At 41.9% G+C, this 288358-nt stretch overlaps 4 protein-coding genes across 6 annotated transcripts in view; 3 read left to right on the plus strand and 1 right to left on the minus strand.

Annotated features, from left to right (window-relative positions):
- Nucleotides 1-1757: 1757 nt before the first annotated feature.
- rpia (ribose 5-phosphate isomerase A (ribose 5-phosphate epimerase)) lies at nucleotides 1758-9086 on the plus strand. The gene is made up of 9 exons (XM_073483655.1): nucleotides 1758-2083; nucleotides 3530-3590; nucleotides 3765-3820; nucleotides 4097-4156; nucleotides 4396-4460; nucleotides 4548-4616; nucleotides 4709-4850; nucleotides 6615-6714; nucleotides 6802-9086. The coding sequence occupies exons 1-9, from the start codon at nucleotides 1868-1870 to the stop codon at nucleotides 6897-6899; spliced, it is 867 nt and encodes a 288-aa protein (XP_073339756.1). The 5' UTR covers nucleotides 1758-1867; the 3' UTR covers nucleotides 6900-9086.
- A 1308-nt stretch (nucleotides 9087-10394) lies between these two features.
- eif2ak3 (eukaryotic translation initiation factor 2-alpha kinase 3) lies at nucleotides 10395-43920 on the plus strand. The gene is made up of 18 exons (XM_073483385.1): nucleotides 10395-10861; nucleotides 21255-21384; nucleotides 30023-30217; nucleotides 30423-30553; nucleotides 30964-31231; nucleotides 31368-31533; nucleotides 31666-31791; nucleotides 32089-32211; nucleotides 32304-32533; nucleotides 33140-33252; nucleotides 35285-35407; nucleotides 35924-36073; nucleotides 37184-37742; nucleotides 38079-38252; nucleotides 38593-38766; nucleotides 38878-38979; nucleotides 39766-39828; nucleotides 40877-43920. Exons 1-18 carry the CDS (start codon nucleotides 10551-10553, stop codon nucleotides 41063-41065), a joined length of 3327 nt encoding a protein of 1108 aa, XP_073339486.1. The 5' UTR covers nucleotides 10395-10550; the 3' UTR covers nucleotides 41066-43920.
- A 2250-nt stretch (nucleotides 43921-46170) lies between these two features.
- atrn (attractin) lies at nucleotides 46171-186029 on the plus strand. Of its 2 annotated transcripts, none has more exons than XM_073483318.1 (29): nucleotides 46171-46646; nucleotides 59249-59332; nucleotides 62651-62764; nucleotides 63150-63278; nucleotides 67759-67955; nucleotides 72086-72254; nucleotides 73986-74076; nucleotides 75455-75704; nucleotides 76401-76584; nucleotides 76721-76875; nucleotides 81409-81493; nucleotides 88136-88359; nucleotides 89216-89337; nucleotides 90025-90163; nucleotides 90316-90497; nucleotides 94184-94403; nucleotides 95964-96149; nucleotides 98743-98988; nucleotides 100117-100254; nucleotides 101852-101945; nucleotides 103329-103381; nucleotides 104464-104558; nucleotides 106891-106969; nucleotides 108263-108417; nucleotides 115438-115499; nucleotides 133884-133962; nucleotides 162490-162597; nucleotides 173736-173850; nucleotides 178679-186029. In XM_073483318.1, exons 1-29 carry the CDS (start codon nucleotides 46408-46410, stop codon nucleotides 178801-178803), a joined length of 4119 nt encoding a protein of 1372 aa, XP_073339419.1. In that variant the 5' UTR covers nucleotides 46171-46407; the 3' UTR covers nucleotides 178804-186029. The 2 variants fall into 2 exon arrangements, with proteins under 2 accessions (XP_073339419.1, XP_073339418.1); XM_073483317.1 differs by having other exon boundaries at nucleotides 46172-46646; nucleotides 108260-108417.
- An 18382-nt stretch (nucleotides 186030-204411) lies between these two features.
- Nucleotides 204412-288358, minus strand: part of gfra4a (GDNF family receptor alpha 4a) — a 105681-nt gene continuing 21734 nt past the window's right edge. Inside the window, exons 1-8 of one of the 2 annotated variants that reach the window (XM_073483996.1) lie at nucleotides 250428-250483; nucleotides 240075-240356; nucleotides 238221-238301; nucleotides 230088-230427; nucleotides 227031-227140; nucleotides 224215-224349; nucleotides 208622-208791; nucleotides 204412-204616 (exon numbers count right to left, since the gene is read on the minus strand). In XM_073483996.1, coding sequence (XP_073340097.1) covers nucleotides 204470-204616; nucleotides 208622-208791; nucleotides 224215-224349; nucleotides 227031-227140; nucleotides 230088-230427; nucleotides 238221-238301; nucleotides 240075-240345 — 1254 coding nt within the window. In that variant the 5' untranslated portion in view covers nucleotides 240346-240356; nucleotides 250428-250483 and the 3' untranslated portion in view covers nucleotides 204412-204469. Of the gene's footprint in view, nucleotides 204617-208621; nucleotides 208792-224214; nucleotides 224350-227030; nucleotides 227141-230087; nucleotides 230428-238220; nucleotides 238302-240074; nucleotides 240357-250427; nucleotides 250484-288358 lie in introns of those variants that run through there. The other variant, XM_073483997.1, reaches the window with a different exon arrangement.

The raw sequence follows: 288358 nt of genomic DNA on the forward strand, positions 1-288358 counted from the left end.
GACGCACTCTGTTTGTGAAACCTTGACTCCCCCTCCCCACCTCCCAGCTCCTCCTAATTGGATTTGTTTGAAAATTGCGTACTGTGGTGTTTTTTTTCTTTTTCCTTTCCTGATTTCATATAGCCGACAGTACTTTTTCTAATCATGAATGTAAGATGTGTGGATTTTTATATAGCATACTAATTTAGGTGTCAAACAGAATCTGTAATTTTGTCAAAAAGATCAGCTATATTTGTAAGCTGTAATATGTAAAAATGAGAAAAAAAATGGTTATCAAACAGAATGTGTTGGTTTATTATAGTATATATATATACTGTACACTGAAAAAGAGAGACTATCTCAAGCTGTTTGCCAAATAAAAAGTAGTAGTGATGTAAATATCTGTGTGTTTGTGTTCATTGGGCCGCAGCAGACTGCGTATCGTGTTTTATATGTATGTTTTTGGCCTTTAAAGGAGGATTCCTTGTAATCTTAATGAACCTCTGACTGTTTCTGCAGTGCAGGGGTTCTCAAAGCGGGGTCTGAGGAGCTCCAGGGGTCCTTGAGGGGTTTCCAGGGGGTCCCAAGCAAAAAAAGGAATAATTTATTTTTACTATAATTCCGAATATGACTGATCAGGAGCTTCATATACTCTTTGTAATAATACTTCAAAAACAAAACTCTTATCAGATGAGGAGCCCGGGGATAAAATCAAAAGATCGGTTTGGGGTCAGTGGTCTAATTTTGATGTAAAAAGTTTGAGAACGACGGCTCTGGTAGCAACAACAGGTCCAAATGTCCCCGTGATAAACACTTTATTCTATTATAAGGTATCAAAAAAGGTCAAGAAGTTAAGGGTTACATGTTTTATTTCAATTAAGTGGGAGATCAACTTCGGTAAATAACCTCAAAACTTTTGGTACCAACCAAAATGTAGCAGTAGTATCAAAACCTGTCACGTACTGAAAGATTGTATTTATTCCAAGACAGATTAGTAATCTTGTTTATGTCGTCTTTGATCACACAGTGCCTGATTTAAATCCAGTATTTTTAAGCTACTTCATACCTATATCTCAGAGGCGAATATTACACTTTTGTAAAGATCATTTTTAGGCATTTTTGTCTTTATTAGACCGCAGAAAGCTGGAGAAAGAGGATGGTCTGTGTTTTTTTATCGAACTGACGATGTTGTGATGTCCATACTCTAAATATTGTACTTTTTACCTCCTTTTTAAAAATATGTGGTTCTCACAAGACAGCCACACGACAAAAACATATGATGATCTTACAGAATATGACACATTGCTGTAGATAATCTACCCAGAAGTGTATAAAGCAGATAAAAATGAGCTCTACCTTAAACATCCACAGCAGGAAAATGAAACATGCACTTTTAATTCAGCAATATTAATCCAAAAGCATGACACATTAACTTTTTATTTTTATTTTGGACACCTCTTGCACCGGGTTAGGGTTAACGAACATTATCTGAGAACATTCATGCTCCCAAGAGGATGAACCCCTTTACATTTTTACTTGCTGCATGGCTTCTCCTCTGGTGCCACCTTCAGGACAAACTTCATATCATACGCCACCACTGAGGCTCTGTGCAAATCCTCTTCCTGTGTGATGACGTATCGTTGTTTGTAATGGAAAACTGTAATCACAAAACAAATAATTTAAAAGTCATTTTCCAAACACAACACCTGAACTTTGCACTTGAATGCGCATGCGCAGAGCAGCGCAGCTCTCCATATGAGAGGAGGAAGGACAGACAGGTGATTACCAGCAGTTACAGCACTTCCTGCTGCAGACAGACACGCAGAGGGAGACTCCTGTCTGTCTGCCTGTGTTGTGGGCCTGTCTCTGTGTCTTTGGGGGCCGGGTCATGAGACTCCAGGGCTGGGTCTCCTTCAGTAAGCTCGCAGCTGGACCTCTGTGCTCAGCAGCATCCTGGAGGAAGCAGCCAGCAGCAGCAGCAGCAGCAGCAGCAGCGGGTCTCTGCACGCAGAAACACGTGTATCCCCGCAGTCAGTCCGGAGCAAACATGGCAGAGGAGGCGAAGAAACTGGCCGCTTACGCTGCTGTGGATAACCACGTCCAGGTACCGTTAGCTTACATGTTATATTACGTCCCCACAGCCTCAAGTCAAAATACAGCACTTTGTCATTTTAAGCTAGCACGCTAGCAAAAGTTAAGCTAACATGCCAAGGCAGAAGATGGGGCAGCAGTGTAGCCTAGCTTAGCTAACTTATTATCTAACTCGCACGGTTTTAGGAGGGAATTAGCACGCTGTTATGCATGTTTGTCCCGGGATAGTGGGCTAAATATACTAACAGGCATGTTACAGCATGTGTTAGACAGTCAGAGCAGGTTTAAGTGATGGGTAGCCACAAATGGATGAGCTAACGTGTCATGCATGCCACAGCCTGGGGCTAACAACTTTGTGCTGCTGTTGTAATACAGTGAAATATTGATAATAAAGCAGCATTTTGTCTTTTTACAGGCTGGATAGTGAATGTGTGATACAGCAGGAGGTTATTTTGCTTGTTCCAGATGCTTGAATCAGACATTTAAACCTCCAACATCCCAATAATGAGCTCATTAACATGTCAGAAACAAGAAAAGTGCCCTGCAACATGTGCCACCTTTTGTTGTGAGAGAGCATTTTACATGAAGGTGTTCATGTTTACTGTTTGAAAACAAAATGCACCATGATTATAATCAGTTAAATCAACTCTTATTACTGTTCATGATATTGGAAAGTCGATTAATCGTTTAGTGGATTGCAAGAAAATTAGTTGCCAAATATTGTGATAATCGAATCAAAATGGACTGAAAATAATCATTATTTTTTTCTTAAAATGTCAGGATCTGCTGCCTTTCTTTGTCCTTTATGGCAAAAATGAAAAGTATGTGGGTTCTGGACAAAAGAAATGTCTTTTTGGACTTTTTGAACATTGTGATGAGCATTTTTTGCAGTTTGTGTGACATTTTATAGACTGAACAGTTAATCAGTCAACCTTAATAATCAGCAGATTAATGGATAATGAAAATATTAGTTTCATTAGTATCATTAGTTTCAGCTTTAATGTCTAACTGGAGATGTTGATGATAATCAGTGCTTATAAATCAGGTTGTATTCATGTAAAAACAAATATATGACCTGACTTTATCCCCTGAACTTTATCAAAATGAGCTCTGAATGTATAAATCCCTGACATGTTCAATATAAATGCATATTAAAAGACATCTAATACAAAAAGCAATTTGAAGACGTCACATTTTGTCATTATCTGACATTTTATAGAGTAAAAGATTAATTGTGAGAGTAATTGGCAGATTAATCGACAGTGAAAATGATCATTAGTTGCAGCCCAGTGATATTCGTGTCCGTCACTTGTGCTCGCTGTCAGCCCACCTGCAGGAACGTACAGATCTGTATATGCTCATGTAGCTCATGGCAGGTTTTTAGCTCTCAGCCACTTTAAAGGCCTGGTGTGAAATGTAGCGTGGTGGCATCAGTGTTGAGTTCATCTGTGTCTCACAGAACAACCAGGTGGTCGGAGTGGGCAGCGGATCAACCATCGTCTACGCTGTGGACAGATTAGGTGAGTGAAACCATCGTAAATCTGATTCTGAATGTGTTTAAGTTTAGTCTGCTGAGGTGAGGAAGTCTTTATGTTGAAGAGCACAGGGCTGAGGTGCAGTGCCTGACATGTTTCAGCTAAACTCTTTGTAAATTCTGCAGAAAGTGCACTAATGATCCGTGTTGTTTATTCCAGCTGAGAGAGTGCGTCAGGAGAAACTCAACATCGTGTGTGTGCCCACCTCCTTCCAGGTTGGTTTGAGTCTTTGAGGCTTCTAATTATATTCATCCTGGTGGCTCAGTGCTGTAAACACAGTATTTGGCAACAGCATGTACTGCAACATCCTGCCTTTGAATGCAACTCGTTACTACACACCATCTTTTCTTTTTTTTGTCTGAACATATAAATCTTTTTCAGAATGAATTGCAAGAAAAAAACTATAAAAATGCTTTTCCTTTTCTGCTTTTCTTGTCTCACTTCTCGGCCGTCACATCCTCTCCCGTCTCCCTCGACTCGTCCTCCCACAGGCTCGTCAGCTGATCCTGCAGCACGGCCTCACTCTGTCGGATCTGGACAGGCACCCAGAGGTATGAAGAGCTCTTTTCAAATTAAACTGAAAGCCTTGGAAATGAGGAAAGGGCCACAATATGTTGGCGCTCAAAAACCTGTCAGTTTGAATTGGAGGCGCTGTGAAAATTATAACCGTGCGGCTGCAGAGAGACATGAATGGTGGAGCTGACTGTTACGGTTTGGGTCAGGAGTTTTATTCGCTTTGTTTTTCTGCTTGTGTAATTGGTTTGTTTGTCTTTACATTCCTCCTGCACAGCTGGATGTGGCGATTGACGGAGCAGATGAGGTGGACGCAGATCTCACGCTGATAAAAGGTGGAGGGTGAGTACAGTTTAACACACACAGCAGAACTTAAACAGTGTCTCAGTGTGATTTCTGCCTCACGCTCGTCCTCTCTCTGTCTCACAGCGGCTGCCTGACTCAGGAGAAGATCGTAGCCGGCTGTGCTAAACATTTCGTTGTCATTGCCGACTACAGGTGTGTGTTTTGTAGTTCACCTTGAGAAGAAAGTGTAAGGACAGTTTTGCTAGCCCTCAGAGGAAAAAAGAAATGATGTTTTTTCCTCCCAGGAAGGACTCCAAGGCTCTGGGCCAGCAGTGGAAGAAGGGAGTTCCTATCGAGGTGATCCCCATGGCATACGTCCCTGTCTCCAGGACGATAGCCAAACGCTTCGGAGGGGAAGCCAACTTGCGGATGGCTGTCAGTAAAGCAGTAAGTCTCTCTCTGTCTGTCTCAGCAGGAATTTGACTGTTTTAACTCCTGGCTTTACTTTATTTATAATATTTGTTTTCATGCTGTACTGTTAGATCTCTCAGGTTCTTTATCAGGAGCTCGTGCTGTGAGCTCATGTTTCATTTGCTCAAATGCCTCTGGCCCCCCCCCTCCCATTCAGACAGATTCTCCTGTGACTTGGATTGTGACGGGCCAATCAGAACCGTTGATCTAATACGGGGCTGATTTGATAAGAGGACTGACGGAGGAGCGTCACCAGTCTTGATTTTTAAAGCTAGTCACTGCTCTGATTGGTTAAAGTTCTGTCCAATTACGTCCAGTCTGCAGGTCCGTCCAGCACAACACATCAGGCTCGTGAAACTCAGATCAAACTGCGCAGTGCTGATCAGAGGTGAACCCAGATTCTGTAACTGCAAAGCCTAATTCCCACCTCAAGCGTGCACGTTTCGCTGCTGTGATTGGTTATAGGTTTATCCAATTGCGTCCAGAGGCATTTTTGTGAATAAGTCTGGTCATGCCAGGCTAGTGGACATTACACACGGGTTGAAAATGATGAGTAGTTATACCTTTTTTTTAATACAGTGACAGTAAAAATGTTCTTTTCAGAAAGGATCGGAGCAGCTTAACCACTTAGTTTATTAAAACATTTAATAAGCATTACATCACTTTCATTACTGCCCTGAGTGCTTTTAACGCAGGGTCATTTGACATTACGTTTTTTATGTGACAATAATGAAATCAAAGTAGGCACTAGTTATAAGTAACTCTTTCTGGACTGGTGCATGAGCTTAAAAGTAGCCTGTGGAGCTGCAGACCTCCAGTAGCGCAGTGCAGCTGTTTCTTCATGAGTGGGTCCCTGTTCTGATTATCTCGTGTGCGTGCTGGTGATTTCATTTTACAAGTGGTGATAAGATCCAAGATAGGCTGCAGTGCAAACAAACCACTAGTGTGTTTGCACAATTAAAGGCTGTAAATGTATCAGTGTGCTCCAGTCCTCCGTCTTCCTTTTGAAAGCTGCTGTCGTCGAGCTGAGAAGAAACCTGATTCAGCTGCATTCTGCTGGAAGAAGTTTCTGATAGGCTGGAGTGCATCAGCAAACACTGGGGAGAAGAAGACTGCGAGCTAGTAGACGTAGATGTAGAATATCGGCTTTTTGTTTGCTTACAAGAAAACTCCACAGAGAGCAGCTTTAAGGACCAGCTTGTGAACAGCGTTGCCACCAGAGGACACAGAAAGACACCGACACACTGTAAACTAGTGTGTCTCATGGCTCCTTTTGACTGTTGAGCCCCGGAGACAGTTTGTATATTAATAAGTGGACGAGCACCAGTTTGTTTACACGGGAAGCCTTGATGATCAAAGACGGGCGGTTATGTAATAATTTGCTAATATTGACTTCATAATTACAGAGGTCAGGCCCGATGAAGACAAGTCATTAGACTGCTAAACATCCGCTTAGCTTTTTAATTTTGAAGATTTGCTGTTGAAGCCCGGCCAAGATAAACAAGTCTGATGGGTTTATTGAGAAAGATGTCAGAAATACTCATAATTCAACAAAATACATACTAATAAGTGTTGAGTGTTTACATTTTATTAGTAATTTAACTCTTATCCTGAGCCACATGTGCAGGAATAGCCTTGATTGAGACATTTGCTTGTTACAAACTAGATGAGGGTAAAAAGAGCCCCGTCGATGATGTCGCTGAGTGTCTGAGGTCTGAGTTGTGTCTTTTCTGCTCTCAGGGTCCAGTCGTCACTGACAACAGCAACTTCATCCTGGACTGGAAGTTTGAGAAGGCTCAGAACTGGAAGGAGGTCAACACCGCCATCAAGATGATACCAGGTGAGGAGCTGCGATGGTCAGCACATACAGCCAGCACTAAGAAACACGAACACGATGTCACTCAGCGTCTCTCTGTGTCGTCCTCAGGTGTGGTGGATACGGGGCTCTTCGTCGGCATGGCTGAACGAGCCTACTTCGGGATGGAGGACGGAAGCGTGCAGATTCGGGATCCTTCAGTCAACTGAGGAGTTCGCCATGATCTCTCACCTCCTCATGAAATGACCTCCACCTTTACCCGCAAGTGCCCTGTTCACGATTTACACCCCGGTCTCTGACTGTGTTTGGACGGAGCTGCACCTCCTGCAGAACTGGACAGAACTGTAGCAGGGACGTTTTCACACATCTCAAAAACCAGATACGAGTGAGGATCACTCGATTTTTCTCACCGCGCTGGTGGTGCTTTGAGTTTTATAGTGCCTGATGAGTAAAATCAAGTGCATCTCATATACATGTATATTTTTTTTCCCAGTTTGGCCTCCTGGTCTCACTGGGAATATTGGCTCTTCCTGTAATTACCAGGTTTGACTGAATGTCTGCAGCACTGTGGTGAATCGCTGCAGAATGAAACTAAAGGTGTGCCTTGAGATTATACTTTAAATCCTATTAAAAGAAACGACATTATTAAAGTAACATTTACAAATCTCACAATCATACATCAAACTACCGTCATCTCCTCGGCTGCTGCAGAATGTCCACTAGTCATTGTGAGCAGTCAGACAGCTGATATGCCTTCGAGTGTTTTTTGTTTAATTAGAACACAGAAGAGGGAGGAATCTGAACTGTACACTACAACATAAAGAAGTTTTTTTTTTTTTCAAGAAATTAATTTCTCTAATTAATATGCTAATTTAAACAGCAACAGGCTCCAAAAATTAATGAGATCGGTGGCAATTTAGGGGAAACCCTGCGGTGCAGGTACGAAGCTTCCATTACTCGGTCACTGTGTTAAGAAGACATGACACACTGTGATAACGCAACGATCGATCTGTGGAATTTAAACAGACGAAACGAAAATTGTGTAGAATGGAGCATGCTACCTTTTGTAGCAACAGGTTGAGAACCAGCAACCCTCAGGACGAGGTGAAATCCTCCCGTCACTGTGAGAGTACGCACTTCCTGTTGCTGAAACATCCACTCACTGCAGCAGCACATGATTCATGTTGTGTAATGTTGTGACAACATAGTGAGACGTCATCTCAATCATGCAGCTGCACTTGCAAACAAATGTACATCCTCTTCACCAGGAATTACAGGTTACACGTGTAAAAATGTCATAGTTTAAGTCAGGACATGACTACATTCTTTCAAATGAGATTCTTAGCAGAGCTGGCTGGAAAATGTTGGCTTAGTTATTCCACAGGCCAGATGTGGAAATAATTCTCCTTATCTGTTGAACTTTAGCATATAGCCGCTGTTGCTGTGGAAAGAAATATCTGTTTTTTTTTCCTGCTGTGAGAGAAGACAGTGGAAATCTCTCGTGGTTTCTGTAGAGTTAAACTCTCCGGTCGGGAGGGTTAAAGTCCGCGGCCTGTCACTGTTTGACAACAAAACAAACGACTGGATGTTTGTACGTTCATGCATGTGACCTCCTCTTCCACTGTGTTCTGTGCCTCTAAGTGTTTTTTTGCATGACTTATTCTGGTCACAGGAAGTCTTGTGCCATAATTTTAAATGCAGCTATAGAAAGAAGTGTAGAACATTTCGGAGTAACGACGACGGGCAGTTACGCTTTAAAAATGGTCGCAGTTAACGGTGAACTGATGTAGCTCAAATCGGATTTTCCAACAGCACCACATTTACATTTTATGTGCCTTGGCACGCCGAAGCAATAAAACATCCTTTTTATTCAGATGTAGCTAAATTAATTGATTATGTAGCTGGAAGCTGGAAATAGTTTAGATCAAAATGTTCCCACCCACAGACGCAGGAGAGTAAAACAGTCTCTTTGCTTTTCTTTACATCAGGGATGAGTTTCTTTACCGTCCAGAACCACCATCATTCGTTTGAAATTTCCATACGACTGATGTCTTCGTCTCTGCGTTTGGCGCACAATGCCTTACACTCTGGTTTTATTTTTCTACGTTTTCTGTTTTTAGAAACATTTTATACAATCAAGAAAATGCAGTTGGCCGACATGTTTGTCTACAGGTTTTTAGGTACGGGGCGATCAGATCCTGTTTTAATTCTGCTCAAATAAATCAAACGACGGTTGGATGTTTCAGCGTGAACTGATGTGTCCGGTGTCCGATGTTGGGATATTTTTGCACCAGCATTTCTTTTGATTTCTTTCTTTACAATCTGACTGTGATAATGATTTTAATGTGATGGTACTATTATTTTCTTTGTCAAACAATACAGGACCAAAAATGATACCACCATGTCTCCTTGTTTTTATTTCTGATGAATCTGTGACAACTTGAAACAACTAAAACAAGTAGTCGGTTAAGAATAACTAATAATATCAAACATGCAAGTTGAGCTTTGCAGATGTGAACATTTGCCCGTTTTCTTTTGTCTTCTGTTGTAGAAAACTCAATAACTTTTAGTTTTGGACAAAACGAGGAATTTTACGTCCACGCAGATTCTGTAAAATTGTGATATTTCGCTTAAATTTACAGACAAAGCCACTAATCAACTAAATAATCACCTTGTAAACACGAGTAGAGGTGAAAAGTCTGCACTGCTATGTAAGCACTGAATAATCAAAGAAAATGGGAAAGTACTGCACTGCAATGAAAACCTTGGTGATGCTGTTCTCCTTTATGGCCACTTGGGGGCGCCAGAAATGCAAAGCAGGTTGATTCGGCTGCAAGGTGTCCAATCATTGCACATCAAAGCGTGGGGTGATAAATGACCTTAAATACCCTGAGAGTCATCACCAGTCATGACCTAGACGAGCTGAGCAGCTGTTTGCACCACTTTAAACGCTTTATAGATACATTTAAAGTAACTTAAGCAGTATATATGAATAAAAAACATAACAAAGGAACCTGAAGCTGCAGCTTTTATACGAGCTTCCTTGTTTAAAAGCTAAACACCTTCGTGTGTTTAGTTTCAGGTGTTCTGTCACATCCTCGGTTTGTTTATCAGAAAGTCAGAGAACATAACTCGTGATCAGGAACAGGAAACGCACCTATCATCCTCAAGCCACGTTGACGCTTTCATATCGGCTGTCTTGACAACTACAGCGTGAGTGACAGCTCAAACATCCAATCAGGCTTCGCATTTTGCCGACTTGGACCAATCGCGTCGCCGCTTTTTATGCATCGCCTCTCTGATTGGCCCGACGACGACACATCCCACCAATCACACATCCGCCACACGATTCGCCATCGGGGACTTTTTTGCGTCACCCTGTTGTACGTCACCCCGCCGGTGCGCATGCGCGGCTTTAACGGACAGCGGATTAGCCAATGAGGCGCACTGTTTGGGGGGCTGGAAGGTTCTGAGCCCGCCTCTTTGAGCGACAGCCGGCTGATGCAATCACATTCTGCTTAGTATGCGAAGTACGCGTGATTGACAGCGCGTCGACCAATGAGAAGTGGCCGCATGAATTTTTAATGAGTGTGGAGATGTCGCCGTCCAATCCCAGTGTAGAAACAAGGCGGGGCTTGTCGTTACTAAGGCAAGTCCTGAGTGAAGTATAAAGGGAATAACATGGTGTCCCAGCGGCTGTTTATGTTTACTTAAAGAACAGATTTGGAAAAGGGCGTCCTGCGACACACAGCCGACTTTCCCTCGCAGGTTTTTTTTTTGCACTTTAAGTTTTTTATGTTCAGATTTACAAGGCCAGTGGCATGTAAATCTCATATTTCACTAATGTGCCAGTCTTACAAATGGAAAGGGGGCTTCACTTTGGAAACGTGAGCATTTCCCTGGTGCTCCTGTTGTTGCTGAAAGCGCTCACCGGATTCGGGACCTCGCTAACTCACGGCTCCGCCATCGGGAGGGAGCCGCAGTCCGCCGCCCTGGGCTCCGGTTCGACCTCGGAGGATGACGGCGCAGCAGGAGTCATGAAGCGGGGCTTGGGTAACGTGGGCGCCCCGGTGATTGTAGCGGACGTAACGGTGGAGGACGACGACAACGGGTCGGCTGGGGAAAACGACGAGTCATATGGAGAAAGTAGCGGAAAGTTCCGACCCACAAGGTGCGTTCAGTTAAAAAAATTACGAGGTGTGACATGCGCCCATTACCGGACCATTTCACGTAGTGCACGCTGGAGGGTCGCTCCGCACTGAAAACTTGTGGTTGACCCTGTTTTAAACGCAGAGTATCTCCCTGTAATACTGATAAATGTTCATGGGAGACGTGTTAAGTTGTGTCGGTGAGATCTCAGTGCACCAAAATATGAGAAAAAACAACTTTACGCGCAAGTTTACGCGCAAGTTTGGATGGAAATCGCGTGATAAGTTCGATGGGAGGGAGGGAGGAGGGGAAACTGGCGATGTGCATGTGCTGTAAGCAGAAGTAGACACTCTGCAGCTGTTGTGTTGCACACTTGATGTAGTTTTCTGATACAAGTGAAACTTTTTGAGGAAGTGGGCTCATCGATCTGAAAGTTTTGATGCAGACTCCTCCTGGGCAGGCTCGGCTCCAAAGTTCCCCACCGTGACGCACGGACGTGCAGGCTTGGGTGTTATTTGGGTTTTGTTGGAAGTTATTCATACAGTTGTACTGATGTGCATTAAGTCACTTGAGTGTGTGGGTGCACATAAACCAGTTGTATGTACGGTTGGATGGGTTTAACAGCAGTGTGATGTGATGGATGCGACCCTCCCTCCCTGTTTTTCCTCTCTTTAGGGGGCTTACTTATCAGATCTCCTCTCCTCATGCAGCCTCCAGTTTTTGCACTGTTGAGTTAATTTCCTTTTCCCATTTATTATCATATAAAAAAAATCACATTACATGAAGGGAACATTTTCCCTAATCACTTGACAGCGGAGATACCAATCCTCTCACCACCCCACCGCTTATCTCCTGCTGTCAGCAGATAGGATACCTCTCAGATGAGAGAAGTTGAACGTCTGTTTATTTAATTAATGGCAGTTAATTGGGGGGATTTAGCAGAAGGAGATTGCTCCTGTGATAATGTCGGTGGTGATTTTAAAAAGCTGTGACACGGTGACTCTGCAGCACGAGGAGAAAGATTTCATTAAAGACTGAAGGTGTTTGACTTCATGCATGTGCCTGATCTGTTGTCATCTGACAAACCTAGAAGTTAAAAAGTGTGGCAGTTCGGCTTAAGATGCACAATCCTGTCCTGGGTAGGGGAATTTGTCTTGGTCGTGGAAGCGATTGCTGATTTAAACATTCGTTGGGATTTCTACGACCACAAATCATACATGACAAGTGCGTGTTTCTTGTTTCATGGGATGGCAATCCTTCAGGGTCCTGCCGGTCAGGAAGTTTTCAGCCTCACGCAGTCCACAGGTTTGTTGCTGAACCCTGTCAGACCTGCTGTTGCTGCCCAAAGTGAGATGCAGTTCTTGGCGCAGTGGGTAGGGCATTGATTTTGTCTTCCTTGGTAAACAGTAGGTTTGACGCCCACCTTTTAGATGTTTGGCGCAGTGTGTTCCTCATGATGTTACTCCTCTCTGCCATGTTAGCCTTTTTTTTTTTTTTTTCCAAGACCATTACAGGATACATCTGACTGATGCAGCTTGTAACATGGTTCTTTATCCCAGTGCACTTGCTGTCTTTGCAGAAGCGTACGAGGTCTTACACTAAATTATTCTCAGTGTAGTTTTATAAATGTGCTGTCTGCTTTCCAAGAAAAAGTTGGATCCAAGTCAGTAAATTTGACATCCTTGTTAAAACCCTGCTTTTTCTCTCCTTAATGCTAAAACTTCTGCAGCATGTTCCCCATCTGCTGTCAACATTTTTTAATCTTGAGCCTCATTTAAAGGCGTTCTGACAACCCCCCCAAAGCATCCCATACCAGCGCTTGTTATTCGGGATGATAAACAAACCCAGCTTTGTCACAACAGGGGAGCGACTGAGCACACAGCGCAGTCAGCCCGCAGGAAGCTGGAGTCAAGAGGAATAGGTGTCGTGTATGTTTATTTTGAAGAAATTGTGCGAGGCAGAATTTTAAAAAAGATGTTTTCACGTGGTGTTTACAACAAATTAAATCTACCGTGTGCACCAAAACTTCATCAGGATGAAGAGTCATGACGAAATAACTGTGGCGTGAAGGCAACTGGGGGCTTCAGGACGGATTGAGGCTCCTGTCTGTCATCGGCAGTACAGTATCAAGAGCAAATCGAAAGTAATTAGCAGAGCAGTTTTTTTTTTTTTTGCTCTGATAGAAGCAGGGCTATTCCCCTGCCAGGCACCTCAGCTGCTGCAGGAAAACTCCTGAGTGTCATCCTGCTGCTGGTCACACCCTGCCACCGCTCTGCTCGCACTCCTGCGTCTGCTCACATACAGTGTGAGGACTGTACCTGCGTCTGACACGTATCTGCTGTCCTTTCTCACTTTGTCACAGTCTGCCTCCTCCACTTCCTCTGCTGTTTTCCTCATGATCTTTCTCACATATTCACAGTTTGTCTGCGAACACTTAGTTATCGTACATCAATCTCAGAATACATTGTCAACAAGTATTAAAAGTTTATTGTATTCCTTTCTGCCTTTTGTTTTGGTTTATTACATTCAAGATATTCTAGAAAAATATTACAAAAGGACGAATTTCTTCAATGATTAATCAATTCATCTTTAAGTTGTCTTTATTTTGATAATGGATTAGTCCGTTTGAGTATTTTTCGCTGATTCCAGCTTCTTAAATGTGAATATTTTCTGGTTTCTTTCCTCCTCTGTGACATTAACACTGAATATCTTTGAGTCGTGAACAAAACAAGACATCTGAGGACGTCATCTTGGGCTTTGAGAAACACTGATCGATATCGTTGCACCGTTTTATAGACTGAACATCACATAGATTAATCAAGAAAATAACAAAGTAATCCGTAGTCGCATCCCAAAAACTTTAAGGTGTTCGTTCTTCTGTTTTGGTTTCAAGATTCAAAATATTCTCATTGTTGAAATATTGAGCTTTGAGCAGCTTGTCTCATTATGTAATTATCTTAATAATAACATTGAATTAAGTTTTATATCTGCCAGGCTGCTACAAAGAGAATAGATTTACGTATCATCACAAAGACGAGCAGTCGCACTGATACGTAGAAGTCAATAACATAAAGAATTAACAAAGTGCCCTGTGAGGCAGCTTCAGCATGAATGAAAGGCTGAATAATTCATCATAAAGCCTGTCTGTAAAACAACAACAACCAATTGTAAAACATGACAGATTTTTTTCTGAAGTGAGAAAATAATGAACTTGAGGAAAAGTTTTCTGTTTTTCAAGTGTCAAAAACACGCTAAGATCTCCCATCACACCCCGTCTGCCTCTGTCTGCACGTCTGTTGTTGAAGTCCGCGTCTCCTTTGCATTGATTCTCTTTGTCTCTCGCTCTTTACGCTCTCTCTCATCCTACACTTTCTAATGTCACCCCTTGAGTATATACTGTATGCTTTGTTTCCATCCTTCCATCTGTCAGGGGAATTGTGGGTTGAACTTTAGAAAGTGTCACGAGCGGTGGATTAGATTTAGGTGCGTTTCCCTTTCAAACGGGCCAATTTAAACGAAAAGGACTTCGTAAATGTCAAAAAATACATTTGCAACGGGAGGAAAAAAATAGAGATTGTAAACATTAGAAGTAATGACAGTGAACATGGAGAGGAAACCATGCGGTGAGAAGGTGTGAGACGGTAAAACCGGCCACGTTTTTTTGGAAAGTAGTCCTCCGGCATTATTTGGGTCAGCTTGTTGAAAACATATCGCCGCCTCCTCCTGTGACCTTTTCAAGGCGTTACCTGCGGCTGACGCTGTTTTCCAAGTCAAACAGGCCAGCTCCTGTGATAATAAGTGCCACCCTGTGACAATGATAAACGCTAACACACCCTGAATCATTGTGGCTGGAGGAACAACTTTACAGAGCTGTGAATAAAATAAAGGAAAAGAAGAATCATGACCTTGTTCATGACCACTTATTCTACTTTTGAAGACAACTTCAGAGCTTTGTTGACGACATTATGCCTCTCACAGCCCGGATCTCTTTGTGTTTTAAAGAGAACGGACCTCCAGTAAAGCCCTTTTTATTTTATTTTCTTCCAAATTAGCTGTTGGAGTGGAGCACTTCAAACACACACTCTTGAAAACATTTCACACGGACAGCTTCAGATGTGAACATTTTTAAGTTTCTGTCAGTTGTTTTCATTTTCCCCTCCTCCGCCCCTCCATCCTGTAATCTATAAATATTCTAGATGTACGCTTTGATCCGGCCTTCAGTTTGTGACGAGAGCTGCCGTCGTCGTCGGCTTGACGGCTGTCACCTCACCTTTTAACGCTGCCGTCTATAGGTTACAAACTCTACTCTGGAGACTCGGTGTTTACATCCGTCTCCGTGCATCTATATGAAGGCTCTTGTGTGTGTGTGTGAATCATGTATGTGACGGTTTTGATGTCTCCGCCAGCGACCGCTCCACCGGGGCCTCCATCACCTTAGGGAGCACTTGGAGGTGAGAGGAGAGAGGACAGCAGCTTTGTTTGAACCTGCTCCCCCCACCGACTCCCACCCCTCTTACCCTCCGTACCCCCCCTCCACACCCCCCTCAGGGCCCTGTAGCGGCAACAGCTCTTCTGGGCCGCCGCGCTCGCCGGCTGGCTCCCACCAGCCTACTGCTTAGCAACAGCCAATCGGCCAAGCCGGGCGACTTGTCGGCCAATTGCGTCGGAGAGACGGGCTAGTGCTCAGAATTTGAGTTGGCCGCATGGGTCTGGATATAGTTAGGTAAAGATGGAGGAGGAGGAGGAGGAGGAGAAGGAGGAGAAGGAGGAGGAGGAGTGGAATTTTTTTTTTGGGAGGGGAGAGTTCATTTCCTTGTTGTTTTTTTTTTTTTTTTCATTCTCACTTTGTTTCACTAGTCTGCTCTGTAACCAGGGAGATGTTGTGGGTTTTATTAATAGAAACTGTCCCCAGAATAACAGGTCAAGATGAAGATGATTGAACTCCCTCTGGGAAGTTTTAATTGAGCACTCAAAAAATCGGTTCTTGAAACTCAGACCGTGTGCAGCACTTGTTTTTTTTTTACACTGAAGAGGTCTCAATGTAAAAAAACTCCAGCTGCTGAACTCAGTGTCACTTCAAACAAGCTTATATAATCTCTTTGAACCCATTACATCCTCATCGTCTTTTCCTTATATAAGCATGTTTTTTTTAATTTTAAATCATGTCTGGTGCTATTTTATTCAAATATTTCTCACATTATTGCTTTCTGTAATAATCTGATTGTTCAGTGTGCAGAAGTTGCCCTAAAAAAACAGACCCTCGGTTGTTGACGCTGGGATGCGATGACCTCTCGTAACTTCCTGACTCTCCTCCGCACCCGGTGAACTCTTGTCTGGGTTGTGGAAGCGCCTCTGACGTGATGTTTTTCATAAATGTTTCATAACCGTGTGTGTGGCGACTGAAATAGTAACTAGTTCTTTATAAATGTGACTGCTAAACAAGTGTGGCTTCGTATCTGATTATCAGGATGAGTGAATTTATTAGGTCAGTGGCTATTTCGGTAAGTCGGCAGGACCCATCCTGCAGCACTGCAGTATGGGTGGGGCAGAGGCAGAAAGGTGGGATACTGGGAGAGAGAGAGTGTGAGGGGAAGGATGGGGAGGGAGTGGAGGATGAAAACAAGGAGTTAGCTGGTAGTTATCAGGACCACGCTGTCTTGTTTTCACTCTCGATGGCTCCTCACTGCTTAGCAACAACGAATCAGATCCTCGGATGGGAGCTGCGGCCCGGCCAATCAGCCTGCAGGAGCGTGGCGCCATAGAGTTTGGATTTTACCACGTGTGAGCTGAGAGAGAGAGAGGGAGAGAGAGAGAGAGAGAGGGAGAGGGTGATGGCTTTTAAATGGTGTGTGTGTTTTTTATGCTAGTACCAGAAGTTTTTTTTTTTTTTTTTTTATAAAACCACACCCTTTGCTCCGTGCTGCAGTGACCCTGATGGATGCGAGGTCGATTTTTAAAGCTGACTGCACATCGAAGGTCTGTCAGGCTGCGGCTGTCGTGACAAAGACATTAAAAAGTGATCGCTTGTTTATTTAGCAGGTCTGGAGGACAGTTATATAAACCTTCCCGTCAAATGAAAATGTGTTTACGTGCAGCTGTTATGTCACCTGTGTTTATTAATGTCTGTTTAGGCTTAGTGGCACATTACTGCCATGTCAGTGACACCAGACAGATGGTTTGTTTTCTGTTGTCAACTTTAAATCTGGTCTTATATTACGTATTGTGAGGCAAATTCATGTTTGCTGAAGAAAAGACCAGGTTCCTGTTTCATGCTGTGTTGAACTAACTGCCTGCAGCTCCTTAAGCCTTAAAATATCCTCTATTGAATAATGGGATTAGCACAATTCAAAGACTTAAAGAGGCTCTTAAGTGTTTGTTGTCACTGTAACCACAATTACATGTTTTGTTTTCCTTTTCACATATGTGTAAAATATTAATTCAGACTCTGAATAAATAATATCAAATGAAATGTTTAAATCATCCCAGGCGTTATCTGTCAGAATGTGCACGGTTTAAAGGAATGCGCTCGTCGCTCTTCTCCCCTCCTGCTGGTGCAGCTGCTGGTGCTGGGTGCGGCCCGCTCCGAGCTGCATCCATAACTTTCTCCCCACGTGCTCCCCATGCTCTCGTATTTTTGTTCTGCCTCTCGGTGGCTGCGCGGCAGGCTGAGTGGCAGCTGCGCGGCAGCAGAACTCCACACTCCAGCGTGCATTCAGGCTGCTCGCTGTTGCATGGTTACAGGCAGTCCTGCCCTGCCATTCGCTCCGAGTCTGCAGAGCTGCCCGCGCATTGGCTCAGAGAGTCGAAAAACACTGCTTCCATTGGCTGCGGCCAAGTAGCAGTGTGTTGCGATTGGTCCATCTCCGCGGCTCCCGCTCCTTGGAGACTCGGCCTGTGTAAACATCCTGGTTGTTTCTCTCAATGGAGTGTGTTTACCAGCAGCTCGGTTTTGCCGGTGTGTGCAGACTGAGGCTGAGAGTCTCTGAGGAGCTGAGAGTCTGGTGAGAGGGGAGGCTAATTGGCTCCCTGCTCTGCCATACGCTTTGTGATTGAAGAAGCTCTCTGCACTATTATGACACTTTGACAGCATTACAGGCGAGGACACTAACAACCCTCAGTCTGCTGGCAGCCTTACTACTCTTCCTCTTTCTCCGTCTTCATCCTCAATTCCAACGTCTTCATCAGTGTCTCCGCTGCCTGCATCTGTCACATCGGCTGCAGCAGCAGCAGCAGCAGCAGCATCAGCCCCACAGGCTGCATGTTATCCCTTTGGTGACGAGCAGAGCGGCGGCGTCTCGGGGCTCAGACGTGGAAAATAAATTGCCCCGAGTTCTAAATGATAGGGCTGTTTGTTTTGTGCGAGTTGTTTTTATTGTTGAGTTTAGTGCTGTTTTCATACTCCACTCCTCCGCTGCTCGTCTTCTCCATTACCATCATGGTACCTAAGTTGTAGAGTTAAGTGCCCCCCGTCCCAACCCCCCACTCCACTCCTCCTCATCCTTTATCTGGAGTACAAAGAGTCCACAAAAGCCTTTGATCCCCCCCTCAGAATGAAATTCTTCTATCTCTTGCTCACCCTCTTTTCCATCTCTGAAGTTGAACTCGATGCTCTCAGTGACTTCGTCCTCACTTCTACATTCACAGCATGACTTGGAGGGGGCGGGGCCGCCTGAGCGAGGGCCGCCAAAGCTTCCACCCTCTCAGAGAGCCGACTGCTTAGCAACAACCAATCAGCCTAATATTTTTGGCAGAGTCTGGCAGCCAATCGAGAGGGTGAGAGCGGGCTTTGGCGCTCTGTTTTTATTGGTGGCTGTGTGGAAAAACAATGTTTTTCTTAGTACTCTACACTTCAGCGCTGGTGGCGTGGCTGGTGATGCTCGGAGCAGATTTTTTGGGAGATAATCTTGGCTTTGATGGGGCTGAAAGACACATGGCTCATTACTGTTAAGTGATCCTATTTGCATTTTTATGCAAACCTCCAGCTCTAGTTGAGCTGTAGCAACTAGCTGGCCCAGAGCAGCAGTTGTAACTCCCTGTGAATGTGCCAGTAACTACAGAGAAACATAAGAAAAACCTTCCTAGTATTGATTTGCAGCCTCCGAAACAATCCATCTCTTAGTTTTCCTAAGGCTTTAACATCCTTGAACATGCTCCTTCCCCTTCATGACTGAAGAGTGTTCGATAGGTGAAATCAATAAGGGATTATAGCTTGTCAATAGCAGTTCACCTGCTCAGTCTGAGAGATGGATAGCGCAGGTGATGCCAGCATTAAACACACTCAGGTTAGCTGACAACTGTCGCAGTGCATGGAAATAAAAATGATGGATGATGACGAGTCCTTTTCTTTATTTTCTCAGCCTGCGCTGGGAAAGTGAACAAGTGTAACACTGTCTCTTCCCTCTGTAACTGCGGTCTAGTTGCCCTCGAGGGAGGCAGTAAAAAACTCCATATGCCCCCGTGGCCAACAGAGGGAAGCAGGTTGGGTCCCAGCTGTGTGGCGGTGGGGGCGCTCAGAGACTGCATGCGTTCTCAGCCGACCCTCGCTGGTTAAATAAAGCTAAAAGCCACGTTGACAGCGGCTCCTCTTGACAGATACAAATCAATAGTCAGAAGGTGGCCCCTGCCAGAGCTCAGGACGGGATTGACAAGCAATGCGGCAGAAGCTTAAGAGTGAGGCGAAAGGGTGGGGCCGGATGTCTCGATTAATTCAAATCAGACAGTTTTAGCCTGGAGTTACTAGACGAAACAGAGAAGAACCCGGTGAGGGATCTTGCTGTGTGGGCACATTCATTTGTAAAACTTGTACTTTACTACTGATAGAGAAAACCCTCATCAAGATAACTTTTGTTAGAGTTTCAGTAGCTTCATCTCAGTAATAATAAAAAAAAACGAATTCTCAGAGGTGAAGCGCACCGGTGCTGTGAGAAATCCTGAGCCCATACATCATCTAAGGGAAAACACTCTCACCCCCCTGCATCTTATTTCCCCTCCTGCGTCTTATTTTTAGCTGCTCACTGTGTCTCTGTCAACAATGCCGCTGAATGAAATATGTGGAAAATGCGTCAACAATAGGCGTATTCGGTATTTAAATCTTTGTATTTTGGAATCCTGAAAAACAGTTTTTGAGGAATCAAAGTAAATTTTGCCCGACAATCTTTCGTTATATCCAACGGGGGCTTTCATCCCCAGTTGTGCTTTAACTCACAGATCTGTGACAGCGGAGTTACACCAGTCTCTGAAGGGTTTTTTTGGTTGTTGTCTTAACAGCGCTGATATGGTTTGTCTCTGAGCTGTCATCGTGGGCAGTCAAGCCAATATCTGTGAGCGCTAATTTTTCTGCCAGCGTCGGAGAGCCGAGACTAATCAGAAATGTTACAAATCCATCGGCTCTGAATAAAAGACGGTCTTTGTCGACATGTAAAAACATTTATTGGAGCTCTTACATGTAAAAGGGCTTAATTTTATGGTGGTAATAACAGTTTTAAGCCCTGAGAAAAGTAGGCATATCAAATCCCCCTGTGTGCTCTTAACAGTCGCTGTTACCATCTGTTTTCAGAGCGTCGACGGTGTGTACGTCTCATACCTGAGTGCACCAGAGTCTCCTGTCTCCCCTGAAGTAAAGAGGATAATGATGAAGTTTGTTGTTACAAAGAAAAGCAAATTAGTTTCAGTACTCGTAAGAAAGGAAAAGGAGCGATTTTGTTTTGAAGACTTATCTTAAATTCAGTCCCAGGTGATTTAGGGGGGCTTTCTTTGTGAGATTCTGATAGAAGTGATACAAAAAAGGTGAAAAGTAGCACTGTGAATATAGTTCACTCACTTCTGGCTCTTTCAGCAGAGTTTACAGTCCTTATCCAGCACAGGTGCCTTTGCTGTGCTAAATGCAACATACATGATCTAAGTGGATTCCCGTCTTGGTTTGCTAACAACCGGGAACTCACAATCTCACATGTTCATATTGTGTTTTTTTCTCTATGGAAATGAGACGCCCTGTCTGGGATGTTCAGATTTTAATAATCCTCTGGTCTGGTCCCGTCTTTAATCAACATGCCACCCGAACAAGCTGACAGGAGGGGTTTGTTGTGGCACAGGTGTGCTGTTGGCTGCAGTTGAAGGTCACCCTGATTGCAAACAAGGACTGAGGATTAAAGAGAGCGAGACAACATCTGCACCGCCGCTGAACAATTCTTCACCCTTTAGTGTCTTGTCTGTGATGCTGTTAAACTCAAACCCCCGCTGGGAGGATGGCGTTAAAGGACAGCGCCGGTGTAGCTTTGTCTTCTGCACTAACAAGTGCAGGGAAGTCTTGCAAATATCGGTGCCAGCCAGGGCTGAACAGAGCGTATGTAAAGCTGCAATAGGCGTCTACTTATCTTATTAGTGAGTGTGCTGAAGTGTTTGTTGTCCGTCCACAGGTCTCTTGTGATCATCAGTACCCTGGATGGGCGGATCTCGGCTCTGGATCCTCACAACCAGGGCAGGAAGCAGTGGGACCTAGATGTCGGCTCAGGGTGCCTGGTGTCCTCCAGCCTCAGCAAACCTGAGGTACACCAACACCTATGTTTCCTTTTCCTTTATTCATTTTAATTGGGGGGGGGGGGGGGGGTGAAACCTACCTATTATCGAATGGAGCTGCAACAATTAATCGATTAGCTGTCAACCATTAAATTCATCACTGACTTTAGGGGGGAGAAAAGTCAAAATGATGATGAAGTGATCCACTTCTGTGGCAGTAAACTGAATATCGTCAGGTTGTGGACAAAACAAGACATTTGAGGCCGTCATGTTGGACTTTGGGACTACTGAATACTACAACTAATCAATTAATCAAGTAAATAATAGATGGATCAATCAACAATGAAGAGGCACACATGGAAAAATGTTGATCTAGATAAAAAAAATTACAATTAACAGTCAACGACAGCCAATTAAATAGGTTAACAGATGTTGTTCAGCTGATTACAATCTACCAGGAGATGAAAAAGTCAATTTCCTCAGTCCTGACCCGACAGGGTGAGGGTTAAGGATGCAGTCTCATCTGAGTCTTTGCCTCAAACAAAAGCCTGTCCCTTCTGGCGTTCCCTCTGCAGACAGGGAGACCAATAATTGAACTCGGTGCACTTTGAACAGCCAACCGAGGGCTAGCTTTTGCTTACATTCATCTCATGTACACACAAACACAGAACACAGCAGACATACTGTACACCCCCACATATATCTGAGAGTAGCTGTGCCGCCTGGAGGATTAGCTCTTTGTTGACTGTGGTGGTTTACACATACGAGCGCAGCAAGACCCTCGTCTGTACATGTATACAGAAGCTTACACCGCCCACACCGACATGCTGAAAGTGAAGTGTAGCCCAGAGCGAGACCGGAGCGCTGCTCTCCCAGATACATGCTAGAGACGCGCTCGTGGTTTCGCTTTGATCTGGACTCGCTCGGTGTCTGCAAGAGTTTCGCCTCGGGGAAAAAGCCTCACATACTAACAAGGGTCTGGGTGGCTGCTGAGATCAGTTTAATATTAGTCTTCTGGTGATGCTAAGGCACGTTTGAGTATAATGAACTCTCTGGCTCTGTCACATAAATGCATTTCTGCTTTATTAGGCGAGGATAACAAGAAAAAAGCAACCTAGAACCAGTTCACGAGAGCTAACACATTTTGACAGGTCAGGCTTTACAGAACAAAAGTTGGTTGGTGGGTAACTTGGATTAAAAGCCAACCCAAACTGTTTTGACTGACAGGTCTACTCCGGGAAGTACAAATGAAATAAAAAAGAAACAAGCTCTTTCAGCTGATATTCAACTATCAAATATAGAAACTTCAGGGTAGAAGAATCTCATTCAAGTGTTTAAGATCCTCCCGTATAAGTGTGTGAAGTGTTTTCTCAAGTGTGTGTGCCATTCAGCCTGCGACGTCTTGAGAGGTTCACTGAAACCTACAATTAGAAAGGAGGGAACTAATCACTGAAATCAGCTGCTGGAGTGGAAAAAAAAAAAGAAAAAACTTCTAACACGTGCTTCTCGATCTCACATGGTTTCTGCTGTGTTTGAGAATTAGAAAATCAGAATTCATGAACCCTTGTTTTTTTTTCACCTCGGCTCCTCCGAGGTTATAATGTGGAGGAGATCCCCTAAAGGTTCCTCGAAGCACTGTTAGTTTCTCCGGTCTAGACTGTGGGAGCGCAGTTATATAGCTTCTCCACTGAATGTATCAGAATGTAAATTTGACCTTGAATATAAAGTCGCACCCCGCGATGCTGAATTAAAAGATAACACGCTCGTTATATAGGAACTGCTGTTTTTGGTGATATCCTTCAACTGAAGGCATGAATAACTTGATTCTATACGGTCAGATGAAAGACTTCAACATACTTACGAATTGCTTTGAAAAAATCTTTTAAAAAGGTCGTTAGAGAAAGTGTTTTTCTTGTTGACTTCAAAGATCCACCCATCTTTGCATTCTCTCAACTTAGATCAACACATACTCGTATACACAAACTAAAAGCGTCGATACCTTTCTGGACAAACCCGATCTTTGAGTGTAAGTAAGTGTACACATACTGTACTGAACTGTATCAAAAGTATAATGACTCTTAACTGTAATAATCTTAATCCAAAGTAGAGCTGGACCAGTTTCTGTGCAAAAAAAGATGATTGGGGTCATTTTAAATGATTAAATTCCCAGTAAGTTCAGAGCACTGATGTTATTTTGGACCATAAAGTTTATTCTTGAACTGTAACTGTTACATATCTTCGTCACAAGTGCTTGATAACCACATTTGAGGGATCATCGCAAAACATATTATGTATATCAACCCGATATATCAGAATTCTTTACTCCGTCGGACATTTGCTCAGAAATATATTCTCTATTTTTCTAAACTTGCTTCTGGATTAAACTGGATTAAATACATTTTGATGGAGACCTCTACTATTTAAAATCATGGTCTAACAGTATCTCTAGAAGGTGTGACTCCAAATATATTGAATTAAAAGTGAAGTAGAGCAAAACTATGAGAACATAGTAAAAAATGTGTGTCCCTACTTCTCACAGCTGCTTTAGTGTCTCTGAGGACATCGCTTTGTTTTCCGTCTCTTAACATCTGTGAGACTTCACAAGAGGTGTCAAGCAATTCATAGAGACACACACATGTAACATCCTCCTGTCATCCTCCAGTGTGCTCGTGTTGTGACAGAGGATGCTGACTCTCTGTGGTGTGTGTGTGTGTGTGTGTGTGTGTGTGTGTGTGTGTGTGTGTGTGTGTGTGTGTGTGTGTGTGTGTGTGTGTGTGTGTGTGTGTGTGTGTGTGTGTGTGTGTGTGTGTGTGTGTGTGTGTGTTGGTCTCCTCTATCTGTGTGTTTTCACCTGTTGGCTCTCATTTGGCTGACAGAGCGGAACGAGGAGAGATGCCTGTCAGCTCCGAACCCAGTGACTCGCTGTGACGTCATTTGTTATGATCCCCGGGAGTGTGTGCTTGTGTGTGTGTGTGTTGTTTTTTTTTTTATGTTCATGTACTTTTATGTAAGTTTAACTCTAGCCTTGCCCTCTCTGCCCTCTGTAACCTGGGATGCCTTTCCGTTGTGTATGTTGGTGATGTGGGGGGGGGGGGGCTGCCACTCGTCTCCTACCCCCCCCACCACGCCACCCGAACGCCTCCAGAGCGCTTAGCAACGGTTTCATTGGTGCTTTGCCGGGTCCCTGAGACACCAGTCTGCTCGGTGATTAGAGGGCTGGGGGGGGGTCTGCTGCCGTGCCATTGGCTGGCCTCGGCACGCCGGGGAGGAAACAGCCAGTCACCTGCTGCATCCTGCGGAGTGTGTTTATGTCTCTCTTTTTTTTTTCCCCTTAGTGAAACGAGGGACAGCAGAGCCACAAACAGCATTGTCTGCAGAAAAAGAAGCCATCACTTTAAAAAAGCTAGGAGTTGCTTGAGGATGTTAGAGGGGGGTGAAGGGTGCCTGTGTGTGTGTGTGTGTGTGTGTGTGTGTGTGTGTGTGTGTGTGTGTGTGTGTGTGTGTGTGTGTGTGTGTGTGTGTGTGTGTGTGTGTGTGTGTGTGTGTGTGTGTGTGTGTGTGTGTGTGTGTGTGTGTGTGTGTGTGTGTGGTGTGGGGGGTTACATCCAGGGAGCCTGTGCCAGCGTGGAGTGAGTCATGCTGGGGGGGAGGGAGGGCGGGGTTAAGGGGATGAAGATGAAGGGGGGAGGAGGTTGGGTGATCGGGGTGGTGAGGTAATGCCACAGACCAGAGATGATGTCATCACAGCATAGACAATACACGCACACCTCTGCCGGCATGCAGCGTGAATGAATGAGGAGAATTTGATTGATCACTACACAATGGCCCGACGATTGATCGCCCGGCTGTGACTAATGTGACAAGCAATAATTCTTCCAGCGCGGGTGAAGGAAATGGAAAAGGGCCAGACGGGCGATATTTTTTGGCAGAAAGTCGATTTCTTTCCTTCCAGCCGCTGCGATTTTGTTGTGATTATTGTTCTGTGTGTTTGTGCTTACGCTCAAACCACCAGCAGCAGCAGCAGCAGCAGCAGCAGCACTCGGTCTCACACAGTCTGCCGCCTTTAAGTGGAGCGCTAGCCTTGTGGGCCAACAGTGGCACATGAGCGATGGGTGAGAGCTGACACTGTTTGACAGGATTGCTGGAGCGTCGGCAGGAGCTCACACACACACACACACACACAAACCAAACCCCCCCCACACACACACCACCACCTCACTCCCTCTGAACCTCCACCCCCACATTTCCCAGGGGGGGAATACACTGACATGATTACCATTATCGAGTAATCATCAAGTGCTCCAGCTTTCCTGAAATAGAATTAAGAAACAATATTTTATAAAGCAACACAAACAAAGAATAATTTATCACCACCAAGTGCAAAACAAATCTCTGAATCTACGTTTGACCTTACACAGTTAAGACGTGCGCTGGAGGCTCCCTCCAGCAACGGATGAATATCTCAAAATAACTGAATGGTTTTGGGATCAGAGTGATAGTGGGGTGTTTTTTTTAGAAGAAGGCGTGGGTAAGACTTGAATGAGTCTGAGTTTAAGCTCTTTAAAGATTCATAAGCATTGCGAATTCATAGATTCATGGAGGCACGAGGAGATCACGTTCATGCTGAGAAGTCAGTTTTTATGTATTTAAATCATTTAGGTTATTTTTTTAAGTGATGGGCTCTTTTTAATCTTTAATTGTATCATTCCATGAAAGTTGAAACAAAAATGCAATATCGAAGCCCTGTTCTTGTTTTGTTTTCATGTACATAACACAAATACGTAACACAAATCCCTTTCAAAAACAACAAAGACTGTTGAATAAAAACAGACGAGACAAAGACATTAAAAAACAGAGTGGGGGTGGGAAGTTCATAATAATTTCATACACAGTTCATCAAAGGATACCTTTAATTTGCTTTGATGTCGGGTGTTTTTTATAATTAGGATCATAATATTGTACTATATCTCAGACAAATACATCCATTTCCTCCCATCTTGTTTGTTGTTCGAATACTAAGCAGCTACACATTTTTAAATCGCTTAATTCTGATTGGCAGAGCAACATATTTCCATTTTAATGGAATACATTTTCTTAGCTATAGCTAGCAGGAAATTTTGTAAAGCTTCATGGCATGGATACTCAAAAGACTGAGATTTGTATATGTACCCAGCAGACATGAATTATATCAGGATCTAGTGGGAAAGGAGTAATGTAAGATAATGTTATGCTGGTCTGATGCCAACGTCCTAAAATCTGTGTCACTGCAAAAAGGATTGTAGGATTTCACTTCTTCTAAACCACAAAATAAAAGCATTTCGAGCTGTTTTGTGGATGGGGAAACATAAACTCGAACAAAAACATATAATTGAACGATGAAAGAGGTTAAGTGTAGAAGTAACATCACTTCTACATAAATCAATCTAAAGTTTCTCATCTGTTTTCTACATTTTTTGTTAATTTAAGTCTGGATTTTTGCATATAGTTAATATTTTTTAAAGCGATGTCATTTTAGGGAACAACCACTGGCCATTAAAGTCGATCCTGTAAAGTCCTTTAGCTCCGAGTACCTTGAAGTCATCAGTCTTATCTTGTCTCAGCCGTTTTTAATCACTATGCCCTAAGTGCCTTCCTTCCTTGATGGCTTCCATATAGACAGACTTGCTTGCTGTCACAATATGTCAAAGTGAGTCATCCCACATGCCACAAAAACCTCCACGGACCCATTCTAACTAAGCTGTGCCGAGACGTGATGGTTGTCAAGCCCCCAGGAAGTTAGTTCCAACAGAGAGATGGTTAATAATTTACTGAAATGTGCTGAAAGTGATAACTTACCACCTGTTCAAACTGCACTGGAGAAAATGATTGAACAGCCAGGTGACGTAAACACCGGTGTGTTATTATCTGGTGTGAGGAAGTGAGTATTGGCAATGTCTTTTAGGGCACGAGTGACCTGGAGTGAATCCTTTATTTATTTACTTGCAATCTATATGAGCGGCCGAAATTAGGGTTAGGAGCTCGGAAGGAGCCAGGAGTAGAGCCGCTGCTGAGGTGATATAGAATCTGATTAGGATGCTTCCTGGAAGTTTTCCAGGCACGATAAACTGAGGGTAGACCCCGGGGCAGACCCTGAACTTGCTGGAGGGATTGCGTATCTCATCTGGCATAGGAACGCATCAGGATCCCCCAGGAGGAGCTGGAAAGCGTTGCTGGGGAGAGGGATGTCTGGAATACCCTGCTCAGCCTGCTACCACTGCGACCTGACCCTGGTTAAGCAAAAGAAAATGGATGGTTGGATGGATCTTGTTACAATGCAATGTTGTGCTGGGAAACCTTGGATCCTGGTATTCATGCGGATGCCACTTGACAAGTAGCACTCACCCAAACATCGTAGTAGCCCGACCTCCCACCCCCTTTGCAATGGCACTCCCAGAGCTTAGTGGCCCCCCAGCCACACAGCAGAAACCACTTGGAAATGACCCATGGTATGTGATAAAGAGCTTAGGGCGTCAAATTTCCTTAAATCCCAATCTGATCAAGCATCTGTGGTAGGTGGTAGGTGGTAGGTGGTAGGAAAAAAGTCTGATCCATTGAGGCCCCACCATGGATCAGACTTTGCTCTGAAACTGTAAAGGCATCTCTGGGGGTCCTGTGGGTTGCAGCGTGTCCAATGGATGCTTGCTCGGATTGAGATCTGCAGAATTTTGAGGCCAGGTTGATGCATTTCGATGTTGTGGCTGATTGGTGTGTATAGATAATACAAACTCTTACATAACTTTTGGCAACTTCTGTTTGTTTTTCCTCAGTTTCACCTCATGCTGAGCTGAGTGTTGTGTAGACCAGTCAGTGTAGAAATCAGTGGAATGGGATCATTAGTGTCTGTAGCAGATGAAGAAGACGAGCAGCTGAGGGAAGAGATCTGGGGTAAATGGTGTCAGAACACCGGGCTGGATCAGAGACAAGGATTAAGGCATCAGGAGCGGGATGACTCATCCACGGCTCTAATAAGTTCCCCTCTGCTGTAAACCTCTTTGCACCCCCTCAGCCATTCCAGCATGGTGTGATGTGATGGTCAGATTGTTAACCCCTCCTCCTTTCACTTGCTAAATTTATCCTCATCTTGTCTCCAAACCACCCCCGCCCCCTCCCAATCTAAAAAGATGACATCACCTCTGCTCCGGGCTGTGCTCTGTAGTAAATCATTCTGCCACACATGTCTCCCCTCCTGGCATTTTTTTTTAATCCACCACTAAGCAACTGCTGTGACCTTTTTTAGAGTCTGATAGGATTTCCAAATCAATGTGAATGACGGGTCACTGGTTCGAGACCGGCCGCTCCGTGTGTCCGTCACTTTTGGAAGTTTTCATTAATGATTAAAGTAGGACGAACAACTCGCTAATTGGGTCCAAAACTGTCGTTATGTCACTGTTGAAAAGTGAGTCACAACGTGGATATCCAAATAAACTCTCGATGACGGTCTTTGTTTTCTTCAAGCACTTCAGTCATTGTTACACAGTCGTCCACGCACCCCCTGATGAGCTAAAGCTGAGGAGGTTAAATCAGGATTAGGCTCAGGTTTTTGCAATGATGTCATGCTCGCTGCCCCCCCTACAGCGAGCACCTAACAGCGCGCACACACATTATCCACGGATGCACACTTTTATAAGGATCCAGGTTAATTACTTAGCCTCTTAGTTGTGTAATGGTCCCAAGCCCTGCAGTGGATTGAGTCCAAGTGTGCGGGGGCTAAAAGCTGCTGCTGTGTGGGTGGATGTGTGTCGGGCCAGTGTTGTCTGTGTGGGCAAGTGTTTTTGTGTTTGAACGATTGTCTGTCTGAGCTGAAAACGACTTTTCAAAACTGTAAAAGATATTACAGGAGGGTTTAATGTGTGTTAAAAGCTGTTACATCAGACAGAAGTAATAAAAGTTCGGAATCGTTTCTTTTGCTCGTTGACACTGGAGCAAAGTGTCGTAATGAGTGGTGGCAACAGTACTTCACATGCTGTTCTGCGTATCACGGGCTTGTTAGACGACTTTAGTAGGGAGTCCAGGTCTGGTACAGCATCATCTATATTATTAATGTGCGGCAGGCAACAGGCAAATCAAGATAAACTTGCACAGAAGCAGAAGATTTCATAACAGTGGGTCAATTTTATTGATATAGCCTAGATGGCTCAAATTAAGTGGCTTTAAATCTTTACAGCATAAAAAAACCCTGTCCTTTGATGCTTGATTCAGATAAGGGCTGCAACTAATGCTTCAATTTCATGCTGATTTCACTTAGTCATTTTTGGTTAATCTGACAGTTGTTGAAATATTTAGTCCAAAGTGACGTCTCCACATTGCTTCTTCTGTCCAGCAGTCCAAAACTTGAAGGCCCCTAATTCACAGTCATGAATGGAAAAACAAGCAGCAAATCCCTGCATTTAAGATGCTAGAACCACCAAATATTGGACATTTTTGTCTGGAAAATGAGTAAAAATGATTGATCGATTATCATAAACTGTTGTGGAACCATCTGCTCGAGAGAACAAGCCCCACAAAAGCTGGCTAACCCATAAACTATAAGCATCAATAGGGGCCAAGCCATGGAATGAAAAAAAACCTTTTTTTTTCTGTTGGGATATACGTTACTAACTCCAACAAACCAATTTCTTCGTCCCTGCAGGTGTTTGGCAATAAGATGGTCATCCCTTCACTGGACGGTGCCTTGTTTCAGTGGAACCGGGACAGGGAGAGTATGGAGGCAGTGCCTTTCAGCGTGGAGTCCCTGCTGGAGTCGTCCTACCGAATCGGAGAGGACACGGTCTTGGTTGGGGGCAAATCCCTTACTACCTATGGCCTGGGGGCCTACACTGGCAAGGTCAGTGAAATCACTTCCACTAAGTTTTCATTGTGCTTTATAAAGAATAAAATGCCATTTTTTTCTCCTGCGTTTTACCGAGAGAGTGAGTTAAAGTAATCACAGCAAATGTCTTTGAAAGAGGCCAACACAAACATGTCCTCACCACATTAACACAGTAGAATAACCCTCTTTGTAATTCCCCCCCTCATCTCGTTCGTCTCAGCTTCGGTACATCTGCTCCGCGGTGGGCTGCAGTCGCTGGGGGGAAGACGAGCTGGAGAGCGAAGACGTGCTGCTGCTGCAGAGGACTCAGAAGACTGTGCGAGCCATCAGGCCCCGATCAGGGATGGAGAAGTGAGTTTTATTTAATCAGTCGATCAATCTGTCGTTGTCAGTCAGCCAGTCAGTCAGTCAGCGCGAGTCACGGAGCAGCTACTGTAGCTTGTGTGGCATTTCAGGAAGCGTCGCAGACACTCGATTGACTTTCTGTCAGTGGTTTGAAATAAAGTCAGGTAACTTTTCAGCCACTTAGAACATTAGTACGTCTCCTTTTTTTTACCTGACGATACTGATTATTTTAACTGAATATATTTGATGTTATACAATTTTTCTATGTGAGCAAGAAGTTAAATTTAATATCAGTTTCCTACCATCTGTAGTTATATTCAGCAGGCATTAGGTTGACCCTGATAACTGTAATCATCACATACAATATTACACTTGTAGTAGTTTTTACAATCGTGTATTATCACCTGTTATATTAGGTGGAACTTCAGCGTTGGAAACTTTGAGCTGAAGCTCCTCCCTGAGATGCAGTCTGGAATTAACTTCCTGGAGGGAGAAGTTGCGAATGGAGACACCTGGAGGGAGAGCGTGCGGGTCATCGCCGACGAACCGAAAGAGAGGGAGCAGACGGAGGACCAGAAAAACCAGAACCAGCATCTGGACCTCGTCATCAAAGTGTCTGTTCCCGATTGGAAGGTCATGGCCTTCAGTCCCGAGCCTGATGGACAGCTGGTCTGGGAACGTCAGGTGAGATATTATAAAGTTCACTATGAGCTTGAGTGCTGTGGATTATTTGAACTCCCTTGAGAGCGGTGCTTTATGACCCTCAGTCTGGAAATCAATGAACTTCATCGACTCATTCTTTATCACCTGTGTTGTGTAGTTCTGCACACCCATCGCTTCGGCTTGGCTGGTGGGTGGTGGCAAAGTCACGCCAATCGCCCTGTTTGACGACAACGCCTACAGCAGCCAGGCCGAAACTGATGAGGAGGAGGATGAGGACGATCCAACGAAGACCAGAGGAGCTGCGGAGTCCAGTGTTTACCTCGGTACGTTCATACACATGCGGAGATGCTCACACTGCATGTTTGTGTTCATTTCTAATGTCTATCTGCATCATTTCTTCTAATGGGTACCAGTGAATCGAGTGCATGTGTAACCCCTTTGCCCTTGGTTTACAGGGATGTTCCAGGGACAGCTCTACCTCCAGTCCTCTGTGAGGATCACTGAAAAGTTCCCTTCTCAAGCTATTGCGTCTGAAAAGGACATAATTCCTCTCCCCACTGTCAAATGGAAGCCTCTAATCCGTAAGTCCACACGTCCCTAAGCATCGAGTGCCCTGTCTAATCACCAAGGCAACTTAGTTTATGAGCAGTGACCAAAGACTGACTTCATTATTGTGTCTTTAACCACAAAGTCATACTGTAGCTTGTTTTTAAGAAACATTTGAATTAATCAATAACCTTTTGGTCTTGCTCCCTTTTTGCTCTGGGCTTGGTCTTTATTCCCCCTAATGTTTGACTATCCTCCAGTAGTCATGTCGACTCATTTGATCGCTCTCTCTACTGAGATCGAAGGACTTATTCATCTTGTCCTTGACACAGATTCCCCATCTCGGACACCGGCCCTGGTCGGCTCTGACGAATTCGACAAGTGTCTGAATAACGACAAGTTTTCCCATGATGAGTACAGCAACGGAGCACTGTCCATCCTCCAGTATCCATATGGTAAGAACCTGATACTGTGGACATGGGCTGGGAAAGACAGCAACAAAGTGAACAAAACCCTGCTCACTGATTTCTTCTTCTCCTCCCTGCAGACAACGGCTACTACTTCCCCTACAGCAAGCGTTACAGGGAGAAGCGTGACAGCGCCGTGAGCCTGATAAAGGGAAACGGGGCGGGTGGAGAGACTCGCAGGAGAAAGGACCCCGTGCTGCTACTGCCCTGGTGGAAGGAGATCCTCGGCACCATCGTCTTCTGCATCGCCGCCACCACCTACATCGTCCGCAAGTTCTTCCACCCCCCTGCCCCTGTGGCCTACGTGAGGGTAAGACCACGGACACAGCCTTTCAGCAAGAATACCATACCAACCGTGACTGCTGATAGTTATTCATGTCCCTTAATGTTAATTTGTGAAGACACTGCATGCAACAACTACCCAAAAAGCTTGTAAAACTGTTTTATACTTGTGAAACTTTGCTCGAGTTAAAAGTAATTTAATAAATCTGTGATGTAAGTGTGAAGTCTATGGGCTTGACAGGAACTTGTGGGCGAGGCATATTAAGTAAGTCACAAAACCAGAAAGTAAACCCAGAAGTTAGAGACCTTTTTGCCGTAATGTGCCTGAAACCAGCACTATAGACGGCGTTTGACCTAAAAGACGATTTGAGGCCAAAACAACAAGGCCTTAAACCAGGGATTGACCCTGTAAATTCTCTATTTTTAAAGCAAGATAAAAATAGGTGGTTCTTCCCAGTTATTTTAACATAAGTGCATTGATTTTTATCGGTATGTCTTGTCACAAAAGAGCTTGAAAACATTTTCTGCCCCATTAAAAAGAGCAAGAAGAAGTTCATCTTGTTTTTTTAATCCATGTGACACTTCTAATTTTCCTCACTGTCTCTTCGCTGTGTCCCCCTTCTGTCCCTCAAAGCAACGGAAAGAGTCGGAGACACAGTGCCAGACAGACTCCAAGTTTGACCTTGAGGTTGTTGAATCCAAAGAGCCGGTTGCCATGGAGACCCGTTCCAGCGAATACGTGTCCAGGTAAGTCTGTAACAGCGGCAGAAACATGTTCGGTGTAAATGTTTTTTTTTTGTCATGACTCAGGAGAACTTCATGTAACACTACCACTGTGCCGGGGATTGTTATCCTCACACTTGAAAGACGAGTCTCACCCTTTCAAGGTGTAGCTACAGATTTCGGCACTGTTACCATGGTGACCACCGGTCTTCCCAGCCTGCCTTGATAGGACAAGGCAGAGATGGGAGATACGACTCGTAGTAGTGCATGATTGGATAACTCAGCTGTTTGCCATCAAATGAAAATGACCTTGGCCCCTGCTGAGCCCACCATACCCAGCAGCATCTGGCACGGGGTCGGAGTGTCACTTTACATCACTGTCAGCACATTGTCAGAAGTCTTTTTTGTTATTTCGGACATCCCAAATATGATCAGTAGCTGTAATTTATGGGCTGCCACCGACCTCCTGCAGTGTGATCGATGGAGGTTGCATGTTTACATTTGTTAACTGAATAATATGGATCTAACCCCCCCAAACACCAGCCAGAATCTGATTAAACTCCACATTTTTTCCTATCCTTCCTGTCATCACTCGCACATTCTCCTCTTTTTGATCCACCCTAAAAATGACAAGCCACCCCACCCGCCCCTCTTCCTCTCAAGCTGCTGCTGCTGCTGCAGTCCATGCAAATTGCTTTTCGCAGAAGAAGTTTCCCGAAATAAAACTGGTGGCTGTTGCAGCAGCTGAAGCAAACATGAGTCAGGATCATTAGAGGAGGGAGATAGAGATCAGGAAGCAAGGCCTGAATCAAATGTGCCCACACAGTTCCCCTTTAATCCCCTCAGAAATCTGAGCAGGGATGTCACCAAATATAACTTGCATATATGCACACAAATGATTTTATATTGTATGATATGTTAAGTTAAATAATATAGACCCATTTTCAGTCACTGTGAATAAAAGCCAACAGGTGTACTACCAATTTCCACGTAAATATTTCACTTAAAATAGATAATGAATACAGTTAAATACGCTAATATGTGACAAAAACAAAACAAAATGCTTGCAGGCGTTTCAATGGGACCTGTGAGACTTCTGTGCTCGCTCTCTGATAAGGTGAGCGAAAGCACAAACTGCGGGTCTGACTCCACTGACAATGATGGATGCCTGTCCTCCACGAGCATTCAAAGTCAGTCAGTTCAGGCTGATTGTAGTTTTGTCGGTCCTGTCAGGCTGTGAGCTCACTTCACCATGTCTAAATCTTTTGAAATGTTTGAAAACGTGACTTAGAACGAAGTTAAAGCTATTAACAGGACGTTTCTTTCTAGAATAACTGTAATAATCGTACAGATATGCTGATATGCTGCTTGCTGATGTCTATCGCTTGCTTATGTAGGTCAAATAGAGGCATCGGAATTAAAACTAGACAGTTTCACAACCAGTTTAAATTTCCTTTTAGGCCATTTAATGTAAAAGTTGTTGTTTTTTAAATGTGGTCTTAATTTTGGTGGCATCTCACTACGAAGCAAGGTAAATGATTTTATTTCTTTTCGACTACACAGATTAATAGAGACGCTTCAAATGAATATTACATTTTTAAACCTCAAAATAGGCCGTGTTAATCCTCAAATCATCTCTGCTTAAGTGCCCTTGAGCAAGGCACTGATCCCTAAAACTGCTTTAGAAAGGGCTTCACTGCACATTCCAGTCCGACCTCTCTGATGAACTGTGTTGGGGACTGTATTCATGTGAAACGAGGAGGGATGTGTTGAAAGCCTTTTGTACAATAAAGTAATCATCCTGTTAAATGACACAGTGAAGCTGTGAGTTGGATTCCTGCCAGCCCAGCAGCCACAGCCGGCCTTGACACAGATTCGGCTCCTTTTGATATCACCTTTTATCACTTAATAAACCTCCTTGACCGGGGTGAATTGTGTGATCTCCGGTCTTTGAAATCGTCAGGCGTCTAGCTGATAGCAACACTTGTCTCACACACAGCTGAGAGAGGTGTGATTCTTCTTTTGCATAATAACAACCAGAGTGTCCTCTCCTCAGGTACCTCACTGACTTTGAGCCCGTGCAGTGCCTTGGCCGCGGGGGGTTCGGTGTTGTGTTTGAAGCCCGCAACAAAGTGGACGACTGCAACTACGCCATCAAAAGGATCCGTCTGCCCAACAGGTAGCAACCTCTCGCCGCTCGCACCGCACACTTCCTTGCTGGAGGCTATTAGCTCTTCCTTCATCTCTGTTTTCTTTAAAGCTGTCGGACTGAGTTACGTAAGCTGCAGCCTGCTTGTCCAAACACAGAAAAATATGTAGAGGCTTAGCTGAGATTTTTGGTACAAACATTATGACCCAAAAATGTAAGTGAGGATCGAGCTCTGTATTTTTTTTGTTGTTGACTTGTGCATCACACGGTGCACAAACAAGTCAGTTATTTTCACGCCTGGTGTTTTTGTCGAGGCACTTATTTAGGCCGCGGTGTATCAAGACTGAGCTCACTTTTGGTCTTGGATCGGTTGTATCTGCATTCAGTCAACAACAAATTATGTGTGTAAAAAAGAATACTAAACACAAGAAAGACTAATAATCAGCAAAGTGTGTCTTGAGACCCTGAACATATCGGACCAAATAACTGTCAAAGTGGAAGCAGTTGTCCTGAATGTGGATTGAACCCTGATGCCCACTTTTTCAGAGAGCTGGCCCGCGAGAAGGTGATGCGTGAGGTGAAGGCTTTGGCCAAGCTGGAGCACCCGGGGATCATCCGCTACTTCAACGCCTGGCAGGAGAGCCCACCCGAGGGCTGGCAGGAGGAGATGGATCAGAGGTGGCTGAAAGACGCCAGGTGAGTTATCCTGTACAGCAGGTGGAGCGCTAATGCTGCTGTTCAGGAATGGTATCCGTGTGAAGAAATTTAACCCTCCTCTCAGGAGGAATTGTGACATTTATTACACCGCCGACTTTACATGACTCGCCTCAATTCACCGGTTGATTAAGACAGATGTTTAAATGCCAGGGGAGGGAGGATTCACACAAGCATGTTTGCAGCGGTTAACTGAAAGTCTGGTGTGTGTTTACTCCTTTCTGTTAGGTTGCTTGGGCAGATTAGAGCTATAAGTAGCAGCATGCATCATGCAGTGACTCAATTTTTGTTCTTTTTTCTTTTGAGGCACCCGTGCTCTAAGTTGGTGCACAATAAATGGTGTCCTGGCTAAATGAAATGAATCGTAGGAGTGGTTCCACCCTGAATTAGACATTTTTTGTTTGCTCACTGTTGATTATTTGAGGTATTTTGTAAACTAACTACTTTCTTTTTGTACATTTATCTTGAATAATTAGCGGTATTGTTGACATAAGCCCTATTCGCACAGGACTAGTATTACCAGGGGACCTTGTGATTTACAAATTATTACGCCTCCATGTCTGTGTTTCATGCTGTGCATTTGTACAGGATAATTAAAGTCTGTATTTCACTTAAATTTACTGACATTATCCCACGGATATGAAGTCAAGGCTCTGCATAACATCTATGTTTCAGAGGCAGAGCGTCTGTCCTTCAGCAGCCACATTAATAATAGAGTTTAGAGTTGTTTTGCCTGCTTTTTCCACGTGTTAGAGGTATAAATACACATTTGCAGCTCATCTGGATCTAGTAACAGATGTTATGTGGCTGTACTTCGATATGACAACCTTTAATTGTTCCCAACCTTCTCTGTCATCACTGTCGAATGTCAACACAGCCGATCTCACAGTACAGCTGTTGCCTGCTGGACAACATTATAAGCAGTGATCAAATTTCATGCTTGTTCAGTGGACTGACAACAGAAAAAAATACAAACACAAGTCACAGAGATGCTGATTCGCACAGGACTAATATTATCACATGACCTATTTGATTGTTACTTGACTCTACCGGTTGAGTCTGTCAGCAACAACTCTCCTTTCCCTCTTTCAGTACCACCGACTGGCCAATGAGCTTCCTCGACCACATGGAGGCGCTGTCGGTTAAAGTTCCCGTGTCCAGCTCTGTGTCACCCGTCTCTGGGCCTGCAGGAGACTCTCTGGAGTCATCTGTCGACGCCCAGGCCCTTCTCACCAGCAGCGCAGGTGGTTCTGTAGGGTTCGGCGTTGACATGGGGGACCTGTCCTTCCACCCGCTGCTGGGCCACGACAGCCTCATGTCTGAGAGGGACAGTCAGGCTGACCCTGACGCCTCAGACACCCACCACTCCTTCGAGCTCTGTCCTCCACGCGGTCCCAGCGACTGCACCTCTTCTTCCTTCGATATCGTGTTCGAGGACTCGGGCTGCGACCGGGACGCCGATGCAGACACAGACTCTGCTTCCAGCGCGGCCAGTCCAGGCACGGTGACGGAGAAGAACAGCTCGTCTTCCTCGCACACCAGACAACAGGAATCTGTCCCCCCATCCTCTTCCACTCCCCCCAGACCAACCTCACTTACTCTGGCTCTGCCCACAACTCCTCCAACCCAGCGGGTCCAACCGTCTCCCAAGGTCAGTCAATCATTCACTGAATCAGCTGATTGTAAATCCAATCTTATCTCACCTTGTTGATGTAGTCCTTTCTGTTGTACTTAAGGTTTGTTGTTAAAGGTACAGGTTTACAAGATAAAGGTTTTTGTCCTCTTTAGCTCAAAAGTAAATAGTGTAATTTAAAAACAATGAAATACTGAGAATATTCATTATCTAACCAATATTTATTTATAAAAACAAAATATTACCCTTTTGCCTCCCAAAGACACATCTATAATTCAGGGAAAATAACTTTATCGACAATAGCTGCAGATATTAACGTAAATTATAATGTTTTGAACCTCCTCCTGTCTCCAGGTGTATCTGTACATCCAGATGCAGCTCTGTCGGAAGGAGAACCTGAAGGACTGGATGGCTCAGCGCTGCCTCCCGGAGCAGAGGGAGCACAACCAGTGTCTGGATATCTTCCTCCAGATCGCAGAGGCTGTCGACTTCCTGCACAGCAAAGGGCTCATGCACAGGGACCTCAAGGTGAGCACGTACACTACTACTACTACTACTACTGTCCTCTGTACAGGCAAATAAAAGTGAGCCTTCCAGTGTATTTACCAGTGAAAATTAGTGTTAGAAAACAATCCTGACGCTGCTTTTCTGACTGCAGCTACAGTTAGAAGTGTTAACCAGGCTCACAGATAAAGCAGCTTGTTGGTTTCCTGCAAGATCTCCTCTACATTTCATGGAAAGGAAAAGCTGCACTTACTTAAATAGATGTGATCTATTGTCTGTACGTGCTTTAGTAAAGATGTCTGCCTTCATGTGCTTAATGTTTGCTACATGTCACGTAACATACATGTCACCATCGCTCCCCCAGCCCTCGAACATCTTCTTCACCATGGATGATGTGGTGAAGGTGGGAGACTTCGGCCTGGTGACGGCCATGGACCAAGAGGAGGACGAGGACGAGCCGAGCGCCCTGACGCCCGCCCCGCTTCTGACCCGACACACGGGCCAGGTCGGCACCAAGCTCTACATGAGCCCAGAGCAGGTGAGCAGAACAACATAAACTGAAACTACAAATCTTCGCCTCTGTGATACAAAAATAAATAAATATGGACTTTATATCTCATATTCGATCCTTTCCTTTCTGTCCTGACAGCTCTCTGGAAACTCGTACTCTCACAAAGTGGACATTTACTCTCTGGGTCTAATCCTGTTTGAGCTGCTGTATCCTTTCAGGACCCAGATGGAGAGAATCAGGGTGAGTCAGCAAACACATGAGCACATAATCATGTGCTCAGTTTACTTTGGTTCCTCTCTCCTTTTTAATTAGACTCCAAAAGGGTTGTTAAACACCCAAAAAAAATACTCTGTAAGCTGCCTTGCACTTGATAGTTATAATCAGTTTGGACACTGTTTGTTTTAAAACTGTGTTTTCCTGTTTATAATACAGTGTTTTTAGTGTAAGTCCCAAATTGGTTTATGAAGCATAAATCAAAACATCGGTAAAACAAAGGGCTTTTTTTAAGCAGAGCAAAATAATTAAAGGCAGATTGGGAGTGATGGAGATTCATTACACAAAAGCAAGATTAAAGAAGTGTGTTATTGAGAATTAATTTATGTTACGAGCCAAATCTACTCAACCCGAACTATTAAAAAGTCAGAATGTATTAAAATTTTCACCCGTGATGAAGTTAAAATGGAGATGATTTGATCTGATTGTGGCTTCAGTCAGGATCTCTGCTGCTGCTGCGCTTTAATTAAGCTGATGAAAAGAGAGACTTCCTAATGACGAGGTGTATCTTTCTGTCTGTTCTCTCATTCAGACAATTGCTCTGTTTTGTCTATTGTGAAAACTCTGTTGGGGAAACAGTGCTACATAATCACTATTGTCATGTGAATGATCACTAGAGTCAGTTTAAATAGTCGATGCTCTTTGCCCTTGTGTGGTGCTGTCGACAATAACGTCTTTGTCTCCGTAACAAAGGGCCTGATAAGCCCATTAGCACGGCTCCACTCACAGGTGTTTACATCCCTTTTCTTCCAGACGCTGACAGAGGTGAGAGCGCTGCGCTTCCCAGAGGTTTTCTCCAAAAACAACGTGCAGGAGGTGAGTGGCTGTCTGCTGCCACCTAGTGGCTGTGAACTCAAACTACGTCCGAACCCAGACAGTTGTTTATCCTGAGAACAAGCAAAAAAAAAAATGGGACACATCCATCCAGAGCTGTTATGTAGTCTGTCCACAGCAAAATGATTCACTATGTGAGTCAAACCTGCTAAAATAATCCACTTAGGACGTGTAGTTGAATATTTAGCTCCCAAATCAACAAAAATATCAAGTTAAATATCATAATTTTACACACTGAAATGTATAATTAAGGTAAATACAAGCAATGAGGGGTGGAAGTAACAAAAATGTATTATAATAATAATGGCAGCGATGAAAATTCATGTAGATTGAAAAATTGAGGGATAAAAATGGACAAGAAATGAAAAGTAGAATGATTACAATATCAACTGATTTGATTTAATTTGATTTAATTTTTGTTACTTCCACTCCTCATAGACACCAGCCACCTGCCGGCCTGTTCGCTGCCGGGTTTGTTACACCGCCTTGTTTACCTGTTCACTTTGTAATGAGATTAACATAATCCCAAAACATAATCTGTGATTCTCCAACACGGGAAATCCCCTCGCCCTGCCATCCAAGTATCCCACTTTGCTAGTTGTGAACAGTTCTATTTTAAGATGTCCTGAACATCGTGTGCATACATGTAACTGAATTTAATTATATAGGTTATGTGAGTGTTTTAAGAGAAGACATGGATACAATTTTAAACTAATGAATATCACTGTGAAGCTTCCCGAGTTATTTTTTGTTTTGCACGTTTTCTGACGTCAGTGCTCAGAACAGAAATCTGAACTAAACAGTTTTTTTCCACTAGTCTCAAAAAAGAAAATCTCTAAATCGATCAGTGCAGAAAAAGATTTGTATTTTCTCCTTTAGTGTCTACGATTTGTGCCGGTTCTGCTCTGTAACATGAGCGTTAAGCGGAGCGACTGAGTTGAACTAATGGATGACAACATTAGCAGAAGAATTACTGCAGCACGATGCTTTTCTGAAAGACATCACTGTCCTGTTTTTCTGTGTGTTTAAGCTGAGTATGGTGCACAGCATGCTGTCGTGGAGCCCCAGCGAGCGTCCCGAGGCGGCCGAGATCATCGGGACTCCCCTCTTCCAGGAGCTGGAGCTGGAGCTGACCTGCCGACTGGCCGTGAGGCAGCGCTCCCGCACCTACAGCGCCTCGTCCATGGGCCGGCCGTCGCGCCAGTCCTCATCTACCTGAAAACCACATGACGCAATATATAACCCCCCCCCATCCTGTTTCCCTTTCATCCCCCTGCTGGTCTTGCCGCCCGAGAGAAACACCTCAGCCCCCCCTGCCATCACACACTGCCTCAGACAGCATCACTTTAAAGGCCTAGTATAACAAATGTGCGGAAATTGATCTCTGTGGCTTTAGAGCAGCGAGACAGAGTCCCGCACACTTCCTCTTCTTGGCAATCACACATGCCGTTACATATTTGCACACCATTATGCTGCCCACGTTCCCAATTTTAATCACACTTACAAGTGAAAGAGTCTTTTAAAAAGCGACAGCCGTTCTGTAATGTTCACGACCAGACTTGGCTCAAGTGCTACTTGCAAATAATTCTTAGTGGTTATTTTAAATGGCTCCGAGCACCAGATGGGCAGCGTTTTACTGCAGCCAGTCAGCTCATCGTGGACCGAGCTGTTATCCACAGAACATTAGAATTGATTTTTGAAAATGTTAAACCTGTGATTGTCGTAATCAACAAACTCAATCATCTGGTACTCTGAGATCATTAAGAGGCCGCCGAGAACCATTTCAGATGTGATTTTTTTTTTTTTTTTTGACGCCGGTCTGGTCACAACACGCTGCTTGCTCACATTCAGCCAGTGTTCACTCACCCACACTACACCTCAGGTATCAAAACCAAGAGGACACTCCAAAGGGGCCTTTGATGCTTGATCATCCTATCTTACTAGTGACGAGTACTGATCACTGGTACGAGCACTAACTGGTGTTTCGACACCCAATATGCCTGATTTGGGAGACCAAAAAAGACCATCTTGTTTTCCTATGTGTTTTTTTTAAATAAGAGAAGGTGATGTATTGCGTAGAGAAGAGTTTATGAATCCAGTTCATCAGATATGATTTGCCTTTAGAAAAGGGGTCTGTGGCCCCCCTCTGAATGAATGCTGAGCCTCTGGGCTCCTGTCTTTTTTGCATGTACCTGATAGGAAAGTGAAGGGGTGAGTGAGAGTTTGTAATCTTAAAGCCAGTACTTGGAAGCAGTTTTTCTGTGTGTAAATTTACACAACGAGGTGCTCAATCATTTTCCAACACCTCCTCTTTGCTCTGTGTACATAATTGAAGGGAAAAATCTGTTTATATCTTTTTTTTTTCTTTAATAATCAAGAAGATATGTTTGATCAATCCTGTACATATTGTAAGGCGCCATTGCTTGTAAATGGCTTTTTCATGAGGCGACTGTAAGATAGTGTGATATACTTGAGGGAGAGGAGACGATCTCTGCCATTAATGGATAGCTGAATGTTACAGTGTGACCTCCAGAGACAGATGATGATGGTGGTCACCTCTTCTAGCTGTTTGAAATTATTCCCAGTGTTTGTTTTCACATGTTGGAAGGGGTTTGCCCTGCTCCTGAGCACCAGAAGAGAACCAGAGTGCCATTTTGAAAGTCAGAAAAGTGTACTTCTCTGTAACTGATAACTCGCCTCACATTTTTTTGGAACTGTACTACATCCAGCTGGTGTTTCCACTGAAGCAGAACAAAAACCCAAATACTGAGGTCTGCAGGAGAAATAGCATTTAGTCGAGAAGGTGAAACAGTTTTTATCCCCTCTGCATCGTCTTACTGGGGACCTGGACCTGATGCTGGTCATGTGATCCACATGAGCATTGTTTTATGTACATAAGAAGTGCTGGGAGAGTCACATGACCCGTCTTTAACTACACACACACAAACTGCTAATTGTAATGTGCTTTCAATGATTGTACTTTTCTAGGAATCCTCTCTCTCTTTTTTTTTTTTTAATAATAAGTGCAGTTTTTTGATTATTCTGCAGGGTTTTTTGATTACTGTTAAGTCTCGACTGTGTCTCATAACCGGAAGTCAAACTGATGTTTCGTTCATCCATCCACTCAGCCCACTGAAGATGAGTCACTCTTGTTGTAAAATGATCATTTTTCTCTCTTCAGTGTTTGAAAACGGACTGTACTCCCACCACGATGAAGGTGGAAACTGGAGAGTTTTTTGTTCTATAATGACACGTCCTCAAGTTAGGGCGGAAAAATGTGAAAACTCGACGCCGAAATTCAGGCAAAAAGTTGCTTTGTGAACGACAGTACGTCGGCGCGGTTACTCTGAGTTCCTTTGTCGACAATTCAACACCTTTTTTTGTAGAATTAATGTTTGATATTTCAAAAGGAAGTCAATAACAAAATCCAGGACGAATCCTTCTTTCTTACGAAATTAATTGAAAAGATCTGGAAACTTTTTTGTCCTCCTTTTTTCAGAAGTCCATTCCTGACTGAGTTCTGATATAAAGACTTGTTTGTGGATGATTAACAGCAGATAAGGAGGACGCTTTCACAACTTCAATCACCTGACAGTAGTAAATAGCCTATCAGCTTCATGCCGTTAACACTGACAACAGCATTACTGACAATAGTGTATTATCTGAGGTTCTTCAGATTTCCTTCTTTTCACTCAAAACTAAGAAAATGTGATTATACAGTAGTTCATTCATGCTTTGTTTAATTGTGTTCACACTCCTGCCGTCCAGGTATCTGTTCCTGAGGATAGATCAATTTAAAAAGTCAGACCCCTCCCTCTCCTCCTCTTCTCAGTCTCTGATGACTCTGCTGTCTGGAGATGTAGTTACGTGTTCTTGTGCACAAACCCCCCCATCCTCTGTCCATGTTGAATTGTAAATATGTTTATTTGCTTTTTATTTATGTTTTGATGACGTGATCAATCCTTTTTTTGGGTTGGTGTTATTATGAATGCGCTTCATGCGAGCGAGCGCGTTGGAATATGATGACTTCTTACAAGTCTAAAATTTAATAAACTGTTCTATACCGTTTGTACAGTTTGGTGTCCTTGGTGTGCAGTCTGTGGGGGCGGTGCTGGGAGATGGATCATGATTATCACCTGATCATTATTAGGCAAAGACTTATGTGAAAACAGCCATATATCTTTCTTTAAACACCTGCTATAGTAACAATTCACATTACATTTTCATATTTTCTTAATAAAAACATAGTACTCTGATATATTTCCTATGTAATGATTTAATCTAATCTGATCTAATATGTTAACATTGTAGAGCTTTGTGTTTTAAACAGTGTTTAATATTTATCACCTTATAACTACATTTTAATTACATATTACACTGACATAAGTTAATACAGGGTTATGTTTGAACGTAGTGTCATCTTTAGAGGTATTGAAATGTAAATTAATTCATTAGCAAAGTAATAGATGTGCAAATTATACATATGTATCCCATTTTTATACATATATATGTATATGTATATATATGGATAGATAAATAACTTTATTAATCCCAGAAGGGAAATTAGGTTATATCAAAGGGTACATTCAACTAATTACAGTTACTCAAATCGCTGTAATTAAGTCCCTTTTGGGTACTTATAATAAACCTGAGAATACCATATGATTCCAGAAACTGCTACAAAAATACCACACAGTCATATTTTGAATGATGAATCGTTTTTTTTTTCTCATCCACATTAAATTCAGTGCAGGAGAGCACACCTGTTATACATGTAAATCACATTTATCAAAGGCCCTGCACACCCACACAGGTGTGTTCAGTGATTCTGGCTGGTGAGACCTCTGCTTGGATGGATGGTGGCATGAATTATGTGCATGTAGCTCTCTGCATGTTAATCAAGCACATCCTGCACATACGCAGTCCTGAGAAGAGGTCCTGAGAATGATGGAAAATAACTCAAAATCACCTGTGTGGGTGCTCGTAGATGAGCAGAGGCTTTGACGTAAAGGAACATGCACTTTGCTTATTTCTTGAGAGCCAAGTACTTACTTGCCTTTCCTCTTCCTCTTCATACAAGGGCTGCTTACTTTTTTATAAAGCTTTCGAGCACATCTCAGGGTGGAGTTTGCACCCTTGTCATTCAGTTGACAACGTATCCATGAATTTGCTTACTGTTGCTAGCTTGTGATTATTAAAGCTTTCATACAGTGAAGTAAAAGTAACAGAAAACGGAAATACTCAAGTAAAGTACAAGTACCTCAAAACTGCACTTAAAGGTGCACTATGTAGTTTTGGGGAAGAGATCTTCATGACAGATTTTTATGCCTGAACAAACTTTATTTTCATGACTTAATAAACTGAATAAACAAACTGACTTTAAAGTATTATATGTGGCGGACCCTGCCACCTTCATAGCTTCAAACAGTCTTCTGGGACCTTATTTTCTTCTGAGAACAGCTTGTTTATTCACTTATGGAAAAAATACATATTTCTGAGTTTGTATTATTACCTCATTAATATTGTAAATATTAGAGTTTGAATTTCTTCTCTGAATCTACATAGTGCCCCTTTAAGTACAATAATGGCATTATCATGTTTCATCTTTCTTTACAGGATATCTCATGAGAATAAGAAAATAGAAAAAAATATGCTTTTATAAAGAAGATAACATGCTATTTGTTTTTGTATTTGCAGGCTATCCTTATTGTACATGTTACAGATAGTTTAATAATATGTTTTTTTCTGTTAATATAAAAAGGTCTTCAGATGGTTTTATAGGCAGTTCATTTGCTTAATATCATGTTTCATCTTCCTTTAGAGAATATCTCATGAGAATAAACAGTTAAAGTAGAAAATACTATAAAATATGCTATTATAAAGAAGATAAAATGCTATTTGTATTTGCAGGCTACCCTTATTATAAAATGTTACAGATAGATATTATGTTTTATAGGCAGTTCATTTGCTTAATATCATGTTTCATCTTCCTTTAGAGAACATCTCATGAGAATAAGCAATAAAAGTAGAAAATACTATCAAATATGCTTCTACAAAGAAGATAACATGCTATTTGTATTTGTAGTTTAAATGCTGATAAAATATAATGTTTATTTCTGTTAATATAAAAAGGTCTTCAGATTCACAGCTATAAATGCAATAAAAGTAGAAAATAATATAAAATGAGCTCTTATAAAGCAGATAACATGCTTTCTGTCAGGGGGCGGGACTTCCGCTGTATTTTCAAAATAAGAGTTTAAAGCCCTGCTCTGCTGCTGCTCGCCTCCCCGTTGCGCATTTCCTGTAACCATCACGTCACTTCTGGATGTCAATATGCGGCTCGGTGCGGCGCTGGGAAACGGAACCACGGGAAAGATGTAAACCATTAACCAGCTGAAGACTCAGCCTAGAACGAAGACACTGAACCGTCACCCGCAGCAAGGGGAGACCGCAACCTCAGGTCCGGACGAACGGAACCAGTACCGGCGGACGGCCCGTTGAGTCGCTATCCTCCGAAAGCAGCGGAGCGCCTGCCTCGAAGCAGCCATCTTTTGTGAGAGAATGTACGGGGCGACACGGCGGGCCTGCTCGGGCTCTGGCCGGGGCCGGAGCCTGCTGATGCTGACGACCGCTCTCCTGCTCTCGGTCGTCGGGCTGCTCTCCGGGCTGCCCGGCACCGCCGAGGCGAAGGAGTGCGACAAACCGTGCATGAACGGCCAGTGCAACGCGGCCACTGGCAACTGTGTGTGCTTCCCCGGCTGGGTTGGGGACCAATGCCAGCACTGCGGAGGGAGATTCAGGTACGGTGAACACACACACAGGGTGCTGGATGATAAAGGTGCTTGTTATCACTCAGGTGGGCTGTGTGCTCTGCTTTGTGTCCAGTGTTTGCTAATTCATAGCTTGTCAGTAGGAACCGAGCAGTGCACACCTGAGGTAGTCTAAGACCTGTCTACTATCACTGCTACCAGGCTACTACCGCTGCTGCTGAGGCTCATTTCTACTGGTTTAACAGGAGTGCATGTCTTTAAATGTCCTGGATGGTGCAGTTGTGCAGTTTGGGTGGTGTTGATGACATGCATGTTGACCAATATTGAGCCTCAGTGTCATCATCTTGTCATCCACTCCCCCTAAAATATGTTGCATGAAGACCAGAACAAGTGTCAACATCACTGCGATGCACGACAAATGTCTAATGTGTGTCTGGCATGGTGTCTGCAGACACATCACTGTGTAATTACCACATTAAAAGCCTTGAAATGTCACATTTGCCTTCCAGAATATATGAAAATGCGAATATTTCTGGACACAAGATGTCTCCTACCTCACTGTCAAGTCCACTCTCAGTGTGTGTGTACTGGATATGGATGTGTATGCTGGATGTTGGTGGTTTTGAGTCACTACTTAATGATTTGTGTTACCAATAGGTTAAATATATAATATGTAGGACTAAAAATGTCTGTAAAACGACCAAGCATTGTGAAATCCGCAAGTTTACTGAAGGTAACAGTGTTTTTTTGTGATCGCTTCTTCCGAGTCAGAGGATAAACTTATCATAAAGAAATCTGTAAAACATTACCTCATCTGTCAACATCTGTGCCTGAGTCATGTCAGGTAGACTTTCATCAACAATGGCGGTTGTGTAATGTTGTGTTTACCACCAGTGAAGCGGGTTTGATTGCAGGACATTCGTGTTACTCATGCAGTGTTTCTCTGGCCCAGACAGCCAGATTACTTCACTGCACGTTAGCCTTAAGATGACGTTAAAAAAGAAAAGGCACGTGTATGTCCGTGTTTTTAAATTCAGGTCGACTCTCACTGAACTCGGCACTCACCAGCGACTCTTCTTTTCCCCCTCTCCTTTATAAACCGTTACGTTCTTGATGTTAAGTACATTTCCCCGCCAGCTCCTGTAACAGCTCTGGATTCGATGTCACTACGGTTGTTTATTCCTCCAGAAGGTGTGGCTCAACACTCGACTCTCTATCTGGTTCTGAGCAGCCCGGTATCATGTTCCCATCTTTCTTTTCAGCTAAGGCAGCGATAATAACCGACGAAAGGAGGAAATACTAGAAAACAGGCTGTGTAAAAGAAACCATCTTATAAAGGGGACGGTATTTCTGCTCCGTTTTCCAAATAATTGTCAAACTCTGCACATACGTCCTCCTACACGGTGAAGCTCAAACACTCAAGAAAAACTTTACGCCTTGCACTGTTTCCTTTATCTATACTGACATTTTTTCCTGAAGTGTGTTGGTTATAAAATGTCAGATATTGTGAAGAGTCCCTCAATGCAATTTCCCAGAGGCTAAGAGGATGTTGTGGTAATTGTTGTTTTGTCTGACAGCCTTCAACGCGAAGATGTTCTATTTAAAATGACATAAAACAGAGAAAGATGGCAAATATCCACTTTTTGAAGAGCTGTAGCCGGAGAATGTTTGATGTTTTTACTCCCAAAACAACTACTTAAATGATGAAACGATTATGAAAAACCGTTCTAGATATTGGCTAATCATTTTGGCCTTAATCCCCACTCCAAACACTTTCGTTTTGCCGTCTATGCTTTCATAAAGCTATACCCAGGTGTTCATTTCCAATTGGATTACGATGATGGTGATTCCTGTCCGTACTTGTGAGGATGACGAGTCTGCAGGGAGCGAAGATAAGCGTACAGTCCAACAAAAAGCCGTTTTTATTGTTTTACAGGCCTGTCAGTAAGACTCTTCAGTGTGGTCTAGCTTTGCACAACTCTTTGAAACACAGGAGTTGTCATGGTAGCTCTAAAACCAAGAGACTGGAAGGTGTGTGACCCGCTGAAGTGTTCACATATCATGTTATCTAAGAGCATAAACAACAGCAGCTCGGGGTCAAAGTGTTGGAAACATGTGGAAGGAAAAGCACCCTGCGTTTTTTTTTTTTTTTTTTTATAGCCGAGCCATCCACTGCAGGTTAGTGCTGCTGGTCAAACTGTGGTGGAAACATCTGAGAGGTGGGAGGAAGGTGACCACACTTCCTGCACACATCAGTGTGAGCTTTTTCTGTGTAGGTGCTCGCCCTAATTCAAACAAAGGATAGTGACACCACGCTCACTGTAATAGCAAATGCGGCATGCGTTGGGGAAAGGTGTCAGAAGTCAATTAATAAGAGTTTTCAGGCAATCAGCGCCGCGCTTCTCGTCCTGTGTGCCCATTAGAGTGTCACTTCGCATTACCGGAGCTTGAATAGTGATATTGTGGTGAGGTGATCAGGTCCTGCAGCACCTGATGACAGCCTTATTTAATTCAGTTCAGCGTCCTCAAATGTCTTGTTTTGTGGACAACCACAAAGATATTCGGTTTACTTTCACAGACGAGGAAAGAAACCAGAAAATACTCGTGTTTTTGGCCTTTCTTTCTTCAAAAACAACTCAAATTAGCTGGTGATTTATTTAATAGTTGACAACTAATCGATTAACACTTGGCCTTGTTTATATATCACTGTGACCTTTGGCACATACTGACAAGATCACATAAACAAGCATTACATTAGAAACTTTCCTCCTCATACATTTTCCTTGGTCAGTAATGTTTCACTTCTGCTTTCTCTCATCATTGGTTTGTTAGCAAGCCGATCTTGTTTTAATATTGTGATGAGCTAGCATGTCCGTGCAGCTAAAATGCGTCCCATCAGGCTTGTGCTCTATTGTCTGGCCTCGGCTAAGTGTTTTTTAGTAGATCCGGGGTGTTTTGTTCCTTTTTCTTTTAAATTTGATATTCGCCGTCGTGCTGCCTCAGCTCGGTGCGAGCCTGCCAGGTCATAAAGCAGAGCTGCTCGGAGGCCTGCAGTGTTTATGCATCCTCTGAAATCAGCGGTGGTCAAGGAGAGGGGAAGCTGGAACTATGTGCACATTAGCACGGCCGACAGCATATCCGGACAGGTAAAATGGAGGGCTGAATGGCTGCTGAGCTTCTAGTGTTTCAGAGGGGCAGGGTTGAGTGCTCTCTGGATGGAGCTGCACGTCTTGGTTTGCGGTTTAAAACGCTGGGAGCTCGTTGCACTCAAGTATTAATTGACTTCACTGTGGGAAGTCCTCACTGGCCCACCAGCTGCATCCTGGGTAACAGTTGTCAGCATGTGAAAAGTCCTGGGCTCGGGTCAAGTGGAGCTTAAGGGCCTGAGATCAATTATTATTTTCTTCACTGATTCCTTTTTTCTCTGATTAGTTATTGAGTGATGTTATTGTCAGAAAATCACAACTAATTCATTCCCAGAGTTCAAGTTCTCCTCCTCCAGTTGCTTAGTTATAAAACCTGAAGGGGTTTGGTTTATGTACTGTACTGTAGAGCGCTTCAGTGATTCATTGTAGGGTGAGTGGTTTGATTCCTGCTTCTTCTTTCTACATGCCAAAGTGTCCTAAACTGCCAAATGCTTTCAGTATACTCAGACTAAAATGTAAGTTGACTGGTACTGTGGCTGCACGATATATCGTTCCAGCACTGACATCGCATGAAATCAAACCCATGCTGCTATGAAGTTTTTGCTGCTTCATACAGCAGGAAAAAACTTGAAGTTTGACTTTTTTATTGAACAATTTGTCCGATACGTTGAGGTTTGCTGCTTGTTAGTGACACTTGTTAGTGGCCACACTAGCAAAGCAGGGCCTACTCTGGTCGTTTGATAAAATGAATCCCCTACAAAATCCCCTTCAATCACTCTAAAGTGAGTAACTCTGTCCAAATAGAGCAGTTCAAGTTATTTAGAGTTTCATAGTGCAAAATATTTAGCAGAAAATGAGTCAAAATAAGTAATCAATGCAACTGAAAAAACCTGGAAACTACTGGATTGGTTGATGAAGTCTTCAGTCCCTTCAAATTTCCGACAACAAATGTTGATGATGGATTAATGGCTCTCTGGTTGCAGCTTCTGAAATGTGAGGAGGTGTTGCGTTTCTCTGTTTTTATTTTGCTGTAAAGTGAATGAAAAAGCTTTAATCATTACTTTGAAATCTGGAAAATTATAATGGACTTTTTTTTCACAATTTCCTGACATTTTAAAAGCTTAAAAATTGCTTGCTCATTCAAAAGAAGCGACACATTCATTGATAATGACAATACATGTTAGTTGCAGCTAAATTCACATATTTACATGATTTATTTTAGTGAAATTGAAATGCAAAAGATGACAATTTGCACGATCTGATTTTATTTCTCTTCATATCAGTCGGCCATAGTTGCAGCCCTCTTTGCATGGCAGCCTCGATGCATGTTACTCATACTCCAGCTGTTGCACTTGACCAAGTTACTGGCCCGTAAAGCTCGAGTTGGTTCCCGGGCACTGCTTTAGTACTGACCACAGGGCCAAATGAAGAGGAGGAACGTCCCTGTGGGGATTATTAAAGTTGAACTTTAACTGTGGCTGCAAAGTTCTCGTCCAGCTACTCTTAAAAAGCAGCAGAGATTTTAATAGTCTGGTTCTGTTCTGCGACTATATTGTGCAGAAAAATGGTCTTCCTCTGTCAGCTCTGTCTGAGAGGTGGCGGTTGCTGCTCGTCTGCCGGAGGAGTGATACTCCTGACATCCTGACCCTGAACTTCACTATAACAAAGCTGGACTTACTGTATAATGTTTATCAGCTCAAACTTTAAGCACTCCTGCTGCCGCACTGTACAGCATGACCAGTGATGTAGCAGCTCCTTCACCCCCGTCAGGCTAATCATGAAATGGAGCGGTAAACTTTCTGCTCTGTGATCCGGCATTGTGGAATCAAGGCCGTGTTGTTTTGTTAACGCGGTCAAAGAGCTGATAGTTTTCGGGGAGAGCCTGTGGTCTGAGGCCGTGTTTAGCATACAGACAATGCTGCCATACAAGGTTGGATGAATGGTGGTAAAAAGCAGCTTTCTGTGGCAGGGTCGTGCCAAGATGGAGTCCCGACTAGCCATGAGGGCCAAAATCAACATGAAGAAGGAGGGGGGGGGGACAAAAACAGACTAGTGTGTTTTGTTGTTTTCATGCCATTAAAAATTAAGGTTTCTATTTTCATGTGAGGATTTTTTGAACTTGTGATTCTGTCCCAGGGGACTCAGTGAGGAGCCGGGCAATATGGCTGAAATTGATATCACAAGAAAATATTTTCCTGATAAATGTTAAATTAGGGACTAATCAGGGATGATACAATACCAATTATCAATAATCAAGGAGACCAATGACAGATATTTGGAACTGATATACTTTTACTGTAAAAATGATGGTCAGATTTTGATGATTAGAAAAAAGAAAGTGGTCAGGTATATCTCTAATGTAAATGGAAGCATGACAAACTTATGCAAAATGCGCTCAACTAAACCTAAATAATTCAAAACTTTCTTTTCAGTGGGTCAAAAAACACTATTTTCTTTTCTTTCTTGCTTCTAAACCAGATTGCTTTGGTTTCATTTTCCCAGATTTGAGATTTATCCATCTTTTCGGATTTCTGCCTCCATCCCAGTGGAGCTGCACCATTAACTGACATATAATCGAACATTTCCCGAATTTCCTGATCCCGACACAGTCACAATATCTGTCAGAAAGATCGGCATAGTATTTATTTTGTACCATATCGTGAAGACCGACCAGCTCTGCATATTGCTTTGTTTTTTAATCGTCCAGGTTTGAGATGCTGTACATCCCTCTCTGAGAGTTCTGCCTCCATCCCAGTGGAGCTGAGTGGAATTTTCATTGCTGTGCTCATAACATTGAAAAATTTGATTTTTAAAAAATTCGACAGCAGCTTCCCTCTCCAGAAACAGTGCGTCTGTCACTCTGGACAATCCATACCCATCGTTCTGAACAGGTTTTAGCGGTAGAAAGATAATTCAGAGGTTACTTATGATATTTTCTTTAGTGATCAGGCGTTTTAATGGTCGTTTATGCTCTTTATTAGGGAGTTGACAAGAAATGTTAACAGTGAGAGGGAGAATGACATGCAGCAAAGGGTTCTGGCTGGATTTAAACAGGGAACAATGCAGCTTATGGTTGTGCCACTTGATACCGCAGACCACCGGGGATCATCTGCATGTAAAATTTCAATGCTTTTTAAAACCAGAGATGAAATTCATTGAACCCGGATTGAAGCAGAAATGTCAGAGGCGGATTTCTCGGCACTTGGGTAATAAAACCATCTGAATGGGCCGACCGGAGGAACATGAGAAATGTATTCTTTTGTATGTGCGTCGACTGACCTTTTAATAACATTTTGGACAGCAGAAGTCCAGCCACCACTTCAGTCTGACAGCTGCGTCGTTAAGTCTGTCTGGAGAGAATCGGCCGTGTACAATCAGTTGTTGAACCGCGTGTCCTGCTGGCTTATGTTGTTGTTGATTCTCAGAAAGCCATAGACATCAAAATGGCATTGACGTCTATACTGACATGAATAACTTCCTTCATGTGGTTTACTATAGTCTTAATGGCGGCTTGTAAAGTTGATGTCGCCATAAGGCTCAACCTTTATCTGATGTTCACACTGATTAGACTATTGCTACAAAAGCCAGCTTGTGCTTCTTTGCACAAACTCACAAAGACATGCTTTTTATAGTACAAGATGCAGCTTTTATTCGTTTTTTAAAAGTGGTATCACAGTTATAAGCGAGTTTCCTGTGACTTCACAGCAACTCTGACTCCCCCTCATTAATCTAATGCAATTAATGTGTAACTGCAGACTAAAGAAGTGGATTTCCTGCTCATGGTCCAGCCAAGATGCATGTCCATAATTGTTGGCTAACAACGTTCTTCTCTCTATATTTTCCCATTGCATTGTAACATTTCTTAATGCGTTGCCACCACCAACTGGCCCTCTTTCACCCATGTTTGTTGGTTGGTTGGTTGGTTGGTTTGTCAGCAGGATTACACAAAAACTACTGAACAGATTTCCATGAAACTTGGATGGATGATGAGTCTCGGCCCAGAATAGACCCCATTTAACTTTTGGTGCCGATCTGGATAAACAGACGGATCCAGGGAATTGTTTTCTCACTTTCTTTGACATTACGAGAGAGGGCGTTTTTCAACATTTTCGTTAATTTCTCAGATAATAATGCATGGATCCTGGCAGAAACAATCATGCTTGAAAGAATTAAAGGGAACTGTTTGGCCTTGACGAAGGTATACACTCTACTGAGTGCCATTCTAGTTGTTTCAGCATTAACTTGGATCATGCACGATCTCGAATAGGGATCCAGCAATTAACCAATTTTAGGGCATAACTCCTGCAGACTAAAACTGTACTTTGACCTGACTTTTTGTTTATTTTTATTTATTATTTTGTTCTGTATTATTTTTCTACTATATTATTCCAGCAAATGTTGAAAACAAAAGCCAACCAAGAAATGTTGCAGGGACAAAATACGTAAGACCTCTCTGACTAAAAATGCTAAGGATTTATTTAATTGTGAAACCGAGAAGCTTGGATTTGTCTTCAGACTATAATCGTACCACGTCAAGTTTATTTATATAACCCAAATTACAGTCACGTTCCCTCGGGGGGCTTTACAATCTGTACAGTGAACGACATCCTCTATCCTTAGATCCTCGATACGGAAGGAAAAACCACCTAGAAGAAACTGAAAGAGCCACGGAGGAAGGATCCCTTTCCCCAGTGAATAACGACAGCTGCAGTGCTAATCTTGAATCATCTCAATCTTCTCGAAATGACATACTTAAATTTTAAACAGCATCTTTTCTATCGATGCACTGCTGACACACTCGTCCTGAGAGAAACTTTGATTTTTGGTCCTCGCTGCTTCATGCTGCCATTCTCGCTGTCTCTAGTGTAGTCTGCATATTAGTCCCCATCCATCCTCAGGCTCTCTGGAACCTGTTAGCAAAGCTGACCTCGCCTCACTTTAAAGGCCCCGCTGAGCCGACCAGCCTGCCTGCCCTCTGCAGAGAGACTAATGGTCCCCACTGCTGAACAACTGAATTTATTCCTTTTCCAGTCTACTGATGCAGAGGCGCCGAAAAATTTTGTCCCGGCCCAGAGTCATAGACGAAGTTCAGCGAGTTTTACTGGATGAATTTGCATATAACTGTACAGAAACACCACGGTCTGCGGTGCCGAGTATCACAGGCCAGAGTTTTGTTAGTGCAGATGAGGTGAATGTGCATTAAAGGCTGTTGAAAGGCTAAATTAGTACATTAGAAAGCTTTCATTAAAGTGCAACAGTAACTCTGGCAAAACTGGAAGCGTGAAAGCACAGAAAGTTGGAAAACAGCTAAAAAATCTATTAAATATTTATAACGCAATATAACTGACTTATAGCTCCATGAGCATGTTTTGGGCGCACACTTTTTGTTGATTTGTTGCCCGTGTTTTCCAGTTCACAGCTCGCCTCCTCTGTGGCTGCTGCTGAGTAACCTCACGGCATCTCATGGCACCATACATATCTCTTAAAGGATGTGTGGAAGTTCAGTCACTATCTGCTCACTAACCCATCAGGAGTTTAGGTAGAACGCAAGATGCTGTAATAAACATATGCTTGGTAATGTTGCCGTGCCAAAACGTTTAAAGGATTAGTTCACCCAAAAAATGAAGCTTCTAGTCCACAAAGCGTTTCTGGAGCTTCTCAGCAAAACAGAGTTGCATCATTCTTCTAAACAACTGAAAGAAAAATCATAAAATGTGCGACCGAGCTCACGCACCCACTTCAGACGAGGTGCACGCTAACGCTTTTAGCTTTTCAGCTACAGTGAAGATTTCGGCTTTAAAAAGGATGTAAGGTTTTTTTATGATTTAAATACAAGTCCCCAGATACTTCAGTTGTTCAGGAGAATGCTGTAACCCTGTTGTTTCCTACCAGACTTGACTGTAAACTCCATGTGAGCAGCTCCTGATGGGTCTGCTTGATTGAAGAAATCACAGTAACCCCCAGGAACGGTTTTAATATTAGATTCTTCTTTCTGCTGACATTTCACAAATGATGTGAAATTATTAAATAATGTGCACCACTCTGAATTGCATTGGGACACAACATTCATAATAAAAGTGTAATTTTCTGCTAAAATATTCCCTAATTGATTTTAAAACTCATATCAGCAGCTTTTGAGTGTCCGCTCAGACGGTCTGAGGGGAAAACCCTCTCGCTCCTGTAGCATTTACTCTATCTGAGCGTGCTCCTCTCCCCTCCAGTCTGTGCCGCCGAACACGACTGTTGTCGCCTTTGAATGAGAAATCGTGTTTGCTCTGCTCTCATGCTGCAACACTTTGCCATTTGCACACCACTCGGCTCTGCGGCAGGGATACTGTTTGCATGAGAAGGTTGTTGGCCGTCACCGTCAATGTCACTGTCACTGTCGATGTGTGTCTAATCACAGGAAGTAAAGAAACCTGCTGGCTTGTTCTGTATCTCAGGACTTTTTTGACCGCTTATGTTTAACTTGACATCACAGATATTGACAGTCGTTTCTTAGATCCCTGTATTTCGTGCCATTTAATACGTTTTAGCTCACATGAACTGTGCCCTTGACCTTTATGATGTAAGATGTATGGGCCTATTTCCAGGAAAACTTTGGTTTCTGGTAACTTTACTTTGTTATTATATATTTTTTAAACACTCTGACAATAAAATAAAGCAACTTACGGTGGGGTTATGTCAGATATTTTATATTTAGACTTGTTGTACGACCACACTGGAAATAAGAAGTCTTCATATTTGTTCCGGGCGGCGACCCGTGAAGCTTTTTGACCATCTGACACGGCACCTTAAATCTTCATTAAGATGAATCGGCTGCAATTTTGAGTAACAAAATGATATATTTTTACATGTTTTTAATGAGAGAAATCATCTCATTAAAAAATACAGCTCAATATCAGGAAAAACATTTGTTTTATCAGCTTTAAATGATGATTATCCAGTAATCAAGCTAGTAAATGACTTGAAATTTGCATCAATAAAGGAAAAAAGCTGTCAGTCATTGTCAGTAACTTTGGCTTTAGTTGATAGGAAGTGGTGTGGTTTTTTTTTTTTTTTTTTTAGCTTGAGGTTTTCATCCAGTTCCTTTTTTGGTCCGAAATATGTTTCAGGTACAGATTGCTGTCTATAATGTCCCTTTTGTGTGTTTCAGTTCTGTTAATAGTGCAGTTAAATGTTTTAAATGTGTGCCCTCCCTGCTGGGATTTGTGCCTTTGCTTCTTAGTGTCGAGTTATGCATGATTGCTTGCTTGAATTCAAGGTTCAAAACAGCTTTTTTGGATAATTTCATGTCGTTTCAGAGGGATATTGGTATCCCATTAGTAAGTGCTAGTGGCAGAGTCTGTTTTGTAACATGCAGCAGGTTACATTGTGGTGTGTTGGCTCTAGGAGAGTCTGGAGCCTCTCATCCTCTGAGGGAGCTCTGTTTTTCTGCTAGCTGGGGGAGCTGAGAGTCCCTGCAGGCCTCGGCTGTATCAGCACCGAGAGATCTGTAATTACAGTGTTAGTGTACTCGTTAGCTAACCGCCGAGACCTGCCTCGTGAAAAAGGTTGGGTGAAACTGCTCTCTTAAAGCACTTAAAGTACATACAATCAGCTATAATCAGCAAAGCCTCGTGTATGGTTGTCAGTGTCAATACTTTCGAACTTGTGGCATAAATTACTTTTCAGTTTCCCTCCAAATATTATCCTGCTTCATTTTTTTCAATGCTTCATTTGCTGTTATACTGACTCTTCATCCAGTGCAGAGATAGCACAAGAGAATTGTTGCAATATAGAGTCATATGTTTGGCCTGTGAAAGTGAAATTAACAACACCCTTGGCCTTGGACATTGAATTGGCCAGCCCACACAGCTGGGGCTGTTGGCGTGCACCTCCGCAGCTATGGCTGCAGGCTAAAGATTTCAATAACGAGAAGTTGCAGCTCACTGGCTGCAAATAAAAACACAACAGGGATCACCCCTAGAAGGTCTGGACAGGATTTATGTCATCGGTTTCAAAACATATTTCATCTGTGGTGTGCTGAATTGTGAAACGGATAGCATCCTGTTTTTGTAGAGAGATGATGTACATAGAAACCAGGTTGATTTAAAAATAATCCATGTTAAGTCAAGAAAAATTAATATTTTGTCAAAATGTCGAGCACGTCTTGATAGAAGTGTTTTCACTGTGGTGCAGAGATCATTAACTGTAGCTGAGCAGGGAGGAGTGCGTTCTCTGCTGCCTTCTCAGTAGACTTGAGTCTGTGCGAGACTGTTTTGGAACAAGCCAGAGACGACTGGGTGTGTTAGCGGAGTCATCGCACCCTGAGACCTACATCAGTAATGATACAATCTCTCTGACTGCAGCTAAGTGTCCCCTGTGTAATTCAGCTCCTCTCTGCTGCTGTGTCATCAAGCTGGAATTGATCAGGCAATAACAGGGGCCCGGGCGCCGAACTGTACTATTAGAGTGTTTGCGGCCAGCTGCCCGTCGAAGGTGTCGCCTCAGATAATAATTTGCTGCAAGGTTTTAATCATTCTCGGCCCCTCAGCTGTCCTGTTTGCTGCATGCAGTGTCAGAAGTTAGTGTTTACCTGCGCTCGCTCTGCTCTGCTGACTGGCTCATTGTGCAACAACGTTGTGTGTGTGTGTGTGTGTGTGTGTGTGTGTAATCATGTCTTTGCAAAACATTAACATTATATCTGTAGCCTGAATATTTTAATCTGTATTTCACAACTTCATATAATGACATGAAACAGAAGTCAGTCTTTTACAGACCGCTAAATCGTCTGCTGCTTGAATCCTTAAACTGAAAATACATAAATGACATTAAGGGCTTTTAAACGGGTGAAAAATGACCATTATAACTTTTTCAGCTTTGTCTGACCACGACCCAAAGATACTGAAGTGACAGTGATGTAAAAACAGCTCTCCTCACCTTTGAGAAGCAGTAAACATTTGCATGATAAAGGACTGATTCATATTCTTATCAGCTTTTTTATCAAATAACAAGAGTCTGTTGCCATGCTAGCGGCTCTGTGTCGCTTCTGTTAGGCACAGTGCTGCTTTGAATAAAATGCTAATGTCAGCATGCTAACAATTGCTGATTAGCACCAAACACAAAGTATAGCTGAAGTTGAGAATGTTGTTAGTTTTGCAGGTTTTCGGTCGTAAATCAAAGTATTAGACGACTGGATCTGATGATGGGAACACAAGTGAAGTCCGGGGAGTGTCGGTTCATCCTGAGGAGGATGTGACTGTCTGAAACAAATTTCATTGAAATCCATTTTATAGTTGTTCTGATACTATTTGATATTTTAGTGGTGGACCAGTTCAAGGACGTGCATTGGAGCTGCATCGCTAGTATTTCTAAGGAGATTCAGATGTACCAACAGTTACTTCACCTCGTACCTGCAGCATCCTGTCACACCCACGCCACCAGTAGATGATTTCCAGGATTGTTTAAAATAAATTAAAAACCTCTGCTCTTCTTTTCTCTCAGGTTGACGGGGCCCTCTGGTTATCTGACTGACGGTCCAGGAAACTACAAGTACAAGACCAAGTGCACCTGGCTGATAGAGGGACAGTAAGTAGAGTTACAGATTCAACACCATGGGAGAAATACCAGATCAGGACACGACTTTGCAACAATTATGTACTCGTTATGAGTGTGTCTTGTCCTAAACAGTACTAGAAATAGTGTTAGGAACTCAATACTCTCTGATAACATGAGTGTTTGCAATAGACTGCTTGTAAAACCTGAGTTTTTGCAGACAGGTTGATCATGTTGTGCACATTTTAAGTCGTCCTGTGCAAGAAAACACCTTGACATCTGGTCTTTAAGTAGCCAGAACAGAATCTGTAGAAACTACTACATGAAAAAATACTTTTATTATTAACCGCATTAAATCAGCTTCTGTCATTCTGAGAAAAAAGGCTAAAAACCCTGAGAGATGAATTGTGAAAACTGTGCCCTGCAACTCAATATTTCAAGTGTGCTCATTATAGCTGTTATGTACACAGCCTGCACTGCAGTCCTTCAGAGATTTATCCAACATTAGGAATTTACAGTATCCAGAAGATGATGGATGAAAAGTGAATGGCAAAGTAACTGTGAGAAATTCAATACTCCTCCTGTGTTGTTTTAGTCAGCATAACCTCGCTACACTATTGATTTAGAGCCATGATTCTTCACTTTTTTTGGCTGTCGGCTCATCCCAACCATAAACTCTTTGATTACATTTGCATTTTCGGCATGTAGCCAGCTCTCTCTCATTCGGGGGGGATTAACCATGGATGACTTGGTCAGGGGCTCGGGAGGTCACACTCATGTTCCCTGCGACGGGACGTGTAGATGTTCCAGGGTTTTGAACTCCTGACCTTCCTCTTCCTCGATGGTTTCTCTAATCACCAGGCCGCCACGTCGCCCAACGCTTTCATTACACGCTAATGGCACTTTTATATGCTGTCTTGAGACCTCAGCCGGCTCTTAACAGGAGGTTAACGCAGCGACATGTGCGCTATATACATCAAACTCGACGCTTTCTCCGCAGTTAAGTGTGTTGAATCAGTCTGCAGTGGCCTGAAGTGACTTTTCCCCCTGAAAGGCAGAGAAATGCGCTCATAGAAATGAGACGTTTCTTTGTCAGATCTCTTCACTCGTATTTTTTTATTCCTAAATTACTGGTCACAAGCCTTCTTCTCTAATCAGACCCCGGGGCCACTGCCATCCCTCAGTTTATTTACTGTTACTGTTTCTTCTGCGTGAGGGAAGGAGAAGAAGAAGCGCGTCACTCTGATAAAATGAAATTGTGAAGAGAAAAATGTGACTATTCATAACATTTCCTGTACGTCTTGTGTCTTCATTATAGATCCACTAAATGGGCCTTTGTGCTCTTCCCCACATCTTTTGAATGACTTCATTTTTGAGATGATAACTACATTTGGAGCAGAGACGCACAAATCTCATGAATGCCTTCAATTAAAAACTGATTTGTTTTTCCCTATTTTGCTGTCTGCTGTAAAACGTGGTGATTTTTGCAGTGTAAAATGTCAACCAACTATCTTTTATTACGTGATGCAATACGACTTTTATTGACCACTTTAACGGCTGAAATTTAATTTCGGGTACGACTGTTACATGTGATTAATATTCTTTTGAAGAAACGAATGTTTGTCTGTCAGGTTTCTGGTGATTTGAGTGCAAATATAGCAACCGTGATGGGAAGGTGCCACCGCGCCAACGGTAGTAAAGTTTTGTTGCAGGTGGTGACTGTTCCTACCATATCAGCAAGTTAATTATCCACCTTTTACTGTCTTAAAATCACATTTTTATTCTTCCCCTGTTCTGAAAAGTGGGTGTTACCTTTTGCAACTGCCCTCTTCAGCTGGTGAAACATTAACTTTGAAAACCTGTGTGCAGCTCAGGTGACAGCGAACGAGTAGGGATATGTGGGTTTTGTTGGAAATATTGATATTTCTTATTTAACAAGGGATGTGTTGACAAGTCTTGATTTTGTACGGTTATTTAATAAGCATGGTGGCTGTACATTTAGTTAACACTCTTCAAAATGCGAGGAAATGCAATTTTTCAGGATTCTACACAATTTTGTGGAAAACGGTTGATGTTGTATTGAATTAATGCGGCAAATGATGCCCAGAAGAGTTCTAGGCCTCGAAGCCAACTTTCACAGTGGCCAGACCATGTAATTACAACGCCACATGATGCACTGGGGCCCAAAAAGACTTTTTCCCATAAGTGTCCATTGTGAAAGAAGTGGGCTGTAAAATGGTGGATCAGTTATTTTAAACACCACATCGACTCATTTCACAGTGATAATTTGAAAATCTAGAAGAGCTACGCAGTTAAATGATTTTATTCCCAGTGATATTAGCTGGGGCGCTAAAAAACAGAAGTTAGCCGGCTTGGTCGAAGGAAGTCCCCAGTCCTGCTCTTTGGGTCTCACAACACGGAAGATGCGGGTTATTTACACCCAGGAAGTCAAGCTTTTTTGGCTTCATGCACCACTGAGCAGCTTCCATAGGAATGAATGGAGCTCTGCTTCTGAAACTGTATCCAGATTTTAATTAAAGTTACAGTGATCCGCAGCGTTAAAGAAATGTTAGCCAATGGTGGAAAGCGGGGAACCAATTCCCCCTTTTCCCACTTCCTACCTCCCTTCTTTCGGCCCCCTCGCTAGGACGGCACCCATCTTCGAACTCCGCTTTTATTTTGAAGTGCGTACCTGTAGAGTCATCACTGTATCTTGCACGATTGTGACACTATTGCAACAGAAAAAAATGTCCACAGACATAAAAAACTCATAAACTACCTGCAAAATACTCCAGATCACTTATCTGTTAGTTGATCTTTGAACTCCTTCTCAGTGTTTTATTTTGTCCTGCTAAACCAAAGACTTTTGTTTCAACTGCTTATCCCAAAGATACAAAGGTAGCACACACACAAATGAACAAATCTCAATTTCACAAATGTATTCTGGCACATTTTTTGCCTTGTGACCTTCATGAGAGCACGGAGGAAGACTGAAGTCATTCCGTTCTTCTCCAGGCCGAGCGAAAACATTATGCTGGGGCTGTCTTGGCAATTTTGTGGCAAGTCCACGTCATGGTTGAAATTGAATAATAATTCTGGATGGTAAGAGCTGTCATAGCTACAAAAGTCTGCTTGTTGCACCAACATGGGATCAAATCAACTGTGTCACAAGTTCGGTCTTTGTGCTCCGAGTTCAAAAAATGGCCATCGATGTATCCAATACATGGTGTCATCAAAAAAACTGATATTTGAGCTTATTCTGATGCAATGATGGGGTGGGTAGACTTCTAATACAGCTGTTAGATGAGTTCAGTTCAGTTCTCATGGTCTTCTTCTGTGTGTGTTTTCCAGGCCCAACACGATCCTCCGATTACGGTTCAACCACTTTGCCACTGAATGCAGCTGGGACCACCTTTACGTGTACGACGGCGACTCCATCTACGCCCCTCTTCTCGCTGCTTTCAGGTACGTCTACTACGGGGTGTGAGTACAGGTAGCCTCTGTGTGGACTGGATTTCCTGAAGCCATATCTGCCTCCTCTTTTTTTCTAATATTACAAAGTCCTTGTTTTCAGAGCAGGAAAGGCTCTGAGACATCATTTTGGGTCATATGATTTTCAAACTTACCAATCGAGAAACAGACTAAAGACCATTATACAGCACTAGATAAAACTTGATTTAAGAGGAGAGATTTACAAACCAGTGAACTGGATCGATTTTTATTTCAATAAAGAAAGACTTTGTGACGTTTGGTAACAGCCTGACCTTCAACCACATGTCAGCTTACAAGTGAAATACGCATAACGGATAATAAAAATATGTTAAATTTGCCTTTTGTGGTGTTATTTCAGTGGCTTAATTGTTCCTGAGCGTTATGGGAACGAGACAGTCCCCGAGGTGGTGTCTCAGTCCGGCTACGCCCTGCTGCACTTCTTCAGTGATGCTGCCTACAACCTGACCGGCTTCAACATTTCCTACAGGTGAGAGAAGCACAGCACAAAGAGGGTTTTCTTTATAACTTTCCACACGTTCTCTTTTATAAGGAATGACCAAGTATATACAGAGGAAATATTCTGCTTTTGGTTCCATTTTGAAAAAGGAAAAGTGAAACAAACCTCTGAAGTTTTGTCAAATCATCTTCCAAAAGGCTTAAAGTGAACTTAACATAAAACCTAAATGAAATGTGGTCACTTGTCTTTAACGATACTCTCCGGCCTTTCCTTTATTTTAAAATCTTTGCTGGTACGGCAGCTTCTGCATATCGAGTTGCTCATAATCCTCTACAGCTGTGTGTGCAGCTGCCAGGCCTCAGGGTTTTTGCATCTCTCAGGGTCCACGCATACATTCAGGATAGTGTCAGTCACTGGATAAAAGGATCTGCCAGATGACAAATACTTTGATAGAGAGCCCCGAGATTAGAGCCTCGGCACAAATCATTTCTGTTTTACTGGCTGTTGAGATTTATTTAGGTGAAGGGCCCACTTCACACCCTTTCCTTGGGACGAGATGACGCATACAAAGCTATCACTTTTCTGCATGATTCAGCCCGAGCGCCGGCATGGCTGGTCGACAGCATTTAGAGGATCGTGTCAGGCCGCCGCTGACCGTTTGCTGCAGTGTGTTGTTGTTGCATCACTACAACATCATCTACCAGGCAGCCACACTGTGGTACGCTGTTGTAGACATCAACACTATATGGAAGCAAAGAAAGGCCATAATGATTGGGATTATTGTTATATTTTATTGAATAAGCAACTGAACTCCTCATTGAGAAATAAAACCATGACTTGAACTTAAAGGGGCTTTATGTAACGGTATGTAGTAATTTAAACGTATGAATCACTTTCTAATCTGCCGAATGTGAGCAGATTGTAACATGACGTGACGATGAGACCGTTCCAGTCTCTCTCAGTTGCCTCTACACGCCTGTGGATGTTTTGTTTAAGTTGTTTAATGCTGCTGGACTGTGGATGTCTTTGTGAAGGACGGGTCAGAACTTCAGCAACAGTCCAAAGGACGTGAGTTTATGCACAGTCTCCAGTACCTCGTCTCAGTGTCTCTTTCCACTTCCCTAACAGAGAGCAACAGTAGTGACCGCTAACATAAATGAGCTTCCAGCGCAACACAGATGGTCCACAGAAACCCTTTTTTTATCAGGGTTTAGACATTTTTATTGACTTTTCAATATTTGAAAACTGTATTCAGGCGCTTCAAATGATAATTTCCAAATAAAATCAGGTGATGAAAACTGGACGAAATGAATCGATCGGGCCACGTTCTGCCCGTCACATGATCCATCAAAAAGATGTAGAAATAAAAGAAGTAATCCCAGATTCCTTGAATTTTTCTGTCTAAGTTTGTAAATTTGTGTTTTTCAAAATAAAAGCTTCAAAGATATGAAATGGATGATCAAAATCTGAATTATAACCGCCCCTCTTTGCTTCCAGACACTATCATTAGGCTATAAACAAGCAATGCACTCATCCACTCTAGTTTTCCATGTACCGTGCATTTAGTTGGCCCATTTTGGTCACAGCCCAGTAATGACACTCCACTGTAGGGTTACTGTGTGGTACTTAAACTCTATCCTACCATTTGTGGGTCCAGTGTGGAAAAAAACTGTATGTTGGTACCGTTGCTACGCCACACAAGTGTTTGATTCTTGTAAACACATGAAATATAAATCATTTTCAACAAGCCGCTGGGCTGAATCATAACATGGGTGCTGTTGCATACTGTAAAGCAGTGTGGCCAGAGTTTAATGTAAGCCCCTTTGACATAATGAGATGATTTATTATTATTTATTATTATATATGATGATGTGAATCCACATTCTTGGCCAACCCTCTTCTGCATACACGCATGGTTATATTTTCTTCAGTTTCATTCGAGGTCAAGATTGAACTTCTATCTATCTATCTAAAAAAACAAGTTATTCCATCATATTATGCTTGGTCACAGATAACATATTCAATTCAATCTACCTGCACTAATACAAAATGTAATCTCAGTCCTCTTATATGCATCACATCCATGTATTAGAGCAAGGCGTGAAGCCCACAGATGGATCAAACCGAAAGGTATTTTGCCTAAAAAGCTGCCACAAAAAGGGAAAGTATTCTTAAAACCCTGAGTGCAGCCCGTCTCTTACAAACATCTGTAAAGGACACAACGGACCGCTCACTCATTGGAACCGTCGCCATAGCGATGGGCTTGAAGTTGGGCTGAGAAACAGAGAGTTGGATGAAAGCGAAGTGCCCCCGGTCCCCCCCCGGTCTTTGCTGTGGGAGAGGTGAAGGAGCCGAAAAACATCAAACCATCAAGCAGCCGAAGGAAACATGAAAGGATGATGAGAGCCCTTTTGTGTCGTCTCTGTCGCTCCCAAACACGTTTATCTTCATCAACAGCTCCCTTCAGTCGCTTCATACGATGGATAATAACGGTTTGGGAGCGAAAGTAAAACTTTTGACATTGACTTGTTTACTCTTATTATTTTTATTTTATAATATTTTTCCGGATGGTCAGCAGAAACCAACAATGAGCTGATCTACTGGCAGGTGTTGTCTGTGTATCCACTGCCTGGTATATCTCATTCCTCTGTGCCATAGAGCTCCATTGTTTCTCCAAACACTATTAAAGTCGCATTAGTGAGTCACACGGGGCTGGGTGACATGTTCCTTCATTACCTTCAACACAAACACTGTTGTTTACTTTGACTCAGTCCTAAATACGATGTGCTGCTTCTGTAAAATGCTCACGAGAGGCCAGACAGATATTAATCAGGGCTGCAGCTAACTAATTATTTTCATCGTAGATTAATCTGTTGACTAATTCCTTGATTAACTGATTAGCTGTTTGGTCCATGAACTCTCAGGAAATGTCAAGATGACGTCCTCTAATGTCTTGTTTTGTCCACAACCCAAAGATGTTCAGTTTAGTGTCACAGAGGAGGAAAGAAACCAGAAAATATTCACATTTAAGCTGAAATCAGAGAATTTTTCTCTTAAAAACAGACTCAGACTGATTAATTGACTATCAAGATAGTCGGCGCTAAATTACGAAGTCGACAACTAATTGATTAATCACTTATCACTTGTTGCAGCTCTAACAGTAGTCCAGTTTAATCAAAAATATATATATTTTAATCAAAGAGGAAGTTATGAGTCAAGGTTCCCATTCCTAACAGTTTCCCATGAGCTCTGTCTCTGTCAGGCTCGACTGGGTTTACCTCGTCCTGTCACATTCAAGCGATCAAGGGAACAGTTTTTGAAATTTACTCTGACATGTAAAAATGATTGAAAACAGAAGAGAGCAGGAAGTACACCTTGCAGAGTTTCTCAAACAGATGCTTCACCTTTTAGATTTATCCATCTAGATCTTTTTGGTGTGAGTTGCAGTGTTTTGGAGATATCGCAGACCTTATCATGAGCAGGTTCATTTTCTTTCTACCTGGCTACACACGACAGTTGTATTATTGTGCAGAAATAAGCTTGCATTTATTCATGGATGAGAAGCTAGCTAACTAAGCTAACTGACCCTTTTTTAAAACAACAAGGCTCAGCCATTTCAGGGAAATAACACAACTCTATCTTTAAAGTCAAACAGTACAGCTGCTGTGTCCCAATTCTGTGTTTACTGTATACAGCTGCTCGTCATGGTATTTTTTGTATTGATAAAAAAAAAATCAATGTACTTTTCTCTGGAAAGGAGCAAAACATGTGTCAATATGCATCAATCACAGTCTGACTTTGGAAAGCTGCTGTCAGTTAACTGTTACAAAGAGAAAGCAAGTCAGAGAGTTCCTGTTTGTACTGACACATGACACACTGTTGATACTGAGGAAGGAGTCAACATTTGAAGATCATCAGCGCTTTTTAATGATTTCTTCACAGATTTATAGTTTATCTACAACAGACATGAGATATCCTGTCACTAGAAAGAGTAGTTTGCTCTGATTCTGGCAGTATCGCGTTGAGGTTTGACTCCGAGAAGAGGAGGTTTGATTGTTGGCACGAAACATGCTAACAGGAAGGCTAAATTTACAACCTAAAGGCCCTGTTGAGAGACTTGGAGAGCGTCAGCAGTGCAGTTTTACTGCAGATTGCCTGTGTTTACCATCTGCTCCTCTGTGCCTGTTGTGACTTTATGTCTGCCGGTTACCTCAGCCTGTAGCTCGATGCTGCTCCAGTGCAGTGGCCCCTCTGAGATGAGTGACAAGTGTCGAGGCAGGCGTCTGACCACTCGATGAGGGATGACTACGCCAATAACAACACCATATGCTGTCTGAAGGGGATATGTTGCATATTTTATCTTTTAGGCCTGGAGACAGCTGAGGCGCTGCCGACACAAAAGCAGATGTAACGCAGTCGTTGAAAGGTGTTCCTGATGTTTTATTCAGAGTCTGTATCCTGAATCCTAGTTTCTCTCTCTCTCTGTTTTCTCCCCTGTCCTCCCTCACAGAGTGAATACGTGTCCCAACAACTGCTCGGGCCGCGGCGAGTGTCGTGTGAGGAACTCCACTGGTTCAGTGTACTGCGAGTGCGAGGACACCTGGAAGGGGGAGGCCTGCGACGTCCCCGTCTGCCCGGCCGACTGTGGCGCCCCTGACAGAGGTGGCTGCCAGAACAAGACGTGCGTCTGCAAGACCGGATGGCAAGGTGGGCTGGCACTGCGGCAGCATCTCTCAGCTGCCAGTGACCTCATTGTCTCGCTGTCTTGAATAAACACAGTGTCATCAGGTTGGCTTCAGCAGGCCCATACATGCCAAACACTCCTCAGTGACTTAAATGAGCTGCTCTGTACAGAGTGAACATCGGCTCCGGTCCCAGCAGGGGTGGGTAAATCATAAATCTACCTGCCAAGAACAGCCACAATTATTAACACAGGAAACGTATGGAAATATAGTGGGTTTATGGAGCAGGTACGGTGCCTTCAGGAGTAGAGAAAATGAAGATTGGATGCAACATCTCTGCTAGGGCCTTTGTGTCTGTCTGTCCTTTACTTTAAGTGGCAAAAGACAACTTAAACCTCCTGGTGTTTCAAAGTGGTATTTAGTCATTTACACCCTTTTTTATGCTGTTTTTATGGTGTAAAGACAAATAAAAGGCCAGTTCATCCCACCTTTTTCATCATGGATACCACACTGTGACCCAGATTTTTTTTTTTTAAATCTGTGTCTATTTTATATATACTGTTATTGATGTATCAGAGCTTCTCAATGTTTTTCTTTGAGAGCACACGCAGGAATAAAGAAGAACAAACCTTCCCAGTAAAGATCCAGTGCAGCTGAGCACTAAGCAGCTCCAGTGGAGCAGTTGGAGGTTTAGTAAAGAGCGTTACCGACTTTATCCGTCCAGATTTTGCCTGTTTATCTGGTGATTCAACCCAGTGCCTCTTCAGCTTTAAGCCTCCACCGGCATTATTGAGGCTCCCGCTGCCCCCACAACATCCATCTGCTGTAACCTGATGGACTTGAAATGAACTTTTTGCTGCGTCAGCTTCCTCTTCTTCTTTTTTGGTTGACTCATGAATATTGAACCTTTTTTATTTTTTATTTGGTGATGATCTGACACTTCTTTATCCTTTTTGAATCAGACCATCTGGGCGTTTTAACCGCTCTATTAGTTCTTAAACGGCTCCACTGCGCCGGTCTGCACAAGCAGAGACAATGGCTTAATTTAACTGCAGTTATATCAGCAGCTCAGTGTGCTCACGATCTAATTACCAAAGCTAGGGGAGTTGAGAAACAGACTGGCATTTTCTTTAGCCTTTATTACCCTGTCATGGTGTGTTAGCTGAGGAATAGCACACTTAGTGTACTCTGTGCTGCCAGCTTCCAAATGAACTCATTTTCTGCACCAACCAGTGCAAAGGCAGAGACAGATGCCTGTTTAGTCAAGCCAGCCTTGCATTTAATCTCTGTTTCACAGATGCGTAGCCTCCAACAAATTACGTCTTTAAGGGAGGGCCGAGGCCGCGTTTGTTTTATTTATGGAAATGCCACCAAGGTACAAAGGTAATTTAGTTTGCTTAGCGATACTGGAGTCGGACTGGAGAATATTAGCCACCAGGGATTCTGTTCAGCCTCTGAACAAAACAAAAAAGGAGAATGGGTAAAGCGACCTTGATTGTCGCTGTGAATCACAACACTTCCTTTCCTGTCACATGACCGCTTCTACATTGTTTTGATAACGATCAATAAGGAAACTCCCCCAGACGTTAACATCCTGCCTCTGCTGTAGGATGGAGTGATGGCACTAATGAGTTGATAAATATTTGATTCAGGGCAGGTTTATTATCTGTCTCTCATCAGGTCGGATGGAGAGAATGTAGACGAACAGAACAACAACAAACTGCACCGCATACCTGCGGCGTCCACCAACAGGACGGGCCGATCTTTCTATTTCTGACCTGGCAGCTGTTCGCTAAAATACTTCTCAGAATCTTTTCCCTTCATTCAGAAGCGATTCCGGTTTACGCTACGGTTATTGTTCATGTCCAGCAACAGGGGGAAGGCAGCTCCGGCCGGGGCCATCTGTCTTTAACATAGTCATTCCACTCATTTCTTTAAAGCCTTGAAGGGAAAATGAGCCGTGTTTAATCTAGTAGGATAGATATTCTGCCAGATATTGTCCAGTATTACAGTATATAAGAATAAAAAACTAAAATACAACAGAGTTATAATAAAAAAGAGTGTCAGAGGAGTAAATTCTGACATCAGTGTCAAATAGAATAACAATAAATATATATACGTATATATAGATATTATTCTTTTCAGTGTCATTCCTGCCGACAGCACTGTATTGATCATAAAGGCCAGGGATTGCTCAAAATGACAATGATGGTAAATGTAGTCGATTGAAGCAATAAGCTCCTCAGTGTCTGCTTTATTGACTGAGAAAGCCGAGTTCTGCTGCAGCAACATCCGCTCTTCCTCGAACACCAGTGATGTAATTGGCGTTAAGGGAGATTCAGCCTCTGGGTAGCCAGAAGGCGTGATGCCGCTCATAAACAAAAACTTGTTCTCTTGTTTTGTAGGCTAGTTAAATTTCCAACTGTGAAAATTGCATCCCAAAATATGAGTGCAGAGCATGTGATGGATGAGAGCAGGGTTGTCATGATTCTCCAAAATCCACCATTTCGATTATCAGATGAAACATTCTCTTGTGGTTATTGTGTGTGACTGAGGATCCAAGGCACTCTGATAATGTTATTAACTTAATAATGAATACCCTGATGAGGCGTATCCATTAAGTTAATGGTGGATTTTTAACATTATCAGAATGACTTCATACCAGGGACGTTCTTTGTAAGTTAGCTGGACAGTCAGTTTTTTTTTTTCTTTCATTTTTTATTTGTACTTTGCCCTCGTCCTTGAGGTTTTATTTTATTTTTTTTTACATCTAAGTTACTCCATTTTCACTCCTGACCCGGTGCAGCCCTCGCCTTATTTTTTTATCGAGTCTTGATTCATAAAGATCAATTAAATCTTTGGTTTTATGCCCCGACAGCTGCTTTTTATGCTGTCAACTTCTTCTTTCAAAATAAAAAGGTTTGACATCAACAGCGACTTTTTTTTTTTTTTTAATGTACCACAAGGTCAAACGGTCATGGACATTCAGAGAATTGATTTTAAAATCTAATCACAGTATTTCACTCATCAGTTGGGAACAAACTGTTCAACACAAAAAGAAGAGTCACTATCATGAGTGTGTAGTGCAGCACACACACATGTTGGACCTGTGACAGTGAGAAAAAGATGGGAGAGTTACAGACCCTGCTTTTGATTTCGATAATTTGATTTTTCTGATGAATTAACCTCTTACAGGACATCGATTATTGTACGCATCGCTCACCGCAAGTGGTGGCAGCGGATGCAGCAATCACACACATTTTCTGCACATTTCAATGCAAGTGTTGTTGTTGAAATGTAATACTCATTTCAATCAATTTACGATTTTAAAATTCACATCGAGAGCCTTATCGCATGTGTCAAAAGAGGCCCTTGTACCGAGGCTATGTCCTCGCCACAGCGGTCCAGGGCTTGAATCTGACCTGTGGCCCTCTGCCGGATGTCGTCCTCTCTCTCTACCCATTTCCCATCACTGTTTTATCTAATGAAACAATAAAATAGTGCATCCTGGTACATGAAGGAGCTGTCGACACGGCTCAGCAACAGAAGAAACTCTGCTTTCTATGCCAACATAGCACCGAGGAACATATTGCTTTAATTGGATGCATTTACCATCAACGCTATTCTGGCCATCCACATAAAATGCGGCACATTTTCCTTAGAAAAAGTTAAATCCCTCCAAACATCAAATACAACTTCTGTACGGCATCGATTTTTCTTTACACAGCTTATCAAAGACTTACTCCACACCTGCGTAATCGGTGTGTTATCTGCAGGTATTAAATGCCTCTTTAACCTCTCTGTCACCTCTCTCCTTCATAATTCAGGAGATGAAATCAATAATGGATCCTGTTTTTTTTTTTCCTTTTTCTTTTTCTACCTTCACAGTCAATTCATTTAAACCAGATGGCCCCTCTCCTGCACTCTCTGTCTGGCTTCAGGACATTAAAGTGAACTGGTTAAGCCTGTGAAAGTTAAATCCTCTGTTGAAGCAAGAACTTTCTCACAAACTAAAACTTATTTTTATGCTGATTTATGTCGTTGGTATTTTTAATCTCTCTTAAGGCAACTCGTATTTAATGTTTACGATGTTAGATAATGAATTAACAGATCTCCCTGCATCATTTGACTCTGTGGTTTTCCCTCCCTCCTCAGGTCCAGACTGCTCCGTCTCCGTCCCTGCCAACTCCTCCTTCTGGAGCCGGGAGGACTACGCCGAGGCCGGACTGGCCAGGGCTTCCCACAAGGCCGTGGTGGAGCAGGGCATTATGTGGGTCATCGGAGGCTACGTCTTCAACGCCTCCGACTATCACATGGTCAAAGCGTAAGTACTCTCTCTCTCCCCTCCCTGTCAGCATCTCCACTCCGATTTTTTCGGCATTTGGCAGCTGCTCTCATCCCTGAGAGCTGCGAGACGTGAGTCGTGCTGTTGCTATGCGACTGTAGGGAATGTGCTTTTCAAAGGCAGTGTTGCAAAAATTTAAATATTTTTAACTTCAATGCCTTTTATACCGAGAGCTGAAGTAATACTTGGCTGTCAGTGCTGTCAGGAAGAAGCCCCACAACTTCCTGCCTCTGCGCAGACTGAAGGATGTAATTAAAACCATAAAATTACAGGATAGGCCGATGCTCCTCGCCCTGAACTCCACCCAGGAAGGTCACATTTATTCCCTCGGCTCGTATTTTGGTTTTATGGGTTTCAGCAGGCACTTTTTTATCAGCTCAGGGTATCATATGAGACTATAAAGGAGCATTCTGCCAACTTTATACAATTTATTGTGTTTGTCACCTTGGCACAGATTCGACTATTGGCTAATTCTCGTCCTCAAAACCAGACAGCTGCCGAAGGCTAAGAAACCCAACCCTTTTTTAAGTTTGATAGCTAGCTAGTAGGTTTAGGGTTCATATGTATATTTGAAGTCATTAGACTTTGGAGCTTCTGGTTGAGAACATGTTGTACACTGACACCAATGTTGTTTTGGCATGGAGACAGTTGGCAGCTTGACGAGAAGATAAGCAGACAAACAACATTAAAGCTGCACAAGACAAAGTCCCACAGTGCAGCTCAAAATGTCGAAAAGAGCTGAAGACATAGTTCAACAGTTTGTAATACATGCATTAGATAAGGGCTGCAAATAAAGTTAAGTAAAACCACATTTTATTTGTCGAATAATCTGCAGATTATCATCTTGATTGATCGATTAGTGCCAGAAAATGGTGGAAAATGCTCAAGATGGCATCCTTAAATGTCCTGTTTTGTGCACAACCCAAAAATTTTCAGTTTACAGTCATAGAGGAGCAAACAAACCAGAAATTATTCACATTTAAGAAGCTGGAATCAGATAATTTTGACTTATTTTCCCCCCTTAAGAAATTCTTAAAATGATCGTAACTAATAAATCAATGGACTCATCGCTTCAGCGCTACATGAGATGAGGAGACTGATAACGCTCTTATGTCTGTCTATTAACAGGGCTGGAGAGCACACAGTTAGCTTAGCTTTAGCATTAAGTTGACATTCTCATTTAAGAGACTATTAAGTGTGTCATCTGTGTCATCTGTATTCCAAGCTCCCCTTCGTCTTACGGAAAACAGAAGAGGAACTTACGAGTCAAGGTTTCCATTTTTGAGTGTTCCCACGGGTTCTGTCTCCGTCTGACTGAATTTGATTACCACATCTTGTCACATTCATGTGATAAAGGAAGTCTTGAGTGAACAGTTTCTATAATTAATTTTTGACATGTACAAGTGATTGAACACAAAAGAGAGAAGCAAGTGAGTAAAAGTCCAACTTGCAGAGTTTCTTACTCACCTGTAGAGCTATTAATCTATCTAGATTGGCCTGTGAATAATCTTAAGTAACCAGGCCATGATTTCTGGAAAGAGATGCTATTTTTGACGCTTTGATTATGTTTGAGAGAAGGCAGACATCTCCAAAACTCTGCAACTCACACCAAAACAGTACTGATGGATAAATAGCACTATAGAGGTGAGAGAAAGAACATGTACTTTTGATTTTCATGATCATCACTCCTCTCTGTTCATCTTTCTGCAGGTATAACCTCCGCAGCAAGAGCTGGCAGAGCCTCGACCCCTCCGTCAACACAGTCACGCCACGATACGGCCACTCGCTGGCTATGTACGAGGTACGTGGAGATCTACTGTGAACCAGGATGTACATTAACACAACACAGTGTCTTGCATCTGTAGTTTTAGCGAGATATAAATCCAGTGAGATGAAACAAAGATAAAAAAAGGAAGTGGAAAGAAGCGATGACAGCTAAATTAAATGGAGGAACCAGCAGAAATATTATAAACTCCTCACCCTTTTTATTTTTGCTTTCAGTAGTGTCTGTTTGTTGTCTGGAACTAATATATAAATCTCTGGGTTTTTGATATGCCGCAGTGAAGTGGTGAAGCCGTTTCTCCTCAGCCCTGAAAGACTGTTAGGAGCCGCTGATGGAATAATAAATGAGAGTGAGGAGGATTCAGAGGGAAGACGCAGTCTGTCTGCTCTGTGGTTTGAGAGAGAAACCGAGTTTGTGCATTACAAACACTCTGCAGCTCAAATTGCATCACGGGCATACGAATGTATCTTGGAAGTCAATGTGGGCTCGCGAGACAAATCTGAAATCAAATCAGCGTTGATACGCAACAGAAAGAACTGATGTAAGTCTCGCAAAGCAGATAATGTGCCGGTTCAGGCGCTCAAGCACACAAACCCCTCGCTGCTTTATAAAAAAGCTGAAGGTAGGAGACACTTGTTTCTCTCCTGGGGATGAATAATTCAAGTGTTTGTGAAACGGAGCCTTTCAGAGAGCACTATTTTCATTGAGATAATATTATATAAGAAAGGTCTGAGTAGAAATACAGTATGCTGCATGAGTTATGATGAGTTTTATTAATGATCACTTGATTTATGTAGCACTTTTCAAAGTTATAAAGTGCTGTACAAACATAAAACGGAGCAAAGAATAAGAAACATGAAGTACTGTTGCAAATAAGAATAGAAAAACTATAAATTTAATAAAACAAACAGACAGAAAGAAAGTAAAAAACTTGATTTACCTACGCGTGAACTTCAGCTCTTAATATCGACAGACATTCTTCTGTCTGACCTCCACACTCTTCAGGTCTTTCAGCCGTCTGGGGAATAATAATATAATAATAATAATAAACCGGTGTTCTTGTTCAAAACTCAAGGGCAGACGGGAGGTTGTTGGTGCTCAAGTTTTTATTTCTTGGAGAATCTTGTGTGTTTTACTTGTTGTGTTTCACGTTTCATCGTAAGTTTTCATTAGGACGACGGTTCGTGACTGTGTCGGGCTTTGGTTCCTGCAAAATGAAGCACAAAAGTGTAGAACAGTTTGAGACCAGCATGTGGACAAATCCTGTGTGTTTTAACAGTTCAAACTTTTAATGCCTGTTTACTTCTTTTAATGAGGATTCATCAGTGCGTTATATACTCTTCATGTATATAATCTAAATCTCTCCTCCATTGTTTGCCGTCTTTGTTTCCTCCAGGGGAAGATCTACATGTACGGAGGAAAGATCGACTCCACTGGAAATGTGTCCAGCCAGCTGTGGGTTTTCCACATCCAGAACCAGACCTGGGTCCTGCTGAGCCCGCGTGCCAAGGATCAGTACGCTGTGGTGGGACACTCGGCCCACATTGTGCCCCCCATCCAGGACGGGGCCAGTCCCATCATGCTGGTCCTGTTTGGACACTGTCCTCTGTACGGTTACATCAGCCAGGTGCAGGAGTACAACATCGGTGAGTAGCAGGTGCTGTCAGGAAACTGCAGGCCCGTGCAGTGTTGTAGAGAGAGTTTCTCTCAAAGTTTAGTCTTTGCACCTGCCACAGACAACCTTTAGCTGCTCCTCTGCTCTGACTAATATCTTGGCCTGAGTGTTGGTGTCTATATATATCGTTTTATAACAACAGGAAATTAACACTGGCCACCAAGATGAAGCTAATGAGTTTCAGACACGGCGGGTGTGTTCATCTAATCCACCAACCTCGTTGGCAGCTGGCCGAACTTAATTTAGAGGTCTCATTGTCTCCTAAAAGCCAATCAGTCTGAGAAAATGGGATGAATTAACCTGCCGCTGCGGCCAGTGGACAAGAGTGCATCTCCTATTTGCTCGCAAATGAAAGCAATTTGATTATTATCATTTCCTGAATGATCGCCAATAAAACCTGAGGCTGCTCTGATGCAGTTTTTTGTACTGGTGATGCATGTAAGGAGCAATAATACAAAGATTGATATTGGCTTATCTCTCCTTGACTCATAAGCTACAGTGTACACTCAGTTAAGCTGTAATCACCTCCACTTCATCCCGGCTGGGACCGAAAAACTAAATCCTCCACAAAATCACCCTGAGACTTTTCTGAACCTGTTGTTATGTCACTGTGTCATCGAAGCTAGTTTTGTGTTGCTCAGCAAAAGATGTTTGTGTGACCCTCCAGCCAAGAACACATGGAGCTTGGTGAGCACAGACGGCGCGCTGGTCCAGGGCGGATACGGCCACAGCAGTGTGTTCGACCCTGGCACCAGAGCGATCTACATCCACGGAGGCTACAAGGCCTTCAGTGCCAACAAGTACGGCCTGGCTGGAGACCTGTACAAGTTTGACGTGGACAAGAGGAAATGGTGAAGTTTTTTCTTTCTTGGTGGCTCAGGAATCTGGCCAGATGAAACTCATTTTAAAGCATCCACACTGCTTGCTTGAAACTAACAGCTGTATCACATCTAACTGTATAACAACCACATCTGTGTGTTTGTGCAGGACCATCCTGAGAGACAGCGGCTTCTTCCGTTACCTCCACACGGCCGTGATAGTGAGCGGGACGATGCTGGTGTTCGGAGGAAACACCCACAACGACACGTCCATGAGCCACGGTGCCAAGTGCTTCTCCTCCGACTTCCTGGCCTACAGTCTGGGTCAGTACAACAACAGCAGCAGCAGCAGCTCCTGTAGCTGTAGTGTTTCGCTAAGCGTGCATCATCTTTTCTGTTCCTGGACAGAGCTGCTTTGCATTCATACAGCCACAGACTCTCACCTGGGAGCTGCTCATAACAACTGCAGTGTTTTGTTGTTGGACTCTGAGCTGCTCCGCTGGAGCAACAGAAGGTCAAATGTCGCAACTTGATGTACACGAGCGGTAAACCACAGCTCCTTTTCATACATAATGCTCAAAATAATGAGGTCTAAAGTTTACCAGCAGTGTAGCGTTTTTTTCTTGTGCATGCTAGTATTTGTAATATTTCCCGGATAGAGGGAGTGAAGCGGAGAGTTGGCGTTAAATTGCCTCTTGGAAGCTTCTTGTTTTTTTTGTTTTTCGTGGCTTATTTATGCACATATTAATCTTGTTCTTTGCTGGAAGCGCTGGAAGCCCCTCATTGTCTGAAGAGTTGCTGCTTTTAAATTGCCAAAAAACAACTTTTGACTTTTGTTATATATTTTGTTGAGCATTTATCCCAAATGTTACCAACGATGTTGGAACCAGAGAAATCAGTACGTTTGCGCGAGGTGACGGTGCGTTTCATTTGGTTGCCTGTTGCTGTAACATCTGGAGAAACATCAGATGATTTGTCCGAGAGTGAGGAAGAAATTTGGCAAACTTAAATGTAGATTACACACACAACATGGTCAAAAGTATTTGGACAACGCTGTGTGGCCTGGGTTACCTGCCTTAGTTCAACATAAGGGAAATGTTACTGCTACACAATACAGTCTCCATCTTTGTGTAATCTTTGTCTTTGAATCTTCGCTGTTTCAACATGAAACTGTCCTCATACATACAGCCAGCTCCATAATTAAATTTCCTAGTTTTGAGGAAATGAGGGTGTTTAAGTACTTGACAAGACGGATGCTCTTGTGGCTGAATGGGATTGAATCCCAGCAGCCTGGTTTAAAAAATCTGGTGGAAAGTCTTTCGAATGAGGAGTCACGTGTCCACATACTTGGTCGGATATTTTGGTATCCTGCACATTCACTTGGCTTGTTTGATTTCCAGACGTAATAAACTATAAATGCCTTTCCAGTGGTTCCAGAGAGGCTGTGCTGCTCCATAAACCATTTCATTGTCAATTATTTTGTTGGTTATTTTCTCAATAATTTGATTAGTTGTTTTGATCCATGAAAATGGTGGAAAATGTCGATTAGTGTTTCTCAGAGCCAGAGATGATGTCCTTAAATGTCTTGGTTTGTCCACAACCCGAAGATATTCAGTTTACTGTCATCGAGGAGCAAAGAAACCAGAAAATAGTCACATCTAAGAAGCAGAAATCTGAGAATTTTGAGACTTTAGTTGACCATTAATTTAAAAATTGACAACTAATTGTGGACCAAACAAAAAACATTCCAAAAAGATGTTCAACCGATGCTACTGTGAGCAGGTTTTAGCTCGAAATACATCCCAGAATCTTCTTTTTGTTTCATTCACATCCGTACAATAAAGGAAAGTCGGGTCCTAAGGGTAAAAATTGTCAGATGAGATTTTGTAGAGCATGTAGTTCACGCCCGACTCCTCAGGGGTTTCCAGCTGAGGGTAAATCCAAAGTGATCAAAGCTTAATAACGTAAGCGTTAAACTAGTCAGTCTGATTCACACTGGTGGCTTTGGGGACAAACTCTCAATGCTCTTGTGTTTATTCTTCTGCTTTCCTATTTTTACTGCTTCGGTGCCCTCAATCAAGATACTTAACCCTCGGTTTGTGCTCAACAGCAGAGGAAGTGGTTCAGACTGATGCCGCCGTGTCCGTCTGTATGAAGAAGAAGCAGAGTTTAGGGTAGAAAAAATGACTTTTTCCATCATTATTTACGAGCCAACTACGACAAAAAGTTGATTGTTTCCAATTGTTGCGCACATTTTTGCAGTCTAATTAAAATCCCATTTAAAGTTCTCTGTTCGGTCCTAATAGAAGTTAGCATGGCTTTGTCAGAAACCATATTGGCATCCTCATGTTATTAGCTGCCGACAAACAGTGTTGTAAATTGAGTCGGCCTCCTTCTGCGGCGCTGTCATAAGCTGCTCATTAATGGGAGGTTTTCAGTCTGTCGGGATGGGAGGGAGAATTCCCTGCAGGCCTCCGAACGGCCCCGGGATGTTCTGTTTTTCTATGTCATTACGAAGATGATTGACAGGCGGCGAAATTACAATCTCAGTGGGCATGACCACCCCCACCTCCCCTCCCCCTCCCTGTGTGACGAGCTTTTTGTTCATGAGAGTTGCATGTTGGGACTGAAACATCCCCAACAAATGGTCCTCCTTTTTTTTCCCAGGAGTGGTGTGAAGATGGAGGCTGCAGCAGCACATGTAGAGGCGCCACACCACTTTAATTCAAAGCATACGGTCCCATTTATACATTGATGATCCTACGTGTCCTTACTTGATTGGCGTAATGAGACTAACTCATCTCACATTAGTCGCTGCGGGAAACAAATTGTTTTCATGATTTCCCCGGAGAGTTTCGCATTTTTTAGTCGAACTTTAGAAATTAAAAACTTCCAAGTGTTGTTGTCCTGACCTCTCTCTCTCCTCCCTGCCACTCCTCATCCCCTGTATGATTTTGTAATTGGACAGAAAAGAATAGTACTCCTCCTCTCCCACCTCCCCCTCCACCAGCCAGCTGCAGGGTCGGTGTCAGCAGCGGCAGCTCTGTAATTGTCTGGTAATTACAGTCAAGATGGGCTGCGCGTCTAGGACTAATCGCCCCTCCTTAACGAGCTGAACTCAATTAGAGCGTAGAACTTAAGGGCCGTCCGCTGTCCTGACATTGGTAGATGGTGTCATAATGGATCCTCGCTCTGAGGGGCAATGCACCACACCACCTGCAGTACCGCCAGTGTGACACCAGAGGGCAGTGTCTACCCGTGAATGTGGCATCTCTTGCAGCTGTCACTCGCTCCTCTGGGAGACCATGATGACTTGCACTGCATTGTACTGACTGAAGGTGATGTACTGCAGTCTCTGGTGTGTGTCCCTGCAGCTTTGACTTTCAGGCGGCTCTTTTTTGTCGTTGTTTGTTAGGTTGTGGTTGTTTGTACAGACTGGTGATAGGTGTACACTGTCACACACTGCTGGAGCTTCATCTAAAAACAACCTGAAAGGAATCCATCACCACCTTTTATTTATGTATTTATTTATTTATTTATTTCACCTAATAAGCACTGACTTGATGATTTGAATGTCAAGACATTTGGAGGTGCAGGTTAAAACTGCACTGCAAAGTTTTCAAGGTTGCACATCACTCTTGTTTCAACACCTTGGCACTAACCACATTCAAACAGTCACTGAAATAGTTTTGAAGACATCGATACCAGTGGTCAGTCGTGACAGAAGTAATCGATACCACACTGTGAAAAAATTCATCTACAAGTAGAAGTTCATCATTCATATCCTTGATTGAGTGAATGTATGGAGGTATTCAGTATCAAATTGTTCAGCAATTGTTCCCTGTCAGTGTTTTACTGTTATATTTGATAGTTTTGGATTAATATTACTGCTGCATTAATGTGCATGTTGCATTTTATTGCTGTAGATGTTTAAGGTAGATTTAAGCATGTGGGCATGGGTTACCAAAACACTCTATAACACTGATTACTGTTAGAATACACTTATTTTAATAATATATACATATCAGTTACATAATATATCTGCTACAGCAGGTTTAAAATCAAACAAGCTGAAAAAAAAGGTTAAAATGCTTCCAATCTAAGCCCATTTTAAACCCATAGAGGGTCACATTCAGCCTTGCTTCATTTTAAGGAGTCATAAAACCCAAAAGTTTGGGAACAAGAGGTCTAAATAGCTTAAACTTTTGAAATCAAATCAAGCATTGAAATGATATGATGTCATTTCCCTGAAGCAGTTGCTGGTTGTTCAGGGTTTTGTCTCATTCCTGTTGGTTCTCATCAGTGGAAGGAGGGTAGCATTTGGATTCAGTAGCGTCAAATCTGAATCCTGTTCCGAATCTGTTTTATTGAATCCGTATCCTTTCAAATCCCTTAACCAATCTCACATCTGCAGGGAACAGGAGTTATAAAAGGAGCTAAAAGATTCAGATCTGTAGTCACGTTTTGTTGGCTGAGATGCCTGAAGGACGACAGGTTTTAATGTCGGCCTAATCAATGTTCAGAACCTGTAGCTACAGCCTGGAAATGAGATCAGCAGAGGAGATTAACCCTATTTTTAACGAGCTACTTGCTCTAAAATACTGTAGGTCATTCAGACACAAACGCCTGGCTGCATTTCCTCAGCGTGATTGTTGCTCCTGTAGTCGTCAGACCCTCAGTGCCTCGGTCAAGGACACTTCCCTGACCGACTTGGTGATTGACATGAGGATATGAGCTGTTAAAGGTCTCGCTTAACCACCCATGGCATGTCGGCTGAACACTGCTGACGACACGTATGATTTAATATGTAGGAGCAGGTCACCAGTTTGACCTCTTTGTGTCTTCTTTCTGTTCCAGCGTGTGATGAGTGGACGGTGCTGCCTCGACCGGACCTCTACTACGACGTCAATCGCTTCGGACACTCGGCAGTCTTCAGTGACAGGTAATCATTTATGCAGCACTTCACTGAGAGCAGTGTGAAGGGTGCTTCACTCAAAGGCTTTATGGATCATATAATGTATATAACTGCTAAAATACTGAGCGCAATGGAAACAAAATAAGATAAAATAAGGAAAAAGATCGTAATTTGGACCTAATCATTACATAAAACGATGATCATAAGACTCCGACTACTCCTGGGGCCTGCTTTTCTTGTCTTACTTTATATTTAAAGTTAATTTATAGACCATACATCCTAACATTAGACATGAGTGCTAACATTAAGTAACCGGGTTACTGAGGCTTTTTACAGTAACCTGATTTCCAGATAAGAAAGCCAGTTCCTGTAATCAGGCTGAGAGATAACTCTTCTGCTGGAGATGTCTTGTCTGACAGTATAAAACAGCTGCGTCTTCTCAACATCAGTGTCTGTTAACCCATCTCAGTGCATAAACATTACAAAAACAAGACATAAATGTGATGTAATCTCCAAAAATATAATTTTGTCATAACAGTTTTAAGACTGGGGGCTTCCTGAGTGTGGCAAACATCAAAAACGTGACTCTGCACACAAGTTGACAGTGCCTCCTTAATTCTTGGCTGATTAGCTGGGCTTGCTGTTCTTTATGGTTGCAGATGTTAGCTTAGAGTGAAATGGCTAATGCAGTTCCTCTAATTTCTTGTATTACCAAAGTATTTAACTTTCGTGAGGCAGATTTTACACACAGCATTTGTGCTTCCCAGTAAGTTCATAATATCGAAAATGTCCCCAGATGTCTGCTTTTAAATTACTGGGTGCAATTGTTATCACACGCTGCCTCCCTCTGCCACATCTCCTGACATGTTCGCCTAATGTTCACCCATAATTCAACGCAAGAGAGTGGCGCTGCAACATAACAATCAACAATAAAAGTTAGTAGGCTATGATTTTGTATAGGCTGCAGTTCACGATTATGCTCTGTCTCTGCATTGTTGCAGAATCTTCTACATCCGCAGTGATGAACCTGAGAATCAAGACATTTATGCACCTCCAATTCTCTACATGTGCATGATGAAACTCCAGCACTGGCCAAGTATCACTACTATACGATAGGATAAGATGCAAATCGTTACGATACGATGGTATACGATAGGATAGGATAGGATAGGATAGGATAGGATAGGATAGGATAGGATACGATTGGATAGGATAGGATAGGATAGGATAGGATAGGACGCAACAGAATGTGATAGGATGCAATAGGACACGAATACGATACAATGGGATACAATAGGATAAGATACGACAGAATACGATAGGATGGGATACGATACAGTACGACAATACGATAGAAAAAACTGAGTGCCACTGTACATACAGGACAGACGACAGGTGAGGGCATAGCATCATACGTGATACATAAATGGTGTTAACGTCAATATGGCTGTTTCAACATATTCATGGATAACACCATTGCCACAATCCTTAGTATGATCACAGTTATCGACATCATATCATTATCATCATCATCATTAACAGTGACGGTCAGCAACGATGTTCGTGAGAAAACTTCCCTGCAGCCGGTACAAAAGACTCAAGAAGAGCACCACCACGGCATAACAAGCCTGTCATTAAAGGATCTCCTCAGCTCACTGAATCATCATTCTTAGAATCAAGACGTGTTTGGATTCAGGAAAAACTGCACACTCTCTGACCACAATCAGCCTAAGAAAGGAAGAAGAAGAAAGCTCTCTTACTTCATAAAGATGGGTGAAATATTAAAGAACAAACCTGAATAAATGAGTAGACATAACAAACGCAGATGCTTGGAAACAGGGGCACACGGGGTCGCTTAGTAGTGTGACATGTTTGTGACTCACGCTGTGCTTTTACAGTCGCCTGATATGAACCGAACTGAACACGAGGAGATTGGCAGATACGGCGAATGACGGGATATCTTTCGTAAGAATGGCGTTAATCTTTCACATAGAGTCCTTAAGTATCAACACTTTTTTTTCTTTCTAGTTTAATTAATTTTTAATCTTCCATCTGTCTATCACTAATAAACTGAAAACACACCACTCTTGGGTGGTGAGTAAGCAGGGGGAACAATCTGCCGTGTATAGACACGTTGTTGTTCAGATTTCCCGTCTTAACCCGATTTCTCTGAGTAACCCTGTTCCTTGAGTGCATGTAACCCAGAGTGACAGGTTCTATTTCCACCCGGGCCCACACATGTTTAATTATGCACACATGGTATTTGAAGACATGCAGAGATGGAATACGTTATACAAACAAACGTGTTCGGTACCTATCTGCATCAGATGTACATGAAAGTGTAACATTATGGGACTTTTAGGCTTTTCTAGTGGGAAATTACAGCTGACGTGGTTCATTTCATGGTTGTTTATTCATGATCCGCTCTCTGCGCACTTGGAACATGAGTGTAGGAACAAACTGTACTCACTCAGCAGAGGCTTTTAGTGGAGACGAGGGGAAATGCATATTAAACTTAACTGAGATATGTGCTATATGGTGGGGAAAACAATTAAAACCAATCGCTCCTTAGAAAATAAAGCTCACTATGGGTGTCTGAAGTTGTGAATTAAAGCCTTTGCTGATGAAATTAAGAACAGAAGTACTGACTGAAGATTTCAAATAATAAGAAGTGAAGTTATCTCAAAATCCTGCTTTAAAACCTGAATATTTTGATCTGCATTCAGTGGTCTTGATGATCACTTGTGTTTGATTTGCCAACGTTCTTATACCCTTCATCATATTATTTTCGTTGGTCTAGTGTGTAGGATTTAGGGGAATCTATTGGCAGAAATTGAATATAGCATTCATAATTATGTTTTTATTAGTATATAATCACCTGAAACCAAGCTTCAGTGTTTTTGTCACCTTAGAATGAGACTTTTATGTCTACAGAAGGAGCAGGTCCTTTTCCACAGTGTGATTCCCAATGTATTGCAGACAGAGTACCTCAAGATTCAATATGATTAACAATATGTTGCCCTGAAATGTGTAAAGTATAGCAAAATAGCTCTATTGTGATACGATCGTTCACAATAGAGCTATTTTGCTTTACTTTATGCATTGCAGAACAAACAACTACAATACATTCAGATGTCTGTTCAACTGAAGAAGAATAAAATAGCCCCATAAAGGCAAAAAAGTGAGAAATATGTCTAAAATAATGCATCGTGGTGTCAATCTTAAAATGAGACGAGGGTTATTCATTCGGTTGCAATCTGAAACTACACTGATAGATGCTGTTCTCTGGGTTTCTTCCTTTGATCAGCCTTCAATAACATCAAACTTACAACCATTAACACGCTCGTAGGAACCAAACACTGAGACATGGATTGAAGGGAAACTCTCCGCTCAAAGTAGTTTATTCTTCGGATTGCAGAAAAGTAGAATACAGGTCTGGAATATGAATGTTTCGGATTCAGAACAACAACAACAACAATTCTCCTGGCATCTATTTTTTACAACCTCTCATCTACGATCTTCCAAATGGGCTAAGACAGCTCTGATACATGCATAACATACACCGATGCACTTTGACCCCGAGTGAAAGCACCATTACGCAAGGAATTTCTGATGCAGAGTCGCGGGACACATAGATACATGGAGAAATTTCACTGCGATAACCAGCTTTCTTTGCTCTGTGCAGCAAAATAACCTTGATTCCCTTTTTGATCTTGATTCTCATGATTGCTTCTGCTCACACTGGACCTTGTACATGAAATAGTTTGAAATTTGTAGTGGTAAAGGGCCCCAATTATTACATAAAGCCTTTTATAAAACTGAATATATGATTAGGTAGAAAACATCTTGATTCCTAACAATCGTGTTATGCTTGTTTTCTGATAATCTGATCCAGAAATCCACACGCTGAGTTGACAAAGAGAAAATCTATCCTCAGCAGATAAAACTATAAACTCTATGGCAGCATGGGGGGAAAAAAAGGCAAACACTTAAAACCAAGGACAGCTGACAGAGAGACACTCTCACTACTGAAAGAAAGAAAAAAACCCGTTACCTTGGAAAATAATCCTTTGTGCGTTCATACATGACGTTTCATTATCAGTCTGCGGTACGAATAGATTGTGATGGGGATGGTGCCGCGACCAGAAGGGGATGACTCATCTGTAAGTATTATCTGCACCGCCAGCAGAGCAAGACACAGCGATCCATATTAAATTATACATCCTGTCGTAGGGAACGTATCAAATATAAACATGAATCACCAGCCCTGTTCGAGTCAATCCTCGCTGATGACTTCTGTTCCTCAGGAGCAATTAGGAGTTTGTTCACGCATTCATTTATTCATCGATCGAATTCAGATTCAATCACAGAGTTTAGGACAGAATTTAGAGCAGTGATTTTGAGCTTTTATTTATATATTTTTGCATTGAAAAGAAAAAAAAAACACTTAAGAGTAAGGCTTTAAAACTAAATAATGAACTACATGATGGGGAAGAATGGAAAATGTGAGGAGTCTGCAAAAATGCACGTCTAACGACTAAAGATTGTGATGTAGGAAGCCTTTGTTGAAGGGAAAATACAGATGCTGCATGAACATCTGGAGGGAACAATCATTTCCTCTTTCATGAATGAGTCAGACAAATAAGAGACATCACCCACAGCACTGTAACCCCAGTTATAGCCTCTTTGCACTGACCTCCAGTTGAATTGAGAATCGATTTTTAAGGTTTTACTCTTGACTTTTAAAGCACTCCGAGGTCTGAGTCCAACATAGATTTTTCTTTTTGCTCATATGTACCTACACTCAACCACAGATCCTGCTACAAAACTCTGCTAGCAATCCCCCCGGTGGAGACTTGAATCTAAAGGAAAGAGACGAGTGCTTTTGCTGTCAGCGCCCCCCAAAATCTCGAAACAGTCTTCCTTTTGATTTTTGACTTGACTCCTCAGTGACTTCCTTTACATCCCCACTAAATAACTCCTCATGAAACTGTGTGTCTGTATTAACTTGTCCTTTCTGTGACTCACTTTTAACTTTCTCTTTGGATTATATTAGTCATTTAATTGTTGTGTCTGTCTTGTAACTTCAGACACTGTTGATGCTTTTCCAGCGTATTGAGGACATTGCTGAAGTTGTTGATATCATCAGATGCAGGTCACATATCTACAGACAGATGTGTAAAAGATGGGAACATGTACAGTGTTGGCTTTAATCTTTACATCAAGTGTATACATTGACATCACACACACAATAAAATGCACCATTTGCACATGCTGACTGATTGTGAGAGAAGCAGCATACATGATGATCTACTGAAGAAGAAGTGCTGAATGTGTTTGTCTGTAAACATGTTTGGGCTTGTAGCTTTGGTCCTTCATGCTTTCCTCATGGCTGCTTGTAATGTTGATGATCAAGAAGTCCAGTATATAAGCTCATACATATATTCGCTTCACACTGAAGTGAGTGCTGAGTACTGGCTCACGAGTTAGATGTAAATTAAAACCGCTCAGCTTCACTGAGTCAAACAGCCTGAATCGAGCTTTAAATGCACAATATGTCATTTCTGCCACAAGTCAAAACAATTAAAACAAGATGTAGTTTGATGATGACACAGTGTGGGATCATGGGAGTTGTTGTCTTTATTGTTAAACAACCACCATTGCTTATAAAAATGTCAGCCCAACTGATACTTGATTTTTGGGGCCGATACCGATATTAGGGAGTGAAAAATTCAGATATCCATATATAGGCTGATATATACACATATTTTGCAGTGCTAAAACAAAAAACAAGGTTTTAGATTTGTGCATATCAGACAACACATACGTCGATATGGATATATAAGACGGCTTTAGTGAAAATCTATTTAACGTGACTCAAGGAGAAATCTTCACAGACCAAGATTTATTCAGTTCAGTCACGTCGGTCGACTTCCTTCGTCACTTTTTGATGCATCATCGGATGTTTCCCCACGGAAGTTATAGCAACTGAACGAAATGCATCATTACCTCGACTAAAAACACAGAAGTTCGAAACAGTGTTGGAAACATTCAGGATAATGTAACGTATTGTTCCCTGTATATGAAAGAGAGAAAATATGCATTTGTCTGTAATTGGGGTGACTCGACCCCTTTTCAACACATCCTTTCATTGTTGAGGTCGTCCTTTGCTTCTCCGCAGCGACTTACATCTTTAATGTGGTTCAGCATTCGGCTCCTCCTGATGGGTGTGCTCAGCAGGACGTCCAGAGCGAACAGTTTGAAGTGTGCCCTCTATGATCTGAGGGGACTTATGATCAGACTGGTGCAAATTACCCATCCACCCTGCCCAGCACACACATACACACCCGCACACTAATCCCAGCAGCTGAACAGAGGCCGGTAGAGAAAGATGTTCAGAAATGACCCTGCATCAGAACACACACACACACACAGCAGGGGGTGGTTCTGTTAGGACCATCCGCACAGGAAGACGGCGCTTGTAGGGGATTTAGCAGACCTGTGAGGCGGGTTGAAGCCCAGAGAAGAGCAAGAGCACTCAGACTAAGCTTCTCTGGCTCTAACTGTGCACAAAAGGTCCCAACTGAGGCAGAAATCCTCTCATTTTACTTCCTGAATCCCTTCCCTCCTGACCACCACTAACATCCTCTCTCCTCTGTTGTCTTTCAGTGTGATGTACGTGTTCGGCGGCTTCAACAGCCTGCTGCTCAGTGACGTCCTCATGTACACCTCGCCTAGCTGCTTGGCCTTTTCCAGCGCGGCGTCATGCAGCCAGGCCTGGCCGGGGATCCAGTGTGTCTGGAACAGCACCCAGGGCTCCTGCCTGCCCTGGGAGAGCAACGCCGTCGGAACCGAACAGCAGCAGCTGCCAGCCTCCTGCAACACGCGATCGTGTAAGTGTCACCGCCGCCATCACGTTGATAAACTGGTGGGAACATATCCAAGATGATTTTTAGATTCTTGCTGTCTGCAGAACTCATCTGCATTCACAACACTGATGTTGCATATACTCTGGCAGAGACACCTTGTTTGTTGAGGACTGCCTCAGTCTTGCAAATCAGAAAATGGTATATAAAAAAGTGGCATCAGGGTATTTTTTTTTATGTCTGTAAGGTTTTGAAATGATGCATGAAAAGAGGCTTTCATGCATCTTTTTAGCAGCTGTCTAGACGCTGTCATCTTTGTATCTGTGCTTAAACTGGATCAGCTGATTAGTTGACAGATTTTGTGTTTAAACATTACTTTTTATTTACTTCTATTGACCTCTGTGTGTGTGTTAGTGTGTGGCTGTGTGTGTCAGATAGGACAGGAGGGAGGTAATCATCAGGGACAGTTCAGGCAGGTCTCTCCGCTTCCTGCTGAGAATTTCTCTTCTGTTTGGGGTTTGCCATTTGTCACGAAAAATCCTCGGCTTCCAGACCTGGCCGGTCTCATTTTTTCCGGTGTCGGTGTCTACAGAAGTGGCGGCAGATGGAAACTGCGCCCTGGAATATCTTTTTTTCAGGTGCATTTAATACCAGGGGGGCCTTCCTTCCTCTGCTTGCTGTCTGGTAGTCTCCCTGCCCCAGTTTCCCCAAAAGAAACCTCACATCCAGGAAGTGTTGACTGATCTGTGGTGTGTGGCAGAATCAGAATTACTTAAGCTGCTGTGAAAGGAATAAACAATGAAAATCAAATCAGTGAAAAAAGTGGGCCATCTGGAAAATACTATTTACTATACTATTTATATTGCTCTTCCGAATGTTGCAGATGCTGATAACGAGAGGTGTGACCAGTACACAGACTGCTACAGCTGCACCGCCAACACCAACGGCTGCCAGTGGTGTTCAGGCCAGTGTGTGTCTCTGGGAAGTAACTGCACCTCCACCACGGTAAGAAGACTGAGCCGGCCGACGATGCTAAACCTGCCATCTCTGCTAACTTTACTAACTCCAACCTTGCTGAGAAGATAAAGGGACACCACTAACTACCTATCCATAAAAGGCAGTTTAAGCTTCACAAAATCATTATTTATATATATACACACCCTCTTCCCTCCGGCATTGTCAAAAATGAACCTTCCTTTTATTTTTCCATGAAGAGTTATTACACCTCATAAATTGGGTCATGTCATATTTGAGTAGTGATTAGATAAAGGGCTGATGAAGAATGTTCTGATTGTCAGTCTGTGATTAAATCACTGCTCGTTTACGTCAGTATGACACATATGAGACGATTCATGCGTCTCCTTTGGCTCTCTGATTAATAAAGGTCAGCCTGTCTGACTGCAATTATTAGGTAATCTGATACTTGTGATAACCTGACCTTCTACTCAAATAGCTGCATAGTCAGTAAAAAAAATAATAATTTCATTTTGGACATAAGAGTCTTTTTCATTATGTTCACAAACATTTCAATCTTGTGATGAAAATCTCATGAATCTGCTTCCTCCTCATAAAAACTATAATGAAGTTACATTTCATTTTTTTCCCGTATGTCATTAACACGGCAGTAAATGGGATAATAAGGTACTTTGAGTCCTAACAGTCGAACCTTTATTGTCTGCTTTCCCTTCCCAGGGGGCCATAGGGGAGTTTGAAGTTTGCCCCAAGGACAACCCGTCATACGTGTGCAACAAGAAAACCAGCTGCAAGAGCTGCGCTGTGGACCAGAACTGTCAGTGGGAACCTCGCAACCAGGAGTGCATCTCACTGCCAGGTAACCGATTGTTAGGAAATAAACCATTTTATTTTGAAAAATCTGTTGCATAGTGAGGTTTCTGGCACAACTACACCTTTTTCCAAGGTGCACGGAGAAGGGAAAAAGTTGAAAGTGATAAAAAAACGGAGTCTGTGTTCCTTCCATTCCAGAAAATGTCTGCGGTGAAAGTTGGCATCTTGTGGGCAACTCCTGTCTGAAGTTCATCACAGCAAAGGACTCGTACGACAACGCCAAGCTGGCCTGCAGGAGCCACAGCGCCGTCCTGGCCTCGCTGACTACGCAGAAGAAGGTGGACTTTGTCCTGAAGGAGCTGCAGATCATGAGTGTGGTGGTAAGTAGCAGCAGGAGGAGGAGCGAGGAGGTCAGTCCGAGGTTTTAATTATCAGATTAGAGAAACTTAAAATATTCTCCTTGAGGGAATTGGGCAGTCACATCAGCAGCGAATCAAATATCGATAACACTTGAGTTACACAGAGAGTGTTGAAGATAAAATAGATCATTACAGCAAGAAGATCCCATTTAATAGCAGCTAAATGATAACCTGTTCATAGAGCCTCCAGGTTTTCATGCTAAAGCAGAGGTTCATGCACAGATGAAACAAGAAAATCAAGGGTAAAATTGATCCGACACAATGATTCAAGAAAGAAAACTAAAAACGTGCACAAAGAAACCATCTTTTTGTGTGTGTTTTCTCAGATTTATGACCAAAAAGTTGTGCAACCCTGTTAGTTTTTGAACTTGGATGTGGGTCTTTTGTGGTCATTGCCCATCTTTTCAAATGTTGTCTTTTCTGTCTGCAGATGAGCTCTGCTTCGATTCTTTTTGTCAGTGATTTTTGGACCAGTGAGCGTGAAACAAATCTTCCATTAACAGATTCTTTCCTCAGAGCTCAGACATCTCTTACTCGCTCCATTAGAGCAAGTAGGCAGAAATCTATCCCAGCAATCGACTAACCATCACAAAGGTGCTCTTTATATCATCAGATGCAGGTCACATATCTACAGATAGATGTGGACATGTACGGTGTTGGCTTTAATCTTTGCATCAGATATGTACATGGACATCACACACACTGTAAATGCACCATTTGCACATGAGAGAGAAGCAGCATACGAGAAATGCTGAATGTGTTTGTCTGTGAAGACGTTTTGTCTTGTAGCTTTGATCCCTCATCCTTTGCTTGCTCAGTATGTTGACGTGAAGAAATCCAGAACATGCTTACACATATGTTCACTGTACATCGAATTGAGTCGGCTCACGAGTTAGATGTAAATTAAAAACTACTCAGCTGGCAAATCAAACGGCATCAAAAGAGCTTTAAACGCACAGTATGTCATTTCTAACATGAGGGTTTTTTAATCAATTCATAAGATACACTTCGATAGCGTGGGATGTGTGAGACCATGGGAGGTGTTGTCTTCATTTCATACTTGTTATGTGTTAAATATTTATTGATGTTATCTTCAGCCACGTTTGCTGACTTCTTTCCTCACTCTGCCATTTTCCCAGAAGACCAAATTATATGCACCCCTACCTTGAGTCAAATTATTGATTTGGCTGATTGGCGATCCACTCAGGCTGGCAGACTGGAACTATTACTATCTGTTTCCATCGAAGACTAACGAGGCTTTTCCATACACGTTCTAGCTCGGCTCGACTCAGTTTTAGTCAGCACATCGGCCCAGCAGGGATTTGCATCTCCACTACAGCAGGTCCACCTTCTTGAAGGTCCTGTGTTGTTGGTAGTTTCTTTTCTGAAAGTGATCTGGCTGTTTTTGCAACAGCGATGCCAACAATAATCCCACTTAGAAACACTTGTCTATTTCTACTTTTAGTCAGACAAGGTTTGACTCTGAGCTAGGCTAAAATTCACGGCTAATTCATTTTGTGAAATAAGCTGAAAAAACACTAAGCTGAAGTGTATCTGATTAACAGCAAGAGGGACCATATAGTTTACCCAGAAATACTCTGAAATACTTCATTTAGCTTATAGAGCAGAAATAATGATGACAAACGAACTTGTTCCTGCTTCTTTAATTTGAGAATTATCTGCTTGTCTCTTGAAATCACTGTAAACTAAATATTTTGGGGTTTTTGAACTGTTTCCCAGATGTTTCCACGGCTCTGGAATCGCATTTCCCCCTATTTTCTGATAATTTATGCACAAATGACTAATTTATAAATTCATTAATCAAGATAACAAGAAGTATCTGCTAGAAAGGCCTTCTCAAAAGGGACATATATCTTTGTTCATGCTATCATATTTCCTGATCCTGGTCTCCATTTTTCAAGCCGATGACTAAAAATGTTTTTGGGAGCCACATTATTGGCCTAATCACAGCTAAATCTGTCTAAATATTTCAGCATGCCTCTACACTTGAGTTCAGTCAAGAGTCTTACATAATCCCGAACGTGTCAAAAAGCACTGCGAGAGCACAGCTCTAAAGACCCGCTCTGCTCTTAAATGAAACATGGTGTCATCTGCGGCTGCAGTCGTGCTTTAGTATTTGTGTAGATCACCCAGCAGGCACAAACACCGCCATCCCTCACTGGAGCCACCCATGCAAAAAATGTAAGCCACTTATGATCCTACAAAGTGCCTCGGAGCCGCCACATGGCATATGTAATATTGAAGCTAAAAGACCCAAAAAACATTGGAGTCTGAATCACAAAGTGGGGCCGGAATCGACGAGTGTTTTCCATCCATACTAATGAATTTGTTTAGATTTCCCATGTTGGTCTGAATTCAATTTTGCCGGTCCGTTTGTGCTTAAAGTTAGAGAAGACATAAAACCGGACTTCTCTGGAACAACAGTGGTATTTAAAACTATCCAGATCAACAATAAAACGTTAAGACTCTCCTGCTGTGTTACATCGACACTCTTTGAGCTGTTTAGCAGTTCCAACGGTTTTCCAGACGGGATCAATCAATCCAAGAAATGCAATTAAATCCCGATGGAACAGTAATTCGACACACGTCTGAGAGAGATCGAGCTCTCTTTGTTTACTACTACTGCAACAGCACGGCCATTGATTAGAGATGGGATGGATAACAGAGGCTCCCAAGTCAAGTGAAGTAAAGCTGCTTTTATTATCTCAGTCAGTCCGGGGGAATTCATGTCAGAACCAATGAAATATGGGTCTTTTTTTGTATCTTACAAGAAGATTTCTGACATTGTTTCCGACAACCCAGAGAAATCCACTCGTTTACTCAAGGTGACAGTTTTTCTTGCTTCAGTTGGTCGCCTGTCGTCCGGGACAGAGTCTGAGAGTGAGGAAGGAAGTCAGTGAACGAGACTAAACTCAAAGCGAATAAAACTAAAACATGACCTCGTCTGTGAACATCTGTGCCTGAGTCACGTCAATTTTAATCAGCAGTGGTTGTTCAATGGTGTGTTCGCCACCACCATTTGTGTCGTGTTTCTCGTTTGACCGCGGCGTCATTGACTACACTCAGCACTCACCATAGCTTCTGGTTCTCTCTTCCTTTCCCCCTCTTCTCTCCGTAATGTTACGTTCATGAAGTAAAGTACATTTACCCTCCAGCTCCAGTCAGCAGTCGACATTACTGAACATAAAACCCGACGATGGAGGTCACCTCCTCGGATCACTGCTGCAGTCAGGTTGATAAACAGAAGACGAATAAACAGTGAAGATAAATCCACTTTATAATCCCAAACGTTAAAAACTTATCTCTGAGCTCTCCTCTCATCGGTAAATGGTTCAGGATCAGAGCAGAATCTGATGTTCTGCATCCGACTCTCTCCTCCAGAGCTGGCTGGTTCCCCACACAACATTCTGCAAACGTCCTCTGTTTAATTTGTAGCCCTCAACATTTTTGCAAACCTTTAAAGTGAAAAAAGGACAAAACATCACCCAATTTAAATGTTTTTTTTTTTTTTATGATCAGAGGAGGTTAAGAGGCAAATTTACAGAAAAAACCCCCAAAAACTAGAAAGAAGCAGTAAGAGTAGAGAGCGATATGTAAAATCCTTGCTTTTCTTTGTGTGTCCACAGTACAAGGCCACAGTGACGCCCTGGGTGGGGCTCAGGAAGATCAACGTGTCCTACTGGTGCTGGGAGGACATGTCGCCCTTCACCAACACCACTCTGCAGTGGCTACCTGGCGAGCCAAGCGACGCCGGGTTCTGCGGCTACCTGGCCGAGCCGGCGTCTAGCGGACTGAAAGCACAAACCTGCATCAACCCGGTGAACGGCAGCCTGTGCGAACGACCAGGTGGGTTCACTTAACGAGTCAAAACCAGGTATACCAATACCAATGTATACAGGAAATTTCAAGTAAATACATTGCCATTAAAGCCCAGACTCTGATCAAATAGCATGGCTGCCTTATGAAATTAACATTATTGTAATGACATCCTGTGATTTTTTCCCCATCAAAGCTTTCACATTGCAGACATCTGACGCTGGGATCAAGGACATGTCGACATGTCTTTTGAGTCAGATCAGGTCATCTTAAAATTCCTGCCATGAGCTTCTGAGAGAAATGTCAGGCTACACTTTGAACATAGACCAATCATACATAGCTTGCGGTCTTTCATGGCAAAGGTAATGTGGCAGAGAGGGTCAAAGACATCGGGATTTTGAAAATGTTAAAATGTCAACATCCATGGCATCACAGAGCACGGAGCAGGATGTCTTCTGACGTGTTTTTCTGTCTTGGCCTCCTGTGAGTTTACAGATACAGAATTTACTGTTTTTGACTGTGAGAAAATCAAATGTCCAACGCTCATTTTTGTCCCCGGTGTCTGTCTGATCAAGCCATTACTGGGCCGATCTCAGAGTTATATCACAGTAGACGAGCAGTTCAAGTTAAAGGGTACATCCCTAAATTTTAACGTAAACTAACAATGACTAGTTTACAAGCAGGAGTTAAATTGCGGTGGGTCTGTCAGGAGCTCAGCATGGCACATCGGCCTCCCTCCGCTCTCCCCTTCACGAGCGAGATGCATCGTCAGCCCACTTTGACTATGCACCAGCATGTTTATAAAAAACTATGCTGAGAGTCTCTATTTGTGTCATTTACGGGCGCTGCTGTCGTGAGTTTGACGCACACGGTCACAGGGACATGGACTTCATGATGCATTTGGGTGTACCTTGAAATCTCTGAAATCTGTACTTGAATGGCAGTTAAAGATGTTTAGAACAGGAAAGTTTCTGTTTTCTCGTCTGTCGTTGCTTTTTTGTTCCTTCACTCCAGCATTTTTTAAGAATTTGATGCTTGCATACACGTTGTTAGCAAACTCAACCTTACTCTTGTGCTACAGGTCCCCGAGTTCCTCTGGAATCCTTTTTAAAGAATTTCTTAATAATTGAATATTAAAAAATCACACCCAATATCTGTTTTGGCCAGTAAAAAATATTCTTGGCCAGGGCATTGTTTCATCTACCATCCCAAATCCCAGTTGAACCCCTGTTTACAAGGGACGTCACGTCTGAAACAGGCAGGGAAGGTGAAGGATGATCTCCTCCGAGACTCCAAATAGACTATAGGTTTATTTTACCGCTTCATAAAAATGTTACCTCAAAATTTCAGCTGGATGGCGTCAGATTTCTGACTTTATGAACTCGATCTGAAAGTATCTGAGGATAAACTTTGTAACCTTGCGGATCAGTTATTTTCTGCTCTCTCGATATAGTAACACCATATATAATCATAATCCAGTAGAGTTCAGCCAGAGGAGCTTTGACTCCCACTGAGACACTCATGCTCAAACTGAAGATATTCACACTGAAAGACACTTGAGCTGAACTTGTTGAAAATTTTGTTCCTCAGCCAACCACAGCGCCAAGCAGTGCCGGACGCCGTGCGCCATGAGAGCCACCTGCAGCGAGTGCACCAGCAGCAGCTCCGAGTGCATGTGGTGCAGCAACATGAAGCAGTGTGTCGACTCCAACGCCTACGTGGCCTCCTTCCCCTTCGGACAATGCATGGAGTGGTACACCATGAACACCTGTCCACGTAAGACATCTTGTTCTCCTCATTTACTTTAACATGCCAATCGTTGTGATTCTGCAGAACACTCCACAGATTGAGTCCAAAAATGAAAAATCATTTTATTTAATACAAAGCCAATGTATGGCATTCAGTCTCTTTTCCTAACAGTGTTCGGTGTGAAGACTGGTGAAGTGAGAAGAAATGATTTAAAAACTTTGTGGTGAGACATTTGATGAGAGCAGGCTACTGTCCTTCTGCCTGTAGAGGTCCTAGGTATTACTTTGGAAATAAGTTGTTCAGAGTTTATCAAAAACATGGACAACCGTTGTGACGCTTCTCCTTTTAAACTGAACTAAACACTCTAAATAAAAGATTAACAAGAACAAGAGCAAATAAAGATTGAATAGCAGATGGTTTCAGGGGTTGCAGCCCTTGAAAAACCTCAGAATCTGTTCGTCTGTTCGTCACCATTTAATATTTGTATTTATTTGATTATTTGACAAGGACAGCTTCTAACCAGGATTAGTTATAAACTAATCTGTATCTGTAGTCCCTGTGCAGGAGACATCTCTGTTTAAAAAATTACCACTGCAGTTTAAAAACACAGTTTCAAGACGATGCAAATTGATCATACATCAACAAGATTTCACAACATTCAAACATCACAATGGCACCTAGATCTCACAAGATTAAGGGGCTGTTTACACGACAGTGGTTTTCACATAAAACTGTAAACTTTTGTTGTGTTTTAGCCGTTCTGTCACACAACAACTGCATTTAGAGGACCTGAATTCGCCTCTCTTAAGTCGAAAAAACCCATTGATTACAAATAAAACATTTACGTTTAAGTGAGCACTTCTTATTCCAGCTCCCCGCTCCTTATCCTATTCATTCTGAACAAATTTGCAGTTGCCGTCGTAGAAAACGACTTTCTGTCTGACACGTGAAAATGTTGCAGCACTATTTAAACCTCTGATTAAGTTGTGACAGCTACATGCATAACTCCCCACCGTGCCAGGCGAGGATTCATGAGCTCCAATCTATGAAAGGAGGAAAAAACTCAAATAAAAGCATAAATCTGAAGTCCGCTCACGTTATGCTCCACTTGCAGTTAATGCTCAACCACTTTAGCATATGTAGCGATCTTCATCAGACTTGAAAAAAGACCCTAAAAGGCACATTTTTAAATAACTGTGGCTCCCTGGAGCAGATAATCTTTAAATGTTTGTTTTTTTTAACCTTCATTTAGCCGAGCTCATTAAAGCGTGGCCCCTGCAGTAGATGAGATGGGGATTAATAATCTGGTTTAGTAGTTTGATAACTTGCTCTCTGGCTGGTGCTTCGTTTTTTTTTTTGTACGCCGCAGCGGAGAACAATTTTCATTTATTTAACCTGGCAGGTCAATTAAGTACAAATTGTTGCTTACAGCCACGGGCAGAGAAAAACCCCTCGAGGTGGAGGAGAGTTAGGAATTAAAATATAGGCAAATATCTATGGAAAGCAGGTGGAGAGAACCAGCGGCTAAAGTAATTGTTGAGCCCTGTAGAGGTGTTTAAGGTGTTGTTTATTTAAAGTTTCGGAAAGGCCGGACCTGAGTCACTAAGACCCACCGACAAACTTACACTTACTAATTTTTTGGGGCTGTGTTAACATGGCAATTGAAACCTTTAGTTACACAAAGGAACCTCACTGAGACCAACACTCTCTTTCTGCAGGAACATACAGCCCCCTAATTCCTAAAATGTTGTGGGTGTTGTTTGAAACTTTAATACAGAATACAATGATTTGCAGCTCCTACAGTATATTCAGTTGAATACAATACAAAGACAAGATGTATAAACTTTATCGTTTTCTGTAAATGTACTGTTAATTATGTTCACTCATTATGAATTTTGGGCCTGCAGCACGCGATGTGAGAAGAACCACAACATCCCAACTTCGGTTTGGGGTTGTAGATAAGACAATGAAAGTCCACAACACTGTTCGTGCTTTAACTATGGAGCTTAAATCTGGGATGCAGATAGCTTAGCTTCTGTATAGAGAGTTGAAGCCTGGGGAAACGGCTGCCTGGCTCTATTTAAAGCTCACTAATTGACACGATGTATGTCATGTGTGTTTTTTTTAATTCGTGCACAAACAGAAATGTAAGAAAAAGTCTTTGTGGCATTTCTTTGCCACACAGGTGTCACTGAAACTGTTGTTTTGGCATTTCACTTTGTGAGCAGATTAAACGAACAGAACACAACATGTTAATTAGTGAGAGATGCTGTTAGGTATGTTTTAACATTTGGGAGAGAGGCGGGCAAGCTGTTCGACTCTTTCTTATGCTAAGCTAAGCTAGTTGCCTCCTGGCTCCAGGTTTGTGATTAATGCACGACCAAAGTGGTGTGGCTCCGCTCGCACCACCCTCGAAAAGAAAGCGTATTTCCCAAAATGTCAACATTCCCTGTAATGTAAGAGGTTCTGTCATACAGCCTGGTTCTGGAAACACTTATTGCTCTCTCTTTTTATGACAGGTGGATTTGAAAAGAAAAAAAATATGAGCTTTCAACAGGCATCAAAAACATCACACTTCACAGTAATGATTTCTGTTGCTGTGATTTGTGTTTTGCTGCAGCGGAGAACTGCTCCGGCTACAGAACATGCGGCCAGTGTCTGGATCAGCCGGGCTGCGGGTGGTGCACCGACCCCAGTAATACGGGCAAAGGTCAGTGCATCGAGGGCTCGTACCGTGGGCCCTTCCAGACCTCGGTGCCGGCCCCGTCCACCCTTCCCGGCCTCCCCGCCAGCCCTCAGCCGGCCCTCAATGCCAGCATGTGCCCCGGCGAGGCCAAATACAACTGGTCCTTCATCCACTGCCCAGGTAGGGAAGAACTAACCCTTAATTTCTATTAATGTATTGTATAAATGTTACTTCTGTTTGTGTATTTATACTTTAAAGGGGAATTACACCAATTTTACACATCAAGATCAGTTTACTTGACATAGGAAGTGCAGAGGTGATATCATATATATATATATTTTTTTATAGCTCTGTAGGAACTTCTTTTCTGTTTTGAAAATTAAAAATGATTTCCACAGAGGTACTTTTATGGGGGGAACCTTGCATGAAACAGATTAACATCAAAGCATCAGAGGCTGAGTAACATTACTTTTCGGGTATTTTCACACCTGGCTTGTTTGGAGCAGTTATTTTCCAAACCAGGAATGTTTCCCTCCAAAGATCGCTTTGTTTCGGACACATGTTAGCAAAGCTGTCACACTCAGTGACAGCGAGTGATCAGAACCACAGGATTATGAAAAGGTGCATATGTGATTTATAGCATGATTTTATGGCTAAGCTGTTTACTGTTCTTTGGTTCTTTTGTAACAACAGTGCAGATTTCCTCTTGTTCCGGTCCAAATGAACTGAACCACAAGTGTGAATTTACCCTTCGTCTAAAGTTTGGGTCACACCGGATCCTCCACCTATTGAGACCCCCTCTGTCTTCTCAGTGCCCTCTTTCAAACGCCACATGTCGAGATTCTAATGAAGGCTCAAGCTGACATAACCACCCAGAGTTGTTGTTTTTTAATTTCAGAGCCGAAGAATAAACATTATGCAACCATTTTCTGGGGCTGAATATTTTGTTTTGTGACGAGTAAACAGATCCTCCTGAAAATGTTTGTCCACTCACAGGGATTGTTTTTCTCGTTCATTATAATCTTAAACTAACAGAAATGACCCTCGGTGGTTATTGTGACTTCTCTTAGTTTAATAGAGCTGTTTAGCAGATCTTGAGAAATTAACCCAGCAGGCACAGACGATATCAGAGTAACATTATTTGTCACATGAAGCAGCCGGCGGGGCAGTTCAGGACTCATTTAGATCGCTGACTGCACTTCACTTTGTGTACTTGCAAAAATTAACAAACAAATTAATTCATGTTTGGGCCTGGGGCTGTTTACCAGAACTTTTTGTCCATTGTGTGCTTTCTGTACTCTTTATCAGCCTGTCAGTGTAACGGCCACAGCCAGTGTGTCAACGAGAGCGTGTGTGAGAAGTGCGAGGACCTGACAACCGGCCGACACTGCGAGAGCTGCATCTCCGGTTTCTACGGAGATCCGACCAACGGGGGCAGCTGCCAGCGTGAGTATCCGCGGGGCGGTTCAGTCCTGCACTAAATCACCCAGTCAGTCCTCCTGCGCACAGCTTCATTTAACTTGTCAGTGTTTTACAGTTCAGGTTTATGTCGGCCATTTTCTTGATTCCTGGGTGCACAGTAAAGCGGCCCCATGGGATATTAAAGATTTACTCTGCTCTCCGGCTAATACTGACAGTCAGTCATACAGACAACCAATCAATCGTCCGGGTCCCTCGACAGCTTAATTTAGCTCGCCGATATCTTACTGCATGTTCTGTGATTTTATTTTTTTTTTTTACTGTTTTCAGAGCTGTAATTCCAGGTGTCCCTCTGGAATATATATTTACTCATGTCTCCATCACTGACAGACAATCAATAAGCCCGCCTCTCTGCATATCTTCATCCTGTCAGTGTTGTGCATTTATTGTTTATGCTTCTTATTTTTCTGCCTCCTGGTTGTACAGCAAAGTTCCCCCTCAGGGACATTAACGGGCACACTTCACAGCTAATCGGGACATTCTCTCTATCAGTTTGAAATAATCAAGATAACACATGTATATAATTTAAGGATAAAATTATAATATGACTTGTTGTTCCACCAGCTGTCCTCACAATCACCAAACCCCTAATAGACATTTGGCATCTGTTAACGGACACACAAACGGTCTCTTGGGATGTGGAAAGTCACCCCAAAGCTTGCGTAGGAGACGCAGCATTAAAGTTTGGTTTCACCTCTATGTGCACAGATTTTAGCTTCAGAACTAAACTTCTGGATGGGGGACACAACTTTTTATCGCTTCTTGTTTTTTTTTTTTCCCCTGAAAAAAGAGGGACCGTTGTCCTTTCATGCAGCTGTGTGCTGCAGACAGGGCTGACTGTTGTTGGTGCCCATGTGGTGAACAGCATTTCAGAGTGTCTGGGACTCCCGGGGTCTCTGTGAAAATGATGGCTCCAGGGGCCTCCTGAGGGAGTTCAAAGCCAACGTCAGCAATGAAGAGCAAACCTAGAGGGGGGTGGGCTGCTAGCCTGAGCTGAACCCAAGTAGTTCTTTGTTATTGGACCAAGTTCGAGCATGAGAGTAGTTCACAAGTGTACAACGGGTAAAGACTGTGTGTTATTAGATCTTTCGTGTGTGTCTTCTACGCTCTTAAAGTTGGAGTGATCAATTCTGGAGACCCACCTTTTAGAGGTCCTATTTGAAGAGTCTGATTCCTAATTTGTCGAATACTGATGCTTTGGGATGGCAGCCGGCCCGACCCGACCTTCAATCCCAATGCATCAGAGTTGGGAGACACAAAGCGTCAGTATTTGAAAAGTTGGGAATGACACTCACAAATCAACTTTATTACAAATTGGACCTTTAAGAGAGGAGCAGAGCGATCAGCTGATCACTACCCGGTGACCAGACCCAGATGTTAAGTAAAGCTAACTGGGAACATCTGACTGGATCCTAGGATGCAGGAAACATTGAGGAAAGCAGAGTTGCCATCGAACTAATCAATAATCTGTAGATGTGTGTTATATAGAATGATAACAGTCATTAAATGAAAACTGAGGCACCTAAATGTTAAACTATTCTCATGTTTCATGTCTCTTGTTCAGCCTGCAAGTGTAACGGCCACGCCAGCATGTGCAACCCGAGCAACGGCAAGTGCTTCTGCACCACTAAAGGCATCAAAGGAGATCGCTGCCACCTGTGAGTGTTATCTTCTCCATCCTGTTTCCTTCTGTCCTGACTCTCACATGTACTCTCTTCTCCACTCAGGCTATGTCTGCAGTTGCAGGAAAACTTTTTAACTTTCTATAACTTAGCCCCCTGCAGTTAAATACTGGGTCGGAGAATGTCATTTAGACTTTTACTTTTTGTTTTGACCAGAGAAACCTAGTTGTAACTACTGGTGATCTGCGGGTAGTTTCTTTCTGATGCCCCAGGAATTATAAGGCAGTCGACAGTCGGTGTCACTGACACCAACAGAAGCCTCAAGGCTGCTAAAACTTGTTTACTTGAGTTGTTTGTCATTTGCACAGCAAGTAAGCACTGGATTATGTAGAGCACACAATTATGAAGTCAACTGCTAAACTAGAAAATTTGCCGTGAGCAAATTTGGACCTCATCAGATGTAGCATTGCAGCGTAATAGCCTGTTTATTGCATCAGGCCACGCTCTCAAAAGTTTGATAACCAATTCCAAACACTGACTGATATCAAAAATTGAATACTTGAGTTTTGTTTAGGCGCATTTAAGTATGATATGTACCAAATTTGGTAAAAACTTTGCGCAGTATTTGCTGCAGCAATCCCATAACTAGTCTAAAAACAGCATGGTGATTTATTTACTAACTTTTTCAGTGTGGTTCTGCACTAAAGTAAGAACAGAAAAGCTATCAACTCATCAGCACCTCATCTTTGCTTTGGAGGAAGGTGCTCTTAGTCATAGAGATGTGAAACTTGATATAAATCTGTATTTGTAAATGTTTTCAAAAGTCAAGAACTGTTTTTTTTTAATTTGCAAAAATATTGAACCACTTGAAATTCAAGGATTATATTTAGAAACGAAATTCATAAAACACACCTGCAGAGCCACGAGTTAATCTGTTGAGATTTTTAAGAAAAAGGCTCAATACACACTCCATGTCTTTTTTTATTGGCACACTTCTGTAGCAGCTGTTCATTAGTGCTAGCAGCACTCATCTTAACCCTGGCCTTCATTACCATAGGGCTTCCCAAACCCCATTAAAAACCTTGAGATACAGTTTCAGACACGAATTGGTCATCAGCATGAAAATGAAGTTATTTTTCTCTTTTAAAAGTCAGAAGTGTTTCTTTTAGTGATGTCTGTCGGCTTCAATAGGCCTTTTTTTCATTGTTCTGTTTTCTTTTCACTGTTTTCAAGCCGAGTGAAGGTCAAGTCCGACTGCGTGTTGTCACAGCTCCTTGTGCGATGCATTGTTTTCCTCCCGCTTTGCTTTTACCAACAACTGAATCACCCTTTCTTCCTCTGTGTCTTCCTCTCTTCGCCTCTTGCTCCCCCCCCCACCCACATGTTCTTCCTCATTTCCGTTCTTCCATCCTCTTCCAGGTGCGAAGTAGAGAACCGTTACCAAGGCAACCCCCTCAAAGGAACATGCTACTGTAAGTGGAAATCCAATTACCAACTTCAGTGAAGATATCGGGGACGGGTCACATTTAAAAAACCACTGTGAGGCCGTTCTCTTTTTTTTTCTGCTTGTTCAGGTCAATGCCAAGACAGTTACATGGATTCTGAATCAAAGTAGCTCTCAAGTAGTTTGATGTTTAAAGAAGTAAGAGCCAGAGGAGAAACAGCGTGTTTTTTTTATTTTATTTTAAACAAGTCTTTGGTGAAGGGAATCGAAGGCAGATGAAAGAGAATCGTCGAAAAATGTAATGGAGCTTTCGAAGGACTGTCGCTCTGTTTCTTTGCAGCAGTGACGGTCATTGTGCCACGCACAGACTGCAGATCGGTCTCTTGTCATGACTTTCCTTTGGCTATTGTGATCATTTAGTTTATAATCATTCTGTCCTTATGCACTCATTCCTCATTATTTTATGATCTGATAAACAATGGCCGGTGCAGTCGACAAATGTTTTGTAAGCCTTTTTATTGATCGTTCCTGCGTGCAATCATCACGTATGAGCCAATACAAGCACGTGGTGATGTCTTAATCTGCAGAGACACTAACGTCGGGCATTAACCTGTTACACAGCCCCAGACAATGACTACTTGCATGCTCAGTAGACCTGCATTAACATCCCAAAGGGCAGCAAGAGAAAGGAAAATGGATTTTAAGAGATGACACAAATGAAACCCAGGGGGGAAATCATTTGGTCGATGCTGCTTCATGCATGACTCACTGACTTCTTACATATAGTGTTATCATAGTGATCTCCAGCTGTAATTTACTGCAGGCTTGTGCACAGCCATGTAAACCCTCCATTATTATGACCTTCACTGCAGACACAGACAACTCACAACACACACATCTTCAGAAAGCCAATAGAGTTTTAAAATCGAAAAAGAAAGGGGCTTGTGGATGATTTCCTGCCTCCGAGCCCTTTCTGAAAACATGTACTTGTGTGACTTTCAAACTAAACTAATCGAGCTGTTCTTCTTCTTCTTCTTCTTCTTCTTGTTCCTTTGTAATCCCCACCGCGCTCTCCCACACCCACACCGCCGGCTCGATCGCTTCAAACAGACACGCTTCTCATCGACTACCAGTTCACCTTCAGCCTGTCGCAGGAAGATGACCGCTACTACACCGCCATCAACTTCGTGGCCACACCTGAGGAGGTATGTCTCTGACTGTGAACGCCCCACCGCCACAGCAGCTGTCACTTTTATTAGGATTAACGATTGTTCAGTCAGCACCAGATGACGGTGATGATGATAGTGATTAAGGTTTTTCTTCCCCCCCTCAGTTATTCTCATAAAAAGTTTTAAAAGTTTAAATACATACTAGTAATAATAAGAAAGTCAATGGGAAAAACATTCAATATGTCACTGTCCTGTCAAGTTTATAGCTGAAGCTTGTAGTTTTGCTGCCTGAATGTGCCACGGCATTTGTAACAGTGACATTAGTGCGTGCATGGAAATGTTTAAAGTGGGTGAAAGCAGCCTCTGTAATCACAAAATCAGAGTGTACTCGTGCTGTGAACGAGATGTATGCGCATCTTACTGTCTGTATTATGCGGCCTTTAAATTGCTGCGCCTTTGACTTTGGACTCGGTCTAAAGTCAAAGATGGCAATGCGCCATCAATGTGCCCGACCGCACCTCATTTTAAGACCAACACGTCCAGGGATGCACAGGTGGGCGCGAGCACATTTGCCATTTACACAATGTGGGCGCCGGGTGAGAAAATGACACCTGCGTTGGTTGGAAACTGGCAATGACACTTGTGCTTCGCTGTCCCCCCGCACTGCGCCAGGTGCAACATGTAGCCCAATGAGCAGACTGTAAACTGAGCACAACTAGATACAATAAAGCAGGATTACAGATCTGTTGCTGAACTAGACAAGATCTGGTTGCTCTCTTATCAATGATGAAGTTTGCATCATATTTCAAGTGATTAGGTAGTGAGCTACAGGACTTTGCTGCTGTCTGAACTAAAGATGTTTTGCAGAATGGGACTTGAAGCTTCTCTGGTGGGTCTACTGCAGCACTGTAATCTCATGATCTATTTGGAGGAGCAAGTCGGTTTAAACACTAAAATCAATACAGTTTTCTTGCATTTACTTAAAATGTGAGAATGATTATATCTTATCTTGCTTATCAAATGTCAACTTTTCATGAGCTGAGAGAAACTAGCCACGTTCAGCATGATGACAAGAGGTTTCTGCTGGCTGATTAAGCCCATGAAATCACATTTCTTCCTTCAGTCTATTGAATAGAAATTCACAGGACTTTAATTTACATACACAAAAGTCATTAAGGAGAACTATTAGAAGCAGCACTCAAAAATGCTGAGAGTATATTGTTTTAAAATCTCCAAAAGTAATGAGAAGGATTTTAATTCCAAAGCTGTAATAAAGAGAGCGCGTCTGCTGTTGGCTCGATAACAACCCATTTAACACGAAGAGAGGCAGCACAACAGCAAACTGCTTAGTGGGATTATATCATAATAGTAACTTTATTAAGTTAAGAAAGTCCCATTGAGACTGAGATTTCATTTTAAGGGGGGACTTGCACACATTAGGTATAACTACATAATTAAAAAACGTACAATATATCAAGCTAACAGTTTACATTAGGGCACAGCCAAAGAAAGCTTGTACAGAATCTTATAAACATGAGCATAATGTTAAAATAAAAAGGCATGAGATGATACTAAAGAAAATAACACTGGCACCACTCTCGGTATTATAAATGAGAATAAACAAAGACTCCTGGTTTGACACAGAGGAAGAATGGAGTGTAACGCTGTAGTGTAAACTCACAGTCAGCCGCACAGATGTTTTCTCAGCAAATGAAAGCTTGTCCGGTTGCTGTTTACCTGGCTGCAGCATCTGGAGCCCAAACTGCAACACAAGGGTCTGATTAGATATTCCAGATGGCGTCTTTTCCCCCTGACAAAGCTTTTTACCAACCGCTTCCTTTTGTCTGCTAGAGGTGCGCAGAAATAATTATGCGCCTTTTGATTTAAAGATATTTAGTATGTTCCTCATCAAGCCTCTTTAATAATTCATCTCCACTAAAGCTGTTTAAATGATTATTAACAATCATCAGCGTGTAAACATCAGTTACGTCTTAATTTAAACAGACTCGATGCTATCAAAGCCGATAAGAGTTTTACAACTGTACTTACAGTATTTTTAATACATCTCATTTTCATCGTTGACTCTCGTCCAAACGTTTGTTTTGCTAATTCAGCTTCCATTAGCCGAGCAAATTTGCTCTCGTCTGCGACACAGTAACTGTTTGTACAGCTGAGAACTGGTTTGAGGCGGTGAAAAAAAAAAACACCCTGCTCTGCATTTACAGTAAAGCAGAGCGGCCTTGTTTTCTTTTTTGTTTCGGTCAGGGTTCATCCCTCTCTGCTGCACATTTATATGATATGTGGGATCTTATAAATGTGTAATGATGATGGTGATTTCATGTTTTCTGTGTGTTCTCTGTCTCCTCAGCCAAACCGGGATCTCGACATGTTCATAAATGCCTCAAAGAACTTCAACCTGAACATAACCTGGGCCGCAAGCTTCACCGGTACGTCTCAAGAAACAAACCCTACGTGATATCTAGCTTTCAACATGCAGGGATTTGCAGGTTTTTCTTTCTTTTATATCACTTAAAGTTGAAAAAAAGCACGTTTAAAGGTGTCACCTTGGGCTATTTTTCACGTTTTATAGACCTTCTTTTTTTCTTGAGTCCTTTTTTATTGGTTTTACAAGCACCGCACAAATTCTTAAACAGAGTGAGATGGTCTCGTAACAGTAGTGACAGCGGTACAGATCATCCCCAGCCCACCCTCAAACTCAGGCAGTCTGTGGCAATGAAAGAGACAAAAGGAAAGAGTAATTGGGGAAACAATAACTAGAAGGCCTAAGTTAAAGGACGCCTAGCAGCATAGTGAGTTGTGGTGAGTGCTGGAAGTCACACTCAGGAACACCAACCAGTCGTGGCTCTATCATAATGTCAGGTTGCCAACTTAAAGTTCCCGTCGTGTCTTTTTGGATGCACCTTGTACACAGCCTGTATTCAGAAACTGTACCTTTTTAAACGAGCCGGCAGGACTTCTGTAAGGTTGACTTCAGTCACCGCCCCAAAGCACGGCTGAGTTTGCAAAAACACCGGCAGAGCTAATGCAGAAATGTGGTTGGCGGTGGCCTGCTCAGGCCTGTGAGAGCTGACCAATCAGAGCAGACTGGGCTCTTCAGGAGGAGAGTGTCAAACAATAACAATAAAGCGTGTTAGCATTTTCTAGTAGAGCCAAAATAAAAGATATGAGCCTGAAATTGAGCTGAATATGGGACCTTTAATTCAGTGAAACATAAAGTGACAGCAGGTGACAGCGCTCACCCACCTTCTGTCCTCCGACTGCCAGGTGTCTCCACAGTTCTTTGCCACAGTTTAATATGGAAAGACACATTTAGATCAGATCCTGTGTTTGTTGTAAATGTAGGAGGGTGGGTGAGGATGCACAGACATCAGCCTGCTTGTATGCCTTGCATTCATGTAATTACACGTTCATTCTCTGATAGCATAAACATGATTTTTTAAGTTTAAACTCAGGAACTCACACTTGCTGGAGAATATGTTTGGTATCCTAAAAAAATGGGATAATCACATACAGAGAGTGCTGTCATGTTTGATTTGTTCATCTCGTATGGATGAAAAATGATTAATTTATAAGCTGATGGTTCTTGTTTAGGTTCATCTCCTCTGAGTTTATGTTGTAAAGAGATGTTGTCAGTATTTAAATATATAAAAAGTGTACCTGCATCTTCCTCCTCCTTCCTCCTGTCCCTCTTGTCTCTTCTCCTCTCTGTCATCTAGCAGGCACCCAGACTGGCGAAGAGACCGCCATTGTCTCTCGGAGCAACATCAAGGAGTTCAAAGACAGCTTCTCTAATGAGAACTACGACTTCCGCAACAGCCCGAACATCACCTTCTTCGTCTACGTCAGCAACTTCACATGGCCCATTAAGATACAGGTTAGCTTCAGCTCGGCAAAACAAAAATACAACTGGTTCTTTTTCAAGTAAATAAGATGTCTTCGGTAGAATTATTTGAAAGTTGTAGTCGAGCTTTGCTAGATGTGAGTGATTGGAGTGATTGTATGCTTCGCTAAAATAAAGCACATGCTTACATTTTGAGAAAAAGGGAGGCAAAGTGCAGACTATTGCTTTTGAACTACATCCCGCAGATATTATAATTGTTAAGTAATATTCATAATCATCGGTTTAACAATTAACACCTTAGGCTGCACTACACACACACAACATTTTCTCTGCAGTAGAAGATCGACTCATTCTGTCTTTGTTACGCCTTAGAAACCAAAATCAATTTGGAGACATTCGGTTATAACATTTAAGGGTCAGCATCCACTGACTGATATTTTGAACCGTGGAAAGAAAGCTGACAGATGCCTTGAATATATATAAATGAAAGGCTTTGTGCTTTGACAGCACTGAAAAAGCAGAAATGATGGCAATTCCTGGAAACTTTAAAGCGAATAAATTGTGACTGAAGTCAAGGTAACCACAAAAAAGGGAGAAATGCGAGATCCATTATCCTCCCTACTGCACCTTAACAAAAGTTTCAAACTATTACAACAGATGTATCTGGCACTAGATGGGCCTGCTAACCTGAAACTGTACCCAGGGCTGCTTTTAATCCAAGTCATGTTGATTCATAAGTAACTAGAGTGAGCATTCTGCATGAGCAGCTAGAGCATAGAAATAGATAAAATCCTGATTTACTCAAGTAGAACAAACTTAAACAGGCCACGCTGTCCTGAATATTCATGGCCTGTGGAAGCACTGCTGATGATGAAAATGTATGTTTTCATGCATTTAAATTAAAGCCTCTACAAAGTACCACACGTCTGGTCTCCTGATGTGCTTTCATGTGCAGAGTTATCCCATATTCGCCTCGTGTGCAAAGAGACACTTCCACATACGCCTGTACACCCGCAGATTTTTGGATTAAAGTGCAACAAAGCTGTGGTCGGTTTCCACTGTGACTGGTCAGCTTGTCTGATTCACAAGCTACTTTTCCGCTCTATAAACCAGAGAACTGGCTGGTAAAAATGGCGAAATGTAAATGTTGGCTGTCACCAGTAAAATGTGGTCAGTGGGGAGGGAAAAGAAGTTTCCTGTGCACCGGAGCTTTTCTCTGGCGTTGATGTGGCTACTTGTGTCGATGTAGTCCTGAAGTTTTCTGCAGCCGAGCTACAATCGCTGCTGCACTCAATGAACCGCTGGTGAAGAGAAAACTGCTCCTTAATAGAGCTCTTACTGTACATGGCCATTTTTTCATAGTACAACAGCCTTTTAATGTGTATCAAGCTGTTCAGTGCTGTCGTCCTCTTTGTCCTCAGTTTGCATTCTGTGCTCAGTTGCCAGTTTACAGTTGCCAGGTGCAAAGAAGGAGTTGTTGTTGGCCTGTTGTCTTAGACTGCATTAGCTTTTTTTGCGAGGTCCATAGCTGTGCATAGTTGTTTTCAAGTGACTACAAACAAACATAAGAGTCCCATGACATGGTGTTGTTGCTTCCTATACTTGATACAGCATGCTGGGGCTGAACTAGTATATGGTGACACACAGAGCAGAGCGTCAGAGGTGGAGTAGGACATAAAAATACCCCGTAAAGCTTTGTATCTACATACTTACACATGTATAGCTCTCAGTAAAGCTGCTCAATGACTTATATACTGACATACGTGTACACAAGTTAGAACATGGGTGTCTTTGTGGTATGATAAAGGATGGAATAAACTCAGCATCAATATTTAGTTTGATGCAGTAAATGAATGCACTGACAGGATTAGCTGTGATTGGCTTAGGAGCTCGAGGTGCTCTGGGCCTGGCTGTTTGTGCACTCTGTGCAGCCTTGCCCGTCTGTGTGCCTCCCAGAGCAGCTCTGGAAGTGATTTGACTGGTTGCCCCGTGCAAACTCCTTCCCCCCCTTTGCCCTCCTCCTAAACAGGAGAAAAATCCTGCCTCCATCCTTCATGTCCTGCCTTGTGAGAGCTTTTAGTTCTCTCAGCTTCAGAACTCCAGCTGCTGCCAGCCAGCCTCAGGAGGCCCCCAGTGCAGCTCCACAGCAGAACAGAGAGCTGAGCCATTTCCCCCCCTCTCTCAGCCTTCCTCTGGTCCACCTCACCTTCTGTCTTGAAGGGTGGGATTGTACAGAAGATCACCCCTGTCCTTGTCATTTTTCATCCTTGCACTCATGGAGCTTTACCTTCGTCAGCGAGGTAACATTTTCCACTTGTTTCTCGTCTCGTTTCCTGCCACTGCTCCTCGTCTCACAATCATTTTTCTTACTTCTTCATAATAACAGCCCTTCGTTTTTCTTTTGTTGCCTTTACTTACTCTCCTTTTCTTCAGTTGTGTACTGCAATGTGGCATTCAGATGTGTGTGTGTTTGTAATCGTAGGCGGTTGGTCCTCCAGTGTTGGCAGGCAGAGATCGGAGTGTCGGAAAAACGGTTCATAAACAGCAGCCGAGAAAGAGCAAGGGCAAAGTGGAATGTTAAGTTGAAACACATGCTGCATTCAGAGTGGGCTGTGCAAGCTAAGCTCTCTCTCGCTCTCTCTCTGCTTTAGTGTGAACACATACAGAGCTCTCTCACTCTCTCCCTCTCTCTCTCTTCCTCTTGCTCACCAACGCACCACCTCAAGGTTGCCTCTGTTTGCTTTTCACGTGGTCGGGAAGAGTTTGCGAGCAAGTTTTTGCTTACGTTCGTTTGCATTGACTTCACTTGTTGCAGTCACCACCCAATCTGTTCAGCTTCAGTTCTTGGCATTTTATAAAACTTATCCACCTAATGTGTTCCAGATATAATGTACAGGACTCCTGAAAAGCACAGATGTTGCAGTGCCGGAACAAAAAGCTTATAGCTAAGGACTTTGACCGACCCAAAAACGCGATCTTTTAACAATGGTCAAATTGAATTCTGCGATGACTTCATCACCATCGAGCAGCTCCGATCATCAAAGCAAAATCAATTGCACCGAGATTAGTCAGCGAGGAGCACTCCCACCCCCTTTTTTTTCCCTTTCCTGATGAAGAATAGATCTGAATTTAATGATGTTTGTAATGAAACGCAAATCCCAGACTAATTACATTAAAGAGCTGTGATCTCCTGTTCCGTGCCTTAGTGAACATGTCATGATATGGTAGAGATTAGAAAAGCCTCCAATTTAATACCCCGCTGTGGAGTAGCAGCAGCTGTAGCTATCAGCTGGCTGGGCCCGCTCTGCATATCTGTGTGGACTCGTGTAGTGTTTATCTGGGCCATGCATGGCTGCCTGATGGGTGCGTCTTGATACGGATCACAGAGAGGTTGGGAAACAGAGACTGAGTGATTTCGCCAGCTTGCGACAGTGGCGGGTACAACCTCAAATCAGCCAGCCGCTTATTATTAAACAGTCGATTTAATTTGCTGCACACAAATTAAAAATTTAAAATGACACTATGCATATAGATAAATATAGACAATGAATACAAATATACGAAGTAATCCAATAAGTACGATTCTAAAATGTTAAAAATAAGCAAAGAAGATAAATATTTTTTTAAAAAACAGACGCAGCTGTGTTCCTAAACTCTTGACACAAAACAAAACTAGACTATCCTCAGAATCATTCATTTAGAAAGCACTACTTTCATAATTACTATCGTTGACTTATGTGTTAAATAATCAACCTATTTCTTATTATTTTTCAAGCAAACTTAAACCAAGCAGCTCTGAGAAGCTGTACTTTGATGCCACTGCTTTGAGCTAAATGCTAACATCAGTATGCCGACATGCTAACAGTATAGATGAGGTATAATGTTACCTTTCTGCACATCGCGTACCCCTTTCGCACTGGACCAAAAACCTGCTAGCACCCACTAACACCTGGCTGTTGTCTTCAGTAAGGAAAGGGTTAGCTGTGATGGAAACATGACATCCAGGTGAACACACACATTTTTCATCCCTTCTCTGTTAAAGAAGTTGATGCGAAGATACTTTTCGGTGCTCTAACATCGTTTAATCTCCGTTGAGTTTGAAGGAGCGACTGAAGTAAGACGTTTAAAAAAGGAACCACTGTAACATTGTCATCGGCCTCCTTGCTGTTTTCTTCTGTTCCCTGTTTTTCACCCCTTAATGACACAAACCCAACACACGGGACACACCAGGAAATACAACATCTTCACACATGCACAGGAAGTATCCCACTCACACTCGCATATTTAAAACTCATCATCCTTCCGTCCTGTCTTTTTTGTAGCAACCTGTTGAGCAGCGCTCCCCTCGCACCGATAACGACACTTGTCTTCAAAACTCCAATACGGTTGAAGTGGCTGTCAGAAGCCATTAAAGACAGAATATTTCCAGTCTTAATGCCCGGCGGCAGGCTGACAGGGCCCTGCTGCGATATCCTTTGCGGCCCCTAAAGAGTCACCCTCTGCTGGGCACGTAACGAGAGCATCGCCCGGGCCTCCCGCCGCCACCGTCAGCCTGCCTCTCGGTGACAAAGCACCCGCACACGACTGACACTCGAGATTAGCCGCTACAATAACTGTTATCGCACATCTTCTCAGCGAGACGGCCTGCTTGTACTTCTCAAAATGGAGTTATGCAGCGATGACACGACGCTGAAGCTTCTATCTTATTTTTTCTCTTGTTGAGGAAGTTTTGTACTTGAAGGGGACTATTTTGTCATCAGACGAGAGCATTATGTGTCTCTGATCACCTAGAGAAATAGATGTCTTTGTTAGGCTGCTGTCACAAAGTGAACCGGGTTTCAGTACACTGGATGACAAGGCTTTCTTTGATAATACTAAGCTTTGCTCTTAAAAAGAGTCCCTGCCACTCACAGTTTCATACAATCTCCACTACTTCTTTCTTTAATCCTTTCATTTTCTAACTCCTATTTACATTCATGAGCACAGGAAGTAATATATTCCCCTCCAAACCATTTTCTCTTAATTGCACGTACCTGATTGGCTTCTTCTCTGTTGCACTTTGTGAAGGTGCAGTGAAGATTATTATTTTTTGCCTCCCTATGTTGGAGAAGCACCGAGGAAGTGAGCAGAAATACATTTTGGATTGTGATGTCAAAAAGTGAGTGAGAAGTGTTCAGAAAACCTAAAAAATATCCTCTTTCTGGCTGCTCGTGTCACAGGATTTTATCTCAGCTCTGCTGCCGCTGCCATATTTTCAGTGCCCCCCAGTCAGGAATAGTGCGAAAGCAATGAGTAGATTAATTGATTAGCTTCACTACTTTGATAACGCTGAGTCGTTTAAGTCGTTTAAGAAGCAAAATTGTCTGCATTTGCTGATTCTAGTATCGCAGTATCGAGGATTTTCTGCTTTTCTCTGTTTCATATCACTCGAAAATTGGATAATAAATTTTGGATATATTCGAGCATTGAACTGCTAGTTAGACATAAGCAATCTGAAGATATTGACTTGTGATGTTACACATTTCTAACAATTGTTTAACAAGAAAAGCCTCATTGAGGATAAAAAATCATTTCGTTCAAGAGTGCACTACAAAGAAAGCAGCGAGTTACACATGATATCATCATTTCATCATCGTCTCATCCTTGAACAGTTTCATGAACCCACATCCTTCTTTGTTTCTCAGCACAATGTACATCAGTAACCGGTGATCAATATCCATTTTCCTAAGCTGCTGACATAACTGGAGCTTGCAGCGTGAGCTCCGGTGCCACTGTTTACGCTGCTGTCAAAGTTTTCTCGGGGTGTATTGGCACCCTGAACTTCTCTTCAGTGTTCAACAGTCTGTAGGAAAATGATCACACTGAGGATTCGGCGCTCAACAGTAATCAACAGCAACACATTAGCGAGCCAGATGGTGCTGACTACACAAGTAAATGAGACCCCGGGCTGTTTACAAAACACACACACACCCCCCTGTCATCGCAGCACAGAGGCCAATGCCTTCGGCCTTGTGTTGTGTTCTTGTGTAAAGTCGCTGTAGAGTTGCACACATTTTCTCCCCGTCAACTTTTTCCATGCATGCATTGTAAGTCCTGATCACATATTAGGTATTCATGGTCTAATCCTACATGCACACAGCTGGGTTTCCTGGCTTTTGTGGGGTTTTTTTTTATTCTCCTTCCTCAAGCTCCTTTTTTTCCACAGGAATTGTATGCAAATCCCTGCTTTACAGAGGAATAATAAGCAGGAGTGGTGATAAGTTCTGGTCCAAGGTGTCACCTCGGAGGAAGGAACGTGTGAGGGGAATTCTGCTGCGGGGAGGAGGCGCAGTACCTTGATGCTGCCAGAGAGAGGCAGTGTTGTGTTGTTGCAGGAATGTGTTCACTGTGAGGCATTTTTTTGGGGGGGTGGTTGTCGGCATAAGTGTAGAGAGGTGGAGGTGGAGGCGGAGGAGGGGGTGGGGAGGTGGTTACGACACTGCCAATGTTACCCCTGGCAACCTTGATTAAGACAGGATGTCGTTAGTGCAATTGCTCTTGCGATGATTACATAGTGAATATTTCTGCCCACATGTGCAGGAATGGTGTTTTAATTTTTTTCATGCAGGCAGTGGGCAGCGGAGAGGCCCGGCTGCTGGCGCATCGTCGCTTTGACAGGCATGCCGTCTGGAGCACAGATAAGCAGACTGACTGGGAACCTCCCAGTAGCTGTGATTAAGGAGTTGTGGGTACCATGAGGGAGCAAAAAGCCCTCGGAGATGGCGTATTTTGAGCCTTGTGAACCAGAAAAATATAAGCACTTTGATTTATGTATTTAAAGGCACATGTTGGCAGTACAGTGTCATTTATACACAGTATAAGATCCACAATATATATATAAGCAGTGTCTGCCTTTGTGAGCAGATGCAGCTTTACCCACCTGCTCATTTCTGCGCCTTTTGTCCAATCTACAAGGTCGTGTCGAGTGTATAGTGCTGACCTCCTGCTTTTAAAATCTCCCTTATTAAAGCAGATTCTGACTCTGTCTGTTGTCCTTTCTCTCCCTTTTCTCAGATCGCCTTCTCGCAGCACAGTAACTTCATGGATCTGGTGCAGTTCTTTGTCACGTTCTTCAGGTGAGCCGCTCTCCTCTTCCTCTTCCCTTCTGTTAATTCACTTCTAGGAGGCAGTCGGCTCCGACGTCCGTGAGGGATCTACGAAGCCGCTCCGCTCTGTCTGTCTGTGCACCGGTCATTACTATAAAGAAGGGCTGCAGCTCACTGGTTAGCGGACTCCGACCCTCTTATCTTATTCATCCACGTCATGCACACACAAGCACAGTTGCTTACTTAACAGTATCTCTGCGGTTCACCAAGTCAACAGGGAAAACGGAGGACTACAACCTGCTCTGAGATATTAATATGTGTTAATGTGTTGACGTAGCCCAGCACCCCTTGAAATTTGTCTTGATTTATTTCAGCAGCACAAGATTTATTACCAACCTGTCAGCGCCAAAGCAGGAAAGAAGAGTGTTTAATGTAGGTTGTGGGTTGAGCACGTAGTGTGCCTGATTTGAGGATGTCTCATTCAAGTATCATTCAAGGGAAATGCTTCTCGTTGGAGTGTCAGAGTTAATTCTCTGAAGAAACAGATCGATGTGATGCTGCATGGAGAGGCAGCCCAAGCACGGCTGTCCCTGGCCTTATATACAGTCAGGTCAACAACTGAAAAAGCAGTCGCTGACCTCATGACGATGTTGATTCAGTCAGGCACACATTCAAGTATTGATCATATCTCCCTCAGTACGATGGCCCTCTAAAGTTAGTTGACTCTCATCTGACCACAATCCTATCAACATTTCCATAATACGCGTCACATTCACATTATATGTATATAAGATGAGCACCATGTCAGGAGGTGGAGGTGATGGTGGTGGCGTCAGCTGAGCGAGGTAGCCGTTTGAGACAGCATTTCAACATTTCTAATATTTTCAAAAAGAAGATATTCGTGTGAAAAAAAGGATATTTTTGTTAAAAATTGACCCCAAACAAACACAACAAATCCGTGTTTTGCAGAAAAGTACAATGCCGACATTTTATTCTGGCTATTGTGTTGGTTTGTGTCCCATCTCAGGCTAACAGTATTATTTTCGTAACCATGACTAGAATCTTTTCCTCTGAACCTGAAGCTGCATCTCTCTGCAACACCCTCTAGACTTAGACAAGACGCAGAGCCCGAATTACACTGTAGAGCTGCAAAGTTGGTCGAATATTCTGTGTTTTTTGTCACTGCGACTTAATAATAACAAACTTTATTTATACACTGGCAGCTTTAATACACAAATGCAGCTCAGACTGCTTTATATATATAGTGTTATATATATATATATATAATATTGGGCTGCAGCTAACAATTATTTTCGGCAAAAGTTAGTGGAGTCTATTTCTGGGTCTGGACCCGTCCCTCATCCAAGTTTTGCAGAAATCCGTTCAGTGTTTTTTGTGTAATCCTGCTGACAAACCAACCTACAACCAAACAAACGGACATGGGTGAAAACAACTTCCTTGGCGGAGCTTTTACCAATTTATTGTCACCTAACCTGACCATACTGTTGATGCCATTAGCAGTTTCAACGTTGAACATCGATATCGGTGATAAAAGTAATCTTGTCGTGCCGTGCAGAAACCCTGGAGGGTACAATCCTACATCACTGAAGCAGGCCGTGACGTTAAACCACTGGCATCAAGCAAATCCAAGATTTTCAGCTGCTAAGTTTCTCCTTTAAATCTCACCATGTATGACAGCATCACACGTTCAGTGAGTCAAATCTTTAAAACCCTGAGATTCCATATGATTGAAAGGAGATGGAGATATATTTGTCCTGCGCATTACTTTGCACATATTTCCCCATGATTCATCCTGACATACAGTTTCTGGTATTTTTGAAAAAGCTTTGGCATCGTGATGAGAATTTAAAATAAATATTCTCCTTGGCAGAGCGTCACGCCGCTCTGTACTGATGGAAGCACTGGTTTTGCTGGCAGGGCTGAACACACGTGCATGTGTGCCGAGCTGTGATGAATCCCCGGGCCGGGACCCCACTTCTTCAGGAACTGCTGTAATGTGTTATCGATTTAAAAATGAGAGGGGACTTAAAAAAAATTGGGTAGACGAGTGTGTTCCATGCATGCTCGGCTGCATCATGTTTGTATTTGTTTCTCTGGTGCGTCCTGTAGAGTGTGTTTGTGTGTACGTGTACGACCCAGGGGAGAGCTGTAGGACTTTGTTCACGTCTGCGTGCTCTCCACAGTGCCCTGATAGAAACCGCTGGCTGTTCCAAGTCCTGCTGCTTTTATTGATCCAGCAGCCATGTACAGGCAGGAGATATTTGAAAGATTCTCTCTTTTACTTGTTTTTGCCACAAGCTCTTTGCCAATACAGTGATGTTCAATAAACCGTATGTTTCAGCATCGACTGAATAACTCCTCTGCACCAAGGTTCATTTTTGGATTAAAAGCTGTAGGAACACGAGTGCTGTTTTACCCCCCCACCCCCCCCCCCCCCCCGCTCCCTTTGCATACAAATGCCGACCCTGCAGTTACTCTCTCATGATGCTTGTATGGGTGTACACATGCGTCAGCACTTGACTGGTTGTATGTCAGCATTCGATGCAGGCAGCCTGCGCCTGCTGTGTGCAGGAAGCAGGCAATCCATAAACAGAACGGCCCCTGTCTGTGTGCGCCATCTTTCTCTTTACCTTCTCTTTTTTATTACCTTTCCTCCTTTTCCTTCCTTTTTCCACTCCTTTGTCATCTCTGCCTCATCTCCTCTTCCATCCCTTGCTTCTCCTCTCACTCTTCTTTCATCTTCATCTCCCCTTGTCTTATTGCCTCCTCTCCTTCTCCCTCTGCCTCCTCTTTCCTGTCCATTGCTTCCCTCCCTCTGTACCCCCTTGTTCCATCCCATCTCCTCCCTCCCTCCCTCCCTTCTCTGTTTTCTTTCCTCCCAGCCTCCCACCACTCCCCCTGACTTGCTCTTAATCCCACAGCTCAGTCTTTCTTTTTTCCTTTTTTTCATGTGTATTCTGCCTGCCACTGATTCAGCACAGATGAGCAGAGACCTAAAGTTAGCGAGCTCGCAGCCTTGTCCCTGTTTGCTTCTGGTTCTTTAGGCGCAGCATTGTTTGTGTTGCGGGGGAGGAGAGGGATGCTAATTAACGTGGAAATTGTTTGCTCTTCTCCACTTCGACTTTCTCTGTGACTTAATCTCACTCTTACTCACTCTCCGCTCTCTCTCTCTCTGTGCCATGTTCCCCTTTGGGGACAGATGAAGGTGGTGCCATCCCGTTATCTGCAGCACCAGCAAAGATACCCACACCCGTATTCTCCAGCCCCAAAACAGATGTATTAAACATCAACGTTAGCAAGATGTGCTCACATATTCACGTCCATCTGTCCAGCAGCCTCTCACCTCAGATTCGTTATGATGAATCATGAGTTTTAAAAGTAAATTAATGCAACTTTGTCATGAGTGTTTTACAAATTGAATGTTGTCTCTTCTTGTGCAAATTTAGTGTTTTCTTCCAGGCCCAGAAAACCCCCCTGGAGAATGTGAAATTTCCAACACATTTTTTTGGAAACTCAATGGAAATGTATTCTTGAGCTGTTTCTTTTTTTTCTCTCACTGCAGCTGTCATGTTTTCAATTTAAAACTTGGCTGCTACTAAAGCAAGCGCCCTTTGAAGTAATAGTGACCTGAATGACAAATTTCTTGGCTCCATAAGTCCAAAGTGCTGGATGGAGGAAGCTAAAAGAGCTATCATAAAATGCAACTTTTTGAACATTGCGCACTGGGACATATTTGTCATGGAAATATTACTGCAGTTGTGGCTATTTTTTTTTTAAGTCTGACTTTATACATCATGTAGCCTACATTTCCCTCTCACCCAACTTTTTATGAGTTCCTTCAAAAGGAAAAGGAAGTTTGTTTATGTGAATCTGAATAGTTGATGTTGTTTATGAAGCCGGCATCGGTTTCAGCTACGGTGCATATGAAAGTGGAAGTTAACCTACAGAGGTTGCATCTGCATGTGTCTCGGAGAATTAATGGCACTCAGATATATAATTAACAAAATTACATAAGAGCACTTTGATGCCCTTTTAAGCCAAGTCCTTTTATTTCAGTGCAGCACTGTCTTCTGAGCAGAACAAGAGGGACATAAGGCTTTGATGCTAAAAAACAGAACAAGGTCGAGGCGCGGTGATAAAGCTGTCAGGTTTTTCAGACAACATCGAACATCTCTAACCTGCAGAGGGATCTTTGTTGGGGGACCTGTCTTTATTTTTCTTTCTATTTTTGATGGATACATCAAAGTACAGGAAGGAAAACAGTTTCTGAACTGTTGTTCTAGAACGCTGACCGCACGTTGGCCCGCTGTGGTGTTTACTTCTTAAAAAACTTGACTCACCCTCTAATAGTCGGCGTGCCACTGATGCCTGATGTCCCAGAAAATTCTGCTCCCCATGAGAGTCTACCTCCCCGGCACATCTGTGCTGCTCGAATGGCTAGTATTAAAATAAATCATCCAACACGAGTGCTTGCATGTACGTTTTATTTCATGACTGGTCCCGGTGGGAAGTGATGCCCTGATGCTGGGATGTTGTGCGCCAGAAAGTCAAAGATCATCGAGTCCTCCTCTGTAAACTCTTAAAGAAAAAGACTTAGTCGGATTTAGTGTGTTTTGATGAGAGCACAGAGAGTACAGACGTCGTGCAGACTGTGTTTTGGGCAGACAAGATCATAGCGGGATGGCGAGACGTCGACTCTGTGCTGTGTTTTGCATCATCGGTGCTCGGTGCTCGGTGCTTGGGCGCGGTCGGGGGTTAGGGGGCGGTCTTTCCCAGATGCCGACCAAGTTATCATCGCTATCTCGTTGCTGCTGCTTACACTTAGCCAGATGCAAATTTTGAAAAAAAAAATGCATGCGTTATGTCTGTGTAGCACCTCCGTTTTGTTTATGTCTGCTTCCCTGTGAGGTCATGTTAGAGCGAGCACGTGAGGTGGTGCCATTATTTTAAAATCTTCCAGTTATATTAATTGTTTTAGTAATTGGAGAGAAGGAAATCTGTGGAGTTTCTCCTTTCGTGTGTGATGCAACACCATTTCATAACCGGTTAGGATTTTAAAAGTCCTGTAGAGAGCACAGCCTCAGTCTGCACAGTGCTGAAGCCAGGCTCCCACTGCTGCACAGAGCAGTGTTTGCTTTTTATCCAAAATGTCTTAACAGTAAATGTGCCGTGTGTCTACGTTGCACCAAATTCAACACTGCACTTCCTTGGGTCCTCAGCAACAAGCCTGCTAAGTGTGAAGTAGGTGTAATAGACTGTTCCTGAGATATGTGATCAAAATACAGACGAGACAGACGGAGATTCCTTTTTTTATAATTAGATACTATGTGAGTTGGTCAGTTGTGTACCCAGAATAAAAAGCCGAGGATCCAGGTGTAATTTCTTTGATAAAATTCGATAAATCATGTTAACAACATCTTGCCAAAAGGATTTCACTTTCGCACTTTTCGAGCTGGACAGTGTTCCTCTCGCCTCGTTCTCATTAAACGTTTACTGCAGTTATGTATGTATGCATAAGTTTCAGGCTACTATTGACTGTCTGCCTCTGAGACTTCTTACAAGCGTCACTCCAGCCCTCTAAAGATAATACAACTTCTATATCCTCCTTCCATAGTTTCGAGTTTTGATTCTGAAGACTCATCAGATGCCGACACAAACAATGTTGAAAGAGCTTTAGGGGGAATGTATTCATCCCATGTCTCCATACTGAAGCAATATCTTCTTAGAGCCACCACAGTGTAAGAAAATCCACAGTCTTCGTTCTAAGCAAGAATTGCATTCTCAAAGTAGACCTGGAGCTAATATGAGGCTCCCGAACATTTTTAATATAGTCCTAATATTATAAAAGCACATTTTATCAAGAGTAACCACTGCAGTGAGCTTACCTTTGTGGTGCAAATTAGCAGCAAGTGAGCATATTAACCAGACAACAGCAGAGAGGCTCCTTTCCCTTGTTTCAACAACACATGAAGTTACTGCAGAGCCAGCAGTGAAATCAACTGGCCACAGCGTAAACTTACCTGCTAGACACTGTTAATTATGTAAATGGTCATTAAAAGATCTTCAAGATCAGTGCAGGAAGCCTCGTTTGTGATGACGGGTTGCAGACTCTGAGATCGCTCAAAAACAAAGTTAAGATTACTGGTTTGTGGTGGAGCTGGGTAACGGGTCAATAACAGCTTTCACACCTCATCAAATACCTTATTTGTGGAAAATCTTTTTCAATTAATCTAAGTTTTTAGGATTCCCTCAGTGTAAGACATTGACACAACTACCCACTGAAGCACACAGGAGGAAAATTAAAGGATAAGTCAGGTTATAATCTGCATATTGTCAACATATCCCATACAAAGAGTATGAGAGAAAGTATTTCCTCTGCATCCAGAGCCTGGTATCTTATTCCTCTGTGCTATAGAGCTCCACTGTTGTCTAAAAACATAGATTTTGGATCATTAGATCGTGATGTAACAAAAGAGTTGAAGCGGGGCTGTCTGAAACACACTTCAGAGAGAAGGTTAACAACCTCTGGGAAAATAAAGCTTGTTTTGGTCGCCACAAAAACGTCTGGAAAATCTCCCCACAGACTTGAACAGCAGTCGTCCGTCTGGCAGCCTTGTGGCTTGTAATAACGCCACCACCACCCCCTCCCCTCCACTTCTGGATGTAACAGTCAGCTAATAAGCACTATAATGTAAAATTATAGTACGTATGAAGTGTTTTTTTTGGAAGATTTCAAAAACAAGATATACATTGTGTTTCCAGATACGTTCTTAAAGTAATGCAGTGTTATTTAAAGGCCATATCGCCCATCCCTAATCCCACATGTACCAGATGTGTCTGTACACGCAACTGAAAATAGTCTGAAACGAAGGCCCTTATTTCTGTTTCATTTACTTTAAACTACAGTGTCCGACTGTTTTAAGAAATCACCTTGTAATTCCGGATACATTTTTAAAGCATCCACAAAAAAAATAAAATAGTGCCAGATTTGTCCATTAAAAGAAGGACACAAAAAATCTTGACAGCATAAAACTAGTAATGATTTGGATCCACCCAGAGTTCGTGTGAATCCGCACCAGGCACTCTCAACCCTTGAAAAATGCAATTCTCTTTCGAGATTAATTAAAATTTAAAACATATTTAAAAATCATAATTCAGCTCACTTTGCAGCGTAGCTATCACGGTTGTGTGTTTTTAAAATGATTAGTGATTTATGGTGCGTTCCCGGCTGTTTGAACAGGGGAGAGACGTAATCCGGTCAGGGCAGAGGCATTAAAAGAAAGGGCTACCAGCAGGCTGCCCGCCCTGGGCCAAGTCTGGGCGGGCGTGTGGGCGGCTGGGATTTGATGATATGAATGAATCATCCCGCTGTCATCAAGGAGACTTTAAATTCTCCCCTCTGAGAAACTGACTGAAGTTTGACTCAAATGTGCATCAGTTGTCTGTCCTGATACCTGAAGTTCCAGTCGTCCCTCCTGGAGTCAACCGTGTCTTTTCTGATTATTCTTATATTTTTTTCCTGCTTCCGTTCGGTTCTGATTTTGAGTGTCTGATCACTATCATTAAAATCTATCCAACAATGCGTCCTAATCACTATCAGACCCTGAGTTACCACCATCAGTACCTCAGCCACCGTCAGCGTGCAGCAGCACGGAGTGGGCAGCGCTCTTCCACTCACCGACCTTGTTCTCATCCATTTATCTCGTTAAAGCGAGAGGTGATTAGTGTCGTCACTCCCAGGTCTCTCGAGTCAGCATGCTAGCCATGGACATCGCCCCCTCCTCTCTCCACCTCCCACTGTTGGCTCAGCCTTGGCTCCCCCACTCCCATCTTCTCCACCAGGGTCTTCATCCCCTTGTACTGAGGGTCGAGGCTGCTGCAGTCGAACCCAGGACCTCGGCACTATCCTCTACACTTTCTTACTGATTTTATTTTATTTCTTTTACATCCAGGTGCTAAAATTATACTTTCAAAACAGCTCTACTCTGCCTGGATTGATGGGTTCTTGTAAAATAAAGGGAAAAGTGACATAGATCGTCTTTTCTTGAAAGGTCTTGATCAAAATACAGTAGAAACTCATAGATGATTAAAATAGAATTGCAAATCAATTTGAAAACTTGACATAATGTAAAATTTAACTCAAATCAGGCCAATTGATGAGCTAGCTAGCCTGTAGCTCACGTGTGGCATTTAATAGTTATTTCAGTTTATCTTCCATCAATGTTTTCTGTGTGTTACACAATTGAAATATATATTTGGAAAACACAACAGCAGCATGTCTTTCTATAAACTGACTTAAACCTCCCTGTGAACTGTTGTTATAGGAACAGGGCTGCCTCTGACAAATGTTTCATTGTTGTTGTTTGATTGATCTGTTGGTTATTTTCCTTAATTGTTTGGTTATAAAATGTCAGAAAAATGTGAAAAATTACCAAGGTAAGGTCCTCAAATGTCTTGTTTTGTTCACAACCCAAATATATTCAGTTTGGGAGGAAAGAAGTTTGGGAGAGGAGGAAAGAAACTGTTTCTACAAGTTCTAGTTTCTTTGTTTTTTGGGTCTACCAGCCCTTTAAATTACCTCTAAGTGAAAGCACTGAAATAACCTTTGTTGTTGGGTCCGGCAGGTACTGGTCCTTGGAGAACTGGTCTAAAATCGAGAGATGGACAGACCTTTAGTTAAATTATTTATCCAGGTTAGATGTTCGGGGCGACGCCCGTCCTCAGTGTGCAAGTTGCAACTTCTGCGTCCGTTGGTGCTGCACTCATCTTGATCTTGATTTTCCAGAATCACCCATTTACACATAATACACACAACACAGCAACGCTGATTAATTATTATATTCATGAAGACGCAGGAAGGAATAAAAAGCTCGACTCTCCACTTTCTAATATGGGTGCACCGCCAACCACACATACACACAAACACACACAAACAGTGTGGGGCTCTGAAGGCAGCGTAGTGGCCACTCATGCATATTTTGGCAGCAGAAAGTGGACTGCAACAGAACATAAATAATTCTGTTGTTGTGATCATCAGCTCACTGTTCAGCCTCTTAAACACATCTGCAGGTTTTAGACACTGGCACAGAAATTCTCTGAAATGCACGCGCTCGGTCTTTTGTGCACACTTAAACACACACGAGCACTCAGAAACTCTTTATTCAAACACGGGAGGCAGCTGGCCACTCAGTGGTGCTGTGTACCCTCTGAGCTGTATGACTGGCCTTCACACACACACACACACACACACACACACACACACACACACACACACCTGCCTGCTCTTCTGTTTCTCTACTGTATCTTTAAAGCTTCAGCCTTCATGAGCGCACGTGTCCGGGTCAACTCAATACAATCAATTCCAAATGTTAATTTAAATTGCAGCCCGTTTGCTAACGACAGATCATTCCCAATCACTCCCCCGTGGTATTTGTTCTCAGCGGCTTCATTATCGAGCAGAGAGCTTTTCTCCCGTCAACTTTTGGAAAGAGATCCGTCACTAAGACTGCTTGAAAACAAAGTGACATTGACCCCGACTGTGATAGGCGGCGTGGAGCGCGCGCAGGGCCTCGCCGTTTCCTCTCAACACAACGTGTGTTTGTACATAAACGTCGGCCCGAGTTAGCGTCACCGGCAGCGGTGACGGGACTGATTGATGGGTGACTGACAGCAGGACAGAGTGGGCAGGACTCTGCTGCACGACAACATAAACTGAAGCTGTGATTTCACCCAACTGTCAGAGAAATGTTGTTGAAACTTTTGAAATATTGAGTTGTTAAAACATATCGTTCTAAATATTTATTGTTCACCATATTTCATACATTTACACATGCACTACATGTACAAGTATCTTAACTAGAGCCTGACCGATACTCGATTTGTGGGACTGATCCCAACACGAGGAAGTAAAAAATTATTCTTTCTTTCTCTTACATTGCTAATAATCTTCCAGATAGTAGCTGCAGCTCTTTCTTCACTCCTGAAACCAACAGAAACAATCTTTTTTCTTAAAGTGTTGCCGACTTTTATGGTACCTACAATTCAAAATGCATAACTCTATGCATCTAAGAGGAAGTTGTCTTAGATAGGAATAGGACAGGAGGAAAAAAACATTGTTCTGTTACACAAAATTGTATTGTGGGTGGTTGAAGTTGTGTGTTTGGATCCCAGTCCTCAAAAATCACCACTTTTTCTTCCTTTACTCTCGTTTCATACCATTAACATGTAAAAGTAAACATCTGTGTGTAAACCCAGCTGATTCCTCACATGCACATACACACATGATTTCTTCCCAACACACACTCACACCGGCACACACACTCTGTGTAGTGTTTGCCCTCAGCGTGCTCCTTGCGCAGTTGATTGACAGCAGAGGCTCTCTCTCTCCCTCTCTCCCTCCTGAGACCCCCGAGTACGAGGGAGAGAGAGAGCGAGGGGAGCAGAGAGACGCTCAACATACATTCAGACCCTGCTGCCAGTCCCAAGGGTCCTCCTCAGGCACTCAGCAGGGGCTTCTGCTGCTGCTGAGCCAGAATCCCCGCTCCCTCCTCCTCCTCCTCCTCTCCGAGCTCCTCTTCCTCTCTGTGAGTCTCTGCCCCCTCTTACTCTCTCAATCTTCACCTGAACCTCTGCTGCTGCATCACTGCTTGTCTGTTTACCTCCCTGCCTTCTCTCTTTTTACCCCTGTTGCACAACCTTCTCTTCATCCTCTTCCCATGTGCCTTCTTGCCTGCCTCTCTTCTCCCTTCTCCTCTTCTCCCCATCTCCTTTTTTCCTCTCTCTTGCATTGTTTAACACTCACTCTTCGTATCTGACCTCATGGTCAGGTCATCAGCGAGAGGTACAAGATGCAGCAGATAGAGAGAGTGCAAGAAACACCTCGCGGCTAAAGCCTCCCCCCGATAGGTCCGCGAGGAGCTGAAAGCCGCTCTGCGTCCCATTAATAATGAATGAACCAGATCAGTTGGTTTGACTCAGAGCCTTCGCTCTCTGCTCCTCCTCCTCCCTCTTCCTCACCTGTAATGAGCAGGGAGGAGGGCAACGTGATCTGGGCCATAACTCACTCCAGGGGAGTCCCGAGAGGGAGTCAAAGTCCTTTCTTCTGAGCCCCATCATCCTCTCGTCCACTCCCTCCCGCCACGCCTCGTCCGTGTGTCTTCAGGGCTTGCGGTGCTCTCGCTGTGCGAAAATGAGTTTCGGCAGCAAAAGCAAACGCTTGCAAAAAAAAAACATGTAAAGAGAAGCATCACTTTTTGACGTCTCATGCTCAGGGGCCCCATTGCAGGATTGTCTGAAATATAATATGACTTGTGGAAAAGTCTTTTTCGGTTTGCATCTGGTCTGATCGCTTTACCTGTTAAGAACGAAATGTACGGAGGATCAGCTTGCTGAGGTTTTTAGAGGGAATCTGCTCCTTTATTCAGCAATCAATTTCTAAATCCTCATATTCCCTCAGCTGCTTTTGTCCCTCTTTCACTGCAGCTTTTGTTTTTCTCACCACTTCCCCTGGATTATATCTCGGGCAAAATCACATTTAACAACTTCTCAGTTAATATCGGCACACACGCGGAAGCTCTAGTTCCCAGATGCACATAAATTTAGTGTATTAGCGCAAAAAGTGATTTACTGTTCTTTTGCTGAACTTCCAGTCTTGAAAAAGAAGGAGCACTTTTCAAACCAAAAGAGCTGCAGTTTTAATTAGCTGGAGCCTGTCGTCTTAACAAGTTTTAAGAGGTGAAATGATAACTATCGGTGCCAAATTTAATTATCTGTAACTAATTAATTACTAATGGATTGGCAGTGGGCAGTGAACGAGGCTGTGTAAAAAAAAAAAAAAAAAACCTTAACAAGTTCAGCCAGGCAAGCTGTCCTCGCTGCAGCAGCGTGCTTCTTCTCTTGGTTTGCAAACCTGCCGTATCACCTGTAAGAACATGCTAAATTCGATTTTAGCTTTTTCTCTCCCCCTACCAAACATAAAGGAGAGGAATCTAGTCACTTTCCCCAGCTCCCATTGTGCTAGGAGCGAGCAAACAAACAATGCAAAGCCTGAGGAGATTATACAGAAATTTGTATTCTGCGACACGCTAAGCCCCCGCGTCTATTTCAGGTGGGTTAGACTTCTTGGAAGTGTCCCACCACCCAGAGTGCTGCAGGGTTTTAGTGCGGCGACAAGTGCAGGGCAGGAATCGGACCTCTGAGCGACTGCTGGTTGGTGTGTGGTTCAGCTGTAGTGAAAATGAAATGGTGTTTGGCTGGTGAGCAGGTTTAATTTCCCACCCTAGAGTAAAAGCCAGCAGTGGCAGGCAGGCAGGAAGGCAGGCGGGCTGCTGGATTAGTATTCAGCTGGCTGTAGACAACAGAGCCGGTCTGTTGCTGTTTGCCCTGTGGCTGTTGTCTTGCTGTCAGGTTAGCCAATGACACGTCAGAGCTCACCTCTCCGGCCTCAGCAGCTCGTGGCTATAATACACTCGCTCGCCGGCTCTCTTTGCACTGCACCCTGCCACTGAAACCGACAGCTTCCATCATTTCTTAACCTGTTTGAGTGGAGAAAGGTTAGCTCGACACACGCCGCTTTTGTTGGCCTTCTTCCGCCTTCAGCTAGATATTCACACTTCAGATCTGGTTTTCCATTAAGCACTCAACAGCAAAAGAAGCTAGGCTTCAAAGACATTATATGTCATATTGCCGCGTTACTAATGTTCTTACATTAACGCAAATCTTCCCAACAATATTCAAACCCAGTGAAATCCTTAATTTATGCGATGTAACTGTTTGTTTCATTTGGCCGCCTGTCGCTAGAACTTCCAGGAGAAAGTCAGAGAGCGAGGAAGGAAGTCTGCACACGAGACAAACCGGAACATGAATGAAACTTTAAACATCACTTTTCACCCTGAGTCACGTAGATGGATGTTAATCGGCGATGGTGGTTGTTTAACAGTGAAGATCCCACTCTCCTACGTATGTAGTCCAATCAAGGAATCGTTTACTTGTTAACTAGACAAATTCAACATTTTCTCCATTGTTGCAATAGGATCACCCAATTTAGTGTCAATATACTGGAAGATAATGCTTTATATTTCAAGAAACATCTAAAATACATCACTGACATAATAAAAATCAAATCAAACGTATACTATATTGATAAGTATAACTCCATTTTAAGTATTTTGTCAAGAATACTTAACGGTGGTTGCTTTAAAGTAAGGAAACGGTGTGTCTTAACTCAGTTAGCCTATAATCCACCGATTTATGAGGCACAACCATCGTTCTCCATCTTCTGTCATTTATTTTCTCCAACATGGCGTGCGTTTGAATCAGCTAAGTAATGTTATAGTCGCAAGAAACCAAATTGTGAAAACTACCAAAGTACCCAAGGCTATTTGTTTTAGCTCATTTATGGAGCAAATTAAATAGTATCAAAATAGCAGGTGAAACAGATTTCTATTTGCAAACATAATTTTGCTACAAAATGATCATCATTAACTGATTTTGGGTTATGTGTTGTCAGGAACTCTCTTATTACAAACAGTGTTTTCTGCATATTAGTTGTTGTCTACTGTGGAGTTTTTAAGCCACTGATTTTAGAAGTACACTCCTGAGTTCGTGGCCACTAGAGGTCACCATAAAGCAAAAAGAAAAAAAAATAAAGATAGATAGATAAATCCACATGTTGGGTGTATTGTGTCGTCTACCAGCAGATGAACCGCATGAAGATGACAATTTTTGCAGAAGGAGGAATATTTGGTGCCAGCAGCTCATTTTATTGTCAAAGTTAATGTACCACATAAAAAAGCTTTGTGAAGTAAAAACTGCATTCAGCATGTTTGTTAGGCCGAGGGGATGAAGAAAGTGATGAGAAGCTGCAAATGCAACCAAAAACTTTAAAGGATAACTTGAATTAAAGGAAAATTAGAGTTCAGTTCTTCATACAGCATGTTGAATGAGTAGAATATTCATCAATAAAGAAGAAAGCTGTCCAGATTAAGACTCTGTGGCTACCAGAAGCCCTCTTCACATATTTGGAGCCAAGTGTGACTTTGTCTCGTCAGTCCTTGACACTTATTTATAGCATCAGAGCACATTGTCTGTCTGCCTGACACTTTTCCTTCATGTCCATGACTCCCACCGCATCACCGTCTGCTTTCAATGGCAATCCAGAGTAGATGCAACCTCTATAGAAGCTGTAAGCAGCATAGTTTTACTTGCATGTTATATAAATCCAATCCAATTTTCAGTTTCAGTCCTCAGATCTTGATCAGGTAAAACTCAACAGGATTCAATTGAGTTGAAATGGATTAAATCAGAATTTATCTGATGGTTTGAGGACCTAAAAGTTGTAAATAAGACAAAGACAGTGCTGCAGCTTCAGCATTTTACTTAATGCAATTACTTTTGACAGTTTGTGCATTTACAAATACAAAAACATCCTTAAATGACCTGCAGGAAATGTTTTGTGAAGTAAAAGTGATGATTTAGATCCGTGTTAAGTTCGGACTGCCAGTTTTTGTGGATTTGCATTTCCGTCCTCGGATACCTGAGCTGAGGAGGAAAAACAAAACACATCATACAAAGCACCTTGAGAAAAGTTGATTTTGGCATTTTTTATTTTTTCCCCCCCTCAGGCATTTTTACAATAAATGCAACCTGCCTTATTCAGCCATTAGAGTTCTTTGTATTGAACCAGCTCAGGCGGGTTAAAGTAGCATCAAACGCCACAATGTGCTCCGCTACAAGGTTGGATGATGCTGCCCTGCAGGCTACATGAGCGAACTTCTGTGTGGGTATCTGGTGCAGCATCTTTGTTGGACGTGTAAACTACAGTAAATGGATCCACATTTATTTTCTAACACCAGTTTGAAAGGATTCAGTTCATGACATGAACTCTTTGATGCTTTTTGCCATGTCTTCAGCAATTATTTCATTTTTGTTGACTGCTGCAGTCGACCATTAAAACACCCAAACAGTCGCTCTGTCTGTTTAAATCATCGTTCTTGTAATAACCGTTCCAGTTTTTCCACTCGATCGTCACCTTTTGGCTAATGTGACAATGGAGCTTTGGACGGGGAGGTGAAGTGTGAGTGTTGCAGGTGGTTTCTGGTGAGGCAGCATCTGCCGGTGGATGCTCATTTCTATTCCCTGTGAGAGTGGGAGCTCTAGGTGTGATGGAGTGGTCGGGAGGGGGAGGAGGTGAGAGCTGAAGCCTGACTAACTGACTAACTTGGCCAGCTTTCCTTGTGGAAGTTGAGATCAAATGAAGCGCACTGCTCTTTCTGTTTCCATCTGTGTCTTTGTTCTTTGTGTTCGTGTCCGTCTCTCTGTTGCTCCTTTCTAAATGTTTCTCTTTCAGTCTTCGTCCTTCGGTCTTCGTCTGTGGACGTATACTGACGACAGAAGATTTTAGAGGACACAAAACAGATTTGAGCGCAACTCTTACTCTACAATATGTTTTGTTTCTCTAAGCTTTTCCTCATCAATAAACTTCCACATGTCTTCTATTTGTCTCTGCCCATTGTTCCGACTTTATCTCGCACTTTCTAATCTCTCATCCGCCGTTATCCCCCCGTCTTTCGCCATTACTGTCCATTTCCCCCTCCATCCCGTTTGTCTTTCATTCTCCTTCTCCTCCCGTCCTTTGTCTCGCTCTCCTTTTCCCTCCCACCCCGCTGAGCCGGGAGGCCCTTTGATGCGGAGCTGATATCTATTCACGCGGGTCATTCATCAGCACTGTGTCGCTCTTTAAGCAGCGAGCAGGAAGCCAGATCAATAAGATGGCTGAACGGATGGATCGCTCGAGAGTCCTCTTCAGCCCGGAGAGATAAGGGAATTTTTTTTGAATGGGTGGCAGTTTTAAGAGTCACAAAGGGTGGGCAAGGGGTGTGTGGGAGAGATGAATAAAGATCTGAATGCATCACAGCCAGTATTAAAATGGGCCAAGGCATTTAGATTGAAAAAGGTGGTAAAAGTTTGGAGAAAAATCTGCAAGGGGTCTCGCTGGAAGGCCTGTATGTCAGCTTCACCTTAGAGTTTCTCATTAAATCCACTTCTAACCCCCTGACAGGGATTTTGTGTATATAATTCCTGTGATCTTGAACAAATGAGGAAAAACCAGCTGCACCCGAATGTATATTTTCAGCCTCAGTCAAAAATCAGAGACCCCACTGATCAGTCTTTAATCTCAATCGTGCAGGATTTGAAAACCCATTATCTTCAACATGTATTAAGTAATGAGATTCTGCTCATTTTTATATTCATAATTTTATTTTAGATCACTACTAGAATAGGTTTATATACTTAAGTAGCACTGTATTCCCCCCTCTGTCTGAAACACTCTTTTTTAGCTCCTGTCTCTTTAAGGCCCCACCCCCCTCTCCTCTGATTGGTCAGCTCGCACACGCCTGACCCAGCACTGCTAACACCAACAAAGCAAGAAAACTAAATCAATTCCTACGTGTCACACTAGTCACAAGACGTAAAATATGTGAATGTGCGGCTCCTACTGACGAGGAGTTTCAGGAGCTTCTGTTGTTGCGGACTTTAAAGATCATTTACATGCACAAGAACCGATATAACACACCGAAGGAGAGGAACAACACAAAAAAGCATAATAGGTCTCCTTTAACATGTGAGATTAACTTTTTATTTGTTCCTGAGCTAAATCACAGAATGTTTGCTAGCAAGCTAAAACTCCGACAGGACTTCAGCAAAACACTGCGAGTCGATAACCATCAACACTTTACAAAAACTATCACTATGAACAGTGATACAGCCTTTATAACACTCTTATTACACTCCAGTTGTCCACTTATACATTTACAAGTAGTGAAATGGAGACAGTAGCCTATATTAATTGATATCGAGTCTCAAGCAAGGTTTCTGTTACGGTACGGAAACACCATTTGGACAAACCATTCAAGAACTGCAGCACACTGTAATCAGAACCAGTAATGGCATTTGTTTGAGGTTAGTTATGATTATGACATTTGCTAATGTTAATTACTCTGGACAGTGGTGCATACTCGCCTGTCGTGGCACAGCAATTATGGAAGGGATGTAACCCTGCAATATATATTCTAATTACAGCCCTGGATGGAGATGATATTTGGTTCACTGGTATTTAGGCGCTTTGCCATCATGCTGCTGAGTTGCCAACACCGATGTGAGCTGAAAATATAGGAAGTCTGGGGCAGAGAGCCACGGAGACGCTGACAGGACATCAGCTAAAGGGTCGACAGTCAGGGAACGAAGCTCTTCTCTCTCTCAGTCTTTCCTTCCCCGTCTTCTTCACAGCTTCCTAAGTGCAAGTGTGAAAGTAGCCAGAGGAAGTAGAGGGAGACAGGGAAGACACACACACACACACACACACACACACACACACACACACACACACACACACACACACACACACACACACACACCACCTCTCTAAGACATGTCACCCCTACCTTCATCACCTCAAGGTGATTTTTAGTTTTAAGTGCAGAGAACACTCAGGATTTTTTGATTTGTTGTATATTTTATCGGGGCAAATGTGAAAAATATGAGAAAATGGAGTCGGGGGGAAAAAAAAAATAACATTAAGTGCTCAAATCTCCACAGTGCTAAAAACACATCCGAGGGAAAGTGCAGAAAATGTGCTAGTTCACATCAAAAGTCAGAGAAGGAGAATCATCCAGAAATAAGTATGTAAAAATAAAATTACAGTTGGCGTCGAGGTGGGTTAGTGTATGGAGGTGTGTGTGTTCGCCTGTAAAGGTGTTGACACAGGAAACAACCGTGTAAACATCTTGGCAATCTCATGAAAGTGCAAAAAGCAGAGTTGCCCTTTTTGCTGTTCTTCTTTCTCGGATGACTCCACCTCTCATCAGCTGCTTCCACTGTCTCACACTCGTTCACACTTTGACCTCGTGTCTTGTAAACCACTGACATCCTCCTCAGTTATTATTTACTGTATCTGAAGATGTTCTGATTCTGCTGGAGTGTTGAAACTAAAACATGGGACTGAAATTTAGTTCTTGGTGATATTCTTGCTGTTATAACGTGCCGTTCGTGAACAGCGCAGACAGAACAAGCTGTCAAAACGACTTTAAAGGTTTTTGCTTATCGTGACAGAGCAGCAGCTCGTGACTTTTGTATCAGGAGGCAGAAAAACAGAAGCCTCAGACCTGTTGCTTATTAAAAATAATGCAGATCAATGTGGGCTGTAATCACCCTTTCTGGCAGGCGCTGTCAGACCAAAACAAACATGAATATGCACGAGCTCGAAGGAGAAAATCAGTGCCCGTTGATTAATTTATGTACGCCTGAAACTGATACACATAGTCCTGCACTTCATAGCAACAAATGGATCTCAAATGTCTTTTTTTGACTCATCTCTTCCTCTCCGTCCGTCCACAGCTGCTTCCTGTCGCTGCTCCTGGTCGCCGCCGTGGTTTGGAAGATCAAACAAAGCTGCTGGGCGTCACGGCGACGAGAGGTAAGACAACAAATATTGATTTTGGCTGCTCTTTTTTCATTTGGTAAATTAGCAACCACCAAAACACATGTTGTGATTAGTGTATTCGATTTCTGAGCAATGAAGCTGCTTAACAAGCTTGACTGTTTCGGTCAAAAGATTACAAACCCAAACTCTAAAAATCCAAAACTTAAACTTATCAAAAGTTAAGCTATAGAGTCATTTAATCATTAATTAGTACTCTTTTCACTTCATGACACCTCATATAATGTAATTTAGACGCAAAATCAATGAAAAGCGGAAGTTCTTTTACAGGTTTTGACCTCCTGTATTTCAGGAAAGTTCTGGATTTAATGAGTTGCAAGCGATAAGAGTTACTTTGATGAAACACTGACACACGTACAGTACTTTCAGATTTTACCTCTACCTTCGGACAAAGCCAGGATGTGTTTCCCACCATTTTCAGTCTTTATGCTAAACTTAGCTAGCCTGCTACCGGCTGTAGCATTATGTTGGACCGAAAACACAAGATTTGTTTTGTACTTCTCGTCTGTGACAACATGTTAGTGATAAATCAGTCCCATTTATAAATAGTTCAGAAGAGCGAAGACAAGGATGAGACGGCAGTTAAACACTGGAACAAAGACTCTTTACATTAGCGGCGAATCCTGGAATCTGTTTACTTTTGTCCTCCTTTATCCTCATTTTTAAGGACAGCCTTTTTTCTGACGGGCTGGTTCTGAGAGCCTAATAGCTGCTTTTATCTCCAGCAGGCTTGATTGCTGTGATGTTTTTTATACGACTGCTCAAAGACAATCTTATATTATATAAGCTGCAGCGTACAGCAGCACAGAGTTCACATTACTCCTGTTTCAAAGTCCTGTTATTTTCTGCCTTATTAAAATTCAAAGATTTTTGTTATTGAGGTTTGTCAAAGCATTCAGTTTTGTGCCTTTTAAAATATTTTCCCTCTGAATTAAAAGAAATAATGATACGCACAAGAGTAAACATTCACAGGTGTCGCTTTTGAATCGAGCAAGAAAATTACAATGACCAAAATAAGAAACTGAACATGGATGAAAATGTAGAAAGTTCAATGAAAACCAACAGGGTTTCTAACACTCAACATATCCAAAATGAATTCATTTAAGCATTCGATTTCAAGCTGTCAGCCATTGAAAGTACATTACTGAAGTGCAGTGACCATAATTAATTGGTGCTGCCGCTCAGCAGAGTCAACTGAAGAAAACTCTAAAGTCAAAAGTGTTTTGGAAGGACTGAACGGGGGAAGCCAAAGCAATCTGCCAAACTGTGAGGAGCCCTGCACGCTACGCGAAGGACAGAAAACGACAGAAAACTTTCAGGTCTTCAGATGAAAGTCAAGTAAAAATATGAATTCATTTGTTGATTTATAGACGGAAAACTCTTATAGGTTTAAGCCGTCTGTATACCTGCAGCATACCTGCTCGTGAAACGTATACTGTGATGCACTGCAGATTTTAAGCTTCAGTGACGTTAACCCACTTTTTCATAAATGCACACACACACACACACACACACACACACACACACACACACACACACACACACAAACACACAGTCCACACTGCTGACGGACAAAAAGCAGGCCTTCTGACAAAGCTCCTGTGTGATTGGTTTATGCCTCCCTAAGAAGACAGCAGCCACAATAGATTTGCTCAGTTTATGACTTTATTTCTTAAAGTCATTGTCCAAGTAACTGACGGCATTTTATTTTGTCAAGGAAGTAGGACGAGCTCTTAGTAGCCTCAGCGTTTGACTGACTGAGGTTGACAGTGTGGCATGACGAGCTGGTCGGCCTCAAACCTGAGTGCATATGCAAGTTTTAAATGCAGGTAAACCCACTAAAATAGGCGATTGACTCCTTTTTTTCATTAAAGTTTGTCTTTCTTTTTTTTAATGTGTGTGTTACATTTACAGGAGAAAAAAGAGGCATATCGAACACCTGATCAAGACTTTAAAACTTGTTTTATAAAGTCTTAATCACATTTTGAGTTGGACACATCGTTTTTTCCATAGCTGATGATGGAAGTTGTGAGATTTCTCGCTTCTTTCTCATCTCTGTTGAGAGTTGCAGTGACACGAAAGCCGGCGACAGTGGTTAGTTTTTATGCCTCCACGCTGCCGACAGCTGTGACCAGGGGCATTATGTTTTTGGCATACCACCACGATGTGGTAATTCTAGTTTGATATCTTCAACTTTAGTCTCTTTCAAACTCAGCACCGACTGAACAATGTCCGAGCGCTGCTTAAATGGAGAGAAATGGAAAAATATTAGCAAACAAGCAGTCTTAACTTCAACGCACATCATGGGGGCATGTTCACCTGGGTGTTGTGTTTCCATCTGGCTGTTGCTAACTAGCAGACTGTGTTTTTTTTTTTTTTGCAATTTATAGCAGGGCTAGCATATTCAGCTGACTAAAGTGAAGTGGGAACTATGAAAAGCCACCGTGAGTGCAATTTTTGCAGATTGAATTCACACTGAAATGACAAAATTGGTTTTCATAGTGTATCTCCAGAAGGGCTTAAACCACCTTTTTGAATGAGCGGCTGAAAGGTTGTGTGCATGTGGGAGTGTGTTTCTCCATGTGTGTCTGCGGCAGCGTCTGAGGGCATACAGGCTAATGCTGTGCTTAATGTGAACTTTTTGGTTTGCGCTTTTCACACTCGGCGTGCCGGCTGAAGTGCCTTTTGGCTGCAACCTCGCCCAGTAGTGCTGTCATCACCTTCACCTCCGGATGCCTCTTAACATCCCCCCCTTCACCTTCTCCCACTCCGTCCTCTCTTCATCACACAACCACTGTTGTCCAGCTGGACCCTCTACAGGATAACCTTTAAACAAAATTAGCACTGGACCTTTTGTTAAGAGGACTGGGGGCTGCAGGAAACTGAGGGGTCAATATTAAACTCCCCAACACCCGGAAGAGCTTTTGGAGCACAGCAGGGTTTGCCAACATACCTTTCATAGAATCAACTTGGCCTTCCCTGAAGCAATTATGAAAATATTCTCTTCAGTTGGTGAAAGCAGATAGTAAAAAGTTGAAATTAAACTTTTTTATTGTTCTAGCAAATCCCAAATGAAGAAAATTGGAAATGAAGGTTTTTATAGTCACGATTTCACATTTAAGCTGGTTTATTGTTCTTCATTCTTCAGTGGTATACTCACGAACATTTGTTGTGTTTTCTGAGGTAGAATAACTTCATTAAATGAGTATGAGCACAGCATGATGTTGTTCGTGATGACATCCCCCAATATTGGTTTAAAAGTCATGTACAAGGATTACATGGTCACCGATTTGAATTTGAAAGTGTAAATTTTATTATAAGTCAACATGTGATTGACATTCTCATGGACTGATGGTACAAGATGCATGAAGATTGAGGGGGTCATATTTTTGTGATTTGCCAACCATATCGATTGATGTATGGAAGACTCTCAATTTACCAAGAGTCTTTGACCTGGTCAACATAATCTCACATCAAAACGACTTCAGAGGTCGGTTGACAGCGACATATGTGTCTGTTCCCCAAATAACATGAATGTTGCAGCGTACTAGCAACAGACGTACCGTACCTTTGTTGCAGTTTGATTACGTTTAGGCAGGAAAACTACTGTATTAGTTTTAAGAAAAACATCTTGGTTTGGGTTAATATAACCTGCTTTCATGGTCGACCTCTATGGTCATTTTTCTGATGAGGACGGGCTGACAAAAGAAGTCGAGTCAGTTTTATTTAAATATCCCAAAATCACAAATCACATTGCCTCAGTGGGCTTTAAAATCTGCACCGTGTACGACGCCGTCTGTCCTTAGACCCTCGTTTAGAAACTTCCCAAAAAAAATCACCCTTTAAACGAGGATAAAGTGGAAGAAATGTCAGAAGAGTCACAGAGGAGTGATCTTAATGCAAAAGATGTGATGTGTGCAAAAACAGACCAGTAAAATCACAGAATATGGAGCCACGAGAACTACAGCTTTGAGGCTAAATTCAGTTTTAGCATACTTATAAAAGGCTATGAGACAGTCACGATGGTGCCCTGACTCATGCATCTTTTCAAAAAGCTCGGCACTTCCTGTAAAGAATTCAAAGGGTAAGACAAGCCAGTTGGAAAGAGATACATTTCTGCCAGTCAGATTGCTGCAGTGACACCGCTGCCACATCAGGCTTTACACTCAGTTTTTAGAAAATCCCATTGAGTCCCCCTATAATCTGTAGCATAGAGGTTGAAGATTAATTTCACACATAGGAGGTATATAGTCATTGTCATTTAAGTCAAAGTGAAATTTGCAAAACCAGCATATTCATCCAGCACAGCTACATTTAAGTGCATAAGGTTACCACCTGCAGATCAGCACAGCAGGATGCAACCTTGAATACAGGCTGCTTTCTGTGAAGATTTAAAATTTCCTTCTGAGACGTAGCTGCACGTCAGAGCGCAGCCGTCTCTGAGGGGAGTCCTTATAATGATGTTCCTCATGACATCCTTCATCAATTCAATTTAAGTTCCAGTCCAAAATCAGGATAAAGATCAATAGAAATCACATTTACATGTCTTTGTTCTTTTGCAAAAGTAATGATAAAAAACTGAACAGCAAACCCACAAAGGCATGAAAAACTGGCTCCGTGCTTAAATCCAGGACTCGGCTCAAACTTGTGAAAAGAGTTGGGAGGTGTGAGAGAGCAGATACAATATTAGTTATATCCTGAGCACCACCTATCACAGATGTCGAGATGAATTAGGGCCGTGACTCCTTTAGAAAATACTCAGCAGTAGGTTTTGGCATCCCGTGTCCACCTCCCTCCACACCCACTCTGAAAGGATTTTTGTACTACTTCAAGAATTCAGTCTGGACATTTTTCTTCGTCTGTTCACGACTGCAAGAGTTCCTCATTTCCTGAGGTATTGAAAATTATCATTTTGCTGCTACACAAATACACTTTTCCTGCGATGTTAGACCCTCATTATCTCAAACACATACAGTTTTTCCAACTAATTTAGAGTTTTATAAGTAAAGAAAACAAACTCCATCCAAGAAATATTACAAAATCAAGAACTGGCCTGGAAAAGGCTCGAATTTTGTCTCTGTGAAGGAACAAATCTACTTTCAGTTTTAACTATAATTACCTTGTCCTACTCATGCAGAAACATAGCAGACCTGCCTTCATACATACACATGATGTACTGTGTTAACACAACGTGACACATAATTTCCAGCAAACAGAAAGCTAATCATGTTTTTCCATGAGGTCGACTCTCTCGTTACAGCCGTCTGCGTCTCTGACACCGGGACCGTTCTGTTCTTTTCAGCACTGTCCCCTCAGGCTCAGTTCCCACATTCAGCCCCGGTTCCTCCGTGTTACTCGGTGCTTGCATCAGCCGTACAGTGACACACATTTGCAGCTAATTATGCCCACGTTCACCTCACCGAGGCCCGGTGTGGCTGGGAAACGGTGGCCGTTGCATTTTATGTGGTCATCCCGGGGTTGCAGGAATTTAAGGCTATGGCCCTGAGCCTTGTACTTCTCACTCATGGCTTCTTGTTATCTGACTTTTAAGGAGTTTAAGCTTATTGTGCTGTCACAGTCATTGTAAGTCGCTCTGGATAACGGTGTTAGCTTAAGCCCTAAAAATGTGAATGTCACTCTGAGCTGTAGAAGGCAGTAGAAGCAGGGCTTGAATCAACTTTTTAATATTTTTTTTTTTCTACCAGCAACTCACCAAAATAGCTGTCTTGAAATAAAACAGTTAATTAGTCTCATTGTACTGATTACAAGGGGTGATTGATAAGGTCACAGCCTAAGGTAGAAGGAGCTGGAATGCCGCCAGAAGGTGTGAGTGATGTTATCTACCACAATATATGGTTATCTCTCGTTTTTGCAGGTTTTCTGGTGTAAATTTTAAGCACTGAGTAGAAATAAGTTTTGAACTATTTTCGAGCTTCCTACTCGCCGTGGTGCCGGGCACCTGCTGAGACTAAAATATATGCAAACAAGCACACAGATCCCAACAGGTGGGCTCCGGGGTGTTCCAAAAAAACCTTCACCAAAGTCTTCAGCTGCATGTTTCTTCCTCATGTGTGTGTTTGCTGTGCATCTGTTTGCATAGATGTGCTCGGATGTGTGTGTGTATGTATGTGTGTGTGTATTTCTGCACCGAGTCTTAATCAAAGCCTTCTTCTGAGACCTGACGGGTTCTTTGAAGGAGCTTGAGCTAACAGATGGCAATAGACAGACCAAACCACTGCAGACATTTCGTGCCATTGGAGGCACCGGCCTTTTAGCTCCATTGCAACGAGAGCGAGCTGCTGTCAATGCTGCTTGGCTGTGAATTTGAGTACAGAAAGTCTTAGGTGGCTGCAGCTTTGAGTGCAAATAATCTAAAACTGTATTTAATCTTTAAAGGGAGACAAATTCATAAAAGGAGGGAGTGTAAGTTTCTCTTATCAGCAATCGACTATTACAGCACGCTGACAGGTTTTCAGACACAGCTTACGGAGGCCCGCAACATGCGCAAATGATAAAGGATTTTTTTGAATAGAGACGAGCCGGCTCGCTAATTAGAGCAGAGATCCAGCAGAAGCATCCGGTAGCAGGGTAATACATCATGACGCAAAATACTGTAATAATGGCTCAGCTTTAACATTCACTTTCGTTCTTTGCCTCAGGACAGAAAGTCTCGTTTCTCTCCATTGTGCCACCAAAATGAGATTTCAGGTCAGACTGTGAGTTTTTGAATGCGTTGAGTTTACAGTACCTGGACACGTAAGAGTTGAGTCACACGTGTTGATTTATAAAAAGGCAGTAAAAGTCTCACTGCTCCTTTGTGATGCACAATACTGTAAGTCTTTGATGTTCATTTTCTTTTATTTCTTTCCCTTCACTGCCGTCACACACCGTTATATTCCCATGATGCCCCTCCTTACTCGCCGTACCTCAACTAAAAATATCTGCATGATGACAACATGTGTATTTAGCCGACATCCATCGTTGCCCTAACACAGATATAAATCCCACGTAACTCGACGTGTGTTAGGCACATATTGCACCCAGAGGTATTGACAGAAATGCAGGATGTGATAATGTCAATGATCGCTCCCACTGTGTCCCACATGATTAACCGCGTTGTAGATTCTTTACACTATGCCAGAGGCAGACCTACAGGAAAGGAGGGAGGCGGAGGAAGTGGCATAAACGTCTCCAGATACCCTCACATATTTATTACCCCATTAAACTGCCCTCCTTGCCCCCCCCCCAACCACCACCACCACCTCAGCTGTAAATATGAATGTCAACCAAGGTGTCAGGCCCTCTGTTAAAAATACCTGCTATTATGTCATAAAATGAGTGGAAAGCTGCTCAATGGCCTGTGATGTGTAAACTTTTTTATTTTTTTCCCTCCTGATCAAATGTTATACAGCTCAGGTTGTGGGATGTTAATGAAGTGATGTGCAGAGTCCTTCTTTTTGAACACACACGTTCGTTCACTGCCGGGAACTGAACTGCCACCGCTTCACTCGTGCCTTTGATGATTCTGTGGGGGGAAAGTATACGGTCCACACATAAAAGTTCCCAAAGAATGGGAGCAGATCAGAGGGAAGATCTGAGGCCTTAACAAGGCGAGCGGCTGTGAAACCTCACCGCTCTAAGAAGTAAGACATTTCACTTTAAGTGTATTAACCTACGAATTCACCCACTTTCTGTGTATTCTGTTTTTTTTTTTGCTTCCTAGCTGAGTTGCATTTTGGCCTTGAGCTTTAGGTAATTATGCCCTTATACATTTATGCATGAGGGCATTTAATTACATCAATGAAATACCTATGAAATCTCTCTGATTAATACCCGGTTAGCGACACTGGAATAAAGCTTTTTTAAGTATGCAACTCTTGCAGCTTCTATCTGGGATGTTTTTGTAATATCAGAGGCTGGAAGTAAAATTATTTTACTTTTACTTTCTACGTTTGAACACAAGTATCTGTCGTTTCTACTCCTTGCATTTTCAAAACAGGGTTGTTACTTTAGGATTATTTACTCATGGATTATGTTTATTTTGCGTCATTGCACACCACCTTCCCAACACCACAAGACTGATTTCACGGCAGGCGTAGCGAGACAAAACACCGTAAAAGACGTAAGAAGTCTGAAACAGACAGAGAGGGAGACTGGAATGGGCAGAAAAGGTGTGTTAGTGTCTCGTATCTGCAGAGACCCTGCAGCTCCTCCGCCTGGATTTTCTTATTTTCTCACTTTGTCGCTGCTTGCTATTTGACGTCCTGGGAATGAGACTCAACAATCATCTTGGACAAATGCTACTGATTCTACCTTTTAAGTTTAATAGTCTTTTAATAGTCTATTGCATTAATATGTCGCGAGGTTCAGTTAGCTTTGCACAGAAATGGCCGGTAGAAATGTCCTTCAGAGGGAAACTTGTTACTTTCCTACTCTCAGTACATTTCAGAGCCTGTACTTTATTAGTTTACTGTATCTGTACTCGAGTAAAGACTGTGTGTTCTCTTGCCACCTAAGGCAAAGTGTAAAATAACGTGTAAAAAGAAAATGAAATGATGTGCTTTATGTTGCGTTGTTGCGCCCCACACATTTTAGATATGCCAAATTTTAATTAAAGCAAGACAGAATCAGTATAATTGATGTAGAGATTATCTAAACCACCCACTATCCCCTGGTAGAGTGTCTGTTTTGGGGCTTTGTGCTAACGCTTTAGATCATAATAGACTGAAAATTGGACAAAAATCTAAATGAAGTATGTGAATAAATACCGTAGCTCCCCACCTGAGATAGTTATGGAAACACACCTTGGAATTTAATTCAACATCAAGTCAGTTTTGTAGTGTAAACCGTGGATAAAAAGCTGTTTTTTATGTTTAATTTTCTCATTATAGTTTCTCAAAGCTGCACTTTTTATTCCCTCACACTTGATTTTGTGTTTCATAGCTACTTTAATTGGCAGATAAACTTGTTTTCTTTCTAAAATTAAAACACAGCTCCTCGAAAACCTGTTCTTGCCATCTGATTCAGAAGGATGAGGATGAATCAGAACTGGTTATAAAGTCGTTAAACGGTTCCACCGCCGCGTCCTTGTGTTCCTGCCCTCTGCCACCGCAAACCGCTGACCCTCGTTTTTTTTTGGGCAGGCGGCCGTGTCACCGAGCCTCCTCGTCTCGTGCCGTCCTCTCCTCGCCTGTCCGCCCACATCCATTCCCACCTCCGCTTGATGAGGAGGAAGTGCGCGACCTCCGACCCCCACCATCGCTGACCTGTCCACAGCTTTCAGCAATCCAGACTGCTCCTGCTGCTCGGTGGCACATGTACATAAACACGTGCACGCTCCGTCTACCTCCTCCTCTTCACACTCACACACTAATACACACACAGAAACCTTCAGTACAACTTTATCAAACCAAGAAAGTCCCTTAGTGAAATTAAAAATCCTTTTTTAATGGAGTACATTGACTGAAGTGAAAGCAGCAGATAAACTATATAACTCATAAGATATAAAAAAATCAACATTGATAATGAAATCAGAGGGATCATGTAAAATTAATCAAATAACAGCAGTCAATGTATCACAATGCTACAGAGAGTATAAGATTTAATACATATTGCATTGAAAATCCTTAACGTATGAATAAAATAGCTGTTGTTTAACGTCTGAGAAAAACAGTCTTAAATTAATAATAGCCCTATATTTCTTGGCTTAATACTGATCCACTGGAACAGAAGGTGGTTGCAAGTTTTAAGAGGAAGTGTAAACTGTAGTTTCCAAATTAGTTTGATTTAACGTGTGTAAGTAACATGACTTATAAAAAACTAAAACCTAGGGATGAGCAGGTACACTCAATATCTGTATTTGTTCAACCAACTAAATTATCTGGATTTGTAGCTGTATTTGGAAAAGCAAATGAGATTAAATAAGGAAAGAAAATGCTTCTTAAAAACCGGTAGCAAAATGAGTTACCGGGGTTGTTTGGCAGGCTTCTGATTGGCCAACGTGGCTCTACGGTAGAAGTTATATCACCACCTGTTGCTTCGGTGTGCGCTTGACAGCCTGCTTTTGCATTTTCATAGCGTTGGTGTGGACGGGATTTTTTATGAACCCAGAGCAGGAAAAAAATGTGTGTACATGTGGACTAGGCCTGAGAGAGAACCTGAGATTTTCCAGTTTTACATTGTACATAACCTTCATTATTCACCGATTATGAGTTGAGGGCAAAGATTGTTTCCAATTTAAGAGAATTAAACACTTGGCTAGCAGGATGCTGAAGGCCATGGCATAGGGAGACCTTGAGCCGGTTGCACTTGCCTTGCAAATAGCACATTAACTGTACTAGTTTCATTTTCGCCCATGAACAATATATCTGCATAAGGTGGTCAGTACAGGCTAAATAAAGAATGATACTATTTAAATGCTGAATGAATTTATCCCTACTGATTAAAAAGGAACAAGACAGAGACTAACAACTAACAACCTAAAACTACTGTAGGTATTGGCTCCCAACTCAGTGATGAGAATGGAGGAGAGACATTTGTAAATGACATCTTCATAATCAGTCACAGAGTCATGCACAGAAGCATTCACAACAATTTATCCACATAAACGCAGTCACACAAGCCTGCGCTCTCAAAAACTCATCAGACATTCACTGACTTCGCTCACACTCTCATTGACGCCCCCTCCCTCCCTCCCTCCCCCCCCCCCCGCCCGCCTCATGCAGACGGCCTCACATGCAGCGAAAAGTCTACAGCAGATGGTTTCAGTGTGAGAGCGCAGCAGAGTGGGAGAGATTGGCACCGGTATCCTCTGAATATAAGCGGCGTCCCAGAATACAATGAAGATATCACTGAGCACGTAGAGCTCCACATCAAATTAGTTCCCAGAATCATCCGTAATGATAAGGAGGATCCTCTCACCGGCATGCCTGCTCCCGCCCCGTACCCTTCAGTCCCAGAAGCAGATGGCTGGATGTGAATGCGGTTCACACATGAGCAGGGAAGAAAGGAAAAAACAATCTTTCCACCTTTACTTTGCAGCTGTTACCCCCTTACGAAGCACTTCTCGATGATGATCCGTAATACATTTGAATTTTAGGATCGTGGGAATACACTCTGTTCTCTCCAACTCTGCTCGCCAGGAGTGTTTAACAACACAATCCAGAGCGTGAACATGTCTCCTGATAGCGGTTTAATACACAGGACCTAAACTTGATACGCAAAATGGACGAAAAAAGATGACCAAGGTAACCAAATTGAACTCAGCAGAGTGGGAAAACTGACTCACGACAACCTAATTATGGGTAGGAGGAATGGAGAAATTCAAATAACCTGCTGCCAAAACAGCTGCAAAGCCACCGTCGCCTGCAGCCGAGGCTAAACAAAATCCAAAATCCAGTGCAGCCATTTAAAACTTCACTTGGCCAGACAACCAGTCAGTGGAGTTTATTTTTTAAAACAGGATTAGGCCAAAAACAAAACAAAAATGATGAATAAATCATTGTGTAACAGCCTGGTAATACATTTGTAAAGACACCAATAAAATCAACAGGGAAAAAAATCCATGTGATAAAAAATAAACAATGTTGAATTTCCCCGAATTAAAAGAGGTCTTTTAATTTGTTCTATAAAAATACCAGGGGAGTTTGCTGTAGTTTGTTCCACGGGGAGGGTTTTCAAGAGTTTACGGCCATAAAAACAAAAATCAGCCTCAACAGATTGGTTGTGGGAAACTAAAAGAAAGGCAGCGAAAGATGTGAGAGATCCAGGCAGATAAATAACATTATCAAACATTAAATTATCATCACATTGCTCCTGCTGTAGGTGGGCGGAGAGGAGCTGCATGTGAGACCCCTGAAGTTGAAACGGATAGTTACCGTTGCATAATGAAATTGTTCTGATATAATTTAACTGCCCTTTTGATTATGTGTTTGATGTACAGACTTTGACTCAGTTTTTTTGGGCGCTGTCATACCAGACTCCTAACAGCGAGGTGAGGCCGTAATAAAATCTGTGGGAGGAGTCTGTTTTCCACTTTGAATGACTTGAGTTGTCTGAGACAGAACCGGCTCTGCTGGGCTTCTTTAGCGATGTGGTCAAAGTCAATACTCCATCTGAGGGGTGTTGATTAAATGTGTGCCGAGAAATTTAAATGAGTTTGTGATAGATATGCCAGAGACATTATAGAGGAGACGGAGACACTTAAGGCATTTTGAAAAGAAAAGGCCGCAACGCCAGAGATGGCGGCTGAACGGCACATATCCCGCCCTTCCCTCCCCCAAAAAGCCAATCGTGTGCTGATCCACGACAGTTTCAACCGTTTTGGTGCGACTGCAGATAGACTGCTTATAGAGAAGGACATCACATTAATGCACAGGATTACCAGGAAAGGTGAGGTTATTCAAGGATTAAACATTAAACTTGCATCTCTGTAAGTTCTCTGTTGGCTGGAGGTGACAACGTGACATCCCGGCACTCTAACTACAACTACAGCCTGTGGGGAAAAAGGTGTTTTAAACTTCATTTTGGGGCAAAGTCGCACCAACTTTTTTAGTTCTGCCTCTTTCCCCATTCATTCAGATCCTGGTCTTGTTAGCCTGAAATAAATACACAGGGCTATGCAAAGATGGCTGCCAAGTGGCAATACTTGGCTGTGAGGACTGTGGTTATGTGTTGACCTGACTCCAATATAGGAGGTTTGGCAGCGGCTCTGTGTCTGAAGTCAGTAATGAGTTCCTGAGTCTCACTTCTGTCTATGGGAGGCACTCATAGGAAAGTTCCTCTTTTATTTTTTCTTGAAAATTAACAAGATAGTTGCAAGTGAGTAGGTTTGTGGCTATTGAAAGCAAATTTAATGAGCAGAGCTGAAATTAATGAACAGAATGTAGGTGTCAGGCTTCTGCAGGTGTTGGAGTATATGATGAAGGCTTAGAAAACTCATCCTTGGAAAAAAGGACCCGCAGTACTGTATAATACGATTCTTTATCTGATTTAATTGAGCTTGTTATGTAATATGTCCCAAACTACAAATATGTTTGCAATGATCTGATGTGACAGCAGCTTCAGCAGTGCAGGAGAACCATTTTGGAAAAACGTCTAAATGCTCCGAAGCTGTAACAACAAAGTGTTTTCCTGTTGTTCAACAATCTGGAAACATTAGTCAACTCCTGCATGAACACCAAGCAGAGCAGAGTTTGATCCAGCTAAACCTTATCTTTAGCCTCATTTGCTGAGGACTAACGCTGCCTGGGGGACATCCAGTAATTTTTAATAATCCGCTCAGTTTTTCTTTTTTCTTTTTTTTTTTAATCATCAGCCAAGTAAAAAATAGAACAGTGTGCAAAGTGAGCAACAAATAATAAAAGGACCACAGCTTTGAAATCCAACAAGCTTGTACACATTTACTGAAAAATCACTTCTTATGACATTGCTGAAGGGATTTCTTTCTTTTTTACAGCAGACAGTAACAGATACCAGAGGTGAGCTGGAGGAATTCACGGTATAGTGAGTGGTTGTAGTGTAAAAGAGCTTTACGCGGAGTCTGTCCATCACATTCCTCAGACGGACACGTCTGCTTCACCCTTTTAATCTCATTGCCCTGGTCGATAATATGGTTTAAAGGCATTTCTGTCTTTAAGTGGTGTCAGAATCTCTCTGCTCTTTAAAAGGTGGAAGTTTAAGTGCTGCTTTCTGCAGTGTTTTGGTGCAAGTAAAGATCTGTTGGTATGAATACTGTGCAGACTTCAGCTGCAGATGGTGTTTTGGTTTGGATTGCTCTTGTTGTCATACTGAACTTCAAATGCAACACTTTTCTGAGTTTTCTTTTTTTATGCCTCCGTGCCGACGATAGCTGTGAAGAAATATGTTTTCGGGGTGGATGGACGGACAGACGGTCCATTCTTCAGAATGTGATATTTCAAGAACGCATTGAGGGAACTTCTTCAAATTTGGACTCAAGGATGAACTGATGAGACTTTGGTGGTCAAGGTCAAAGTCCCCTGTGACCTCACAAGACACACTGTTGGCCATTAATCAACAACACGTGTGATTAATTATGACAATTTTAACACAAAGGTCTAAAAGGATAAAATGATGTTATGACATTTGATACCCAAAAGGTCATCTTCACTGTGACATACATCGGCAAAGGTGGGATTTGTAGTTTTTAAATTGGGGTGTGAGAAAAAGAAGTAAAGCAAAATCTTGAGACAGTTGCTTACATGTCATGAATTAAAACAAAAATGTAATTGTGCTATTCAAGTACATTTCCCATATGCAGAGGCTGGGACACTAATCCATGCGTAGCCCTTTGAAAGTACAACTTCTAACATGACTTTTTTGCCATGTAAAGTTACCCAACTCTCAGCGGTAGTTACTCTGAAGTTTTTCCTCTCATGTGGTCAGATGTGGAGCAGTAAAGTAATGCTTCTGCTCATTTAAGGTCACTGGATGCAAAAGATCTCTTTGTAGATCCAGTAAACATGGTGTTCTTGATGTCCTCAAAGAAATTTTGTTTGAGGACGGACGTGGATCATTCTGTACCCTTGAAAAATGGATTCAGCCACGCCGGCGCTCGGTAAGAATAATTGTGCCCTTGAAGTCCGACAGTGGAGCCGCTGGTTGTCGTTATGGCTCGGTAGTACAGTGTATCCTACCGGGACTGTGCAGCGAAAGTAAAGAATAAAGAAATCTGAGCGCACCACACTGTTGGAGCCATCCCCAACACTTTATTAACTACTTTGTAACCGTCACTTCGGGGTTAAAAATGTGTGTTTTTCTGCTCTGCAGTGTGAAAACGATGCAGAAATGCTCTCCCCCTGCTATCTCCCCCTCTCTCTGAAACAAACTTTTCTTTAAAATTGGCAGCGCAACACTATCGCTTCAGCTCTCAGCTCTCCAGGGAGAAAGTGGTGCTCCCAAAACATTAGGAAATATGCAGGTGATGAATTTTCTTTCATTTAATAGCTTAGTCTCCTGTAAGGGTTGATCTTTTGTCTTCTCTCAGTCTCCAGAAAATGAAAAAAGGAATGAATAAAAGGCTGAATCTTCTACCTTCCTTTTTCTTTTCTTTTTTGCCAGTCTCAACTCAAAAACAAAACACCTACCTCAGTCTACCTGAGGCCAAAAAAAGGCCAAGGTTTTACCGATGTGAAAGCTCATTTGAGCCGTGGCGGATGTATTTGTTGTTCGGGGATGTCAGGGCATCTCCTCTCCCACCGATCCAGCTGTGGCTGCATCCGAACCAGACGAGATCGGAGAGAGGGAGAGTCCTCACCTCATCTCACCCTCCGCAAAACGCTATTAAGTAGGAGGAAACCCATTCTCTCTGCCCCTTGTTCCTGCAGTCTCCCTCCCTGCTGGAGCTTGGGAGATGGATTGATCAAGGTGACCCCAGCCGGCACAGCGTCTGCTCGGCCCGCCCACCCTCACGCCATCGTGCCTCGCTCTCACTCTGTTCTGACGGCTCACACGCTGTTCGTCCCCCCCCCTAGGCGGAGGACTTCAGAGCTGCCTTCAGCAGCTTCTCGGATGTGAGACTCCCCACCACGTTCTCCCCGGCGGTTCGGTGTTTCTTGGTGGGTTTTATGACGAAGAAATCTGAGAGTATCTTCCCCTTTTTAAGTGGGTCAAAGCCGTAGAAGTGAAATGTGTGAATATCCTCAATTACCAGCTAATACAATAACATCTCCAGACAATTTATGATCATAGGAGAAGCCATCATCCCTGTAACGCGATGATGTATTACATAATCAGGAAATATATTATCACAGGATCAGGCTTTATTACATTTTCAGTCATTTAGAGAAATGTTTTATTGAATCCTACATTTCATTTGCTCGTAACTCTTAAGGCTGTCTAATACTGCACTAATTCTCTGCAGTTCTCTTAAACAGCATTTAGCCGTTATAAAATGCTTAAACTATCCACTGAAAGCAAAACTAATGAATGTCTGCAGCAGCGTTCTGATGATCGAAGGGTAAAACTCTCCCTTGAAACCAGTGCTAATGAAATTGCAAGCATGTGAGCCATAAACTCTTCACTGAGACAAGTTTTAATGAAAGGCTCTGAAGCAGCTTTTACATTTGAAATTAGACTATTTTACTTTTTAAAGACATAAATCAATAAAACATTGTAATAGCAATTAATTTTAATCGGTGAGATGTCTGTTAATCTTACACAGAGTTGGCAAAAGTACACATATTCTTTCCTTGAGTAGTTCAGATACTTGTAAGAGTAGAAGTACTGATACAACTTCTTTACTCAAGTAAAAGTAATAAAGTACAGGCCCTGATATGTACTCAAAGTATAAAAGTAAACATTTTTGCTCTGAAGGACATTTTCTAACTGAAGCTTATGTCAAAGACTGTAAAACTCAAAAGTAGAATCGATAGGATTTTGTCCGAGCTGTTCGTAAACGCACCACAAAGATAGTTGATCGTTCAGTCTCATTCCCAGGACGTCGAGTAATACTCAAGTAAAAAACAGATACCTGAAAAATCCACTTAAGCACCTCTGGTTGCATGTTAACTTTCCCAACACAGAACTTTTACTGTATTGACGTTGTCTTAGATACAGATGATGATGCCAAGGAACTAAAGCAAGCAGACATGAACGGAAAACATGTTCCCTGTGAACAGAGGCAGCAACATCACCTGTGTTTAAAGTGCTGTAAAGCCCCTGTAGATTACCGAGAGCGATGCTTTAAGATTCTACGAGAATCTCCTCCTCCTCCTCCTCCTCTCTCCTGAGGTCAGCGTTCGCTGCACCACCGCACAGAACAAAAGGCCCGCTTCTGAGGTGATCAATCCTGAAGTGAGAGGTGAAGAGACGGGAGTTAAGATGATGAGAGACGGGGAAGAAAAGACGAGCAGCGGGCAGCACTGAAGGTCACTCACACAGGAAGCTGAGAATCTCAGAAAACACGCATCCTCCGTTAAAAGGGAAGGCCTTTGTTAACGGTATCCTCTGCGTAGTCGAGCTAACAAGAGTCTCCTCGGACCTGACAGGATGCGGATTCATCAAAATGTGATGAAAAAGAATCGGGAGGAACTGCAGCGCTGGCAGCCGGCTACCTCTGCAACAGAGTTAGAAGACAAGCTTTAGACTTGGCTGTCCGTGCCAGCTCCGCAGCAAATATTAGCTTTGGTTTTAAAAGGAAATACACAGCATGCAAATGATAGACTGCTAACAGTACATTTTGTATGGCTTGTTTTGAGTTCATTCCTCGTGTTTGTGAACAAACTTGGATTCTAGCTGTTTCACTGCAGTGTTTGCGATGGTGTCCCTCCACGTTTTATCTGTCTGTGTGTGTGAGAACATGTGTTTTTTTTTGTCTCCGAGTTCCCAAGACACTCCTAAACCCTGCTAATCTCAATTCCACTGAGATGGTGCGTATAATTAGAGTTTGGATCAGCGCCAGTGTCAGCTCGCGATACGCAGGCTGGCTCATGATAGCGACCCCCGCTGCATTGTGGTTGACCCCCAATTGCCCCAGTAACATCCAACCCCTCCTCGCCCCCCACCCACCCATCCACCATGGTGCTGGTTCAGAGCTTATCATAAGCCTGGAACCGCTGTCAAAACCTCCCTCCGCCTCCCGCCTGTACTTTTTGATTCTGTTTCATCTCGTCTCAGGCTGTCTTCACTTTTCTTTTACTTTTGTTCATTTCTTCTTATCTCCTCCATCCTTTTTCTTACTTCCGATACCGCCTCACTTCACTTCGTCTGTCGCTGTGAAGTCGAAACTCTGATATCTCCGACTTAAGCTCAATATTTTTTTAGATTTGTTCAAACAACATATTAAAATGTTGGTAGCTCAGTATTAGTACAAGTTGACGTTCCTTTTTTTTAAGATTTTCATATCGATGCAGAGAGCTCACCCTGCTTAACCTCCTCTAAGTTTATGTACGGTACTTGTTGCAACTGTGCAGATAATTGGTATCTCCAAAGGGCAACACACACCGTTGGCTCACGGTAAACTGTGTATGTCACTGTCCTATTTCTTGGTGTCAGCTTTGTTACAGTCTCACCTTTGTAGATGCATTTTAGCTCCAGTACATGTACTGCTTCTCTACAGTGTGTCTGCTGTGTCAGATGGATCTTGATATAGTGTCATCATTCCTAAGAAAACTGCTCCGTGGCACACAAAGCCAAAAAAAACTTCCCGGGTGCAAAATTCCCTAGATCTTCTGCTTTGTGCAGCCCATAGTGCATGCTAACTTCTAGTTCAACTCTCTGTTATCGGACCAAATGGATCCAATTCTGATTTCATTCTGATTACCAGCTGCACAATCGTGCACGATAAAGTCACAACTTTACAGGTGGTCAAAATGTGAACATGTTAATGTTTTACAGCTGCTTATTTCACAGTGTAAGCTCAAAGTCCTTTTGGATCAGTGTGCATCGTGTGACGTTTGTAAAGTCCAGTGTTATTCCTGGAGGCTTAGTGCAACAATGTGTTGTGATGCAGCGTGAGGCTAAGCAACAGAACCAGTGTGAGGTATTTTTTGGGTCAAAAGATTGCTCTTTGTTTATCAAAGCCCTAAAATATCCTTAAAGATTAGTGCCTTGAATAATGATAATGACATGGATGAAGTAAATGTAAAATTATCTTGACTCAAGGTCCACTCACAAGCTTATATTGGATCTTTCAAACATATCACACTGGGACATATCACACTGGGATACATATCACACTAGGACATTATGAAACTTTAAATGTTCTGAGCGCCTCGTGGACTTCTCGTCTAAAAAATTGAGGCTGACAGTTCATTCTTGACCTCGGGTACCTTTCGCCAGCTGTTGTTTGCACGTTAAAGAGTGATGAACACTATGAGATACAGTCAAACTCTAGCACAAGCTAGTAACTGGACGTGTTCCTTCTGTCAGTTCGTTTTCATTACTTGCACTTCATCGGACAGTCCGGCTCACGTTAGAACATCTATTAATACGTACTTCTACTTCTACCTCCTTAAAACTTTAATGTCCTTTTAATATCCTTGATTCAGACATGTTAAAGCTCTGTATTAAGACAGCAGAATATGGCCTTCCTTCTAGTTTAAATATGCCATAATGAAATGTAACCATAGTCTGTTGAGATCAGGAGATATACGGTAGCACAGTTCCTTCAAAACGACTGTATAATGAGACATTTTGGGCTAAAAACAACAAGAAACTAATCTCAGTTATGAGTAAATACACTGGTCACTGTCAGTCTTCAATAAAGCCTGGTGGGTGAGGTTAAAAACACAGAGATGGGGCTGTTGTAATCTGTCAAAAAACAAGCCATGATTATGCAAACAGCGTAGTGGGCAGCATTGATTAAGTAGTTTACATATTAGATCTGACCAGCAGACAGAACAGGGACTAAGTGGCGCCGGGCCCAGGTGTTATTCAGTTGTTAGTGACAGGAATATCAGAGCGCCGACAGCCTGCCAAACATTTTAAACAACTGCAGAAAACTTAATTCGTGAGGATGCTGACGACTCTTTTCCTATTGAGTTCAGAGTACTTCTCTTGACATGGAAGGTTTTTTGCTCGTGCTGGGCTGTGGTCCAGTTCTGTCTCCTTGTACTCATTTCTGTTTTCGAGGGCTTTTTTCACGAAAATAGGGAAGACTTGCATTTTTAGGGCTGAAGAGAGATGGCTGGAATGACTCACTCTCTGTGTTGAGTGGTTAAATGCTTTTTCAGTGAATTTTCTCAACTTTATTCGAGGATTTCTAACCTCTTTCTTTTCACTCCATGTTTCAGTTTTATCTCATTACAAGCTTTCTGGAGTTTTATTTTTCATTGTTTCATTTCTTTTTCTTTTGCCCGCTCCTCTTTTGATGGAGTATTGATTGGCATTGTAGGTGGGAGGAGGTGAAGGTATACAGTATGTACAGGATGGAGGAGGAGGAGGATGCACAGGTTTAGATGGGAGGGGTGAGACGGACAGCAGGAGGCCGGCGGTGAGGAAGAGGGGGAGAGTTGGGGGAGTGACGGAGAGAGAAAAGATAGGAGGGGAGACAAAAAGATGTGGTGAGTGAGCGAGAGAGAAAGAGGGATCAAAGCCTTCTCCCTTGTCAGTATTCACAGTGTGTGTCCTCTACACCCACCCCGCTGCCGGAGAGATGGAAAGATGAAGCGAGAGAGAGCAGCAAGCAGCTAACGTTGCTTCACAGACAAAGATTTCCTCCCTCCCGCCCTCTCTTCTCCTCCCCTCTCTCCCTCTCCTCCCCCCCTCATGCCTCTCACTCCGCAGTTTTCCTTCAGTGATGCTGAGGGATGATTGAGAGCTCTCCCTCCGACAGCATTTTTAAACAGACGCATCAATAAATAAACGGCTTGATGTAGTGCAGTGTGTGGACTGCATGTGTGTGTGTGTGTCCATCCATGTGCTCGGGTAACTGCACAGAGGATGCGTGTGTCTGTGTGTGTGTGTGAATATGTTCTCCACGCCCAGGCGATCTGGCACTCCATCCCCGCTCCCCTGGGCGAACTCTTTGAACGCCTTTGTCTTTCTTTCTGCTCCCATTTCTTTCTCTTTGCTCTCCCAAGCTTTCTTTTTTTTTTCCCGCCGTCACTCGTCCCTCTCCAACATCTTCAGGCCGAGTTCTCCCATATTTCTCTTTAGTCTCATTTCCCCTTCTTTTTCTGTTTTTCTCCTGCATCTCGTTGTTTTGTTTTTTTTTATTTCATCCCTCGCTCCCCTCGCTTCCTCCCTCCCTCCCCTCTGCGCTCTGCTGACGCACTCAATCTCTTTGGCACACCGCTGCTCACTTTGAGAATGCTCAAACACAGCTCCCTCACACAGCTCCTGTAAGTGTGTGTGTGTGTGTGTGTGTTTGTGTGAGAGTAAAATGCGGTAGTGAGTCCACAGATTTGTTCTGAAGCTGCAACTAACGATTGTTGATCAATCTATAGATAATGTTAAAGCTGCCTATAATCAATATTTCATATATTTAACAATGTCACTTGTCACTCTTAGCGACAGACCCACAGAGGATTTATTCTGCGCATTTTAGCATCTTTCAGCTCATTGTTTTGGTCTGATAAACTCACTGTACACCACCTGCTCAGCACCAGAGGTCTGAAAAGCAAAGTCAGTGACTTGCTGGTGAGCATAGTGGAGGATTTAGCACCTTTAAAAGACACATATGTTCCTCTTGTGACCAAAACAAGGCTAAAGTACAGAATATTTGACCTGGGTTTACCAAATGGGCAATCCAAATTACTTCAATCTAAATTAAAGATATGATATGTAGGAATTCTCTATTAAAATGTCTAAAAACAACTAGATCTTTATTATTTGTTTTGCTTAGCATGGGTACTTATATTATCTCAAATGTTTTGATAAAAGCCAAAAGGAATCCACAATTTCACTCAGGTAACAATGACTTAATATGAATAAAACTTTAAAACATCAGCTGTGAATCTGTGCCTGAGTCACTTCAGATAGACTTTAATCAGTGTCACTCGTGCAGGGAATATTCCCCCCAAAAAACAACACACATATCCAGGGTGTGTTGTGTAGAAATAAAAGTGCTGCAGTCAGGTTGATTAATAGGAGGAAAGATAAATCCACTCGTCACCAAAAGTTAAAAAGTAATCTCTGAAATTCTCTTTCCGTTGGTGTTTAATCCTCCAGAAGGTCTGGTTCTGCACCGCTCTCCACAAAACACTCAATGTCTTATATTTTATTTTGATATAGAGACATCCTGTAGCAGAAATGACACGTTGTGCATTCAATGGTAGTGTTGTTTTGTTTGTGAACACTCAAAGAAGTTGAGAACCACTGGTCTACATCATGTATATATCACCTTTTTCTAGCTAATAATATGTCAGCTCAGCTCATTTCTCTGGTCATGTGATTGTATTCATGTCTCATATGTGTATTTATTTCAAACATTTTAACTTTTACCTGCAGGCACATTTGCTCATGTGCGCGTTTGTAATTGCACGCTGTGTGCTTGTGAGAATTAATTTGCATTTGTGAGAATACACACACACACACACACACATACATGATTGCCCATGTGGAGGTATCTCCAAACTACCTGCCTGCATGCATGTGTGTGTGACCGCATGTATCTACCTCTATGAGCATGTCTCATAATAAGGATTATGTATGCACAGTTTGCTCTGCTGCAGTCAGATATTTGCTCCCCTTCCTCTCACACACACACTAACCACCCTGCAGAAAACTAAGAGCCAATTTAAGAAGTAGGCGACTTGCACTGTAACTCCTCTGGCTTCTGGTTATCTTTGGAGCGCTGACTGTTTGCCGCAGAGCAGCTGCCTACTCGCCACAAGGCATAATGAGATCCGGGCAAATTGCGTCTTCTGTAGGACTCCGTCGGGGACGGCCTTCCATTCCGAAACACCCCCACTCCGAAACACCGCTGTTCCGAGTCCGACTTTCAACTTCAAATTACTTCCCAATAGGGTTAGGGTTAGGGTTAGGGTTTCCCCCATAGCCTTTTCGGAATAGCGGGGTCTTTAGAAAAAATGGGAAACCCCGCCATTACGAAGAATGGAAGTCTATTTTCGGAACAGAACGGGGTTTCGGAAAGGCGGGGTGTAACCGACTCCGTCCAATGTTTGTGCACAGAAGTCTCACACATCCTTAACCTGATGGTGGCAGCCCAGACTTTTGACAAGTGGGCTGAAGATTGAGAAGATTGTAGTTTGGAAGTTACAAACTTATCAGATCTGTGGTTCAATTTGATGCCAATGAAAGGAAAACTTATTTTTTCTTTCCCTCCAATATTGGACTTTCTGCAGTTTTCTGGACAGCATTTCTGTCGGGGACAATAACATTTTATTCACCAACCTAAGTTCAATTCTGGGGAAGCGGCGACATGTTTGTTTACTACGTTTGATCGTCTGTGTTCTTGTGTTTGTTGCCCTGTTGGACTCCAGTGAAGCGATGTGGCTGCATTCCCAGACCTCAGGAGGTGGTTTTTGCAGGTAAAACATTATCATAGCCAAAAGGAATGAGGGCCAGGACTTTGCAAATAAGAAAAATAGAGCTTTTTCTTTGAAACAACAAGAAGGAGAGAAGGGGTAAACAGCTTGCTCTGGCTCTCTGTTGCTGCTGGAGACCTTTGGATACAGAACTCATGCTGGTGTGAAGTTACAGTGCTTAAATGTGTTCTCTGGTTCAGTCTCACTGCCTCATCAACTCATTTCCAGTAGCAGCAGGCTGTTGTTTTTAGCATAAAAACCTTTGATAAACACTACTTCCCTTACACCAGACGGCTGAGAGACGAAGTTAACGACTAGCTGGTGAACAAGAGGCAGAGGTTTCCCCCAGGAGTTTGTGGAGACGGAGCTAAAAGAAGAATGACTATTGGACTTACTTGCGTCAGGTGGACAAAAAAGACAAGTTTAAATAAATGCTAATGTAGCTTCTTGTCTGTTAGCTAACAGGTTCAATTCAATTTAGTGTTTACGGCTACCTCCCAAGTGCTCCAAATACCAATTAAGGCAGCTTTGACGTGTGAGATCAGGAAAAATTCTGTATATTTTATGAGATTAATTGGTGAAAACACCACCTTTGCCAAAACAACAAATATGCATTCAGTATATATAATTGCAACAGGATATAATCACACAGTTTGCACCTAGATGCCTTTAAATGGCCTCTAACACAGTCAAATTAACCATTTTACCCTTCAGAAAAGCTTTTGTATTTCTTTCCGTTGTCATCTTATGGTACTGCTACTTATTTTTCTAATTGTAAAGCTTAGATTTGGTCTTATCTTGTATTCTAATTGCCAACAAAATGTTTGTGCAGAACTGTAATTGCCCTAAAGCAAAATAAACTTTTATCTTCTCCCTCACACTGACATTAACACAAAAACAACCTCCTGTTGGAGCAGCTTATTGTTCAGTAGCACAAGTTATGGATTGTGGACAGTTTCAAGATGTAAAGTAGAAATATTTAATTGTTAATATGACAAAAGACTTGCATATGAGCTCAGCCACATGTCACTGTTTAAACAACGGTTTGCTGTGTGTGAAGGTAGGAGACCGGGCTGTTTGCAGAGAAGGAGGTGGACTGAATCTATAAAGTTTGTTTACCGCAACATTCAGATGCTCCTCCATCTGCTTTTTATCCAGTAAATCAATTCTGTTGCTTTGTGCTGTTCAAGGAGCTCCGCTTATGAAAAAGGATGTTGTCTGCATGCAGATTCTCACTTCTTCTGCATCCTGTTTGCAGATCCAGACTGATGTTGCTGCCTGGCTCGGCCTGTTGCATCATTATGAATGAGGTTGATTTTGCCAGAATGCAGAACTTGTTAAAAGTTCATAATGAGTTTAGGTTCATTATCTCTCCTCAGAGTTGAACCTGATCCTTAGGTTTGGTGGTTTGAGTTTTGTTGTTTGGCAGGAAAGTCTTTGATTTGTACTTGAAGGTGCAATTTGTAAGAAATGGCCAAAAATCAAAGGTAGCTCCAAACCTATAGGGGGCAGCATAACCGCTTACTCACTATGGACTTTGCTGTAGCTCAGTGAGTTGTGGAGCTCCACGGACATATAAGCTAACACGAGGTTGACCTCATCTCAACCTCAGCCACCTCCCAGTGAACAGGACTGGACACCAGACTGGGACCGAACACAGCCCCTGAGACCGACAGATGCCAGTTTAAAGACAGGTGATACAGTATGGAGGTGATTTACAGCGGCTCTGACCAGGACTGGGGCTTCACAGTTTGGAGCTACAGTATGGAGGTGATTTACAGCGGCTCTGACCAGGACTGGGGCTTCACAGTCCTGGTCAGAGCCGCTGTAAATCACCTCCATACTGTATCACCTGCCTTTAAACTGGGTTCGACACGGCACGGCAGAGGAGAGCCTGAATATTTTCACATCTTACTCAAAGAACGTTGTTGGTGTTATTTTGTTTACGTTGAGTTTGAATGAAGCGTGTTTTAAGATGAGTTAAAGAGGCAGGTAAGCTTGTCTAAGGAGGAAAAAAGGTGTAAAAATATCTCCTTTCTTGACATTTTGTGAGTGTATTCTGGATATACGGGGGCTATCAGACTATCACCTCCAGCTGGTTCAGTAGGCATATCTGCAATATAATACATAGACGTCTTTGACATAATATCAACACTGTTGTTTCTTTACACTGTTGATAATTCTGGCTATATGTAATATCTTACACATTGCTCCTTTAAGACTTGGTGTTAACAGATTGATTTTTGAGTCAAGGACTTTCTTTGTCGGTAAAATGGCTCAAATTGTAACAGCCATTCAATCAATTTCCTGGCTGGTTTGTGTTGCAAATCTACCAGCCACTTGCATACTTCAGCAGCTCTTGGCTGGTGGCTGGTCCTAATTTTGTGCCCTTGTCAAGGACTAAGGAGAGCAAAGATGGCTGAGCGCTCAGTGTGCGGTGTTGCTACACACACACAGCAGTCACCATCACACTCACAAAAGGCTACATATTTTGGCTCTCAGATGCTTCACACAGTGGGGTTTCTAATCATGACAAATTGTTACTCGGCACAATGAGCTGCTCATTTGCGTTTTTCATTTGTTTCCTTGTATTGACTGCTGTGGCGGCGGCGAAGAATGTACAACATCAAGACGTTAGACTGGGCATGCTTCAGCCTGTTTTCATTTGTGTTCACGGTAATGAGGCAACTCTTTGGCGTTGTATTTCATTCATACTTCATGGGTGTTATTGTTCTGCTATAATACATCGCACCGTTCGTGTTTTCTGCTCGTCAGGATTGATTTGGTTTCTCTCTGTTTGATCAGAGCTTTTAATGAACCCTCTCTTATACTTTATCTCCTCCGCAATAAGTAATATTCTGAGGAGTCTGTTTTATTAGCCACCTTTTCTAATGAACTTTCTTATACAAAAATAATGAAGAGTTTAGCGAACCAAGCATTTTTAGAAAGAGGCTGCAGAAAACATGCCGCGCCAGCTCTGTTACTTATTAAGTCTCGATGGCCTTGTAGTTTCTGAGAAAAAAACAGTAAAGAGGTGAACTGAATGATGAGAGATGCATTCAGGCAGTGTCCAGGTAAATCAAGCACCATTGTCTATCAGACGACATTAAATTGGCAGCAATCAGTTCAGAGTACTTTCAAAAATTGGACACTCAACATGTGGTGTGTGAGTAGAAAGCGTCTGTGCACGTTGCTGCTTATTTTAGGTCACCCATTTAAAGTGTAGCCTTAATAGTTTGTAAGAAATAGTACAATAATTGAGTGGGTAGGGGCTATTTTTGTTACCAATTACCATGCCAATCTTGTGCGCAATGAATTGATTTATCTTTTGGTTTAAGAAAAATTAAAAAAAAATGTCATTCAAATTACCAGGGGACTCAGAGATTGGACAAAGGAAGCAATTTGAAGACATCACTTTGGGCTCTGGATGATTGTGATGAGCATTTTTCACAGTTCTCTGACATTTTATAAATGTTTTCAGCCCTAATTAAGTGCAAGATAGTGTATAATATGTTTATTAGCTTTAGAGATGCTGGTAGGCTGGCAGCTTGTGCTACTTTTGGACGGAGCCAGGCTAGCAGTTTCCTACTTTATCAAGTCTTAAGCTAACTGCTGTAGCTGCTACTACTGACTGTAGCTTTAAGAATAACCAACATAAGAGCAGTGGCAATGTAATTTCTTGGCCAGCTAAAATCCAAATAAGCATAATACTTAAAATTAAGGCTACTGTAGGGATGACTATTGCTTATTAACACATTAACACATGATACATTTTATAATTAATCATCATTAATGCAGAAATAATGTGGAAGTGGGTAAAGGCAAGTATTAGAAGTTTGGTAGGTTCAGAAAATTACATCATTTCACTGTAATGCAGCTTTTAAAACCAGGAAAAGACAGCACTTACTGTATCACTACGTAATGATATCCAACATCCAGGACCACCAGTGATTTTAACCAGTCCTACCAGTGATGTACAACAATTCCCTTAAAAACTAGTGACTCAAGGGAAGTAAAGGTTCATTTCCTCCTCGCCAGCTGTTACAACAGAGAGGAGTAAAGGGAGATTTGAATACAGGCACACATCAACAGACGCACGCAGGAATATAATGAGCTGACTTGATCCACAAAGAAAATCGAGGACGTTATATCGGGGACACTTTTCTCCCCTTGTCAGGCTTAACTGTGGAGAGAAAGAGACTTTCCATCAAGCTACTTTTGTCACCCTCAATGAGGATCTGATTATAATGCCTGACATTTAGAGAGGAAGTGCTAACATGTCAATAACCGCCATTGACAGCCTCACAGGAGGGATGGAAACGCTCAGCAGATTAATTGCAAGCTGCTGAGAAGTCGACCGGGAGGTTGTCGACCTCCTGCCTAAGCCTTGACCCCCACGTGAACGTGCATTGACACACAAATGCCACTTGTGATTTTCTACTGCGTGGGCTTTCAAGTTGGATCGCAGTGCTGCCCTTTACTTACACCTACTCTCTGCCAAGGTCTTACAGTAATGAGACAGCGGCCGATTGATTGTGTTGAAATGCTTCTGATTTTCTGTCTACATGCATAATTCCTCACAGAAGAGAAACTTTGTCGTGCTCCATTGTAGCAGTTTCACTTGCATTGTGAGCTGAAGCGCTCAGAGATGCATCTCAAACAAACGATCAGTTAGACTTTTAGACTTTCTTTCTTCCCTCCCTTGTGAGTTTTTGTCACATTTCTGTCTGTTTTCGCTGCTCATGTAGCGGCTGCAGGTGTTTTTGTTTCGTTCTGAGGGGCTTGCTGCTGGTATTCTTGGTGTCTTGACAGTTGACGCCGTTTGTTTCTCGATTCATGGCACTTTGGCTGCTTTGACAGTTGACGACCCAGGTGCACCACGTTGTTTACTGTGGTCTCTAGCTTTCATCCACCTCCTCCTCATTTTCTCCCATCGTCTCCTTCCTTCTGCTCCTCACACTCTTTCACACCATCTTCATCTTCCTCTATCCTTCTTCTAATTCTCTTTAATTCCTTGTTCATTCTCTCTTTCTTCAGCTTCTGTTTCCTTCTCGCCTTCCCCCACCTTCCCTCGTAATCGCCTCCCTCCTTCTCTTCTTCTGGCCAAGGTCCATGTTATAAATCAGACCAAACTGAGACTGTGCCTCTGCCTTGCAGTGATGGAAAGAAGTGCATTTACTCAAGTAAAGTTTAAAGAGTTGTTGTACTTCTTAAGAGACTGAAGCCATGATACAAATCCGTGGTTTCAAGTCTAGGATCTGGTGTCCGTCATCACACTGCCACCGCTGCGTTTTCATCTCTTTGACTCTCACGTCAGTCCTCAAAAGGAAGAAAAATGCAGTTACACTGCAGGATTGTACTTGCAAAAACAGTATAGGCACACTGCAATATTGTTCTTTTTACCCAAATGAAAGATTTAAATACTGCTTCCACTCTTGCCTCCATGATTGCCACACTGGCTTCACGCTGGGCAGTTGATTGGAGAATATACAGTCTGTGTTTTCCGGTCACTGACCTTCACCCTCCTCCTCTTCTTCTTCCTCCTTCTCCCTAGCAACTACTGAGAGAGATGCAGCAGATGGCCAGCCGGCCTTTCGCCACCATCAATGTCGCCTTGGAGACGGACGAAGAGCCACCTGACCTGATAGGAGGAAACGTCAAGGTGAGCACAACCTTTTTTTTTTTTTTTCTTTGAGCGATCGCCGCCAAACCCCAGAGATCTCCCCGCTGCCTGGCCTGACAGGACGGCAAACGGGGGAAGCTACCATCCATCATCGGGGGTCGTCGCTCATCCCTCCCTCAAGTGGGACTTCAGTCTTTTACCCGTCGACTGCAGTTTGTGATTACAGTCACGCTGCGGTGATAGATAATTCCTCTCACCATCTGTTTTTACGTCATTTCTGAGTATGAACTATATGAGATGATTCCATTAGTTTTCAACAAGCCAAGGAGGCTAAATTGAGCTCACTTAGGTAGACGAGTATGAAGTGTAGTGCAGGTCTGATTCCACCTAATGAGGGCGAATGCAGTGTACATTTGCCGGGGACAGTGTGAAGGCCGGATGATGATGAAAGTGGGCTGCTGATGAGTAACAGCACATTATAGCAGTTATAGGCGGTTATTGTGGAACGGCTGTGAATTCTAATGAGAGTGAATCCAGTTAACCCTGGAGTTAAATACATGCAGATGAGAGTAAGGTATTGTAGATTAAGACTATACTTTCGAAATGAGATAAGAGTTTCGATATTCTTCATTTGAAAAAAGAGTTAACGCCTTCTCTCAGGAAATGTTTGCTGGCATTTAAAATGTAGACCATTAGAGGACACTATTAAAGTCGTGCTTCATCTTACAAAGCAGCCTTTTTTCTTTTGCTGCATCGAACCATCTGTGTTTTTGAAATACTGACGGTGAAATCCAAGGTAGTCCAAGTTCTGTCCATCTGGATAAACAGTTTTTGGAACAAAGTACAGTAAAAGACGGAGTCAGCCTTAAACAAAATGACGACACTGTTGGTGGCACCACTTCTTATCAGAACAGGTCCGGTTCAGGGACTCTATAGGTCCTAAAGTGAAGATTTGAGCCACATGACCTAAAGAATAAGTTCACCCAATAATGAAAATTAGGTTCATAGTCAACAAAACATTTCAGGTCCATGAAATGCCCGACACAAATGGGAATTTTACCCCCCAAGACTACACATAACCCCAAACCCTTCACTTAGTTTCTTGGTGCACTGCTGTTGTTTCAGTCTTGCTACAAAAACTGAAAGTAAATATTAAGTTAAGCCAAAGTTTTCAACCGTATAATATTTGTTAAGTCAACATTTGTCCAAAGAATGAAAACTCAGAAAGAGAGGTTTGAGATACTACATTTTTTTCTTGTTGTTCTTAAATAAAAAATTGATTTTTCATGCTTCTGAATCACAAAAAACACATTCTCTCAGTGATGATTGTAGCCAGCCATGCCAAGGTTTGCAGATATGTTTGTATGAAACTTCTGTCACCGCCCCATTGTTTGGAGATGAACAGACTTGTAGTTTGTGCCGCTCAAAGCACCAGAAAATAAATGTCGAAGTTACTTTGAAAAAATACTTGAGCCTCGCTGTGGACAGTTTTTAAGAAAACTCACATGAATGTATTAAATTATCTCTGCTGAGAAAAACAAAAACAGTCACACAGCTCAAATATTAGGAAACTAAACAGTGGTCACACTTCCATGTAAAGAGGAAAATACCTGCTGTCTTCTAACAATGGGATTAGCGGAGTCGCAGTCAGACAGAGGAAGTTGAGTACAGTCTGCAGGGTTTATGAACAACACTGATGATAAGAATAAAAACAGACTACTGTGTCTTGACACATTTTTACCAAATAATGAGACGAAGCATTAACGAAAAGAATCGGTCGCAGTACATTTCCACCACAGGCAGAAAGTTGTTCCAGTGAAGTTCACCTGCTTTTTACTTCCTCCGACGCGGTAAAGTGAAATTAAAATCGGAATTCAAGGTCAGGAACTCGGGCAACAAATAACTTTTACCATTTTTACTTCCTGTAGTGTTTGTGTTGGGAAAAGTGCTTTGTTGTTTTGTTGTTGTTTCATTTCCATTCAGTTGATTTATGCTTGATAGAAGTCTTTGTTTTTTACATGTTGTAATCTGTTAAATCAGCTGTGAAGCTCAGAGAACATCAGCAGTTTGTTGTGGGCGTCTATGTCTTCCACCAGCAGACGCACTGGGATGCAGTCAGGAATACCAACTCGGAAATATAAACTTCTGATTTTGCAAAAGATTGCAGCATCAGGAATGTCCTACCCAGCTTCACACTCTCATCAAAATATGGTCACGTCTGGCTACAAACTGGTGACGTCACAATCGGTTTAGCCGCTTGTTAAGCTTTGAGTTGCGAGCCTCAAGCGAAGATGAAGTACCTCCCAACAAAAATTGAGAGATTTCCTGGGGTACTGGCAAATCCTGCAGATGTCTGGCCAGCTCATTTCTTTCCTGACTCCACAATCCAAGATTTGGCAACAACAGGCATCACTAAAAGCAATTTATCACTCTTTAATCAAGGTAAGGGCAGAAACTTTTACCAGATCAGTCTAGTGAAATTGAGTACGTTTTAGTATAGAGTTCATGCACGGTGCAGGGTATCCGTGGTGATGTAGTAAATTTAAGCATAAAGAATCAATCCAGCAAATTAAAAGCAGAGATTGAGCCAGCTGAAGTAGTGGAAGAGTTGATTTAAATGTTAAGATCAAGCTCGAGCTGGAGGAGGGTGGTCGAGAAGACTTTATTATAGAGAGGAGTTTGATGCACTAGCGGAACTGAAGTAGGCAAGAGAGCCGATTTAAATGCAGATATGGAGCACAGAGGCAGCAGCAGAGAACATTTAAAAGTAGAAATTGTGCAGAGTTATAGAAATTGCGAGTTGAGTATTCGGCGGGCATGGAGCCGCAGGCAGGTATACCTGTGACTGTGCACTTTGTGATAAATGACCCCTGAATGCAGATGCAGTGCAGAATTATAGGGCTGTTTCAGCAGGGTGACTCGGGGGCCCCTCGGCTCTGACAGGGGCCATGCATCTCAAGGGGGCTCTGCTCCCGAACACAAGGTTACTCCCAGCAAAAGGCTGCAGGGCCCCTCGGGAAGATCAGCAGCTCATCAAACTCCCCGCTGGAACCGAAACTATCCCGCCTCTTCACTTCTCTTTTGTTCTCTATTCATTTTCCCCTCTCCTCGACTCGCCTCTCTTCTTCTTTACTTCTTCCTGTTTTTCTTCACTTTTCCATCTGGTCCCCATCCCTCCTCTCTCTTTCTCTTTCTTTCTGTCTTGTGTTCTTTTGTTACCTTCGTTCTTTCCATTTATCATATTTTCATCTCTTTCTGACTTTTCCTTCTGAACTTTTCTCATATGTTTCCTCCCTATTCTCTCCTGTTTTTTTACCCCCATTCATCTTTTTTTGCTTTTTTCACTTCAGGTTTCTGAACCTCTCTCGTAGTCTCAGGATTCCTCTTCTCAGTTCTTCTTGGGTTTTTTTTATCATCCTTTTTCTCTCTCTTTTCTGTGTCTTTTCTTCTTTTCTCATCCATCTCCCACTTTCCCACTTTGTCTCATTTCTACCGTCTCTTTTTTATTTTTGTAACCTTTGTTCTCTGTTTGTTCTAATGATATTCGCATCTCTTTTCTTTTCTTTTATTTGAGTTTATCGTCAGTTTTTCTGTTCTCTCCTCTCTCCTTCATTTTATTTATAGACTTCTTCTAATCTTTTTTGAATGTTTCTGTCTCATGTCCTTGTTCACCTTTCTCTTAGTTTCACTTTTCTTCTTTTGGCTGTTTATCATCCTTCTTTCTTCTTTTTGTTTTCATTTCTCTTTGTATCTTCTTTTCTTTTCTCTCCTCTCTCGTCTCCCGTCTGGCATCCTCACTTCACTATAGTGTTCTCCTCTAATTTACTAGCCCTTTTCTGATCCTATCAGCCGTCTGGGGTTTTCTGTTGGCCTTATCTGCTCGTTCTGTTCGTGAGTGTGTGTGTTTTTGTGTACTCCTGCATGTTTGTGTGGGTGTCGGCGTGTGCAACGCCGTGCGGAAAGAAAAAGATGCGGCTTGTTGTGGGAATCAGGCGCCCTCCCCACCCCCTATTTCCTCCGTCTCTGCTTTACCTTTTCTTCTCCACTTTCTTTTCTTCCATTCTTCCTGGCCTGCTCTCCTCCTCTCCATCAGGGCAGGAGCCAGCCCAGCAGCAGAGATCCAATTTAGATCTTCCTCCTCAGCTTTCTCTGCCTTCACCAGCTCAAACGGTGAGCGCACACTATCCTATCTCCCCTCCCCGGCTCAGATTGAGCGACTCGGAGCAGGTTCCTTCCCCTTGTTTCCATGCTGTTTTATCAGGATGCTACAGTAGTGTATTAAGACCCGCGATCGAGTATGCAGGGGGGCCGAGCGCCTCACAGTAGGCTGAAGATCATTAAAGTTGTTTATAGCCGCGGTGGGAAGTCCAAACTTGCTCCGCAGATGAGATATATTCAGTCTGCTTCTGCCAAATGGAGCTTGCGGCCCCGGCATCACGGGCAGATGATTACCTTTGTGACGCCTCCTGCTCTGCTTTTATTTATAGATACCGTGGGACGAGAGAAAACGGGACATGTGATAAAAGGAGGAGGAAGGGTCGGAGCAAAGAAACCCGTTCTGGTTTATCTGACGCGATTGTGGTGCGCCGTTATCTTCACCCCAACTTGTTGTACATGACATTGAATTATAGGCGTTCAGCTGATTTTTATACCAATTGTACAAGTGTGATAACCTTAAATTTCATGATTAGCAGGCAAGGAAAGAAGTGTCAAAGGTCAAAACTGTTCAAATTGCATGGTGGAAACTCATAAATTCTGAATCAAACAGACAGAGTCCCCGTTTTGTTGAGATGCACGTGCAGAAGGAGGCGACAGCTGACTCCAGATGTTTTAAATATTTTCCATATGATGCTGTGATGACGGGAGACAGGTGACACAATTATAGCTTGAACATCTGAAGGTTTATTCATATCTAAAGATAAGTTGCCTGTGATGTTATTTATAACATCTTTCATAGCAAGAATAGTGTTTTCTTTTTTTACATTTTCTATTTCTGTAGTTTCTCAGGGTTACCTGGAGAGGAGGCTCTGTCAGGAAAGCAGAAATATTTACATTTATCGAGTGGTGATGTTGCATGAAGCCACCTGTGACTCGGTTCTCGTGAATAATTGTCACTTCAACCTACAGTTCGAAGAGAAGTGAGGTGAGAGAACGAAGAGGAAGTGCTGAGGACTAAGGGTGTTTTTATTTGTTTACAGTAATCAGAGACGTGAAGCTTCTCGCCTGTTCGGCACATTATTTTAACACATTGAACCAAAGCGTCCTCGTCTTCTGAGCCTCAAAGAATCGGCAGCCTCAGCTCTCGTACTGAGGAGCGTTTGGTTTGATGTTGGATATGGCCACTGTCGACTTGGTTTCCATTAGTTTGTAAAGCTTGACATAAATAAACTCAGGCGTTGACCCACTGTGATGTCTAAAGGGGTGTCGCAATTCTCCAAGAATTAGATTGTTGCCGGGGAGGATATCCTGAGGTATCAACAGAAACATACCCTGCTTTATCATCTATTTTACTCTAAATGGGACCATCATCTAAAACTGAACATCATGCTGTGTTGAAGAAGACTTTAAACCAGAGATTGAGATCATAAACTCATGAGGAAAGTGATTTATTACCTCAGTAAACAGTGAAAAGTTGGGACGTCGGGCTTCTTTTTGAAACCAGTGGAGTCGTCCTCCTGCAGGCTAGAAGACTTGGCACTTGGCAGAACCAGAAGGTCCATCAATGTCTTATACAGTCAGTGGTTAAAACTGGTGTGCTGTCGGTTCAGTTGCAGGTCAGAAAAGAGCTGCATTCACGTCAGGTTTCTGAGTTGTGTTTTTCGGAGCGAGCAGTTTTAATTTGAGTTAAACTTATCTTGTTTTTCTTCATTTTTCGGCAGTGTTTAGTTTAAATACATTGCAATATGGCATTATTATTATTACAGGCTGGCCAAACATTTTCTTTGTAAACAGAAGCCAACTGAATAAAAACTCATCAAAGTTGGCTCAGTGGAAGTAGCTGTACCTGGTGAGTCATAGCAACAGGGAGTTTGACTCGCTCCCGTCGCTGGCGGGGGAAAACTCATCCCCAGCTGCTGCTAAAGTAGAGATGAATGCAGCGGATGAAAGCGGAGCAGCATGCAGCAGCGGTGGATGCCCACATCAGTGTGTCCGTGTGTGTGTGTGTGTGAGCTCGGCAGTGATCCTACGTGCTGGGCTAATTACTGGAGGTAATTTAACAAAACCTTTCGCCGCTCTGCCTGGCCGGTCTAGATAACTCTCCAGAGTGGTTCTGGTGGGGGAGGTTGGGCGGGGGGGGGGGGGAGTCGAAGGGAGGGCTTCAACGCTGTAAAACAAAGGCATCTGCTGGGGAATGTTATTAACACACAGCCTCTGAAGAAGACTGCAGGAAAAGACACTACCTTTGGGGAACATCTTAAGGGGAAAAAAAAATCACATGCACAAAGAGTTTAAAAGGAAGGATAATTGAATTTTCCAAGGTGTTTTGTTTTGTTTCCCTCCTTAATTCACGCTCAGGACAAAATAAAGTGGACATGTGTGTGTGGAAGGAGATAAAGTGTTGTTGTTTTTAAGGCTGCGCTGTTTTTGTTTTTGTCAAAAATGGAAAGTGGAGAACCTGACTCATACCCTCAGGTAGAAATTGAGTTCGTACGTTGGAAACAATTTTTCGTACTGATGAGCACTCACGCAATCGATTACAAAAGGAGGACCGGAGAATCAAAATGATCCCACTGTCACATCCAACATCAGTCTGACAGCGAGTCTCTTGTCTCTCAGTGTGTGCCCATCCGCTCTCCGTTCAGTGTGAGATGCCGGTGTTAGAAATTGAGAAACAAGCACGTAAACAAGCGAGAACCTCAGAGCAGCTTGCAGCCGCTGCAGCGGAAATTGGACTTGGCAGAGGAGTCTTCCGACAGCCCTAAGCTGTAAAAATTAAAAGCTGCCAGTCTTCTTCTTCTTTTTATCTATTTTTTTTTTTTTACACCGAGTACAGATGTGTTCAGGTTATCATGGGCAACCCTCATTTTTCCAATTGTAAACACAGTGGATGAGAAATACATTTTGCCCGAGGCGAAAACAGACCCATGGACTGGAGCGAACCAAGCCCGGTTGGATTGCTTCTGGCAAGGCCAAAATAATTGTTTCATCTTTTCTTCTACTGAGGGGATGAAGGAGCAAAATTATCCAAGTGTGATATTGCACCACCTAATGTTGTATTGGAATAGTTCTCAGTATTTGTATTCCCATTTCTCAGCAATCCATGTAAGCCGCATGTAATGATGTTCTAGCGGTATGATTCTGAAAATGGAAAGAAATGATCCTTTCGCTGAGAGCCTGGTTGTCTTATCTAGTTATTGAGTCATCGCTCATTTATCACATGAAGCTCTAAGTGACGTTAATGTTTTATCGCCCTGAGGGACAATGTTGTCTTTTACTGCAATCAAATGGAAAAACAGAATTGCAATTTGCTCCCTTTTAGTATTTAATTAGGATATTTTTATCTGGTTCACTCCCACCTCTCTGGTGAGTTTTTAAAGAAGCCCCTGTAAAGTGCTAGCAGAGCGGGATTGAAGCCTTTTTTCACAAGGTCCCACAAGGTCCTCAGGCAAATTAATAGAAGTTTTGAAAATTACAATAACAGTAAAATCAAAGTTCCCCAAATTAAAGAAAGAACACTGTCTAATTAGAGTATTCCTTGTCTCTGATACCAGAGTTTTGACATGTCAAACAATTAGAAGATAAAACAACCGAGTTCATGGCTCCAACTCTTGCACCTTAGCATGACTATACCTGGGAAGCCTTTGCTTTAAAACACAACAGGTACAGCAGGAGGTTTGATAAAGTCACCCAAAAAACAAAACACACTTCGCCTTTTGGATTCAGTTGTCATAACAGCAGGTGAGCCGCGTGTGGAGGAAACTCGTTGTTAATTATGCAGCCGATCAAAACCAACAACCAGGTGCACCTACAGGCTTGTACACAACGACGGCGTGAGTAGGACTACATTAAATGGGAGGGGTTGCATCACAGTCAGTGCGTTTACAGGAGGGATGTGATGCCAGAGAGTGTCTCTCTCTCTGCAGAGCATGTGTGATTGACAGCAGACGGGAGGGGAAGAGCGAGGGCAGATTGACCACTGGTTAGTCGATCGCAGAAAGCGTCGTTCTCTCAGACCGATCAAAAAAGTATAAAGTCCTAAAATGGGTTGCCGTTAAAATTATGTTTTAGTCTTTCTTATTAAAGCCCATTTTTCACATAAACCCACCTATAACTGCTCTGAAGGTTGTTGCTCCTCGTTCTTTTCCCCTTTTCATGTGATCATTCTGTATATTTTCCTGTTTTAACTTTGTAAATACATCAAGGTAATGACCGGTTGTTAAAGCTGCCAGTCTTCTCAGCAACGGTCCTGTTTGTTTATGGTAATTATTATGATTATATCCCAGAATATGAATATGAAAATTTGTGTGGAAATCAATGTTGATGTTAGAATGCTAGCTTCAAAAGACTGCAATATAATATATATAAGACAAACAAACAGGGAAAATGTCTCAGAAGTTTTTTCTTTAATGGAATAAAGAGTTCTTGTTTTCTTTGATAAGGTGATTCTCAGATTGTCCTTGTCTGAGTCAAGGTTGTTAGGATAGAGGGTGGCGTACGCTAACAGATTGTAAACCCCGTTGGGACGAACTTGTCTTAATTTTGGCCTTCTTGAATAAACTTGACTTGACAAGAGACAGAAAGATAATCAAGGGGAGGGAGCTAAAGATGGAGAGGACTTTAAACAAAGCAGTGACCCTCTTTTTCCCTCCGTGCTCTCGATTGTTGACATTAATCACGCTAATTTCTCAAAGTCAAAGCACCATATTGATGATTTATTGTTGAGAGCATTGAGATGCTGTACGACGTCCCGCTATCTAAACACGCCTGAGTGTTTGTTATTTTCCGTGTGTTGTCGATGCTGCTGCTGGTTTGACTTCAGCGTTTCCAGCAGGCGAGTCCGTCCCAGTACGAGCCCATTTGTCTGGATCTGAACTTTTCCCCCTGTCAGTTCTTGGGGGGGGGGGTGCTGTATCGGCGCATGTGTGTGAGCGCCGGATCAACACAGCTGAAAATTGCTGGGAGCTCTGAGGCATACACGCATAGCATACACACACACACACAAACACAACCTCCTGATAACCTTCTCTGTCCAAAGATGCATGAACATGGCAAGTTCTCGGCCGCATGGAAAAAAACATATATACAAAGTCAGGCACGCAGGCGTATTGCAATTACACACACACACACACGCACACACTGTAAAAGCCTTTCAGATATGGGATCTGTAATGCTGCTGGCTTTATGGATCTGTCAAAGTAAAGGCTTCTGGCCTTTCAAACACATATATCCTTTACGTAAATCTCCCTTAAATGCGAACTTTACTGATTTTTCAGCCAGCTTTATATCACTACAATGTTGCTAGTGTACTGTGTACACATAAATAATAGTAAACGTCTCTCAACCTATTTTTTTGCTGGCAAAAATCCTCCAAATGGTGCAAAGTTGTGTCTTAATTCAGGGGCCGCAACCTTTTTAAAGGACGTGTTCCAAGACGCCTTGGCCTTCCTAAGTTTTAACAATGTCCTTAAAGGCTGGAATATTTTGCATGTCTGTTTCTTTATACTTGATGACGATGACGTTGAGTTTATGGAGGAGTCTGCATTTGCTCCTCTGCGACCTGCAGTTGCACATAGACCCACAGTCTTTGAAGGAAACAGCTGTGTTGGAAGTTTTATACAATAGTTCAACGTGTCACCCAAGATTGCCATTGTGCCTTGGGGGACTTATTTATATGAAACCATCGAGTAAAATACCTGCACGTTTACTTGATGAAGCCGTGAGGTGCGTGACTTAAAGGGTTTATTATCCACTAACACACGTACAGTGCAAACAGAGAATAAAATGCCCTTCTCTGTCAGTTCTGCACAGATACATGTGAAAACACACGTGCCGTAATCAGGCAGAAACACGTCCGCAGGGGCATAAACAAATAAGAGAATCCCCCTTTCTTATAACATCAGCTGCACTGAATCCACACATGCACACACACACACACACACAGGCATCCAGGTCTTTGTGCCACCTCCCCAGCTACCTGTGTGACAGCCTGTGTATCCTGCTGGTATGAAAGGTAAGCCTTAGAGAGACGGAGCAGAGAATAATTGCGTAAAATGGGTCAGAGCCTGAATATCATTACTGCCCCGCTCCCCCTGTGTACGCTTACAGTATGTGTGTATGAGATAGAGAGAGAAGCTGTGTGAATTTGTGTTTGAAAAGGTGGCAAGTGTGTGTATATATGCAGTTGCATGTAAGTGGGAAAACCGCGCGTGTGTGTGGAGGAATTTATTTCTGTGTGTCACACTCCAGCTGCGTTTCCACTCAGGGCGTTAAGCTCAACTCTCCAGAGTATAAAGGCCGGCGTGGGAAGGGATTGAACTTGTGTGTGGGTGTATGTGTGTGTGCGAGCAAATAGAGAGGCAGTGTCAGGAGTGTATGAAACCATGCCATGGCCCAGTTTCCTGTCCGGCTCAGGAATTCAAAATACAGAGCGAAGAAAGGAGGCAGGCGAGGGGAGCTGGGACGTTATCTGTATGCGGGCGAGGTGGCGGCGTTCTCCATAACCATATCCTCTGTTGAGGTAAACCCATGAATATTGTAGGAGGCGAGCGGCAGCAGATCCGGCCAGTGTTTACAGGCAGGGAAACTCATCCCCACATATGGATGAGCTGCTGATAAACAGGAGATATTGGTATTACAGAGTCAGGTGCCCGAGGCAGCCCGCGGCGACAGGAGTGTGCCGCCAGTTCCTCCGACACAAATCTCTGCTCCCAGCGACGCCACTTGATATCCAGTCGCGGCCCGAGCTGCACGCAGGCGGCATTGTCATGGAATTGTGCACAGTGGAGGATTTTTCGGAGGGGGGGGGGTCCAATTTGCGCCACAGATCAGTATGTGTATCTCAACAGGGGGGTGGAAAAGGTTTCTTTCCTCTGTGCATGTTGCTGACACAAACAGGAACAGTAACAGCAAAGCCTCTGTTATCCATGTCTTTGAAAGTGGCGTGTGTTCACCAGGATTTGGGAGGCTTGTGGTGTGTAATACTTTATTTTCTGTCTGTTTCCTTTTCTTTTCCTCAGTCCGTCCCAAAACCCATCGCCCTCGAGCCTTGCTTTGGCAACAAAGCCGCTGTGCTCTCCATCTTTGTGCGGTTACCCAGGGGCACCGGCGGCATCCCTCCTCCAGGACAGTCTGGTAAGACTCCATCACTTGCTTTCTTTCCTCTCTTATCCATCTCGGTTTGATCATTGTTTACTTCTTTTCACATCCTTTCCTTGATCTGCCTTCCTTCTTCCGTCTTATGAAGCTTTAGTTTTAGTTTGAGAAATGTAAGTTTACAGCTGACATTTGTCTCTTGTTACTTCTTCTTCCTTTTTCTTTTGTTCCGAATCTCCCAGAGATGGAAAGTCCACACATTCTGTACTCAAGCAGAAGTACAGATATTTACTGATTCAACTTCTTTACTCAAGTAAAAGTAATAAAGTACAGGCTTTGAAATGTACTCAAAGTATCAAAGTAAAATGTATCCCTCTGACGCATATTTCTACCGGCCAATTTATATTAATATAATTCAAAGACTATTAAACTTAGAGGTAGAATCAGTAGGATTTGTCCCAGCTGTTCCTAAACGCACCATAAAGATAGCTGATTGCTGAGTCTCATTCCCAGGATGTCAAATAGCCACATTTTGGGTTGGTTGGATTTTCTTACAGATGACTTCAGGCATCTGTACTCAAGATATATGAAAAATCCACTTAAGTACAGTTAAGTTTCAAGATTTCAGGTTGTTTCCAAAAAAATCTCAGTTGTTTTTTTACTGGTTTAGGTGAAAACGCACAATAGCTGTTGTTGTTATTCATAAAACGTATTCATCTGTTTCTGTTTTCTGACAAATAACAACAAATATAAATCAAACTGATTTGTTTGCGGCTCATAAATGCTGCTTCTCAACCACGTAAACAGTCGTTTTCTGCAGCAGTCCAACAATCAGTTCTATTGTTGTGCTGAGTGAGTCGTCTGATGACAGAAACATAAACACTAATCAATACCTGTATTATTATCAGCAGCTGTATTTTAGTATTAACAGTGAGGCAACTCCGAGAAAACATGTTGACTCTTTTAAAACTATTCAGTGAGGGGAGACACAACGAGTGGTGGACATGACAGCACGATGAAGGACATGTAAATACAATGGTGACAGCAAAACAAGAAAATGTGTATAAGAGATGGTGTAGGGCAGCTGTAGAGAAGCAGAAGAAGAAAAAATAAAGTATGCAGAGACATGGAGAAGAAGAAGAGAGACATCCCCAAAATGTGGAAAACTATGTTGAGTTTTCTCTGCAGAGGTGGCTCCTGATGCCCCAGGTCCAGCTGTTTTTATTATATTTCCTTCACAGTCTACTATTTTCTCCCTTTCTTTGTCTTACTGTTTTTGGCTTCCTCACAGTTCGGCTGCACATTTGAGAGGCTACGTTTTTCCAATCACTGAGCCAACAGCATTTTCAGATTCATCCACTCTGGAGAGCTAGTCAGAAAATAAAAAGAAAAAACTCAAGATAGTAAGAGAAAGATGAGTTTCTAATGTAGCCAGCTCCGTCAACGGTGGTCTATAAAAAACACTGTAATACAACAGCAGCTAAGGTGGATGCTGGAGTGACACAAGGAAACCAAGCAAAGAGAGAGGAACAGAGGAAATGTGTGAGGAGAAATGAGATGTCATTTTCTTTGAAGCATCTTGTTCAAAGGTCCCAGATATCAGGGCTGCAAAGCCTTCTGGGAAACCTGCTCTCATGTAGTCGGACTCACTTGGATGTAGGCTGTTGGTATGGGCTTGAGAAAGGTCTGGCTGTGTGAGAGTAGCTCTCACGTATCCTCAGTCACGGCTCGTCACTTCTTGCTCTTCGGAGCAGAAATAAGAGCTTTGGGTCGGCCTGCTGGCGGACCGAAACAACTTCCGTTTCAAGCGAGGAGGATGGGAAATATCAAATAAGAGTCAGGGTGGTCACGGGCCCCACAATCAGCAGTTTTTGCCCTTGAGCCTCCCAACTGGTCAATCCCACCCTGCACCTTGTGTGGACACGGCCTCAGTGCCCTGACACACCAGGGTGACTGCCATCCGCCAATGCCGTGGCCGTTGATGAGCGTCTGATGGACCCTCGAGCCTGTCGCTGTACTATCCATGATTTCAACCATTTAGCGCCGTTTCTCAGACATATTATCAATTACAGGTGGATATATCAGTGAGAATGGTGTGAAAATGATTCGCAAATGCGACTCCCCGGTCCAGAGTCTTCCGGTTTCCCTTTGTGAATAACGAATACAGACTACAGCTACCTGGTGGTATTGAGAGGTATTTCCTCTCACACAGGAGCAGAACGTACAACCTAGTTTGCCGTCGTCTGTAGTCTTTCCGGTGTGTTTTAAGTGTGATTTCTGGCTGTGACAAAGGCAATGTGAGGTCAGCGTTCGTCGGTTTAGTGTGTCTGGGCTCTTAGACATTAAATATAAGCAATATATTTGGTCTCTGTCGGTCTCTACACTGTTAATTACATTTGGACACATTGATAAACCGCACAGAAATTCTGGATTGCTGTTTGACACAAAGAAAATCTAAAGTGTTATTTATCTTTTCAAGCCGCAGTGGAATCCTCTTAAATAAAATAAAGGTGATATAACGGCTTGGATTGATGTTCCTCACTGACGGAGGAGACGAATCTGGGATTATGGGATGTGTGGTCTCCATGTTAAGAGGCAGAATCATTCATTTACCGTAGAACAGAGGCTACAGATCATCTTGACCACGGTCTCATTTGTTTACAGTAATTATTTCACGGCTGCACCATTAATGTGACAAGGATGTATTGATCCTTAAGGATGCAGCAGCAGCGAGCAGGCTGCAGCACTCGTTCCTCTTCTCGTGTCTCCTCTTCAGTCCTGCGCTGTGAGACGAAGGCTGCAGCCTGTTTGTTGCTCTCCCTCTCATCTCCCCGTCCTCCCTTCATCATCTTTCCGTCTGCATGTGTCTCTCGATGCTAAGACGCCTGCTGCAGCTCTCTTCCTCACTCCTGAGTTTTATTACTCGTCTTCTCCTTGTCTGTGAGGTCTGGGTTTAAAGTGCAGTGTGGTGTCTTTTATTGCATTTCCCTGTGCTCTCCCCCCTCTTTCTCTTCCATATTCTTTCTTTCCTGTCTGTCTGATAGCGCTGAGAATTGCGCCCATTACCTCCTTTCATCCTCTGCTCTGTCACTCGCTCTCTTTACATTCCCATCCGTCCTTCATCTGTTTTCCTTATCTTTCTCCTTTACGACAGTCTGATAGGACCCAGGACTAAGCACTTGCTTTTTTTTTTTCTTACCTTCCTGTTTCTTTCACTGTCTTCTTCAAGGACTCAGACCAGAACTCAACTTGATTTCTTTTCCTTTTCTGTATTTCATCTGTGTTTCATAGCCTCCTAGCCTCCCACAGTTGCAGTCCCCAGACCATCCGTCTGCCCCAGGCTCTTATTAATTACCACATAGCCCTTTTGTCATAACAAAACCGCCTCGACTCTCAGTGGAGTTTTCCCCTCGGGCGGCTTTCGTTGAGACCATGTTAGCCGCCTTCCTACCTATCACTTCATGCCCGCGAGGGTCTCCCATTGTAATGCTTTTAACTTGTCTCCATTCCGGCTACATTCAATTCAAATCCTCAGGCTGACGTCTGTCTTCACAGCATCACAGCACATCCATTTACAGTTAAGCTCGATCCAAAATGGCCGCACTCGTCACTCTCTGAACAGCCACGAGGAGGTCAGCTCTGTTGATTATCTGATTTGTATCTGAGCCTCATTTGGCTGCTTTGAACCAATCCCGCAGCCACTTTTAGATCAAGAAGCGAGCTAATAGTTGCAGCCTGTTACACCAAAGACGATCAGAGTGAGAGAGGATGTGATCCCAGCCGCTGCTTCTCCCCCTGGAATTCATATTTCGCCGCTGGCAATGTGCACTTGATCGGGGTAAATGCATCCATGATTGGAGATAAATGGAGTTTATTGGAATTTCATGGCTCAGAGAGTATTAATAAATCTTAATGAAGTGTGCTGCCTGCGCTGCCAGTCTATGATTTCACCACCTGGCTGTAATGAGAACTTGTGTATGTGTGTGTGTGTGTGTTTGTTTCAATTTTACACTACACGCTAATTCTGCTTGCTGTGTGCATGTAGTGTGTTTATAGTGGAGAAGTGACCATGTTGATGCACATTATCGAGAGCAGATGGCAGCGCACGAAGAAATGCACTGAAGGAGAAGAGCTCACAAAGAATATCAATCCAGTCAGTCAACAAGGAACAGAAACACGAGGAGAAAATCAAGAACTAGTTCAAATTACTGTAATGTTTTTTTCTTAAAGTTGGAGATGGCTGTTGACTATTGCACAGCATTACTATCACAAATGAGTAACTTAATAGACCAGATGTCTGTGCTCATGTCTAATCCCCCCCCCCCTTCAGACAGGTCACATTGCTTTTAGTTGTATTGTTGAGGTGACGACAGTACAAACATTTTTATTAACATTAGTCCTAAACTAGGATTCAGTAATGGCTAACAAGCTTACATTTCCTCTGTGCTTTAAGCTGTGCATGTATCTGCTGTCATGTTATCCAGGCCAGTGCTACGTCACAAATCTCTAGTTACCGATATCTCGATATGAATGTATAATCTACAGGCAAGGGGCAAGACTTTGGTACCACAGAGGAGATACATCATTGGCTGAAATGCAAATGTAATCCATCAGCTATCGTGTGATGATGATTTAGTTGTTAACCTGTTTTTTTTCCTCTCTTGTATATTATCAGCACACAGCTTTTTGTGTCCTTTTCTTTTGTTTTGAAATCATTTGTGCCTACTTTCCAGCTCTCCACAGGTCTGATTCTTTAGCCTAAATGATTAATAAAGTTTCAAAAAAGGAATCCAACAGCATTTACATCTTTGCATAATCTTCACCTAATTGTGATCATTTTTGTGTGTGTGTGTGTGTGTGTGTGCAGGTCTGGCGGTGGCCAGTGCGCTGGTGGACGTCTCTCAGCAGATGTGTGTGGGCTACAAGGAGAAGTCTGGAGGCCTGAGGAACCGCAAACAGCAGCCCACCGCACAGCCCTCCACCTGTATCTGACCACGCCCCCTGTCCTCCTCTACCACCCCACCACCTGACGCTCTCCCATCAGCCCCCCCTCCGCCTCGGCCCCCTCCTACAGAGACTTCCGCCAGCTCCGCTCTGGCAGGGAGAGGTGCATGCTGGGACGCAGAACTGGAACATTTGGGTTTGCGGGGCCGGGTCGTCCGGCGGTCTGGAGCTTCGGCGGACTTCCCCTCCCTCTCCTCCTACGGGAACTGTGGGTCCCCACGAACTGATTGACAGAGACTGGACACAAAGAGGGGGAGCAGGGGAGGGAGGGAGGGACAGAGTGGGTGCTGACTTCGCCCTTTTCCCCCTCGAGAAACATTTTACATTTGTCGACACCGCCTCGTTAGAGTCGAGGCGGCCACGGCTTGCTGCTAGAAGAGATCCTCGTCTCGTAGTTTTTGAAAAATCCAGAGACTTTGCAACCCTCTATATTCTCGTTTTGATTAAGTTATTGTTGTTCTTTGTTTTGTATTGTTTTATTTTGAAGGCAGGAACAAACTGGACATGTTCAGCTGCGCATGCACACACACACACTTACCACACTCACACATTTCCAAACACCAACTTTCCAGGCCCTTGTACCCATTTGTAGCCCATTGTCGCCTGCTGTCATGTTCACAGCTCAGCACTGAGGGCTGGTGTCACCGGAGTCCTGTACAGTCCGGCCTCAGAGCAAGCTAACAGCATGTTCAGTCTTCCTTTTAATGAGGATCCACTGTAGGAGGCCGGCCGTGCAGCCAAAGCCCATCTAAAGAGTCTGTGACATTTCTAATCGGCTCTGTGTCTTCTGCCGCTGTCTTCTCTGCGGCCTGTCTGGAGCTTTGTCTCCACCCGTCTCTCTGTCTGGCTCGGCAGCCAGATGGCCACCGAGACAAACGCCTTTCCAGCCTCTCTGGCTGTGCATCCGAGTACAAAACGTGACCACAGCGACAACACATCCACGCTGGCTGCCTGGATCGTACAGTAAGCCAGCGCCCCGATTGAAACTTTTCCAGCTAATTATTTCTCCAGTTGCAATGACGGCCAATCGCTGTGCACACAGGGGGCTCCCACACACACACACACCAAAACAGTTGGTGGTGAGAAAACCCTCCGGTGTTTAACGATTGTCCCTTTGGCAGTGCCCGCCCCTCGAGCTCATGTGAAACAGGCTTCCTATAGATCGGCTGACTCTGATTGACTGAAGTGATTAGGCCGATCTGCGCAAGGGGAGCCGGGCCAACGGTTCGGCATCCTCTGTGATCGTTGCCGCAGAAATCCATAGCCTCTAATTGCTGCTCCCATGTCCACAAATGCAACATACCCCCCCTGCCTCGATGCCAGAAACTCTGTCGCTCTCCACCTGCCGCTCGATGCCGATTGTTCCGTGTCCCTGAGCTATCTACGGCTGCTCAATTAGCCCCCGCCGCAGTGACGTCTGTGTTCATATCGATACAGCTACAGTGCAGCTGCTAATGCCAACGTTTAAACGGTACCAGGCCGACAGCTCTGAACACGAAGCACACACATACATTAGTGGAGCGAGCGGCCACAATGCAAGTTTCCTTATTTGCACCTTTTTTTTAAATGGGACATTTGAATTGACATCTTGGGTATTGATTTTAAAAAAAGAGGAGGGGAAAAAAAAACCTTTTTCTTCAAAATGCCTCTTGAAATTATCTTGTTGCCTCGTCTCTCGAGCTTACTCTGTTTTTTGTGCTTCAATGTGTGAGGTCGCTCTGAGCCTTTCCTTTTTTTCCCCCCCTTCCTTTTATATCTGCTCTACCTGCTCTTTCCACAGTTCTTATCTGAAATCACCAGTCCATTTTTAAAGAAACATTACTTCTTTTTGTCAGCCGGGTTTAAACGAGGGAAAGCACAGAATGAGAAAACGCGAGGCGAACACCAGAAACACACACACACAAAACAAAAGAAAACTCAGGCTGCTAGTTTGAAACAGAGCTGTTGCTTTGAAATGTCACAAATAGTTTTCTGTTTTTGTCAGGGCATCAGGGTGTCAGATCTGTGTTTCCTGCCTTTTTCCTCTTCTCTCCTTCAGCACTGAGTGTCAGAATAGATTTAAATTAGTCCACATTGGTCATCTTTCAACTTTCGACTCCAAACACCTGCAGGTCTTTGCCTGATGCATATGGAAAACATATCTCCTGCCTCTCAAAGTTATTAACTTCCCACCCTCTGAGATATACAGTAATAGAAGAATTTAGTAACTCACATTTTGCCCTAAAGAACGTGTCTATTTAGTGCCGGGCTCTCACATGTGTTCAGCACACTAGAGCTGCTCAGCGTCTGGTTAAAGGGCACACTTTAAGCACTCACAAAAGGTCAGTGCAGAAAGCATGAACAAAGTTGACATTCTGTAATTATAGAGAGCGGGATGTGCTCACAACTCCACTCCAGTGACCCCACAGAGCATTGCGACCATCAAGGAGGCAGATTAGTTCAAAGTTCACTTTTACCCGTTTTTCTATTCGTTTTTTTTTGCTCTTCTCTCCGTCAGAACAACGTTTTGTTATTTTTTTTAAGCCATCATGCCTGGTTTGATGCTAATTCTGTCACTTCTGCAGGGCCTTAATGGTTGGAAATAACCACAAGTCAGGAACTTAATGTGACAGTTTGGTCCCACAGAACGGTTTTTATTAAAGACGGTTTCAGTCCATCTGAAAGCAAAACAAGGCTTTCTTTATCAACACTACAGAGCTGCAGCGATGAATCGATTGGTTGTCACCAGAATGAAGGTTGGCAGTATATGTTTCTCCAAAATACAGATGTGTCGAAACTTTATGCTTCTTTATGTTGCAGTTTTTTTGTTTTTTTAGGTTCAGTTGATTTTTATGTTTCTGACGACACTACGCTCATGTTCTGGTTAGGTTTAGGGTCAGGAAAAGATCATGTTTTGGTCTAAAATACCAGCTTTGGTTGCAACGAACACAGCTGGAAATTTTCCAGAGGTCTCCTTAAAAACATACGGTGGTTTCACACTTAAAAGTGAAGAAACACCGCTGCCTGTGGGTCCCCGTCTCCTCCGCCTCCCAATAGAAAAGTCAGGTCATAAACATTTAATTTGAATGTGATATGACACATATGTCAATTGGAACAAATCAGCGGTTTGCAGAAACATTAACTGCCAACATTTTAGCTGGGCTATTCTGGGCTATAATTTGTTAATTGGTTTAAAATCATTTTTCAACAAAAGAAAAAGTCCAATTTCTCTGATTCCAGCTTCTTAAATTTGAATATTTTCTGTTTTCTTTCCTCCTCTATGACAGTAAACAGGAATATCTTGGGGTTGTGGATGAAAATAAGACATGTGAGGACGTCATCTTGGGCTTTAGAAGCACTGATCCACATTTTTCTCCTATTTCTGACATTTTATAGACCGAACATCTAATCGATTAACTGAGAAAATAATCATTAGTTGAAGCTCTTCTACACTACTGTCGGTAACCAACCATCATATGAAGGTGCTATCGAATTCCCAAAATCTCGTTGGATGGTGACATGCTGACAAAAGAGGGACTTCCCCTGAATAAAATGAAGTTTTTGGGTCAGACAGTTTTTTAACTTTTGATTGAACCTGCTTGGCAAATTTGCGGCGCTTAATTTACACTCATCTGGTGCTCCAAGCAGCTTCAAACAAACAAAACAGTTAATTATTTTGAATAAAAAACGTGACCCTGAGCTGATGGAGACAAGAGGAGAGGCGAGCGAACATGACCTGCAGGGGGTCACATGACTCATCAAATGGGCGATGTGCTCCTGAAAGGGCATCAGCACTCTAACAGGAGCAGCTCTGAGATCAGACAGCGGCTCATACTTGATTTCCTGCCTGTGAAATGTTTTTAATTCCACCATGCTCTCTTTCCATTTTAAGAAAAAACACTAGCTGTTCATGTTCACTTTATTGCATTCTTCTCCAGTAACGATGCTCGGTGACAAACTGTATAACGGCACTCATCTTCTGTTGCAGATTTTTATTTTGTTTCCCCCAAAAAGCAGAGATCTCATTTTGCTAAGAGCTCTTCATAAATGAATCTGTTCCACGGCTGATTCAAATGTACTGTAGTAATAATTCCACCAAGAATGAAGATTGTGTTTTTTCCTTTTTTTTTCTTCTTTTCTTTTGTAAATGAATGTAAAATGAAAAATCACCTGTGCAGCCACGGTGAATCTGTAAAACTGGAGCTCGCTGGGAGGGCGGATTGTAAGTCCCAGCAGCCTGCTGTCATCGGTTCCTCTCTGGGCCCGAGGTGACGGGGCGGTTCAGCGGTTAACAGACAGCACAGTGAGTGAAAGGTCACGGGTCAGACCATGTAAGAGCTGGTTTGCCTTGTTGGAGATGTATCGAGAAAGACACTGGACTTGTAAAAAAGATGTTAAGGTCCGCGGCCTGCTCAATCTATTTCTGCTTGACGCTTCAGACGAGCAGATCCTGGGTCTGTTGGCAAATTAATCCTAGAGGTTTGTTTTTCGCCTCTATCACAACACTTCTTTGACAAGCTAAACTTTTTATTTTATTTTCTTGTCCTCGGAGGCCAGTCTGACCCATTTCAACACTGCAATACTGGCAGAGTGATGAAAAACAAACTCTATTATCTGTAAACGCTGCTTGACCCAGATCTGCTGTCGGCAGCCTCACACTGGGTTCCTACACAGGTCTGCAAACTCTGAAATCATCAAATGTGATTAGGCATATTTAGAAGAAACAAACTATTTTTAAACTTGAGACTTTCCCCTCGGGTCCACCCACACAGGAGTTTTCATTTTGTTTTTGGCTGATGGGGCGTATTTCCAGGTACACACCTGCGTCCAGAAACCATCCTCCCTCACTGTCCTTTTAGGTTTGTTACACCTGTTTTGGTGCGACTAAAGAGGACACTATAGACTCGGCCCATTCCAGACTTGTTTTTGCTAATTAATTCCAGTCTGGCCAGTTTAAATTCTTGATTGGAGTGTGTGCTGATTGGCTGGTTGAACTGCTGCTATTCTCGAGTAATTACATGACATTAACAAGATTAATTGAATCATGTGAAATGAGGGAAATTTGGATGTTGGGTTGGATAAACGTGGTTTAGCATCCAGCCCACAACGGTTTGGCATTTTCTGCAGATCCCATTAAGAGTTCTAATGAGCCGCATTAATTGCTGGTTTTCCACGGGCCTTGTTTAGTCCACCAAGCTGTGAACACACGTTTTTATCGCAACCTTGCAACAGGGGTTAGCTGACCCTGGCTGTTGGACCCCTCCCAAAAGGACGACCATCTTGGTGCCTCAACTTGTGTCACTGTGGAGGTGACTATGTGGACTAAATCTCCACTCCACAAGTTTTGCTCCCATGTTCCTGGTTATATTTTCAGTCTTATTTTACTGAGATCACTTTGAGCTGTAGTTAAGCTGTGTTAAAGCAGCGGTTCTCAACCTTTTCGAGTAGCAACCCTCCAGAAAGATCAGGTTGCTGACCCCCCATCAGTAAAAACGATCTTAATGAAAATGATTTCACTGGAAGAAACGATTCCCCCGTCTATAACATGCATTTTAATTATTTTTTTTGTATCCACAACTATCTGGCAACCCTTGCAAATTAACCCCCTTGGGTTTCCTGACCCCTAGGTTGTGTTGTGCGCCGAAAAGCTCTAACAAAGGCATTGAATCTATTTCTTTCCTCATGAAAAATTTGCAAAGCAGATTTTTTTTCAATATATTTTGAATCCTGCACAGTCTTCTTCTTCTTCTTCTTCTTCTTCTTTGCCTTTGTTGGTGCATTGCTGCACAACACAGCCACCTGTATATCAGTGGAATAGGTGAAATCATTTGGCAGGAATTCGTATCGACACTCATCCATAGCACTACTGCTGGTCAAACACTCCACAGGATACCTTTACTGATGCAAAACCAAACATTTTCTGCTGCTGCTTCACGATACAGGGTTTTCACCAGCAAACCTGTGGGAGGCTCTTGTTGTGAAGCAGCCACAGGAAATGCGAGGTCGCCCAGTTTGTGTTGCTATGTTTAGCAGCCCTGCTCCTCCACAATAATTGGTCTTCTCAACGAGATGCTATTTTAAAATACAGCTGTTAGTGGAAGAGCTGCATGCAACAGGCTCTTACTGCAGTTTTTATGAACCAGCAGGCCTCCAGAACGTGATCTAAGGTCTTTATCTCAGTATGCTGTGTTGTATAAAAACACTGAATGGTCAACTCAAGACAGGTGGAAAACAGCATGAATGAAAAGTCCTGTGTGGGTGAAGCTGGTGTTTAAAATGACACTATTATGATTTTGTAAAAATGCACCTTTTTTTTCCCAGCCTCGTTTCCTGCCCTGCTGGTAAACATGAACTTTCCTGTGTTCGCTGTGCTGATGTTGCATTACAGGATTCCTGAGTCCTAAAGTTCAGATTTTCCAGACGATTAAGTCTCGCCTCCATTCGGAGCCGCTGTGGTGTGAAGTGGCCCCGAGCTGCTCCAAAATATCCGAGGGGGGGGAGTTGGTTTTGCAAAGGGAAATGTGTAGGAACCTCGAACGCTGTCCGCCATCGTGCCACCATACCTGTGAAATAACCTGTCAGATTTTGTTTCGATTTTAAAAATCTCGCCCCTGCCTCGCCAAGCCTCAAACTTTTTATCGGGGTAGCACTTGAACTTTACAGTGGCCTTATTCAGCTCATTAATCTCTGTATTAACTGATAGTAATGTAGAGCAATTACATATTTAAGTGTGATTAGTTAACGGAAATCTCCCTAATATTCAAGTAGACTTTCTTCAAACACTGGCAGCATTAATGTGTATTTAAAATGCTTTAATACACAGGTTAAAGCATCAGAATAAGGTCATTGTAAAAATCTGGCGTCACCCCTCGTTCTTTTCTTTCTGTCTCTTTGTACAGCGGCATTATATATACTGAGGAAGTAGTTTGTTAATATGTATAATTTAGCAGTTGCTGTTTTTTTTGTAAATAATGAGAAAGTATTGTGAATGACATTTGTTGAATGGTTTTAAAAAAATCATTTATGGCGACACCTCTCCAGGCTTTTATAAATGTGACTGCAGTACATAGCATATTTTGTATGTAAGACAGCAGTGTAAAGATGAACAAGCATTACTAGAAGCTGATGAAACTACGTGTAAAACTTGAGGATAATAGCATACTGAACTTGTAATTACTGATGTACATAAAAGAATGACAGAACATTTTTGTCTATTATTAAATGTGAAAATCCAACCCGTCGCTGTTTGTCTTCATAACTACGTTTTTATATCCGATCTCAAGCTTCTCCTGTGGTGCTTGTTTGGAGAGCCAGAGGGGTGCTACCTCCGTAATGTGCACAGTGTCAAGGAACTACAATGAAATTCAAAAGATTTTCCTTCATTGTGTACAAAAACAAATGCCCCTGGCTGCACCTAGAGGCTGTAATGTTCACCACATGAGGTGTGATGTTGGAGTTCAGGGAGTCTTTAAAAACACATATGTAAATCATCTGAGGAGCATAAATATCCTCGCAAAGTTTACGCCTTAAGGGGGCAAAAAATGTTCACAAGTTTTAATCTTTTTGTTGGATTTTTGAGATCTTGTGTAGGAGTAGAATTTTAAGTCTGATGGTGGTGCTACAAAAAAGTTCACCCTCTGGAGAGAATGAATAACTACAGCCAGATTATTACCTTAGTCCCTTTTTTTACTCACTAAGATGACAATTTGACCGGTGGATGATGATGATGATGACAACAACTCATGAGTAAATCAAAAAAGGGTTCATCCTCTGGGGTACACCGCTCAGAAATTTGCATGATAGTAAGAGATGTTAATTTCAGTGAGTCAGTCAGTTCATCCCTTTTTCTCCAGTCCGAAATATCTTGACACATATTGAATTAATAGCCGTGAAATTCATCTTTGGTGCTGTGACTTTGCATCTAGCACCATCATCAGGTCAAAAGTTAAACTTGTCCGATACAATAGTTTATGACCAAATACCAAATGACATTCCCATCTGCCGATTAGCAAATGTTAGCATGCCAAACATATAAACTTATGGTTCTAGCTAGGAACCAACTTCTCACATATGTCTGAACTGAGGGTGTGTTCTGAGTTAAAGGGTTCATCCTCTGAGAAACATTAGAGAAGATCATGGGGCCACCGAAAACATAATTTATCCTCTGTGGATCATAAATATCCAGAGCAAATCAATTATTCAATATTTTACCCACAAAAAAGAAATTTTGACCTGACGAAAGTTTCTGAAGAGTCCTAAGTGAAGAGGGTTTTTTTCCTCTGGGGAGCATGAATGTACTCAGAAACTTACATGGTATTCTCCCATTTATATTTTTGTGTAGAAGTTGACTTTTTGGCCCGTTGCTAGACAGGCAAGGGATCGTGCATATTATCAGGCCATTTATTAAAAGTGATACAGAACATTAAAGATAAGAAATTTTGGTGAAGTGGTGAGACTAAAGGAAAGTTCATGAGGTCACAAAAATCTTTAGAAGTCATCCTCAGGGGATCACGAACACCTGAACCCAACTTTCAAATCAGTTTGCTCGATAGGCGTCTCTAGAGATCATAGAGGTCTCACTCTGGATTAAAAGTGAAAGACGAAAAGTTTTCTCCACGTTGAATCGTGGTATCGTGACTCGGCACGCCCGCCGTCTGCAGCTCTATGTCGGATGAATAGGAAGAAAACAAATAATGAGAATTATTGTTTGTAAATACACTTCTCCCCGGGCCTGTTTTCAAATAATCGCTGCTATTTTTAATGCCGCTGTTGATGTTTCCGAGCCCTCCAGCTAAGCGGCGGCGGGAGAGGCTGAGTGTCGGTGAGCCGCTGTGTTCTCACCAGCAATTATTCATCACCAGTCATCCCGCATCTCTCCTTCATTCTTTCTCTCCCTTTAATCTCTCCGTCTCCCACCTCTCCTTCACTCTGTGTCTCTTTTGTTTCTCTCCTCTCCCCCTTTCACTCCTCATCCTTTTCTTTTTGCCTCTGAGCTTTCGTTTCATCTCCTCTTTTCTTTCCCTTCTTCCTCTCACTCTTTCTCTTTGTCTGACACCTTTTTCCTCCTCCGTTCTTGGCACATTTTCTCCCACTCAGCCCATCCTGTTCTGTTGATCTTCACTTCTTCCATCTTTCACCTAAAAACTTTTTTCTTCTCCTTCTTCCATATCTCTCCCCGAGTTTTATCCTTCCTCTTCCACACATTTCCTTTGTTTCCCTCCTCTTCTTTCCTTCCTTTATTCCTCCTTTTTCTCTCCAAGTCTTTCCTCAACCTCTCCATCATCACCCCAGCTTTCACATCTGTCATCTTTCATTACCTTTCTTTCTGTTTGTGATTTTCTCTCCCATCACATCTATCCTTCTCCCCCCTCTCTTTCCCTCTCTCCATCTCCACCTCGCCTGTTGTTTTCATCACCTTCAGGTTTCCCCACTATTTTTCCCGCCTCTTCCTCCTTTCTCTCCTCCATCCTTTCCATCTGTTATTGCTGCATCGTTGTCCTTTACCATTTGAGCGGTTTGTTGGGGTGTCCCCTGCCGGTCCGGGGATCCAATCGAACCAGAACTTCCTCTGTCCATCCTTGCTACTTCCCTTTTGCCTTTTCTGTCTCCATCAGCCCATTTCTTCTCTTTCTCCCACTCTTGAGGGAGCTTCCTCCATCAGCGTCACTGTCTTTTCTCTCTTCATCCTTTGCTCACTCGTCTTCTCCCTTCACCTCCTCTACTGCTCCGTCTACCATTTTTCTACCTGTTTGATTTTCTCACCTGTCGCTACTGTTCTTCTTCCTCCTACACTCCAACACTCACCTCCTCCCTTGCGAACGTTGCAGTCGTTTCCCTTTTCCTCTCTGTTGCTTGCATGTGTGGTATATCCTGTGTGTTCTTCCTTCCTGCCACTTCCTACTTCCTCTTTCTTTGTTAATCCCCTTCTCCTTCTTTTCCATATTGGCTATCCCTCGTTTCCTTGCTCCTTCTACAACTCCATCCCTCCTTTTCACCCGTCCCCGTCATTTTCTCTTCCTTTACTTCCTTCTCCCACCTCTCTTTCTCCTCCATGTTGTCCGACCCTGTCCCCCCCCCCCCCCCCCTCCCCGCCTCAGGAGCTCCTGCTCAGTGTAAACAGATGATTAGGTGCTGCCCTTTGATTCCAAGTCTTTGACTAAATCCATCCTGATCATTCTGACAGGCTGCACGCCGCCGCTCTGTAGCAGTTGGCTGATAATGAGCCTCTTATTTCTTTCTTTTTTTTCCCTCCTTCACATTATGGCGAGGCTGTTTATGAAACCATCCTCCTCACCCTCCTCCTCACCCTCTGAGTCTAATTCCGAGTAAGCAGAGATTGTTTCCAGACTTAACATGCGTCTGCCCATTTTCAGGTCATCTCATCTTTATTGCTTTCACCAAACAGTCTAATGTAATTATCTCTCCTCGGCTTTGATTTGCTCGGGTTTTTCGGCGGAGCTGTCAGGGGCAATAATGTCTGTAAAAAAAAAAAAAAAATCCCCAGTCGTATTTCAAACTTGCTGAACAAAGGTTACACGGTGAAATGTAATTCTCAGAAATGCTGCATTTGTGTTTTTCTCGCTGCAGATTTTTTATTTTTTTCCCCTCTCTCCCATCTTGCTGACAGCATTAGACACATTATCACAATTAGTAAACATTTCTCAGAGGAGTCGCAGCGATCTATCCGCCCCCGCTTCATCCAGTGTGCCGAGCTGTCAGATTCTGACTTATGATGATGTTTTCCCCCCTCAGTACTTGTTACGTTGAAGGCTTTCACTCATAAATAATCTGCAGTAAATCCATATTAGGAGAGAAAAACCTGTTTGTTTGTGCAGTCGGCGCTCCAAAAACAAAAACAGGTGTCTGCTGCAATTACAGGTGTCATCCAAGATGTTTCTAATGGCGCCAAATGGCCATAATTTGTCTGCGAGACGACGTTTATTTTTCTAGGAATAATTAGTATTCGAGGAGCAAACATGTCTGGCCTTCAAAAAGTCACTCCCACCACGACTTGCAAAAGTAATCCCACCACAAGGCCTGTTTGCTAGCTGTTCTGGAGCTTTTGATCAATAGGTTTGTCCCATTATCATGAAATTAAAAATACTCCTTGTTTCTACACTAGCAGTTTGAAATGATTCGTACTTTCCAAAAGTTTTGGAATCGGTCCAGCAGATCGCCTCAGCCGGCAGCTGCATCATGGCTGCAGTGTAATCCTTCAGGGCAACTGTGACTGTCCACTGTGTCCACTGATAGTGCTTGTTTTTGCCACTGAGCTGTTATTTTAGTTTGAGGAACTGCCAGCAAAGTCATGACTGAATATTTAACTGATTTTAAAATAATTTTTCACCTTGCAAGATTTCAGAGTGAGACTTATGTTTCTGCTTACAGAAAGTATCCCAAGCTTGAACATAAGATCTAATGCTGTAGGAATCATTTTTGTAGTGCTGTCAGACACTCACAGCAACAACCTCAGCCCGTCAGCGGTAAAACAAGCACTTTTAGTGTGAGCGAGGAAATTTAATTCTGATTATCCATTTTTTAAGTCCAATCTAAATCTAAGTTTTCTTTTCCTGTATTTATGACTGAGAACAGGTGACATAAGTTTTAGGCAGGAAAAGCTTTCTAACTTTCTTGATCTTCCTCCATCTGTGAGACAGATGGAGAGAAAAAGTTTAATCAGGTGAAAGAAAGCTTTGCCGCGATCATTTTTCTCATCTGTGAAATAATAACTGAAGGAACGTAGAACATTTATCCTGGTAAAACTTTCTTTTTTTTTCAAAAACACAGGAGAGAAAACACTTTAGATCAGACTTAGAAAATGAATTACCAGATTTTCATTTTCACACTTGTGTCTCAGGGCTTCCGTAGACTTCTCACTCCTTCTTGACTTCTTGACGCCAAACCACAAAAAAACTAAATGGATGATTTAGTTGTTGTTGTTTTGGGCCATTTATACTTCCAGGAAGTGGGCAACTCCATCTGCTAAAGAAGACCATGTAACATCATCAAAAGCTAAATTACCTAAATGGATTGTGTGGTAGAACTGAGCAGCTGCTTCTCAGGTCAACAATGAACTTCCAGTCTCGGCTCTCTCTTTTTGTTTTGGTGCAAAAACTGTTTGCACAGGTGTTCAACGCTCACTCTCATGATGATGACGAAGAAGCTGCTGCACCTGGTTGGAAACCAGGCGGTGTGGACTCAAACATGTTGTTGCCGGTGTTGAGGAGTTTTACAGTTTGGAGGTGGGACCTCCCCTCCTGACTATAACTACTATGCCCATATTGCTCGGGCCTCTAAACAGGGGGGAGGTGTTGCTCTAATCTGCAAATCTATTTTTAGTTTAACCTCCAACCAGGATATTAAATTTACCCCATTAGAGGCTCTGGTCTTAAAACCATCTTCATCAAGTAGCAACAGTCTTGTCCAGGGAACAGGCTTCAACAACATCTTTCTATGTTCCCTTTTTTTTTTATCTGTGAAAACACAGATGAAATTTTTTTTTTTTGGTGTCGTGTGAAACCCGAGTGCTAAAATTTGTTTTTCAGAATATTTTTTTGTCTCCTGAAACTGAGTGAATTTTTTTGTCACCTGAAAAAACATTTTCAGGGGGAAAAAGAGAACGTTTTGTTTTACATTTTTCTTATCACGGGAAAAAAAAAATTTTTTGGCATGCGTGAAACATTTTTTGCCATGAAAAATGTAAGAGGGGAATTTTCCCACAAATTCTGAGGAAATCTTTTCCCACAAATTCTGAGGAATTTTTTTTCCCAAAATTCTGAGGAAATCTTTTCCCACAAATTCTGAGGAATTTTTTTCCCCAAAATTCTGAGGAAATCTTTTCCCACAAATTCTGAGGAATTTTTTTTCCCAAAATTCTGAGGAATTTTTTTTCCCAAAATTCTGAGGAATTTTTTTTCCCAAAATTCTGAGGAATTTTTTTTCCCAAAATTCTGAGGAATTTTTTTTCCCAAAATTCTGAGGATTTTTTTCCCCTAAATTCTCAGGAATATTTTTCCCCAAAATCCTCAGGAAATCTTTTCCCAAAAATTCTCAGGAATTTTTTTCCCAAAATTCTCAGGATTTTTTTTTCCAAAATTCTTTTCAAAATATTTGTTTTCTCCTGAAAAAAAAAAAAAATTCAGGAGAAAAAAAGGGAAGTTTCTTACATTTTCCAAAAATTCTCTGGGAATTTTTTATTCAAAAGTTCTCTGGAATTTTTTTACAAACGTGATCACACTCGCTGTCATGATGATGACGAAGAAGCTGAAAAAAAAGGGAAGTTTCTTACATTTTCAAAAAAATCTCTGGAATTTTTTTTCAAAAAAATCTCTGGAATTTTTTTTTCAAAAAAATCTCTGGAAATTTTTTTCAAAAAATTCTTCGGAAATTTTTTTTCAAAAAATTCTTCGGAAATTTTTTTTAAAGAAATTCTTCGGAAATTTTTTTCAGAAAATTCTCGGGAATTGATTTTCCAAAAGTTCTCAGGAATTTTTTTTACAAACGTGATCACACTCGCTCTCATGATGATGACGAAGAAGCTGCTGCACCTGGTCGAAACCAGGCAGTTGTGGACTCAAACATGAGTTTTCAAAATATTTTTTTTCTCCTGAAAAAAACATTTTCAGGAGAAAAAAAGGGAAGTTTCTTACATTTTAAAAAAAATCTCTGGAAATTTTTTTTTAAAAATTCTTGGGAAATTTTTTTTCAGAAAATTCTCGGGAATTGTTTTTCCAAAAGTTCTCAGGAAATTTTTTTACAAATGTGATCACACTCACTCTCATGATGATGACGAAGAAGCTGCTGCACCTGGTTGAAACCAGGCAGTGTGGACTCAAACATGTTGCTGATGTTGAGGAGTTTTACAGTTTGGAGGTCAGACGTGACGCTGCTTCCTGTTACGCCCACCTGGGACTTCCGTCAGATCCAATATATAACTATGCCCATATTGCTCGGGCCTCTAAACAGGGGGGGAGGTGTTGCTCTAATCTGCAAATCTATTTTTAGTTTAACCTCCAACCAGGATATTAAATTTACCCCATTAGAGGCTCTGGTTTTAAAACCATCTTCATCAAGTAGCAACAGTCTTGTCCAGGGAACAGGCTTCAACAACATCTTTCTATGTTCCCTTTTTTTTATCTGTGAAAACAGATGAATTTTTTTTTTTTTGGTGTCGTGTGAAACCCGAGTGCTAAAATTTGTTTTTCAGAATATTTTTTTGTCTCCTGAAACTGAGTGAATTTTTTTGTCTTCTGAAAAAACATTTTCAGGGGGAAAAAGAGAACGTTTTGTTTTACATTTTTCTTATCACGGGAAAAAAAATCATTTTTGGCATGCGTGAAACATTTTTTGCCATGAAAAATGTAAGAGGTGAATTTTCCCACAAATTCTGAGTAAATCTTTTCCCACAAATTCTGAGGAATTTTTTTTCCCAAAATTCTGAGGATTTTTTTCCCAAAAATTCTCAGGATTTTTTCCCCCTAAATTCTCAGGAATATTTTTCCCCAAAATCCTCAGGAATATTTTTCCCCAAAATCCTCAGGAAATCTTTTCCCAAAAATTCTCAGGAATTTTTTTCCCAAAATTCTTTTCAAAATATTTGTTTTCTCCTGAAAAAAAAAAAGTTTTCAGGAGAAAAAAAGGGAAGTTTCTTACATTTTCCAAAAATTCTCTGGAAATTTTTTCCCAAAAATTCTCTGGAAATTTGTTCCCAAAAATTCACGGGAATTTTTTTTACAAACGTGATCACACTCGCTCTCATGATGATGACAAAGAAGCTGCTGCACCTGGTCGAAACCAGGCAGTGTGGACTCAAACATGTTGTTGCCGATGTTGAGGAGTTTTACAGTTTGGAGGTCAGACGTGACGCTGCTTCCTGTTACGCCCACCTGGGACTTCCGTCAGATCCAATATATAACTATGCCCATGTTGCTCGGGCCTCTAAACAGGGGGGAGGTGTTGCTCTAATCTGCAAATCTATTTTTAGTTTAACCTCCAACCAGGATATTAAATTTACTCCATTAGAGGCTCTGGTTTTAAAACCATCATCATAAAGTAGTAACAGCCTTATCCAGGGAACAGGCTTTCACCTGGTGGTAATTTACAGACCTCCAGGGCCTTACTCCCAATTCCTAGAAGAATTTTGTGAATTTCTTGCAGATCTTGTGACTCATTTGATGTAAAATTTGTTGCCTCTTCACTCTGATCTTTTCTGTTTTACTGCTCATTATCTTGTGTCGCTTGCCCTCTTCCAGGTCACCATGGTGGAGAGGAGGTCGTGTGGCTCCGGCACCACTTGCCGATGCCTCGGCCTGCTGAGCCGTCTCCTGGATCCACACACTTAACATATATTATAATTTGTATCAGATATTCTGTCAATGCAACTTGTAAACTGTGATTTTGTTGTTCTGTTCTGTACATGTGACATGTATCTATTGCATGTCTGTCCGTCCTGGGAGAGGGATCCCTCCTCTGTGGCTCTTCCTGAGGTTTCCTCCATCTTCTTTATTTATTTTTTTCCCTCAACATGACAAGTTTTTCCTCACTTGAATCGAGGGTCTAAGGACAGAGGATGTCGTTCAATGTACATATTGTAAAGCCCATCGAGGCAATGTGATTTTGATTTTGGGCTATATAAATAAAATAAATTTGATTTGATCGCAGTTTCACTTTTCTTACGACTGCTTTTCTTCCTGTCAGGAGCAGTAGAATTTTTTTTTTCTAATTTCTTGCAAAGTAATGAAACAGTTTGCTTCTCTTGGTGTCATTGAGTCAGTTTTAAAAGCTGACCATCCAATACTTTACAAACTAGATGTCCAACATAACCACAAATATAGACCTGTATTGTATCGGGTATTGGTAATTATGGAAGCCCTGAGGGGCATGCGAAGATGTTTTATTTTCTGTTTCTTTTTCAAAAATTCTGTGGAATATTTTTCCAAAAATTTTGAGGATTTTTCCCCCCAAATATTTTTTTCAAAAAAAGGATTTTTTTTTCAAAAAAAGGATTTTTTTTTTCAAAAAAAGGATTTTTTTTTTCAAAAAATCCTGAGAAAAAAAATTCTCAGGATTTAAAAAAAATTCTCAGGATTTTTTTTCCCAAAAAAAAATCTCAGGATTTTGAGTCCACACTCAGAATTTTTTTTCAAAAAAAGGATTTTTTTTTTTCAAAAAATCCTGAGAAAAATAATTTCTCAGGATTTTTTTTCTGGAAATGTTTTCCCAAAAAATCTCGGGAATTGTTTTTCCAAAAGTTCTCGGGAAATTTTTTTTACAAACGTGATCACACTCGCTCTCATGATGATGACGAAGAAGCTGCTGCACCTGGTTGAAACCAGGCAGTGTGGACTCAAACATGAGTTTTCAAAATATTTGTTTTCTCCTGAAAAAACATTTTCAGAATTTTAATAATTTTAAAAATTATCTGAAAATTTTTTTCCAAAAATTCTAGGGATTTTTTTTTTCCAAAAATTATCTGGAAATTTTTTTTTGATGTTGCTCGGGCCTCTAAACAAGGGGGGAGGTGTTGCTCTAATCTAAATTTCTTTGGGGGAAAAAAACCCTGAGAATTTCCTGAAAAAGAAAAATCCTGAGAATTTTTTTGGGGGAAAAAAAATCCAGAGAATTTTTGGAAAATGTAAGAAACTTAGAAAGATTATCCTTAGAAAATATTCTGTTTTCTTCTCCTGAAAATGTTTTTTTCAGGAGAAAAAAAATATTCTGAAACAGATTTCCTGAGAATTTGTGGGAAAAAATTCTTCAGAATTTTTGGGGAAAAAAATCCTCTGAATTTTTGGGAAAAACAAATCCTCAAAATTTTTGGAAAAATATTCCACAGAATTTTTGAAAAAAGAAACAGAAAATAAAACATCTTCACATGCCCCTCGGGGCTTCCATAATTACCAATACCTGATAGAATACAGGTTTATATTTGTGGTTATGTTGGACATCTAGTTTGTAAAGTATTGCACGGTCAGCTTTTAAAACTGACTCGATGACACCAAGAGAAGCAAACTATGCCTATGAGTCAAAAAAAATTCTCAGGATTTTTTTTCCCCCAAAAAAATTCTCGGGATTTTTTTTCCCCAAAAAAAATTCATGGGATTTTTTTCCCAAAAAAAATTCATGGGATTTTTTTCCCCAAAAAAATTCTCGTAAATTTTTTTTCCAAAATTCTAGGGAATTTTTTTCCAAAATTCTCGGGAATTTTTTTCCAAAATTCTCGGGAATTTTTTTCCCAAAATTCTCGGGAATTTATTTTTCCAAAATTCTCGGGAATTCTACAGACCTCCAGGGCCTTACTCCCAGTTCCTTTCTTGCAGATCTTGTGACTTGTTTGATGTAAAATTTGATGCTTCTTCATTCTGATCTTTTCTGTTTTACTGCTCATTATCTTGTGTGTCCTGCCCTCTTCCAGGTCACCATGGTGGAGAGGAGGTTGCGTGGCTCTGGCACCACTGCCTGCTCAGTCATCTCCTGGATCCAAACACTTTACATATATTGTAATCTGTATCAGATATTCTGTCAATACAACTATAAAACTGTGATTTTGTTGTTCTTTTCTGTACATGCGACATCTATTGCATGTCTATCCATCCTGGGAGAGATATTTTATTTTTTTTCCATGTTAAAAGGGTTTTTTTTCCATCAACATGGCAGGTTTTTCCTCACTTGAATCGAGGGTCTAAGGACAGAGGATGTCGTTCAATGTACAGATTGTAAAGCCCATTGAGGCAATGTGATTGTGATTTTGGGCTATAAAATAAATTTGATGTGATCACAGTTTCACTTTTCTTCCGACTGCTTTTCTTCCTATCTGGAGCAGTAGTATTTTTTTTCTAAGTTCTTGCAAAGTAATGAAACAGTTTGCTTCTCTTGGTGTCATCGAGTCAGTTTTAAAAGCTGACCGTGCAATACATTACAAACTAGATGTCCAACATAACCACAAATATAAACCTGTATTATATCAGGTATTGGTAATTATGGATGCCCTAAGGGGCATGTGAAGATGTTTTTTTTCCAAAAATTATGAGGATTTTTTTTCCCAAAAGTTCTCGTGAATTTTTTTTCCAAAATTCTCAGGAATTTTTTTTCCAAACATGATCAACATGATCATTTGGTGCAAAACTCCTCAACAAGAGATTTTTGAAAAGGAAATCTTTTTCCAAAATTTCTCAGGAAATTTTTTTCAGAATATTTTTTTTCTCCTGAAAAAACATTTTCAGGAGAAAAAAAGAGAATGTTTTTTAAGGATGATGATGACGAAGAAGCTGCTGCACAAATTTTTTTCCCAAAGTTGTCAGGAATTTTTTTCCCAAAATTCTTTTCAGAATATTTGTTTTCTCCTGAAAAAAACATTTTCAGGAGAAAAAAAGGGAAGTTTTTCTAAGGATAATCTATCTAAGTTTCTTACATTTTCCAAAAATTCTCGGGAATTGTTTTTCCAAAAATTCTTGGGAATTGTTTTTCCAATAATTCTCGGGAACTTTTTTTCCCCAAAAGTTCTCGGGTTTTTTTTGTCTCCCAAAAATTTCTCAGGAATTTTTTTTTTTTAATTCTCAGTAATTTTTCCCAAAAAATTCTCGGTAATTTTTCCCAAAAAATTCTCGGGATTTTTTTTTTCAAAAATTCTCGGGATTTTTTTTTTCAAAAATTCTCGGGATTTTTTTTCTCCCAAAAATTCTCCGGAATTCTTTTTTTTTTAAAAATTCTCGGGAATTTTTCCCAAACATATTTTTCCCAAACATGATCAAACATGATCAAAGCTAAATTAAACTAAATAGATTGTGTGGTAGAACTGAGCAGCTGCTTCTCAGGTCAACAATGAACGTCCAGTCTCGGCTCTCTCTCTTTGTGTGTTGGTGCAAAACTCCTCAACAAGAGGTTTTTGAAAAGGAAATCTTTTCCAAAAATTCTCAGGAAATGTTTTCGAGAATATTTTTTTCTCCTGAAAAAACTTTTTTTTTCATTTTCGAAACCAGGCGGTGTGGACTCAAACATATTGTTGCCGGTGTTGAGGAGTTTCACAGTTTGGAGGTCGGACGTGACGCCCACCTGGGACTTCCGTGGGATTGAATACTTTCCTACCATTAACTGAAGCCTCCCCTCCTGACTATAACTACTATGCCCATGTTGCTCGGGCCTCTAAACAGGGGGGAGGTGTTGCTCTAATCTACAAATCTATTTTTAGTTTAACCTCCAACCAGGATATTAAATTTACCCCATTAGAGGCTCTGGTTTTAAAACCATCATCATAAAGTAGTAACAGCCTTGTCCAGGGAACAGGCTTTCACCTGGTGGTAATCTACAGACCTCCAGGGCCTTACTCCCAATTCCAAGAAGAATTTTGTGAATTTCTTGCAGATCTTGTGACTTGTTTGATGTAAAATTTGATGCTTCTTCACTCTGATCTTTTCTGTTTTAATGCTCATTATCTTGTGTGGCCTGCCCTCTTCCAGGTCACCATGGTGGAGAGGAGGTTGTGTGGCTCAGGCCTGACTTGGCGATGCCTCGGCCTGCTGAGCCGTCTCCTGGATCCACACACTTATATATAATTTGTATCAGATATTCTGTCAATGCAACTTGTAAACTGTGATTTTGTTGTTGTGTTCTGTACATGTGACATCTATTGCATGTCTGTCCGTCCTGGGAGAGGGATCCCTCCTCTGTGGCTCTTCCTGAGGTTTCTTCGATCTTCTTTATTTTTATTTTTCCTCACTCAAATCAAGGAAAGTTCACTGTACAGATTGTAAAGCCCACTGAGGTGATGTGATTGTGATTTTACGCTATATAAATAAATTGATTTGATTACAGTTTCACTTTTCTTCCGACTGCTTTTCTTCCTGTCAGGAGCAGTAGAAAAAGGTGGAGAAGGCCCTTATAGACGATGCAGAAATCCAAGTTTACGTTGCTTAAAAATTAAATTCAATGGATTTCATTTTTCTAATGAAGTTTGCTTCTCTTGGTGTCATCGAGTCAGTTTTAAAGGCTGACCATGCAATACTTTACAAACTAGATGTCCAACATAACCGCAAATATAGACCTGTTTTACTCTCATGTTTACACATTACTGATGGAGCAATAACACATTTTAAAAATGAGATCTTTGTTTTAGATTTTTTTTAAAAAGACTAGAAAAGAAGAGTTTTTACATCTTTCTTGGAGCTTCCTCTGTGCTGCTGTTGGAACTTATGTTTTAAACCCTGACATCACTAGTTAGTTTCAGATATCCTGAACTGTCCTCAGCTTTCTGCTGGTGGTCAGATGATTTGTAGACTTTTATCTGCCAGCAGCAGCAGCAGCAGCAGCCGTGGACCCAACAGCTCCAGTATGTGGGACAGCAGGAGGTCTGTCCCACATAGCTGCTGACCCAAAACATGGAGACTGGGACCAATTACAGCCGCCATATGCAAAGCACAGGTGGCACACAGGCAGCTGGACTCATCTTTGTGAAAAAGGATGACTGCCTGAGCCTTTTTTAATTTGGCCAGAGTTAGCAAGTGATTTGTAATTCACGTCAAGTCACTGCCACTACTTTTTTTTTTTTTTTCTTGAATTTTTGAATGTAACCTAAAGAAATGTCAAATTGCAACTTATCTGTGGTTTGCAGAAATATACACTGCCAACATTTATTCTGGCCTTTGGGCCAAAAACTATAACTTCAATAACATCTTTAAGTATTCTTGTGGGTCTCCTTCCTCATTGTCCTCCCCAAATTTTCCAGCTGCACCATGTTTTACCTTCACTGCCTCTCCGATTCACCTCTGCACCGTAGCCTTAAGGTACAGAGTAGGTTAGAAGAAACACAGATCTGCTCTGGGTTTGTTTACACCAGGGGTCTCATTTATTAAAGTTTTTCTGATGCACAAGTTTGTGCTCAAAGTTGTGCTTTGTAAAGCTTTCATGTCAGAATCGGCCTCTCAGCAATTTCTCTCTGTCTGACATATCAAAAGCAAAACTTTGGGTAAAATCCTTTTTATTATTACTCAAGGTATGAATGTTATAGACATCATATATGTGGTATACACTGTGTAGTATATACACTATACTATAACATCTTTACAAATCACTCCCTGTGTGTGATGGAAAATGGGATTTTGGACTTGATGCCAGGGGTGCTGCCAGAGGGAGGGAAACGTTGAGTGCTGAGCCGAACTCTGATGAATTTTGATGAGGATCAAGAGTCACATTTCGTCAGGAGACCAGAAAATTCTAGACAGGTGAGAAAAAAAAGTGCTTCCCGTCTGCACAAGAAAACCGGTCAGAAGTCACCTCCATTTACAGTGTCGTCTTTATTTGCAGGAAGTGACACATGTCACATCAGAGATTCTGCCGGCGCAGGCGAGCAGGGAGCAGGCAGGTCGGTCACCTCACGGCAGCAGAGCACATGAAGCGACGCCCGCTGACTGATAAATCACAGGACCAATCAGAACCCGGGGATAGAGCTTATCTGGTGTCACATCATGAAAAGAGACAAGAGGCTTGATGGAAACCACAGAAAACACTCAGATCACCAGGAGAACACATAACTGCAGTGTTGGACATTTTCTTATTCGATCATTTAAAGGATCAGGTCACCAAAATCACAAAAACATATTTCTCACATACATCTCTTGGTAATTATGGAGGGGCATGTGAAGATGGTATTTTTTCTGGTCATCTATTTTCTAAGTCTGATCTAAATAGTTTTCTCTCCTGTGTTGGATGACTTGAGAACTGGTTTTCTGTGAAAACACACCGGAAAAAAAATCATGAGAATGGTTTTGGGTTTCATGTGTGAAACCAGAGTGCTAAAATATGTTTTTCAGCATATTTTTTTGTCTCCTGAAACTGAGTGAGTGAGTGAAAAAAAAGAAAAAAAAGAGAGAACATTTTGTTTTACTTTTTTTGACAGAGGAAAACATTTTTTTTCATGTGTGAAACATTTTTTGCCATGAAAAATGTAAGAGGTGATTTTTTTCCAAAGATTCTCAGGAATTATTTTTCCAAAGATTCTCAGGAATTATTTTTCCAAAAATTCTCAGGAATTATTTTTCCAAAGATTCTCAGGAATTTTCCATTTGCGAAACTGAGTGAAAAAACGTTTATTTTTTTCCTAATGAAAAAACATTTTCAGGAGATAAAAGAGAAAGTTTTGCAAGAATAATCTTTCGAAGTGTTTTACATTTTACTGACAATGTATCTTACAATCAGAGGAGATTTTTATTTTTTCTCCTGGGAAATTTTTTCAGGAGAATCTTTTTTTGTTTTTGGAGATTTTTGGAAAAGAAATTATTGGACATTTTTGGAAAAAAAATTCTGGGAATTTTTTGGAAAAAAAATTCTGGGAATTTTTTGGGAAAAAAAATTCTGGGAATTTTTTGGAAAAAAAATTCTAGGACATTTTTGGAAAAAAATTCTGGGAATTTTTGGGAAAAAAATTCTAGGACATTTTTGGAAAAAAAATTCTGGGAATTTTCGGGAAAAAAAAATTTCGGGAAAAAAATTCTGGGAAATTTTTGGAAAAAAAATTCTGGGAATTTTTTGGAAAAAAAATTCTGGGAAATTTTTGGAAAAAGAATTCTAGGAATTTTTTTGAAAAAAGAAAAAAAAATCCTGAGAATTTGCATTTGCGAAACTGAGTGAAATTTTTTTTTCAGGAGATAAAAGAGGAAGTTTTGCAAGATTAACCTTTCGAAGTGAGAGAGATTTTTAGTTTTTCTCCTGGGAATTTTTTCAGGAGAATCTTTTTCATGAGTGAAACATTTTTTCCCCCCAAAAAAATTCGCGGGGAATTTTTTTCCCCAAAAGTTCTCAGGAAATTTGTTTTACAAAATTCTCCGGACATTTTTTTCCAGGAGAAAATAAAATAAAAAAAATCATATAAAAAATTAATGTTTCTTACATGTTTTTCATCAGAAACTGACGACACTGAGAACTGAGATTTTTTTATATGTATGAAACTGCAAAATCCAGCAATTTTTTTTTTTTTACACAGATGGAAAAAATATTAAGGAACTTAAAGATTATCATGGCATTTTTTCAAGTCATAAACACAGTTGAGAAAACAATTTAGATCAGACTTAGAAAATGAATCCCCAGGGAAAAAAACAAAACCTTTCTCTTGCCCCTCAGGGCTTCCGTAGTAATCTATCAAGCCATGCAGAGAATTTTGATTTTATGTGCCCAGGATTGGAGACATCTACAAGTTGAACTTCTGCTGCCACCCCGAAAAAGTCTCTCCATCAGCAATGTCCCCGTTAGTCTGCACAGTGGACAGATTTTGTAGGGGCTATTTCTGCTATATATAAATAATGTAATGTTAAGGAGTCATTACACCTATTCACACGTATGTAAAATTGCAGGAAAATAGTAGTTACGAGGGAAAACATGCAGCATTTAGATGAGCTTTTAAACAAAAGATTCATGTGATCGTAGAGAAAATGACACCTTGTTTCTCATTAATCAAGTGATGCTCTCAAAGTGATGTCTGTTGTACATATTTAACAGAAGCTTCAGAGTTTTGGTATTAAAAGTAACATCACTAGAATGCAGCACAAAGAAGAATTTCGGTTATCTTTATTGTATTTGGATGGCAGCAGCAGCAGATCGACATCTCTTAACCTGGACAAAAATGTCTGCATGACCGGGTCCAACGCTGATTAAAAAAGTTGGGACACTGTGTAAAACGTAAATTAAAACAAAATGCAATCAATTGCAAACTGACGAGTTTAACGAAGCGTTCCCGAGCCTACAAATGAGCCTTTTCGAAGATGCCCCTGTCATACCCAGGTGTTAATGTAACAGGTGTTTATGGTGCATTCAACCACTTTCTCAGTCTCCTGTTGCTCCCGTCTAAGTGTATACAAAAATCATGAAACTGATGGTGTAAAACTTTAAATGTACTGTCTTCGTTGTGTTTTCAATTGAGTATATGTAAAAAAGGATTAGCAAAAGATCATATTCTGTTTTTATTATTTCACACAACATCCCAACTTTTTTTGGATTCTGGGTTGTAAGTGAGAAAATGTTTGTGACTCACATGACATTTGTGTTACGTTATTTTTAGGTCTTTACAACCCTGCTAAAAACCATTCGGGCTCTTTATTCCAAAACCACACGGGCATCAATGAGGAAGAATAACAGTTTTTTTTTTCCCTCCCTGTAGAACTTGGCAGGCAGATCCCAACAAATCGTGTGCTGTTACGACAATATTATGAGCTTATACTGTAAGCGTTTTTAGGTCCAACTTGAACTAGAGTGTGTCTGGTTCGTCGTGTCGTTTAATAATGCAATAAAACAAATGGGTGTTTCTTCAGGTAACTCAATGGCAGTGCTGAAGATGAAACATGACCCGGCACGGCCTCTCGGGCTCAACACTTTTTCACAGACATGTCCGCTCCGCAAAGCAGAGCTGTGCTTTCACAGTACATGTTGTAGATCCTCTGGTGTCCAACTTGAGAGTGAAGAGTCCCAGCAGGTAGCGGGCCAACACGGGTCACCACCTTCATCTCAAGAGTCCCTCAAAAGACAGATGCATCTCTTCATGCATCAAAACCCGCCCCGTCTGTTTTCCACCTCCTCCTCCCGTTACGGCAAAGCATGATTGGTCACAAACTCGTCTATAGTTTCTGTTTTCTCTGCCGCAAAGTCCACATACATTTAAAAAATATAAACTTGTTTCCACCTCGTGCTGCTTCACCACAACCACATGATATTTTTATACATTTCTGAAGAGGAACAACCCCGATGGCTTTCACACTTAAAGCTGAACAAATGAATCATGAAGAGTCCCCTTCCAAAGTGACATCTACTCATACAAAATGATTTATAGCTTTAAAATCAAAAACACGTTAAAGGTTAATAAGTAATGTAGGTCCTTGTTTGTCAAAATAAAACACTTTCACAGCCTTACAGAGGTCTTCTTAATCTTGGTAATTGAAATGTAAAGTTTTTCTTTATTTTTGGAAACTTCATCCTGCCACTTAAAACACAACAAACAGTCAAAGAATTCCTTCGTGATTCGATTATAACGTGTGCTTCCGTCTAACTAAATCAAAAAATGTGGCGTTAGCTGAATGATCAGAGCGCTGCATGTCGACAAACACACACACATCCACCTTTAAATCTCGTGTAACACTTCATCACAGGCTCATCTGAGAGAAAAGTCTTAACACTTACACTTAATATTTTCTTTTACATCAAGGAATGTTCAGGGACAAAAAAAAAACATTTTTTTAATTTTGTTTTATATATATATATTTTTTTTAGAGTTTTCCAGCACTGCTTCATCAGTGTCTGTTCGCTGTACACCTTCTGAACCCACAGGCCCCTTTCACTTATTTTTCGGATGAGCAAAGTCTGCGTGTGTGTCGTGTAACAGTTTGTGTTTGAAGCAATAAATGAGGTGTGTACTTCCTGGTTCCCCCCCCCCCCCCTCCCGTGGTGCAGTAGCTGCACCCTCTCCGGCGGTCTTTCTCAAGGGTTTGGGCTGCACAACACATCTGCTCTGAGTCATGATTCACAAAAAAGAGATAAAGTGTGATTTTTGTGACAGAGAAGGAGAGGGGAGTCGACCCTTTCCCCCCCCACCGTCGTTTGACACATAGAAATGGCTCTTTCTCTCTCTCTCTTTCTCACACCCACCCTCCCCCCCCTTGGTCTGGAGTTTTGTCCTTGGAGGCCAGGTGAGCAAGGCCTCTTATTGGTCGGAGAGCAGCAGCAGGAGCAGCCAACCGAGGCCCAGCAGCAGGGAGAGGCGGACGGGCTCGGCTCCGCGGTCCGACAGGCCCGGAGAGGGAAGAGTGGAGTCTCCCTCGTCGCCCCACAATCTGTCATTCTCGTTTACCTGAAAGAAAACATATTCAATTAGCCAACCGTTTTTCTTTATTTGAGTAGAAAAATAAACTCCTCTACCACAACAGGACACATCTTTTCGGCTCAAGCAGCAGAACAAAAAAAACTGATCCCAGAAGAGACATTTTTACGAGCTAGCATACGGATATAATGGCCAAATGTTCCACATCCACAGCTAAGTGATGGTGAGGACATTGCCACTTATCAGCCAGACGCAATTTCACAGCCAGAGATGCTTTTTCGCTGCAAACATATTCAGCATAAACTCTACAATCAGACGAGCTCCATATCCAGATTATTCTCTTCATAGCTCTCCAGCCTCCATCAGATGTCGATTGGACTCATTTCTTTTTTGTTTGCTTTGCCCCTCAACCCCTCCTGTCTGTCTCTGGGGTTTACAGAAAGAAACATATCTGACTATAAAAAGTAAAAAACATAATCCTTCACACTGTCAGTCACTTGTACTCAGTTGTTCACAATCTAAGATGCCTTTTCTCTTAATGTAGACTATAATGTGACCCGCACCTGTGCACAAAGAATGGGTGGAGCATTGTTTTAAGAATTATTTGAAACACTCCTGATGAAACGTCAGGAGTGTTGACACATTTGGGGAAGCTGAGCAAGAGCAGTGTGCAGAAGAGTTATTCTACGCTGCGTACCTGCATCTGAGGTAGTTGCATGTGCCAATATCTACTTTGAATTAAAAAAAAGAAGAAAAAAAATTAAGGAGAATTTTTTTTTTTCTTCCATGTGAGCACGTTTTTAGCTTTTCTAGAAGAAATTTTTGAAAACTGAAACGGAGAAGAAAAAAAATTTGCCAGGAGATTTTTGTTTTTGTTTTGGTAAGGCTAGTTTTTCAAAGTGCGTAACTGTCGAGCTGCGTTGCGCAAAACCTGGCCTCATCCCTTCAGTCATAAACATGATCTGAGGAACGTCGTTGTGTGCATGGACAAATTAAAACTACCCTGGAAGAAAAGGCTAAATGTTTTTAGTCCTATTAAGAACGTGGGGTAGTGATGCACTTCAGCCTCTGGAGGTCAGAATGAGTATTACGAAAACAAACACTTGAAATACAAAATGAGCCTTAAAAAAAATAAATAAAAAAAAAATGTTTTTTTTCTCATGTGTGGAACGGAGTGATTTTTTTGTTTTTGTAGAAGAAAGCTTTGAAAACTGAAACGGAGTGGGAAAAAAATTTTTAGCAGGAGAAATTTGAGCCTTACAAAAAAAAAGAAAGAAAAGAAATTTCTCCTGCCTTTCTAAAAATGTCTTTCGCTTGTGTTAATCACAGACCTTAATTCAGAGATTTAACCAAATTCAAAAACTCCACTGACTTAAAGATCAAAAATGCTAACTCATATCTGGGTTTAAGGACTCATTCCTGCAGCACTTTACTGGCAGTTAAAGTTCATTGAAATATGTACTAATAAAGGAACATTTGTAAGAATAAAGTTGTTTTTGACCCTCCATACAAAATTAGCAACTAATTGCAACAGAGAAGAGTTTTAGTGTAAACTGTAAGTCAGTCACCATCCTGCTACTGAGGACGAGTCCGGTCTGACTGAAATGCACAGTGACATCTCCAGCATTAATTTAATTTTTGTTGAATTATCAGTGACAGTTATTTAAATGTGACAGGATGGTGGTCGAATATGTCTGATGATGTGACTCCGGGGCAGCTGTCCAGGGCTCATTTACCGGATTAATTAACTCTGACTGGTGTCGACTTGGCGACACTTCATTTGATCCTGAGTTGATACTCGACTATCAGGTGTCACTTCACTGTTTACTTTGTGTCTGTGCCGTAATATGAAGTCTGACACAGTCAGAAGATGATACAGACTGTTGAAACAATCGCTGCGTGGGATGAGGGGCTTCAGAGGACCTGAGGCGTGAATATGTAATCAGGGCTTTCGGCCCTTTTCTTCCACTTTCCCTCTGGAAATAAGAAAGTGGCCTACTTGTACATTTAGCTTGTGAAGTTTATTTATATCTGTTGGCGGATTGTCAATTACAGCATATTTTTTCCCCACTAGGAGCCAGATGCATGGAACAAATTTCCTTTGCCTGCAGTGAATTGTATTATTTATGATTCACTCCTCATTATTTAAATGGAGATAGTGTGTGTGTATGTTTAATGGAAAACAGGCTGTCCACATTAAAATTGATGTTCAACAGAGTTTAATAGTTGTTTATTTTACGGCTTCATTGTATGGCCTACATTAATGATGTTTACACAAGCTGTTTATACTGTCGATGAAGCAGTTATGAATATGAGACAGTTTCTAGTGTCTGATACGTTCACGCTGATTGTGCTCAGCTAGAGATGTGTGATAACTGAAGCACCCAAAGACCCCTGACCCTCCAGCACTACGGAAACTTTAATAATTATTCCACTACTTAATAATGTACACAGATATGTTTACTTTTGATGGCATGTTTAAGTATATCCCTATATGCAGTAAATTAGTCGGTTATTCCATTATTTATATGGAACTATGTCATCCGAAGCTTTTTCCTCCCTACTCATCCCAAATGTTGTTTAAAACCATCAATATCATGAGCTTATATAATGCACATTTGTTTACATCATTTTGCGCAGCTTGTTTTAATTGTCTCCACTCTTTTTGTTCTCATTATGTTGTTTGTTTTATGCTCTCCTTTGCATGCTGAATCCTTTTTAATGCAGCAGAGATGTAATGATCCCACTGGGATCAATAAAGTTACATCCAATCTTAAAGCTTCAAGGCCCTTCCTTCATTCACTCACTACAATTCTCTACATGATAAACACTCGATAGGTTAGTCTATAGTAGAGCGGCTGAGCCCGACTGATGTATCGACTTTAACATCCAATACTAGCTTGTCACAGTGTGTTAACACAAATTTTAGCTTATTGTGGCTCATACAGAGACGCACATATCTTCATCTCAGCTTTCTGATCACCAATTTGAGGCGTCATTGCCAAAAAACTGCAGTTTGTATCAAGTGTTTGTGTACAAAAGGATAATATAAGCTAATAAAAGGTATTGCTGTCCAATTATAATTAACTCATAAATCCCGTATTGGCCGATCTCTAATGAGAAACATGACATTTAGGAAACTTGTAGATCATTATATCTTGTCCTGATTGATTTTTATATTAGCAGCAAGGTGAAGCAGTGCATCTCAATTTCTTAAATATTTCTGCATTCTGGTTGAAGATTTCAGGTTGACTGTTTACATGGGACAGCATTAACAGGGCTGTGGCACTTATTCTTGATCTACAGTGGCTTAGATTGCTGCTTTGGACAAGAGCATCGAGTGCATACCTCTGCCAAGGCCCAACGGTCCTCTTTAACTCAATCAAACCTAATCCAATATCATATTTGTTACCATATAGCGGCAGAAAAGACTACTCAATATATAAAAAATATTTAAATCTAAATCTATCACTAGATCTGGATATTTAATCGCATCTATTTGTGCGCAATCATTGGTACCATCCACCTAAAAATGGCAGATTTTTTTCACCAGAGATTGATAACATTATTTCCTGAAAATTTAACAAAAATGATTAAAATAGAGAAAAAATTCCTAGACTGGTCAATCCTGGGTCCAGTACCATCCTCCATCCAGCATTTGTGGAATTTGTTCAGTAGTTTTTGTGTAATCCTCCTGACAAACAAACGGACCGGGTGAAAACATCCTCCTCAGAGGAGGTAATTAAATCACGGCCGACATCTTACACCTAGAATTTGGACACTTGGATAAGCTGGTGTAAAGTGAACCGGGCACAGCTTCGTCTCTCTCCATCTCGGTTTTTGTGTGACTGACGCTGTCTGAATTATGCAGATAATGTAAATCCCACCCGTCTGCTGCTCCCCCCGCAGGATAAAACAAACACCCCGAGTTATCAGCAGTAGTGCGACCCAATTCTGAGTGAGGCCGTCTCCATTAGTGCCTCTCTGTTTGGAAAAGGTTGTACATAACATTTTCATTCTTCCATCTCGTCTCACCTGAGTAGGTATCTGTGCTCTCAAGATGTTCTGCTCTGTTTCCATGGAGACTCCCGGTGCAGTAGTTGCCAAGTGTGGGCTCTGGTTGTCTGTGGCTGGACTGGGCATCCCGGGCTGGCTGGCGCCCGTTTTCACATCTGATCCGTTCCCGAAGGCCTGGATGGCATTTTCTGGAACACAAGAGCAGCAGGGACAAGGTGTTTTAGGGATAAATGGAAATAACTTCACACCAACTTTTACATCAGCATCACCTCTGGTTGCCATTTTTTCAAATGCTGTTATCTCAAGACCACGAGTCAATTATTTTGTTATCTCTACATAATCAACCCGTTATCATGAAGAAAAAAAAAGCTTGTGTCCTCCAATTACATATAATGTTTATCAGGGATCAGGAGTGCTGTGTCAGCATATATAGATGGCTGCTTGACAACTCTATCAGCTGATTAAAGCTGGAAATGTCACATCAAGATGTCCCAATTACTGATCAATGCATCAGACTGTTTTTAATCTTTTTATATGCATACTCTTACATGAGATTATGCTACTAAAACATGCCTCAATATGGGAAGTTTCTTTCCCACTTCCCCTACACCAATGAGACGTCTAATTTGACCATGCAAATGAGTTTTTTTTCTGGTGATCCTTTCACACTGTCCACACTGTTTTATCTCCTGTGTTTATGACTTGAGAACTTGTAAAACATGTAAAAATAAATAAAAAATAATAAAAAATAAAAAACCTGCAGAATTTAAAAAAATGAAAAAAAAAATTCATGCGTGAAAGAATTTTTTTTCAAGACAATTTTTTATTTCATGCGTGAAACCAAGTGAGGCTCAGCCTCTTGTGGTCGATGAGTTTTACTGAGCCTTGCAAAAATGATAATAAAAAAAATATATAATTCCTGTGAAAACTTTATTTTTCACACATGAAAAAAACAAAAACAAACTCGATTTCACCTGAAAATTTTTTTTCTCCTAAATTTTAGAAAAAGAAAAAAAAAAATACAAAATTGTCTTCTAAATTTTAGAGAAAAAAAACCCTAAATTAAAAAAATAAAATGAAATAAAAAATTCTCCTAAATTTGAGGGGGAAAAAAATCCTAAACTTTAGGAAAAAAAAATTTTTTTTTTGCACATTTTCACAGATGCAAATAATAATAAATAAATAAAATAAAATTAAGGATAATCAAGAAACACATTTTATTTCCTACCAGAGAAAACTTTTCTCACCAGAAAAATAAAATCTTCACCTGCGTCTCAGGCCTATCCCCTGCAATAATTACCCAATATCGTGCATGCCTTCGTATGAATTCACTAATGAAAACATTCTTACAACAAATGCTGAGAGTTCATAGAAAGTTTATATGATTTGCCTTGGAAGTCCCTCGCCCGCCCCACAGAGCCGTGTGTGTTTATCAAGGTCCACTAATCTTATGAAGTTGTTTTCTCTTGATAAATTATCTTATTGTCCTGAGAAATCTGCCGTTTGTTTTCTCAAGATAAATCAATCAGTTATCACAAGAAAAGCAAGCTTCATTGTCTGGAAATAACAACATAATTAAGTCATGAGCTTGATGATGATAATGGCATTAAAAATACTGCAAGCACGGCCATTTCTCAGCTTCCATATGGCAGCCTTGAACACAGCACAAACCACCTCCTACTGAACACACCCACTTGTACACAATGCTGCAGTGGCTGAGGAAGACACAAGACCACAGCAGATCAGAAATACACTGAAAATGTTAAAGTTGGAAAAAAATATGAAAACCAAGTGTATGTGTTAGAAGCAGATCATTATATGACTTGAATCTTTGAGTGGCGTTTTAGTAAAGAGTGAATTTAAGCTCCCCCTCGATAAACAGTTATGCAGTGTATACCGCCTAGGGCTTTTATTGTGAAATGTACAAAAACAAAGAGTCTGTCTGTCTGTATGCGCTGCAGTTGTGAGTGGAATAACTTTGCCGTCTTGAGACTAGGGAGTCTTGTATCATTATTTTACAATCTTCGTAAGTATAGACGCAACATATAACCCTCGGCTACAGTATTTATTTACATAAAAATGTAGTTTTTGTTTAGTTTTCTACGAAGCCTGCCTAAAACATATGTGGACGTTCAACTTCCTTCACGTTGGTGCTGCGGCTGCACCTGATATACCAGCCCATATCAGCCACCACTTCTAGTTTCCTTTTGCCCTCCCATCCCTCCAAGGCTCTTTGTAATGTGATTGGTCACTGATCACATCTAATGACAATGTGGTCATGGCAGGGTGAGTCTTCAGGTGACTGAAAGAGTGAGTGTCTTTGGTCTAAAACCTTATTTTCTAACTGTTAGCCAATATCAACAAGTGGTAATGAGGCAGACCAAAGGGACGACATGGTTTGATTTATCCATTCACCTAAAAATGAAAGTGAAAGCACGTACTCTTCTCTGTTCACAGGTAGTGATGCATCAGGAGTTCAAGAGAAAAATACGCTCCCTGAAACAGCAGCGACGGCTCAGCCATTCACAGAAAGCAGATTTGTGAATAATGGAAGCTCAGATTTTTTTGCAATTTTATACATCTCGTTGCTTTTCTGGGCCACTATTGTAAGACGCCGCCTAAAGTGAGCAACATATGTTATTCATACGCCTGGGGGGACAAGTTTAAATATGTCATACGGCAAAAAAGTACTGCAGTCCTTGACACTACTGTCTGCCATTACACGAGAGAGAAAGGAGTGCTGTGTGGGCAGGTATTCACTTTCCTGTCTATTAAATGTAAATGTACAGTTAGAGAGCCTGTTTGGGCGAATAGCAGAGCGCCTCGGTCAGTGGCAGATTGAAGGTTTGGTTTTAATTACAGAAATCTCAGAGGCAAGAGCTGCAAGACAGATATAATGCAAGTTCACTGAAAGGAAAAAAAAGAGGAACTCTGGTAATATAATATAAAACATTAATGAATAATGAACAGCTGTGAGTTATTTCCTTTGAATCCATTCTCAGTCAGCAGGCTCGCTGACTGGCTTACCTAAATAGCTGTAGGGTAGCATGAAAAGACAGAGGTGAACATTTCCCAGACACTGAGTCGATTTGACTCGCTTCTGACCTTCCTGCTGGTTTTTCAACACGAAGGCTGCATGCAAATTCAGCCTTCGCCCATTCACTATTCATTTCTGTACAAGGAGAATTATATGTAAATATAATAACGTGTTGTTGTCAAAGGAATGTAGAAATGGAGGAGATTTTATAGGTCATAAGTAATATTCACACACACCGTTATCAGCCCTTTCTACTGTTGTGTTGTGTTGTCTACTGTGTGTGAGTCAGTGTCAGCGTGCTGTGAATGAGAAATAATAAACTGCTTGTTAGAGAAGTATGTATAGTAAAGAGATTGACAGTATGTCTAATCATCAGAGAACAGTAGCATGCATGAGGAAAAAATAATAGTGCCCATGCATGAGAGAGAGAATAGTAATAGCTGCATAGTTTGTGAGAAACACAATGACAGAAGTAGTTTGAAATGGTTATGTTGATTTTGGTGCATAAAGCCCCAATAGGCTCATGACTGCCCCCTGTGGCTGGAGGGTAGAAAACGCCCACTGCAGCTATGCTGAGAACTGCAGTCATAGCAGATGTTTTTTTTTTTTTTATCCGAGATAAAAGTTTAAGAGGTTTATCTCAGGAGTTCTTCCTGGTTCTAAAAGTAAAGTCCCATCGATTTGAACCCATAGTCGATGTTACGTGACTCACAGTTGGAGCACTTCAGTGGCTTTGGATTGGCATGAAAATCTCCTGGTTGCATCATTAGTACCAAAAGATTCTGGTTCTTTGATAAAAAGTCCAAAACCCTGTGCGCATGAAAACTTAACGTAGAAGGTGAGCTCAACTCCCAAACATGCATTTTAGGCTGGAGGCATCTAATCACAGAGCCTGTACATTCACCAAGTCTGGTCAATCGCTAAATGGTGGGAAACATAATCACAATCTGCAATCACAATCTTTGTTTGGTTTAACAAGTGAAGGCCTAAATAAAGACTAACTTTTCCTAAACCTTGCTATCGGAGGCACTGCAGTTGAAACAGTACCACATGGGGATTAATGGAATACGAGTATGTTTTTGTATGCGTATATCTAAAGTATGCACTCGGGGGTCGAGATCTACAAGAGGGGCAACTGTGTGCTAAGTGGGTTTACACCTTGAAGAGGCTGTTTGTGCCCCTACGCATAGGTTATTACTCAGCTTGTTTTTTAACATGCACTGTCTATGTTTCTAAGAGTTTCACCATGAAATAGCCATCTGAATAAAGGCTTCTAAACTTTCTGCCAGAGGAGTGACTTGGATCTTTCTCCGTTTGAACCTCTGTGTTCCCTGCCAAAAAGAGCACCTTCATCGCATTTTGTTTGAACTTCTGAGCACTCTGGACTTTTTTTTTTTCTGATGCAACCGAGTATAATTTGTGAGTGTTAGGGGGGTGTAGCGGTGTGGGTGTGAGGGAGCGTACAGGTGAACCTGTGGTAATTAAGTCGTGGAGTTTTTTTAAGAAGTGCAAAGCATTTTGTTAAATGTGCTCAGGACCCCACCAGGAGCTTAGTTTAATGAAAACTGTTGTGTGTGTGTGTGAGCTGACATTTCTGAGAGAAAAATAAAGAAAATGTTTTTTAACCAAAGACTGTAGTTAGTTTTTCTTTTTATTTATGTTTTATTCAAACTACCTGCATGATTTGAAGTTTCTTTATTGCAGCTCTTTTCTTTCTTGACACAAACACATGCTACTTCTACTCTCAATGAATCCTGCATCTTATAATAAAACCCCACTGTCCTTCATCAATCACAAACAACCGAGTAGGCCAACAGTCAGAGAGATAAAGGTCCAGTTTCCTTTGGATTCACAACACCTGTACCTCATGATGGATATATGGTAGCTGTGGAACTGACTGTCACTCAAACCACCAGATACTGGTGGTTTGCATTCAAACCACCAGTATCTGCTGAAAGTCCTCTACACAGGTGAACAATGAAATGATTCATATCAATATGAAACACTAATAATTCATCAATAGAAATGAGTGCACTGATGAGTAAACTGTTACAAAACAAACTGATTGCAAAAAGTCTCATTAAAGGACAAAACGGTTATGTGTTTACACAATTAAGTAATGAAAGAGAATAAAAACGCCACAGAAGTCTGCCCTTGGATGCCTCTATGGTAGATAAAACATGACAAGTGCCCTCTAGGCTGCCCCTCCAGCGGAGAAAACATAATCAAGTGCCCTCTGCTGTGGCCTCATTTACAAGAAAAAGTGAAAGTCCCTATAAGCTGCCATCAAATGGAGAAAACATTGTTAAGTGCCCTGCAAGGTTCCCTTATAGCAGAGAAAACTTAATCAAGTGCCGTCTGTGGTCTGTGCTGGCAAAATCTGCAAGAAAAGGTGACAAAGTGCCCTCTAGAGTGCTCTTCCAGTGGAGAAAACATAATAAAGGACACTCTAGGGTTCCCAAGAGTGGAGAAAGCAGGATAAAGTGCCCTCTAGGGTTCCTTTCCAGCGGAGAAAACATAGCAAAGTGCCCTCTGCTGTGGCCCACTTGGCAAGAAAACGTAGTGAAACTCCCTCTAAGCTGCCCTTCAAGTGGAGAAAACATGATGAAGTACCCTCTTCGGTGGCCCACTGTGCAAGAAAAAACAACAGTCACATAACAGAACTATTTTGATCTTAACCAGGGTTTGGGGCTGCTTCAAATGCAGGACGACTTCCTGTGTGCCGGTGCCACACCACATGCAGCTGATGCCCTTTTTTGTTGGGAGGGTAGTTGCTGTTTGGATTGGAACAAAACAGCTCACTGATTTGTTCTTGCTGCTGCTGTTGTCACCCTCTGTTAACCCTGCCGCTGTCACCCCCCAAGATCTCTTCTGACAACGGAGGCCCCTCGCTGTGCACAGTTCCTCGGTTATTGACAGCACGATAAAAGAAATGCATACATTAGTGGCACTTAAGAAAACAGTTTACTCAGTGTCAATGAATGTGGTCATGGGCGATAAATACTGAGTTCAGCCTACGTAGAAAAAGTGAAGTGGTGACTTAACACACGAACACTGTGAGGGCAACAGCAGTTCAACAGCTGAGTGAAGTTATATGGATTTTGATTTGCCACCCAGCAAGAGCAGTGAACAGTTATGTTCAACAAAAGCCCCAAAACTACAGTTATGTCATCTCCTTCTGCTGCCACCTTCGACATTTTGTGAAAAGACGACCTCTTTTCTTCTGTCAGTTAAAAACATACACATACTTACAATACGTGTTCGGAGAGGAGGAAAAAGTTGAGTTGAGTTGTGAGTTTAACACAATAAATCTTATCGGAGCTATAAATAATAAATCATCCATCTTTGCCCACTTCATCTGAGCCTTTTTTACCCTCAGGGGTGCATAAACTACAGGTTATTAACTCATTTTTAAATTTTTAGGACAAAATCTGCTCACATTGATGTCAGTTTTATCTATCAGTGATAATATTGTTAAAAAAATTAACATTTAGAGGCTACAGAGCTAGCTAATGTATTTCAATGTTGTGTTTTCAGCTTGTTCTGCTGTTAAAGTTAAAGTTTTAATGCAAGTATCACTACTCAAATTGCATATGCCAAAAAAAAAAATTAACTTCAGGGAACAGGTTCAATCTCTTGCTGCCAAGTATTCACAGTATACGTTCTTGTCCTGGGATGTTAGCATGCGTATTCACACAAGCTCGCTAGAATTTATTCACCGCTGTTAAGTTGTTGGAACAGTTGCATGATTACAGTGATGACTAGAGGAAGGCAAATCTTTAGAGATCTTTCTCCCTCTTTCACAGGCGTTAAAAAGGAACAGATGTTCAAGTTTGGGTGTAATTCAATTAAATAAACAGATGCTTTGGATGTTTCTGGTTTGAATCCTCACCTGACTGAAACAGATAATGTTTAACGCCTTTTGCTGTCAGAGCTGAAAACAAGCGATTCGGTGAGTGTGAGATACAAGCGAACAAGCTGTGATTCTCTGGATGGACAAATACTTCTTTTACTTTTTAACTCTTGACACAGAAAAAGTGAGATGGTGTAGAAAAAGTAATACAAATGTTAACTTCCCAAAGTTGAAAAGCGACATTGGACTCTTCACTCCCTAAAAGTGAGTCAGTTTAGTTTTTTCCATATTTCAGTTGTCTGTAATGGTCTGATTTGATGCTCATGGTGAATAGAAAATGGACCACTTGCAGTAAGTAGGCTGTGACTGAAGGGCATATTATAGTATGTACATTCTGTACTATATATAATTTACAGTCTGGTGGATTTATACGGTCTTGTGCACCCCAAAGGACGTCCAATTACATCAGGTTCTCGGCTTTTCCACAACCAGAATGACTTATCATCATATAATGAATTGATATTCTATAAGCATTCATTTTAATTCAGCTAATGGGCTACTCTGCAGCAATTACGTTTGCATGAAAGTCACTTCAATTAAAATATGCTCAAATGAAGACATGAATGAGAGATTCATCAATTAATATACCGCAGCTTATACTGTAAGATGGATGATGGTGCTCAGAAAATGAAAATCACGCCATTATTCCATCTGTTTCCAGCAAAAAACCCTTCGATTCCTGAAGCGACTCGCTGGTTATTAGGGATGGGATTTCAAAGGCTTCAGTGGAGTATCGGGGTGTGACACACAAACATAGATTTCTCACAGGACCTGAACAAATTGATCCATCCTCCTGAGGTGGGTTACCTTTGCAAACACAATTCTGCAGCAATCAATGCAGAGCCTTGACTCGACTCCCTCCACTGGTGCAACGCTGAGCATCAACTACTAGACAGAGATGGAGGTGGTGGATGGGTAACCTGCACAGTCATTGCCAGCTTTGCAGCTAATTAGGGAATCTGCAAGTTGCAACACATCAGCAACGAGTCAATAGTGAGGGAAACAGATTGAAGCCGGCTGACGGTGTGTATACATCAGCACCTCGCAGGAAAGGCTGTGGACCAGCTAATGGTGCTGTGGGCCATTAGCGTCGGTAGGACAGGTGGGAAAGTGTGCCGCAGCACTCAAAGAGTGCAGTTAGCGCTCGGCAGCGTGCAGCGATCCCCTGGCAGGCTGACGGATGAGAGAAGCGAGGGGTGCAACTCCAGCTGCTCGCCACCGTGCCTCACCACCCGCCGTCACGCAGAGATGAAGTGCCAATTGATATCTTCACTGGTAAGCTGTTGTGACAGTTCCTTTGTAAATGTTTGGACACGGCTGTTTAAGCACCGCCATCTCGCATCTCTTTGACTTTTAAGTTTCTCCCAGAGGGCTTTTTCTTTTTACCGACTTCATAGGTTCCCTCGAGCCACACTGCAGAGCACATCCTGTGCACCATCCCCATTCCTGTCCCCAACCTTCCTGACATACTGCTGGTTACCTTCACTCTTTTTTCTTGCTACGCTACCAATTTAACTTGCAGAAAAATTAAAATAATTGCAGACATAAATGAGCTTCACCTCCATCTGTCCTCTCATTTTTTTCCCTGACACACTCAGCTTTCAGCGAACGAAGAAGTCCAGAGCTGCTGTTCTGCATAGTGATGTGGTTATTATCGCAGTGATGAGGAGGTAAGGTAGGGTGACAGCTGTTTTTTAAACTTGAGCACGCTGACTCCATAGAGTCCAGCAGTTTTTCCCCTTCCCCTATCTGCAAACGACTGTCTTCTTCCCTGCCACTATTCTCTCTGTCCACCTCATTAGTTCGGAGGCAGGAAACCAAATTATGTTCAATTACAAAGTCATCAAAGGCCATCTGAAGTCCTGTCTCAGCAAGCCGGCACCGGCACAACAGCACAGGGGGGCCCTGTGCACAAAATAATGCTGAATTTGGTGGCAAAAAGATGTAAACACCAAAAGAGACCAGGAGGATTTATTTAATTGACGATCATGTGGCCCACTTGTGAAACACGACCATTACCGAAAGACGGGAGAGTCTTTTTGGCTCGTGTCAAAATGAATAACATTTCACTCTCTGTTCGCTGTGATTACATGAGGAGCATGGGGGAAAGACAAACATTCAGGAGCTCTCCCAGGGCGGATTCATTTTCCCAATTATTGGCTCGAATCCAAACCCTCTTTGCCAAATCATTACGCACACTTTCTCCTCAAAATAGAACTGTGGCCTGCCTGAGCCTGGCAAACAACACCGAACTCCAATTGAGATGAGAGCTCGACATGCACCGCTGGTCCATGAATCGCCTTTCCCATTATAAACTTGTTCGTCCTTATTATCACGTACTGTATGCGGCGCTTGGCTTCAGCCATTTGCTCAGGCAGGAGGAGAGGAGCGTTTTTTTTTTTGCTCAGACGGAGGGAAATGAGGCCAGTCAGTCTGAGGTTTGTTTTTCTGGGTCTCTAAGGAGCTTACAGTAAACAGCACACAGGAGCTGCCTTGGCAAGACTGAGTCCTAGCTGCAGGATGCACATGAGGAGTTTCATTGAAAAACAAGACATCCATCAAGCAGTTGAAAAAAACATATGTGGCTACGCTGGGAGGTTTAACTCACGACAGGATAATGTACATTTTATTGCCATCCTGAGTTGGCTAATCAGAGAAAATGAGCATTTTAACAAATGTCATTATCTCATTGAGCGATGCATGTCAGGTAGAGAAAATGGATACAACATGTCATAATTGGTCGGAAAATAGCTTAAAGGCAGGAGGTTTTGTCCCCAGATAAAAACTGTAATTTGCTCTACTAGGTTTCTAAACGTGCACATTTTTCACTGCTGCATTGAGGTCTTTGGTTTGCATGGTGTCATTTTGTTTCATTTTTTTAGCAGAGGTTTTACTTATCAGTCTATTTATGTCCTCCATTTCAATGGCTGCTTTAAGGCAGATTTCTTTTGAACAATAAAGGTTTTGTTATGCTTGAAATGAACAAGGCTTCTGACTACATCTACATGCAGACGAGTTTATGGCAGTGGGCAGCCAGATCCAGATGTTAGTCAAGGGCAGTGATTGAAGAATGAATCTAATGTGCATGTTTTGATGGTGGGAAACCGCAACACCTGGAGAAAACCCATGGAGAAGATGCCAGGTTTTGAACCTTGGACCTTCTTGCTTGGTTATGACTTGACTATTTAATCACTAAAATAATTTACATAATAATTTACAATTATGACAGCAGGGCTTTGGGAACTGTTGTACAAGAATATGTTTGAGTTTGCTGAACAATTTGACTTTGTAAATAGATTTTTCAGCATCTAATTCTTAAAAATGCTGGAGTGTAAGAACAAGAAAATAAGTCAAATGTAGATCTATGTACTTCAACAAACTGCACTTGAATGCACCATTAAGTCCTTGTTGCCGCCCATGCACCCTCCAAAACAAGGCATGGTAGATTTTAGAGATTTTGAGGTAGCTCTTGAATGCACCATTAACTCCCCATAAGCCCTGGTCCAATTAAACCCCTGATTATATATGACATAAGAAAAACAAGTCCTCCAAATTAAAGAACAAAATACATAGTTTCAACTACTTGAAAGGCCTCGAGCTCCGGTTTGTCCCTGGGCACAGTACGGCTGCTGGCCACAGCTCCTCAGGGACGGGTTTAATGCAGAAAACAAGGCTCACTATGTACGATTGTATGTGACAGTAAAGAATCTTCTTCTTTTTCTTCAAAGCATAGAAGCGTTTTCTGATCCGACACCATCATTTGTCTGTGCCTTCCAAAGTCATTACAAAGCACTATTGAAAAATAAGCCAGTTTTATCCTTCAAGCAGCATCCAAAGTGATGCAGGCTTTTCTTATTTAATGTGAGGTGGTGCAACTTTGACTTTCAGGAATCCATTGTTTCGTTTTATGCTGTACTGTGCGTCTCATATTTTGTCATTTAACATCTAAGGAACATATTAGAAATAAGTGTTTCCACTTAAATATGTAACATGTCATCCCTTGGATTTTGTTGTCTGCAATCCATTAAAAAGATAAATAATATCATATGGTTATCGTTCAGTTATGTTTAGAGGAAACATCGTGGTTTTGGTTTGAATGACTACTTTATTAAAGTTAGGGGACCTTTTGTCATCACATCATTAACAGCAGTCTCATGTGTTAAAGTGAGACATTTTGTTGACCCATCTATCAGCTTCATCTCCTCCTTTCTATGCAGACTTGGTCGCTCTACAGTAACTCCATCATGTGACTTCATCCATTGGTCCAGATGGACACAAATCATTTTTCCTTTCCTGCCAAAGAGCTTTTTGTCGCTCCCACGTAAACATATGTCGTCTTTGGCACTTGCTTTTTTTCTTGGGAGGACAATCTCCTAAAAAACATTCAAAACTTCCAGTATTGGCAGCTCAGTTATACTTGATATTGACCTATTCTGTGCTGTTAAGTGGGATCCTTTTTTACAAGTATTCCTAGTCATTGACTTCTGTAATACAAAAGCACTACTGCTCACAGGTAAAAGAGGTTGGTAGGTTGCTGTTTCTGGCAAATCAGGACCTTTTTTGTGAGGGATTGTTGCTCTACTGCTCGGCATCTGCAGCTGCAAGTTTTAATCCCCGACTAACTCATTAAAACCCATAACAGCTCGTCAAGTGGTGATCCCTTTTGCAGAGCACAATTAATACAAGTGATGTACTGTACCAAGAGTTTTGTCACTGGAGGAGTAGATAATGCTTCTAATGAGTTATTTTGAAATTTTTACTCTGTTTGTTTTTCAGGAATCTTAATTTCTTCTCCTCGTGTTTTTTTTTAATCTTCTCTTTTATTGGTGCTACTCCTCCAGATGGAGCTTTTTTAATGCTGTTTTTATGCTAAGACTCGCTGCTTCTCACTGGATTACTACGCTTATTACTGGATTAAACACCAAGCTGGTAAATTTTTAGCTGTGTCTGTTTCTACTTTCATACACGGACATACTTTGCCATTAAAATACCTGTAAATTGTTCTAGACTGGGTTTTGACCAGATATCCGGAAGTGGCTGTGCCTTGTTTCAGTCTGTTGTTTAAATAAATACACAAAAGCTTCCCACTTATGATGGATGTGGTGACACTTTGTAATCTACTTTTTCTTTTTGATTACCTCATGCAGAAGTCTATTTAGTGTCTGTATTTCCAGAATGAAGCGTATCAGAAAAAGCAAAGCCAGAGTCAACTGCTTCCTGGCTTCTGCTCGTTGAATATTAAGCCGAAGCTACACAAACACAAGTGAACTCTGTATTCCTTCAGAGCACTGCCTGCAAATTACATTGGAATTATTCAGCAGTTTAATGTGGGATATAGATAAATATTTTGTTAATGCCGAGACAGAGACAAATATGTAAGGATAAGGAAAGAAGAGTTTAGGGAAGAAGATGTGTTTCATAGAGACTGAACAGCACTATAAATATTTTTGAGTGTATATTTACTTGTTTAAAATAAGATAAGATAATATTAATTTTGGTACTTTATGACAAGACTTAGTTAAATGGCGTTAACAGTGCTGATATTACAAATGAAGGTCCAGTGAGGATTTTGTGGCATCTAGCAGTGAAGTTGCAGATTGTAGCCAACTGAATACCCTTCACCTCACCCTCATCTCCCAAGAATGTGACAGACATGAAAGGCCCTCTGTAGAGCCGGTGTTTAGGGTAAGGGTAGAAACATGGTGGTGCAACATGGCCGACTCTTTGGAAGAGGTCCCGCTCCCTCTGTAGATATGAGAGAGTCTTTCTAAGGTAACGATTCTTAGTTTCAGGTGATTAGACACTAATGAAAACATAATTATGAATATAATTTTCCATTTCAGCCAACAGACCCTCTAGTTACTACACACTGCACCTTTAAATTAGGTATGGTATCGTTAAATTAAAAAATGATGATACTTAAAATAAAACATAAAAAAATTACTTTGGGTGATTACGCCATATTAAAGTTTTTATATGGCATTTATTATTGTTGCTCGGGGACAAAACATTAGGCCAAACTTTGGTAGGGAAAACTATTATAGCTATAGCTATAAAACTTTAATGAGTTGCTTTTAAAATGATGGTACAATGCTGAGGGGAAGTAATATCGTTTGGGGCCATCACAGCTGATGTTGGAAAAGAACCTGGATGAGCTTTTTATGTCCTTTATGTCCCAACAACTGAAGGGTAACTCCACCAATCTTACACATTAAGGTCTTTGGGAAGTACTACTGCATATGAAAAATAAGTAGTATAAAGTCTTTTGTGGCTCCAGAGGAAGCTGCATGTAAATATCATCCGATGATGTCACTCCGTGGTTGCATTGTCGGTAATATAGGCATCAGGTTTTGAAAAGGAAGACAATCTCTCTGGTTCCACTGTATTGATTTTGATTATTTTTTAATTGTCCATGATGTCCAAATTTCAAAACTAGCTGCCTACATTACCCACAATGCAACTACGTCACTGAGTGACATCACTGGAAGCAATTTATCAGATTACATGCAGCTTCCTCTGTAGTCATAAAAGGATTCATACTACTTTTTTTAAGACCTGTAAACACACTTTTAACGTGTAAAATTAGTGGCATCACCCTTTAAAAAGGTCTTGAATATGCCTACTTTCACTCTGAAGCCTTTTTTTTTGTGGTTTATTGGACAACACACAGTTTGAAGAACAGTGTAGGTGTAATCTGTGGGCTGTAATCTCAATCTCTCACTGTGAATTTCACACCTGAGATGCGAGCTAGTCGGGCCAAAATAGACCTGAAGTGTAAAGGTAGTGGAGCAGCGTCCAGTGGACTTTGGCACGTTGCCTGGAACAACAGAGGATCGTTTCTTGGATCCAGAACAAAAATGCAGTCGTGTCCGGCGGACGCAGGTTTAAGATGCTTTTTGTGTGATTACTGATGACAGGTTGATGCTGTTTGTTTAAATTTTTTGTCATAATTGAACCGAGACGTAGCCTCGAATAAACTTAACCAACACTGACATTCTCCTTTGTCACCACATGACAGCAGCAGCGGTTTGCTTTGTACTGTCACTGGTGTCATTGGTCTGTCACTGGTGTTGCTACTCATACCGACAGCTTTGTAAGAACTTGTCTTCGTCTGTTGTTAGAAAAAATAATAACCCAAAATAAACTTCAGTCACCAGCAGCTACAGTCTGTATTACTTTGTCACCGGTGTCAGTCTGATGTCACTGCTGCCATCACTCATTCAGAGAGATGATCTCCTATCATCATCGCTGTTTTGTTGTTGTTAGATGATACAAGCTGCGACAAAAGGTAAAAGACTACAGAGGATGATCCTTATATAACAGCAACTTCAGTTCATCAGTCAATGTTTTGTCATTTGTGTTTCTACTAAAAAACACATGTTTCTATTATTGTACATAGTTTCTTCTGCTGTGATAAATTTCCCGGAATAATCAGAACAAACGTGTGGTAACCCATTACACTGTGCCACCAGCTGTAGCGTTTCATTAATGTCACCGGTCTATCACTGCTTTCATCACTCAGGGCGTTGTTTGTCTGCAAAGTCTTACGTGTGCAAAGATATAAATTAATATCGACTGGAGTGAAGACACACAGAGGGAGTGACTGTGTGGTCTGTCGCATTGATGTGTCACGAGTGCCATCACTCCCCAGGGATGCTGAAGAATGAAACACAGTGGTGGTCCACTGATGAGCTGTCAATAAGACAGAGTGGGCAGAACCTTGTTGTCTTTCTTATTGATGAACAGGACAGTAGCTGACATGTTATAGAGTCCAAATATGAGTCTGAAGAAACAACAGTGTTGACGTTCTGTCAAAGACATCTGTGTACTTTGTTGCAGAGTTGTCTACCGAAGTTAGCATGCTAACCAGCAGCTAGCCCTGGCCCGTCCTATCTTGTAATACCACTGTGTACCACATGAGGCAATAGTCCTAAAGTGTGATGTATAAATAATGATCTTCTCATCAGACTGTCAAGAAAACTATAGCAATGGGATCCCACCAACACATCACACCTGTCGACATGTTAACCTTCCTATCCAGGACTACTCACTAGTCATTACTACATTATTACATCAGACGGCACTCATCACCGAACTCAACCTTCATTTTGTGACTGTGATCTCATGGTGGTGACACAAATCTGTCCACAGACAGACATAAATCCTGGAAAAGAACACAAACCCACTTGCTGAATACTTCTTTAATTATCACGTTTTTTTTCTATGTTACTTTTAGCTACTTACACGACGGCTAAACGCTGTTTCAACACCCTCTCTACACTGTCAGCCCAATAATGTAATAAAGGAAGAGATCTGATAATAGTTTTATTTTAGGTTTGCCTAATAAAACTTACATTATGGGATGTTAGGTTTGACAAAATGTCTCTAAAAAGCCTTAAAAGTAATAAAAACTAAGCGTCTGTGTTCTTTTGTTCATCTGCTCACAGAGTAAACCACACAATGGAGCTGCAGATGGAGTTGTGAGAGCAGCAAATGTAAAAACTTTCATCAACTGGGTTAGAGATGAGGCTGATTATCGTTAGTGTTGACTTTGATTACCTTTGTTCACAAGTACAGATAATTCTCACACTGTTTTTTTTGTGCGTCTGGGTTATTATTACTGTGTTGCCAGAGGTCTCTCTCTCTGCAGCTGTTACTCACTCAGGCAGACATTGTCGTGGAAAAAAGCGAGGAAGTCATTGCATTGTTCCCTGTGGTTGCCGCTCGCTGTGCAGGAGCACCAGGGTCCCACGTTGGATGTGGAGTTGTCAAGATAGTTGGGAGTGATTGTGCTTCCTGTAGAGGGGGAGAACAACACAGTGTGTTTACAGGAACACTGAAGAAACACAACATCTCGTGTTCAGAAGGATTGAATCTGAACGTAAGATCATATCAAGTAGTAGTGTCTTTTGTTGAGTTGAACTGGGCTTAATCCAACTTGTTTTTTGCTGCCTCGTTCCACTTTGTGCTATGATTTGTTCTGTAAAACTTCATATGCAGAGGACCATCTGACTGAAGAGTTTAATGTCCCAACAAATTGAATGTTTGAGCACAATTCTGCCTGATTTAATCTTACCTGCTTAGCCTGATTATGACCTTACCCTAATTATGATAATCAAATAAAAAGCGTTTACATGGCAATTTCCTATCATCACAACATCGCCTAATCAGGTTAAGGCTGAGTTATTAGAGTGCACGTAAATGCATTCACTGAGAGAGAAACTGAGGGGAATGTAAAAAAAGGAGAATAGATAATGAAGCTGGAGCGAATAGAGACACAGACTGGCAGGTTACCTAAGATGGCAGCCTGGTCATCCAGTGTTGACTGGTCCAATCCCAGTTGCTGACAGCGCTTTAGATTACTGAGCCAATAAAGTTTTCACTCTATGTTTATTCCAACAGAATGGGTTTTGGAAACCAGCTAACATTTGCTAAAAAAAAAACACTATGATCTTTCCTGACAGGCAATTATTTTTAAATGTCATTTCCTTTGAGGATGTACTTATGATAAAAATGCAGAAAGAGACACAGAACTTATATAGCATCCTCCTCTTGATCGCCTGGTGAGTCTCATTTGATGCTACTATTAAACACTTCCCCCCCTTCCGAGTTATTCTCTCCTCCTCTCATCTTCTTTCTCCTCTCAAGTGCTACTGATCAGGTGATTGAGGATGGAGGTCTGGTAGGTCCAGTTTTCATGGCTCTGTTTAGTTTAGTTCATGCAATTTTGATCGTTTAGGGAGGGAAGTTCTGGTCCTATGGCACATTGTGTAGGTGGCCCAGACTTACACCATCCTTTTGTTCTTATCGGCCAGGCCTCCAGACTCCCACAGTTTTACTTATTTCATTATGGTGTTATTTATGAATAAAGACATTTTCCATTAAAACTAATCATTGAGTACGGTGTCGCCTCTATGTTGCTGGTCAAGGCAACTCGGTGGAGGCAACGTCCTGCAGTGCAGAATCTGAGCACCATCATGGAGATCTTTCAGGCCTTGTCCACATGTAAACGGATATTTTGCAAAAATCTGCGTTTTGGTCTTTGTTCCCTTGCAAACAGGGTTTTTAGTCACTAAAACATAATTTTATAAATGTCCTCTATCAGTGCAGAAGTACAATTTCTAGGTATCTGTGTGGACAAAACAGACCGATTCTGCTTTGTCGCACTCCTCTGTGCCAGAAAGCTAACACATGGTTGACGTGAAATGGCAGTTTGGTTTAGGCTAAAAAAAAAAAATACATAAACAATTTTGGTTTCACACAAGGAATCAAACCCTGGCCTCCTGGGTGAAGGTCCTGTGTATGACCCACCACTCAACCCCTTCTTACCCCACAGCCCTCGTCCGTCTTGGGACTTCTTTGCTCTTTATATTACGTTGGATCCACCAGTTGCTCTGATCTCATATTTCCTGGGATGTGTTTACATTGGAGTTACTTTAAAGCCCCGTGTTAAGAGTACCGTCTGTGTCTTCATGACACGCCGTGGGGACGCGACAGAACGTCTGTACTTTACAACCTGGGAATGAGACCAGGATGTGCGTGCCAGTTGCTGATTAATGTATTACTACACATGCTCAAAATATACTTGTAGTCTGGTGTAGATGTAGACTTATATTATTGCCCCCTACTGGCCTGGCATGCTTGTTTGAGTATATGCAATCATTTTTTTGTTATCCATATGTGTGTGGACAAAGCCTCAAATGTGTTCCTTTTATTCCCTTCTGCCTTTTCGAGCTTTTCAGCAGGAAATGATTGGGAAGTCACTCTCCGGGAAGGGTAATATAGCCTTGTAGCTTGTATTTTTTAAAAGGAGGTGGGAAATAGAATTGGTGCACTTTGAGGCAGTGTGGCGAAAAAAGTTCTGATTTACCTCCATCGATTTTCTGGGTCCCACACTTCCAAACAACACCACCTCAGCGTCTCACTTCTACTTCAGTTGTCCAGAATGGCCAATCACTGCTGCACTGCTTTCTGTCTCTGTATTCCTTAATCTGTCTCTCTTCAGTCCCCCACAAACTAAACAACCTTCTTTTTTGGGCTCTTTTTTGCAGCAGTCCAATGGAGGTATTGTTGTCCCATAATGACATGTTTAGACTGAATGGTTTTTAACAACCCTTTGTGCATTATGTGATCTTTTGTTAAGTTTTCATCTAAAGTACAATAAAGCCATGTTCTACGCCTCCGTTCGCTCCCACTCATCGTCACGTCAGGGATAATTCTCTCAAAACAGCGGTCAATAGTTGTAATTGCACTACTTATAATGCCGACGACTTGGCCGGGCATGCAGCAGCCACATTAATCAGCGCTGCATCGATCGTTGAACCACGCTTCTCATCACAATCCTTGACTCATTCTTTTGAGTCCTGTTCAGTGCACTCGTCTGCTCTCCGCCTTCCTCCCTTCTAAAGCCTTTTTGTTCCTGTTCCATCACAGAAGGTGGGTGAGCCGGAGCTGGCACAGAAAGATTTAGTTCTTACCCATCAGGCCGGTGTAGGCAAGTAGACATGCTCCGTAGTTTTCCTGCTTGCAGCCACTGGCGCTCTGCTCCGCAGGTTGGCAATCATACTGGAACTGTGCCCAGCGAGACCTGTGGGAGCAATAACATGCCATCCATCATTTACTTGTGCTTGGCTGCTGCACACATTGTGTCACTGAGAGGTGGCCAGCGCCGGTGCTTTCTCTCAATGACAGGATGTGGATTTGAAACCCACAGCGCTCATCTACCTACCTATTCTCCTACATCAACTTCCTCCACCCTTCAAGATCTTCTGCTCCAAAGCACTTCAGCCTCTACTTCACTCACCCCTGGTGACATTCATCCCCCCTTTTTTCCTTCCTCCCCACTTTCCCTAGCGAACCATCTTATGGAATGCTGCCAGGCTGTAAAGAGTCAATGAGGGGCAAAGATAGGCCTTGGCTCTGCGCTCTAAATACCGTGGGCAGTGTCTGGCAGGCCTGGCCTCGAGGAGATTAGACAAATATGGATCTTCCACATAAATACTCCCTCCCACAGCCGCTCTGCCTTCCCTCCTTCACCTTTCCTGCCAGCCGCTCAGACATCTAGCCTCATCATCATCATTGTACAAGGCTATCGCAGCCATCATATCGCATCATCGGCCCCCGCCGACTGGCATTTGCAACGGGATCCCCTCAGGGCTCCACAACTCCCCGCTCTCCCCTCGTTTGTCATGTCGTTATAATGATGTGCGTAAAACTCATAGGCTGTGTGCTAAGTGAAGGCATCTTCTGCGGGTTGCCGGTTAATGCCAGCTGACTGGTGCGGGATTGGCGGGCTGCGCAGAGGGCCTTGAGATACTTCATCCATCGGGGCAGCGGTGGAGAATAATGCCTGATCGATAGCTGTGACAGATGAAGCCCTTTGTCTTCCTGACATTTGAAGAGGAACTAGATTAAACGCTGGCGACTGTGTGCTGTCAGAGAGACGGGGGACGACTGCATGGGTATGAGAACTCCATGTTTTCAGTCTCCAGTGATGGAGGGAAAGACACCGTCTGAATATTAATGACTCTATAAGACATTATGACTGATTGGATGTTTACAAGCAATTTAAATTTGAATGGAATCTTTGTTTTTATCAACGTCGCACATAAACCGGGTTTTAATGTGGAATAAATATGCTTATTCAGATAACTGACATTACACAGAGGGTCAAGTTTTCTGCAAACTACTTGCAGATCCTGCCGATGTCTCGGCTGAATATTGGTAAATATTTTCAGAACACTTTGGCAGGAAAGTCGTGTGTGAATCCCAAATGATAATGGCCGCTCTAATAATGACTATTTCACATGGCCGCTTGTTGCCTGACTGCCTCCCTCAGAAAATGAATGCAGAATTTAATTGAACTAATTAAACACAGTTAATGAGTATAACAATTGAATTAATTAAAACACAGCTGACTAATTAAATCTAAATGAACATATCATACCAAGCCAGACCTATCTTCCAAGACACACAATGCCATTTATTGTCCTGAGGGGAAGCTGGAAGCTACAACATCAACAAAGCCCTTCACTCTCAACACAACAGATAACACAATACTGCATTAGTCGTGGAAATTAACTGAAAGCAACTTGTTGTTGACTTGAAAGTATTTTATGTTTTGCTGTATTTGGGGGAGGTGTATTCAAGTTGCAACATACAATGATGGCATCGACACCGACTTGGGTTGGAGACTGCAGTTGTTGTTGCTGCACGTTTCTTACTCTCCCCCTGAAGACTGATCCCGTGATTACAGATATTTCCTTTTCAGTTCTGCAGCTCTGAATCTTAATTGGGAGACAACAGGTTTACAGACTATTTTAATTGACTTTAGTCTGGCTCCCAGCAGCACAGTGCTGTTTATATTGAACCCAATGCCCCTATGGATACCGGACACACTAACTGTGGCACAGGAACATTTATCTGTATGACTTTCGTCTGTATGTTTGCAAAAGAGGTGCTGCAAGGAGCTAGCATTGCAACCAGGGCTAGTTGGTGAGCTAGCTGGGGAATATACTTGCAAGAGTACGATGCTGTAACTTTTCCAACTGTCAGTAAGCAAGCTAGTAAGCTAATGGGGCACTGAGCTTGCACAGTTTATTCAAGAGACATGCTATTTGAGCTATTGACTGCTGTCTGGAAACAACACCCCCCTTTTGTGGAGCAGTTTATACTGTGACAAAGAGGTTCAATAAATGTGGATAGTGCAAGACAGCGGAGCTAAAACTGCTTTCTCTCCTTTATCTCGAAGGAAAGATGCTGGATGTGTAAGAAGAAAACACTTTGTTAACATCTGACTCATAACTACTTCTGTTTGTCTGTCAGCTAGTGACCAAAAATAAAGCATTGCAGCTTTAATAAAAGAAAGTACCAGCCACATTAAGATGAAGTCCTGTAGCTCTCACAGACTACTCCTCAAACTTGCACAAGTCAACTGAAGAACGCTACTGATAACACAGAAGTGGCTGGTGAAGCTGGTCAAATATCTAAAAAGTTGGATGTGTCAGTGAACTCAGGCGGCTGTTTGCTAGCAAGTTAAACATGAGAACTGATAAGCGTAGTTTCTCAAAGCTCGTTTCTCCATTTATGTTGGGCTCTACTTTCTGCCTCTTGAAGAAAATTATTTGAGCTTTAAATTTCGGACATCAGAGCTTCAGAGCAGCACTTAAACACACCAGGACTTTCCAAATCAATCAGTGTTTGCTGTCATGGATTTACCCATTCCCTCATTTGAGTGTCAAGTCGCTGTGAATTCAATTTTATGCCGCACAAACAGGAACACAACACCATGTCTAACCCGTATCTAATAATACTATATAAGGTATGCTTTGAAAAAGGTTCAGCATTAATGTAATGTGCACATGATTTGCATCAGCTGAGCCAAAACAGCTTACAACACTTTTGTGATCCTTTAACAGAAGCCACCATTTCTGCAAATTATCAGTTCAGTGAGTCGAATGATGCCAACTCAGGAAATTAAGTGTAAAATGTTCTTGGCAGCGGGCAGCATGTTAGACAACATTTCTAATTTATACCTGCACACGTAGTCTGCTTTACAAATCCGCAGCTGAGCCAGGCAGTTGGGCTTGTCCTTGTCCTCGTAGGAGCAGGACGGCACGATGGTTTGCCGGCGGCGCTCTGCACATGCCGTGTCGGTGCAGGGACAGAACAGCAGCTCGTGGGTATAGTCAGGGGGAACGCGGTCGAAGAACTTCCTCAGCGCCTTGTTGCACTTCGGTCGGTTACATGGCCCCGAGCGGGCTGACGGCTGGATGCAGGCTGAGACGTACTCCGTACGAAGCTTCTGACACGTCTCATCTATGTTACATGCCTTGGCAGCGTCCAGGCAGCGGTTCACCGTTGTTACTTCAGACTCTGAAAGGAAAATAAGACACAAATGTGAGCAGAAAGCGTTTCATCCTTCTGTGTGGTTTGAGAAAATCAAATCCCAGGCAATGTTTACCAATGATTTCAAGGCCTAATTGGAGCTGGTATTGACTTGCCACTCTCACCCCTAGACTCTGATGCAGTGTTGCATTTACAGATGAAAAAAAGAGGGTGTGTATGTGTGTGTTTTACAAACTAAACCAAAATGATGATTATATGTAATAGGCCCCCTTGTAATGAATAGAACATGAATGCTGTTTAAATGTTGCATGAGCCTGGGTAGTGGATGTGTTTCAGCCGAGGTCTAATGGCTGAATATTTCATTCTGCTGGGTTAATGCAGAGTGGCAGTGCTGAAAAAGCAGCTCCTCCATCTCTCCAACTGCAAAACAAGGCCTGTAATTACTGTTCCTTCCCCTTCATCCATCTATCCATCTTTCCAACATCTGGGTCCATCCCTCACTTACCTGACTCCCTCCTTCCCTCGCCATCCTCCCTCCCTCGGTGCGTGCCTGCTACTCTCAGCTCTGCCATCACCCTCCGCTCCATCTGTCTCCTCCCTTCACTTCCCCTATCCTCCATCCATTCTTCCTCAACTTTGTCCATCTCTGCCTCCCTCAGTGCCCATGCTCCTTCTGACTTCCTCAGTAATGAGCCACCTCTGTGGAGGCAGTGGAGAGCCCCTTTCATTACCATTTTCTTTTGGCCGCGTTATTTCCCAATCCATCATCATGTGTGTTTTTTCCCCAAGCGACCTACCAGTCAATATGGCCATGATGACGCTCAGCTCCTCTGGCAGATAGAGCTGCTCATTAGTTTGTAAACTGCCTGTAGTTGTGTCTCCTGGTGAGTTCGCCTCTCACCAAGCTGTCATATAAAATATGAATGGCCTTGGAGAGCAAGCTAACAACCCATCACAAAGCATAGGTTATTCCCAACTTAACTGCTAAGCAGACGAGGGGGGAGGTGGAGGGAGGATGGGAGGACCTGATGGAACTGCAGGGTGGGATGACAAATTGCATCTAGTGGCCACATGCGTGGGAAATTGAGTACGCACATTGGTTTTTATGTTGTTGTGGTGTTTTTCTAAGCCATTATTTATTCAGAGGATACTTGCTGAGAATGCATGCTCTTATCCAGGAAACATCCTGCTTCACATTCATGCCCTACACACATTTACACCTTAGAGCTGCCCGGTGCGACCGCAGTCCTGAGCCGTTCCCTCGCTGGAGCCAGTGGAGGCTGAAAGCACTCATGCTGTAGCTTGTTTTCCAGTCGCATGCCTGGCTCTGTAATATTCATCATCATACATCTAAATTTTAAATCTGCAGCCTGTCAGGCATTCTGTTGGTTTGGCTTCATAAACCAGCACAGTTGATTTGAAAAATCAGAGTCTGAGATTGAAATATTGACTTTAAGGCTTTCAAGGAAATTTCAGTATTTGTCAGTCTTGTTTAAGAGGATAGTGGTTTTGTGTTGTGATGAGTGAGGTGAGGTGGCGGCCAAGTGAGAGATCACCGTCTGAGCTTTTGCAACATTTGGAAGCGCAAAATTACCAGGTATTTTTTAATGAGACGTCAGGACAATTTCTAGCCGTGTTAGTGGCAAAAAACCTGACATTTTGAATGAGATAATTGCGGCTGAAAACAGGGAATTTTTAACAAGATGATGGGACAATTGGGTAAACAGAACAAGGTAAGCCAAAACATGAACTTTTCCTTAATGTAACTATGTGGTTTCTGTGCCTGGACCTAACCAGACTATAAGCACAGCTTTGTCGCGACATTACACTGAAAATCAATCATATGGAAATGTAATGTTTCATATCTTTTATATCAACATATCTGTCAAAATTCGATCCAAAATTCCTTCCTGCAGTTATCTCAGTCAGTCTCACCATGGTCAGACTATATGTGCTGTGCTGTGTAGGTTCGGTAGCCTCAACCTCAAGTGTGAGTGCGAACATGGTCCGTTGATGTTGTGATACTCAGCCCTGAGGCTAATAAAGCCCCATGTTGAATTGGTATCTCTGACTTGCTGAGTTCTTCCTATGAGAAAACCCTATAGCTCCCCTTAAAATGTTTGACATGTTCCAAACAACTCAATATACTACCTCAATGTTCGCTATCACCTCCATGTCTCTACTGGAAGTCACATATTTGTTAATTCATTGGCGAAGTTTGGGACAGGATGAACACACAGGTCAGTAGTAAAGAAGTGGGTTATGCTACAGAAATATGAGAAACTGCACATTTAGATCCTTTTTTAAATAATTTGTTTTTGCCATGACACTGGATTGTTATTGAAATATATAATACTGTAGCCGAGTAGCCTTCATATAGACACCTGGGCTCACCGAGCCTTAGCAACCCACATGAAGGCCGGTTGGATCGACGACCCACGCCTGTCCTTAATGACTCTGTAAGGTCACACCCACACAGAGTTTAAAAGCCTGCCAACTCCCCTCCAGTTAGTTAGAAGTGAGGAAGCCTCTTGGATGAGAGGTGAAACATCTTCAAGGATCTGAAACAAGTCCTGCCTACGATACAGCACTTAGCTTCATGAAGGAGCAAGCTACAAACCCTTTAAAGCTGCTTTTCAAGCCCACACAGGGTGAATATTTGATACTCAAAAGATAGATTTTCCATGACAAGATCTTAAAGGTGACTACATTCATACTGGACGATAAAGGAATGGAAAGTCTGGACAGTAACAGGGTTAGAAGTGCTACATTACCTGATCTGGATGTAAACATCCTCACATTAAAGCCCTGAAATTTACCTTCATAGTGACTCTATACTTTTAGATTCAAAGTGCTGGTTTCCTTGTTGCTTTAAAAATCTTTTGACCAACCTGTTACATTAGAAAACAAAACTGTCTTACAACCAAGAAAATCCCAGGGGAAGAAAAACAATATCCGCCACGTCTTTAGGTCAACAATGCATTTAAAAAAGGTCCTTCTTGGTGCAAAACATCAAATGTGTTCAAATAGAAGCCTTTTCTTGATACCACTGGCTTCACTTTAGTTAACTGATTAATTGGCAAAGGTTGAAGTTCTCTGCTGTTTGAATACTCCTCAAAAAATATGATGAGCTGTGGCTCCGGCTGGCGTCTTTGAAAAGGGTCATTACTCTGTTTGAGGGAGAGATGCTATAAGGGCGGAAAAACATCCATTAATCACGTCTTCGTTGTTTTGGCAGTCGACTTGTTCGAGATGCATGGCATGGATGTCAACTTTGACCTCCCGCTGAGTCGCTGCAGTGAAAATTTACGAGGAGGCTGTACAGTGCGGGTCTGCTGCTGCTGTAATTCAAAGCAGCCCAAAACGAGCGGTGTTGTTTTTGATAAGCAGCTCATGTGCGAGGTCACAAAAACATACGATGAAGCATAAAAAAAACATACGATGAAGCATAATAAAAGGGGAAACGCACTTAATCTGCGTTGTTTAACTTTTTTCTTACGTGTTTTGTATGCATTTTCCTCTCATATACCACACAGTCTCCCACAAACAGGAGAGGACAGTTTATCCCATTTTTCCTAATCTGTGATCTCACTCCATTATGCAGAACAAGCCCATCAAATTTTTTCTGAAGAACTTACATGTGACTGCTGCAAGCTGCTGCTGAAATATTAAATAGGCTGAACATCTTAGAAGTACAAGCATGTTTCAAGCTGTCAGTATGTGTGAAGAGAAGCGTGTTAAACCAGCTTCATCATATGTTTTAACTGTGATGCTCATTATAGCTGAAACTGCGTCAGACTCTCTATCAGGGCCGTTGACTGTAAAGATGGACAACGTGTCTCCACCCTGCCATCTTGCACTGATGACGTAATCTCAGACAGAGTATGTGCAGTATTGATCAGGCCGTGGAGCCACAGTATTGAGGTCCCATGCATACACCCAGCCACACTCAATCACAAGACTACACATTTTCCACAATAAAAGTCTGTTATTTTATTATATAAATGCTTTTGTTATTAAGCAAAAGCAGGACATTTGGAGTTTCCACCAGAGGGACATAATTAGGAAACTTAACTTTTTAAGACCTTTGCCAGGAGACTACAGATGATGACAAGCCTTTTGGCTAGTTCTTGCATTTTGACTCATGTATTACCATGTGTTTTACTAATTTGCACTGCTCCTTCTTAAATAAACCAAACTAAACTAAGAAGCTATGAAAGTGCTGAGAGTTGAACACACACAGACACTTTAAAAAAAACGCCTTTTTCTCTCTGGACTCCTGCACAGATGCGTGTCTTGCAATCACAGTATATATGCTTGTTGGAGGGGGGAGAAGGGAGCCCAGCAGGGGGCTTTGGCTCTCTTTGAGGCGGAGCAGGCGTGTTTTGGCCTCACTCCAGTGAGGTGCCATCTCTGACCACGCTCTGCTCAATTCTACGCATTTAAACTGGTAATGGAAAAGCAAATCACAAAGGCCAAAAGCCCCACTGGGGAGGGGGGGCGAGGTTTGTGACCTAAATTGCAGGAAGATGTTTTGGCTTCACTTTCAGGGAGCTATTATGTCCGTCCTAACATACAGCCAATGTTTATATTTGGTAACTAGCTAAAAAAAAATATATTTAGCAAAAATAAATCTTCTCAGGTCTCTTCTGTACCTTGCGCCTCTCAAGACGTTAATGCTTGATAACTGACCACAAGGGGGCGCCATTTGTTACGCGTGCCAAAATATTGAACACGTTATCACGGGGTACCTGTGTCTCAGGTGTTAAGTATGTAGGGTGTATAGTGGTATAGTCAATTTGAGATCTTAACAATGTTATGAGCTCTGACAATTAAAAATACATACATAGATATTTAAATATTAATAACCCAGGGGCTTCATCTGTTGTCTGATTATCTGAGAGCTGGTGTTTCTTGACCTGTCAGACTTCATTTTATACATGACAGTGATCAGAGCACACTATTGGAAAAAGTCTGATTTAAGATCATTCTTTAACTGTGCAGTGCAGTATGCAAATCTAATGCACACTTGAGATTCATGCCTTTGAGTCCAGATTGCCTTTAAGTTCAATGGACTCTTCTGTAAAGCTGTGTAAAGCTGTGTTGAGTACATCGGCCATGCCCCCCTGATCTCTATGCTGGTAAGTAGAATTGTATAACTGTTGCACAACCTGCACATTACCTGAATTCATCATTATATTATGCAAACTGTCTCCTGAACTGGCCTCATTACACTGTTAAATCATTTGCCTTTTCTTATCCCTGCGGTATGAAAAAAAGGCACAGGCTGTTTGCTGATGTCGCCTCGCATTACTGCAGGTTTCAAATCATAAAATTAGTATTTGACACTGATCCGCTCATTGCCATTAGGAGCCGCCGTCATACAAAACTATCTAGTGCAACTTTAATATCATGAGGATACGTGTGATCCCGTCGTATCCATAATAAACATCACTGCTTATTAAGTTTGGAAAAAATAAACATTGCTTGAGACAGTGAGCTTCCACTCAAATTCTCCTGAGCAGCTTGGTATTATACATCCAAATAACATCAACTACAACAGCCAGATCTAAATCCTGTTTCTAAACCCACAAACAAATGCCACTGATTACCCAGCAGCAGTGGAGGAATGTAACTAAGTACATTTAATTAAGTACCGTACTCAGATTTAAGGTGCTCGTATTTTAATTTGGTATTAACATCGTCTGATACTTTATACTTCCACTCCACAACATTTCGGTGGCAAATATTACACTTTTAATACACTAATTCCTATCATTTTAGTTATTAGTTACATAAATGTGTGATTAAAATTTTACTATTTATACTTCAGAACATTTATTGCCAGAAAAATTACTCTTTTTTCCAAGTTTTATACATATGGGTGACGTTGAGTAATATTTTGACACAAAAAAAGACATTTTACAAAACTACCCTGTAGTATAAAAACATAGAGGAAGACATAATTGCTACATATGTGTACTTTTGTACGATATTGAAGGTATCACTTTGTTGATTCTGGCGGCCCCTGTGGACAAACGTGGTATGAGCACCTCCACCTCCTGTGTTAAAGATCTCGATCTGGCTAACCCATGCTTGCATTTGTTTTGTAAGCAAGTGAAAAAAATGGATATCTGTATCTATTTGTGGCATCAATTTAAAATTAATAACTGTAATATGATTACTTAAGTACTATTTTTATAGGTGACTTTCACTTTTACGAAAGTATATCTTTACTTTTACTGACACACTACTTTTGGTACTTTTTACAACACCGCCCAGTGGTATTAAAATATAGAAGAAGGAGCGATTACTATTTTTAACCTTGTCATGTACCTGCTTCTGCATAGATGTCCTCATACAATATTGATATAGTGAAACTAATTTATTTAAAGAAGCTAAATGGACTTTCATTCTTTGTTGGTTCTGGCGGCCCCTGTGGACAAAAGCGGTATGAGCACCACAGCCAAACTGTGGTAAAGATCCTGAATGACAGAAAGATGCAACATATCTTTGATACTGTTTTTTGTTTTATTTAAACGCAGCTGTTTGCCAGATGCACGGTGATGAGGCAATGTATTTCTTTGTGCCTATGTAAGATTCGTTAGTGTAACATGACGATGGTAGCGTTCATACGCTTACATTACATGGGATCCTACAGATAACAGGTGTAGGATCTGTTATATCATCATAATATAAATTTTTCGACAAGATATAGCTCGAGCATAAAATGTAAAATTATAAGCCAGTTGTTCTGCTGCTGTTTGGCGATACAGAAGTGTCCGCTGCCGTACCGCCAGACTACAGAGCAGCTTCTTTCCTCAGACTGTGAGACTCCTTAATTCATCCTCAGCACCAACCCAGATTATCTGGAAACAGCCAATCTTCTTATTTGCTTATGGAGGTCATATAGAGGCATTAGTATTAGATTGAGTTCCTTGTTGAACATTTAAACAAACTAATATAACTTTAGTTTTTCGTGTAGTTTCTGTTAATCTCTCTCAAACACGGCCTGAGCTGCTTTATGTATATAAACACACTGTATGTAAATGTTTCAATCGAGCCGTGTCCTCCCTATTTAAGCTGTCATTATCCACTTGTTTAGACTTATTTTGTGTGTGTGCAGGACATTTATCATTATACTGTAAGGCACGCATGAACGCCTTCCATACTAATCACTTCATTTAAGTCATTATTTAAGTTTCACAGTCTCTCCATCTCGGCTTCACTCATCCACAGTATAATTGCCGTCGGAGAAAACAAAACACTTGACTTCATGTCCTCTCTACTGAAAAAACTGTAACTCCTCATTTGTGTGCAGCTCATCTCTTTTCCAAACCTCCGACGAGAAAAAAAATATGCGGTGTCTGAGTAAACAAACCGTCTCTGTCTGTCTTCCATTTTCTTTTCCTCACTTCCTTTGTCTCTTCCTCCCCTCTCACCTCTTACAATGACTTTTTACTTTCCGTTCTCTGCCTCTCCCCTCATTCAGTTTTGCCTCTTCCCGCTGTATTAAAGTAAATAGGTAATTAATCTGTGCCTCAGGGGCTAACAGCAGCACATACTGGCCCTGCGGCTTGCCCACAGGCTCGGAGGCAAAACAGAAGCAAAGTGTGGGATGTTGCTCATCAAACACTCTTCAAAACCTGACTGCATATCCGCCCGTCTACTCTGTCAAAATTATGCAGAATAACATCTCGATTTTCTCTCTCTTTGACATATAACTTGGTTGGGACTCCAAATATAATTTTTGGGTAGAAAAATAAGATGCTTGAGATAATGTAGAAGCAGAGAAAACAAGGTGGAAGCTCGCCAGTCACCTGCAGCGATGGAGGCCAGACGAACGTAGTCGGAGCCTCTCTCCTCTGGTTCATACGGGTAGCTCTCCACCAGGCTGAGTCCTGCCAACACAGAAACACAGAGGGGAGAGAGGTCAGTTTCTGTTTCTTCTCACTATACATCATAAAAGGTTGCATACAAAGTCTCTGTGCATTGTGTATCTACCCTATCAATTAGCGGACTAAAGACCAACCAGCGCTGTGGGAATAAGCTTATCCAGATCTGTGGCTCAGTGCTGGAAAGTTACTAGTACATTTACTCATATACATGCCACTTTCTTATTCTACTCCACTACATCTCAGAGTGAACTATTATATATGTGACACCTTCAGTTACTCTACAAATTAATGTTTTAGCATGACATCATGTGGATATGTCATAAAATATGGTGTTTTCTTATAAATTAAACTTCCCAATAATGTAAAATCATTTAAATAATTTTGAGAAACACTGTGAAGGTGTTTCTTTGGGCTCTGGTTCATTCTGACAGTATTTTTTTTTACTACTTTCTGAATTTTTACCAACAGAACAATCATCATTTAATGGATCAGTGATCCACCTTAAACAACTTCAACAGCATAATCCTGCTTTTAGACTAATGCACGAGTCAAAATAATCTAAAGATATCATATATCAGTACTTTTCAGTATGTTTTCCTGATTATACTGACAAACTTGTTACTTAAAGGTCAACTTGACTGAATAAAAGGCTGTAATAAACACGAGTTTGTTAACAAATGTACACCATGTGAGCACAATAAAAACTAAAAAGGACATAAGACCGAATTTTGAGAAATGGCCTCTCTACAAACACAAGGACACGATATCACCAATTAATGCAGCGCCTGTGTTCCTTTATTTTATACTTTACTGGTGCTAATTCCCAAACAAATCAATCTAGTTAAAACCAGTTGCCATGCAGTGCCATTGACTTCTGAGACACTCCGGGGGGTTAAGTGCTTGGAGCAGTTACCCGCCTGATAATCCAGCCTCAATTTAATTGAAAAGAAGTTAAACTCTGAAGTAAATTAACAAACACAGCAACAAAAAGTCTGGCTATCAGCACTTAAATATGCAGGTTGTCAAAGAAGCACAAGATGACTGAAGGAGCGAAGAAGAGGCCACATCATCTTCGTCTAAACTGCATGGATAACTTCAGAAATGCTGCAAATGAAGAAATGTTTTGATATCAGGTAGTTGACGAATTCTGCAAAAACATACATCTTAAAGCGGTTTTTGCTTCAGTACTTTCACACATTTTTAAGGAAGCATTTATATTAGCTAATCTACTGTTTGTATGAATATTACACCTCATTAATGTTTGTTTTACACTCATTCTACACTGGAAATAATGGTGCTTGATGTATGAAAGAGATCTGAGCTTTTACTGTTTATTTTACATTAATTAATCATCTCTTTTTTATGTCTTTGGCACTTGACTTGCAGGATATTCACGATGTTGTCAACCTTGTTCTACTGTTGCAGTCGTTTTATTTTTTAAATAAAAGTAAAAATGCCTAAATTTGAATGTGAATGTACCACAAATAATGTAGTTCAATGTAGGGAATGACAACGTTCGTGCATTTGAAATAAGCACAAACACAATGAGTGTGGGTGGAACAAAAGGAATCACAGCCTCAGTTTTTACTATTTTCGACACAATAATCACTCTTTTCATTTCACCCTGGAATTCACCGTTGAGCTGTCTGGAGGCGGAAGCCCTAATTCATGTGTAATGGGCGGCACATTCGATAATCCCAACAATGTACTGTACCTGCTCCCGCCCACCTCTCGGGAACAGAACCATCAGATTCTGTGTGTTAGCGCCGGTCTTACCGTGCAGCACGGACTGATGCAGGCTCCAGTAAATGCTCAGGCAGTTCTTCTCCTTCTTCATGCCTCGTTTACATTGGCAGCCGTGCAGAGGGGTGGACAGCAGCGCCGTCATGGCGTTCTCACACTGGTTTCGCGCCCCGGGCCCCAGCTTCACGCTGCCATCCCCCGCCACACACTGCCTGAGGGTGCGCAGTCGCGGGCTGCAGGTGTCGTCGCTGGAGCAGGTGTCTCCGGCACGCAGGCAGTCCCTCCCGCCCATAGAGAGAGCCATACGCGGGACTCCTGCAAGCCAAGGCAGACAAGACAGCTTAGTGTCACGTCGAGGTCCCCTATGAAGAGCTCGGAGCAGGAGACCGAGCTATGGATCTGTTTCTGTGAAGCTGTCAGACTTGTTGAGCATTAATCCAATACACCAAAGCCCAAATACAACAAACACAATAATCTCTCAGGCTGCAAGTTAAACACAAAAGGAAACTCATGAAAATAAACAAAATGTGACTTATCTTTGTTAATCCATTCAACCATGATCAGTCATATTTGATTCAGACAAATAAAAACTGTTCCACCCAGTATCAAATATTAGACTCTCTAAGTACCAGCATTATGACAAACAGTAAAACACAGTAGTGTAGACCTACTTTCTATTTAGAGTTTAGCTTGCAATTAACAGGAAAGACAAAACGTCTGGCAAATTACATTTTAAGTATTGTAATTCAAAATTCTGCAGTCTTTTGATAGTATTAACTTTATGTTTTTAAATTACCTCATTTCATTTTCGAATTTTCAGTGCCCCCAGGTGATACTCGTGCAGTTTGAGATTAGTGGAGCTAAGCTAAGATGCTATGCATGTCTTCACTACACTCTGTTTTATGGTTGGTGGTTCAGGGATTTAAAAAAAATCATGCTGACCAGCCCAAGGGCACACTAAATCATTCAAAAGACCTATAATTTCTTTTTGGTACGTAAAGTGGGAAGCAACAGTTATTTAGTTGAATTACTATTGATAGCATGTCAGGCCAATGTGTCTAAATGTGGAGGGAATCTCAACAGATAAACTGACACAAATCTTGAGACGCGAAGATATTCAGCGGACAGAAAATGGGGGAAATAGACTCAAAGCCACAAGATGTTATATAAGACTCATGATGACAACATCAGAACAGAGCTGAAAATAAATCCATCAACATGAATGATGAAGAAATATTTTTTTTATTTAATGTTACAAATGTCTTGCCAATAAATCGATAGGAGGGATTTCAACCCCAAAGAGCAATCGAGCTTCCAGCTGTGAGACTTCTGAGTGACAAATTCATACTGGATGGTCAGAACCAGTGCAGTAGATGATATCATGGCTGCTTTTTTGTCCTTGGTGGGTCAAGCTCCAGAAAAATCTGAATCTGGTACTTCCCATAATGAAGCTCATCTGCATCCTATGTAGGACTTTGCCCCATAAAAGCCCAGGAGATAACGCTGACGTCATTATGACCTCACCACCCTTCCAGCACCAACTAATCTCTAATGCAAGAAAGCCATCTTTGATGTGTAAAACTGATGGATTGCTCCTTTAAGCAGATCAAAACAAACTGCCGACTGATGATAAGATTTTGATGATCCACTGAATCATTGCTAAAATAGTGTAAATTGAATTGAATTTAATAATCTGATTACATTTCTACAGCCCTGGTCAGGAGCGATCGACTTGGTCAACGATGCATCTCGCTACCGAATCCCAGCATTTCTAAAATTATATTCATAAACCCGAAGGGAGCGCTGTATTATTCATGAATTCATACAGTTGTCACGTAGAATACATCTGACACCGCTGACTGGATTTTGATGAAACGAGGGGGTTAGATGCATCTCACCAATACATCCTGACATGTTCAAAATTAAACCGAAGTGTTTCAGCTCCAGTCAAAACAAAGTGTCATATTTGTTGAAGATTGGCCCAGAGAGGGGCTGCTCGGTTTGTGGCGGGGACGACGTGTTTACTGTTGTCTCGTTCCATGTGGCACTAATAACATGCAAGCTTTATTCCCCTGAGCAGTAAACGCTTGTTTATTCTAAGCTGTCTGAGACTCACTCATAAAAATGTCGTGTTTTTTTAATTCATCCATGTGTCCAGTACATACAGTGCATCCATACTACAAATTACAAGAATAAGAGTCTACAGCCATGCTAGTGGCTCTGTGAGGCTGCATCTACGCACAGTGCTGGTATGAGCTAAATGATCAACAAGTTAGGGGCGGCTGTAACTCAGGAGGTAGAGCGGGTCGTCGAGTAATTTGAAGTTCGAATGCCCGGCTTCCCCAGCTGCATGTGGAAGTGTCCTCGAGCAAGATACAGAACCCCAAATTGATGAGCAGTTGGCACCTTGCATATATGTAAGAGTATGCTATCAGTGTGTGAATGGATGCATGTGACAAGTGTAAAATAATATTTCCCATGTTCCCCATCTTATTTTGTTCTGTTAGCATACTAACACTCGCTAATTAGCACAAAACACAAAGTATAACTGAAGCTGATGGAAATGTCTTTGGTTTTATAAGTATCTGGACACGCGCTGCAAGAAACTGCTTGGAAAAGGAAATTTAGAAGTTTAGTCTATCACATCACACATTGTGCAGCCAAACTTTGTTCAAAAGTTTTCACAAACTAAAGAATATATGTCACGTTGAATGTCTGTGAAATGTGTAAGAGTATGCAAATCACAGAGACATCTAGAATATTTCAATTTGAGGGAACGGTGCAGCCATAAAAAATGGACCCTTGGGTTTGAATATCTCACCCAGTGTAAATATCAAGTAGCTTTGATAAAGAGCTGGAACAGATTATATATGAAGTTCTGTCAGATGGGGGAGGACGCTTGACAGAAAAAAGGGGGGCGAGGCTGTATGTGAAGGGGTTAATTACATGTCCAATATAAGTGTGCAGATGTATTATGGACATCACCATTCACTGCTCTCTCTGTATATTTGGAGAGCATTTAAACAATCTGAAAAATGACGTTGATTAGTTTCGAACAAGTGAGAAGAATTGGTTTTCCACCGCCTGACAGATTCCAAGAAATCATGTCCGAAAGCATTTCTGTGTCACTGCACACTGAAACTCTGCGCAGCGAGCCGGTTTGATAATTAAGTCTTAATCAAATTTGATTCGATCACAGCTCAATCAAGTGATAAGGAGCGAAGGCAGTATCCCAATAAAAAGGCAGAAGCTCGCTAATTTTCCTCCCGGCGGACTGACGAGGCTGTCAGAACTCTACGTTTGCGTTTGGCTCAAACTGCAGCTAACTCTCTCTGGGTTACGTGACTCTGGAGATGATCAGATAAAACAGGAGAGACATATCTGAATGAAGTCTATATCCTGAGCTGAAGTTTGCTGTAGCTGTGGAGAAGATAAAGGGTTAACTGCCATGTACCTGGCAGGTGACTTCTCAGCCCCTTCAGAGGACTCGGGCTAATTTAGCGGCGAGCTGTCAATAAAAAGTCTAGACACACAGTGAGGCGAGACGCTTGTTGCTGTGGGTTTGGGATGTTTGTGGAGCCTTCTGAGAGAATTCATCTGCCACTCAAGTGAAGAGCTCATCATCGCCGGGGTCCTGACAGGCGGCACTTAGTGTGCCAAAGAAAATATCTCCCTCAACAAATCATTTATTCCACTATAGAGCCTTAAAATCTGCTGCAACTTATGTAACGTGGCGAACGAAACTGCAGGGTGAGACAATGTCATTCGTTTTCGATGCAAATCAGCTCCACTCACGAGTTTTCTTGGATCACGAGTACCTTGAAAAAAAAAAAAAAACCCGAAGAAGAATCAGCCTTATGTCAAGATGCTTCACTCGCTCGGAGAAAACTCTTGAAATGCACATTTGCATTGGAAATACGGGATGTTATCTCACCCCTGTGGTGGTTTTCTGCACTCGATTTAAGAGAAAAAAAATATTTAAACACACTTAAAAATGATTTTCCTTTCGCTCCTCTCGTCCAAGTAACTGTAGGTGGGAGCAGATGTGTGGGTGGCGTGTGTGGGTGTTCTGATATGCAAAGGTGGAGCACGGAAGAAACCTTAAAGCCAGGTTTGGTTTCTTCCTATAAGCTTCGAGGCAAAAGAAAAAAAGCAAACACAGCAACAAATCTTATTAAATTGAGACTAATCCAGCGTGGAGAGGGGGGTTTGATATTTGTCGGAGAAATTAAGCAGCACTCCAGATTGCGACAGATAGCTGTTTGCCTGGAAACACAGCCGCGGCGCACCGGCAGTTCAAAGAGAGACAGTCAAAACCAATTAGGAGAAATCAGTTGCCTTGTCATTCAAATTCGTTCCATCCTATATGCCTCCCTGTTTATCCCACTGAGGTAAATAATCTGTTTGAGCTTCTCCCTCTCTGCTCCTGCTTTGTTTCTCTTCCCTCTTTGTCTTTCTCTCTCCGATTTCCTCTCCGCTCGCGTCATCCCTTCCACTCATCTCTCCCCGTCCTTTCAGTTTTTTGCGCACAAACACACCTGCCACGGTTCGAGGAGCACATTCGTGGGAAATTACAGAAATAGTTTCAAGGAAACAGAAACAGGAAGCCTCGAAACAAAAACCTGAATTCACTTTTCATTCCTGTGATCTCTGGCTTCATCCTCGCGGCTAGACACCAAAAAATAAACAGCAAAAGAGGAATTTGCTGTTTTTTTGACAAACAATGCGTGGGACTGTCCAAATTAGCTTTAACTGAGAAACTGTTGACAGTGTTGTGGGACATGAATCAGAAGCACTGGTTAATCCTGCAGGCATACAAACATGTTGCTTTACAGCTGCGGCTACTAACATTTAAAAGACAACAGTGGGTGAGATTAACAGGAAAAACCTCACAGCAGACACAAAGTAACCACCTTTCTTATCCTCCTCTCGACTCTCTGCTCAGAGTAAACAAATGCGGGGATGGTGAAAAAGGACTCGAGCCGCCTTCCTCTCATCGGGCGGCTCCTCACGTCTCTCTCCGCCTCCCACCTAAACTCCTCCGGGCTCCTCCACAGCCACCGGACATAAGTCACTGCCATCAGCCGAGAAGCCAACCGCCAAACTGGAGGAAGCTTCCTTTAAAAATCTCAGAGCCGCTCGGCACAAAGCGTTCGCGTCGCATCAAATAGAAGAAGCTCGATGAGATTTAATTCTCGATATGTCAACGATGTCGATAAAACTGGGACGAGAGCAGAGAGAGCGATGACAGTGATAAAATGAGTTATGTGTTTGCATACAGTAGGCCTGACTCAGCGGTTTTTGTGAGTCGATAAAACAAACAATAGGAACAAGTTTACAGCCCGTTGAACTTTGAGTTGTGTTCCCTACAGAGACATTCAAAGTGTGGGATTTATTATATAAATCCATTGTTGGATTATAAATCCCATGTGTTTTTAAATTCTATGAATTCTTGTAACTTTCTGTTTATTATTTGTAAAACATCTTCTTACACAGACACACAGACACACAGCAGACTGTCTGAGGACGGGGAATTCTTTCAAACTGAATTGCCGTCCAAGGCAATTTTATTTTTTATTTCCTTTTGTATTTGAAGTTTTTTGAGCCGCGTTTCCTTTTTTCTTCTTAAAGAACTTGGGCTAAATTGGCAACTTGTGCTTTGTGTGGTGCTGAAACAACAACACTCAGTGGCCACTTTGTTCAGTAAGACTGGAAAATCTAACGCAATGAAGTCCAACAGCTCAAACACAAGTTCTACCTGTTCAGTTTTGATTGACACTGTCAGAAAGAGATTAATCTCACTACATTTTTATTATCGAGGCTGCAGTTTGCTGCTCGTCTTCAGACTCTGGATGTGTCTGGTATCATTTGACTCTTCTTCTGCACAAAATGCAAGCAAACTCCTTCGGATAGAGAATTTGAAAAAACTATTACAGCGAGAAGAAACTGTTGCTGCAAATGAGGCGGGAATGTTCAGAAAATCACTCCTCTACCATTCAGTTCTCTCTCAATGCCTAACATTTATTTCTGATGTAACAGCTGATCTCTTAAACTGTAAACTTGATAGAGCATATTAAAATATTAAAATGAAGATTATCATTTAGGTCAGATATCAAAGGAGAGGAGACTAGACTAGAGCAGAGTAGTTTCTGGTCAAGTCAAAGTGGAATTATTTTTATTGATTGAATATTATGAAGCGTTTTAAAGCGTGATTGCGATCGACAGCAGTGAAAAGCTAACGTCAGGCTTTAAACGAACTACATCCCGGTTGCAACACCACATCTGAGCTTCCTACCACACTACACTATACACACTTTACTATATATTAATCAGTCCATAAGTTGTACAGTTAGAAGGCCGACTAGTGAGTAGATGAGTCTTCGTGTTCGGTGTGATGACGTTTAATGTTCCTGACGATTTCAGTAGTCTAATTTAGCCACTTTAGTCTTTGAAGATACGTAAATGCTTTAAAATTCACAGGTGAGGGTGAGAGAGAATGATTTACTTATTACGTATTTTATTGCGGACCAAAATGTGACAATCTCTTGACCACAGACCTAATTTCAGGCATCTAAACCAAAACCTACTGATTCAAGTGCAAAGATGCTTATTTCCAGGTTTTAGGACTCATCCCTGCAGCAGTCTGTTGCTATAAAAACATGTTAAATACATAATAATGATTGGGAAAACAAATTAAATACATTTTTTAGACAATGTTTTGCAGATATGCCCCCTAAAAACATCTGGATATTAAAAAAGTTTCTTCACTTTGTTCTTTTCAAGCAGATAGAGTCGTTAAATGATGAATAAAGTAAGATGAAAGACTATCAATAGATTGACTGATGCTGAACATAATAATTAACTCCAGGCCTTGTTGTGGGCGTGTAAAGTCGATTGAGACATTGTTTGTGATATTGAGCTATGAAAATAAACATTAAAACATAACGTGGCGGTGGAACAACTTACTTTACAAAACATTTTAAAGAGTGTATCCCCAAGACGGCTGAAGACAGTGTCTTAAAATCAATGTCTCAGCAGCAGCTCTTAAACTTTTAGTTCCAAGTCACAACTCCAAGTTCACAATATCGACTGAACTCACAAAGATCTGAGCTCATGAGTGATGAAGTAGCTGTTTGTAACCAGATCTCACATGAAGACCGTCGTTCTCTTCATCAGCTGCTGCATGCCTGAGTGACTTCACTATAGACAGGATGATGAATCCTATTAGCGATAACAGGCTCTTGGATTGTTTGCTAAATCTTTGACAGTACTACCAAGGGACCGTGCTTTTTGTCACTGTATACTGTAGCTCCTTATTAGCTAACTGTGCCTCCCCGAACACTTTTTAACCGAGATGACTCACTGTGTGTCTGCTGGGAGTTTCTTTCTGCGATGTCGTCTCCGTTTTTCACAGCCACTAATAATGCCCTCTCTCCTCTCCCCCGTTAGCGGAGCCAAAACACAACAAAACAAATAATATTCCTCTCATAAATGCATGCACACAAACGCACCAAATCAATGTGGAAGAACAAACACGTTTGTGTAAATCCATTAATCCACACAGTGGCACAAGAGTGGAAAAAAAAATGCTATTTTTTCCATAAATTTAGTTTGTAGCAAGATTAATTTGGACAATAATTGGTCCTCAGAATACGCTGTGATCGGGTCCTTTTTGCTCTGTATCATTGATTCAGTAAAACATGATGAAATTTAGAGGAGGACCAAGAGACCGCTCCGATGCAGAATACTAATTTCCTTCCCCGGATTGACGAAAAACCGAGCGACTAATCCATCCTGAAGAAAGTCAATATCGTTCCAAAGCCGTTCCAGAATAACCACACAACTAAAAATTTGGGCATTTTTCTTTTTGTCTCCTCAGAATTAAAAGTGTGTGTGGGCGTGCATGTGAGTCCTGAGAGCTTGATCAAAAAACTCTTCTTTTTTTTTATCATTTCAAAAAGCCACTTTGCTAGTGAGAAAATAATTTGGCTCTTTTGAAGTAGAGATCATGATTTTTTTTTTTTTTTTTTTGCAGACACATTTATGTGGTGCGAGATAATAATAAATTGATTTTGGACTGAGCTCCTCGGTGGTGTGAGTGATACGACTGGGGAGTGAAATGATTATTACACTGAATTTAGATAACTGGATCACTGTTTGAAAGGAAATAAAAAGATAAAGGCTCAAGACTTCAATCAGTGCCTCTAAAAAGTCTAAATTGGATATTATGATAATGAAGACTTTTATGTGAATATAAATTAGAGATACTGCATGTGATTATAATAATATTTAACACAGAAAGAATCTGCTTTTTGTTGGAAATTTTGTTCAGATCTTCTCAGAGGTATTTTGAGTAGGTAAAAGGAGTCAAATAGATGCACTTAAGCATCCATACACATGTGAAAATGTGATGGTAGGAGAGCGTCATGGATTCAAATGAGTCTGTCAGATGTGCTCTGTGGATGAGGCTACATGTAGACATACAAATCACACAAAAACTCCAATGCACTCTCTTTTTAACTATTAAAATGCATTCGATTTAGGTCATTTTACAGTGAAATGTTGACGGTTTGGACATTCACACTTCCTGGTGATAAGGAGGACTAGAACTAAGAGCAAGCAGATGAGTCCAGATTGTTTTCAACTACTTCTTCCTCCACCGTACTCACATCATGGCTGTAGTCATTTGCAGATTCAGACTATACATTTAATAGATGCTGTCAGGTAAACATATTTTAGAGGAACATTTACAGAAAAAAAAGGTGTGTTTCTATGTAACGGTCAGGGAAATTTGGAGTGAGCTTAAAAACAAAAAAGAAAAGAAGGATAAATTGCGAATTAGGTGCATTTCCATCCACTGGCTGGGAGGGAAAACACCAGGGAATTCATCTGGGAATGGGAATCTTATGGCAGTATCCAGGAAGAGGCGGGTTGTGAACACAGTTACTTCAGCTGATCAGTCATGTGAGTTAAATGTTCGCTATCAGGACTTATTTGCAAAAGATGTTCTCATCTCTCATTGAGTGCCTCAAGAGAGTCTCAGAACTTTCTTTTTTCCAATATTGAGGATGTATTTTCTAACTACGCCTTTTCCACCAAACCTTTTCTGATTCAGTACTTCAAAATGCTCTTCACAATATGTTAATGGAAGCAGCTATTAACAGCCTCGTTTAAACTCAATGACACTCTGACTTTAAGACAAGATTTGTGAAACTTTCTTTGCTTCTCTTGGCTCTTTTTGTCGTCTTATTTTCTAATAGTTTTGTTCTTCTTGTGCTTGTGTTACATTTTCTACCTTGTGTTCTGTTACTTTCTCTCCATAGTACTACTTTTATTCTCCTACTACTTAAGTAAAAAGGTATACGAGCACAATTCCTTCCATTTTCCCTCCTCCTCATGTAGTAATGCCTCAAAACAAAGCTTTATGGTTCTTTAGCTCCGGCACTGAGGTGACCACACGGTGACACACGATAAAACAAAAAGATGAGTAGCATCTGTGATGGAACTGGATGTTGTTAAGCTGCTAAACTAGAAGAAAGAGAAGCATTAACTAACCTTAACTGACAGTAAATCCTTTAAAAGAAGTGAAAGGTCAAGTCATGTCTGAGGCTATGGCGAAGCTGAGAGTCTACAGCAAGATCCAACATACATCATACATCATCTGCAGATGTATGGCTGCCAAGTGTGGGTCCACACAGGTCGGTCAAACACTGGAGATGTGAAGCTCTTCAAAAGACTTTTGCTGAATAATCATGTATCCTTCCTCATGTCTGCCATGATGACCAGCTTCTAACATCAGGGAGGCAGTTTGTCTCTTAAACTGCGAAAAAGAACTAATTCAAGAGCTATTTTGTCCCCAAATCTTTGGGGAGTTAAAATTAGCATTGGGCTTTTGCTTAGAAGTCTCAACACAGATCTTTAGTTGGTACAAATGTGCTAAATGCAGCAGTTTTAGTACAGAGATCAAATGGTCTTTGAGACCAGAAGAACAATGTTTTATACGATAAGAGGAGAGGAGGGTATTTGATGTGTTTCTGTGTGATGTTTTGGGCCCAAAAATGGATTTCCATAAAAATGAACAATAATTAGCCAGAGTCTCTGTGAGGATGAACTGTGGCGCAGCAGTTAAACGCTAGCATGCTGATGTTAAAAAAGAAGCATCGTGATTAACATCAGAGGGGCTGCTTGTGGGTGACATAATACATCTCATTAATGAGGAAAACGTTTCATTACCTGCACTATAAGAAACCATATAAGGGCGTCTGTGCTCAGAGCTGTGCGTAATTACGCAGGGAAAAGATGCAAAGGAGGGAAACATGGTAGCAATTAGGAGAACTGGGATGTGGCCATAGTAAGCAAAGGAGAGGGAAACTGCTGACTCCGTACCTGTGAAGCGGTCACTAAGTTGTGTCCATTCCTCGTTAATTTACATTCCTCTGCTCGCTGTCTGCCAGCTTCACTCATTAAAACAAACACACCTTCCTTCTCGACAGGTGACATGTTCTTTTCTTCTTCCCGCGCGGAGCTGTCGGGTGCGTTTGTTTTGTTAAGTCGCTGCCGACAACATGAAAGCGTCCCCTCGCTTTCCCTTTTAGTTTCCACTCCGGGACAGCCCGGGGAGTATTGCAAACGCTTCCACTTTGGAAGGCCAATCAGCGCTTTCGTGTATCTCTGTTGCCTGATTGGCTGTCAACAAATCAATCACCTGTAATGGCAGCCAATTATTTTACCCGTTCCGCCGGTTTACAGGTGGGTGTTAGGTTGCACGGGAGCCAAGTTATCTCGTTGCGTCACGGTGCCAGAGGAGTCCTGAAAACGATGAGCTCTGAATGATGAGAGACCGCGTTACTCTGAGGCTATAGTAACGAAAAAGTATTACCCTCATCTATTTTAAGGTACTTTAAAAGTAGTGTAACCAGTAACGCAATACTCTACACAGACACTAATACTGTAGAGTAACGTATTAGCCTATTTTACATGAGAGTAACCAGTAACAGGGATTTACTCGAGTACTATACTGAAGTTCTATTTTGAGGTACTTGTACTTTATTTCGAGTGTTTCCATTTTTCACTACAATTTGGAGGCAGATGTAACTTTTTACTCACTGTATTTATTTGGTAACTTAAGTTACTAGATACTTTTCAGATTACATTCATAATTTACATACAAAAATTACCAGATAGCTGATCAGATATTCAGGTAATCAGTCGACCCATAGTACACAGTATCTACATACACGTAAATAGTGTATGTATTAGTTACTTTTACTTGTACTGTTGGGCAAGTTAACTTCCAAAATGTAATATATTACATATTACTAGTCAGTGTTGTAAAAAAAAGTACCCAAAAGTCATACTAAAGATATTGTGAATAGTATGAGCAAAAGTCTTCTAGTATCTGATATTAAATGTGCTCGCAAGTAATCTTCTGGCAATAAATATACTTAAGTATCAACAGTAGTAACTATAACTGTAGAATAAATTTAGTTAAGTAGAGTAAAAGTACAAAGAAGCACAACATGGAAATACTTAAGTAAAGTACAACTTTATCCAAATTGTACTTAAGTACAGTACTTGAGTACATGTACTTACTGATGCCATCACCAGTGAGCATGATAACATTTTGTATTAAAGCATTAAACACAAATTACAGGTGAGGCTTTTGCAGGTGATGAACCAATAACAGATCAATACGTGAATTAAATTAATTTGCATGCTTGTAGTATTTTTAATAACTTTTAGCCCAGGAGAAAACCGGTACTGAGGACTTAATCCAGACTCACTCACAGAAGTGAGATCCACCTGGCCCTGAACAAGTCATCTGTCTTCCAGCCTGGTCACAGAGCCCAGCAGAGGGCACAGCTGACAGCATCCTGAACCTCGTCCACCCTGCCAGCTGCACCCGGGCTGCACCATGCCAAGAGGCAAGAGGAGGGCGTCGTACAAGATGACAATGATCCTGACCACAGAACAACTGGTTGTCAACAAGACATCCTATTATCCCGCTGCTCTCATTATGTTATCCCCGTCTTTAGTTGTATTAACGTGTGATGCTCAAAGTGCACAAAGCAGAACAGGTGTTTTACATCTCTGATTTGTCAATGTTGAAAATGGACTGGGACGAAGAAGGGGAGCTTAATAACTGCCACAATGCTGGGAGAAAAAATTCACTTGAAATGTCATCGGATTGTGAGCGCAGCGAGGAGGGAGACTGGGGAGAGGATGTTCCCTTCAATCTGGTATTTCTTTGTTGTGCCAGTAAATCCAGGGACTTGATAAAAGAGTCCAGTGTCAGTCTTGATGTAATTGTTGCCAATTTTCTCAGTTAGAGAACAATCTGGGGAAACAGAGCTATTTGTTTCAACTATTGTCTGGGTGCTGTCATTCTGACCTTTAAAATCCTGACTCTTGTTTGAGCACAGTGGATTTGACACTTGAAGTCTTTACTGTTGATTGCCTGTAATGTCTGGGATGTTAGATCTGAACCTTATTCCCACTGCGGGCCCTGTGGATAAGAGTGCAGACGTAGATGTAAAATAAAGAAAATACCACAGGGACTGACGTGAACAGTGAGCTGACATTTACTTCTTTGAGTACTATTCATGAATAATTATTACTCTTATTAAGCTTTCTCTGTCTAAAATAGTGACAAAACAAGTCACAGAATTGTGGACGGTCGGTATATGCAACCATCCATCCGTCCAGTTTGGGATCTGATTGCAGCCCAGACATCCTTTTTTCCACAACATGCTCCAGCTCATGGCGTTCTTGGACCTGCTGGGAGATGTCAGCACACCAGTTGGTCCTGGGTCTCCTCCCAGTAAGCCATAATGAGAACACAGAGAGGAAGACCCAGACGACATTCGCTGAACTCCTCGCTTAGTCACACAAATAAACGGAAGCCAAGTCGCAGACGAATCTCATCTCACTATCATGTAGCCGTGATCCCACTTTTATGGCCTCAGAGCTTGTAACAGGGGTGACGAGGAAACTGAGATCGACAAGTAAATTGAGAGTTCTTGCTTTCCAGCTCACAGCTTCTTTCACCAGCTGGTGCAAAGCCAATGTCAGTGCGGATGTCACCCACAACCAGTGCTCGATCTTCCAGTCTCCACATACCAGGAACACAGTGCAGTTAAAACCAAATGGGACCAATTTCACCTGCAAATACGCCATCAAACTGGGCTCTCTACAGGCCTCACTCTGGTCTTTACGTCTTGTTGATGTCTTAGAGGGTAACTCTGGTATTGTTTTTGTGTCTAAGTGACTAATGGGGACAACACATTCTTGAAAATGGTCCTAAATGGGACTATTGTAGCTGGCAGCCATGACACATCCCTGCATGCACATTGAATTCCTCTCCAGCTTCTCAGATGTCACTGTCCCTCTCACACAAGTAAGGTCCAGACTGAAAAGATACCACATGCAAACACAGTTATGGGAATGATTAAGAGCTGTAGGCGTGACACTGCTGTGTCCATGGTGACCAAAACAGGCATTTTAAGCCCAAAACATGATCTTTTCTGAACCCTAACCAAGTGGTTTTTGTGCTTAAACCTAACCAGAACATAAGCATAACGCTGTCACAACTAGGGCTGGGCGATTAATTGAATTTTGTTTTCGATTTCGATTTTGGCTTCCCTCGATCATGAAAGCAAGATAATCGTAATAAAACGATCATTCTGCTCTGTCTTGTGTGGAAAATGCAGCGAACCCTTCCATCTCCACCTGTGCGCTCCGCTCCGCCCCCGCCTGAAAAGTTTCGCTTTCAGCCACGCCGTGCGTATTGCCAGTGGGTGTTTGGAAAAAACGTGTAGAAGAAGACGGAAGAAGATGGCAGAAAGGCAGCCTTTGGTCGGGAAGAAAGATAAAGCGAATTCTGTGGTGTGGAAACACTTCGGTTTCGAGGAGTCTGACTCGGAGCAAACGAAGATATTGTGCAAGATATGTCACGCAACCGTGTCTGCACCTCAAGGGAACACGACCAATTTATTTAACCATTTAAAGTCCACACACAGAGTAATACATGACCAAGCAGTGAAGGAACAAAATGAAAAGCTCCTCGACTCCTGCCACCGCCACACAGTCCTCAATTAAGGACAATAACAATTGACAATAACGGATGCCGTCACATACATGATTGCCAAGGACATGTGCCCTATCAACACCGTTAGCGAGCTGGGGTTCAATAAACTGATTAACACATTGGACAAGCGGTAGTAAGTGTTACCATCACGTCACCATTTCAGCAGAATTGCGCTGCCTGCCCTTTATGATGAATGTCGCAGAAAAGTTGCAAGAGAAGTGTCAACAGCATTATATTTTGCCACCACAACGGACCTATGATTTTTTATTTTTACATATTATTTAATTCATTTTATTAATATATTTGTCTTATTTATTTGCATTTTTCTTGCTTTTCAGTTCAAACTTATCGTGTTAAAAGAAATACCAGAGTTAAAAGTTCAATAAATGCTTGTTCTCAAATCAATGAATAATCGTCTTTAATAATCGTGATTACAATATCAATCAAAATAATCGTGATTATGATTTTTCCCATAATCGAGCAGCCCTAGTCACAACATACATTTTTAAAATTGAATGAAAAGAAAAGTTTCAACACTAAGACACATTAAGTTTCACCTGTGGTTTGCAGAAACATACAACAATCATTCTGACATTGAATAGGAAATCATGAGCAGAGGCGTTTTTCTTGTTTCATGTTTCCCTATTATAACTGTTGCTACTGACATTTGGCACATTTTACTGGCGAATATTGTTGAGAGTTTTGCCATAAATTCTACTGCTATTTTTACTTTGTTGAATCATCCTTTCCTCACTATACTCTGGAGACAAAGCGCTATAAAACCTGATTGGGGCACAGTTGGAGGCTCCATCCAAAATATGTGCATTTAAGCTCCTTATTTCTGTCTGTGTCTTTTATACAGATGCCAAAACAGCTACACTCTCACTCTCCCTCCTGCATCACCTCTTCTTTCTCTTAGCAGAGCACACAGACACCAAAACAGTTTCTCCCCTTGCAAGTCACACTATCTGTGCACTGTATGTATTGAAATCAACACACGCACGCACTGTGTCTCGTTTCTCACGTTCAACCTCACAGCCTTCTTCTCAAATGACTTTTTGTCTCTGCTGTTTGCACAAAAAGTATGAAAATACACCAAAATACACAAACACGCCTCCCTCTGTCTCACACATGCCCTGAACAGGCTATCTGGTGACGCCTCACCTCTTCACTTCATCTCCCCGGGGTGCCCTTTCATGAGACGTGTTTGTGTGTTCCTACATGTGTGACAGAGACAAAGAGAGGTGCGCACATGAACGTGAGATTGTGATTTTTTGTTACCTGTCTGTGTTTTTGTCGAGATTTCTTTAACTCTGAACGTGTGTCTTCCTGTCAGCATCCCCCTCCCGTCTGTCTATTTAAAGCACTTGTGAGCGAGCGTGCGCTCTCACACAAATATTTGCTCTTGCACATTATTTTCTGAGGGCGGAAAAATAATCTTATTGTTTGAGTTAATCCAGAGTAGGAAGAGCTACAGGCACAAAGCCTCTCCGAACACTTGGAACCAGAAAACTTGAGTGACAAAGAGACAGTGGTGAAAGAGGCATTCAGATCCTTTAATGAAGTAGAAGCACTAATACTAAACTGTGAAAATACTCCACGACAGAGTCCTGCATTCAAAACCACATCTAAGTATTAATAACAAAAAGAACTTAAAGTATCGAAGTAAAAGTGTTCTTTGTTCACTAAAATGTTCCCTGTGAATGTTGCATTTTTCTGTTGTTCAGCTCATTTTAACTACTTTATACACTGTTAGCTAGTTTAATCTGCAGCAATGCATCATGTTCTATAAAATAATTATGTTTTTGTAGCGTAGCTCTCCTGTTTTCAGCTTTGTGACAATGTATTTTCCAGAGTTTCAAAGAGTTTCTTTATCTTTAGAAGGAGGAGAAACTTCTAAAACACAAAGGAACACTTCATCCCCAAAACCCTAAATCAGCAAATTTAGGGAAAATTTCAACAAAATATTTCATTTTTGTGAATTTGTATGCCTCCATGCACCAGTCAAATTGCTGTTTCTTGAGCTGTGGTGTCGAACGTTTTTTGCAGAATATTATGATGTCACAGTGCATTTAACCTCTGACCTTTTTGGGTATAAAATGTTGTATGAATTTTTGAGTCATGGCCAAAAAATGTGTTTTGTTAGGCTCACTTTGACCTCTGACCCCAAATTCGAATCAGTTCACCCTCGAGTCATAGTGGTCAAATCTGAAGAAATTCCCTGGAAGAGGTCACAGGAGCCTTGACCTTTGGCCACCAAAATCTGATCAGCTTATCGATATAATTCATATAGCAGTATCAGAGATGTCACCTTTTTTATTCCACACATTTTTCTTCCTTTCCATAACCTGGCACATTACCCATAATGCACCTTAACCACTGGGTGACATCACTGGAGGCAATTTATCAGACAACATACAGCTTCTTCTGGAGCCACAAAAGGCTTTATGCTACTTTGTTCCCACATGTGATATAGAGTATAGAGTAAATGTACTTAGTTACATTCCACCGCTGCAAAGTGAGAACTTCTCCTTTAAATTATTTTTTTCATTCCTCATAGCCTCAATATTTATTATCTGGTAAGGTCAGCAAGTAGGCTAACAAAGCTCCATACTAATGTGATATAATATCATAATAATAATTTCTTGATGTGAAAGTTCAACAGGGACTGAGCCTCTAAAGTCCCCGTAAGGAGACATTTTTTATCCTGTGTGCACAAGATAATAAGTCGGCGGGCTGCTGCCGGGGCTGCCCCTCACGTTATGAATATCTTCCCCTCAGAATGAATGTGTGAGTAACAAGAATGTCCTTTTAGTCTGAAGGTGGAATTATATTATGGCAGTATTTCAAGCGCTGTTTTCAAATGTCAGCGGCGCAGCGTGAGGCCCGGCTGGAAATGCTACTCCCACACCTCAGGATGGTAGCGTAGTAAATATCATGACCCAGTAACCCCTGAGCAACACTTGCCAGTGTGCTTAAGGTGTATTTTTCATCTAATGTGTTACTCATAAGCGCACTGTAACACCAGGGATGTGGGATAAAGGCCCACTCTATACGTCTCTGTTGGCTTACAGACTAACAAGTGCTTGGTAGTAAAAACAGAAGCTGTCAGACTGAAACCAATGTGATGCACGCTACAACACAAAATGACTGTACTGAGCATCAGTAATGTGGAGGGGGGGGGGGGGGGGGGGTTACATCTGAATATATTACTTTTGGTAAAAAGCTGATCTGCAGAATCTAACGCTCAGTCTGTTGCTTAGCATCTTTTTGACGTGCAGGTTTGCCTTTTTTCATATTTTTGGCAAACATGGTCCAGCAAAGCCATTGGGACAAAGTTGAGGACCTGTCTCTGCAGCGAGACAGGCTCCGTTCATTGAGCGCTGCTTTTGATTGGTTCACCTCTCCTCTGCTCAGCAAATCAGCACGCACCATTCGCACGGGTTCGATTGGTTGATTTGATTGATATTTATCTGTTTTATATCAGCTCTTTATTATGTCGTCGTAGTCCACTAGGCTACACATTAATGTCTTATTACAACATTTTTTAGAAAAGTAATCAACTTTTTTACATGTTTTCAGGGTAACTTGTTACCTGTATCCTATTACATTTCAAAAGTAACCTTACCAACACTGTACAAGTGTTGATATGTATTCAGGGTTGAGTCATAGCTCTCCTCACTCTGTGCTCTGTCCATGGTGCTGAAACTGGAGCTCTCCCCACCACTTGTTTGTGCAACATCAGACACATAAACAGTGTGAGGCAACCTAATGGAAAAATGTAATGAATTGCTTATCACACAAAGGTCATTAAAAAGGTAATTACTATACTTTATTAATTACTGATGGGCAAAAGTAATGAAGCTGCCTCCACATCAGCATCTTCTGTGTTGAACTCATTTATAAAACTGATCGTATGATTCTGTTTCACTTCTGTAACTATTTAAACTTCGGTCGACAAAGTGCTTCATAATTTGCATCATTCACCCATTGTCAAACAGACACACTGATGGAGCACCTGCAGGATGTGTGTGTTGCTGAGCTCCTTCATCAATATTCGAGGCCTGATGTTATTCTTTTGTACTGTGAGGGGCTGATCTATATTCTTGTGTATCATACGTATACTTACATACTACATGTACTGTATCTGTGTCCACGTAGCTGCCAGTTTCTTTAGCTTCCTGTGTCTTTTGTTCAGTGTGTGTCGGCCCTCTGTTCCTACATGCGCCCCAGTCAGATGAGGTGACAGGACGGGGACACGCTGATTGCCGGCCCGGGCTGTGAATGCATCACTGACCCCCAATTATAACTTTTACAAAGAGCTCCTCTCAAATGCATGTTTGAACCTGGAGGGCACAGGTCAGCAGACAATTATATTGTAGGAGGAAAAAAAAAAAAAAAGAAAACTTTTCAATGAGAGTGGAATAACTAACCTTGAAACTGACAAATGGAAGTCTTTGTTCTGTGAGATGGTTTCAAGCCTTCGTGACAGCGCCGTCATTACTGAGTTTTGTTATCGTTTTTTGTTCTCCACTGGAGATGCCCCCTCACTGGCCAAGAATCTACTCTGCATTAATTACCGATTGTGGATGCATGCTAATTAACGATGTTGCTCCAAAAGATATAAATAGACGGGCGGTTTTTGATGTTAGCGTTCGGTCACAAACTCCTTGGGAGATGACCCGTGATGAGCAAGGTGGCGAGTTGATGTTTCATTATGTAAGGCAGCAGATTAGAAGACGCACCACTGGGTCCCCCCCTTATCTGAGAGCATTACGCTCCATATGAGATCAGGATGAAATGATAATGTGTATTGACAGATTCGCTCCTGTCTCTTTCTATCTCTCTCTCCAGCTACCTTATGCTCCGTCACACGTTCACAGCGGTATCATTCTGCATGAGCAAATTATCGTTTTTGAATCTCTCGGCTACATCCAATGGAATAACTTTGTGATTTGGCCCTCGGTTTGATGTTGCCGTGCAAGAGCGACTCTGAAATTGAATTCTGGCCATTTTCTACTCCATTCTTCTGCCACTGCGGGTGCTGTTATGTCAGTATTCTCCTGCTAATATAGCCTAGTGAGCAGAGGGCACCACAGTATTAATATGGTCCTTGTCACTTCGAGGAGAGCTTTCTCAGTTTAGTTCTCTGGTCATGAGTTTGGAGCCAGAGGCATCTTTTTAATGAGGAATAGGGACACTGTGACAGGGGCGAGCTGACCTGAAACAAGCCAGGACTGAGCCTGTACTCTCGTCCTAGTGTTCTGTATGTACACACTCAATGACACATAGACACCGAAACCCACATAACAGGAATAATACACGAGCCCTGCAGAGACAGATCAAGTCAGACACAAATGACCAGCTAGGCTCGCTCTGTGTCAGAAGCAATTTCGAGTGCCCACCGCAGACTGCCAACACACAGAGAGGCTTCTGCATGTTCACTCACATGAACACGCCGAGAGCCTCCATCTGCACCAGCGTTTCACCCGCAAATCGTTTGTTGCCGGGGTGGAAAAGACCTTGAAATGGCATTTAGATGGCTGGAAAAAAAAGCTTCTACAGTTGTATGATACAAGATAAAATGTCAAATATATGAGACTAGTTCTTTAAACAGAGAAGGTGCAGTTGTTTTTCCAAAATAAACTCAATTAGATATCGTTTTAATTATCCCCACAGAGAAATCTGTTCTCTTCACTCGGCACAGGAGCGTCTGCAGAATGCTGAAGTGATTAGATGCTAAACTGACTGATCGAAAAACAGTTCAGATAATTAATTAATCATTTAAGTCATTAATGAAGGGAAAAAGCCAAAAGTTGCTGATTCCAATTATTTAAACTGGCTGTTTTTTCCCTTCGTTTTATATCTGGAAATCTGGCGGTTTTGGGCTGTTGGAAAAACCCTGTTCCCAAATATTTCACTCATAGACCTTTGAGTAACACAGAATCGAGTGATAAGATAAATCAGTGCATTTAATCAATTACCATTGTAAGTACCGTTAAGTACAACTTCGAGGTACTTCACCTCAGTATCTCTATTTCATGCCAATTTACACCTTTACTCATTACATTTCAGTGGGAAATATTGCACTTTTTACTCCACTGGATGATAAAATATGACGTGATATACATGTATTAATGGAGGTAGTAACACCTGCACACCAGTCGTCAGGAAAAATGTCATACTGTTTCGGTATACAGACCTTCACCAGGTTATTGTGAAGGTACTGAAAAGTTGTTATTAAATTAAAAATGTGACAAATATAGAATGTATCAGTGCTTACAATATAATTCAACTAATTCTATAACTTTATAATGTCATAGCATCATTTTTTATAGTGTAACACTACATTTTGGTAAAAGTGCTCACATTGTGTTTTGTTGCAGGATTTTTACTTGTTACAGTGTATTTTTAACTGTATTTCCATTTTCAGCTACCTTATTCTTCCACTCCACCACATTTTGGAAGCAAATATTGTACTTTTACTCCACTACATTTATTTGATAACTCAAGTTACTAGTTACCTTGCAGATTACATGCTGCATCAGAGCCAAAGTAACGCATTCATATATTGTTTTATTTTATCGGTGATAGATTTAAAAAAATAAGTGTAAAAATGGTTCCAGTATTCATAAAAATGCTGAATATCAGATCTGATAATCAGCCTAGGTTGACCCATAGTATACAGTAGATACACACATGTATATATAATTATATTTATCTATTTACTTGTACTTGTACTTTAACATCAGATACTTTTAGAGAGAGACTTTTACAGTCAGGTATCATATCAAGATGTCTGACTTGTTCCAGGCTTTTGTGAGCCAATCATGACCATGTTGAACCCTCCCAGAATATCAAACCCACAGTGTTAACAGAGCAGAACTCTGCACTGTCCAATTAGCAAACCAATTATGACTTCACATGACCTGTACTAAGTCAGGTTTTCCCACCGCGTCCAGTGAATGCAGGTGTGACTGCACCTTAACAATCTGTTGTCACAACAGATATAACGGAAGAAGCTGTGAAACTACATGACAGTGAAAACTTTCTACTGAAAGCAGCGCTAACGATATTCAGAGACGCAGCATCTGCTATGACAGTCGTGACAAAAAACTCTCTTTATCCAATAATGATGAGACTCCGTCAGACGAGGTGTCAGCTTCTCTGGACTTGAGCGACGTACTCTGAGTATTCACGAAGAGTCAACACGCAGCACAGGAGAGGAATTGGAAGTGAATTCTCTCTCTTGGCGTGGATGCGAGGGTGTAGGCGGTGCAGAGCTGCTGCTGCTGCTGCTGAAGCCAGGCAGGGGCAGAGCACGCCAGGCCACCTCACTGCTACTGAGAGCGTGTGAGGAAGTTTGTTTCCAAATCAAAAATGCACTCAAAAGTTAGACCGAAGTACTTTTAATTACCTGCTAGAAACAAGACTTATCAAAGTTGCACTTTACCAGTGGAAAAGTTGAGTTGAGAAGTCTATTTATTTTTTTTAAAATCAACAAACTATACAGCAAATTTATGCAGCGCTCCCTGCAGAATTAACAAAAAGTGCATGTTCCATCGGCCCACGTGTGATTTTCCAACTCATTTCGGCCAACTTCAGATGCCAACATATGCACATATTTTTCCACCTAATTGCAGAAAACATCAAGCCTCTCCTTGTAGTGGAATTCACATATACAAGTCATTTGTACATGTACGGATTCAGGGACTTAGTATATCAAGCCAGTTAAATTAGACATCGCGCTCAAAATATGCTTTATGAGTTTTCATTTGAGTTCATTACAAAAAAGACTTCTGAAATGCTAAAGTTTGGCTTACTAGTGCAGCATCTGCGCACAAATGGGGCTTCGGTGTAACTGATGTTGCCTCCCTCTTCCGGCTCAGGAGTGTTTTCAAGCTCTGTGTTGATCAGGATCCGGTTTGAGTCATCGACCCACTTGAATGTTATTTCGTTCACGTCAGAAGCACTTTTTAATCAAGTGATTACCACCTGGCCTCTGAGAACACGCTGCAAAACATTCCTTTTTGTACATTTATACTTTTACACAACAACTCGTGTGCTGATTAGAAGTCTGTTTGGGTTGAGGTCATTTAACTCCAGGAACTCAGAATTGGTCTCGCTCATTATGTGCGCCGGAGTGCTCGGGCTCCACAGACGGCTTGACATTAGTCACTAAAATAAAGTGGCAGGTACCTGATGGTGGCAGATCACATGCTGCACGACAGCAAGAGGAAACAACCAGGGGCATGCACGGAATCAGACAGATATTTAACATGAATCAACAGGTCAAAACGTCCAATTTTCCTGAATGTATGATAACAATAATCATTAAGTCATCGTGTTGCAAGTCACAAGTATGTCTGAGTCATCACCATGAAGTATCGAGTCAACACCAACAGTCCTACAGAGTCGAGCTTTTTGGCAATGCATTTTTCAGATGATTCAATGACTTTGTAGATTTTGTCTCGCTTAAGAAATAGGAGAATTGTCTCAACTCACGAAGGAGCATTCCCTTCTTCAATTTTATCATGCCATGTCATACCATGCACAGAAAGCTCCTGTGTGCTAAACTGCAAACGTGGCGAAGCAAAAGAGGAATGATGTTGTCGATGCTGTGAAGGGGGAACCGTCACCATCGCTTTTTCTTTCTTTATTAGGCTTTTGCCAACACAAGACGGTCGGTTGCTCCCAGAAGTCTGTTCCAAGAATCTCCTTCCTCACACGTGTCGTGATTGATGGCAGGTGATAACTGGTCAAAGAGCAACATGTAGCCTTTCATTTTATAGGTTTTATATCTCGCTCTTGTGTCTGCACTGGAGCTTCGGTGGGGATGATAGGAAACCTCTCACCAAAACATTCTCTGTATCCAGCCCAGATTGGGAGCAATTGGACAAATAGTAAGAGAGAAAACATCTGTTATTTGTTGGTAGAGGGTTTGCTGGAAGAGGCTGTGTTAAGACAACCAATTTTGGGCCGGATTCGAGCGGGAGGCACAAGGTCTGATGTGAAGTCTTTGTGATGCAGATCTGCTGCTCTCGAAGACGAAATACGGAAGGACGAAGCTCACGGAATCTGACTTTCTTTTAATCTGCAAACCAAATCTGACCCAGAGCTCTGAGCAGTGAAAAGCCTCATCGAATCACATTTTCCTGGTGTTGAAACAGCAAAGATAGCCTTCTGCGTGCCACAAAGAGATAAAAGTTTGATTATCTTTTCCATTGTGGGTGCAGCTTTAGTTTATGTATGCAGATGCCTCATGGAAGTAATTCAAGAGCTTGGAATCATGAGGTCCCATCTGCATGTAGAGCAGTTTCGCCATTATCACGAGAAAAAAAAAAGTTTTGCATGTGCATGTTTTAATCATAACTGGATATTTTCAACCTGGGCCCCCTTTTTTCCACATATTCTGCCAACAGACACAGACGGCCACAACTCAACCCAAACATAAAATAAACTCGAGCTTTTGTAATCATTATTGATTGAAGCAAAAACTTAAATTAGACCCAGACTGGAAATAATGAAAATTAGAAATCCTGTTTTAGAGCCTGGGTTTTAAAGCCACTTGTACTGACTGGCCAATTTCAACTCAAATGTCAGCTGGAGCCTTCTAATAACAAAGAACCTGTGGGAATCACAGACTGAATCAAACACCGGTTGTGAGATGAAAAAAGAAAATTGAACCCCGGTCACCTTCTCCTACACTGCCTCCTCTGTACTGTATGTCAGCACAGAGAGGAGACTGGAAGCAATTATCAATTCCCAGAGATCCAAGCTGTGATCGTGTTAATCTGATTCAACAAGGTCGGTTATTTTGGTTCTTGTGGTGGGTGTGGCTGGGACGCTTTATTCCTGTGACTTCCCGTGCATGCTCTGACGGGACATCTGTCCTCTATTCTTGGCAAAGTCATAATTATTGCAATAGACACTGTAAAATGTCCCATATACGCACAAGAACAAACGTATGTATGAAGAAAAAGACAGATATTAAGCAAGTAATGCAGCACTAATCTACAATATGTGTTGCATGGAGGGGGAGGTGGTGGCAGGGACCACTGTTTGAGGTGATGCTTCAACATTTGTAAGCGTGAAACTACTGGATATGTTTAATGAGACGTTGGGACATTTTTCAGCCATGTTTGAGGTGACAAAGCATGATCTTTTCCTAACCCTAAACAAGTGGTTTTTGTGCCTAAACCTAACCAGACCATGCGTGTAGCGTTGTCACAACATACAAATTAAAATTTAACCTAAAGAAGTGTAAAGTTGCAACATAAAGAAAGTCTCAACATATCTGTGGTTTGCAGAAATGTATGTTTCCAGCCTTTATTCTGGTGTTTGGGTTGTTCGTTAACAAAAATATCTTCATGTCTGTATTTGGAATAAAACCGGACAAAAATCAAAATAGCTCCCGTGGCCATTTTTCATGCATTTTGAAGATGGTCCCTAACATGGTCCTTGATTTTCTCATCTTCAGTATCAACTGGGTAACAGATATTACTGACAGATTCATAGACTGTATAAAACGTGGACGTATGTTTCATGGCGTCAAGCATTATTATGGATCCCACAACCCAACTGCTAGAATTTATGTTTCTGCAAAAACACAGATGAGTTCAAGTTTCTTTAAGTTGCAACTTAACATCTGTTCAGGTTGAATTTTCTATTTCTGTCTTGTCACAACGCTGTGCTGATGCTCTGGTTAGGTTCAGGCACAAACTCCACTTGGTCCGGGTTAGGAAAAGGTCATGTTTTAGCTTAAAAAGCTGTGTTTTGGTTGCCAAGATCAAAAACAGCTGGAAATATCTCCTCCTCCTTAAAAACAAAAGCGAGAAATATCCCAAATATCGGCTCAAAATATCCACTGCTGTTACTCGAACTGCAGTCGGCTGTTTGGCCACCCCCGTCCCGAATTTCACCCGTTCTCATCTGGTCACCCTAGACCCGGAGATCACCACATGGTTAAAATTCAACACGTATCATTTGTTTATATCTGAATAATATATCTGTATTTGGTTACATCATGAATACATTCATCATAAAACAATACTGAGGAGGTCTCTTGGAGCTGCTACCCACCAACACCGAGGCCCGAGTGAACCGCTGTGTAAGAGTTTGGTTTTGTTTCATGAAAAGGAAAATAAGATTTCACTTTATCGGACTGCTCACTGTGACAAATGATCCTCATTTATTGCAGGAAATGTATAAAGAACAGTGGGTCTTCATAAGAGTTTGAGGCTGGCAAAAACATTTTCTGTGATAATGGAGGCGCCGGCACATAATGCTTTTTTTTCTCTCTCTGCTAAAGATATTACAACCTTTGCACTTTTAGCTCCAAAGGAAAATAACTAGTTTAATGCACTCAATTTAGAAGAGTTAGCAGGGAAGTCTGATAAAATGTTCCCAAAAGACTTTACAGAAATAAGCTCTTAAATGCGTGCCATGCTTATTTATTTATTTCCCCCCTAGCCTGAAAAAAAAAAGGATGTTGTCTGCCGCTGACCTGGATAAAGCTGAAAGTTAATATTTTTACTATGAGGCCTTGCCATGGGCCTACTCAAAGGAGTCCCATGGGTTGAGAATAAGGGTTATATAATTCAGGGATATGTAACTTTGATGAAGAAAACTTTGTGGTCAGATAGTGCTCAGTAGAGTAACTCGAGTGTATATGTGTGTGTGTGGTCCCAGCCCTAAAGGTGACACATACATCCAACTCAGTGTCATATATGATGTAATGTGGCTGTAATAAGGACGAGCTGCACTGCAGTGGAACTCTGGAAGGTAGTTGGGTTATAATTATAAATCAGGTGCTGAAATATTGACGAGGTTGGGGAATTTGAGGACGGTTTGTGTCGTGGTGTCTCTGTCATGGAGGCTACCATTCCAGATGATTGGGCATGTGCACTCTTCGCCGCTGGGGACTCTCTGTCAGCGCGGCTCTGTTTGCCTGTAACTGTCAGTGCAATTTGTAACAGAGAGAGGCATTTTATTAAATCAACTTTGTGCTTTTATATGTAGGGGAAAAAAGAGAGCGGGATGTTCTGGGACACCTGAGGTAGCGCTCAGTGTTAAGTGACGTGCAGTTAGGGACGGTTAGGAAGAGTGAATATATTTTCACCCGCTTCCCTTTCCGTGAATTTAAATTGCTTAAATGAATTGGATTGTATCATTTAGTAAGTAAAGAGTTACACAAATACAACAACTGCAACTATATGATCCCACCACATGAAGTATTCATTGTTTTTTGTTGCCACTTGAGAGCAGCAGCAAACACAACATTAACATATTCTCCTTATTAAAGCTAGAAAATCTCTCAACAGCAATCAATAAATCAAACGCTCTACAAATAAAAGAAAAAATATATCCAGTAAGAACGGCAGAGAACGTGCAGCCAAAATCTCCCAATACTGAGTGCTAACAACTTCAGTGTGGGTGAGACATAGGGTAGTTGGATATGGTTAGCAATGACAACGATGTGCTGCACTCACACTACAAAGCCACTGAGTCTGTTGTTCAGCATCTCGCTAAGTAGCATTAAGCACACAGCCCCTGACCCGAAGAACAGAGCTGGTGCAGCAGCAACACACTCATTTGGAAGCTAACATTAGCACAAAGCACACAGCCCCTGACCCAAAGAATGGAGCAGCAACAGACTACTTCAGTAGCTAATGTTAGCACAAAGCACACAGCCCCTGATCTACCTGCCTACTGCAGCTGGAAATTAATGAGAACGCTGAGATTGAAGCAAAATCTGCAGAGCAGAGGGGAGCTGCTTTAGGGTCGGGCAATAATTCTTCGAGCAACACCTTTCACATCACAGATAGACAATTGACCCATTGTTGACATTGTAAGCATATTGAATTATTGCAGCTTTAAAACTCTTTGAGATTGAGAGATTTGTTCAAGAATACAGCATTAAAGCAACAATGGATTCAATCCAGACAACAAAAACAGACCAAACTGTCCCAGACACAAAAGACAAACAAGGTCATTTCAGACTTTAGAGTATGTATGGTGCACAAACTATTTATAAAAACTGAAAAACAACACTGAATAAGAATGCAATAACAACTGACTGTCTCCAGTAGTTTCAGATCTTTCTCAGTGTTTATTACCACTACTAGTACTCCGTCTGTATCAAAATCGTACTGAGACATTTCAGTTCTAACAGCAGTTGCAGTGATTAAAAAAAAGATCCTGCACTCTCACACCTTTATTCATTTTAAAAGTGCGCTTGACATCAACATCTATTTTTCATATATGTTGATGCTGAACAGCTTTTCAATGTATGGCTGTTAATTGCATGATAAGAAATATAAATGAAAACAGCAGTGTGTGTATTTTTATCTGGTGTCAACAGCTTTTGAAAAGGAATGAGATTCAACTCCTACATGATCAAAGTTTCCATCGAGCTGTCGTAAGCAGCCTTGACAATACAGCTCCGAGCACAGAAAGATCATCTAACGAGAGAAAAGGAATCAAAATAGGAGCGACGGATTCCTTTTTTCACGGCGAAGAACAAACACAAGCAGGGAAGTCGTGAACAGATCCATTTTCAGCCTGCTTGACTTTGCTGATGATTTTCAAACACCTGAGCGCTGACAGTTCGGAAACTTTAATCTTTTTTTGTCTTTCGGCAAATTTCAGTAAAAGAAATTGAAGCGAGTCCCCTGAATTTGTATGAGCACTCAGCAAACTGTGTGCAGGAAATGCGATCAGTTTCAGCCCTGTGGGTTTTTTTTTTTAGGAAAGCTCAAAATAAATGTGATGCAGGGAGATTCCATTGACCATAGCCTGCAGCGAAACAGGCTTTTACAGCGAGCAGGAAGTCTACTGGCATCACTTTCTGTCCCTGAAATAGCCGGAATAAAATTACCCCATTTAGAATGCATGGATGTTCAATATCAACAATCATTCTGCTGTTTAAAATCCTTTTTCCTTTATGGGCTCGTAAATACCGATCTTGTCACCCCCCCGTATTCTGTCCGTGACACAAAACAATATCGACCGAGAGCTATCGACCCCGACTGGTCCCAAATCTGAGCAGGAGACAGACTTGTGCTCCTGCCAAAGCAATTAAAACCCCGGCGAGACCTTCGATGGTTTGTCTTTGCGTGGAAGGGTATCAATATAAACAGCAGAAAAAGAAAAAGTTCATTAAGAAGACGCAGCAAGAGTTAAGGGGCTAAATCACACACTGACGTGCTTCTTAAGAGCTCGCTAACTTGCTTGAGAATGCGCCGACCTTGTGCCGTCGGGGACTTCAGTTTTAAAAGCATGCACTGAGGCACTGTACTGCACATTTCATATCAAACAATCCCCAGCATATGTCTGCCGTCCTCTGAGATACAGGATCTTGATTGCTGTTCCAACTTTGGACCGCTTACAGTACGTCTGAGCCGGTGTAATAACACACGGAACTACTGCTTGAGCGTTTCAATCACCTGGCGACTCCAACAGACCTACAGCGGCCGTGATCAGGGTGCTGCAGAGCGAGCTTTCATGGCTGTATTGATCTGTGATGTCCCCGCGAGAGGGGCTCATGGGAGCCTGGGGCTCATTAATCAAGCTGACACTCAGAATGACACACGGGGCTGAGGCAGCAGCATCGCGGCACTAGGACACCGCTATGAACACCTTTTCTTCTTCTGTCCCCCAGTCGTCGTTCTCCCAGGCTGCCTGTGAGTCACATGAAATTACGAGCCTGTAAGTGGGTGATGTCAGCACATAATGCACTGCTCTGACACCCCTCTCGCTCTTTAGTTTCAGCACTGCTCAGTCCCCAAAGTCCCTCTAGCCTTTTCATTTTCTTCATAGGCATTTCACAAAACCTTGACATACAGAGTTTTAAGCTTTGCCCAGCACCGTGAGCTGTAAAAACAGTGGAAAGAGGTGAGTGTACAGGCTTGTGTATCAATTTCTTTAAGAGCAATTCACATTTTAAATAATTAGGCAAAGCTGCTGTTGAAGTAGAGCGAAGCAGTCGAGGAAAGTGGACATCTTACATTTCTGGTCTTCATGCTGCAGTGCTCAGTTCCCCTGGAGGATCACCGGATGCTAAAGAAAAGCCAGCCTGCACACTTCCACGATGTGACTGTTGGAAAGTGTCACATAGGCTTCAACTGTCATTATAGCATGTACAGAACATATACAGTATGAGTCAGCAACACGTAATTATGAAAATGGTAACTCTTGATATTAAGCCCTTTGTAATGATCCTCAGTTAATGGGCCACGAGCCCTTTATCAATGCTTTTAAGATGCTCATTATCATTATTGTATTTTAAAGTCTATGTAGGTGTTAACATAACATCATAAAGACGTTTATTGTTAGATTCTAAAACATTTATAAGCACATATAAGAAACTTTTACAGTTTGTAGACGCTTAAGAAGGTTATGATAAGGTAATCAGGACAAAGGCAGCGAATGGCTTTAGTCCTTATTGTAAAACTACTTCTAACTTCACTGTGACATCGGACTGAAAGCAGATATTGTGTCAGTTATCAGTGGTACAATGATTTTATGGTACATTGTTATAAATATGTGTATATATAGGCCACACATATAGGCCTAACCCTAGCCCTAACCCTAACATTATCCTGAGTATTCACCCTTAGATTTTATGATATACGTCGTGGCATCCAGGATTTTGGTGCCCACAAAGCTGTCGGACCCCACACCGAGGGATGGGTCATGAGTCTCAAATATTCAAACAGTACATGCAGCTATGGTTTTGTTTGAAAAATATATATTTTGCCTTTTTACCGGCCCCTGAAAATAACTGCTAAATAAATTACAGGCCTTGGTAGAACCATGTTATTATTACCAGGCTGCGGTAAAATGTGTGTAGCACACAAGGTCGGTATAAGCCCGTGCCACCATATGCTTCACTTTATACAAACAGCAGATCTTCCTTTTCTTGTTTTCTTCTTGTTATTATTTGCACACTGTTTTGTTCACTGTTTTGTTCACTTGTGCCGAATTGAATTTTTCCTACAGGGGATCAATAAAGGCATCTAATCTTATCTTATCTTTGAATCATCATCGAGTAGTTACCAGTGACTATTGAATGCTATTTTGGGGACTTGCATTTTGTCCCCATAAGGAAGGCGAGTTCAAGCAATGTGACGTTGTAAATACATTTATGTCCCCACAACACGAGTAACATACGTCCACATATGAGAGCTGTTGTTGGCCGACGCTCCACCCAGACCCTTTTTGTGATGCACTTTATCCTTTTTTTGTCATTTTTTTCTGTCATCTTTTTCTTTCCGCTGTGATTCACTTTGGGACAAACGTGGTTGTTAAAAGCACTTTATAAATAAAGCTGACTTCACTTGATTCTGCGAGGAAGTCAACAAAATGCAGGAACATTGTTGGTTGTCACCACTGAAGGCAGCTACAGAAGGGAGTCTGGAAAACAAGCCACGTACTTTCTGTAACTATCTAAGAGGCAGCAACAGAACAATGTCAAGTGAAGCGCTGGTAACAAAAAATCCCTGCTGCATTCAGGGTCAGCGTGGTGAGAGGAGAATTTAAGCAGAGATTCAGGGCTAAAGAGTTTGCCACATGTGGTAAACTTTAATGCACACTCTGATGAATACATGATGAGTGTTTACGGCCTTCTAGTGACTATTTCTCCTGGCTCAGAGATAGCCGATGAAGGAGTGAAAGTGTAAATAAGGAATCGTTAAGTGAAATAGATAGACATTAACCGCAAAGGCATGGGTCTTTATTGAGAGCGGGCCAACAAACTGTTGAACCGTACCAAGATAATTAGTGATGGGAAATTCATGGGAAAAAAGGCATGGAGTTTCATGCTGTGCTAATTATGTTTATCTTGCTGGTATAATTACTTTTAATACCTCATGGTTTAAAAAAAAAAAAACACAAGCATATCCAATTCCCCCAGTAGAAAAGCTTTTCTTAACACAGCACCACAGTGTCTGTGTTCATAATCTCATGGGAGAAGCGTCATTATAGAGAAACGCAGTCCTGTTTGTTTATTTCTACCAATTCAGTCCCGCAATGCAGAGATCATGCAGAGCCACGAGAACGCAGAGACTAAAATAGGCTGTTTTGTGCTTATTGATGCCTTGTCATGTTTCATTCCCTCTTCCCGTCTGTTTACAATATGACAATGAGAAGATTGTGTTCTGCCATGGGATCCTGCACATCGCGTTCCACTGAGTCACAATCCGCCAGAATCAGACAAGAAATAAAAAAAGGAGCCTAAATCTTACCCTCCAGAAATCTACAGATTTAATGCATCAGAAGGCACAGCAGGGGGATTTTTCTGATGCAGGCTGGAGTAGTATCATTACTAACCTGGGAGGGTATACATCACAAATGTCACAGCTGCTCAAATAAACTCACAGTGAGTAGCTATTTACAGGTAACTGGTAGTTAGTGTTGATAAAGTTATGTTTGGACCACCAGGGAAGTAGTGAGAATCCTACTGGCGAGTGTTGTAGGTGGAAGTAGGTGTACCTAAAGATATATCTTATTTTTTGCCAATATTTTCCAACTAATTATGGTCAATTACCAATGCCAACACACATCTCTCCTAATTGCAGAGAACATCAAGTCTCTCTGTAGTGGAATTAACATATTAGTATGCCTGCAATTATCATAATGGCCTGATGGAAGATGGAGACATACGATGCACATTCACTGCTCAAAATGAGGAAACTACGGTCGCACGATGTGGATTTTTTTTGCTGATTTGATAAGAGATTATTACCTGCTTCTCATGGCCGATACCGATAAGATAACTGATAATTATACATTATTGTATTTTGAAAAAAGAAGTTCCTTCTCTGTAGTTGACATGAACCAGAGTCTACACTGTGCGGCTCTACCCAGGTGAAGCAGTTGAACAGCCTTTTATTATTCAGTACTGATGATGTGCCGATATCGTTGTGCCTAACGACAAAAAATTATGAGAATTATCAGTGAGACACTCTGGCTGACATGTTGCTTCATTGCCATGCGCACACACACTGTGGTACATACCATGTCTTGCAGGTGAAAATACTCCCTAGAGCTCCAAATGTGTAGTCCCCAACAAATATACCAATTCCTCCCGTTTGATTAATGTCCAGGAAAAACTACAGAGAATAGTTGTTTTGGTAAGTTAATGAGCCCTTAAAAAATTTACATTTACACATGAAATTGTTAGTTTTGGTCTTTTCATGGGATTTATTTGTTATAAGACCTGCCTTGTCCTTTAGCTGGGTTTGTTTTCCACATCTTGATGAGTTAATAAGAGAAGTGTACACAGAGTTGGTGGTTTAATCGGTAAAGCAATCAATTCTGATTTTGTTTCTCACCCACAGCTGTAAAACAAAGTGATTAAGACCAAACTCACAGATGAAGCTCAGGCTCCACAACATGATGTGAGATCTGTGAAATGATTGTATTTGTTCCGTTACAGCCAGAAAACTTCCAACAACATGGTGATTTACCATATTGTTGACTAAATAATAATAATCTTCTAACATTACAAATGTAAAGAATCTTTTAATGGCATCATAAAACATAGTAAAACATGAATAACTAGTCCCAGAGTAAAATTCCTGTTCCTGCATTTATACTTTTTGTTATTTTCCCTCCTTTCTGCTTTACAATCGAAACATAAATTCAGTATATCACTAAAAAAAAGAGATTTCTCCACACGGTGCTTGGTGGAGGTGAGATGTTTTGCTGCCAAATCTTTTGAAATAACACTTTTTTTTACAAAATCGTTTAAACCCAGGGGTCTACTTATCAACTCCTGTTCGACAGAAACAAAATAAATATAAAGGTGTTTCTTTGCCAACGAAACACTGGCTTCTCCAACAGCTGCCAAAGAAAAAATATAGGACAGATTAAAGGGATGCTACTGTGCCCAGTGGAAAGAGAAACTGTCCTAACTGTCCAATAAGAAAACTATTACATAACTGTTAGTATATTTATCAAAATCTAAAGTTATATATACCAAAAAATAGCAGTTTGTTGGGTTACTTTTGCTCAGTCGACGACGCAACAGACATGAGACACTCCATCATCCTCTCTTAATGTGTTGGAACTTAAACATTGCAGCTTTAAATATCAAATAAACAGAAATAATGGAAACAAATGTCCTTACTTTGCTTATACTTTAGCTCGCTGAGGAAATTTAACATTCATCTCAGGTTAGGCTATACAGCTGACATACAGTAAAGGATGAGGTATTTTGCCCAAGGAAATCTTTGACCTTTCAGCAGTATGACAGTCTCTCTGATCTACTGGCCGTCATTTAAATTCACCATTTTAGACAAGATCATCCGAGTGATTTTTGAAGAGGCAGCACTTTGTTTTTTAGGAGTTGCATGCAAGCAAAAAAGTTTCTTTCCCAACAGGAACTCCTGGAGAAGCCTTCTCCCACGAGCCCCAAACAAGCACGGGGGTTTCCCACGTCAAGTTTTGCAAAGTCTTGATGAATAATGCAAATTCAGAAAGCCTCTGCGTCACAGCCTTTTTTTCTTAGAATACTAATCGTTCTGACAGCGAGATATTAGATCCCTCTGTACCTTGTGTGAACTCTTATCTTAACCCTAGCTCACCATATGGCTGCGAACACGAAACTAGCTGTTTATGCGGATTTCACATCACCCATAGCGATCCGAAAATGCCACTCCGAGGGGGCATTTGACGGCAACCTGCCAAGACTGCCCGGGGTCCCTGATGCCTTCCATTACGTTTCAGGACAAACCCTTATCAGTCCAGCACAAACAGTTCTGTTGAGTAAACATGTTTACAAAGTTATGATCTCTGATGAAATATGCCCTCCTGATTTTCTTCTGCTGGTAAACATGTTTTCTCACCTAAAACACTGTAAACACCGTGCACGAAAAAACACGTCCGGTTCATTTTTCTGGCGAGCTGAAAATGTAAAATGACACTGACCCCGCAGTCGCCCGATACTTGCCCGTCAGCATGGCCACAATATTATATCAACAGATGTCAGATTGTGTCCACATCATAGTTAGGGGAGGAGAAAAGCACACTCCGCTCTCTTCAAAACTGGGAGTGCTGCACTTGACCTTGTCCATTCCAATTACAGCCGCCCTGCAGCCGCCATCATGCACTGTGTCTATTGTCATCGGCTTGATAAGACCATAATGTGCACTGTGTAAAACCTGCAGCTACACCGCAGGGAGTGCAGGACTATGGGATACATGCAGTCACACACACACAACTGCTGCATCTAATGTGAACAGCAGCATTGCAAGTCGCTATAGGAGAGAGTACATTTGGCACTTAAGGCCTGGAGGGCCTGGATTATGTTTGATTGATTGAATTAGTTAGGGCTATTCATGAATGTAAATAGATGGGATACATCTGCCTGTACTGTGTGCAGTTATTTTTTACTGAAAAATAAGATTAAACCTTTCTTTTTGTCCATTGATGGGTAAAAAATAAATCTATTTTTTTTATCATCATAATCAACAGCGTGCTAAGTCAGACTTCCCTAACATTTCTTCCCCTATCATATAGCTCCCAGCCTCGAGCCTCGTAGTTTATACTGAAGACAGAAATCGTTAACAACGTGTCACAAATATACAGCTTTACTTTTATAAAGGGCTCATTGATGTCCTCAAACAGCCTGGGAACTACTTACAGTTACGGATTAATACACATTCAGTGCTCTAGTGAGTATTTACACTGCAGCAGGGAGATGTCAGTGTCACATTTTACCTCACTAAAGCACGGAAAGTAGAAGTGCATATGAAGGTAGAGTAGCAAATGTAGTAGGCTTGGATGGGTCACACACAGGATTGGAGTGGAGCAGTGGATCGATTACTCGCTTTGGCATGCAGTGTGCTATGAAACCTGTACTGAAGCTCACACTGATCTGCATCTCGTTCCACGTGCCTTTATAAATGTCAGCTATGTAAGGTACCTGTGACCTGGGGTTTAAGTCCAGCTGACCATATAATCGCAACATTCACACAGTTCAGGTCCATCGGTGATCTTTGTTGCATGTCAACCCTCATCCCTCTCCCTCTGTTCATTTCCCGTCAGCTCTCTACCGTCTCCTAATGCCCCCAAAATACAACAAAACACAGCAGGATTTCCAAACACTTCTGCAGAATTTCTTACAGAAAACTTTAAGTAAAAACGAAAAGCGGAGGCTGGAGAAAATCTTTCTGTGGTCTGTCACACTATCTATCTCACTATCACGGCAATCACGAGCCGAAGCAGGCCAGAGGAAATGGCAGTAATGACGGACAAAGCCTCAAGCTGAGCCAGACTGCAGAAAGTCTGGGTTAATAGCCTTTTTTATGGTCTGAGGTGTTCTGCTCCCATGGGGACATTTTATCAGAGAACTCGTAGTTCTCAGCAAGACCTCTGCACAATCTGATTAAGAGCAGGCAAACACCGGGGACGCCTAATGAACATCTACACGTTAATCTCTAATCTTGCGCTGCTCGATCTTTCATGTGTTTAATTATGTTGGGAGTAGGCATTATCACTCCCATTTAGAGAATTCACAATATGACATGATATGTTACATTTCTTATTAAAAAAGTCAGGCGGGAACATTTCAGATTATTAAAATGATTAAAATTGCATTTACTGTAACTAACTTTACAAATACAGGTGGAAATTTATTACATGTTTCATAAATCATAGAGTTTAGTGAAAGCGTTTAACGCCTTCATTTGAAGCAAACGAGTGTAATAAATATGCTTAACTAAATCCTCATCTCACAACTTTTTAGTAGGAGGCTGTGGAAATAAAAACTGTTCACCCTCGCTGATTTTATCCTTTCATGCTTTTAATTTGAAAGCTTCTCTAATTAAACCTGTTATATCAACAATGGATCAAATGGCTGTGTGTAATGTGAAAAGACAAAAAAAATCTTTCAGGTGATTGTTTTACTCTCACCACTTGGTGTTGGCCAAAAAACAACAATGCAATCTATTAAACTGCAATGATGATGATGAAGATAGTTCTGTTCAGGCACAAGCTTCTGATACGCCATGCCCATAATTATAACTCACACTGAAGGAAGAACTACAAGAAGTAATACGTCCAATCAGCAGGGTCACCTAGTCTGCTAAATCAGTGTATTGGTATGTTCGAACAAGTGCAGATCTGTTAGTCAATGAGGCTGTGCGAGACAGAAGTTTGTGGACACCTTCAAGATCACTTCGGATCTAATATCGTCAGAACCAGATGGTGGAAAACAGGAAACAGTAGGAAACAGCATGAACAGCATGTTCCAGTGGTCACCTTTTTGTCTTTTGTTTCAGCTTCTCTTTGAAACTCAACACTGATTCAATGATACGAGTGCTGCTTAAACTGAGACGGATTGAACCCTATTTTCACGTCAGCATCCTTATCCACAATGTGCATCATAGCATCATGCTGGAAAAAGGGGCAAAAATTAGCATGTCCACCCCAGTGTCATGTTTTCATCCCCTGCAGAGTCATTTCACCTGGGAACGAATGCCGATTGATGACGAGAGCCAGATGTTAATGGGTTTTTTGTCAAGTGTGAAAGGAAGCATATTATTTTTATTTGCGCAACTTCAATATCTGTTTTTTTAGTGCTTATATCTACAAGTATGTTATGTATTTATGACTTTATGACAGAATAAAACCTAACCGAGTCATGCCATGTTATACGCTTATTAGCATAATTACAAATCCTTGGCTTTCCTTTCTGCTTTAACCTTGAAAAAGCATCCCAGCTCAGTTGCATTCTCGCTAACTAACCCTTTATATTTGAGTTCGAATTACATCAGGACTCCAGATAACTATCTATTCACACCGCTGCTTCCCTGCAGCCCGGCCAAGTAAAACAGCATTGACTGCTCATTTCCTAAACGAAGCATTGGTCACATTTAATCGGCCTTCTCCATTCAGGGGAATACATCAGCCAAATGAGAGAAGTCTTTTGGCCTTGGAGGATGAATTTTAATTAGGTGTACGAGGAAACTTGAAAAAGGTCATCACTCGCTCTCATCTAATCACACGCCTTTCAGACTCCTTCAAAAGGTGAAAACATTCCTCCCATTCTGACAAACTCACTTTCCCAAATCTGCATTTCAATTAAATGTCTCCGGTTCAGTGGAAAATGCATGTAATTAATTAGGTTTGAACAAATACAAATGCAATTTTTAATAGCCTGACTCATGATTAAGTGTAGGAGAGATTAAACGTCTTCCTGACACCTTCCTTATCTCGGCCGGCCCGGCGGGGAGATGATATGATCGATAGTGCTTCTTGTCCGGGATTCCCAAAAGCATCAAAAGATCATGTTAATCCCAGTTAAGCCAAATTCTGCCAGTGTTTTTTAACCTTTATTCATCCTGGGAATGTTTGCTGGGCAGACGCACAACCTGCTTTATATTCATACAGTTACGAGCCGTAAATTCATAACAGGTAGCTGCGAGAGGCTTTTTACTCTCGACTACCGAGCGGTGCCGGCTCACAAACACCATGAAAATAGTTGTTGAAGGAGAGGAAAGTGTTAATTATTCAACCAGGGCAGATTTTTGTATCTTTCAACGTGTTGTCGATCATTCAACTCAAGGTATTTTCAGAATTAAACGCAGCTCCACGTTCCCAGGAAGTCTGGAAGTTGAAGAATACATTTGTGCTTGTCCTTTGTTTCCAGATCAGAGATGAGTGAGTCTATTTGGCCCTGAGATGAGAACCATCTGGATGTCAGAGTCAAAGTGTAATCGTATCCGTTATTGGACGACTCTGAGCTTTCAGCAGCCGAAAGGAAAAGCGACGGCTCAATCTGCAGCGAGCTTCGACGCGATCGGCCTCATCAAAGCTCTTCGGTGTATATTGTCAGGCGCTAAGATAAAAGACAGGAACGATTCCGGGATGCATTTGACTCGGACTGACATAAAAGAGAGAAATCGTGGATAAACCCGACATCTCTCACCAAAGTCCGGACAGTTGTGTTGGATTTATGGCTGCATTTCAAACATATAACCCCCATCTAGTGGAGATCTTTACATGTGCGTTTGACAAATAAATGATGCCCTTTTCTGCTCAAGTCTAACGCAGCTCTGTGGCACCATCTGATCTGATTTATAGTCATACATCTCTGGTCGCTCCATCCTCCGCCCTGCCATGCAATCATTCAGCGCCAGATGTATCCAAAGAGCAGAGGGATATAAAACACAATTACAATGGATTCCGACGCATCAAGTGGACTCAAGGCCTTGGATTCTTGCAGATCTCTGCATTAGCCTGACAATTTCACACATATTCGAGGTGTCCTGCATCAAAAAAAAAAAAAACCCACGAAGGAAATTTCCAGCAGATGCCTGCGCTTAGTCTAGAGGGGGGTCAGCAGGGAATAAAGTACACAGGATTGCAGGGAAGAACACAAAGAATCCGAGGAGACGGGTACTCTATTACAGACCACAATGACAGCAACTCTCTCCTCACGGCCAGGGAACAAAAAGCTAGCTGGATGCAGCTGTCTGTCGCTTTGTTGCCGCAGTCAGAGAGCTCATCCCTCACAGACACAGACGGAGAGACTCGGAGCAGTTGAGCGGAATTCAATTGTGGACTTTGGTTTCGACTGAAACTCATTGTTAAAAGTTCCCCCTCTTCACTCTCTGCCTCGGAGCTCGTCAGCCTAAAAAAAATCGAGCGCTGCGAGGGGCTCAGGCTCTGCGGCCTCTCATCTTCCTTCGATGGGCAGACACATTTTTCAATTATGCACACGAGGGAAGGGAATTAGAGTCCTAATCCCGGCCTAATCCCCAAACAAACAGATCTATGGCCTCCATTTCCAGCCGAGCCACCCGAGCAGTCCCCCTCTTCCCCCACATCCGTCTCCTCCTGTTAAACCTCTGCCCCTCTGCTAACCCGGTCAGGGATGGAAGTCCTTTCGGCTCTGATAGTTCCTTAAATTGAGCTCCCCGAGCATTAGCCATGTTTGAATGGTACTTAGAACCTGTTGGAGCTGCCACTTGCGACTGTTTTTAGTTTTACCCTTGTCAATAAAAATGAAAAACCTGGAGCTGTATTTTAATAGAGTAACTCATCCACTCATAGGTACTGTCTAGTAAATATAAAGGTTTATGTTAGCAAGTTATCACAGCTTGCCTTCCACCACTGATCACATAATAACAAGAGATCTTTTCAAACCTAAGTTTGTGGAGGATTACTTGCAGAAAAATATAATAGTAGCCTTCAGTACATGAACAATGTAGTCTCTGAATCAATAGTGCCAGTGACCTCTTAACTCTCTAACCTTGATGGACTGTGTGTTAGTCCCTGGTTAAAGCTTACTGAAAGACAGCAAAAGCCACAGGAACAATAATTATGTGATACTGCCATGAAAAGAGAACACGGAGAGGTCGTTGCCGAGCCATTAACCTTTCAACAATGCTCAAAGAGAACAGTTTCAGAGCGGCAACAAATTAAACTCAGAATCGAAGAAGTCGTCGATCCTTAATGACAAAATATGTCATTCGTCCTCGCCTTTCAAAACGACTTTTTACAAAAATGATTAAAATTAGTATTTTTTATAATGTGTTACTATTATATTTGGTTCAGTTAATGGAAGTTGAAGTTCTTGGCCAGGAACAGGGAAAATAATTGTGTTGACTGTTGGTAGGAGACAGGTTGTGATCCCTAGCGTCTAGTGCCAAACTCTTAAACTCTTAAACTTCCCAAATCACGATTTTACTGTTAAGAGAGGTTATTTTTTATCTTCCACCACAATTTTAAAGGTTTGGTTAAGTTATGTAAAGGTGGTCTTAGTTAAAAGAAGCCACCTCCGAGTGTTGGTGGGCAACAAGTTGTGAACCGCGATCTCTGATGCCAAAGACAAACCATAACCTCGTCCTCAAGAGGTCAGTCTTGACAGTCCCTAAGGCTCTTTTGATGATAATGTCTAACGCAGCTTCCCCAACTCTGAAATGTGACTTCTGACATCACTTCTGAAATGTGTGGTTGGTAAAGCTTCACCGACAATGCAATCGATGTTTGCTTTTGGCCCGTAGCCCACCATTAAGATTCAGTTTGGCTCTTCAAGGAAAGAGTTTGGGGTACACCTGATATAGAGGCATCACTTTCAAAATGCCTTGAGGTATGTTTAAAAATAAAAAGGTCTCGAGATGACTCACATTTCATTTATTCATTTATTTTTAGTTTGACAAACCATTTAGGACGCTGTCAGCCTTTCACCTCAAACAAGAAAAAAAGGGTATGATAAGAAGGTATTTGATGTTGATACGCAAACTCAGTTAACACATAAAAACTCACCGTCACTATCATTCAAATTAACCTGCTCCGGCATCAATTTATCACACAAACACACTCTCTGGCCCGAGGCCCTCTCCCTTGTTATGATTCTGTCCGTGAGTGATTCCAGCCAATCCGAGGGTGGTCAGATCTCTCTCATTTCCCTCGACTTGTACAAGCGATCGATTCCACTCAAAGACGAAGGCCGCTGCTCATTCCCCCCCTGCCAGCCCCGCTCCTAACTTCACTCGCCATATCTCTCCATCACCTCCTGAATGCAGATGGGTTTCGGGGGGGTTGTTAGAAGTGAAAAGAGCGAGACAAACGGTTTTATCTGTAAAGGTCCCAGAAATACGCATCAGCGTAAGAGCCCCTGAGAAGATTTGTCTCCAATTAAGGGAACACGCTGTCGTAGATGTCACCTTGTGGAGTGGATCAGTTTTTGTTAGATCCATTTGAGTTCGACATCGTAAAGCGAGTTAGAGAACCGTAAAGACCAAACTGTTGGCTGTACGTTTGAGTCCATTAACTACACATCATGCCTATTTTACATTAATGCTGACCTATAGTGTTTAGACTCCTCCTGCTGTGTAGTAATGAAGTCGCAAGCTGGGATTGTTTTCGGGAACACTACCGGTTTTCTTGTTGCTGCGTTCAAGGGCACACGGACATTTTGATGCTTGACATGCACTGCGACACAACAACCTTTCTACCTCAAGAAAACCAACCAAAGTTATGTGATCCTTTTCAAAAAAATCCATTTGTCTTATGGATTTCATATTTGGACAACCGGGCTGGTGAATGAAATGCTCACTGGCAGCTTACAATCAATATTCAGATGTCAGAGCACAGCCAAGGACGGTCTCTGCTTGCAACTGCAGTGCAACACGACAGTAACTCAACTTTGACAGTAATTAAAGGTAACTACCTTTCCCCAGGTCGTCACATACTGAAGTTTTAGACCGGTGGCTCGAGCCGACGCCAACCCAAGTGTCAGTATTTGACGACCCGGGGATAAGACTAAACAATCAGCTTCACAAGTGTTGATTTTAATTATGTTGTCTGTTAGGCCATTTTGTTCTATAACATATGTGTTCTCTGTATGAATGCCCTGGATTTTCTTTACCTTTTATAAATCCTAAAACCTGAAAATAAAATATTTTAAAAATGTAACGTAATGTGGGGGAGTGTTGTGAGTCCAGGAAATGACCTTATTGTGTCCTGTATGCTATCCCTTCCCTTATCCAAACATGGCAGAGATGATGCAGCTTCATCCATGCTAATAAGATTTAGAAAGTCCTCCAACCAATTATTTGAGTTTTGAAGTTTTGAAAGGAGCGTTTATCAGTGTTGCATGTTGTGAAATGGTCACCAGGAATGTTAAGCTTTTTTAGTTAAGGGGTTAAACATACAGACAAAAAAAATACATTTGCAGGCTTCTTTAATGCCTTTAACTTTACAGCAGTTGGAAATAAAAAAAATATGTAGCGCACCAAATTGAAATAGACATGTTTTAATATTGTATAGCATCCAAAAGCTTTAAATATTTACAATCCAGTCCCAGTTTAACATTTCTTAGCTCTTTATGATGGTGGGGATGAGATTCAATCCTGGGGACGGGGGACTCAGAATCACTGAAGTTTTATCTCTGGACTTGGACTCAGGTGATTTGTCGGAAATAAGGAAAAAAAAAATATATAAGCATTTTTTAATGTGTTTTTCCTCACTGTGATATTGCAATTCAGAAACAAATTCCTCCATGTGGGAGACGAGTCCTTGGCACAGAACATGATTCACAGGATTTTTATGCACCCAACTGTACTTTTACTGCCAGAGTGTCGAGTTGACACAGTACTGTAAGAAGATATAACTATTTTTTTTCCCGTACAGATAATACTGTCGGGACAGATATATCAAATGAGCTTAAGATACATGAATTTTTCATAAGATTTAATACAGTTTGAGGCCTAAAAGTTCACATTCAGCACCATGTGCTCAGATATATTTGGGTATTAATGTTAGAAAGTAACATATCAGCTTCTGCAACTTGAAAAGTATTTCTCCACTGTTTTCACACTGATAATGAAGCCTTTATTACTCCTCAATCTGCAGTGACTTCCAACACAATCTGCCTCATCACAACGTGCAGCGTGGGTATTGTGGAAGTTAAGGTAAAAAGACTTTGACGATAAAACCCAACATTCCTCATAAAGCTTCAACGCTTGGCTGGATTTATGAGCATTTCAAGCAAATTACTTCCAGCCAGTAGTCGGGGAGACCTTTCCATGCCTTTGAGTTTGGCAGAAGGGTAAATGAAGCTGGGGGCTACGGGGTCAGAGTTCAGTGGGTAGTATATGTCATCACTGTCGGGTGATGACCTTGACTCTCAGTCATGTCAGCTTTGAAAAAGAAGAGCTTTGACTTCAGGTTGGACGACAATGTAATTATGAGTTTATCCAGCGTGAAAAGGAGTTTTATTAAAGGGGAATTTGGGTGTTTTTAAACCTGGGCCTTGTAGTTACATGTTCTGGTGTGTCAATGATTCATACTTGGTCCAGTAGATCTCCTCAGCTGTCGGTGGTGACACAGCCACAGTGGCTCCTTTGGGGGCAACTGTGACTGTCAGAGTTACGCCCACTAAAAAGTGCTTGTTTTTGCCGCTGACTGGCTGAGTTTGCTATTCTAAGTGTCTGAAAACATTACGGTTATGATTTATTCAGAGAGTGAACAAGCACTTTTAGTGGATGTAACTTTGACTGTCACAATTGCCCCAAAGGATTACGTTGCAGCCATTGCAGCTGTGTCAGGGGCTAGCATATCATCAGAGTAACTGCAGCTAACTGTAGCTGCTACTAGTTAGTTATCTCATTTAGCCTAGCAACTAGTGGTCCAGACTGGGACCTGGGAGTGTTCGTTTTTGCACCACTAGCACAGGAACTTTGGACCGTGGTTGGTCGGGACTAGCTGGTTTAGCATGCTAACTTCAGCAGACATCTCTACAACACAACACAGAGACGTCACAATGTCAAAACTGTTATTTCTTTCACATTATGTTGATAATTTTTGCTAATCTTTGAATGTTTTCAAATAAAAGTCTTACATATTGCACCTCTAAGCCCAATCAGAGCCCAAGTGTGAAAGCAGTATTTTAGTTAGTAACACTTGCCGCTGGACAGAGTGAGTGATGGCTCTTTGTTTCTGCCGCTGCAACTCAGAACCACTAAAAGCCCTCAAAGCCTTCAAAACACTGACAGTGCATTAGCACATTCAATACCCAGGCTGTTTAGAGAGACTACCTTGATACCTGTAAATCTCAACAACGTAGGCAGGTTTCCATTTAATTTGTTTCAAAGGGACTAATAAGAGACGAGTCTGAAATGAGCTCGGGCTTGAGCGAGACGTTGCGAGTGCCTGGCATAAAATAATCTACTGCTGTATCCTCAGGGCAGCATTGTGCCAATGTATACAGTACAGTCCCACAAAAAAGGGAAAGAAAAGAAAGAGTTGTTTCATGCCATGGCTTTATGTGAACCATAATTACTGCCTGAGGTTCTCATCGCCTCGCCACTGCTGACACAGGATTTTCATGTTGGAACGGCGCAGATGAAAGGATCTGTGCTGTCAATAAAAAGATGGATTCTTGTAGAGGGAGTTGTGCTGCTATTGTATGATATTTATTTCATCTACAGTCGAGGTGCTCGTGGCTCTGAGTTATACAATCTGTAACGTCGGCTGTTCATAATGCTGGTAATCTAAGAATTGAGGCTTAGTCTAAGTAACGCTCATTGTAAGCTGCTCTCTATTGAAGGGTGAGTTGAAAAAACAAGTTCCTCAACCCAATTTTCCTAAAATGACAGTTAATGTAAACGACTTTGACTAGAATCTAAATCTATTGGAGCTATTGAACAGTTTCTTTGACATCCTACAGTGGTTATAAACGCTTTAGAAAATTGCCACTTCATTTTAATGTTCATGCAGATTAAGTCTATCCACAGCTATGGCTTCATACAGAATGCATGTATATGGGGATTTTGAATTTATAGCGGGGGCTGTGCTGCATGTGGGATAATATATCAAAACTATATCTTTGCCATATAAATGTACCAGTGTAAATGAGCAATATCCATGTTTCTAATTACATTCCTCTGAACATGCACGGCTGTGTGTGGAATGAGAAATCAGTCCCATCGTTTCATTTCAACTATCACCTCCATATTAGTTCTAGTTAATATCCCCAAGGTCATAACATTTGATAGATCATAATGTCAGCGGGGCCGGTCATAATCTGCCGCCGCCTCCCCTCCTCTCGGTGTGGCTGCTACAGTCTGCTCACATCACACCTTAATTGACAGGGGGAGAGGCAGACAGCACGGTCAGGCCGAGCCAATCGATTGTGACAAACAAATTAGAGACGAGTTTGAATGATTAAGTTATGTATTGATTTTGATTTAAACATTAACGGCTCATGTACTGGGCCAGATTAGATGGAAAAGACGAAATGTAATCAATGCTTCCTTGTACATATCAATGGGATTTAGCATCTGAAGAGCTGGGTCAATGGGGTAATGAGGGGCCGTGCACACCCAACGGCTGCTTTTTGAAGTGAGGGTTTTTGGGTAATGGATTATGTGCAATGGGCAGGATGACATGTAATGTGATTACAAACAATTGCATTTGATAAACTGGGTTTTTTTTTTTTTTATCAGGTACAGTCAACTGCAGCCAATTCTGTTTGTGCCATTTCCTTCCTGGTTTAATTTCAAGTTCTAACACGTGATGCATTTTTTTCATTTTAATTACTTTCACTTAGTTAATCAAAACAAGTAACACAATTCCTCATCGCTTTTACTAAGTTTGTTTGCAGTTCTCAGTTAACATGCCTGTAAGGACGCTAAAAGCTAAAAAGCCTGGAACTAGTGTAACAATTGTGAGATACTTTACTTGAATATTTCCATTTTCTGCTACTCTATACTTCCTCTCCGATACATTTAGTTGATAAAATTTAGTTACTAGTTACTTTGCAGATTCATATTACTTTATTGTTTATAGGCTATTAATAATCATCGGTCAGGAGATTGTGTGAGATGATGTTGCTTTAGAAAGTAGCACATTTTTAATATCGGTAGCGATAATCTGAAAAATGCTGAATATCTGCCCAGATAATCGATCTATCCTTAATAATGTGCATCCACCTTATTCCTAGCACCCCATGATAGCTTGCGCGACTTCTAACACATCCTGTCACTTGCCAGAACCAGCGTTTTCCATGGTAAGAGGATGCTAATACTCATTCTTAGAGCGATCGGTATGGCATATTCATCCATTCATTCATTCATGAAAAATCTAGGTTAGCAATTTATGATACTTTCTTACTTTTGCTATGACGAGCATGGGAAGTATCAATCAATTCTCCAGTGACCTGCCAAGGAAGCCGTGGATAGTTCCCATGAAACTTTTCCCGGGGCTACCACAGACTATTTACATCATCTTAACTTAGTTTCTCAAATATCCATGATATTAAAGTTGAGGAGATGTCTGACAAATTGGCATATGATGATGTCTGTCTGTTATTACAGTCATGTCTGAACCAGTCGGGGCTATTCCACTTGCCCCTGGTGATTCATTCAGGAAAAGCCAATGGTTTAGTTGTAGGCCTGTAAAAGCTCCAAATATTCTTGTTACTGCACTGATTCATTTTTTCACAGTTTCACAGTTGCTTCCAGTAAAAAACCTCAAAGCCTCGCCCCTGTCTTCAACCTTTTTTGCAAAAGTGTTTAGCTCCCTGCATGGATGTGCACCGTTACACATAGTGAGGGCATAAAAAAAAATCACAGGGCTAACACACTCACACCTGGAGGTAATTTACAGTTTCCCGTGCACCTGACCTAAATGTCTTTGGGAAAGTGGGAGGAAACTAGAGCAGGAGGAGGGAAAACCACACAGACAGACGCTGGGAGAACATGCAAACTCCACACAGGTGGTCGAATTCAGCAGCCGGGGGGGCATCGAAAACTAGATTTCTGAATTAATCATACATCATGCTGGTCCCCATGCCTCATAAACTACTGAACACACACAAACAGCAGGGAAATATAGACCTGAATAACATGAGCTAATTCTAAATTCACAGGTTTCACACGTTAACTGAAATATTTATCACAGCAGTGAAAGATACATATCAAAGCAACAAGTACCATCGTAACTCAACAACTGAAAATGTACCAAATGTAGAAATTAACTATTTATTTTACAACCTGGGAACCAGTGTTTTTTTTCCTAGTTTTGGAAATAATTACTGGTTGTTCTGGAAAATCTGGAAAACTTAGATTACAACTACCAATTCTACTGATAACTAATCAGTAACAGATGGTTTATAATCAATCATCGTTTGACAGCCGGCCACAAACATCCTGCTTTGAAACGATGATAAAGGAATCCTTCTGCTGAGTTTCAGATATGGCAGCTGGTACTCGGCACCACCGCCACTGATTTTGGGTCCCAATAAAGTGTTTGTCCTGCACTAAAAATAGGTGCTCCATGAATTCCCACCAAAATAGACTCCCACCAAACTCACTGTGCATGCGTGTGTGTGTGCTCTACAGAGAATTCAGTGACCTGGTTTCCATTAAACATCTGAGCGTTGACGCCATCTTAGTCCATCAGCTCACAATAAAATAAAGATGACTTGCGTGAAGACTCTTGTGGGAAAAGCGACTGGAAGGAGGCTGAGAAAGCAGCAGCGGAGGCGGCAAGTGCAACGACACAGAAGCAATGAAACAAGACGAGTGAAATAATAAGAGCGTTTGCGCCTATTACTAACTGTTATTACTAATTACGGGTATTAAAAACCTGCTCGAGGCTCTAGAGATCAACTAAAACCATTAGGCTTTATCATCTGCACACTGATTTTCAGAATCAGAATCGGCTTTACTAAATACAAGGAGTGTCTGGTCCTTCGTTTCTCTCAGAGCGCACAGAAATAGACTTACAGCTGGAAACCAGGACAACAATAACTGAATAATAAATGCGTTAAAGAAAGGTAAACAAAGAATGGAGTATAGTCAGGACAAAAGCACTGTACAGTCAAGTGAAGGCAACTGTTCTGCATGTTGGAAGCAGCACACGTAGTGCAAAGAAATAAATACTGGATGCATACACGGGGGTGGATGTATTATGTCCATTATATAGCTATATATGGGCTACATTATACATTTACATGATGTACAGCGGGCAGGAGCACAGTGCACGACGAAACGTTGGCCTACATGTTGAGACAGAGCGTTTTAAACTGTAACAATACAGCCGGTGATGGAAGTAAGTGGATGTTTTGGTGTCAGAGACTTGTTGACACCGTATGACTGATTTAATGGTTCAACAGAGTGAAGGCCTGCGGGGAGAAGCTGCTCGGTAGCACTTAGAGGGAAGAAGCTGGAACAGGCTGTGTCGAGGGTGAGAACCGAAACCTCATCTTGACATGGACTTTCTGTCCTTTTACTCTATTTTTTTACAGTAAATATATAATATCTCTACACTTTCAATAGCAGGACTGAAGTACGCTCTGCTCCTATACACGACTGGTAACACAACTAACAGTACACATTTATCATCAGTCAGTCGATGTTGTCTCGAGTGCCCAAAGTTTGCAGCGATGTCGGTGACGCTCGTCAAACTTTTCCAGCAAGTGAAAAGTTCAAGTGCTGTTTTTTTCTGAGAAAACTTCTTAACTTGACAGGTGTTGATTAGAGAGTTGTTTGTCCACTCAGATTTAGCTCCGGGGCAAACGTTCCAAACTCGTTTTTTAAATTGCGAAGTATTAAATCGACTCTGACGGGTGTGAATCTATAACTCATAAGCAGTGGCGAGGTGTTGATTGTTATTTTCTGAGAATGCCAAATATTAACAAAGCTATTTTGATGCTGAGCGGTGTCTGTTGACTTCAGATGAGTGTCCTGTCAAAGTTTTTCTCACCCATTAA

This window comes from Pagrus major, chromosome 16, assembly GCF_040436345.1.
Source record: "Pagrus major chromosome 16, Pma_NU_1.0".
Classification (NCBI taxonomy): Eukaryota; Metazoa; Chordata; class Actinopteri; order Spariformes; family Sparidae; genus Pagrus; species Pagrus major.

What these genes read in the sequence shown, in the direction of transcription:
- rpia (XM_073483655.1), top strand. Translation starts at nt 1,868, where the DNA reads ATGAGACTCCAGGGCTGGGTCTCCTTCAGTAAGCTCGCAGCTGGACCT. An exon ending in CTACGCTGTGGACAGATTAG is followed by an intron (nt 3,591 to 3,764) that starts GTGAGTGAAACC and finishes TGTTTATTCCAG; the next exon opens with CTGAGAGAGTGCGTCAGGAG. An exon ending in ATCTGGACAGGCACCCAGAG is followed by an intron (nt 4,157 to 4,395) that starts GTATGAAGAGCT and finishes CCTCCTGCACAG; the next exon opens with CTGGATGTGGCGATTGACGG.
- atrn (XM_073483317.1), top strand. Translation starts at nt 46,408, where the DNA reads ATGTACGGGGCGACACGGCGGGCCTGCTCGGGCTCTGGCCGGGGCCGG. An exon ending in GACTATCACATGGTCAAAGC is followed by an intron (nt 72,255 to 73,985) that starts GTAAGTACTCTC and finishes ATCTTTCTGCAG; the next exon opens with GTATAACCTCCGCAGCAAGA. An exon ending in CAACGGGGGCAGCTGCCAGC is followed by an intron (nt 100,255 to 101,851) that starts GTGAGTATCCGC and finishes TCTCTTGTTCAG; the next exon opens with CCTGCAAGTGTAACGGCCAC.
- eif2ak3 (XM_073483385.1), top strand. Translation starts at nt 10,551, where the DNA reads ATGGAAAGGGGGCTTCACTTTGGAAACGTGAGCATTTCCCTGGTGCTC. An exon ending in GGAGTCCAGTGTTTACCTCG is followed by an intron (nt 31,534 to 31,665) that starts GTACGTTCATAC and finishes CTTGGTTTACAG; the next exon opens with GGATGTTCCAGGGACAGCTC. An exon ending in TCTACATGAGCCCAGAGCAG is followed by an intron (nt 38,767 to 38,877) that starts GTGAGCAGAACA and finishes CTGTCCTGACAG; the next exon opens with CTCTCTGGAAACTCGTACTC.